The 242,978-nt window shown below is 46.5% G+C and overlaps 20 protein-coding genes and 2 non-coding genes across 44 annotated transcripts; 14 read left to right on the top strand and 8 right to left on the bottom strand.

The window, feature by feature from the left end:
• Window positions 1-1,099: 1,099 nt before the first annotated feature.
• On the bottom strand, window positions 1,100-7,405 carry LOC117427019 (V-set and immunoglobulin domain-containing protein 10-like). Its single transcript, XM_034045361.3, has 9 exons — window positions 6,984-7,405; window positions 5,620-5,931; window positions 4,447-4,752; window positions 3,672-3,962; window positions 3,147-3,434; window positions 2,324-2,437; window positions 2,216-2,228; window positions 1,657-1,793; window positions 1,100-1,394 (listed from the first exon to the last, which is right to left on the bottom strand). The coding sequence occupies exons 1-9, from the start codon at window positions 7,060-7,062 to the stop codon at window positions 1,330-1,332; spliced, it is 1,605 nt and encodes a 534-aa protein (XP_033901252.3). The 5' UTR covers window positions 7,063-7,405; the 3' UTR covers window positions 1,100-1,329.
• Window positions 7,406-8,086: 681 nt separating this feature from the next.
• On the top strand, window positions 8,087-10,909 carry LOC117427931 (phosphatidylethanolamine-binding protein 1-like). The gene is made up of 4 exons (XM_058994319.1): window positions 8,087-8,378; window positions 9,082-9,191; window positions 9,991-10,091; window positions 10,381-10,909. Exons 1-4 carry the CDS (start codon window positions 8,109-8,111, stop codon window positions 10,596-10,598), a joined length of 699 nt encoding a protein of 232 aa, XP_058850302.1. The 5' UTR covers window positions 8,087-8,108; the 3' UTR covers window positions 10,599-10,909.
• Window positions 10,910-11,694: 785 nt separating this feature from the next.
• On the bottom strand, window positions 11,695-47,543 carry LOC117428114 (serine/threonine-protein kinase TAO3). 6 transcript variants are annotated; one of them, XM_058994311.1, is made up of 22 exons: window positions 47,276-47,543; window positions 39,144-39,210; window positions 36,740-36,837; window positions 34,958-35,146; window positions 34,233-34,304; window positions 33,923-34,024; window positions 33,557-33,602; window positions 32,709-32,805; window positions 32,292-32,405; window positions 31,798-31,889; window positions 31,221-31,314; window positions 29,611-29,692; window positions 27,420-27,587; window positions 26,607-26,804; window positions 23,392-23,526; window positions 19,955-20,191; window positions 18,153-18,281; window positions 17,299-17,502; window positions 15,684-15,923; window positions 15,279-15,491; window positions 14,444-14,626; window positions 11,695-12,797 (listed from the first exon to the last, which is right to left on the bottom strand). In XM_058994311.1, the coding sequence occupies exons 4-22, from the start codon at window positions 35,087-35,089 to the stop codon at window positions 12,636-12,638; spliced, it is 2,700 nt and encodes an 899-aa protein (XP_058850294.1). In that variant the 5' UTR covers window positions 35,090-35,146; window positions 36,740-36,837; window positions 39,144-39,210; window positions 47,276-47,543; the 3' UTR covers window positions 11,695-12,635. The 6 variants fall into 6 exon arrangements, with proteins under 6 accessions (XP_058850294.1, XP_058850297.1, XP_058850296.1 ...); XM_058994314.1 differs by lacking the exon at window positions 47,276-47,543 and adding an exon at window positions 46,995-47,263; XM_058994313.1 differs by lacking the exon at window positions 47,276-47,543 and adding an exon at window positions 47,003-47,263.
• A 1,561-nt stretch (window positions 47,544-49,104) lies between these two features.
• LOC131699019 (sin3 histone deacetylase corepressor complex component SDS3) lies at window positions 49,105-58,107 on the top strand. Its single transcript, XM_058994309.1, has 12 exons — window positions 49,105-49,655; window positions 52,112-52,181; window positions 52,720-52,775; window positions 53,449-53,520; window positions 53,696-53,715; window positions 54,079-54,235; window positions 54,760-54,855; window positions 55,008-55,069; window positions 55,411-55,432; window positions 55,683-55,788; window positions 56,220-56,304; window positions 57,260-58,107. Exons 1-12 carry the CDS (start codon window positions 49,544-49,546, stop codon window positions 57,356-57,358), a joined length of 957 nt encoding a protein of 318 aa, XP_058850292.1. The 5' UTR covers window positions 49,105-49,543; the 3' UTR covers window positions 57,359-58,107.
• A 2,550-nt stretch (window positions 58,108-60,657) lies between these two features.
• Window positions 60,658-63,450, top strand: LOC117973287 (dynein light chain 1, cytoplasmic). The gene is made up of 3 exons (XM_034925081.2): window positions 60,658-60,807; window positions 62,379-62,515; window positions 63,045-63,450. Exons 2-3 carry the CDS (start codon window positions 62,384-62,386, stop codon window positions 63,180-63,182), a joined length of 270 nt encoding a protein of 89 aa, XP_034780972.1. The 5' UTR covers window positions 60,658-60,807; window positions 62,379-62,383; the 3' UTR covers window positions 63,183-63,450.
• Window positions 63,451-64,663: 1,213 nt separating this feature from the next.
• On the bottom strand, window positions 64,664-69,406 carry LOC117427907 (2-methoxy-6-polyprenyl-1,4-benzoquinol methylase, mitochondrial-like). 2 transcript variants are annotated; one of them, XM_034046291.3, is made up of 7 exons: window positions 69,157-69,402; window positions 68,557-68,706; window positions 67,824-68,048; window positions 67,505-67,611; window positions 66,001-66,089; window positions 65,476-65,587; window positions 64,664-65,134 (listed from the first exon to the last, which is right to left on the bottom strand). In XM_034046291.3, the coding sequence occupies exons 1-7, from the start codon at window positions 69,350-69,352 to the stop codon at window positions 65,033-65,035; spliced, it is 981 nt and encodes a 326-aa protein (XP_033902182.3). In that variant the 5' UTR covers window positions 69,353-69,402; the 3' UTR covers window positions 64,664-65,032. The 2 variants fall into 2 exon arrangements, with proteins under 2 accessions (XP_033902182.3, XP_058850291.1); XM_058994308.1 differs by lacking the exon at window positions 66,001-66,089 and having other exon boundaries at window positions 69,157-69,406.
• A 4,534-nt stretch (window positions 69,407-73,940) lies between these two features.
• Window positions 73,941-77,664, bottom strand: LOC117427981 (cytochrome c oxidase subunit 6A, mitochondrial-like). The gene is made up of 3 exons (XM_034901733.2): window positions 77,514-77,664; window positions 76,389-76,531; window positions 73,941-74,178 (listed from the first exon to the last, which is right to left on the bottom strand). Exons 1-3 carry the CDS (start codon window positions 77,611-77,613, stop codon window positions 74,089-74,091), a joined length of 333 nt encoding a protein of 110 aa, XP_034757624.1. The 5' UTR covers window positions 77,614-77,664; the 3' UTR covers window positions 73,941-74,088.
• A 3,261-nt stretch (window positions 77,665-80,925) lies between these two features.
• LOC117428580 (U6 spliceosomal RNA) lies at window positions 80,926-81,032 on the top strand. The gene has a single exon (XR_004548331.1). It is a non-coding gene; the product is annotated as a U6 spliceosomal RNA (small nuclear RNA).
• A 2,849-nt stretch (window positions 81,033-83,881) lies between these two features.
• LOC117428579 (U6 spliceosomal RNA) lies at window positions 83,882-83,988 on the top strand. Its single transcript, XR_004548330.1, has one exon. It is a non-coding gene; the product is annotated as a U6 spliceosomal RNA (small nuclear RNA).
• Window positions 83,989-97,256: 13,268 nt separating this feature from the next.
• Window positions 97,257-122,366, top strand: LOC117427775 (RNA-binding protein Musashi homolog 1). Of its 6 annotated transcripts, none has more exons than XR_004548234.3 (15): window positions 97,260-97,448; window positions 97,809-97,849; window positions 98,399-98,480; window positions 98,622-98,706; window positions 105,563-105,604; window positions 107,669-107,761; window positions 114,333-114,381; window positions 115,154-115,236; window positions 115,430-115,547; window positions 116,261-116,341; window positions 117,344-117,400; window positions 117,881-117,941; window positions 118,692-118,760; window positions 119,261-119,415; window positions 119,504-119,560. XR_004548234.3 is itself a non-coding variant. In XM_034046057.3 (15 exons), the coding sequence occupies exons 1-14, from the start codon at window positions 97,390-97,392 to the stop codon at window positions 119,543-119,545; spliced, it is 1,086 nt and encodes a 361-aa protein (XP_033901948.1). In that variant the 5' UTR covers window positions 97,260-97,389; the 3' UTR covers window positions 119,546-119,560; window positions 119,988-122,366. The 6 variants fall into 6 exon arrangements, 5 of the variants coding, with proteins under 5 accessions (XP_033901950.1, XP_033901952.3, XP_033901948.1 ...); XM_034046057.3 differs by lacking the exon at window positions 117,881-117,941 and adding an exon at window positions 119,988-122,366 and having other exon boundaries at window positions 118,692-118,790; XM_034046058.3 differs by lacking the exon at window positions 117,881-117,941 and adding an exon at window positions 119,988-122,366 and having other exon boundaries at window positions 97,265-97,448.
• Window positions 122,367-122,493: 127 nt separating this feature from the next.
• Window positions 122,494-132,128, top strand: LOC117427776 (uncharacterized). The gene is made up of 8 exons (XM_058995623.1): window positions 122,494-124,428; window positions 124,603-124,759; window positions 125,115-125,242; window positions 125,820-125,942; window positions 128,156-128,218; window positions 130,029-130,182; window positions 130,333-130,457; window positions 131,236-132,128. Exons 1-8 carry the CDS (start codon window positions 124,395-124,397, stop codon window positions 131,355-131,357), a joined length of 906 nt encoding a protein of 301 aa, XP_058851606.1. The 5' UTR covers window positions 122,494-124,394; the 3' UTR covers window positions 131,358-132,128.
• A 259-nt stretch (window positions 132,129-132,387) lies between these two features.
• On the top strand, window positions 132,388-134,803 carry LOC117427069 (phospholipase A2-like). Its single transcript, XM_058995650.1, has 4 exons — window positions 132,388-132,471; window positions 133,001-133,157; window positions 133,296-133,423; window positions 134,547-134,803. Exons 1-4 carry the CDS (start codon window positions 132,432-132,434, stop codon window positions 134,666-134,668), a joined length of 447 nt encoding a protein of 148 aa, XP_058851633.1. The 5' UTR covers window positions 132,388-132,431; the 3' UTR covers window positions 134,669-134,803.
• Window positions 134,804-135,263: 460 nt separating this feature from the next.
• Window positions 135,264-140,198, bottom strand: LOC131699018 (beta-crystallin A4-like). The gene is made up of 6 exons (XM_058994306.1): window positions 140,156-140,198; window positions 139,389-139,433; window positions 138,920-139,038; window positions 137,830-137,971; window positions 137,427-137,569; window positions 135,264-135,474 (listed from the first exon to the last, which is right to left on the bottom strand). The coding sequence occupies exons 2-6, from the start codon at window positions 139,425-139,427 to the stop codon at window positions 135,327-135,329; spliced, it is 591 nt and encodes a 196-aa protein (XP_058850289.1). The 5' UTR covers window positions 139,428-139,433; window positions 140,156-140,198; the 3' UTR covers window positions 135,264-135,326.
• Window positions 140,199-141,783: 1,585 nt separating this feature from the next.
• Window positions 141,784-144,854, top strand: LOC117427835 (beta-crystallin B1-like). Its single transcript, XM_034901602.2, has 6 exons — window positions 141,784-141,951; window positions 142,561-142,683; window positions 142,968-143,086; window positions 143,250-143,382; window positions 143,945-144,087; window positions 144,447-144,854. The coding sequence occupies exons 1-6, from the start codon at window positions 141,799-141,801 to the stop codon at window positions 144,622-144,624; spliced, it is 849 nt and encodes a 282-aa protein (XP_034757493.2). The 5' UTR covers window positions 141,784-141,798; the 3' UTR covers window positions 144,625-144,854.
• Window positions 144,855-146,518: 1,664 nt separating this feature from the next.
• Window positions 146,519-164,252, top strand: LOC117426848 (protein-tyrosine sulfotransferase 2-like). 8 transcript variants are annotated; one of them, XR_009307999.1, is made up of 8 exons: window positions 146,522-146,728; window positions 147,901-148,061; window positions 158,875-159,798; window positions 160,444-160,642; window positions 161,327-161,377; window positions 161,715-161,819; window positions 162,684-162,732; window positions 163,078-164,252. XR_009307999.1 is itself a non-coding variant. In XM_058994304.1 (7 exons), exons 3-6 carry the CDS (start codon window positions 158,957-158,959, stop codon window positions 162,714-162,716), a joined length of 1,125 nt encoding a protein of 374 aa, XP_058850287.1. In that variant the 5' UTR covers window positions 146,525-146,728; window positions 147,901-148,061; window positions 158,875-158,956; the 3' UTR covers window positions 162,717-162,732; window positions 163,078-164,252. The 8 variants fall into 8 exon arrangements, 1 of the variants encoding a protein (XP_058850287.1); XR_009307995.1 differs by adding an exon at window positions 152,477-152,610 and having other exon boundaries at window positions 146,519-146,728; window positions 161,327-162,732; XR_009307994.1 differs by having other exon boundaries at window positions 161,327-162,460.
• Window positions 164,253-164,851: 599 nt separating this feature from the next.
• On the top strand, window positions 164,852-176,783 carry LOC117428355 (clustered mitochondria protein homolog). 2 transcript variants are annotated; one of them, XM_058994301.1, is made up of 26 exons: window positions 164,852-165,173; window positions 166,576-166,718; window positions 166,843-167,014; window positions 167,411-167,554; window positions 167,797-167,939; window positions 168,151-168,305; window positions 168,560-168,685; window positions 168,822-168,945; window positions 169,082-169,174; window positions 169,328-170,025; window positions 170,177-170,280; window positions 170,736-170,837; window positions 170,930-171,030; window positions 171,338-171,490; window positions 171,721-171,783; window positions 171,968-172,221; window positions 172,325-172,409; window positions 172,702-172,855; window positions 173,062-173,201; window positions 173,379-173,459; window positions 173,982-174,107; window positions 174,213-174,334; window positions 174,649-174,742; window positions 175,151-175,282; window positions 175,568-175,641; window positions 175,869-176,783. In XM_058994301.1, the coding sequence occupies exons 1-26, from the start codon at window positions 165,107-165,109 to the stop codon at window positions 176,263-176,265; spliced, it is 4,047 nt and encodes a 1,348-aa protein (XP_058850284.1). In that variant the 5' UTR covers window positions 164,852-165,106; the 3' UTR covers window positions 176,266-176,783. The 2 variants fall into 2 exon arrangements, with proteins under 2 accessions (XP_058850284.1, XP_058850283.1); XM_058994300.1 differs by having other exon boundaries at window positions 164,853-165,173; window positions 170,733-170,837.
• On the bottom strand, window positions 176,629-182,616 carry LOC117973279 (SRR1-like protein). 3 transcript variants are annotated; one of them, XM_058994305.1, is made up of 8 exons: window positions 182,516-182,616; window positions 180,287-180,447; window positions 179,984-180,024; window positions 179,394-179,644; window positions 179,111-179,209; window positions 178,642-178,793; window positions 177,788-177,833; window positions 176,629-177,458 (listed from the first exon to the last, which is right to left on the bottom strand). In XM_058994305.1, exons 2-8 carry the CDS (start codon window positions 180,445-180,447, stop codon window positions 177,228-177,230), a joined length of 981 nt encoding a protein of 326 aa, XP_058850288.1. In that variant the 5' UTR covers window positions 182,516-182,616; the 3' UTR covers window positions 176,629-177,227. The 3 variants fall into 3 exon arrangements, with proteins under 3 accessions (XP_058850288.1, XP_034780919.2, XP_034780921.2); XM_034925028.2 differs by lacking the exon at window positions 182,516-182,616 and adding an exon at window positions 180,878-181,031; XM_034925030.2 differs by lacking the exon at window positions 182,516-182,616 and adding an exon at window positions 180,878-181,030 and having other exon boundaries at window positions 176,629-177,425.
• LOC117426135 (tuftelin-interacting protein 11-like) lies at window positions 182,617-189,759 on the top strand. The gene is made up of 13 exons (XM_058994302.1): window positions 182,617-182,816; window positions 183,043-183,214; window positions 183,461-183,617; window positions 183,937-184,064; window positions 184,217-184,372; window positions 184,827-185,018; window positions 185,496-185,822; window positions 186,533-186,639; window positions 187,040-187,208; window positions 187,375-187,618; window positions 187,867-188,009; window positions 188,307-188,472; window positions 188,787-189,759. The coding sequence occupies exons 1-13, from the start codon at window positions 182,617-182,619 to the stop codon at window positions 189,149-189,151; spliced, it is 2,526 nt and encodes an 841-aa protein (XP_058850285.1). The 3' UTR covers window positions 189,152-189,759.
• Window positions 189,760-190,339: 580 nt separating this feature from the next.
• LOC117427865 (BLOC-3 complex member HPS4-like) lies at window positions 190,340-197,823 on the top strand. The gene is made up of 13 exons (XM_058994299.1): window positions 190,340-190,715; window positions 192,046-192,408; window positions 193,119-193,209; window positions 193,340-193,483; window positions 193,885-193,992; window positions 194,122-194,238; window positions 194,408-194,502; window positions 194,652-194,724; window positions 195,238-195,374; window positions 195,511-196,153; window positions 196,495-196,624; window positions 196,864-196,975; window positions 197,263-197,823. The coding sequence occupies exons 2-13, from the start codon at window positions 192,377-192,379 to the stop codon at window positions 197,432-197,434; spliced, it is 1,854 nt and encodes a 617-aa protein (XP_058850282.1). The 5' UTR covers window positions 190,340-190,715; window positions 192,046-192,376; the 3' UTR covers window positions 197,435-197,823.
• A 143-nt stretch (window positions 197,824-197,966) lies between these two features.
• Window positions 197,967-202,312, top strand: LOC117426194 (uncharacterized). Its single transcript, XM_034043571.3, has 3 exons — window positions 197,967-199,954; window positions 200,220-200,382; window positions 200,796-202,312. The coding sequence occupies exons 1-3, from the start codon at window positions 199,459-199,461 to the stop codon at window positions 201,268-201,270; spliced, it is 1,134 nt and encodes a 377-aa protein (XP_033899462.3). The 5' UTR covers window positions 197,967-199,458; the 3' UTR covers window positions 201,271-202,312.
• Window positions 202,313-203,572: 1,260 nt separating this feature from the next.
• LOC117973393 (aspartate beta-hydroxylase domain-containing protein 2-like) lies at window positions 203,573-211,779 on the bottom strand. Of its 2 annotated transcripts, none has more exons than XM_058994298.1 (4): window positions 211,701-211,779; window positions 208,327-209,390; window positions 207,823-207,936; window positions 203,573-206,593 (listed from the first exon to the last, which is right to left on the bottom strand). In XM_058994298.1, the coding sequence occupies exons 2-4, from the start codon at window positions 209,150-209,152 to the stop codon at window positions 206,484-206,486; spliced, it is 1,050 nt and encodes a 349-aa protein (XP_058850281.1). In that variant the 5' UTR covers window positions 209,153-209,390; window positions 211,701-211,779; the 3' UTR covers window positions 203,573-206,483. The 2 variants fall into 2 exon arrangements, with proteins under 2 accessions (XP_058850281.1, XP_034781558.2); XM_034925667.2 differs by lacking the exon at window positions 211,701-211,779 and adding an exon at window positions 211,285-211,690.
• Window positions 211,780-212,558: 779 nt separating this feature from the next.
• Window positions 212,559-241,184, bottom strand: LOC117973278 (seizure 6-like protein). The gene is given in 18 exon segments (XM_058994297.1): window positions 212,559-213,819; window positions 213,967-214,069; window positions 214,170-214,281; window positions 214,751-214,783; window positions 214,955-215,149; window positions 216,276-216,467; window positions 216,889-217,083; window positions 217,612-217,808; window positions 218,292-218,430; window positions 218,635-218,829; window positions 218,928-219,015; window positions 219,017-219,095; window positions 219,325-219,493; window positions 219,976-220,161; window positions 220,718-220,913; window positions 222,459-222,592; window positions 222,694-223,293; window positions 240,862-241,184. Coding segments are annotated over 18 exon segments (2,934 nt in total). The 5' UTR covers window positions 240,953-241,184; the 3' UTR covers window positions 212,559-213,789.
• Between the last annotated feature and the right edge of the window lie 1,794 nt (window positions 241,185-242,978).

Raw genomic sequence — 242,978 nt, 5'->3', positions numbered from 1 at the left:
ATTTTGTATCCAGATTCGATCGTAAATGAATGCAGAAGGCTCTCATTTGACTGGGAAACCAAAATAGGGAAACGAAGCAAACAAAGAATCCACAGACTCCAAAATAGTTGCAGCCGAATAAATCATGCAACGTGAACGACGACGGAAGTAGATTACTTTTGTCGAAAGTTTTAATAAATAATGCAATAAAAACAAACAAGAATTTTTGTTAATTTAAAAAAACAATAAGCAAAATATCCTCATGCTTATAACATGCATAAAAAGGGGTTTTATAAATAGATGATTTGCTATTAAAACGCAAGAGCGCAAACCCATCTCCTAAACCAAAGCAGTCTCCACAGCTTTGAAAACGACAGCGTGCCTGGGAGACTCCATCCTCTCTATCCAGGGGTTTAACTAACATTCACTCGCTGATGTTAACACGCCTTCTCTTTGTGACTTTTTGGTGGCTTGCTTCCTCTTCTCAATAGGAGAGATATTTAAAATAATAATAATAATAATAATAATAATAATAATAATAATAATAATAATAATAAAACTATGAAAGAAAGCACATAAGCAAAGGCACATTTTCATAGCGCAATTTAAAAATGAGCAGGAAGGTTTTAAATAAATTCTCAGAAAATCACTGGGCTCCTCGTCACCGCTGTGTACGCAGCTGCATTGTTTTCTTTCTTAAAATGTGTCTTTAAGCCTGTATGCCCCGTTCACAAACGTTTAAGCTTGTTAAGAATGTGATTTCCAAGTCGGGGTTTACGAATGAAATAAAGAAAGTTCGATATTCTAGAACAGGTTCCCGTATCTTTTATAAATAACATTTAAAAATGAAGCATACTTAAAGCTGTGTGAACGCGCCCACAGTAGCAAGGTTGCGCCAAGGCACGCATTTTGAACAGGTGTGGGAAGCTGAGAGAGCCGCTTCTCCAAACGTGGTCTGATTAATTCATGTGCGTTTCTCCTTCTGCAAGTCGAATAACCCACAAAGACAGCACCTGGGCCCTCAGACAGAACACACGAGTGAAGTTCAATTCAATGCAGAAAATAAATTACAGTGCAATTATATAAGACAGTAATATACAATAAGATAAACAGTCCTGAACACCTTGAAAATGCAATTTTATTTAAAATATGATTATATAGATAATATTATACACACAGCGAAATACAAAAAGCATAATTATATCCAAATCTGTTACTGCATATTAATACAAAAATGTTTTTTTCATAAAAATAACAATAACAACCACCAATTAAAAACAAACAAAAGGCAATCTCCCTGATCAGCTGTACATTGATCTGCTTTTCAAACAGACAGCGGCTGGATCTCCTTCATGTGTCTGCGATATCTTTTTCTTGTGGCTCTTCATCGTGGACCTGTGGTTCCTCATGGTCGTCTGTAAAGCAAGTTAAAAGCATCCAGCATTACAACAAGACGTTATCCCAAGCACAGGACGGCACTGTGAACACACAACACAGCCTGGGTGCCCATATCTCTATAAATCACATGCACACACACACAGTGTAGCAAGCAGATCTTTACCCATTTAAGCCCACTCACAGGTAGCCACTCTGACCCATGGAGTGGACACCAGCTTGAATCTACAGTACCCTACGTGATGTTCTAGGTCTACAGCATGGTTATAACAGGGTACTTACCGCGAGTGGTGTGCTGGTCGTTCACCACTGGTGTGGCGTTCCCATTGGTTAGCGAAGTTAATCCTGAAACGTCATCCTCAAAAGGGGCATCGTCATCCGAGTCCACCAGCATCAGCACATCATTCCTCTCCTCGCTCCTGCACTCCGACACAACCACATACTCACTTAACACAGTCCACAAACAAACAACAGGATGCATGAACTGCATACACGTACTGTATAGAGAATTCTATTAGAATTTCAACCTTTTCTTCTACATGCGAGCATAACCAATGAGAACACAGGGCAGCAGTGTGGCGTAGTGGTTAGGGCTCTGGACTCTTGACCGGAGGGTCGTGGGTTCAATCCCAGGTGGGGGGGACACTGCTGCTGTACCCTTGAGCAAGGTACTTTACCTAGATTGCTCCAGTAAAAACCCAACTGTATAAATGGGTAATTGTATGTAAAAATAATGTGATATCTTGTAACAGTTGTAAGTCGCCCTGGATAAGGGCGTCTGCTAAGAAATAAATAATAATAATAATAATAATAATTAATATTAGGGGAATGGGATACTCACCAAACACGGTGTCCTAAAAAACACAAAGCACACAGAAAAAAGTTTAGGACTACCAGGAAAATCCAATTTGGCCTATCAGAGACAAAAAAAAAATCCCAAAGACCTTACCGAGGAATATTCTTTCCCGATTCAAATACACGACTGCACCAATTATACCCCCAGATCCAACAATTACAATGGCAAGGACTACCCCAATTAATCCACCAACATTGTACGCAGAAGCTGTTAAAGGTAAATACAAAATAAAAATAAAAGTTAATTACAGTTTGAATACTACAGAGATTATTCCCCTATTGTACGAATTTAAAACTAGAATTCATTTGACACCTTGAGGCTTCTGGTAACTCGGTTCCTAGTGTGAGTTGTTCCAGGGAAGTTCAATCACCCTCTTGCATTCATAAAGTGGATGCAGAGTTATTTGGGCACACAATAGAGGCGCTATCAAGTCAAGCAGCATTCGGAAGGCACACCTTGTAATTATTTATTGAATTGTAGAAACTAGTACTGGAATTTCAAACACATAGCTTTTATTACTGTGACCAAAAAAAAAAATGCTTTTAAAAATGCGTAAAATCAGGGAAGCAGGAAACAGAAAGAGCACAAAAAATCGGATTCACTGAATCAGGAAATGAGCAGATAAAAAAAAAGAGGTTTGGTCTTTAACCTTTTCATGCATGGTACATGTGGGAGACTCAAATCCACGATGACCTCATATGAGGCTAGACAGCGTGTCACCTTTGTTGCACGATGACCTCACGGGAGGATGCCATTTTTTATCACCAAATGTAAAAAAACCTGAAAACATTCAAGGAAAAATATATTTGTCCAAAACTACTTCAAATGCGGTTTTTTTCCCAACTATGTATAATAATGCATGCATGAAAGAGTTAATGAAAGCAAGGTTTTTTTTGGGTTTTTTTTTCAGTCTTACACTTTATCGAGAGATGGACTTCCAGCTCTCGCACCCCCACAGGGTTCTCTGATCTACAGAAGTAAAAGCCCTCGTCACTCTCCTTGGAGCAGTTGGTTATTACTAGGGTTGAGACAGCCTCGCCCTGAGAGATGATGTATTTGGAGCTGGGGACGATCTCCTCCTGTCTCACGCCCCTCAGCCACGTGATTTTAGGAGGAGGGCGGGCGTCTTTGTCCTGACAGGTTAAGGTAACATTCTGTTTGCTGATCCCAGTGATCATGGGCTCTCCTTCTGGATAAGGAGCCTCTGTAACAGTAAGCAACAGGCACAGACAAGTTAGCATGACCCGACACAAACACTGTTCTGAAAAGATACCTTTTAAATGAAGTCTGATTTCAGATGAACCCTTTCAGTCCTGCCAGGACCTCAAGGCCTCATCTTATTTTAGCGTTAACACATGCTGCACATTCAATAAAGAAGTTAATTCTTCAGCTGGACAAAAATCATTGAGGACTGAAAGGGTTAAACACCCCGAGCACTTACTTAACTTTACTGAGCAGGGGAGTTCCATTCTGGACAGGACGGCCGGGTGCTCCCCCACACACTTCAGCACTTGTCCGTCGTGCAGCTGGGTCCTGCTCATCGTCACGTCCAGGCTGGCGTTCGCTGCAGAGGCACTAAGCACAGGCTGCCAGTCTCCTGGGGTCTCCTCGTCATCATGTTTCCACTGCAGTGTGGGCTCAGGGTAGCCCCCGGTCCAGCTGCAGAGCAGCAGCAAATCAGAGGCGTTGTTCCCCGTTTGAGAAGAGCACCGGGGCGCACGGCTCGGACGATCTGAAAATGAAAGGCAATGTACAGCCGTGGCCAAAGGTCCAGTGAACCCTGCTGAATAACGTTACATTAACATATTGTTTTTTACATACCTCTTTGTAGTTTTCCATAGACTTGACGAAAAAATGACAAACTGAAAAGTGTGACATTTAGAAATCTAACATGAAATACTGTACTATTACGGCAATATCATGTTTTAGTGTCTTTGATTACATGATGTTAAATAAAAGGTATCAATTATGTGCATATAGTTTTTATTATGTCTCAATGCTGAGATTCTAGGTGATGCACAGTGTTAGGCCAAAGCTGTACAGTGTTTATATAACTTTAGAAAAACTAAATACATTTCGACAAGAACTCTTTTTCCAGACTGCCTTCAAGTCGCTGTGATATTGCAAATAAGGTATCAAGTCACTTCCTCAAATCGCCTCCGAGATACAAAAGGATTAAAAAAACAAGACAAAAAGACAACCTGAAAGCTACTCACAGTAAACCAGCATTGCAATGCTCGACGTCACAGTTTTTCCAGAAACAGGGTTTCTGGCTGAGCAGCTGTAGTTCCCTTGGTCAATTGGTATGATGTTTATCTTCTTGAAGCTAAGCGAGGTTCCGTTCCCTGATGTGACGTTAAGAGGCTTCGATGCAAGCCCTTCAAACACCCAGGAAAGCTCCTGTGCTGGATAGGATTGGCTGGAGCAGGTATAGGTGACCTCTGAACCCTGGATTGTGTAATATGTTCCATTGAGAAGAACAACTGCGGGCGTGATATTAATCGATACAGCATCTGGACCACCTGCAAAGAGAAATAAACACAGACCCAAACGTCACCACAGTGAGAACTGTGCACCACAGCTGCACTGATGACGTCACAGAATCTCGGATGCGCCTGCTTGAGTATAAATGCTTTTCCGATAGCCCTGATGGACTGAAAACTGAAGGTCCTGCCCATTTTGTGAAATAGTCATTCAATTTAAAGGCCACCACAAACAGTGCATTTACTGCTCAATATAAAGAGTATCTGTGTTCTTAAACACACACCTCCACTTTCCATTGCATCCCCTGGCGGCCCTGCGTAATCTATTGAAATGGTTCTTCAGTTAACAATACAGTGCCCGCTGTCCTGAAGTCAAATCTTTGACATCAGACAGTGCGGAATGACTGTTTTTCTGTGGATGTTACCTGGGCAGAATCAGGGCAGCACTTACACAGTAAACCTCACAAACAAAACCTTCCTGCTAAGCAGAGCACTGCCCGGGTTTGTACCAAGAGAGGCCTCAAGAATAAAATAAATAAATAAATAAATAAAAAGGGGGGTTCCATTTTTCATTTCTTATTTATTTTCTTCATACCTGCTGCAGGTCCTTAAAATAAACTGTTGTGGCACGTACTTGGGTAAGGTGACTAGCAGGTCTCCTGGGAAACTGTCTTCTACTGTATTGAAAAAAAAGAAGTCCTGCATTCATTTTGTAAGTGTTTACTGAGCTGCATCAGAGCCTAAATAAGCAGTTTAAAACCTCACATCAAGATCAGGACTCACAGAATGATAAAGTGAAAAACAGCTTTCAAAAGAAGAATCACACTGTTGGATGTGCTGAAGCTACCTTTACAGTATGAAGACAAACCAGAAAAGCTTTGTAACCCTGACCTTCAGTTTACTTACTGACTAGCACCAGTTTAATAGGATGCTGGTTCTGTTCCTGGATGTCTGACGGCATTACGTTACACAAATACACGCCCTCGTCTGAACCCGACACATTGCTGATCTGTAAGGCGCTGTTGTTCACAATGGCGAGGCGGCTGTCCGCGACAAACTTCTCCGTGGAGGTGGAATTGTGACGCAGAACAAGCTTGCCATCCTTTGACCATTCTGTTACACCAGGGCTTGCATTCACCGCGGCGTTGTTGCAAGACAAAACCACGCTTTCTCCCACTGTAGCCAGCCTGTCCACTGTCACCACCTCAGCAGCAGCATCTGTAGAAAGAGAACAAAGCTAGCTGCAGGTTCACTTGTACGGGACAATGAATCTTTCAGTGATGATTATGTGAAGTACGGACAACCATTTGACTCAAACATGCTTGGGCTGAGGGTCCACACCACCTGGAAGGCTGGGCGAGGCAGTGGGCCCCCCTCACCCCTCACAGACGGTTGTTACAGGGTAGGCTGCCTGGCTGCTTCAGGTTTTTCTGATAGGGTGTGTGTAGCAGGCAGTCCTTACTCCCAAACTGAAGTTACAAACCTCATTAAACCGACTATAGTTATTATTAACAACCTAAATCTTCACTTAGCAGGTAAAGCAATGTTAATCCAGGGGCCCAAATGTGGCCCTTCAGACCTCTGGAACTGGTTCTGTGGTCTCTGCATGTCCAGCACACGCACTAGGTTCGAGGCTTCCCTATGCTGCCTGTGTCAGTTCATCCACATTGGCAATGCATGGAGACTTTGTAAAAACCCTGTGTTATGCAGTAGTGAAGCATGCCCAAACAGGTGCATCTGCTTAGACTCAAAAACAGAGGAATGTGGATGCACGTTGGCTTTATCAACAGGTGGATCATCAGATTATAAAACATGTCGTCCACAAATGTTTAATTTGAGTTGTTATGTGATTTAGTCCGATGAATCCGTCACGGTCTATCAGTGATGAAGATATTGCAAAGGAGGGATATTGCTGGCTAGCGGGCATTGTCCTTTAGAAGGATAATAATAATAATAATAATAATAATAATAATAATAATAATAATAATAATAATAATGGACATCCATTTTGTTCTAGTATTGTTTACTTTTGAACAGCCTAGACATGAAGGCAACGTATTTTAAATGTAACTTCAGAATTTTGAAGGTAAAATGTGGTGCTCACTCGAACCACGACAAAGACCGAAGGGGTAAACTGTGCCAAAATCAGAAAAAATACTGAATGTGCAGCTAGGCTCGTTCAAATACTGAATACAGGTCACCCCGAAAACAACGACCCCCCCCAAACGCACTGTCACACAGTCAAAACAAAAACAAGAAACAAGTCTTACCTGTCGCACGTGAGGGCACCCCCTGACAAAGCACAACAACGGTTATTATTATTGCTGCTCCCCACATCTTTCTTTTCATATATAATTAAAAAAATGTAAAAAAATAATGGATAATGGAGTTGTCTTCTCTCAGATTCCTCCCTGCGCAACAAAGGCAGACTACACAGCAATACTCGCTCGGGTGCCACCTGTGAATAACCGGCAGAACGTGCTGTGCAATGCTGAATCACTCAAACCGAAACTCTGTCATCACAACTCAATCTGAGATTTATAAAGTGTACAAGTGCACGCCGACCGTGCTTCTGTGCGTTACATTATATTATTACTCCACCACATTTTCGATCATGTATTACCACACTTTGATTTGCCACCGATTCTTCCGGATCCTAACTGCTGCAGGAGCGCACCTAAACCCCACCTTGCTCTTAAAGGCACAGTGACACCTGGAAAGCACGTGCACTTCCCAATATTGCCATTAACACTGGAGGGGGGTCCTGGACTACTCTTGGCTTCACAAGTGTGTGTGTGTGTGCGTGTGACTGAAACCATATTTCAATATTTTCCACAATATGTGTATTTCCTACAAAATATATTGATAAATAGCACATTTCAAACATGGCTCTTAACCCAAAACCAGGTCTCCTGAACCAAACAACCAAACAAACGACAAACACCCGCTCAGCGCTTTGAAAACTGAGCTAGCCGTCCCTGATGACTCACTTTAAAAAAAATTAAATAAAATAAAGAATAAATAAATAAATAAACAAATAAGTACAAATTAAAAAAAAAAAAAAAACGTTTTTAGAATATTTTACATGATGGATCTCAAGATCAAAATAGATGAGGTAAAGTTGCAACAAGCTGTGATTAAAAAAAAAAAAAAAAAAGTTGATCTCAGTAGTCAAATCTGGCAAAGTTACATGTTCCATTTATAGCTCTGGTCCAGTCATTTCCATGCGCAGATATAAATTAAAGCGGGTCATGTCTATTCAGCGCCGGGGGGGCGGGACAATGTGCCTGGAGCGGGCAATTCACCAATAACAGCACAGGATACGGTGGGCTGACGACACGTAAGTGGGGGATTCTTCGATCCGTTAAAGACCCCCAGATACATGACAGCGAGTTATGGGGACTGCGTCGTGTTCTCCTGTGGGATTAGCGGCAGTGGGTTTGTGCAGGCGCGCTGTTGGCTACAGACAGCTTGCATTTTCCTATTTAAATATTATCTGTTTTGTTTTTTTACGCGCAGGTGCTGCAGAAATGCCAGTCGACGTTGGTAAGTGGAGCGGAGACCTGGCCCTGACCGAGGTCGAGGAGAAACCAGCCCACCCTCTGACGGTGAAATATGAGTCGGTGGAGATAGACGAGCTGGGGAAAGTGCTTACACCCACGCAGGTAACGCTGGTATTCGTTCATGTATGGATATAGTACATTTTATTATAGTACAGTCTAAGTAAGCGGGCAATGTAATTACCGCACCCACGCCATCATCACTATTATGTTTTTAATTGGTATGACGCCTTTATTTTGGCAGTCGGGACGTTGCGCATTTTTTGATTCTGACCACACTACAGCTCTGAAGCGTGATACAGTAGCAATCCCTCTTGCAAATGCATCGGTACTGTCGCTTACAGCAGGGGCTCCAATCCTGGTCCTGGGGGGCCGGTGTCCCTCCTGGTTTCAGTTTCAGCTGCACCCTAAATTAATTATTTGGACCCCCCCCAGGACCAGGATCGGAGACTCCTTGTTAATTGTGTTCTCTTTCAAATGCTTTGCGCGTTCTTTATCCACGCGACGCCTGCTCGCTGCAAACCATCACTCGTGTCTATCCTGGTAAGAACGACAGGTAACCATAGTTACTTCAGGTAACCATAGTTACTTCAGGTAACCATAGTTACTTCAGGTAACCATAGTTACTTCAGGTAACCTGTTTACCGCGTTGTGCTGAAGACTGTTCTGTAAAAACGCTAATCGTCTGGAACAGAGCAGTCTGGGACGGTGCCCGAAAACCAAGTCCCAGAATCAGAAAGGGACGTTATCTGAGCGAGGGAGACATGCCGTGCCCCTTCTTCACTTGCGTTTGCGCTCATTTTTTTAGGTGCAGAATCGACCCACCAGCATTGCTTGGGACGGGTGTGATGCTAACAAGCTGTACACTCTGGCGCTGACGGATCCCGATGCGCCGAGCAGGAAGAATCCAAAGTTTAGGTGAGGGGGCTGGGGACTAAATAACCAAATCTGGGAAGGAATGACGTGTACCCGTAGTGTGACCTGCTGCTCTGGCCACGTGCAATGTCATTGCAGTTTAATGAAAAACTAGGTCCCATCTCAATTGAGAATATTGTAGTTTTTACCGAAAAGAATGCTGAGAAAGGGACTAGCCGAAACGTTTGTCTACTTTATTATTATTATTTGTTTATTTAGCAGACGCCTTTAGCCAAGGCGACTTACAGAGACTAGGGTGTGTGAACTATGCCTCAGCTGCAGAGTCACTTACAACTACGTCTCACCCGAAAGACGGAGCACAAGGAGGTTAAGTGACTCGCTCAGGGTCACACAATGAGTCAGTGGATGAGCTGGGATTTGAACCGGGGACCTCCTGGTTACAAGCCCTTTTCTTTAACCACTGGACCACACAGCCTCCTACATGTCTAAGTTTCACCATATAATTCATGTTTTTAAAGTTATGGGTAAAAAAGTGATTTTGGTTTGTATTGAATGGTTCTCTTCCTTGGTTATAAAGGGGTGTATTTATAATGCATCATTAAAACCTCTTACTGCAGCAAGCAGCAGGAGCAATTCTGTATGGCAGCGATGGGGGCAAGCAAGCCTGTATTGATCTTTCTGGGGATGCAAAGTGGACAGGTGGCCATGCATGGAAAGAATCGCATTGCAGCTGCAGCACAACGGCTCTTCACAGGTTACAGGCTCTGAATGGGAGCAGACAGGCCAGCTTTAACCAGTACAAGAGAGCCGGAAGAAGTCACTGTTTTTATTTCCAATTTAGGGAGTGGCACCATTTCCTCGTTATTAACATGCAGGGCAGTGACATCAGCAGCGGGTGTGTCATGTCAGACTACGTGGGTTCTGGCCCTCCCAAAGGAACCGGTAAGATCACAACCCGGAAGTGCTTTCCAAGGCTCAAAATAACATTTTAGAAGCGACAACGACCCTACGCAGCTACATAGAAATGCATGGTTTCTCGCCTTTGCAAGCGTGCTGCATATTCAAGGCAGTATTTGTAAATGATACGTGTTCAGTCAGGTTGTGGTGACAGCAGTGTCGCACTAATGTAATAGTCGACAGATGCCCACGTCTGCAGAAACTTGGCATGCGACTGTGTTGAAAACGTGTGCCCGCAAAGGGGCTGGTTATCCCAGTTTGAAATCCCCTCCAGGTCTGCATCGTTACGTGTGGCTGGTGTATGAGCAGCCAGGGAAGCTCTCCTGTGACGAAGCTCTTCTGACTAACCGCTCTGGAGACGGCCGTGGGAAGTTCCAGATCGCCGCGTTCCGCAGGAAGTACAAGCTGGCCGCGCCGGTCGCTGGCTCGTGCTATCAGGCCGAGTGGGACGATTACGTGCCTAAACTCTACGAGCAACTGTCTGGAAAGTGAAAATAAGAAACACACAGAACTGCACAGGGGGGGAGGAGTTCTGATAACTGACAAAAAGCTAGCTGTGTTTGTTGCTTTGCTTAGACTCCCTCCTGTTTTTTTTATGTTTTATTTAAGTACAGCTGGCCTTAATAGGTTCAGTACTCAAAGTACAGTGAAAGCTGATCATTTTTGTTGGTTCCCTGTAATAAAGTGGGAGTTACTGATTTATTTATTTTTTTGTCAGCAATAACAATATGAAAGTTAAATTGTGAGAAGGATTGTAATAACTTTTGAAAGTGCTTTGTCCCCTAATAAAGCTGTAAGCTGTTGGTTCTTGCATTGCAGCCTCCATTCTTCCTGCAATAAAGAGCAGACTCTGGCAGCGCAGCACTGCAAATGGTAGAAAGATGTAGAGAAAAAAAAGAGAAACAAGCCAAGATCTTTCATTGCAAGTAGGAGACTGTGATTGCATTGTCGATGTTGACACTTGCAGTTCTGCACAGGCACGCTGATGAAAGCTTTCAGAGCCCACTCAAAGGCTGTGTCAGGAGGGGATAAAGGAGGCTGCCCTTTGCTGCCACCCTCTCCAGACTGCTCACATGGGCTTCCAGTGCACAACACTGCCTCTCTTATTGTAAATCCATTTGCATGTAAACAGGATCTATAGACCTTTACACACCACGAGCCGGGACACATGCTTTTAGTTTAACCCCTTCATACACGGGGACAGATTCCACAATGCAGCTCGCCTAGTCTTTATATGGGACAGATGCATGAGGACCTCATATGAGGATGCAATGTTACCCCCATATAAAGCAATGCAAAACATTTTCAAATGAAAAATATTTTTACTATGTGTCCAAACAAATATATAATATTATATATATATATATATATATATATATATATATATATATATATATATATATACACACACACACAATATTCCATGCATGAAAGGGTTAATTGACTTCCTTTGTGCTCTGTGGGTGTCTTCCTATAGGGTGATATGTAAGCTAGACAGAGAATCTTATTATATTACAGACTATGGAGCTGAAAGTACAGCATTTTAATGGCAAGCTGACCATTCAATTCAATTAAATTAAACAAAACACACGTGGCGAGCACTTTTATTTACAAATATAATTCAAAGCTCTGACAGATTCATGCTTTGCTTTGTTTTTTAATGTAACCTGAATTTCTTTTGAAAGTGCATGCAATAATAAAGCATTTGTACTGATTCGTTTTATTGTAAGAAAATACACAGCTTGAAAGTGTGGATAAAGCAACACTATGATCTAGGATGGACAATTCCAATAGAAGATCTCATTGACAGACTTAGAGCTCCAAATACTGAACAAAAAAAAAACAACAATATTTTTAAAAAAATCGGATTCGAGGACCAGTTAAAATACAATATGAAAATAAGTAAAAGCTCTCCATAAATCCTTCTATACACAAAATACACAAACAGTTCCGAGCCCTGTGTGCTACCGGGGCCTCTCGCCGCATGTGTGGGATTCACATATCCTGCTACAGCAGAGCGTTACTATGATACAGTTCAATGCGAGCCCCGAGGTACTTTAGCCAGTGTTTGTTAAATCACAATTTCCCAGAAGTAACGTCCGTAACCACGGATATGTACATCACAAGTTCATATTTAAACGTATCAAATTGCTCAATCTTAATAAAATGTTTCCCGATGAACAAATACCAAGAGAGAAGCAGCGCACAAGATAAGGCTGCAGGAGAATGTCTTTTTTTTTTTTTTTTTTGCACGGACCGACACAGAATTTCTAATGCATGATCATTAAGCACATCCACTTTTTTTTTCAGTTTCACCAAAAGTATCATTGCACATGAACATCAAAACTTTGCCATTTTGTTAAAAGATAACCGCTAGTTATCCAGCATTAACTTGTAACATTACAAGAGTGCCCTGATTATTAGGGACTGTACAGGCACCAGTCCAGAGGCAACGTCAGTAGGAGAGAGCCCATCTTTCAGTGAGAAGTGGCGAAGGTTTCTTTATTTATTTTTTATGGCAGATCTATTTCATCTGTAGTCCTCCTTAGGATAGTCCAAGGTGACCAAGCTTCCGAACCCGAGCCGGACACTTTCCACGTCGAAGGTTTCGATCTCCCTTTCCTGCCGTTCCAGCAGGTACTTGATCCTTTCGGTGCGTTCCTTCTGAAGTGAAGCCAGCTCCTCTTCAATCTGAAAGATACAGCACAACATGACTGAGATCAGCGAAGCACTCCGCCCACGCCACTCCCGAGCCCGGGTGCAAAAGCAGCAGGGCTGGGGGCAGGCAGGCAGCCGACCGCAAGAAGAAAACCCCACCAGATATGAAGGGAGGGAATCGTCAAGCAGACCACGCTCAAGTGGGAAAATGAGAAGACGAGGATCACTGAGATCAGTGACTGCGGAACTTCTGGAGCAGTCAAGTCTTTTTGAATCACATTTAAAATCTGTTTGGAGGTGGTCGATCTTTGAGCTGGACTGATTGATCAATGGCTTTGAGTTTTTATTGTAAAAGTGCCCTGAGATGCTGCACATGAAGAGCGCTATATAAAAACAAACTGTTATATTGTCTTATTAAATTCTGGGACTAGTTTAAAAAAATACACATTATATTATATTATATTTATATATATATATATATATATATATATATATATATATATATATATATACACACACACTGTATGTATGTATGTATGTATGTATGTATGTATGTATGTATGTATATATATATATGTAATATATATTATATATACATATATACACTGTGTGTATATAAATATATATATATAAAATTATATATATATATATATATATATATATATATATATATATATATATATATATATATATATATATATATATATAAATAAATCAAGAATTCTACCTCAGTAACTCTAGTAAATATAGCATATAATTACTAGGCTTTTACACATGCTTGTTAACATACCTATAAGTGTCACTAAACGCATAGCCACAGAGGCAGAGAGATATGTAAAAAATCTCCAGGAGACCAACAGTGCGGTATTCGGTCTGTATAACCTGCATGTAGTCTGTAATGTTACATCCGCACAGCAGATGGCGCCAGATCTTAAGAAACGCCAAGTAATAACTCCCTGACAGGTGTTAAAAGTTGGTAAAAAAAAAATAAACGGTTTGGTAAATAAACAGGAAATCAGGGGAATTGCTCCCAGTACCGAAACAGAACTGCTTCTACATTGAACTCAAATAAAGTCTTACAAGTCCTAAGTACTGAGAGTCTGTCCACCTGCAAAAGGAGATTCCTAGCTGGTTAGAATTAATTCCAATGGGTACTAGTCATGTGATCTCATAGCTTCTGCAGGTGGGGAGATGGGCAGTCTTATAGATATAAATACACAGAAGCTTAGCATGCAATGCTGCTGAACAGGTATTGCACCCAACAGCACAGGGACAGAAAGAGTACACCCACTGCTTGATTGTTAAATAAAGTGACAATAAAACTTCTAATCCTCTCAAACAGCCGACACATTTACAAACCCTGACCAGCACTTATCTAGGGCTACCTAATCTTCCCTTAGATAAAATAGTCCATGATTAATGCTAGTGTGGGTTTGTGAAACCAACTGTAACTCTGTCAACTGTTTCAGAGAGGATTACACGTTTATAATCATTTTTCAAAACAGTTTATATCTAATAGGACGTTTATGTCTGTCTGTCTGTCTGTCTGTCTGTCTGTCTGTCTGTCTGAATAGGTCCCACTGTGACCTGAATGAAATCACAGTTTCTTTATGAAGGACATGGCGATGCTGTAGTTTTGATTGGATCCAGGGCTGTGTGGGCCGCTTGCACACACATACCTTTTGTTCAAGGTGGGCTCTCCGCAGGGACACCTTCTGCTCCAGTTTCTGCAGCTCTCTCTCGTGCTGTGCTTCCGTTTGCATTTTGATCTTGCTCTGGTAGGCGTTCAGCAGCTCCATTTCCTGCTGAAGCTGGTGTTTCAATGCTTGGCACTCCGCTTCCTGGGCCTCGTCCAGTCGCAGCTGCAAAACCAACAGGATTAGCCCGGCTCCCATTCAAAACTGACAACAGCGTACGTGCCTATCAGTCATATAAATAACAGTTTAAGATATACTGCGAGTATTCATCAATCTCTTCTGCTGCTCAATATCCTTCCACAATCACATGGCAGTAAGTGAAGGGAAACTTGTGCAGTCTCCTGAACTATCGGAGCATAACCTGATCTGCATGTATGGCTTTCAGTAAGGCTTGTTTGGGCTAGTTAGGAATCTGGCCTGGAAGCTTAGAACTCCTGTACATGCTTCAATGAAATGCCAATTCCCATCAGATCCATCCTCACAGCAGAGACTGGACTGCATACTGAAGGATGTTATTTCCTGGGCTAGGCTCTAAACCTGGGGTAGCCAACCCTGGTTCTGGAGAGTCGCAGGGTCTTCTGATTTTTATGCCAATTACTTCACTGAACCAATTATTCTCTTATATTGGTCAACACTAACTTTTTTTCCCAGGTCTTTAGCCATTTATGATTTAAAAAAAGAGACCTAGAAAACCTGCAGGATTGTGGCTCTCCATGACCAGGGTTGGCCAGCCCTGCCCTAATGGCTAAAGGTGCATCTGGGAAAACATAACTAAATAAAACTGCCAGTATAGACTCTTCACAGCAGAAGGACTTACTGCTTGCGAGGCCATCATCTCATTGATGCTTTGTTCATACTGTTCTGCCAGAATGGCCAGTTTGCGCGTCTGCTCTTCCTTCAGTGCCTTCAGTATGGTCTTGTGTTCGCTCTTCGGGGAGACCTCCAGCTGATGGTTCCGTAGCGCTTTGTACTGCTTCGTCTGCACTTTACACGTGTCCTGGAACTGCTTTTTAATCTGCATCTCCAAGGCCTGTCGAAGGGATGGTTACAGCACACATCATGCGGCAGAAGGTACAAGCAATTTGGTGTGGGGTGCGAGGGGGTGGTGTGGGGGTGGGTTGTGAGGGGGTGGTGTGGGGGTGGGGTGCGAGGGGGTGGTGTGAGGTGTGAGGGGGTGGTGTGGGGTTTGGCTGGGCTGGGCTGAGTTGCTGGTCAGCAGTACCTTCAGGTTCTTGGGTTGCTGTCGCAGCTCCATGACGTGCTTCCTGTGCAGCTCCCTCTCTCTCCGGTTGTTGTACTCGATCTGGTTCTCCAGCTCGGTCTGGTGCTGCAGGCGGATCAGGTCCATCCTCAGCTTCTGCAGCGTCTTTAGCTGCCGGTTCTCCAGCTCCTGGGTGGACTCGTCGTGTCTGATCAGCATGGCGTGCTCCATCTCCTTCTGGGTCTTCTTCTTATTGAGTTCCTGGTTCATTGTAAAAGAGAGGAATATCACCATCAACAACCAACCACCAACTAATCAACAACCACCAACATCAACCAATCAACAAACATCAACCACCCATCAACCACCCATCAACCAATCAACAACCATCAATCACCAATCAACCAAACAACCATCAGCCACCAACCATCAACCACCAACCAGCCAGCCAATCAACAACCATCAACTGTCAACCACCAACATCATCATCATGAAGTTGTGGCACCTAGAAATTGTTTGGCCCTGTTTAGCAACAAGGGAAAGGACTTTAAACAAAATGTTTTAAAAGGAATTACATTAACACAATACAACCAGCAAAGAAGGGCTCAGAGCAGCATTGCACCTTCTCCTAGCTGCTACAAAGCTGTTTCTTGCTAGTTTTATACCAAATGTAACTGTTTCTTCCTCTCAGAAGCGTGTGCCTTGGCCGCTTCCACTTGTTTCTAAATAAAAGGTCCTTTATTTAGGTTTTAAAAAATTGTCTCTGAAACCATTTGAAACAGAAACCTGGAGTCTCTCTACTATATTTGTTCATCTTTCCACTTCGATGCAGTGTACAGGGATTGGACCAAAAAATAAAAACAAAACAATCTGAAACATCTACCGCTGTCAACAGGGCGTAGGGCCACAAAGGCGAGCCAGGACTACTCGGATTGAATTTAGTTGTTATCAGCAGTTCATGCTGGCTTGTTTCTGGAAGCGGTCACTCCATTCAGCCCTTTATCACAGTATTTAAGATGTACTGCTTTGCTCATGGTGACTGAAACAGACTTGCATCAGGGATCCCAGTTACACAGCATCAACCTGTCATGCGAGGGGCGTGCTCCCCTGTTAAACTCTCTACATGTAGTTTCCACAGGGGTTTATGTTTCTTCCTGCTCTTGCATAGATGTATTTTGTTCTCAGGTTTCTGGATTACTGCATACCTCCCTAGTTTCTAAGTTTCTAATCTTCTTTGCAGATAAAACCCATTTAGAGTAACACCACAAAACTGAACCCACGAGAGCAAAAAGTACCACCGCTCCACATCTGACACACGCTGGCACACAAATAGCTTCCTTCAACAAAACATCTATATTAGTATCTCGCTTGGTTTGTTGATACTGCAGGCAAAATACTGTACAAGAAAAATATAACGTGTCTAGTGGCTTAGATTAATGATGAAAAAATAAATAGCAATGAACAAAAAACCAGTATACTACATACTGTATATACTTGGTGAATAGTACAGCTCAAAAGTTTTGCATCACCTACAATTTTAGGGTAGAGACGCTGTTGAGTGTTTGATAGTTATGGCTTGAGACAGATGAATTGGTTAAAACCCCTTCCCATCTTCTCCAGCAAGTAACGTGAATACCTCTCGTATCTGCTCCTGCTCGAAGTCGTGCCTCTTGATCATGATCTTTCGTTTGAAGGAGCGGCAGTTCCTGTCGTAGTACACTCTCTGCTGACTCAGCAGCTGGGCCTCGTCCTCTGCCTGCGAGTGCTGCATGTTCTCCTTGTGTTTGGACAGGCGCCCCTGCTTCTCCTTCTTGGGTGTGCTGTGGTCTTCGTTCATCTCCTGCAACACAGGTTCCAGATGCCAGCCGTTACACTACAGGGCTCCACTCTGTGTGCCGCCTGGTGCACTCTTCATTGGGAGCCACCAGTGGGTCACACAGTGGTTTAATGCACTGGACTAGCCCTTCCACTGGAGACCTGGGTTCTACCTTCAATCTCTGTGTTATTGGCGGTCTCAAGCTCAAGGGACTGTATCTCATGAATTAGCACTGCACAACTCAAAAAGAAAGGCCAGGGATTGCATAGCAACCATCACTGCTCCCTCAGCACTGAAGAGGGAGGCCCCTCATTGGGCAATGTGTGAAAACTAACAGTGCCACTATACCATATTGGGAAGGTTTCAGTATCCAGCACTGTTTATAAACACCAATGTGACTGAACTGAATCTGTAAAACCCCAGGTTTTATTCTGACCCTGACTATAGGCCTCTCATCTACAGTAGGACTACTTTGGCTCTTACACATATTGTTCTGGGAGTATCATCTCCCATTATTCATTGCCATTTATTTAAGTAACAGACAGTTACAAAAGCCTGCAGGGGAACATGCTGGCTGAGTTGCAGCGGTGCTCAAAGTGCAAGTAAAGTCATGTTTTCCATACTCTGTAGCAGCAAGTCTATCTCTCGATGGGTAGTAAGAAAAGCGCACGAGCCTCTTTTATCTTTTCCTTGCACATCTTGTACTGCTTCTTCTGGTTATCTAAGAAGTTGGTGAGCTCCTTCTTCTGCTGGGCCATGATCTGCTGCTGGAACTTTCGCTCATCGGCCGAGGCTGTTTTTATCTAACAAACAAGCAAAAAAACAGAAAGCATTCACTACTGCTCGATTTCAGTTCCACAGCAGGGCACTGCAAATCAGATGAGATTCTTTAGCAATGCAACGGAGAATATCCCCGGTCGGTCACGATTTTTTTAATTTGAATTTTTATACATTTTTAAACAGTTTGTGTGAACTCTATGGAGTTCGAGAAGTTATCCTGCCAAAACATTGGGGGGAAAAAAAACAAACAAACCCCTGTCTGCATTATAAACAGTGCTTCTGGTTTCCGGTGCTTTCCTCTCCTTTAACAATTCAACTGATCCCTGTTAAGCCTTTTGTGTATCTCAATCACAACTGAGAAACGTGTTCATAGTAAAACTGATTTAATTTATAGGGGTTTTTTTCTGTGAAACAACTAAATGGGCTTTTAAATTGGCCAAGCCTTAATTTTTGATTAACAAGCAGTCACAGGTACAAAGTCTGTGAACACTTTGCAGAAATGTATAAATAAATATGAGAGAGAGATCTACATCTCTGAATGAATGTAACCAGTTTCACAAAATGAAGTAATGAATGTGTTTCCGTTTTCATCGACTTTGTTTTATTTTTATCATGAGAACAGCAGCCCCTATGTAAGCTCTTAACATGCAGAACACAATGCAATGAAAATGTGTCAAAAAAAAATCACTACCTTGTGGTGAGAAAACGACAACACGCCTTAAAAGCCAGCTAGCTTGACAATTCAATGCAATGTGTTGGGGCTGCTTTCACTGCATGCTTCAATGCAATGTGTTGGGGCTGCTTTCACTGCATGCTTCAATGCAATGTGTTGGGGCTGCTTTCACTGCATGCTTCAATGCAATGTGTTGGGGCTGCTTTCACTGCATGCTTCAATGCAATGTGTTGGGGCTGCTTTCACTGCATGCTTCAATGCAATGTGTTGGGGCTGCTTTCACTGCATGCTTCAATGCAATGTGTTGGGGCTGCTTTCACTGCATGCTTCAATGCAATGTGTTGGGGCTGCTTTCACTGCATGCTTCAATGCAATGTGTTGGGGCTGCTTTCACTGCATGCTTCAATGCAATGTGTTGGGGCTGCTTTCACTGCATGCTTCAATGCAATGTGTTGGGGCTGCTTTCACTGCATGCTTCAATGCAATGTGTTGGGGCTGCTTTCACTGCATGCTTCAATGCAATGTGCTGGGGCTGCTTTCACTGCATGCTTCAATGCAATGTGTTGGGGCTGCTTTCACTGCATGCTTCAATGCAATGTGTTGGGGCTGCTTTCACTGCATGCTTCAATGCAATGTGTTGGGGCTGCTTTCACTGCATGCTGTGCACAGGAAGGAGCTGCTGGGCTGCTCTTGATATGTCATCACACAGGAAATGATACAATCACACAACCAGTGCTTTGTCAAGAGGCTGGTGTTTCACATCCCTGTCTCCCCCCGTCCCAAATCCCTTCCCCAAGGGAGATTGCACAAGAGCTTTCAAGCAGTTACTAGCCTGACATGAAGAGGCGGATTTCAGACCTCTGGGAAAGGAAAAGTGTTATTTTTGCGAAATTAGGTTTGTCTTAAAAACCCTAATCTGAGCTAACGCTATTTCCCCTGTCACTTTGAAATCCATCATTTTATAGCAAATGGAAAGAAGCTGTTGACCACCCCATCGCGATGACAGTTTCCCAGCTGCCCCACCTCTTTCTCGGTGTACAGGGCGTGTTTCCTGGCCAGTTTCTCGAGTTCGATGGACGCGTTGTTGGCGTGAGTCTCCACCTCCTTCTGTAGCTTGAGGCGGTGCTCGTCCATCTCAGCCTTCAGCTTGTTCTCCAGAGCGATCAGCTGCTTCTGGTGCTGGCGTCGCATCCGCTTGTATCCTGACATCTGTTCCCGCAGCTCGTTCTCCTGCTCATGCTCATGGATCTGCCTCGTAACCTTTTAAAGGAGAGGGAGAGAGAGGGGGATGAGAGAGAGAGAAAGAGAGAGGGGGGGAGGATGAGAGAGAGAGAGAGACACACACACACACACACACACACACACACACAAGTCAGGGAACCAGGACTTTCCCAACAGAAAGAGAACAACCCTAAATACCACAGCCACAGCACAGCTCATACTTGCTGCTACACCAGCCTGTATTTCCATTTAAAAAACACACAAAATAAAACCACAGACCGCGATTCCTAGAAGCACATGCCTTGTGTGGTACAGATTAATAGTTACAAATTTCTTTTTGTTCCATGTTGTTTTTTCAGAACTAGTTTTAGGATAAATTTCCCTGGATTAACCTCGTCCTGTAGTTTTTCATAGCTTCCCTACGCTATTCTGAAGCCAAGCATCCTGATTACAAGGTAAAGTGGTTTCCCAAAGCCCTGTGCTGCACCCCGCTCTCCAGGATCCCCGTAACACCCCAAAGCCCTGTGCTGCATCCCGCTCTCCAGGATCCCCGTAACACCCCAAAGCCCTGTGCTGCATCCCGCTCTCCAGGATCCCCGTAACACCCCAAAGCCCTGTGCTGCACCCCACTCTCCAGGATCCCCGTAACACCCCAAAGCCCTGTGCTGCACCCCGCTCTCCAGGATCCCCGTAACACCCCAAAGCGTAGGCATTGCGATTGAAATCCCCACCCATCCATAAACACTGAACTTCTCTGGACTCAGTACTATTAGCAGGTGGGTCACATGAGCAGCGGCAGTCTATAAGAAGCTTTAATCAATACTTGCTCTGTAAAGCTCAATCCAAGTCATCCGTCGTGACCCCGATTGCTAAAACTTCACGAGAAACAGCATGTGATGTTTTCAAAAGGCCAAATACGCAAGGCAGGGAAAAGCATCTTGGTAAACCAAAAAAAAACAAAAAAAAACAACTCACTGCCGAGTACAAAATAAATAAAAAGGGAAAAAAAGGAACGCAGATCAAATCAGAACACAAAGCTTCGTTTGAGGATAGTAATAGGGAGAAGAGGGATTCATGTTTACAATGAGAGAATAATTTATATTTTGAAGCAGAAACCTAAATATGTTTTGGGGTTTTTTTTTTTCAGGGGCACAAGCTTTAAAAACATTATAGACCTTTTAAGGGCTATGAATACTATTCGGTTTATCATTTAATAAAACTAATAATAAAAATGAGATGGGTGCCCTATTGATTCACATGCTATTTGAAATGCAGGGTGCTGATTTTAACAACTTCTTGTTCCATCATCGCAGCGTCACAATCTTCTGGTTCATACATCAGGTACCACCCTCCTGCTACAAAACCAGCACGACTACCCACCACGCTTTGTGTTCCCTCAGCTTTAGACAAAAACATCTTTCCGAGGAACATGAACAAAGAAGGTACAACATGGGCGGCTGCAGTTGAAGCTTGTCCACTCCACCCTGTTAAACAGAGGACTTCAGCCTCCATCCAACACATGTACAAAGACTAACGTCATCACACCAATGATAATAACCCAAACAGAAAGCCCTTTCCTGACCCCCACCCCAGTGACAGCACCCAGCGAGACTCTGACCCTCCCATTCTCTTCCGGGAGAAGACCACAGCAGAACGCTTCACTGCGAGGTTCATGTCATTCGGTACTGTACACTAGGAGATCGCCTTCGTTTAATGTGTGACCTCCACGGCTGACAAGAACGGAATGCCACGTTAGTCATGGCTATTTTGACCCTAAGCCCAACAGGCACAAAGCCAGAGCTCCCAGCAAAGCACCTTCAACTCTGTACCAGCTAGTTTGGATACAGCCCAATCCTAATCACCAGACTTTGTTTTGATTAGGAGCTAGCCTGGTTCTTTTTGCAACAATGTAACAGCTGACTGCAAATCCAGCGTAACCCTTTGCTGCCCAGTGTCCAATATATATTTGACATTGAGAAAATAGGCATTAAATAGTTCAGGTAACATACTGTGGGCCGTAGAGGGTTAATGCTACATCGATCTGTACATAGAATGCAGATCATACAGTAATTTGGTATGAATAATATTTATTATTTGCCAGCATTCCTATTATTACCCATGCTATACTAATGATCCTACCAATACAATGGTATACTGACAACAATAATAACACTGTAAAACTAATAATACCTCAACTGGAATGTACAAAATGGGTCCTTCTGACTCCAGTAATATTAGAAAGCAGAACTCGAGCCAAGCCTGTGTGATCTGGGTAGAGCACAAGCTGAACTGGCATTGCTCCAGCCCCATAATGTCTAGAGCCCTTCACAGCACTTCCTGGTGGCAGAGGGACAGCAATCCTGTTCTCCCGACTTCTGATCCCGGCGCTTCCCACGCAGCGAAGGATGCTTGCTTATTCCTACTGCTTTTCGGATGTATAAGTTCGCACATGACGGAGCAGGGCTGAGACCCACCACCTGAAGTCATTTGCATGCATGCTGTAGTGGTGACATCACTGTTTTAATAAATCGCCCGAGTGTTTCAGATGCAGGGTTACTGCAGAACTGATCTCGTCTCTCAAGCTTATTAACCACACCACCGCTGCTGCCAATATTAGGAATGAAGATTCTCAGCTGGGTCTGCCTTCTATTACTCACTTCATATGAAAGCGATGTTGTAACTTAGAAAACAAACAGACAGGGCAGAAACCACCCTTATTAACCCCCGATCAGTTTCCTTAAAGCTGAAGAGAGCAGGTCTACATTTACAAAAAATAAAATGAATAAATAAATAAAAAAGCTTTGCTAAATGACACAAATATTGTCCTTGAAAACATTTAAATATAATCATTTCTGCCAAACACCGCCACAAACAATTAGAAACATTAAAATCAAGCACATATACATACATATACATATATATATATATATATATATATATATATATATATATATATATATATATATATATATATATATATATATACACACACACACACTGTATTCACAGATTTGTAAGTGAAACATATAAATAATACAAATAAAATAAAATAAAATAAAAACTGGAGCTCCAGATATTCCAATCCGGGTTTTTTATTAAAAAAAAGCAGCCTTTTTAGAACAAGGCTGCTTCATAATTGGAGCAAACAAGGTGCTTATTAAAACAGGACCTCGTTGCCATGACAACAGCAGGCATTAAAAACGCCGACCCCGTTCTTTCGGGGCTTAGGAAATGCTTACCAAAGATGCAGATTTGATTGTGGCAAAGCGCTCTCGGTTCTTGTAGTTGTGGGCCTGGCTCTGGACAGACAAGGTAGGCCGCAGCTCAGGCCTGGGATCCCTGTAGCTTGCTTCATCCCTTACGAATACATGATCCTGCAGAAATGCATGAAAACAAGGAGACAGTCCGGCTGTGCTCTTTCCTCTGTGGCTGCCTCTCGTTCACCCCTCTGTCTACACAGGCACTGTTTGAAATGCATAGTTTAGCCCTCTGCTATTCCCTGCAGCTCCACAGTAAAATGAATAAGGAACACATAGGTAGGCTATCTAACAGTCAGCTGATCGCTAGTGGGATGCTGCTTCAATCTCCGGCAGACTCTTCCACCGTGGAAGAAAAAAAAAAAAAAAATGGGAGGGGGTATTATACAACACACTTTCCAAGTGATTGAAAATCTAACATCTTTCTTAGCATGCCGCTGTCACAGGTACAAGGTCTCCCCAAGCGAGGCATGCATCTGCACTGAACAAAATCATGACGCCTAAGACAGAGGACCCGGGTCTGCTGCGGTTCTGTTTGCTGGCTTGTGCTAAATGAAGTGTCCTGGAGGTTTCGGGTTTCTGTGAACATTGCAAGGTGGTAATGAGATCATCCCTTTAAATCTCTCTAATGATTTAGCAGTCACACCAGCGCTGTGCTGCTTTCTGCACATAACGGCTTAGATTCTAGCGCTTTCTATGCCTCTCTCTCTCTCTCTCTCTCTCTCTCTCTCTCTCTCTCTCTCTCTTAAAGAGACAGTGACATGTTTAACCTATCAAGTGCAATACATCCTAAAAATCAATATTTTGTTCTTTTCTGTTTTGAGGACAGTCCAGTTAGACGTGCCCGTATTCAGAGCAGTGAAATTTCACGCCGGGTCCGAAGCTCAACACTTAGAGAACGGAGCTTCATCATCACTGCGGGTTGAAAAACACCAAGAAGTGTATCCTTTTATATTGAGGTGTCAGAGAAGCATCTGAAGGGCTGTATTTGCAGAATGAACCGTTAGATTTAGGGTTAACTTTTGCACTTAACAAAATTAGGGCACGTTATCATAACAAAATAGTTTGAGGCAACGAAAATAACAGGGAGACTGCAGTTAAAAATGACAGAGTAGCCTGTCCTCAAATGAGAACAACGGCACTTAATGCATTAAGGAATGTCCCCTTCCTGTAAGGCAATGCATCAAAGCCCTGTTGGTTCTTACATCTTCCATAACATCAACAATGTGCTCATTTCAATTAGTTTGGGGTTATGTTCTCTGTATATTTTCTGTTCCCATTTACTGATTACAGAGCTGCTGCAGCCACCAGGGATGGAAATAAGACTCCCACTGCATTGCAGTTGGATCCCATTCCTGGTTTTACTATGGAGTTGAATAAGACACACCTGAGCTTGTCAACTATACACTGTGGCTAATCAGGCTCATAGTAAAACCTGGAATGGGTGAAACTGCTATGCAGCAGGAGTCTTCTTTCCAACCTGGATCAATATGATTGCACTTGTTTCTGTTTTGAAAAGGATGGTATAAAAGAGGCTGGTCATTTCATACACAGTACAGAATTCGAACAAGTTTGGTTGGTGCTTGAAAGCCCCAAGAATACAAGTAGAATCACTCCAGTTTTTAGGCTGGCAGGTGTGTTCCAATTATAACTGCAGGGTTATTCTGAGATCTTGATGTAGTCTGGGTACGATTTCGTATCAGTTAACTGTTACTTTTGAATTGCATTATATAAGAAGCTAACATATTTAAAAGAGAAGAATATTGAACAGTTGCCAGAATTATCCTTCAATACAGAATTAATGTATGATTGTTTCCCAGCCCGTGAGACAGCGAATTTGGTTTTTTATGTGTGGGGAGCAACATACACCCCCCACCATGTCTGTAAACACATTATTAATGCCATCAGTCATTATATATACGCACAACGCACAACCAACCTCCACACTCAAGTATAAATGTAAATATGTTTCCATCCACATACACCAATATTCACACACTCCCTGAACTTGTGTAAAGAAAGTCTCTGCACAATTGGATAAGCAGTTTTTTAAATCTACTCCATGCAAAACTCTAGTAACAACAATACCCATGCATAACGTCACCCGACGCTTGCATGTTGTTTCCAAGATGTAATCTTAACAGCTCGGTCAGCCTTGAAAAGGAACGACGCAGTATTCTGGAAAACTACTTGGAACAAATGCCCATGCAAAGTTTAATCAAATGCATATATCCTTCATTTGCCTAAGCAATCAGGTGCTTATTCTGCTACCATAACATGTGCTAGATGCCCGAGCAAAATTTCAGCTCAATTAGACGAGCTCTTCAAGACAAAGCTAAACTTTGGGACTCAAAAAAAATAAGGCGTCAAAGTAAAAGCGTTTTAAATAAAAATGTTTTTTTAAAAGTGTTCTTTACACCTCAGCTGAGGTAAGGTAGGGTTAACAAAAACAATAGAGAAGTTCAGAAGGACGCAGGGTAGTCTAACACCACCGGAGAAACTGGCTTCTCCAGCTTTACAGCGAAGGACAGAGGCTGATGTTTCTGCAGTTTCAGTTTCAGTCTTGCGGTCTCCATGCTTGACGACCACTTGGAAATCAGCGGCACGGCTGAATAAACTATTTGAACAGGGCTGCTGTAGCACGAGTGAAGGGTGAGGTACAGAGATGACCTGCTCTGCTTTTACACAGCACTCACACTGTCTTCTACAGACCAGCCCTCCTTGTTAGGATGAAATACTCTCAAATCCACTAACTTCTGTACGCACAGAATGACAGCCGTCCCATTTCTGCAGGTCTGAGTAGCAGCACCCATGCAGTTAGGGTAAAGAATATGGAGTACAGGTTACCTGGAAAGAAGGACTGGAACTCATGACACAACAGTTAAAAAAAAGGGACAGCCTTGGGACAGCACTGAAATTCACATTCAAAACGAAGAGGCATTCAGCAGTTGTGTTAAGTATCTTTCACCCTTAACAGTCTGGGATGAGGGAGATCTGTTGCATAGCAGTTTCACCCATTCCAGGTTTTACTACAAGCTTCAGTGTAGGTAACAAGCTCAGGTGTGTCTTCTTATACTCATAGTAAAACAAATAATGGATCAAACTGCTATGTAAATAGGTTTTTTTTATCTCCATCAGTTTCTTAGCGCGCCCTCTCTCCGCGGGTTCAGTTTCCGTGCAGATCTCTCTGAACTGACCTTTCTGGGCACAGCGGAGGGCTCAGACTCCAAGGTGCTGTCGTAGTCGTGCATCATGGCCATGTCAGAGCTGCTCTCGTCCACGACCTCCTGCATGCTGTTCACACTGCTGCTCTGACTCCCCGTGCTCACGGACGTGCTGGGGATGGAGTGGTTGCTGCCCAGGCTGTTCATCTTGCAGCTCGCGTGTTCGCTGTCCTGCAACACCCCCACCCCCAACAGAAACACACTCAGCAAGGGAGTCGTAATCCTAGTCCAAGCATCACACAACACAGAGTCCTGAACTTGGACTGTAAAACTGCAAGTGAAAGTCCGGGCTAGTGCCTTCATCAGTGTTTATAAAAAAAAATAAAATAAAATGATTACAAATAACATGTGCAAATAGGGGGAGAAAGATGCACGTGCTTGTATGTAGGATACTTTTAATCAAGAGTGAAAGTACTGTATGTTATACATCCACACACTTTTATCAATGTTACTGTGACAATTTACTATGCTGTTGTATTGTAATGAAATTTTCACTTGCACTTACCTTCCATTATACTAGGGGTGCGTTCTACTAGGAAACAGGTGCATGGGCTACATATGAAACTGAAAGTTAACTGAAAATCTCACAGAAAGCAGCGAACACCCAAGCACAAGGTCATTCGATTGTACGGTGCGCTGCGTTCTGTAACACGAACAGCAGATCACCCTCGCAGGTTTTCTCCCTGCACTTGGGTAGGGGCTTCAGGAGCTGAGAGCTTGGACCACCTTGATGAACTGTGCAGGTGTCTGCTGCATGGTCTCGTGTTGGCGGTTCGTTATTCTCACCTCCTCTTCCTCCTGGGACTCGGTCAGCGGCCCGTTGTGCCTCTCCTGGTAAAGGATCTTTTTCATTTTCCGATACTGAAGGTTGTCGAGCTCTCGGACGGCATCTTTTGTCCGTTGTATGAGGTCGGTCAGGACCGTCTGGGACCGTTCCCGGATAACAAAGTCGTGCTGCCGGGATTGGGAGGAGAGGAAAAGGAAATCCATTAGTGAGACTTAATACCTTAAAAATGATGCGGGGAAAACAGGGCTCAATGAAACAGAAAGCAAGATTTCTTCAACCACAAATCCCTACAAGGTCTGCCTGGCATCATAAATACCGTTCCTAATACATTCTGCATCCTACAGAGAGTGAAAAATACACTCGCTTGCATGTGAGGGATACGTATCCTTGAAAGAGAGAGTACTAGGTCAACACGGAGGCATTTTCTTTTGGGTGTCACTATCTATTATTATATACCAATGGAGGTACATTTTGATATGTTCTTTCTTTCTCAATGTATTGCTGCAGGTTTTGTATTCATTCGCTGGCTTAAACATATACAGATGTACTGGAAGGTGAAGCTTTGTGAAATCATTTAGCATTTGTTCAACAATTAGAAAAGCAGCTGGTGTCTTTACAATGTAACGTGGTTATTTGCTAGATGTTAAACAGCTGGTTTAACTATGGAACCTCACCTTAGGAACAGTAGTCAAAGCTTAGTGCTAATCAAGGTCTTTGAAACTAGCCGATGCAGATTCTTTTAAAACATCAATGCAACAGCAAAGCATGTCTCTGAATATTAGAAGAAAAAAAAAAAACAGCCTGCATCTCTTACAATGACAGTCAATAAGGCTCTGGTAATAACTGGAGATTGTTTTACAACAAAAAGGCGACCGTTACTGGAAACAATGTACAATAATGTAAACAGATCAGTATGATTAGATATTAGTGTCAGTACGTACTGGGATTACGAGAGGACCTTGTTAAATCTCCTGGATCACGTCCACTAGCCTGTCGTTACCTTGTCAGTTATGGAACTACACTACAATAACCAACCTGTTCACAGGTCAGCACTAGAAAGCTGTGCTTTGAAGTGCGACAACCAAGAACATAAAACTATTAAAAGATGATGAGGGATTACCTGCATGCTCGGAAAACACAAAGATCAGCCACCGATTACAGGTGCACAATTTACACAAACACATCGGAGCAGTGAAACGCACGCCTGAAGAAAGGGACCGACAGATCGGAGCAGTGAAACGCACACCTGAAGAAAGGGACCGACAGATCGGAGCAGTGAAACGCACACCTGAAGAAAGAGACCGACAGATCGGAGCAGTGAAACGCACACCTGAAGAAAGGGACCGACAGATCGGAGCAGTGAAACGCACACCTGAAGAAAGGGACCGACAGATCGGAGCAGTGAAACGCACACCTGAAGAAAGGGACCGACAGATCGGAGCAGTGAAACGCACACCTGAAGAAAGGGACCGACAGATCGGAGCAGTGAAACGCACACCTGAAGAAAGAGACCGACAGATCGGAGCAGTGAAACGCACACCTGAAGAAAGTGACCGACAGATCGGAGCAGTGAAACGCACACCTGAAGAAAGAGACCGACAGATCGGAGCAGTGAAACGCACACCTGAAGAAAGTGACCGACAGATCGGAGCAGTGAAACGCACACCTGAAGAAAGGGACTTTGCCGTGCAAGAGACTGCGAGGTGTGTTTCTGCATAGCTTCATGGATAGCTTGGGATGTTATGATGAGCACATATAGTAAAACAAGGATTTCAGCCTTGGCAGCTCAGTTACACCACTTAGAAGATGATTATAGCAGCCACTTGATAAAGAAAAGGTGAGCTCTACTATTTATAAACATCAGCCATTCATCTCAGAAGCGGTTTACCTGCCCTGCAAGGTAAAAGTAAACTTGCCATGCGACACCACACCCGCACTGAAGGGAATCATTACCAGAATAATGGCTTGAAGGACGGTCCTTTACTTAAACAAGCTACTATGCAACTTACTCCAACTAATGTACCACAAAGCAATCAGAACTGGAATATAGTCAAATAATTACTAAAAGCTAAATAGTTTGTTTTCAATTCAGCTCTCTATCGCATTAGGCACTGAATAATAATAATAATAATAATAATAATAATAATAATAATAATAATAATAATAATAATAATAATTAGTAGTACTTACCTGTAACAGATCAGCCGAAGATGCTCGGTCCTGAGGAATTTTCATCAGGCAGTACTCAACAAAACTTCGGAAAGGATCGGACCTGTTGAAATGCATGTGGAAAGTCAGATTCAAGGAGGGGAAACGTGCAGTTTTCGCAGGACAAAACCACAGACAACTGTGCACTGTGACTTGCAAACTGCACGACACAGAGGGTGAACATTTCATCTGTTAACGCTGCACTCTGTTTGCACTAAAAGGGTATTCTATTATAATAGCCCTTTTAATGAGGATCACGTTCAAGTCTAGAGGATTCCACCCTTTTAATAAAACTGGCTTGGCTTGCTTTATTTGCTTGGTGCATTCATAAGACTTGCTTGTTTGAACAAGCATGCATGGAATAAACACACACACAGACACACACCACACCCATTTGAACCTTCAATTTGTTTTATACACACACACACATACTGTACATGCTTACGAATCATTCTACTTGATTCAATTTGAACATTCAAAAATATCCATTTCCATCATCTTAAAACCATACAAACACATTTTTTATTGTATTTAATATGGCCATTGGAGATAATTAATTCAAGCCATGCTATACGAATTGCAGCGTACACGTGTGTGTCCAAGTGTTATACTTGCATTCACTTTGCCCTTAGATCATTCTGAGAGGTGATGCAACTAAAAAGTTTGCACAGCGACCTAGGCAGATGACTTCATATTAGAACACAAATCATTTTCAGAAAACATTTAGAATGTATTTTTAATCTAAACTATAGGTACTTTTCCCAGCAACACAGTACATTTGAAGAAAAGGTTATTCCAGAGACCCTACATGTCTGCCTTTGATCCAACATGCCTTTAATCTAGACCTTCCACACTGCTTGTTAGCGGAGGTCCCACATTTGCAGCATCTGCTCTGCCCTTCTGCTTTCCACATGCACCGTGCCAAGAGGAAGATATCCCAGTCTGCACTGCAGCTGTGCAATACCAAGAGTCAGGCCAGCAAGTCACGAGATCAACTACACCCCACTATTCCATAGCGCACCCTCGCAGATCATACGCTGCGTTTCTGAAACTCGCTCATCTCGCATGCCTTTTGCGTAATAAGAGATCTCTCACATTCACACACTTAACATCCCCTCAATCAGCGGCCAAAAAATGAAAGGTCAATAGTCTTTTTTGTTTTGGTATCCCCTCCACACTCCCCCCCCGCCCCCTTGAACCCATGACCTTGTTTTCACACTGTAGTATTTACCAGCCATGGCACTGTGACTGGATGCGCTGAGAAATGGATACGGAACACAGCAGCCAGTTTCACTGCTCCTCAGCCATGCCATTATTCCACAGCCTCTCCGACCTCATTTCAACGTGAAGGTAAACAGTGCTGCATTCATCGAGTCAGACAGACCTATTTACCTAGACTAAGGAAACAAGGACACTCCCTGAACCAGTCCACGCTCTTAAACTGCAATCTATGCATTAGCAGCAGCATCCTGACCGCAGCCAGATGACTGTGGGTGATAGCTGCTTTACTTCGACCTCTGTGACTATGCTCTCCGAAAACGCAGCTCAGGGCAAAAACAACAAAAAAAAAGAAAGTAAACGAGTCAGCTTACCACTCATTTGACTGCAGTGCTGGGGAGTCGTTCTGGGCTATGTGATATAAGGCACTCATTGCGTTCATGTTGAAAAGTGGAGGCTTGCGCTCAGCTTGAGAAAGAGAAAGCAGATTTAATCCTGTGTGTCAAAAAGGGTTTCCTAACCTCTTGTGTCATTGCTAAATTAACCAGATATTAATGTCACCATAATGTGATCCAATTATTAAAATCCACCCACACCATTCATAATGTACTACAATATTAATTCGACGCTGAGTCAACAGAAATAGCACACAACATTCTCTCAATACTCCGTGCCAGAAAATCTGAGCAACTAAATAAATAAACAAACAAACAAACAAACAAACAAACAGTCCCATTCCAAGCTTCTGGAATGAAACAAAGACGCTCTCGTTCACTTCAGCGACACACACGGCACGGCGCGGTTATACTGGCGGTGATGTTAAACACTAAACCGTTTAGGCATTCTAAAACCTTGAAGCACAACTGGAGATGAATGGGTCCATCCTTCGAGTTCAAGACACCCGTCGATGGTAACAATAAGAAAGAACAGCCCTGGCAGTCTCCTACACACCCAGCTCAATGCAAGTGATTCCGAGAGACCACACGTCCACTTTCCCATCGTACTCCCCTTCATCCATAGCCAGGATTACTTCAGGGGCCATCCTGTCCAAAAAAGAAAAGCAAACCACCACAATAAACTGCATGGTAAGCGTGCACTTTCACCATGCTCTATCCATGGTTATACCATGCTTTACCAGACCTCTCTGGGGTTTACAGTGCTTACCGGTGTTTAACCAGGCTGTTTATTACACTTTGCTATGCTTTTACTATGGGGAAACGTTTTTAAGGGTAGGATTGGTTTTTGATTTAACGTACTGGGGTCTATTCAATTGAACTGTCACCGTTTATATATTTGAATTAGGAGCAATTCTGGCATTGTACTGACTTACAGCCCCACACACACTGTTAGAGATGCAGGTTCGCAAGCCTGCTGTTCTTTGAACGATGTGTTTTATTTCTGTACAGTGTTGTGCGGGTAACAGTTTAGTCTGGATTGGCACTCACCAGTACGGCGTTCCCACAAAGGAGTTGGCAGGAGAGGCTATAGAAGCAGAGCCGAAGTCTGCCAGTTTCACCTGGCCTGGCTCCGTCAGTAAAATGTTTCCAGCTTTGACATCTCTAAAGAACGAAAAACAAACAGAATTTTAGAAACAGCTGGGTTTTTCCAAAGTTCCACTGAAACGTTCAAAAATTCAAACAAGTCTAAGTACTAGGGGGTGTTCAGATGGTCAAAGCACCAATGCACCACACCTCACTGCAACCTGCACACTGCTGATGCTGTCGTCAGTACAAACTCTCTTTGTTACAGCATCGGCTGCACAAACGTGGGTGCGTGTGTGTGTGTGTGCGTATGTGAGGGCGTGTGTGTGTGTCCGCCGTCTATAAATAGCATGTGAATGAACAGTGAAGTCATCCGCTCACCTGTGAATCAGCTTATGGGAATGCAGGTAAGCCAGACCTTGCAAGGCACCATGGGTAATGGCAGCAATTTCTACTTCTTGAAGTGGCTTCTTGTGAACTATAAAAAAAAGAAGGAAGGAAATAGTGAATATTCTCGGAAACTGGGAAGGTTACACGAAACGTGTTGAGTGAATGCACAGAATAGTGACTGTCTTCAGTCTATTAGGACGTCTATTGGTCACTGGATTCCAAACGTGTTGAATGCTGGGAAATCAAACTTGGGATTCTGGGCAAAGGAAAGCTTAACATCATATTAACATCTCAGACTGAAAGACACAACATGTCCTGGCGACGCTGCTTTAATTTCCTATTCTTCCCATTATTAACACACAAACCTATAGAAAAACACACTTCTTGTACTGTCCAAAAACACTTTAGTTTACTACAGCATTTTTTTCTTTTTTTAATATGCATTGCTCCTGCCAATTTCCTATAGTTTTTACAGCAGTAATAAACGCTTATTAAAAGGACTTTTGTTCAATGAAATTGGATCAGTTCGCAGGTCTTTCACGAGGGAGTTTAACAAAATCAGACATGAATGTTCGTATTCCAAAAGGTTTACTATAGAACATCAAAAGCCACCCAAAGAAGGCGGCCCCCCTGATCTGGGGGGTGTGGTACGAAACATCATGTTAAAGAAGCAGGATCCATATTGTTCTCGAGAGCTTCAAAATCCTTTTGTAAATTTGCCCCAGGTTTGAAAGCAACTCAGGGTCTGCTTAGCCGCTGCAGTGAATGGCAGTGCTACGTGAGCATGGATTTGTTGCAATGGCTGAAGGGAGAGTGCAGGCAATGTTAAATAAACTCACCCTCTATTAAATCAGAAGCCGAACCGAGGCAGTATTCCATGACCAACTGAAACAATGCAAAAAACACACAGAGTTAGCTTCATGTCTATTTGAAGGTTTACTTTGTAGTACAGTTTTCTTTGTTCCAACCGTGTGCTTAATTATGAAATTAAACCACAGAGCAGCTCCTAACAATTAAGATTGTTTTTGTTTTAACATCATCTTAAAACGGCACTCGGAGGTGAAAATGAACCTGTAACCCTCTCTCAAACAGCTGAGAAAAACTTTCATGAACATGGGCACTTGATCACCTCGATGTATAACATTTAGAACCGCACTGCAGTGTGTGCGCCACAAGGGCGGCGCTGTGTGCACGTTCCCTCTTACCCAGGCAGTGTGCTCTTTCAGGTAGCAGCCCTTGTACTCTATGGTGTTCGGGTGCTTGAGCTGACACAAAAACTTCACTTCTTTGATGATGTCCTGCCATTTCTAGAAGTAAAAAAATAAATAAATAAATAAATTATAACTAGATTTGAATTCTCCTAGAGTTAGAAGCGGGGGGTAAAATGCCTTGTTTATTTGTAATCTTAAAAACACTACACAAAGAACAGAACTCCTGCTACAGAACGCCAGTGTAGGAACAGCAGATTGTGAAGAGACTTTGGTTGTGCTTTCTGGTGTTCAGGCAGACTCTCACCTCTGTCGTTTGTTTCCCACTGTAAGACATCTTCTTGATCGCCACCACCTCATTTGTGCGAGAATTTCTGGCCTGCAAAGATACACACAAATAAATATCTCCCGTTTATTATCCCCCTCATTAAAATCATACTAGGCGATAAGCCTTAATGATTATGGATTAATGATTAATTCTGCCGTACTGGTAATTACAACACCCGTGACTGATCAATGAAAACACATTGCACAAGAAGTCAACTTTGAACCTTGGACTCATCCATTTATAACAACAATTATTCTTCCAATTCAAGAATTAACTACAGACATTCTGCAGACCGGTTTGTCACTTTTTGACGGGTAACAGTCTTGAGAACAGATATTTGGATCCACGCTCCCTCTTTGTCCATGTAAACCCCCATTTCCAACCCACTACAGTGTAATCAGCGCGGCTATTACCCAAGCCAATTAGTCATAACAACAGGATCCTTCTTTATTATCACAATCAGTGACTGGAGCGGCCAGGCTCTGCTAACAGCAAGCACATGGATCACTGGGGATTTACACGCAGAACAATGTGCTCCGTATTGACTTTAAAAAGACTCGTTCCCACTCTAATCCAGCACAATGGGAGGCAGCCAACATGTTTGTTGTAATAAACTCAGGCACGACCCTGGCAAACTAAACTAAATGGACACAAACCAACCCTCCTGTAATAGAGCGCTGACCAGTACGAATACATTTACTCACAAAGTACACCGCCCCGAAACTTCCATGGCCAATTTCATGCAAGTCAGAAAAGAGCTCCACTGGATCCTCTTTGAAGAACAGGTCAGCTGCCTCCGGGTCCTTCGGAGCTCCTTTCCGCGACGACGACGGCATTATGACCTAAACACAGCCTGCGATGTCATCGACGAGAGTGGCGTTGACAATCAGTACCTGCACATGCAAAAAAAGAGACATGAAATAATAAATAAATAAATGTACATTGTTAGTTTGAACAGTCCTTGTAGATGAAACTCATTCTAACATTCACATGTCTCGGATTTCTTTTCTACTTCTATAGTACAATCAAGGGTTAAAGGTGCAGTGACACAAAGTCATTTTAGAAGTCCCTTATAAAACGCATGCCAGAGTCAATAGCTGTCAAATGTATACAATAAACCAAATAATAAGCCCAGTACTTCCTGCAATCCATGTGTTTTGTTCTGTGATAATCCTGCACTGTAATAGCCAGGCGTATTGTCATTCATTAACCACAAACAAGCATTGGGTGAAGCATGTGTCCTCATCACCTGCGCGTGGTTCAAGCACGTCCACACAGGCTCCTGAAGCTCCACAAGTGGCTCACAGCGTTTTACACCTGGTCTCTGAGCTGCCCACAGGCTAAAAGCAGTGCATGATGACTAAGAAATGCAGGCAGGAGTAGCTAGAAGGCAAGACTGCGAGCGACAGCAGGAACAATGATACACAACTTTTTAAAGCAACAGTCACCACCTTTTGTGTTTAGGCTTCCTTTCGTTACATTTCTCAATTCATCCCTGGTCTTAAAATGGCAAGCCAGTACAACACCACAGTATTTTCTAAAAGGAATATTCATTTTACATAAACCTCAAAATCCTGGGCGTGTGTACAGTATATACCCACTGAACCCCCAAGAGCAGAGACTGTCTGGAGAGGCCTGGACTGGCATGTTTTTAAAGCGTGCTCAGAGTCTATTTGAGAGTGGATCTGTGTGTGCTAACCATGCTCTTAAACTAAAGTGCATCAAATTTACCCAACTCCCAATCTGCATTTAGTTTTTAGCCACTGGAAAAGAATTAGGTGTAACTTCCCCAAGAACCGGGGTCATTTCAGTTCAAACAATACCATTAAGAACAAATCCCTCAATTCCTGTGAATGGATTGTGCCACACACTGTACCACGCTCCCCAGATAGCAGGACAGGTCCAGGAAACCACAGCAGACCCGTCCTGTCAGAACACATGGAAGCACGTCTCTACTGCTGAAATGAAGTGTGCCAGTACCAGCAGATATCACAGCACTCCGTTTGTTCACCAAACTGCGCTCGTCAAAACGGCGAGTGGAAGTTCACAGGTATGGTGTGCGATGCATGCCTAATACATTTTAGATGTAGAAGGAAATCTGAGCTCTTCGGGTTTGTATTTCTGTAGCATGTTATCAGTATAACAAAAACATTGTGAGGACAAAAGAAGTGCTAAACTAAGCCCTTGATTAAATCAATAATATGGCACCACCAGAGCAGTTACAGTCTCCCTCTTTATAATGCTACAGTTACAAGAACATGCTAGCTGTGTTCTGCCTTATAACAAGTATGGGGCAAATAGGAGTCACGAGTGTGCCTCTTTATATTCTGTAGTACAAAGGGTCTCCTTATAAAGGAGGAGCTCTGTATAATGTGTACTTTTGGGAGCACCGTGAACTGTGACTTAATTCAGGGTTACGTGGTAAACAGACAGCAATCATTACGCTTATCAAGGCACTAGCTGAACACAGAGTACACAAACTGTACCTTTAAAAATGTGCCGCAAAATTCACTTTTCAGGTCAAGCGTGTCGCCGTCTCATTTTAGCATTTCATTTCTGATCGTCTTCTGCGTGGTTAAAAGGCCTGTGGAAATAAGGAAAGACTTTTTATATATACTCCGACATAAGATTCCAATATTTCATACTGCAGGAACCAAACTGATACAAAAAAAAAAAATACAAATATTGAAAGTTGCACCTTGTGGACTGTGTTGTTATGGCATGTTTTACAGGGGTATAACCCTCACAAACCAAGAGCAGAAGACAAACATTTCAGCCTGCATTGCCAGCATAGCCAGCATAACATACATTTCAATGCAACAGCTTGTGTAACAGCCAGTCATCCCAACTATTTGAATAAGCGGATGATGATGATGATGATGATGATGGGGCAAATCAAAACGCACCCACAGATGACTAAATCCAGACAGCAATGCAGAATCTGCCAGCATGAACGCTACTGGAAATTCTTGGCAGGAACATAAAAGGGTGTGGCTGTGTTTATCACTTAACCTTCAAAAGAAAAACTCTGTTCCACGGATTTACGGTTTTGAGTGGTCCCTTTAAACGGGAAGCCTTTTAAAATTTCCATTAATCCGAACCACCGCTGTCCACACACACGCGCACGCACGCACGCACGCACCACTGTTATACTTCACAGAACACTCAATCATTCCTGTTCCTTCATATAAAACAAACTCCAGTCACCCCCACCCAAGAGAGCTCAGTGTTCTCCACCCTGATGCTTGTGCGGACCGAGATTTCACTTTCCTTCTTAGTTGGTATACAGATACAGCTTAGAAAAAGTACAGAAAAAGCTTAGAAGCAGCTACGGTATGCACTGTATGTAACGAACACAGAGGCAACATTTTTTGTTTTGTTGTATAATTATACAACTGCACTGGCGTCGCTGGAAAGATTTCAGAATTCAGAATTCAGAACCGTCCTGCTGTTTGGAACTCATTTCAACGTCAGTGTCTGCTGTTCACCCGCCTGCTGACAGAACAGAGCGCGCAGCCTTCCCCACCACGGCTGTTTCACTTTAAACAGAATAGCAGCACATCCAAAACAGCCACTCTGACAACTGCAGCTCGCAAACAAAAACGGAACACATCCTAGCTTGAATAAAAAACAGAATATCCACTTGGCACGTCCTCAAGAGCATTACAGCACGTAGCATTTTAACTACTGAACCTCAATCCCGGGTTTAAAGATCTATATCATGTTACCGCACTTCAGAGACCAATTCTGCTAATGCGGCAGCTGCTAATTATAGGAAGACATTCAAACATTTGCCAAACCTGGATTCGAAAGCGGTTTACATACAACGTGCACGGGGGCGCTGCTCATTTTAATGTAAATGAGACATTAATCACACGTTACTGTGCAGAGACAGCACGTTGTAATCAAACCCTGTGACGTACGTACACAGCAAAAACGTTTCAGAAGAGGCTGAAAATCAGACAGGCGACACACCAGTGATCCCTAAATGATACTCATTTCTATCTGAATTTTACAATGCACCAGTTTCTTATTATGGGTGGAGAGGTTACACTGGGTCAGAATCCACTCACAATGAGACACCAGGCTGTGAAGATTTAAATACCGGGTTCATTACTGCCAGCAGGGAAAAAAAGTGGGCATATTCTGGCACACACGCTGATTTTATTGAGCCACACTCTGGTAATCAGAATGAAGATGTGATTTGTACGGTAATGCATGATAATGTATTTAAATGGAGGCATTACTTGCATTAAAGTTTTCATACAGAGCAGTGACACTTGCCTGTAAATAACAGGTTATATTAAAAGGTGAATAAACGTGAATGAATGTTATAATTGTATTTTATAGTTCATTACCTTGGTACAAATAACAGTGTGTTAAATAAAACACCGGACCAAACAAGGTATTATAATTTAAAACAACCTCTTTCACTAGAATTTCTAACTCCTCCGCGTACAGTTTTAGTTTTTGTTGCCTCTGCCTGTCCCCCGCGGAGGGCTGCGTCTGTTGATCGCTCATGGCCCGGTCAATGGAAGCCACCTCAACCTTCAAAGTAAGCCACTGACCAAAAGATACGCCTGGACTGCTGGGGCTTTTGAGATCCCGGTGGTCAAGGGGAAGCCTTGGACATGATCGTGCTCACACATTACCGCTCACAGTATAGGCAGGGTGCACGCTATGGCATGCGTTCTCCATTTAGATTTATGGTGCACGTTACAGCTACATTGAGTGTCCTTTTGTAAATGAGGCTCTTTGTGTGTTAATATTGTAAAATGCATAGTAAAATAAAAAACAGACACAGCCAACGGTTGTAATGGGTTCACTGATCTTAATCTTCATCTCATAGTAATTTATACAACTGCTGTGGTGCTTAAAGTTTCCACGTACTTTAAAATGGAAATCTATGGAAATCCTCTGCAGGCTGGCCTTTGGAAACGGCACACACCACAGCACTCTGGAAACAGAAAAAGAAGTTAAGAGAATAGTCAATGCCTTTGAAACTCAGAACCAAGGCAGATTTACTAAATCCTGGAGGGTTTGAAGCGACCCAGAACATGCTATTAATACAAATCATCTTTTCTAAAATATGAGATAATTAGTTTAATGGTAATCAAGGCTGCAAAGCAGACGCACTGTCAGTGGCTCTAGGATTTTTGTTGTTTATAACACAGTACAATTGTTAAGCTCCTTAATTTACAGTAAGACCTGTAAGACCTCTCCTGCATTCCTCTTTTTTGACAGGCTGCTATTAAAATAGTTACTCACTTGGGGCCTCGGTTAACCCCAATAACAATGGGTCTGCCTCACAGAGAACAGAAAGAGATAAAACAAACCACTGCAAGCCATGCTGCGATTTCTTTTAAACTGCAATATGCTGCCCAAGCCAAGAGGTGCCACCAACAATCGACCCGGTAGAAACCAGCAAACTGAATCTGCACCCGAAACCCATATGGAACCTTGTGTATCCCGTACCCTATAGCTTACTTCCACCTCCCAATGAAACCTGCCACCAGAAAACACCTCGACTTGGAACTACAGCTGCTCTGTTCACCGTCACAATCACTGCTCACCAAATGTTTGAAACACAAAGCTGTGTAAGATCACGCGTCGCACACTGTGGTCGTGAATAGACTTGTGATCGCATCTCGTTTCCCCCAGGAAAACACCAATCAAACAACTCTGCAACGTTCTGAGCTTGTGGATGGAAACCTGTCCCACCAATCAAACAACTCTGCAACGTTCTGAGCTTGTGGATGGAAACCTGTCCCACCAATCAAACAACTCTGCAACGTTCTGAGCTTGTGGATGGAAACCTGTCCCACCAATCAAACAACTCTGCAACGTTCTGAGCTTGTGGATGGAAACCTGTCCCACCAATCAAACAACTCTGCAACGTTCTGAGCTTGTGGATGGAAACCTGTCCCACCAATCAAACAACTCTGCAACGTTCTGAGCTTGTGGATGGAAACCTGTCCCTGTTGCCAAGACAGGTATTCCAATAGAGTCGCGGATTACTTAAGATAGGAGCCTGTGGTACAGGTAATCTCTTGATCCTTGTGCAAGCTTCATTTTGCAACAGGAAACCACATCTAACCATGGTCCCCTGCAAAAGGTTATTGTCTGGTAATTGGTAGCACTTCGCTGAACCTGATAACTCCTCAAGATATAGAACGTGGAGGATTCTGTTTGCAGTTGCTTTGTGTCAAGCATGCAGTATTACAGGACAGGACAGAGTAGATAGGATAAATGTACTGTATGTTGAGATTATATTTACAGGAAATTGATTATATTGATCAGGACAAACCAGTTGTGGTCAAACTGATTCAGTAAGTCGAAACAGTGGTGATCTAAATACAGCCATTCAATAATTAACACAGAAATACACTAAGGGACTCCCAGGCACTGTTAGACATTTGATTTTCATATACTATCACAGGGATGGGTAGCAGTTTAATCCATTTGCAGAGCAGTTTGATCCATTCCTGGTTTTACTGTGAGTTTAATTAGACACCCCTGAGTGGCTAATCAAGCTCGTAGAAACCTGGAATGGGTGAAAGTGCTGTGCAATAGGAGACCTATTCCTTTATCTCCCTATTGTGAGCCTGGGAAATACAGAGAGAGAGAGAGAGAGAGAGAGAGAGAGAGAGAGAGAGAGAGAGAGAGAGAGAGAGAGAGAGAGAGAGAGAGAGAGAGAGAGAGAGAGAGAGAGAGAGAGAGAGAGAGAGAGAGAGAGAGAGAGAGAGAGAGAGAGAGAGAGAGAGAGAGAGAGAGAGAGAGAGAGAGAGAGAGAGAGAGAGAGAGAGAGAGAGATAAAACATAACTCTCTGATAAATAATGAACGCATCTAAAATAACACAACGAAGTAGCTACAGTCCACTTAATGCTTGAGCACAGCTTTCACGCCTTTGCCTCGAACCTCGAACGTTCCTGTGGGGAAGTGAAGAGATTAAAATCGCTACACTGAAGTGAGCAAGGTGCTGCAGTGGTATCTCTGTGGCCTCAGTTTAAACTGATGCGCTGTCAGATAGCAGACCTCACACAACAGTGATCATTGCAGAGTCGGGTCAAACGTCCTCCATAAAAGCGTGATCAATGGGGTAAGCGTGCTCATGGCATGAACCATCTGTCTGAGCATACTGAACGATGGCTTCCAAAGTGAAGTGGGCACACAGTTTATCATCAAGTCACAGTTTAAACGGGACTTGTGCAGCCAGCTCGTCTCAGCAGCTTATGTCTTTTTAAGTAATCAAGCGTTCCAGAAGAGCCTCTTGAGATTTGTCCGGGATATTTACAGAGCGTTTTCACGAATTCTGTATCTTCGGGATAAGATGCAGTGTGGTATTCGTCATGGCACTGCTGTTGGCTTCTTCAGTAACACGCCTGAAAAAACATTCTTTTAAATCTCTCCCCTTGACCCTTTCAGGTTTTTCATCCGACGTTTGAAACATGTGAACTGGCTCTGAAGAGCTGATCGACAGGGCTTTCCGATTTAAAAAGTGCTGCAGCTGGTATTGTGGGGTTTCATGACAATAGAGGGAGAACAGGAAAACCAGTCGGTGTCTGATCCAGGCATAAAAATAGCACTGGCTTTTGACGATTAGTTTTTTCTCTCTAGTTACTGTAGTGTAAACACTGTCTTCAAACACCCAATGTGCCTGTGTGTTTTAGGGTGGGTGCAGTAGGTATTCAGTAGAGTATAGTATCAGCTGTTTACTGCACACAGAGGTCAGCTTTAAGAAAATGAACCATTTGATAAACTTGTTAGCACACCAGTCTCCTTTACTGGGGTGATCTCATTTAAAAGCACAGAATCTGGTTTTCTTTTAAAATGTTCCCTGTGCTTTAGATCGTACTACGTAACCTAGCGGGCTATTCCATGAACTTATAACAAGTGCTTCCTGCCTTCTGTTCGAAACTTCATTTTACTCAGCTTCCAGTTATACCCCCTGGGGTCTGGGGTTAACTTGAGCTAATGATTTCAATAAGATAAACACAGAACACCTTCATGTGTCAGTGGAAGACTGGAAACATGATTCTCACAACTGTGCTGCACATTTGTTTTCTGAACTCTTGTAACAGAATTAAGTGTTCCTGCTTGTTTCAATGCCAGCAATGAGGGAAGCGATGTCTAGAAACATTACGACAGGTTTGAAGTGTCTTCGGGTGCTTTACTTACAAAGACAGCAACAAGAGTCGGATTGAAAATCGTGGCTTTAATAAAAAATAATAAGCAATATCGGTAATATTTATAAATGCACTTATTTTAGATCAACATTAAATTTATGTTTAAATGCCAGGTTTAGCTGCCACTTGGTGATTTTCTTTGGGGAGTGGGGAAAATGGGCAGGCAATACTTAGCCACGCAGAATGAATTCCTCTGTGCTGTACAGTAGCCGTTGCGTTTCCACTCCCTTAACCCTGAGCTGACCGCTCGCAGCAGGAAGCATGCTAAACTGACGCTACAGCTGATCCTGTACAGCTGTGTGCTGGCTGGCCTCTCAATAGGAATGTTTTGTATACAGTAAATAAGGGTTTCTAGGGGAGCATGAATTCATTGCTGTTGACTGGAAAATATCAGACATTAGAAAAACATACATCACGTGTAGCTTCTGAATGCTGCTGGTTATTTCAAGTTTATTAAGCCACAGTAAAACAGTGCACTGCCACCTCCGAGTGCACAGCACATTGAGGTTCTGAAATACACTGGTAATTCAAAGTGCTATGCAATAGGAGTCTTATTTCCATCCCTGAATATGTATGTTAAAGGGGTGTTGTGCAGTACAAAAAGGAGAGTAGACTGAATAAATGAAATACTGAAGAACGACTTCCCTCCTTCTCGTTGTCTCTGCCATGCAGACGATCCCTCGTTAATTATCCTGTACAGAACAACGCGTGCGTTTGGGAATTGCATTTTGTTCCACATTCTTTCTCTAATTGAGGCTTACAGTTGTCACTGCATTACAGCAAATAGCTTCCACTGGTTTTGTGAACCCAAGGAATTCTCTTCTTGTATGTACAGTAACAGAGCAGCATACCTGGCTGACACTGCCAACCGGCACACCTCGTGCCTGTGAATACATTACCATTTACAGCCACTACACGGGTGAGTAATTCACCTAATGGCTGGATCACATGGTGCAATTCAGATTTATGAGTTTACTCATCCCACACTGATGATGAACAACAGTTTCCATGCTTAAAAACAATTATACAATGGAAAATGTTATTATAGAGGTCTCATAATGTATGCAGCTGTCCTGAGAGAGACAGACACACACAGAGAGAGAGACAGACACAGACAGAGAGAGACAGACAGACAGACAGACAGACAGAGAGAGAGAGGGATCGCACGCACACACACAGCACAGCAAGGATGCAGCTCTGTTTGTCTCACAGCTGCTGTAAACAATGCACTTGCTGTTTTCAGCTCAATCCTGGATATTGATGTCCACAGTCCATACACAGAAGGTGCTCTTAAATGAACTGGTGCCAAACGCTGGGTGGATCTGGTCTTCAGGGAATATTTATTGCAAAACATTATTTATTACTCTTTTTTAAAATGTGTTGTAAAAACCATATCAGTAATAGATCAATAAACCGCCACGACAAATTGTACATAAGTTAGTAGTCGATTGAAAAACAATGAGCCTTTTGTATTTGTGGTAATCCAGGTCTGTTTTACTGTAACTTGCATGTCTTACTGAGGTGTGGAAAGGTGCAGTGCTCCTAGCTGGCAGGCTTTAGTAAACAGTGGAAACTGCATTCATTATAAATACTCCTCTTCAGGAACAGCTTTATTAAATTCATGGTACCGCAAAGCTACAGCATTACGAAAACAAACAAACAAAAAAAAAAGTCTACTCTAAAAATATGAGTTGTTACTAGCAGCTGCCCTATTTGGCAATAGTATACTCTGAAACAGGAAATGTCCTTTTAATAAGAATTTAACAAGCCTTACCACCGAATATAGAATTGATAAAGGATAACATTGGCTAAAAAAATATAAATCTGCATACAGAGCGCTCCACTTGAACTGCTGGAGTTACAGTTCAGTAACAGGTAAAGTATGGAGAACCAGAAGAGTGTATTAACAAACTGACAGCTACAACCAAACATCAAGTCTATAAACATATAGCCCATACTGTAAAACAGCGATGGAAATAAGACTCCTATTGCATAGCGCTTCCACCCATTCCAGGTTTTACTAGGAGCTTGGTTAGCCACAGCACACCTACAATCTGGTGAACTGTAACTCAATGAATGTGTCACAGGGTTTGCAGTGCACCTGTCTGTCTGTCTGAGGGATAAAGGAGTCTATCTAGTCACATAAAACAGGCAATAGGAAGTGTGTATTCATGGTCAGAGCGAAGACCACCCAGCTGCTGTTTATCGACCAGCCCCGTGTCTCCTGTCTGGAACTTCCACTCAAAAGGAAGCACACATGCTTCACAGCTCTGCGTGTACGAAAGGACAGGCCGACAGGCGCCCCCTTACATCCCCGCATTCTGATACCGTCCGGGGCTCCTGCTACTGGCCGTCCCAACCAAGCTTCATCCCAATCAGATAAGCACGTCGTCTAGTTACAGTGGTGTTTAGAAATGTCACTTTCTGGCTCACACACAGAAAAATAGCGACATGCTGCAAGTGAAAGTCTGGAAACAAAACTCCCATTGCATAGCAGTGTGATCCATTCCTGGTTTCACTAGAAGTTTACCAAGACCCACCTGAGCTTGTCACCCAGGCTGGGTGAAACTGCTATGCAACACAAGTCACATTTACCATCCCTGCGGCAGCTTTCAGTTTGCATTGTAATAAATTAACAAGTTTACTGTTTATCCTCTCTGGGTTTAACAGTGTCCTCCCGCTCGCCATAACCCAGAACACATCAGAAACCAGCAGAACGTGGAGACGCAAGGGTGGCACACTGTCCATGCACTCCACACCTGCACAGGGTTCTTCACTGTATGTATGATTATTAATCTCAATGTGCTTCAAAAACTGGAGCGTCCCACACAACATCATCAAATATACTGTTTACAAGTAAACTGCGTTACTGTCAAAATCCCTCCAGCTGCCCTGCCATCACACCCCAAATCAATACCAGCAAGACCACTTTGTTTTACTGTTATAACCCAGCACAGTACTCCTGTGTACGGCTAGATTAGTTCAAGTGACCATATGAGTAGCACAGTGAATTCATTCAGACGAGATAATGGATTTTTTTTTGCAGCAGTAATGGCTCTGTAAAAGTTAAATATTAATGTTCATGTCCTTATCCTAGATTACACTCAGTTTATAATAAATTAAGACAAGTCTTACTTTTAGTATCCTAGCATCCTGTTTGGTCCCCCTCCCCACGCCCCACGCACTGGTCCTTCAATAGCATAATAATTTACTGATATTGTAATAAATACATTGTTAATATTTTTAAAATAAAGTACATTACAATATACAAGTCTGACGTAAAACGAAAATTGTAATTTAAATAAATTTTAAAGGCCGACTAGTCTAAAATACTAATTAAAAGCTTGTTGCTTTCAACCAAATGAACGCAGTTTAGTTTCATATTTACTGCATTCCTTATAAAAAATATCTTTTTAACTTTTTAAATCGAATAAAAACCAAGCGTGTATTTTACCGGGCAGGCATGGTATTTGCTTATGTCAGTAACGTACAGCCTCTCACACACATATTGGAGAGTGAAATCTTCACGGTTCAGAGTCTCTTTCTCCACTTGTGTTAAGGAATGTCGTAACCAAGTATGAAGAAGATCTCTCCAGCCACACGTCTCCACCTACCGTCACCGGGGACATGCAACCCCCCCGAGGGAGCTCACTAAACCACAAGCTCTCAAAAGTTACATTACTATCACTCGTGTAGTCTTACTCGTATAACACCGCGCCCCATTAGCAGATCACTACTGTGTAAAGTGTTTAAGAACTTCATCCGAAGAAACGCAGCGTTAGAGAAGCGGTATACTGACTGTCGTATCTTAGCTTTACTAACCAGGAAAAGCCCCTTCTCTCCTGACACACCTTGCTTGAACACGGGCTGCGTGTGAAAACTTCACACACGGCACCACCTCGTGAATGGACTACACTTACCTTTAACAAGAAGATTAAACTACAGTCGGTCTATTAAATCGCATTTTAAATGTTCTGTATTTATTTTAGCTGTAAAACCCGCCCGTCTCAGTTACACCAGTATGTAATTCCCCACGCTTAATCTAAAAAATAACACGACAGAGTACGTATGTAAACTACGCAACAGTTATAAAACCTGCCGCATTAAATGCAAGTACTTCATAAACTTTTATTTACCCGTTACTTCAAGTCGGATGCGTCAAGAATTAATACCCTCCGATTTTAATTTGTTTTCAGACCCTTAGTAAATAACGTGAGCCGGTTCCGCACTAAGCACCTTGTCGCCTGTCTTCAGTATTATATTAAAAACTCAAAAGCTATACATATTTTTATGAGACTTCGATACAAAAAGGACAAACTCGAGCCTAGTGCTACGGTGTGTTATAACTTGCTAGACCAAAAAAAGCTACATTCGTGCTGAATTTAGCCTCGCAGTGTCGTTGTTCTTGTAACATTTATTTTTCCTATCCACCGTTCAGCCAGTTTAAATTCAAATTCAACACGTCGTGAAAATAGACGGCGTGCTAAACTTCTTAAACTTACATAAACACCTTCTTAATAATAATAATAATAATAAGGCGTTGTTAACATTTACCAACTGACCGGTCAGGTTAGGGTCACTTCTCTGAAAAGTCCAGGTTTTTATAAAATAAAATAAAACGCACAAAGTTCCCCTCCGTGGGTGTCAGTCGTTGTTTCTCTTTTAAAAGACAGCAGTTTGACTTCCTGAATCAATGAATCCGTCTTCCGCGGCCCAAAAAAAATAAAAAAAAACCCGTCGTGACAGCTAGCAAGCGAGGAAGCGGACAGTGCACCGTGCATTACACCAGCCAGGCGGATTTAAGAAGAGTTGAATTAAAACAACACGACCCAAACCTTGCTCCTCGGGATCCGGTGTGGTCGAGTCTCGGGTATTCCACGCAGAAACGCGGTGTGACCGTCTCCCCACGCACGCACTTCACGCACTGTCACTCCGTCCCGCCTGCGTTCTCGTTGCAACAACACGATCAATGCAGACTGCTCGTTTCTTCTCTATTCCTCTCGACTCTCTCTCAGAGGTGCGGTTCTATCTGCAGGGTGAGTCAATCGAGCACAGAGCCCATCAACGCGTGCCGAGGGTGCAATGCATGAAGACGGGACCGTCTGTCGATCATTTCTCTGGAGCGAGTCTTAAGTATTAATAATGTGAGGGCAAAGGGATGTGGTTGTGGAATCTGATCATATTTTATTTTTGAATGACACGGAAGATGCTATTTATAGAATTTTACAACACACTCGCCCCCCTGCACACAGTCCACAAATAAATACACGGAATAGTGGCTGAATTGTATTTGCTACCTGTATGCTTTCCAGCGCCCCTACTTGAGCAGCTAAACGTGCCACATAACCCATGCATGAATAATAAGTTTGTAAAAATAAAGTTAGCACGTTTATCCGATGTTAATAAACAGTGCGCTGGTTATTATTGAATCGCGTATTACTGCTTGTGAGTCCATAAGTATTTCAGTAATAGTTGAAATGTCAAGGTTCAAATTGCATCCCTGGGGATTCCCTACCGATACCTAATGTGTTTCGCAATGTTTAACAATGTCGACAGGAGCCCGGGGCATAGTTCATCTGTGTTTGCTTGGTCGCCCTTTCCCTGTCAAAATAACTTGTTTTCCCTTTGAATCTCAATCATTACACTAAAGGGCAGGCACAGATCCAATGGATCCAACAGCTTAGAATGAAATGCGCCAGTTAACGTTTCAATTCAACGCTACAGCTGTTGTCTACACTGAGCGTACTGTGAATCTAAGCTGGACAGTGCCCACACCCGCTCACGCTGATTGGCTAAATCTGGCGATACTATACTGCTGCCCCGCTGTATAATAAAGCAGGTTGGGTGAGTTCTGCAGCTTTAACAGGAAGTGAAAAAAAAAACCATATGGAATGTACACGAAATTGTATTATTATGGATCACTCACCTTCTAGAGCTCTGAGCTTACTGTAGTGCAGCAGCGTGCGTGTCATTATTTGTTTCATTTTTATTGTAGAAAGCTGTCACGTTGTTTGTATTTGTTTAGTATTTTTCTTCTGGCTAACCAGGTAGATAAATAAAGCCGAATAGCGACATTAGAATACTGTACAGGTGACCTGCAAACCAGAGAGTGTATTCCGAAAGGAAGACCGTGTGCAGCAGCGCCACCTGCTGTTAAATGGAAGGGACTGGGGGAACATTACAGGGCTGTTTTCAAACCAAGTCCCTGGACCTTCTTCTGATCAGACAGCGCGATGAATTAACACGTTCATGCATGGAATATATGTATAGATTTAAAGAACTGGATAAATAAGTTTTGGACACATAATAATTTTAAGTATTTTTCATTGACATATGTTTCTTTTTTTTCATTGCTTTATTCGAGTAAAAAATGGCATCCTCGTATGAGGTTATCATGCATTCGAGTATATTATTCTAACAACCTGCACCTGTCTCGAAACAAGGCGTTTAAACACAAGAACATCACTGAAAGAAACACACTTCGAACAGTTTCATGCCTGTTGCCCAAACACGTTTACCAAGTGCGCTTGGCGCACATGCTTTTGTAGTTCTTCCTTGTGCCGCCCAACACAAGAACTACATTTCCCAGAGGTCATCATTCCTGTTAGCCGCCGAGCAACCGGGAAAGCAACGAACCTACAGCAAACTTATAGGACAAGAGAATACAAATAACTCCTTCTCGTTTGAATTCATGTGTTGCGTAGTCTTCTTAAATAAATAAGACATTGCTGAAAAGCACGGAATAATTAAAAACGTGAGCTTTATCTTAGCTCGAGTTCCAATCGGGGAAGGCCCATTACTAGCGCCTGTGTGAATTTCGACTGAAACTTGATATTGCCGGCAATGTGCTACCAAAATTAGACATTTGTTGACTTTTTTTCCCGCCGTAAACAACCGATAAGTACCCAGCGTGCAATATAACAACTCGAACGACTGTCTGGTTTATAGTCAGGCAGATAGTTGGTGTCATCAGTGGTGAGCGGGGGGTCCTTCGTGTTGTGTGGAGGGGCTGTGATGTGAGTTCCAATTACAAAACCTGGTACGGATTGTTTACATTTCAGCTGGGGGTTTTTATTGTAAATAAATAAACATATCAATAAAACATGGCCTCGACCCTGTTGTCGCCGGTGGTGGATTATTACAACGACGAGGAAGAGCTGGACAGCGTGGATGAAGACGATGATCGGAGTTACAGAGGGAGAGACTCCGAAGAAGGTAACCACAACACCACGGACACAAATACGAAACGTGCGCTTTGTGTATTCTGTACATCGGTTACAGGTGGCTTTTCAAGGTAGATTTCCGTTTATTTTGGGGGCCGATGTGAGTACGGGAAGTTTAACTGAAATGTAGTCTTCCTAGGAACTAGGTACACATAGCGTTATAAACATAAACAACACCGGATAGCTATTGCAGTGCGCTATAAATACTACTAGAAAAAGCTGAAGCATTTCTAAAAGCTGTCGTTAGAAACAGCATACAGGAAACGCTAGTAAATAAACGGAATGTAATATTTGCCGCGTATTGTCTGTAGAAAAGTCGTTAAGAAGGTTGAGTTTGCGCTACATATCTTTAAATATCACCACGAGGTACGCGGGGTGATTCTGTGTTTACAGTCCGCTGCATTTGTTCTCTGTTTGTTTGGCAAAGGAAACTCACAAAGGAAATTTCAGCCCCGAGACGGAGGGGATTGACAGATGACAGCCCTAACTCGAAACAGCCAACCGTGCAAGCCGACAGCGTGCGTGTAATTGGTTTACGAGAACAGGAGCTTTTATCTTATTGGACCGAGCTGGCGTCAATTAAAATACTGTGCGCACTGTTCTGTAGGACGCAGCCCGAGAGAGCCGCACTAGCACTCCATTCACGACCTTTAAAATACATCTCCTTTGAATGGAGCCATGGCAACATAGAAATCGTGACAAACATCGAGGCCTGTTTATTTTACCTGCAAGGACGACAGAGCTTTGGACGACCATTTTTTTCTTTTCTGCGTGGGCCTGAATTTAGGTCCAGTATCTATGCGTCTAAAGCGAAACCGAATCAGTTTTCTGTTCGCTGCCTTTTAATATAACGGTATATTTTGTTCACCACGTCAGGATTTGACTCTGAGTTGCATGAATAAAGGTACTATATATATCGTTATAAATTGTTTTATGTTACTACATTTGTACTAACCTGTAACGAATCGAAAACGAGCATGTGTGTGTCATTAAGGGCATTACATGGTTTTAAACGTGTGTTTTGTTGTCAGTATTGCAGTAAAATGCGCTGGGCTTGAAAAAGTCGGTTGCTTTTCAGAATACGTTGTATACTTGTTGACGGCAGTTTTCGTCTGTAACCCCAGGCAGTCAAGGTACTGTAATATTCTGATATGTTTATTTAAACGTGGCATGTTGCATATTAGAGTAATGACTAAGAAAAGGGGAAGCAGAGGTCAACTATTGCATTAAAATTGGATCCTGTACCGTGTATGTGTTAATAACGCTGTGTTTAAGTAGTCATCAAGCTAGCGCTGTATGCAGCAGCCTGACACAGTCAATACAGTATATTTAAAGACAAAAAGTCCAAGAAAACTATTCTAAAGCAACCCATATTTCTGCAGTCTCATAAGTGACGTCACCTGCCGTGTAGAATGCCCGCTGTTCTGTAAGGGAAGAGAACAGCGTCATGGCTGGTGACGCTCACATGCTAATTAACAACGAAGGTAAATTGCATACGAGGTCTGCTTGTGCTGTAAAGCGGGCCAGGATGTTTGCTTTGTGTTCGTACCATCTCTTGTGTTTGTGGTTTTTAAGTGTTACATTGATTTATTTAAATGTGATGTATGAAGTGTGTGTGTTATTTAAATATGATGTATGAAGTGTGGGGGTGGGGGAGGGGAGTACTTCTGAAGTGATTGACAGGCTACAGCATGCATCATTTTATATTTACTGATATTCCGCTGGAGACATTAGACATCTGGCATTATTTTTGTACATTTGCATATAAAACCTTCCAGTAATGCCTCTATGACAATGTTAATTTGAAGGGCGCACATCAAGCATTATCATAGATGTTTGAATATCTTATTGAGACAAGCAAGGCAACAGCAGTGGAGGCTTCTGCTGTGGCATATAAAGCAGTGCAGAATACAAAGTCATGCAGTGCCTTGGAGGTTAAATAAAGTGTCTGTGCTCTGATGTGCGTGCGTCGGGTGTGCTTTTCATAGTACAAGCCAGTGTGTTCAGAGATGCAGTGGCAGGGGGGCACAGCGATTATCAGAATGAAAATGATCATTTGTTCTGAAAAGCAGGCGGCACAAGGTACCAACGGAGAATGCCGTTATTCAAATGCATTTTACATGCAGAAAGCACAGACTGAGATGGGGCTGCTTTTGTGAACACAAATCCTATTAGTGTGTGTCTGTTTGTTACTCCCCTTAAACTGGCATCTCCTCCTCAGAATCTCAATCTCAAGTAGACCTGACCTTATTGAAAACGTTCCCAGTGAACGTTATGGCTTGGGGTTATCTCTCTTTCTTGGAGTTTTATTCTCCTTTTGAAATGTTTTATAAAAACACAATGAGATATAATTAAAAGCTTGAACAGCGTTTGAATTGGACGTGTTTTGAATTGACTGAATAAGCGTTTCTGTTTTTCATCTGGTCCTTTCTTCTTGTTTTTCTCCAGACACGGAGGATGCCAGTGAAACCGACCTGGCCAAGCAGGATGAAGATGATTATGTTGAAATTAAAGAGCAGTGAGTGGGATGGCTCTTGAGCTTCAAGGTCTTGTGTTCCGGTTCAGATAACAGACTCGTCTGTGTATTTTTAGTTGCTCCCTAGGCAAGCACTTCTAAATGCCAGAGCAGGCTTCAAGACTGACTGTGCAAGTAGGCCAGACTGTGTCTGTGTGTGTTGCTGCCCTCTACTGAGCAGTAGTAAGGTAGACTGATCTAGATTTTTAATTCTTTATCCAGCCTGATTTCAGCTACAGGAAAATCTACTCCCAGATGCTATTCATTATAAATGTAGGATTCTGCATGTCAGAATTCCTATCTAAATAACGTTTAAGAGCCATTAAATAGGACCTTTTGTGTATCAAGGTTATAAAAACACTCCATAGGAATCCCTTCAGTTCAGGCGGTGCCCATGTTTTTGACATGTTTCAGTAATAAGGGTTGTGTCTGAACCTGCTTCATTTATCAGTGACAGTCTGATATGCCCCTTGTTCGATACGGGGGTGGGAATGGTATTATGATCACTGCCCATTGCTTCTGTTTCTGTTTTCTTCTTTAGGATGTACCAGGACAAGCTGGCGTCTCTGAAAAGGCAGCTGGCACAACTGCAAGAAGGTAGGCATGGGACTGTAAGGCTGTACTGGCAGGAGTGACAGTGATGTGGCAACTGAGAGGGTTATATGAAGCAGTGTGATGGAAAGCATCCTTTGAGAGGGTTATATGAAGCAGTGTGATGGAAAGCATCCTTTGAGAGGGTTATATGAAGCAGTGTGATGGAAAGCATCCTTTGAGAGGGTTATGTGAAGCAGTGTGATGGAAAGCATCCTTTGAGAGGGTTATATGAAGCAGTGTGATGGAAAGCATCCTTTGAGAGGGTTATATGAAGCAGTGTGATGGAAAGCATCCTTTGAGAGGGTTATATGAAGCAGTGTGATGGAAAGCATCCTTTGAGAGGGTTATATGAAGCAGTGTGATGGAAAGCATCCTTGAGGTATACTCCTGGTGTGATAAATCAGTGGACACTTTATATGTTGTAAAAATGACTTTGATCCAGCTTTCAAATCCTTTTACCTGCCACTGATCTCTGTCATTTCTGTTTAAAATAGTTAGTGCTTTGTTTTGTTGAGATGGTAAGCTGTAAGCCACACTGCTGAGTGCTTTGTTTTGTTGAGATGGTAAGCTGTAAGCCACACTGCTGAGTGCTTTGTTTTGTTGAGATGGTAAGCTGTAAGCACACGGTTGTCTTTCTCGTGCTCCTGTAATTCCTCACCTGTGGCTGTTTATCCAGGCACACTGCAGGAGTATCAGAAGCGAATGAAGAAACTGGACCAGCAGTACAAGGAGAGGCTGAGGAATGCAGGTACTGCCTTTCATTTTACAAGACTGCTGCTCACAAGGCTGCATCACAATATAACACTGAAGCCTTGAAACCAGTTAACTTTGACAGCAAGGCTTTTGGATATGCACATGATGTCTGTAAACCAGGCTTTGTGCGTTTTTTAAAAGAAAGTAATTTGTTCTTATTTGCTTTTCAGATCTTTTCTTGCAACTTGAGGTAAGATTCATTTCAGTAGACTCTTTCATTCGGAAATGGCATGCATTTAGGAAATGTGCATTTCCAGTATCGTCTTTAATCAAGGGGGCTTTTTAGTTCAGTTACAAACGCAGTTTGATTTGGCAGAGATACATTCAAATACTGTTCTTCCTGCTAGCAGTATACATTTTAAAAGTATAATGCGAGCGCTAGTCATTTTGGAAATGGAAGTTTTGCACAGAAACAGACCCAGCAGCAACAGAATGAGCATTGGTAAGCTTTAGGAAATGCTCTGCTAATTTATCTCTGTGCTTTCCAGTTGGGGGCGCTGTGGCTTAGCTTACTTGTGCGGCTCTGTGTTTGACGTGTCCCTCTTCGATGCAGACGGAGCAGGTAGAGAGGAACTACATCAAAGAAAAGAAAGCAGCGGTGAAAGAGTTTGAAGATAAGAAGATTGAACTGAAGGAGAACCTCATTGCAGAGCTGGAGGAGAAGAAGAAGATGATCGAGAATGAGAAGCTAACGATGGAGCTGACGGGAGGTATGGAGAAGCAGATCGGGGGGACAGAACAGTTTAGCAAAACATCAATCGCATTTTCACAGCCAACGCCAGCATGTTCTTTTTACTGTGGATAGTCTAATCTATTATAACCCAGCGTTTTCTTAAGTACTTTTTATGTTGGTGAACTGTCGGACCAAGACCAAGCTAATGAAACTAACGTCTGGTTTCACAGACTCAGATTAGCACTGGTCTTGACCAGCTTAATGTTACCTTAGGTAAGCAAGATCACAGCTAATCGGGGTCTGTGAAACCAGCCGTCTTCAGATTCGATGAAACCTTGCATGCTGGCCATGCAACCTCTCTATGGCTGTGATTGGTGAGCTTTGTCTTGGTGACGGCTGATCTGTTGAACACAAGAACTGCAAAGCAATTCGAACCACTGCAGGTTCTCCTGTTAGCTGTGCGTGTGGTGTGTCTAATGAAGCTCATGCTAAAGGCTGGAAATGGATCACTCAGCTCTGCAGTGGGAGTCCGTTATGTAGCTTACTTTTTCCTTTTTCTAGATTCCATGGAGGTAAAACCAATTATGACCCGGAAGCTGAGAAGGAGACCAAATGATCCAGTTCCCATTCCAGATAAAAGGCGGAAGCCTGCACCCGATATCCTTCTTGTGCATATTTATTCCCTATGTTCATCTCACTGCGGTGATCCCTGTTCATTTCCATTACCATGAGATGTGTGTGTGTGTGCTAATAACAGGCAGTAGATCCTACTTCCAGTAGAAGCAACACTTTCCCTTAACACTGAACACCTCAGCTGAACTACTTGCTAACAGATGAACAGATCATGGAAGACCTGCGGACGCTGAACAAAGTAAGACTGCTTGATCTTAAAATGCTGCGTCACTTTCAACACAAAACAGTATTTTCAGCAGAGTGGTCCCACGGGCATGCAGTATCTCTGCAGTGCCAAGAGCACACGTTTTATTGGCTTTGACAGTCATTTGAAGCGTTCTTGTTTCAAAACTTGAACTGTTTTTCATAAAGCCTCAGATCTCAACACTTGTATTATTATTATTAATTATTATTATTATTATTTATAATTTCTATAATTTGTCTTCCTTGTAATTTCTTTATTTTATTAAGGAACAGTAAATAACTGAGTTTATCATGTAATAAAAACCATTAACATGTGTTCTTTTTGCATTCTCACAGTTAAAGTCACCTAAAAGGCCAGGTATGTGTGCTTTAGCCTAATATATTATTAGTTCTATCTTTTTTTTTTTTTTTTTTTTGTAGTTTTGTAATGATGACCTGTACTGTACGTGACATGCAGGTCACTTTGTAATATTTAATTCTCCTTGTGTAGAAATCACAAACCTTACAGCCTAAGCATGAAGTATTGGGCACAGTGAGTTACTGAATCGTGTGTTATGATATTTAAAAAGCCCATACTGGAATGAATGACATTGCCTTTCCTTGGTCAGCGTCCCCCTCCTCGCCAGAGCATTTACCCACCACTCCGACAGAGTCCCCGGCACAGCGCTATGAAGCCCGGATCGAAGAAGGAAAGCTGTACTATGATAAAAGATGGTAAGTCTGGTGCGTTGAGCTTCCAGCGCTATTCGTGCTCGGACTCGAGGTGACTGTATAAAGACCTGTGTTCGAATTGTTCATGATGCCATCCATGTATCTCTTAACTGGATCGCTGTGCTTCACTGTTCATAAAGTTACAAGAACAAGACCAGCACTCGCTTCACATCTTTTAAAATAAAGATGACTATTTATTTCTTCATTTTAAATAGTGTTTTTTTTTTAAACCACAGACACGCGAGCACAGCCACGTTGCAGCTAGATGCCTTCCTGGGCTAATAAAGCCAGGACAGTACAGCTGTGAGCATGGTAGTCGCATCTAAAAACCTCAGCTATCGCTATGATTCTCTGCGCATCTCTGAATTTGCTGTAGGTGCTTGTCGGTAGATTCTGTAAGCCATTCATTTGTAAAGGTTTGTTTCATCGCACAGGTATCACAAGAGCCAAGCCATCTATCTGGAGTCCAAGGAGAACACAAAGATCAGCTGTGTGATCAGCTCAGTGGGGACAAATGAGGTTAGACTTCACATTATACCATCAGCTAGAAGTGAATTAGGAAGAGAGTCTGCATGACAGCATTCTCACACAGCAGCTGTTAAAGAGCAGGTCTTTGTATTAATTATAAATTACATTATGTATGTGTGTGTGTGTGTGATATATATATATATATATATATATATATATATATATATATATATATATATATATATATATATATATATATATATATATATATATATATATATACTGAGCATCAAAAGAAACATCACTATTCTAACACATTTATTTTCGAAAAAATAAGGTATATAAATGATGGACATTGATGGACATTGACGAAATGTTTTTGGTTTCTTTTAAATCACTCGATCATTCATCCTTGACCATGACACGCTTGAGTGACTATGACTGAAGCACATGCACTTAATCACCTAATTAGTGAGACAGTTGATTGGACACTGGATATGGAGTGATTTCAGCTGTTGAATTGCAAGCTTGAATAACAGCAATAAAGAAAATCACAGAAAAAAAAAAAAAAATGCCACGTCTGTCAAGAGAGCAGCGCCTTCGTGCAATCGGCATGTTGGAGGCTGGATTAGGGCAGCGTTCTGTGGCTCGCCGTCTTGGGTGCTCACAACCAGCGATTTCAAACCTGGCGAGACGGTATAACCAGACACACTCGGTCAATGAACTGGGAGACCAAGAGTCACAACACCTGCCCAAGATCGACAGATCATTTTGCAGCATCTTCGTGATGTCAATTGTTAATCAGCACAATAAAAAGTCACGGCACCTGCTCTAAAACAGAGTTTGTCATTGTTCGATCACATCTAGTGAATTTTATCCAAATAAGTGATAAGTTTCATCTGATGCTCAAATATAAGTGATACGTTTCTTTTGATGCACAGTGTGTGTGTGTGTGTATGTAGACCTAATATTAAGTGCTTATCCTATAAAACCTTGTTGCTTTCAGATTTGGGTGAGAAAGACGAGCGACAGCACTAAGATGCGGATTTATCTGGGGCAGCTACAGAGAGGAGTGTACGTGATCCGCCGGAGATCTGCGGCTTAGATTCCTTTCACCCGTCTCTTACTTTTTGGCTTTTCTTACTCTCGGACTATTTCTAGGACTACACGTGTGTCCCACCATGAGCCTGTTGCTCCCTCTCGCTGGCCGTTTCCGGGACTGACGGGCAGCTATCCGAGCCTGTGCAGAAGGGGAGTGGAAGCTTTGGAAGATAAAATACCCTCCAATGTTATTGTGCCCTGACCTCGTCCTCCGTTCAGGCAACATCAATAGAATGTGGATTTGCTTCTGTAATCGTGGATGTCAGGAGCAGACTGGCTGGCTGTGTGTGTGTGTGTTGTTTTTTTTGTCGATTCAGAATAATGCTTCTCAGTCTACTTTTTTAAATAAAGCGATCATTACGACCGTATCAACCGTAGAGATGCTTTCTGACAACTGTGTGCTTTTATCCACCTCGATACAGCTGTTCATTCTAACAAGCGGCATCTTGCAAGTGTCCCAAAAAGGGTCATGTCTGGACAGAAATAGCCATGTGATGTGTTTTAATTTTTTCTTGGCAGAGCGTCATCCTTTCTTTCACTGCTGTTGTAATTTCCTGAGCTTGCCTTGAGAGCAGTTCCAAGCTTCTTGCAAGCTTGAACTCTTCTGTCTTTTTTGAGGCAGCTTTTGTGAAAAAATGCCCCAGTGATAAATAAGCGATACTTTCGTCGTGGGTGGGAGATTTGTTACCATTTGTAATTTTGTCTATTTAATACTGTTTACCATCACTATAAAACATCATACTTTACACTTTCGAGTGGGATGCTGTGATTTTTCTTCTTAACACAGCCCAGTGCCTGCATTTCATAAGGTTTGAAATACACCCCGCTTCACAGTGGCATCGTTAGCAAGAAGATGTTACAAAATCAAAAGGTTACCTGTGCCTAAAGAATATGAGACGCTGTGGCATGGCTTTGTTTTACAACCTCCACGTGTCATGCATTACCCATGTGCCAGCACTCAGCTACAGCAAAGTACAGCATTATATTGCACTTGGAAGTTATTAATACCACACCCTTTGATACTGCTGGGGTAGATTGCATGAATACCTCTCAAACAGAATGAACTCTGCAGCTCAGTTAGAACACAAGTTATTAGTAAGGAATATTTTAAAACAATTGTTCTAGGTTACATTTTTGGCAAAACGCGATTTGATCTTGGAAACTCAGAAACATGTGCAAGAAATCATAATCATGGAATGAGACCGTTTCTGCAGAGCAGCGAAGAGTACGCTGACTTTCATCTAACTCTGAAGAGGCGTGGTTCAGGCTGTTGATTTATATGCAGTGACCTCATATGGAATCTTCCGACACGATGACATGACATCACTGAAGCATGACTGCACTATTACCAAGACACCTATTTCCATGAAGATTGCTGCATTGTAATGTACCAGTTGCTTCAGTATTGTTTTGTTTTAATTGCTGTCCAGGCCTACACCCTATTTTCCAGGGAGTATCAAACACTGATTGCTAGAGGGGGAGGGAGGTTTCCAGGTAAAATGATTAGATCTATATGCTACCAATGAATATAGAACAGCAAGGAAAACCCACCTCTTCAACTCCAGCGTGGTGCTTCAGGAATTCCACTGGGTTCTAGTACAAGTTTGTTGTATTTTATTTGTCTGCTGTGTTTTACTTTCAGAAGCTTTAGTTTCCAAAGCCTACCTGTATTATTATTATTATTATTTATTTCTTAGCAGACGCCCTTATCCAGGGCGACTTACAATCGCAAGCAAATACAAATACATTCAAGTGTTACAATATAAGTCATACAATAAGAACAAGAAATACAATAATTCTCAAGTGTGACAAACCACAATTCAATAATACAGCAGATAATAGTGAAAGTTACATCAGGATATGATTAAGTAGTGATAGTTACATCAGGATATGATTAAGTACAAAATACTACAGATTAAACACTTGGCAGATTACAATATTCTGAGGTACAGGATTAAATGCAGTAAAATAGGGGGCAGATAAGAGCAAAATAAAGCATATTTAAATGAAGGGTGATAGTGTCCCAGGATACAACAGAGGAGTTCTACAGGTGCTGTTTGAAGAGGTGAGTCTTAAGGAGGCGCCGGAATGTGGTCAGGGACTGGGCAGTCCTGACATCTGTAGGATGTACCTGTAGCAAAAAGTCAAACAGAAACACTTGGAAATTACACTGCAGTAGAGCGAGTGCAGGTCCCTCCCAAGCCTTTTAGTGTGGGGCGTGTATACACCCTGTCACACGCTGCTGATAACAGGATCCTAATGATCATTGGTCTGTGGGGTGGTGTTTTAGAAATGCACTGAAAGGTAATGGAAAACGCAGCCGTGTAAACTCGAGCTCCTGTGCTTTATTCTGCTCACATGCCTGCACGTTTGCCAGTAATCACTGCGTAGTGATGAGTCCAGTACTCGTGCTGCACCACCTGTGTGTAAAAGGTAGGTAAAGGTTGGACAGCCCCACACGTTCCATACTCCTTGGATAGACCTCTGGATTACTGTGTTTAGAGGCTTTCACAATGTACCGCAGACAAAGAGAAGGAGATGTGATCCCTTTTATTGGACTAAACCAAAATGAATCACAAGCTCAATACACTGTTCTAAAACATTCATCTTTCTTTCCTGCTTTCACCTGAAGAAGAGACCTTTGAGGTCTTGAAAGCTTGTGATTAATTATTGTTAGGTTAGTCCAATAAAAGGGATCACATCTCCTTCTCTTTGCCTATCATCTCTGGACTGATACGGCTACTGATGAAGGCGCCAGCATTATATTTTTTGAAGTTATGGATGCGGCTAGGACATCTTATCTTATTTCAAGTAACGAGTTACTTCCCAGTCAAAAATCTGAAATATGTGTACCATTATTTATATCGATTAAATATGGGGTAAATCAAAGTTAGTTACGTTCAGAATTAATTTGTAACAGTACTATTTCACAACCCTAGTAATGTATGTATTTATTTTGATAAAAAAAATAAATGATGATAAGTGGTGTAAACTTTGCACGGTATCAAAAAGTTTACTTAATCAGGTCCTGTGTCTCATTAAATTCTTTAACGTCTCGTTGTGAGAGCTGCACTCACGTTAAACAAACAGGCGTGTTCGTTTCTGTTTAGGCTGTCGATGCTGTAAACCATCCCGTTGTTATGGAGACACACGTCTTTTGGTATCTTATCACCATGGTGAAGACGCCGCGTTCAGCCCGCAAAGGCTGCTGGTCTGAAATAAAAGGCAGCTGTAAAATGCAAGGGAGCCCAACGCGAACATCAAATCACAGACACACTTCAAATTACTCTGACCTATGCGAGCCAGGGGGGCGGGACCTGGCGGCGCGAGAGTGCTCAACACGAAGGCGCAGCGCGAGACTCTGAAGCACTATAAGACCCGTGTTGTGAGTCGAGAGGAGCAAACAGCGGAAAGAGCGGAGAGACAGCGGCAGAGTATTACTAACTATAACAGGTAAATAAAAGGCATTAAATGAATCTCGCTAATCGATAACCTAAACAGAGTGACATTAGTGATATATCGGACGCTTCTATAGATAGTGTTAAATGAAAACCGGCCGTGTAGGGTGATGGCGTTGGTGGGATTCGGTCCAGACTCGGCGCAGCACGGAACCGCACGGAACCGCGCTGTCATGAATCCAGTGTCCGGTATGCAGCGCAGCGTGTGATGCTGAACCGACCTGCTCTGTGCTGTTTTAGGGAATGGTCGGTGGTCAGGTCTCAGGGGACGGGTACCTGAGTTTGCGTTTTTATTCTAGAATCGGTACAAACTCGAGCCACAGAAACGGCTTTGAGAAAAAAAAAAATATGTTTTTTTAAAAAAAAGAAGCACGCGTATTGAATAAATTAAGACAACATGATCATCTAATCTAGCTGCGGCAATCAAATAGTTAATATTCAAAAGAAAGAACCGGCAAATCTACGTGCTTTCAATCAAAGCTGGACAAGATAACGCTGCTCTGGGCACAGCTATTATTTACATATTACCGGTAATGCACGGTATTGCACTATTGACTCATTCCTGTTATCACAGACCATGTATAGTATTGAAATATTGCATTCATGTTAGCAGCGTCAATTGAATGTGTATTTTCTGGCACAAACGTCCGTGGCAGTTTTTATAAACATTTAGCTTCGGAGAGTGTTTATAGTAACTAGTATAATCCCCTTCAGGCATGCAGTTTGACGACAGGTTTCCAAACAGACTTGCGCTGGTTTCCATAGCGACAAGGTCCGTCGCTGCAGATGACCGAACAGTTGAGAGTATTCTTATTGAATGGCTGCTGATGCTCTGGAGGGTGGCGGTATGGCGGTTCAGTTGAGAGTATTCTTATTGAATGGCTGCTGATGCTCTGGAGGGTGGCGGTATGGCGGTTCAGTTGAGAGTATTCTTATTGAATGGCTGCTGATGCTCTGGAGGGTGGCGGTATGGCGGTTCAGTTGAGAGTATTCTTATTGAATGGCTGCTGATGCTCTGGAGGGTGGCGGTATGGCGGTTCAGTTGAGAGTATTCTTATTGAATGGCTGCTGATGCTGTGGAGGGTGGCGGTATGGCGGTTCAGTTGAGAGTATTCTTATTGAATGGCTGCTGATGCTCTGGAGGGTGGCGGTATGGCGGTTCAGTTGAGAGTATTCTTATTGAATGGCTGCTGATGCTCTGGAGGGTGGCGGTATGGCGGTTCAGTTGAGAGTATTCTTATTGAATGGCTGCTGATGCTCTGGAGGGTGGCGGTATGGCGGTTCAGTTGAGAGTATTCTTATTGAATGGCTGCTGATGCTCTGGAGGGTGGCGGTATGGCGGTTCAGTTGAGAGTATTCTTATTGAATGGCTGCTGATGCTCTGGAGGGTGGCGGTATGGCGGTTCAGTTGAGAGTATTCTTATTTAATGGCTGCTGATGCTCTGGAGGGTGGCGGTATGGCGGTTCAGTTTCTCATGCGGGTAGCACAGCGCGTATTCCTGCATACACAGGGTGGGTGTACCTCGACTGTCTCTTAACCCCCAGCCTCTCCCTGTCGCCCACCAGGGACCATGTCTGACAGAAAAGCCGTCATTAAAAACGCCGATATGTCGGAGGAGATGCAGCAGGACGCGGTGGAGTGCGCCACGCAGGCGCTGGAGAAATACAACATCGAGAAAGACATCGCTGCCTACATCAAGAAGGTGAGCGACGGGGACATATCAATGATCGTGATGTGGCGGTGTGGAATCCGCTCATCGTTCATGTTTATCACAGGCGGGAGGGGGGTTTCAGACAGCTTATATTTCAGTTGTGTTCTCTCATTCTGAAAGTTAAAGTTTTTAAACTACATGCATATTGTGCATGGCATGTCTTCAAGTTTTACTTTGTCTGTAGTGTGAAGTTTACACTAATTACTGGAATGGTATGCCATGGAATCTAGTATGGCAGCTGCTAACACTGTAACTACAGTGCCCAGGACTGTAAGTGAAGGATTGAGTAGAAAGGCAGTGCTGTGGGTGTGCTGTTGCCTTTGGGTAGGGTCCTGGCAGTAATGCAGAGCATGCAGCACATTCATAGACTCCCCAAATGCACACGTTTGTAGTGTGTGTGTTTTTAAAATCTGTATTCATGAATAAAAATACTTTGATATTCCTAATACTTTTTAGAGAAACTTGTTTCAGTGTTAAGCTGTTGCAGGATGGTCATTTCTTTTCTTTTTCTTTCTTGTAGGAGTTTGACAAAAAGTACAACCCCACTTGGCATTGCATTGTGGGCAGGAATTTTGGCAGCTACGTGACTCATGAGACGAAGCATTTCATTTACTTCTACCTGGGGCAGGTGGCCATCCTGCTTTTCAAATCCGGATAAAGAGACAATCTTCCAGTGAAACGAGCCACACCATTAACAGGATAAGAAACAGAACTCCAGTGACCCCTCCTAGAGGAGCTGCCCGTCGCCCTCGCAGGAATTCATTGTTTTATTAAAGGTCCAGGGACCCACACTTCTGTGCTGCTTCCACATTCTTTGTTTGTTACTGCTTTATATGTTCATTTATCACATGCCTATATTTATTTTCATCCAGTTTCCAAAATTAAACAAAAAAAAAAAACATTCAAATAAACAATTTTAATATGAATTTGTCTTTTTTTATCTTTTGCACTTTGTCAGCAGATCAAGCCTTTCTTACAATTGTTGTATTAAATAAACTGCATATTTATTATGAAGCAGTGTTACTTTAAGAGTATCTACGTTTTCAGGTTACTGCTCTATTTTGGTATTTGCATCACTGGTAGCAAATGTTCACCTGGATCAAACTGGGGCTGTACTATCATGTTACATGAACCACACTACCCTTGCTCTGTCTCTGAGTTACGATTGGATAAATGCCTATAACATTGACCATGTGGTCCATTCTCCCAGTGCTTCTTCCTCTTGGTGTGAACATTGCAACTTGCTTGTGATCCAAGGAACAAAGTATAAGAGAAGCTCTTGTGTTTGATAGGTGAAGGACTGAGTGATATTCCATCTTGCAACCTAACCTGCCCCATTCACTGCGTTCAGCAGATTCTCTTTATGCCATTGCCAAGGGCTCCCACTGAATAGAGGAAGGGAGTTGAGATAAAGAATCGGTTGACTGTGATAGGAAACGACTTACTGTCAGTTCTCTTTAGAAAAGGCTGACAGCTCACCTGGGGCTTGAAACTCAATCGTAGCGCCGGTACACTCTGTTACTGTCTGCAGAGCTGGTGGCTTCCACGTCACACTGCATGAAAGGACCTTTCTTTTCACTAGTCTGTAAAACAGCTTGTCTAAATAAAAGTAAAAATGCAAAAGGTTTTTTTTTTTTTTTTTTTTTTTTTTATATCTGGTGACTTAACTATGAAATTAAAACACTTTTTCTATTTTAACAGGTAAAAAGTAGCCAGGCTGCAACATTGTATTTATAGAAAATAAAATGATTTAATTAGGCTTCGTTTTAGCAAGAGGAGTGGTGAAAGCACTGAAAACATTGTGTTTTTCTAAGGATCATGATCAGTGGATACTGCTGTATTAGGTACACACCATTATTGAGGGATTATTCTGTTTTTGACAGTCCACTAGGACTGGTTTGGGAAAAACAATAAATATCAAAATTCCTGCTCATCCTTGATATTCAGTTAAAACTTCCCAAATCTGTTTTTTAATGTCTCTGCATAACAAAATGAATCTCCTTCCAAAACTAAAGCCCATTAGATAAGTGTTTTATTTTCTGCTGGGGCTGATTGACAAAGACCTTGACACAAAGGACTTAATGGTGTTTGGAAAGAACATCGACATTGTGTGTGTGGTCTTCTGCATCAGCACCAATATAAATATAAAAATCCACTTTTTATTCTCAAATTGCGCAAATTATCTCTTTCAAACATCAAGCAACAAAACCCGTTTTATTTATTTATGTTGAAAACTTGGTATCTGACAAGCGCTGTTAATACCAGGAAAAAAAAAAAGGTTTCCATTTTCTTGCTCTTTTGACTACCGTTTTCTCCCACTTCTTTTGCTCGGCTTTGTGTTTCAGTTTGTGTCGCAGTCTTGACTGGGCACTCTGCTACGTTTCAGACCAGTTCTGAACGCAAACCGAAAGCCACGCTCTTCAGGCCAGTCGGCATGTTGTCGTCTCCGTTAAGCCAGGACAGGGAGTATCCGAGGAGGCAGGCGTTCCCACAGCTGCTGCCGCGCACTCAGAGTTTGAATCCCGAGTGAATGGCCACCACTCCGCCGGTCAGGTTGTGGAACTGGACTTTGAAGAAGCCGGCGTCTTCAATCATGGCCTTGAACTCCTCCTAAAACAGCAAGGAGAGACGCCACAGGTTACCTTGTGTCTGGAAGATCCGTGTTCTTTACTGTAAACAGATTTACGACGCACTTGAATGTGGGCTAATGAATAAACATATCCAAAGCCCACTGCTCCTGTTTGTTTATTTAGAGTTTAATTTGAGTCCAGAAAAGACCTCAGAGATGAAAGGTGATAGAACAAGATAAGCATCTTAAGAGTGGGAAGCAGACTGCAATTGTTGAACATGGAGTAATTTACTAGAAAAAAAAAACACTGCCAGGCCAGCCCAAAGCGCCCCCAAATTACACTGCACTCCGGAATCAACCCAGCCCAATGAGGATGCCGTACCTGGTCTGGGAAGCGCCTGATGCTCTCCACCAGATACTGGTATGACTTCCAGTCCCCAGCAATCACCTCCCCCAGCACTGGAATGAGCTGGAAACTGTAGGCATCGTAGACCCTGGACACAGAACACAGCAAAGGTAACAAACGCACCACTGCACTGTACGTCTTGTGATCTCACAGTTTTGATTTCCGCAACTATTTGCCTACACGTACAGAGCAAGAAACACACCAGCACTGTCTATCCCTTCTCTACATGCAAGATTTATGACGTAGGGGCTCAAATTTAACCAGAACACATTTGTTTGCATATTCGTACATGTGCAAATAACAAGGCTTAAACATTCTTTCACTATAGAATTCTAATTCCACGGCAACACAGAACACATGAGCGATGGCTCCAGGCCCTGGTGAAATATACCATGCCTCGGTGGTGATACACACCCCACAGAAGTGTGCATATTACACAAACAGCCCTTTTCTGTATTATTTGTAAATGCATGCACAGCATCCCACTCCCACCTCTTTTACCTGGACAGAAGCGGGTTTGAAACACGGCTGAACTCCAGGCACAGGAACCTCCCTCCAGGCTTCAGAACCCGGTGTGCCTCCTGCAGAGCCTGTCTCGGGACACACAGGTGGAGCGGATTACTCTCACTGCTGCTGCGACTGTTTCATTATTGCCCCTTGCTTTTCCATTATTTCCTTCGTCACTGATTTTAAGACAGTATTCATTCTAGTGCTGCACATATTTAGGCTTTACACAGGTGAGGGTCCGCTGCTGCTGATCGGAGGCTGATTTACCAATTCAAGTGAAGCAAGCGAAGAAACGGCTGCTTGCTCTGTTCTCTCCAGAGCTCAAGAAAGAGAGCAATCATCACAGAGCCACGCCGCTGCTTCTTCACTGGCTTCGCTTGGAAGGGTGAATCAGCCCGATCCACACCCACGCCCCTCACCTGATTGTCTGCACCCGATTTCTGCAGACAGCTCAACCCCAGCAATCGGTTTGTGCAGCACTAGCTGATAATATATAGCATTATATAGGATCATATTAACTACAGCTGGGTTTCTGGATACATGTTTCAACTAATGAGATTACATCTCTCTGCTGTGCAAGCGTTCACTTGTTATCCTTTAAGGGATTTCACTGGTTCAGGACTCGTTCTCGTTTCATGTTGCTCGCTCTCTCCAGAGCTCTACACACGAGCGTTCTCGTTTCATGATGCCCGCTCTCTCCAGAGCTCTATGCACGAGCGTTCTCGTTTCATGATGCCAGCTCTCTCCAGAGCTCTACGCACGAGCGTTCTCGTTTCATGATGCCCGCTCTCTCCAGAGCTCTACACACGAGCGTTCTCGTTTCATGATGCCGGCTCTCTCCAGAGCTCTACGCACGAGCGTTCTCGTTTCATGATCCCCGCTCTCTCCACAGCTCTACGCACGAGCGTTCTCGTTTCATGATGCCCGCTCTCTCCAGAGCTCTATGCACAAGCGTTCTCGTTTCATGATGCCCGCTCTCTCCAGAGCTCTACACACGAGCGTTCTCGTTTCATGATGCCAGCTCTCTCCAGAGCTCACACAAGAGCGTTCTCGTTTCATGATGCCAGCTCTCTCCAGAGCTCTACACACGAGCGTTCTCGTTTCATGATGCCCGCTCTCTCCAGAGCTCTACACACGAGCGTTCTCGTTTCATGATGCCCGCTCTCTCCAGAGCTCTACACACGAGCGTTCTCGTTTCATGATGCCCGCTCTCTCCAGAGCTCTACACACGAGCGTTCTCGTTTCATGATGCCCGCTCTCTCCAGAGCTCTACACACGAGCGTTCTCGTTTCATGATGCCCGCTCTCTCCAGAGCTCTACACACGAGCGTTCTCGTTTCATGATGCCCGCTCTCTCCAGAGCTCTACACACGAGCGTTCTCGTTTCATGATGCCCGCTCTCTCCAGAGCTCTACACACGAGCGTTCTCGTTTCATGATGCCCGCTCTCTCCAGAGCTCTACACACGAGCGTTCTCGTTTCATTTTGAAGCTCACCCACCTGGTCGATGTGCGTGACGTTGCGGATCCCGAAAGCGATTGTGTAAAAATCAAACTTGTCATTGTCAAAAGGAAGCTCCTCCGCGTTCCCCACCACCCAGGACAGACCTGCAGACAGACAGACACACACACACAGTGAGCGAATCCATTTCACAGAACACAATTACAGCTGCAGTTTTCAGTGACTCCCACCCATGTTTCCACCTTGCCTGAACTAAGGAAAAAAAATACAGTATTGCTTTGGTGGGGAGGGGTGGGGGGGGGTGGGGGTGGGGAATGGGAAAGAGTCGAGCTCGCCTCTCCTTCTCAGGGCAGCATACCTGTGCCATAGCCCCGATCCGCTGCCCGCTGCCTCCCCACCTTCAGCATCTCCTTGTTGATGTCGCACACCACGGCCTGCACCCCTCCTTGAGTGTCCGACTGGCCGGGTTGGTACGCCTCTGTGATCTCCTGCCAGGACGCGCTCTGACGGGACAGGGTATCCCGGCGCGCCTCTCGATCCTGACGGGACCGGATGTAATCCAGGAATCGGAAAGAGATGTCACCTAAAAAAACCACACACAAACGCGTTGGCTACGCCACAAGCCCGCATTTCAGGAACACGGGGGAGGAGTCTGTAGGTTAAGCAAGCCTGTTGCTCGTTAAGATTTTCACATTTCTGTTTGATCTTTTCAAGCTCTCGGACACATCTAGTTCTGTCTTGAACTCCAAGCCGGTTAAACAGACCTTCCTGATAAGTGAGACCTGGAGTGTGTTAAATACTCATGTTTCAGATCTGCACCCAACAGAGGGAACAGCTGAGACAATTTCAATACTGTGCATAAGATTAAAATTATCCCCAACACAAACTCATCTTAATTAGAGTTAGGAAGAACGTAGTACAGCTTTACATTGGCCCGTCTTTCTGCATGCATGCCTCTAACTTTTAAGGACTAAGGAATCCTTGTTTTACATTACCTTTCCCCAAAGCCTGCGTGCCCCTGTGAAACCTGCCCACTGTATGTAATTCTATGATGCAGCACAGATATATCTCAATACTTCCCAGTGCCTCACCTGTGCCTCCCGCCACATCCAATAGCAAGGTCCCGGGCGTGGGGCTCATCAGGTGCATCAGGGCGTCCTTCCACAGCCGGTGGATCCCCAGGCTCATGGCGTCATTCATGACGTCATACTTCTGGGCCACGTTCTCGAACACCTTGTAGACTGAGCAGGAAACCACACAGACCGGCTGATCACTTCCACTACACAATTCAACAGCAGTCACACGGTTCTCATGTTTGTCCAACCCCCTCTACGTCAGCGTTAATAATATATTAAATGAACCCTTCAAGGTAGAAGGGACACACGTGTCCCAAAATAAAATGATGCGCACTTTCTTGTTTTTGCAATGAGGTGCACGAAACGGGGTTTAAAATGTACTGACAGGTTGGATAATAATAATAATAATAATAATAATAATAATAATAATAATAATAATAATAATAATACACAGAGGTACTGTTAATGCGGTATACGTGTGCACAAGACATATACGAACTACTGTACTTTACATTACAAATAGTTTACATTGTATATTAGCAGTAGGACTCGGCGAAGGAGATTAATTAGATAAAAATAAGATGCATTTAACCGTAATACACCGAAAGCACTCACCCTTTTCTGTTTTCTCGTCCTCTGACACAGTCTCGAACCCGAAATGAGTGCTCCTTTGCTCGCTGTAGAGTCTCGTTGAGACTGCGAAGCGGTTTGTTTTGCTCGGATTTGGGACCTGCCGCTGACATTGCCGGCAGACAGAGAATCTGTAATACAATCTACACAAGGTCCTTGCAACGCCTCCAGAGGACGCCATGTTTCTCTGACCGACTGAGCGCCCAGATCACATGTCGAGGGCGGGGAACGGTTTTGTCGGTCTGGCTTCAATACCACAGCAGTGCGCTAAGAATCTGTGACCTTCTCAAGTGTACCTGATTTTCAGTGACATGCTGCAAACTGCACGAATCACGCGTTTGAACTGTGTCTCACATACTCACGCTTAGGTAATGAAATCCCACGCATGCATTAGTTATCCTGGGGAAGACTGCATTAAAAGAAAGCAGACCATCCATAGCTGCTCTGCTAAAAGTATCATTAAAAGACAGCATTAAACAAACGTGCTACATATTTCTGACCTGACTCTTGTCAATCTCTGTAGTGAGGAAATTCGAGTGGCCACGGTGTCACATGACATGTCATAGGCAATAGAGTATGTGCCACGTGTTGCCCCGGCAGGGTTACCAGATTGGGGGGAAATCGACCATTTGTAGGGGGGAATTTAACATGTGGGGGGAAAATGGGGGCAACTAAGCATAGGGGATTTCATTTGCTAACAGGGGTATTGCACTAAAAAAAATGCATTATTGGGGCATTTTCTGTAAACCTTACAGGTCTCACAATAACCTGTGTGCAAGACGCTCCGACTGAGTCAGCGCTCTTCACGTGGGTAACCGCGCTCCACTGACACGCCTCACGACTTACAAATCATATCTCTTTATCCCGCCTTCTTGAAGTGATGGACGCGTCCACTGACCAATCATACACTCTCCCTCGCTCCGCAACGTCTGTTCCCGCCTGCCTCGCAGGAGCCGTTGAGGACACGCGCGCGACTCCATTTACAAATGAGATCCCTTTATCCCGCCTTCAGCCGGTGATGGACAGCAGCGCTGTGCAATCAGGAGCCCGGCTGCGAGGGCGAGCGCGCGCGCACGTGATGCCGATGCGGTAATGTGATCTGACGAGGGGCGGCAGAGAGATTAGTTATTTTTTTGTGATTAGGCGAGGGTGGCTTTACGATTTTAAGAAATACACCATCGCGACAGCGGTATACCAAAATAAAAACAAATAAATAAATAAAACGAGGGGCAGATCCGGAATTAAAAGGTACATGTATTTGTTGTTACGTCTTAGTTTTCCGTTATGGTGGCAGCACGAGCCGCACACGAACATTGTGACTAGTGTTAGGGTTACCTTTTTTGGTTTTATTTTCTCTACAAATAACGTTTAATTTACATTCAATTATTATTTTTCAACGTACGTAATTTATTCTCGTATGTGTATGTCGTTTAATACCGGTATATATAGTACTCTGTTAAGCCATGAGTAACTCAGGATACGATTTTGTCACGGAGGTCACGGAAATTGTGAATTTCAACAAAAGTCCGTAAAATCATGGAAATGAATGTAAAAACACATTTGGTTAGGCACTGCCGTTATTTCCTTTAAAATGCAGTATGCCGTGCACTGAAAATACAAATCTGCGAGTATCTGTAAATTGTTTGGTTGTGTATCCGCGCAGCATTTAGCAGTGTCGGTCAGAGAATGAGATTTGTATTTTGTAGCTGAGCGAGCATGTAAATGAACACAGATCGTATATTACTGTAAAAGTGGGCTTGCATCATTAAAAAATCTTAATTAATAATTCCATTTTATTTTTTGAAACTTTTTTTTTTCATACAATGTAGTGTACCCAAGTAATCTACTGAAAATAAATAAATAATTTTAGTTTTAACTGTAGCTAAAACGAGAGGTGTATCTGTTTTGTAGTCCTTTTTTCTAATCTTTGTGATGCCTCGTTTCTTGGACACGGTGCCTGCCTGTGTGATTTGACTTCAACTCTTTGTTTGTTTGTTTGTTTGTTTGTTTGTGTGTTTGTTTGTTTGTGTGTTTGTTTGTTTGTTTTAAAGGGGCATTATTATTATTGAACAATATTTATATACTGTTTCATTTTGAGCACGGTAATAAAAACAATGATTTGACATGCTGGTTTTGGTTACGTTGATATGAAAGGATCATTAACTAAGTTTTGTTCTCTAAAGTAACATTTAAACTTGCCAGCAGTCAAAGGCAATAGTCTTTATATTATTGGTTTGGGTGTACTATTTAAAAGCTCATGTGTATGGTGATGTAGCTAAACCTACATTATTTGGTGACCTTTCCGTGAATGTTGTTTTTTTTTTTTTTTTTTGAAATGTACAAAAAACCACCGTGCCAAAATCGTGAGTGTATCGCAATTACAATTGAGAAACGTGTTGATAGTCAGATTGGTTTTACTTACACGGTTTTGCTGTGAAACAACGAAATGTTTTTTTTATGTCTGGAACCAACTCCCCAGTAATGTTGTTGAAGCTGACACCCTGGGATCCTTCAAGAAGCTGCTTGATGAGATTCTGGGATCAATAAGCTACCAACAACCAAACGAGCAAGGTGGGCCTCCTCTCATTTATAAACTTTCTTATGTTCTTAATCGTCGAAATCAGCCTTACTATTTCATTTAAAAGCAGAACAAAGAAACATGTTCAAGCAGAACCTATAGAAACTGAATGCAGACAAGTGATTCATCTTTATTAATGTGAATACAATTATGCAGAGCGATTGTAATAAAGTGTATCCAGCATGCTATATATATATTCCATTAGCTGCTTCTACAAGTTTGAGATCAGATTCCATTGTAGCTGCTTCTACAAGTTTGAGATCAGATTCCATTGTAGCTGCTTCTACAAGTTTGAGATCAGATTCCATTGTAGCTGCGTCTACAAGTTTGAGATCAGATTCCATTGTAGCTGCGTCTACAAGTTTGAGATCAGATTCCATTGTAGCTGCTTCTACAAGTTTGAGATCAGATTCCATTGTAGCTGCTTCTACAAGTTTGAAATCAGATTCCATTGTAGCTGCTTCTACAAGTTTGAGATCAGATTCCATTGTAGCTGCGTCTACAAGTTTGAGATCAGATTCCATTGTAGCTGCTTCTACAAGTTTGAAATCAGATTCCATTGTAGCTGCGTCTACAAGTTTGAAATCAGATTCCATTGTAGCTGCGTCTACAAGTTTGAAATCAGATTCCATTGTAGCTGCTTCTACAAGTTTGAGATCAGATTCCATTGTAGCTGCTTCTACAAGTTTGAAATCAGATTCCATTGTAGCTGCGTCTACAAGTTTGAGATCAGATTCCATTGTAGTTGCGTCTACAAGTTTGAGATCAGATTCCATTGTAGCTGCTTCTACAAGTTTGAGATCAGATTCCATTGTAGCTGCTACTAGGTTTGGTATATGTAGGAACAATTACGTTTTTTTTTCTTTTCAACATTAAATATTTTCGTGAAAATACTGGAGGAAACGCGACACTTGTAGAGCTCCTGTGTTGACTTATTCACATTTGTGTTTTATAGGGTGGCTGTGGCCTGCTCAAGGGAAGGATTCATTTGCTTTCTGTGGTGCTTGTCGCCTCACCAGAAAGATCTTCCACTGCATTCAAAATCACAGAAGCATGTTTCAAAGAATGAAAACAAAACTGAGGAATGGAGTGCAGAGCTTTGGAAAGCCTTCTACCGGTCAAGCACTGCTTGGAGTGGAGCTGTCAGCCAACTCTACAAATGCTGCAGAAGATCACAAGCAGCATGTCTCACATCCCAAGGAGCAGGGCTGTCTGGAAGCTCTTCTGGGAAGCCTGGTTTTGCAGAGGGATCCCAGGTAGGATGGATGTAAGTATTCAATCATTTGATTTATTCACTGCTATTGTATATCCATGCAGCTAATCCAGTCAGAATCTGTAACTAGAGGGTAATGATGCAGCTTTATTTATGTTCTTAAAGAACACAAGTCATGCGCATGTTCATGAAAATGAGGGGACATTTCTTCACCAGTAGGGGAATTTTGAGAGGAGTGTCTGGGAACCCTGCAGTGCACGGTTACCTGGTTTTCAGTGACACATTGGTCCCTCTGTATTGTGACGCAGTTCACTTGATATTTGTCTTATTCCTCGTATTGTTTAAATATATATATATTATACACGATTAGCATGTCAGTTTTATCAGCTTATTAGAAACACTGTTTTTATTCAGAAACTGATTAAGAACACTACAGTATTCATTTGAACAAGTGACTCTTAACAGTGTGAATGTAGCACTGTTCATGACTGCGTGCCTCTGTTAGAACACACCTCCGTCACACAAGAGGTTATGCAAATATAAATACATGGCACGTCCAACCTGCCCAATATGAAAATGGAAAAGAACTTCTCATTAGGAGAAAAATGAAGCATTTTGTATTTAAATATTAGCAGTGGGAAACACAAGAATATTCCCCAAACGGTGGAAGGCTTTACCCCCGAATGGAGAAGCAGCGCCCTGTATCTGTATTACCTGTTTCCAAACTAATTCAGATGCACAGATGAGTCTATACCATGAAGTGTTGAGTCAGGACCAGCTCCATATTATCCTATCCAAGCACAGGAAATGCAATTGAAATGGGAGATAGGGAACACAACCGAGAGAGACTGAGAGAGAAGTCTGGAATTAAAAGAAGGGAATGGAGCCTCACCTTGCTGATGAACACACACACACACGTATCGTGGTCTGCACCGAATGTTCCATCACCAGGATAAATTACAAAACAAACTGACAGGGTTCTACAGTAGCATTTTATTTATTTATTATTGTGTCCCTCTCAAACAGTAACAGAGGTAAACATGTTAGGGCTGCAAGGTTAAATAGAGAGGAGGCGTGATGCGCTGCTCTCAAGTGCTGGTCCCAGTGGTTGTGGACCCGGTCCAGCTTAGTGCTCCCCACCCTCGTAGCCAGTGGGGAGAGCGTTCACATGAGAGTTATGGAACAAGCTGTGGTTCCCGTCGCCCCAGGGGAAGGGCTGCAGGGAGGGGAGAGAGAGAGAGAGAGAACGTTAGCTGACCATCACAAATACACCTGGTTCCAACTGTACAAAACCCTTCATCGTACATGAATCCCACAACACTAACAGCAGGTTTGTTAAGTTTCCAAGGACTTACTGAAGCAGCACCGATGGGCTGTTAGCACCACTTCTTCCCAGCAACGTTTGAATTGTATTACAATACGGTATTGATTTCTACATTCATTCAAATCTTCTCTTCACACATCAAGAGGGCCTACATTGTAACGCTAACATGACACTGCTTAATAAGTCTGACCAAATTCAGACATCTATTCACTGCACACCCATTAGTTTTGTATTGCCATTCACTTAAACAATTTGCCATTGACAGGCACATGCAGATAACATTAGATGGAATGGTATATTATTTAAAATACACAGGAGACCCTGATATTAATGCAGACTCTTTCAAATGTAAATATCACATTAAAATGAGCTATACTGTTTAATTCTCCTTATTTAACTATATTAAATATATAGCACAGGGTGCTGCATAAGATTTTCACCAACTCAAGGACACAGCAGCCAGTCTGACCCCTGCTGGAGCGGGTACCAGCGTGTGTAACTCAAGGACACAGCAGCCAGTCTGACCCCTGCTGGAGCGGGTACCAGCGTGTGTAACTCAAGGCCACACAGCCAGTCTGACCCCTGCTGGAGCGGGTGCCAGCGTGTGTAACTCAAGGACACAGCAGCCAGTCTGACCCCTGCTGGAGCGGGTACCAGCGTGTGTAACTCAAGGACACAGCAGCCAGTCTGACCCCTGCTGGAGCGGGTACCAGCGTGTGTAACTCAAGGCCACACAGCCAGTCTGACCCCTGCTGGAGCGGGTGCCAGCGTGTGTAACTCAAGGACACAGCAGCCAGTCTGACCCCTGCTGGAGCGGGTACCAGCGTGTGTAACTCAAGGACACAGCAGCCAGTCTGACCCCTGCTGGAGCGGGTACCAGCGTGTGTAACTCAAGGACACAGCAGCCAGTCTGACCCCTGCTGGAGCGGGTACCAGCGTGTGTAACTCAAGGACACAGCAGCCAGTCTGACCCCTGCTGGAGCGGGTACCAGCGTGTGTAACTCAAGGACACAGCAGCCAGTCTGACCCCTGCTGGAGCGGGTACCAGCGTGTGTAACTCAAGGACACAGCAGCCAGTCTGACCCCTGCTGGAGCGGGTACCAGCGTGTGTATCTCAAGGACACAGCAGCCAGTCTGACCCCTGCTGGAGCGGGTACCAGCGTGTGTAACTCAAGGACACAGCAGCCAGTCTGACCCCTGCTGGAGCGGGTACCAGCGTGTGTAACTCAAGGACACAGCAGCCAGTCTGACCCCTGCTGGAGCGGGTACCAGCGTGTGTATCTCAAGGACACAGCAGCCAGTCTGACCCCTGCTGGAGCGGGTACCAGCGTGTGTAACTCAAGGACACAGCAGCCAGTCTGACCCCTGCTGGAGCGGGTACCAGCGTGTGTAACTCAAGGACACAGCAGCCAGTCTGACCCCTGCTGGAGCGGGTACCAGCGTGTGTAACTCAAGGACACAGCAGCCAGTCTGACCCCTGCTGGAGCGGGTACCAGCGTGTGTATCTCAAGGACACAGCAGCCAGTCTGACCCCTGCTGGAGCGGGTACCAGCGTGTGTATCTCAAGGACACAGCAGCCAGTCTGACCCCTGCTGGAGCGGGTACCAGCGTGTGTAACTCAAGGACACAGCAGCCAGTCTGACCCCTGCTGGAGCGGGTACCAGCGTGTGTATCTCAAGGACACAGCAGCCAGTCTGACCCCTGCTGGAGCGGGTACCAGCGTGTGTATCTCAAGGACACAGCAGCCAGTCTGACCCCTGCTGGAGCGGGTACCAGCGTGTGTATCTCAAGGACACAGCAGCCAGTCTGACCCCTGCTGGAGCGGGTACCAGCGTGTGTATCTCAAGGACACAGCAGCCAGTCTGACCCCTGCTGGAGCGGGTACCAGCGTGTGTAACTCAAGGACACAGCAGCCAGTCTGACCCCTGCTGGAGCGGGTACCAGCGTGTGTAACTCAAGGACACAGCAGCCAGTCTGACCCCTGCTGGAGCGGGTGCCAGCGTGTGTATCTCAAGGACACAGCAGCCAGTCTGACCCCTGCTGGAGCGGGTACCAGCGTGTGTATCTCAAGGACACAGCAGTGATGTGAGCGGAGCGGTTACCTTGCTGCGAATCTGCAGGTGTGGGTAGGCGATAAACTCCGGCCGGTCGTGGGAGTGATGCTGCATCTTCAGGTAAGTGTTGAGCATGCAGACCCCCACCGCTGGCAGAGCCACCACGAAGGACAGGATCTTCCATGTGCGCGCTGCAAGCAACACAAGACATGTGAAATATATAATCCAAAAAAGAAACCAAAACGAGGAGGCCCTCAGAGTCACTTCTATAATACAATACCAACTAGGATGCAACACACCTAGTACCAAATGTATCACCCTTACTATATTAAAGAAACAAATTCTAAATGTATTTACAAAAATAGTCAAACTGCACACAGCTACTTCCCGTCGCGCAGCGCTTATTTTTTTTTTATTTTTTTTTTTTTTTAAGCACTCAAAACTTAACTCCGAAACCTACCCCTAGACCTAACTCACTATTAAACGATGTTACTATTATTTCAACACCCTCTAGTGGCTAATACATCCAACGTTCACCCCCTGCATCGAAAGATAATACTTGGCAATATTTTTACCTATATTTCAAAAAATTCATAACTACTGTATTTAACTCACTTTATTTTTTTAAACGAACTATTAATGCTTAACTACAAAAAGGCAGAATTTTTTCTTTGAGTGTGTGAGATAGATAGATAGATGGTGATACCGTAATGCACTGCAATGTCATTTTGTATGAATGCATTTAATTGCACGTTCGGTCAAGCCAATTTCTCAGCATCCCCAAGACACCCGATATATTTTGCAAGCACGACTAGTCTAAGCAAGACTGTCAAACAGATCTCGGTCAAGTTTTATAGGAGCACCATGTCCCGATAACTAAGCTAACGCCGGGTAAGCAATCAACAACATCGCTCTCGGGTCGCCCAAGTGAGGTGTCGTGTCAGGGTTTCTAAGGCGGTGTAGAGGACACTGAAAAACATACACGCTGAACACAGCGTACGACCCCCTCGCTAAACAGTGCGAATAAGGACAGCTGCGACAGTTAGTGCTCCCGTCCCGCCGCCCCTCGCAAGGTCACCGATCGCCAGCACTTGGTTAGGTTTTCACATTCTCTGCTCAGAGCAGCGCTTCCTCTTCGTTTGGTGAATCACGAGGGGACGCCCTTCTTCTTACCAGCCTGGTGTGGCTCGCCGTGCGCGGCGGCTGAGAGCTGCCGGGTCTGGGCGCTGAAAGTCCGCAGAAGAGGTTGTAAGAGTCGCCCTGCTGCCGCCATCTTGGAGTCTCTGGTGTGAATGATCAGGGACAGGAAACGGAAGAAGCTTGCTTTTTTTTTTTCCTTCCTGTACCGCTACAGTAAATCTTTTTGTTTGTATATAGTATTATTATTTATTTACTCGTATAATCATAACTATATTGTATATTTTATGTGATTATACATATTACATTCGTAATTTAAAAAAAAAATATCAGAATATAAAAACGGTTCTGGGTAAGTGTGACGTAATGTATCGCGGACGTAAATCAAGACAGTACTGAAATACTTCACTGTGATTGGTTGGTTTCTTATTTTATTATTATGTATTTCTTAGCAGACTTACAGGTATTGCAGGGCAGTACATGGTTACAATGTAAAACATATTAAATACATTATACTAGTTTTGAGTAATTGTAAATAATACTACTAAAATACAATATGAAATAAGATGCAACAATTTATATCTTCGACATTAGTGCAAGGACAGTGCATGAGCTGAGGGTCCAGTAACGTGGTGCTGAGGTCAGGTGATACAGTGCAGAGTAGGAGGGGTAAAAATCACAGTGTGGTTCCCTGATGGCTTTCAGAGTGCGGGGCTCAACGAATGCATCCATTATGCACACAGTGAAGAGACATGCTGTTAAACTGTAATGCTCAGAGTGGCCACTGGGAGGCAGGCTACCACCGTCTTTCCCACGAAGATGCTATAAAGCCATCTATGTTACTAACTATAGTGACTTTTTTTTTTTTTAACTGACCAAGCAAGGATTGCTTTTTTGACAGAAATCCTGCTGCGATTTCAACACCAGAGTTCTGACTGCTTCTTGCAGGCAGTAATAAAAAATATGACTGAAAAAATAATTTTTTTTTAAGTAATATTAAAGTGTAAACATGAATGTGCACACAAGGTACCAGATTTTGAAATCATTTCAATTGCTATTTTTAAACCTGCAATTGCTATAAAATACTATTACGTAGAAAATACAAATATAATACAAATAGAAATACTATATAACAACGTTTACATGACAAAGCAGAAAACTTTTTTAAACGTCACTTTTCTGTGTTTACATGATTAACGATAGAAAGTCTAATTAGAATTCAACTGTATACATGGATTGAAGTTTTCGGAAAACGCAGGATATTTTCGCATGCAAAGTACTGTAGTAGCCTAAGTACGATTTGAAGACCATACATTTCTGCGACAGAACGGAGACCAATCCAATAACTCAAGTGCTTTATCGAAGAGTCAGGTCTTAAATTCAAATATTACTATCCTGTACCTCTATTCAGATTCCCCACAATGTGCAGTCAGCCTTTCCAACAGCTCATCCTGTTCTGTATTACTAGTTTCTTGTGCAGACTTTATTTTAAATTCTCACGTCATTTTAAAGCTGTTAAGCATTCGCTGCTTCAGTATGGGCTATTAACAAATACATACGGACTTTAACAAACGCATTACTTTATCCTGACCTAGACAAACGGAAGCATGCAGACTGGCTGCAGATTATTATTATTATTTTCTCCGTTTATTAAAACCACGCGCAGAATGAAGGTCAGAGTTTGCACATGTGCAGTACGCTATTGGAATACGTTTTCTGAAAAGTGTCTTTACATTACATACATTTTGCTAGTTTTCGGAATCGGACATTTCTAGGTGTTGTTTTCCGAAAACTGACTTCAGGAATATTCCGATACATTTTCCGAAAACCGCGTTTACATGACATTTGATATCGGAATTAGTTTTCAGAAAACTTAATTTTCCTAACAATATCGTAATTCTCATGCGCATGTAAACGCACTTATTTACACGAACCCTTACGCCCTTGTGAACAAATACAAGTCAAATAAGAAACGGACACAATCGGATAGGTTGTAAGGATTATTTATGAACAATACTAAATATTTATTTTTGAAAAAAATAACAGAAATATACACAATAAAACAATCGTTTAAAAAAAAAACCACATACAACGAATAAAAAACATTTGTAAGCAGTCTAATGCACTCATACTAAACACACGATCTCTGCGAGATGGATGATAAATAGGGGTCTGCTTAAACTCGGGAAATGTATGTATTTCTACCTCGCGGCGATTACAAATGCAAATCACTGAATGCACACTGCGCTTACCTCGACTATGGAAAATGTGTGTGTGTGTATATATATATATATAAACGAATACCGAGCAGAAAAAAGGCGAAAGTCACTACAAAAGCAAAGCTGAACTCTGATCGCTGGAACATCTCTCCCACACAGCAAACACGCCTTCCGCAGCGCCCCGTCCAATGAGCGACCGAGAAGGTTCCCGCGTTCTAACAATCCCGTGCTTTGATTGGTACAATGTTGGAACAATGCTAAACAAGCACGCAATCTGATTGGTCGAGTGTTCTAACGTTAGTACAATGTTGGAACAAATTTTAAAACAAGCACGCAATCTGATTGGTCGAGTGCTCTAACGTTGGTACAATGTTGGAACAAATTTTAAAACAAGCACCACTGTTTGGATGTGTTTTTTTTTTTTTTTTTTAAACGCCTGGAGTAGGTTTCAGTATTAAAGCCATGCATTGGCGAGGTTTACATGTGAGTGTCTCACACTCTGATTGATGATGTTTACCTCCTAACTGATCTGCAAAATAAAAAGACACAATATTTCTCTTTATAATAACTGAACGGCAGCTTCCTGTAACTGCATTGTTTTGTGTTAGTTTAACCCTTCTAAAAAAGCAGAGCTGCGATTTACATTAGCTAATAGAGCTGAGATTTACATTAGCTAGTAGATATGAGTGAGGCAATGGCTGCCAGTGCAGCAGGGATTAGAACAGGACAATAATGTTCCAACAACAGTTAACCGTTTGAGTAAACCAGTACAGCACTGCTAGGGAAGGAGAAGGACCTAGGGGAGGGACGGGGGTCTGGTTTCAACTGACGAGCTGCTCCTCCACCTAGGGGCTTTAAACAGCAAGCTGAAAATGTCTCCAATTACGGCAGTCCCTCATGTGAAACCACGCCCCTCAGATGGGAACTAGACTCAGCCGCACTGCTATTGTACGTCACGACAAAGGGAAGTCCCAGCCTGCATAACTCCCAGCACCCTCTCGTGCAGAGAGCTACAAATGGATCTGCGAAAGGGTGTTTTTTGGGGGTGCGGGTGGGGGGGGGGGTGCAAAGTTGTGATGTAATTGGACTGTGTTTTGTTGAGTGTATATAGGGGTACACATTAAAACACACTATTATAGAACAGAGGAAGCATGGTAACTGCTCCACCACAGCTGCAGGACTTGGGAGTGTGTCGCGCTATATAGAGTTCCTGTCCTCAGAGTGTATTTGTGCTCGCTTCGGCAGCACATATACTAAAATTGGAACGATACAGAGAAGATTAGCATGGCCCCTGCGCAAGGATGACACGCAAATTCGTGAAGCGTTCCATATTTTTACTTTCGTTATTTAGGAAAAATAAAAAAAAACATACTTTTAAGTCGTCCCGATGTGCCAGGCAGTGTTGTGTGATACACTGGCATTACAGATTCTGTCCTGCCCCCCGTCGGTGAGATGAGAGGAGGTTAAAAGCTCTAAAACCATGAACGCAGACCAGCCCGGCTCTTTAGCATAGCTGTTAAGAGACTCGCTTGCAGTTACGGCTCACACCCAGCCTCCACCCTGGTACACCAGCAATGTTAATTCCTCAGCTGAAACTCTTCCACTTACACCAAAAAAGCAAAGAAAAGGAGCAGAGGATGGTTTGGATCCATGGAGCTCTGGGTTATGGGCCAGCGCGCTTCCACAGTGCCACTCTGCTGCACGGGGTTAGAGGCCAGTTTGTACACTACTTATGTGTCAGTCCAAATGAATGATTATCTCAGGAGGACACATGCCTTAATCAGGATATTTTACAAGGACAGTTTGTACAAATGGCCAGCACACAGTAAACAACTTTTAAACCATGGTAAACGATGGTAAATGCATAGTATAACCACTCTTAGCCAAGGACGGTTTACTTGGCGCCATGACCAGGTGCTGCGATGTTTGGCATTTGCATTGGAAGACAAGCTTAACATGACCAATAAGTTGCCACCTGTTCCATCAAAACATTACCCCCAAAGGACAACATTCCTCCGCCCAGGAGAGCAACCACCAAGAAAAGGTGTTAAAGCCAGTCCTTGCCCAGGACAACTGGAAGCTGCTAGAGACTGGAAAATGCTGGCAGATGTTGGTCAACGGCTTATTTTTCCACCTGAGATTGACACCACTAACCTTCGACCAGATATTGTCTTGTGGTCTGGATCAGCATGCCTTGTTCACCTGGTAGAGTTAACAGTGCCATGGGAGGATGCTGTAGATGAGGCGTATGAGAGGAAGAAACCGCGGTATGCTCAACTAGCCGCTGAAGCGGAACAGCGAGGATGGAGAGTCCGGGTTTACCCAGTGGAGGTGGGTTGTCGAGGATTTGTGGCACACTCTACAACCCGGTTTTTCAGAGACGTCGCATTTAGTGGCCAAGAGTTGCATCGCACATTGAAGAACTTATCTGAAGCAGCAGAGAGGAGCAGCAACTGGCTGTGGTTGAGACGGAATGATTCTGGCTGGGGATCTCAAGCACAATAGAAAGAAAGAAACGCTGATGTATGGGTAAGTAAGCTGGGCTGAATTGAGTGGGGGACGGAGGGGGGTGATGCTGGGACGCCAGAATCACCGTCGAGCCCTCTTGAGGTGTTGTGGGCTAGTTCAAATCAGCATGAAGTTTTAACATCTACTCCAGTGTAACGGAAATCATAATCTTGGGAAAGAATATCTATTCATAAAAAGTGTTACAAAGTCAATTAAAAGCAGTGTTCCCAGTCTGTTTCAGGACGCACCTCTCTACCTGTCCTTTTAAAACAATGACCCCGTCCCTCACTGCTGAACCCGAGGCTTCTCCATGGAGCTTCCCAGATGAGAGGAAGCACACAAGCAGCCACTTCCTCAGCATTCTCTCAAGGCTAGAAGGAGATTCCTGCGCTAAGGTAACAAGGTTAACAAAGGGCAGTTTCTTTCTCCCTCTCTCTGTCTGTGCTTTGCCTGTTTTTAAGAAGCTGATTGATTTGGAGCAGAGCAGAAAGGGGGCAGGATCCCTCATCACCTTTCATGTGGAAAGAAAGCTGCAGCTCTGGGTCAGAAGTCACCGGGGCAACGTTTTCTTCTGAATTGCCTGGAGAATTTCCAAGTTTCTCTTTTATTAGTGCAAAACGGTATGGAGTAACTACATTGACTGCCCTTTAATGGCCATGGAGGTAATTAAAAAACAAAAAAGTTACTTCTAGTGTACATCCCTGGGAAGATATAACAGGTGTGATTTACTACTGTAAAATCACAGTGTGGTTCCCAGATGGCTTTCAGAGTGTGGGGCTGAAGAAATGGGGATTGAATCCATTATGCACACACTGAAGAGACATGCTGTTAAACTGTAATTCTTAGAATGGCCACTGGGAGACAGGCTACCACTGTTTGGATGTTTTTTTGAAATGCTTGGAGTAGGTTTCAGTATTAAAGCCATGCATTGGCGAGGTTTACATGTGAGTGTCTCACACTCTGATTGATGATGTTTACCTCCTAACTGATCTGCAAAATAAAAAATAACACAATAATGTTCCAACAACAATTAAACTTTCGAATAACAATACAAGTTAAGTTCTAGCAATCTTCTTAAAGCTAATGCAGATATTTAGTTTGCTGTCCTCATGTTAAAGCGTTTTACTAAAAAGCAGTTTGCAGTTTTGCTGTTAGATCAGTTGCTAGTTTTTTTATACTTCAGTTTCATTTTACTTAGGTTTAAGTTTCTGTAAACCAGTACAGCACTGCAAGGGAAGGAGAAGGACTTAGGGGAGGGACGAGGGTCTGGTTTCAACTGACGAGCTGCTGCTCCACCTAGGGGCTTTAAACAGCAAGCTGAAAATGTCTCCAATTACGGCAGTCCCTCATGTGAAACCACGCCCCTCAGATGGGAACTAGACTCAGCCGCACTGCTATTGTACGTCACGACAAAGGGAAGTCCCAGCCTGCATAACTCCCAGCACCCTCTCGTGCAGAGAGCTACAAATGGATCTGCGAAAGGGTGTTTTTTGGGGGTGCGGGTGGGGGGGGTGCAAAGTTGTGATGTAATTGGACTGTGTTTTGTTGAGTGTATATAGGGGTACACATTAAAACACACTATTATAGAACAGAGGAAGCATGGTAACTGCTCCACCACAGCTGCAGGACTTGGGAGTGTGTTGCGCTATATAGAGCTCCTGTCCTCAGAGTGTATTTGTGCTCGCTTCGGCAGCACATATACTAAAATTGGAACGATACAGAGAAGATTAGCATGGCCCCTGCGCAAGGATGACACGCAAATTCGTGAAGCGTTCCATATTTTTACTTTCGTTATTTAGGAAAAATAAAAAAAAACATACTTTTAAGTCGTCCCGATGTGCCAGGCAGTGTTGTGTGATACACTGGCATTACAGATTCTGTCCTGCCCCCTGTCGGTGAGATGAGAGGAGGTTAAAAGCACAGGAAATTAAACTTCTAAATGACTTTTACAGTCACATTTTGAAATTTGATTGGCTCACAGTGGCCATGTTTTTTTTTAATGTAGCGACTTGCTTTGAATAAACTTGATAGACAACCTTGCCAAGGCTATGTATGCAAAGTTTCACTTAAATCGGCATAATGGTTTCAGATGTGTAAACATGGTTAGAATATTTTTTGACAAATCCAATATGGCTGCCAAAACATGTGACCAAACGACTTGAGATGAACAAATCTAAATATAGGCAATAAGGGTAGTGTGTGCTCCAAGTTTCACATCTCTACCGTAAACTGTTATGGAGAAGATTTTTTTTAATTGTCCATAATTCTCGAAAAATCCAATATGGCCACCAAACCATGTGACCTAATACCTTCATTTTCGCTCTGACACAACTTCCCAAAGGCCTTTACCATCATACCAAGTTTTGTGAGTTTTCGTGCAACAGTGTTGATTTTACAGACATACGGAAGTTTGGCTCAAAAAATCCAGCATGGCTGCCAAACCATGTGACCAATCAACTTAATTATTTTGTTGACATTAATTTCTCATAGGCCTCTACTACTGGATGAAGTTCATCACTCTACCACATTGTATCATAGAGAAACACTGAAATATATGCAAGTTGACCATTCAATATGGCTGCCAAACTACGCTACAGATTTTCTTCTCTTGAACAAATCTGAATATAGGCCATGAGGGGAGTATGTGCACCAAGTTTCGCAGGAAACGGTTTTGGAGAAGATTTTTTACAATTGGCCAAAATTCTTGAAAAAATCCAATATGGCTGCCAAACCATGTGACCTGTGACCTATCATTTTCGCTCTGACACAACCTCCCAAAGGCCTCTACCACCCTACCAAGTTTAATGAGTTTTCGTGCAACAGTTTTCATTTTATGCAACTTTTAAGTTTTCTTGGCGGAAAAAATAAGTTGCCAGCAACTTTACGGCTTCCAGTACCAGTACCAGTAACAGCACCAGTACCAAACACTTTAGCAAATAGTGCAGAATGCCAGTACCAGTACCAAACACTTTAGAAAGTAGTGCAGAATGCCATTTTTACATAGTAACCATGACCCTATCTGCACTCTATAATGTTATAAGCCAGTTTTACATTTGACCTTTAGGAGAGGTCAGAGGTCACAGGCAATGAACATTTTTTATAGATCATACATGGGTTACTATATGTGTTCCATAGTAACCATGGCCCTATCTGCACTCTACAAAGAGTTATAAGCCACTTTTACATTTGACCTTTAGGAGAGGTCAAAGGTCACGAGCAATGGAATTTTTTGATAGATCATACATGGGCTACTATAAGTGTTCCATAGTAACCATGGCCCCATCTGCACTCTACAAGGAGTTATTAGCCACTTTTACATTTGACCTTTAGGAGAGGTCAAAGGTCACGAGCAATGGAATTTTTTGATAGATCGTACATGGGTTACTATATGTGTTCCATAGTAACCATGGCCCTATCTGCACCCTACAAGGAGTTATTAGCCACTTTTACATTTGACCTTTAGAAGAGGTCAAAGGTCACGAGCAATGGAATTTTTTGATAGATCATACATGGGTTACTATATGTGTTCCATAGTAACCATGGCCCTATCTGCACCCTACAAGGAGTTATTAGCCACTTTTACATTTGACCTTTAGAAGAGGTCAAAGGTCACGAGCAATGGAATTTTTTGATAGATCATACATGGGTTACTATATGTGTTCCATAGTAACCATGGCCATGTCTGCACTCTACAAGGAGTTATTAGCCAGTTTTGTAAGTTAATGATGTCATCCTTTGTGGCTGCCATGTTTTTTTTTTATTGTAGCAACTTCCCTTGAACAACTAACAAAGACAACCACACTTAAGATCACGTGTGCCAATTTTTGGTTCAATCGGACTAGCGGTTTCAGAGACAAAGTTTTTGTAAGCTAGTTTTGTATGTTGATGATGTCATCCAATGTGGCGGCCATGTTTTTTATTGTAGCAACTTCCCTTGAACACCCTTTAAAGACAACAACACAACGATCATGTGTACCATTGTGTTTGGTTCAATCGGACTAGCGGTTTGGGAGAAGAAGGTCTTTGTAGTTTGTGATCATGACGTCTATACCATGTGATTATAACGTCATGCAGCATGGCCACCATACCACACAACCTATCAGCTTCTTATGAACGCCACTTAATCTTGGACTATCCCTCAACAAGTATACCAACTTTCAGCACTCTGCAATAAGTGTTTTTCCAAAGACCAAAACCACGTGACCTACGAAATGTTCAATTAACATCTACCAACTTCCCATAAGCATCGACCATCCGACCGAATTTCGTCAGTTTTAGAGCAATTTTTGGCGGAAATAATAAGAATAATCCCAGCAATAACAATAGGCTTCCCAGCTTTAGCTGGGAAGCCTAATAAAAATCCTAACAGAAACAATAGGCTTCCCAGCCATGAGCTCGGAAGCCTAATTAAAAGCAGTGTTCCCAGTCTGTTTCAGGATGCACCTCTCTACCTGTCCTTTTAAAACAATGACCCCGTCCCTCACTGCTGAACCCGAGGCTTCTCCGTGGAGCTTCCCAGATGAGAGGAAGCACACAAGCAGCCACTTCCTCAGCATTCTCTCAAGGCTAGAAGGAGATTCCTGCGCTAAGGTAGCAAGAGCTGAATATCATGGTAAAGCATAGGAAAGTGTGGTGTATGCCAAAGCCCTGAGAAAGAATGGTACAAGAATGATACAGTTTGCATTACAGTTTCAATGAGAATCTTACAAGTACAATTCAGCATGCTTGCTCCTGTGATTAGTGTCAGTTGTAAACGGGCTGCTGAAAGACAGGAAGCAGCACCCAGCCAGCCCTGCCCCAGCTCTCTGAATAGCGGTTGGATGGCTGCTCCACAAATCTACTTTAACCATGTTTCTGTGAGAGCGCTCCTCTGATTCGTCAGAGACAATGCCTGGGGTGACCCCCTCTGACAAAAGGAACCGCTCCCATTGGTGCTTCCAGAATAAAAGAGCTGGGAATTAGCACAGGTTTTATGTTGCAAATGAAGGCAGACAGTTTCTCCAGGTGGGAATGGCACTGCCTATTGTGTGACAGGCTGCCTTTGTCCCTGCTGTGCTTTGGCTCTGAAAGAATGAAAACTTCTCTCCTTCCTCCCCTCAGGAGAGCTGCGCACACAGGGACAGCCACTGTACAGCGAGCCAACTGAGGAGGCATGAAACCGACCCCATTCGCTGAGAAAAAAGTAACCAGTTCTCATAGGAAAAAGCTTGCCAGGCTCCTTCACAGCCGGGTGAGAAACCCCTACCCATGTGCCTGCTCAGCAGGGAAGACTGCAGGCAACTTTTACTGGCACTCGTAGGGGGCATTTCAAGCAATTTTAAAAAAGTACTGTAGCTTGATCAAAGATCGTCAACAATTTGTGGCTTGAATTATTCTCACGGCGGAAATTGCTTTGAAGTGTCATCTGCAACAAGTTGCTGCACAAGTTGCTTGATGCATTTAAATGGGATTATTTTTTCCTTTGATTTACACAACCTACTCAACACTTTCAATGTGTGAAAAAATGGGGGAGAGGTGAAAAAACAAATCAATTAAAAATAAAAACCTGAAAAGTCTTCATTAGATAAATATTCACCCCCTTTGCTATGACACTCCTAAATAAGCTCAGGTGCAACCAATTGTCTTCGAAATTCACACAATAAGTTAAAGGGAGTTCATCTGTGTGCAATAAAAGTGGTTCACATGATTTCAGATTAAATACACCTGTCTCTGTAAGGTCCCACAGTTGGGTAGTGCATTCAAAGCAAAGATACTACCATGAAGACCAAGGAGCTTTCAAAACAACTCCGGGGTAAAGTTGTGGAAAGGCACCGATCAGGGGAGGGGTATAAAAAGATTTCAAAGGCATTGAATATCCCTTGGAGCACAGTCAAGTCGATCATTAAGAAGTGGAAGGTATAGGGCACCACCCAGAATCTGTTTAGAGCAGGCTGTCCTCCCAAACTGAGCAGCCGGGTAAGAAGGGCATTGGTCAGAGAAGCCAGCAAGAGGCCAATGACAACTCTGAAAGACCTACATCATTCCATGGCTGAGATGGAAGAAACTGTCCATGTGTCAACAATAGCTCAGGTACTCCACAAATCTGGCCTGTATGGAAGAGTGGCAAGGAGGAAGCCATTTCTGAAAAAAGCCCATGTAAAATCCCGCTTGGAATTTGCAAAAAGGCATGTGGGAGACTCTGAAAAGATGTGGCAAAAGATTCAGTGGTCCGATGAAATAAAAATTTGGCCTAAATGCAAAGCGTTATGTCTGGCGCAAACCCAACACAGCACATCACCCAGGTAACACCATCCCTACTGTGAAGCATGGTGGTGGCAGCATCATGCTATGGGGATGCTTTTCATCGGCAGGGACTGGGAAGCTTGTCAGGGTAGAGGGCAAACTGGATGGAGGTAAATACAGGGTAATCCTTGAGGAAAACCTGCTTCAGTCTGCAAAAGACCTAAGACTGGGACGGAGATTCACCTTTCAGCAGGACAATGACCCCAAGCACACAGCCAAAGCGACTCTGGAGTGGCTTAAAAACAAGAAAGTGAATGTCCTAGAGTGGCCCAGTCAAAGCCTGGACATGAATCTGATTGAGAATCTGTGGCAAGACTGGAAGATTGCTGTCCACCAACAATCCCCATCCAACTTGACAGAGCTTGAACAATTTTACCAAGAAGAATGGACGATTATTGCACGATCCCGATGTGCAAACCTGGTAGAGACTTACCCCAAAAGACTCACAGCTGTAACTGCTGCCAAAGGTGGTTCTATTTTTCTAGTTTATTTTTTATTTTTCATTAACTGTTTTTCCACAATAAAAATTATCTTGCCTCTTCAAAGTGTTGAGTAGGTTGTATAAATCAAAGGAAAAAAATCCCATTTAAATGCATCAAGAATTCCGGTTGTAACACAACAAACTGAAAACGTCCAAGGGGGGTGAATACTTACTATAGGCACTGTAGTGGTTGTTTCTTTTTGTCAGTATTTGTGTTTTGCTGTCGTTTCATAAAACTCATCACACAAACACATACAGTGCTTTCTTTTTACACCACACACCCAAAAAACAACAGTTTGGTTAGAACTGTGGTCCAAATCAACACAGAGAATCACAGGGGGGTTCCAAATGGAGATTCCAGGACCGTACTATTAACATGTATTTCATTGTATCTAGGGTATTACACCTATACTGCTTGAGTGCAGTCTCGTGGAGCCGTGCAGGTTTTCGTCCCAGCCCTGTCTGTTTGAATCGTCCTCCGATCGACTCGCTAGCTTCCCATCACAGTAAATCTGCGCAGAAGAAGAGCACCCGTGCAAATGGAAATGGAGTGCATTTGAAGTTTTAAAAATGATAGTGCAATTAAAAACTATAGCCTAAAACCTGAAAGCTGAAGACGGTTTAGCCACAGTATATCCGGTTTCCTAAAAGATTCACTCGCACATCCTTGACTCCGCCCCCTCCCCCTCCAGGCTGAGCTGCGTGCAGGTGAGCGGTCTCCGTGGCGCCCAGGTATGTGGGCGGAGTCTCCAGTGCCAGGTGCCTGGTTACCTGCCTGGTTGTTTGAAACCGGATCCCCATTTCAGACATGGCACTCCAAGCAGATGTACCAGGGGCTCAACTTTCACAGGCATTTAATAATTTATTTGGAACAAAACGGTTTTGACAGCAAACTTGTTTGTGTATTAAGTTTGTCTTTTATGTTTCAGAAGTGCTGTCTGGGAATTGGGGTGGATGAATAAAATGAAGCTGTGTGTGTATGTGCCTGGTGTTAATTGTAGTGCAAGGTGAGGCTCAGTTACAAATATATGTCTGAGAGAGGCTTTGGAAAGAGACAGCGATCACAGTGTTTAAACCATGAATAAATTATAGCTGCCAATTCCGCTGCGATATTTAATATTATTTCTTATCAGGTTTGTCGCAGCTGAGGCCCAGTTGTAAACGAATACAGATCCCTGCTTGTCCTCTTTGTTCAGTGTATATAATTACAGATTACACAGCAGAGCCATTCTCCTGCTTTTAGACAATAATACCCTGGCGTGTCTGTGAAAGGTGCTCTGTGCAGGTAACTAAGAGGCAGGGCCTTTGGAAACCTGATGAGAATCGCCACTGAACTTCAAAAAGGTTCCCACAAGAAAAACTGCAGCTAAACTGAATGTGGTAGACTGTTCATGTGTGTCAGTGTGTGTTTAACTGGCAACGCAGTAAGTGTTTAAATAGAGTGATATGCAGTGTCCCTCATGACATATAAACGATAGGGAAACTGCAGTCTAACAACACTGCAGCCTATACCTGATTTTTCATATGGTTCTACGATAAACTACAGTTTTTAGGAAATGGAAAACTATTTAAAAAATATATAGATTGCCTTGGGATCTCAAATACATGACATTTGTTTATGTTTTCCTGTCCGAAATGACACCACTGCAGTAAACTGATCAGCGTGGAGCACTGTATTTAGATGTGAATAAGACTTCATTGGCAATCAGTGCTGCTGCTGTGTGGACATAGTTAGGGTTAAGCTGAGGGAACACAAAGCCACTTTTTCAGGAACAGTGGCTTGAAACCTGGGTTCAGGAGACCTAGTTTGAGGCAACTTTGCTGTTTCAAATGCCAAGTCCTCCCTGGTGTGCCGTGCAGTGATCTGAAAACAAGTTGCAAGCCACAGACACAGTCTTATCAGACACTGGTTTGGGGATCTGCTGCAGTTGTGAAGCTGGGCCTGTCCTGGCAGGCAGGGTGTGAGAGAGGGAAGCCAGCCAGTCCCACTAAAAATAGGCAGGTTTGTGTCAGGAGGAATTGTGTTGATAGCTCCGGAGTGGGAGGGGTCGGAAAAAAGATAAAAGGAGAAGACGGGGGGGGGGGGGGGGGGGTCTGTTTATTTGGCAGTGAAACACTCATCTTCACATACAAACGTCATGAGGGTGTGGGATGGGGGGGATGCTGATAAACAGAGTGATCTGAGTCACTTCTTTCACCAGCGCTGGATAACCAGGCCCTTACTTTTCTAACCAGGGAGATTCTTTTCTTCCTCTTTATGTTGATTTTAATAACCTGCAGCCCACACACAACAAGTTTCTGGAGGGCAGTGTCCCGTACCGTCTCAGTGGTGAAGAGTATTGTATCTTTATTGCAATGTGAATGTGATGTAACTCTAATTGCCTGCTTTCCTCTGGCAGGATGGTGCATCTCATCCAGTTTTCCTCAAGCAAATAATGTTAATTATTAAATAAATAAAGAAGTGAACAAACAGCTCCCTGCTGAGGCTGCCTGCGCTCTGGTGTCTGTTGAAAGGGTGGGAGTGAAGCCGGGACGCTGCCCAGAATAGCTGCCCTGCTTTTCTGTCTCATTTCCGCAGCCCCAGGCGCTCTCGCTCTCTCTCTCTCTCTCTCTCTCTCTTTCTCCCCTTGCTGAATGTCTCTGTCTTTTTTATTCCATAAGAACTGAGCTACTCAAACCCACTGCCTTCCACACTGTAGTCCAGCACTCTAACCACTGAGCTACTCAAACCCACTGCCTTCCGCACTGCAGTCCAGCACTAACACTGAGCTGTCGTTCCCTGTGTGGCTCTGTGCTGACTGAGCCCTCTGTTTTGTACACCTGCATTCCTGGCTCTCCGGAAGCCAACCCTGTTTACTGTAATTTGGGGATTAGACCCTGCAGGCAACAGGGAGAGAGCTAATCTGCCAGGCCCATCTGCTATGGTGAGGTAGAGCTAAACAGAGAATAAAGTTCCAAGAGCAGGGAGAGGACGAGTGAGGGACAGGGAGGGGGGTGAGAGGATGAGTGAGGGAGGGGAGCAGGTGGATGAGAAAGAGTGAGAAAAAGTGGGGCAGAGCAGGTAGGAGAGGGAGTGAGAAAAACAGTTCAGAAAGGGGAGAGGAGGGGGCAGAAAATGAGAAGAAAAGCAGAGAGAGAAGGTAGGAGAGGGAGTGAAAGCCTGTTCATTAACTGAGAAAGACTTAACTGCTGTTATCCAATCAGAAACGGGCTGGCTGCGCACTGCATTCATCAGAGACAGTTTTGTTTCAGATCTTCAGTCTGAGAGCATTTCAAATTGGGGAGAGGACAGGGAGAAACACTGAAGTGTCACTAAATGAAAAACTAATAATATAAACCAAAAACTGCAGCCAGGAGTCCAGCGCCCCGATCAATGGGCTGAGAAAATTCCTGCCTGCTTGGTCAGCAGAACTAATCGGGATTGTCTCCTGAAGTCCCCCCCGTCATCCATTCTCCTCGGAGTTCAGACAATGCAAATACACCCCTCCCCCGCCACACACACACCACCCACATTGCAACCAAGCAAAGCCGTCCATCCCAGCCAATCAGAATCGGCTTAGCTTTTGAGTTTGTTTCTTGTGACCCCTGAGTAAGCTTTGGGACAGAGGGGACGGCGAGTCCTATTCATGCCTCGTGACCTTTGCCCTGGACACAGCAGGACTGGAGCTGAGGGAGATGGACTATGAACTGTGAGGAATGCTTTCCCTGTGGAAGTTTTTTTTTGTTTGTACTGTTTCTTTAAAACTGTCAGCGCCAGCACTGGTTGTTTAGCAACCGACAACACCAGTACATTTCCCAGAAGTTCTACACTGTCCCGAAAACTGAGAGGGATTACTTCTTGTTTCTGGTTTAGTTTCTGAACTTCTGAGCCCCATGAACCTTTTCATATAAAACGAACTTCGATCAACTGAAATGTCTTTGAATCAGATAGTTTGTATCAGGTGGAAATGACATCACATTACAGTTAGTTGTACTGTTTAATTATCTTAACTATATATAAACATATCTCATATAAGGTGGTGTGTAAGATACAAGCTGATTTTCACCCAGTCGAGGTCAGTGTGGCCAGTAAGCCCACCCTGTAGGATTCTCTAGTGCTATAAGTCACAGGTGTGATAAAGCCTTCCAACAGTAGAACTGTGGTCTGATTCAGTCAAGGTCATTGGTGATTGCTAGTCATATTGATCTGGTTGCTGTGTATGGATTGGGTACCTTTGCAGTAATTGAATCCCCAGACTGCAAGCCTCCCTCACATTACCTAATCCATCAATAAACTCTATCGAGCACCTTGACAAGCACTTCAATTCAGAAAGCATTTCCTCCATAATCTCTTTCAGTTTCTGCTTTACCCCCTACAATCCCTACCTCGTCCGTCTTCATCTGGCCTCTCCTCTCCCTCTCCTGTTCCCAGACCCCTTATCTCTCTACTCCTCTGTATAACCCTCTTCTCCCCTTCACTAACCCCCATCTCTCTCCTTAACCCTTTCCTGTTCCCAGACCCCTTCTCCTCTCTGTATAATCCTCTGCTCCCCTTCTCTCACCCCTGTCTCTCCTTATCCCCTCCCTCCTGTTCCCAGACCCCTTCCCTCTCTCTACCCCTCCTCTCTGTATAACCCTCTGCCCTTCTCTCACCCCTGTCTCCTTACCCCCTCCCTCTCCCCCTTTTCTGTTCCCAGACCTCCCCCATTCTCTTTCCCCACTCTACCCTTCTCTCTGACCCCGTCCTCTCTCTCCTATTCAAGTTGATTGATCAGGCATGTGGAAACTCGGCACACCCAACGCTCCCATGCGAACTTCACGTTGCCAAGCGCAGCTCCCCCCCTTAGAGAGCCCTTCTGTCAGCTGCAGACTGAAGGGAGCTGAAAACACGCAGGGACGGCTTTCTGCTGCAGAGTCACTGGGACCAGGAGCCCCTCTGCATCAAACTAATAGAAATTCACATTGCTGTCACTCTACAGACATGTAGTCCCCTGTTAGCTCACTGCAATGGGATCTCACAGCTTTCCTCGTTCTGTACTGTGACCCCAGAGTCATCGGCAGTCTGCAGAACCTCCCAAATAAATAGATCCTTCCTCTCTGTGTGTTTATTCCCTCTATAGCTACAGACAGAAAACACAGGCACATATATGCACCCACTCCTGTCACCACCCCAAACACATGCTATTATCAGCCTTGTTATAATTACTGAGGATGTGTAGACTGGCTGAGTAGTCAGTTTTTTTTTCTTCCTCTTTTTCTTTCACTTTGCTTCATATTTGAAGATCGAAAGTGGGAAATGAATGATTCCGACCCCTAAAAGAAAGTCAAACACACTGTGGTTAATGGTTTCTTGCAGGTCTTCTGCTAGGGCCTGCAAAGGTGCATTGTTTGGAGCTGCGAGGCTGCGGTGGTTCTGGCGAGCCTCTGGAATACCACAGCAGTAGAGTTCATGAGAGACTGAGAGAGCATTCCATCCCAACATGTCTAATCTGCCAGTACGTCTGGTGCACTGAAGAGTGTCAGCATTATCACAGGCCTGCAACATTCTGGAGGCTGTGTGGCACAGAATACAAGCCTTCAAATGAAACTTGGTCTAGTCCATGATTTTATCCAGTCCTGCGTTAGGAATGAGATTGAGCAATAACTCAGAAACCGAGAATTACCTGGCATTATAAAATGTGGGATTACTGAAAGTCTAGTGCAATAATACATGTTTTGTTTTTTCTTTATAATGCAGTAATCTAGTCCTCAAACATAAAAACTATGAATGTTTTTTCAAAAGTATTCCAAGGTACTTTCTCCAGAATGTTGCAGTGTTTTTTTTATTTTTTTGGTCAGGTAAAGCAGTTTTGAGACGGGCTTGCGTAAGCGGCTGTGACGCGCTGGCCGGCTCTGCTCCGTGCTGTGGCTGCTGTTCCCTCGGGGTAGAGCCACAGCAGCACGGACAGCGGAACTGCTGAGTCCCAAGTATTAGCATGACAATCCGGCCATCTCCTTACTAAAGCCAGGCTCCAGTAATCCTTTTGCAATGCACCCCCCCTCCCGATTAACTACACGGGGAGGGTGGATTAAAATGACAGACACGCAGCGCAACAAGCGCTTCACAGCTAATCAGATACCGCACATGGAAGAACACTGCGGTTAATACAGTAAACATACAAATACAAAAATGAAAACACTTTACAGAGCTCTAATAATACGATATACAGTAAAGTAAATGTGTGTGTTCTGCGTGTTATATAAGTTATTAAAGTGTGAAATCGCTGATTGTTATTTTTATTTCAAATTGAGCTTCAATAGTTTTCGTTTCTATCTGGATTGTGTTGTTGGAAACCATGTTAAACTGACCCGGTTGATTCGGCAGATTTCAGAGGCAGAACAAATTCATTAGACAATCCTCTTACACCCAGACAAGCTTAGCAATGTATTGCAGTATACTGTATATCTGGACAGGTGGACAATACACGGGACCACGAGGACGCGGAAAACACAAGAAAAGCGAAGGCAGCGACCGGTGTGCCCACTTCAGATATCCCATCCCTACGCCTCCGAATCACATGAGGTCGATACAGAATCAATAAGGAACAATTAGTTACTATTTAACGCTTCAGATTCTGGAATGGTTTTGTAGATTGGTAAATATGGAGTGGTTTATTGTTGTGTTGTGTGTGTGTGTTTATTTACCGGTGTAATAAGAGGATCTCATTGCTTGGCTATCCATGTAATAGGTATTAGTACCGCTGAGTCGGCTGATTGTCTGCACCGTGGAAAGGGATGCCGCGTCACGTGTTCCCGAGTGCCGACTCTCACACGGTTAATAAGACGCATTGAGGGAAGAAAGGCGGTTCATGAGATAACTGGTCGCTCATTAAAACACTTGAGATCAGTCTATGTACATGCTTGCAACCCGTTATCATGAAACCTCTTTCATGAACAGGAACACACTTTGTTCATTTTAATCCTCCTGTTTGTTTTTTGTCCTTGCTAATTAAAAAGCACCTGCCACCCCCCTGAACAAAAGGAGCCGGATCCTGCCAGTAAAGCAGTGGTAAGATTGGTGTGTGTTCGACCTGGCGCTGAATCGAGCTCAGTCAGGAAAGGGTTACTTGGAGCTGAGGAAGCCGACTATAAAGAAAAGACAACGGGCTTGCCACGGCACATCAAAGCGCCATTAACCACGATTGAAGAACCAGCTTTCAGCGGCATTGTCCAAACTGAACACAATGGGCGACGTTTTCTTTGCTTTGGTGCGATTTTTTTTTTTTTGAGGTAATAAATATTGTGATTTACGAACCGTATTGCAAAATCATAAAGTGTACTTACCGCTACTTTTGAAAAGTTGCCATAGGCCTATTGCTAAATACACACAGTGATAAAGCATTTTGTATAGAAAACTGTCAGGAATAAGGCACAATAGCCAAGGAGGATGGGGAGTGACGGGGTAATGTAACACTGAAATAATGTTGTAAGAACAAAACAACCCTAATCCCCTTCAGAGAGAGAGAGAGAGAGAGAGAGGGGGAGAGAGAGAGAGAGAGAGAGAGAGGGAGAGATGGGTGAGAGACGTATGATCAAGATTGTGTTAACAGGTTACAACTAAAATAACTAAACTATATATACAGTATATATACACACACACACGCTGTATTGAATTCACTCTGGGACCCTAACACTGTATTCTCATGTGGCGGTGCTTTACTTTGGGGGTCTTTGTATGTTATTAATTTACACACATCAGGACATATAAAAGGACAAAATACAGGATCACAAAGTAACAAAAAGGGTTCGTTCACTGTGGCAAGGTGGTCGACTATCCCAGTAACAGCTATAGGTTTATTTCTATAATTCAGTGGGAGTATAGATAACACATGCCCGTTGATATCAATCAATTCCATCATAAATGTTTATTATTATTATTATTATTATTATTATTATTATTATTTGTTTGTCAACAAAAAGTTTGTTTGTCAACAAAAGTGACAATTCGTGCATGTATCTGCTTCCTGGTAGTGTTACAGTGACCCCGTTAATAAAGAACAGCGATATTTTATGTGTTGATAAATTCACAAGCGCACGATATTAACATGGAGTTGTGCGTGTGTGTGTGTTTGTGCGAGAGCTCCATTCATCTCGGAGGAAGTTTACACCGTCCGGAGGCGGTCAGACTGGCTGTGCTGCTGCTGCAGGGCCGGTCCCGCTAGCTCGCTCGGCTCGGCCTCTTTCCTCGTCTCAGGTGGAGGGGGAGAGGTGGAGTCTCAGGGCTTTTTGTGGTGCGGTGCTGGCCCCTCCCTCCCTGCCCTCGCTGCTCCCGGCTCCGGGTTAGTTAGGAGGAGGGGAACAGACACATGCCCATCTGGCCCGCCCCCCCTCTCAGTGCTCTCTCTTTCCCCAGTGAATCCACCGCTACATTCACTGGGCCCTTGGCAGGGAAATAGAGGTACGAATGGAGACAGAAGGGAGCCAGACTAGCCTGTCCTCTCCGGATTCCCCTCACGACCCCTGGTAAAAAATTAAATGAAATAGAAAAACCTACTTCTCTATGTATGTGGAATCCGCATTCAGCGGGATCTTTAATATTCTTCAGCAAGCGAACGTGTCCTTTTTAATGCGATGCGTGTTGTTTCGCACGGTGGAGCGAGATCTGATTTATTGCATTTCAGCTTTATTTGCATGATTAAGCTTCTGGGGTTTATTTTTTTCGTATTTTTTTTTTCTTACAAATGGATCTAACGGCCCAAGTTACTTTTTTTGTGGACCTCCCGTTGCCAACATGGCCGATTCAGTTGCATCTTTGTGAATTAAAAACATATTTTAATTGTATTTCTTTCTCTTTTTTTCTCCCTCCTCTCCTTTCTTGTTTAGCAAAATGTTTATCGGGGGTTTGAGTTGGCAGACCACGCAAGGTGAGCGACCCTGGCTTGTAACTTTGTGTCGTTGCTCTGTTGTGTTCTGCTGTGCACGAAATGGGAATGTATTCGTTACTCTGGAAAATCGGGGTTCTGTAGGGGAGAGAAATACTTTAGCGGTATATTTGGGGGGTTATAATTTTAGGAAACATGTTTTCAATTACAGGGATGATGATAGTAATAATAATAAATAAACATGTACTTTCAGACCAAAATAAAATCAGTTGTTTTTTTATGTAAAGTTATTTACGGGAACTTTTTAAATAATAGATAACTTGGCTGGTCTGACGTTATAAGTCTCTCGTGCAATAAAAAGAGCATTTTTTAGTTGAGGAAAACTTTCTCAAAACTGAGACAGACACACGCTAGAACAGTGATTTCTTTGTGTTGTTGTTGCTGCTGTAATTTCGTTTTTCCCCCGCGACGAAAGGGAAATGCTGGCTTTAGAAGCTTTATATAAGTAAAGTAAACACATGCGTGCAGAAATAGGATTAGCCTCGGCCCCGCGATTGAAACCGTGCTTTTCCACGCTTTCTTGTGTTGTAGAGGGACTCAAGGAATATTTCAGCAAATTCGGAGACGTGAAGGAGTGCATGGTCATGAGAGATCCAGTTACAAAGCGATCAAGGTAAGACATTGGAGAGACCAACTGTAATCTGACACACCGCATAGCATGTGTTTATCCATTTAAATATCAACCTTTCTTTATAATTAAAAGAAAAAAAAAATATATACATCTATTTATTTTATTTTTGTTATTATATTTCAGGGGGTTCGGATTCGTTACTTTCGTAGATCAAACTGGCGTAGATAAAGTTCTGGCACAACCAAGACACGAACTGGATTCTAAAACTGTAAGTTAATATACATATTGAATGGGTGTGTGTGAATTTCCGATCTTTATTATTGTTATTTATTTATTTATGAAGCAACTAAGGTGTTTAGAGATTTGCAGTGAGGGGGGGGGGGGGGGGGGGGGGGGGGGTCCTGAATTAAAAGTTACCTTGTTGTTGATCTCAAATGTACACATGTTGCAGCTCCGGAGGCCACTCTGCATACGGGGGGGGGCTGTTTGTGTTCGAGAAGTTCACAAAGTATCCAGCTGCTTCAATAATGCAAACTCTCTCTCTCTTTCTCTCAAAGCTTCCACCCCCTTTTTAATTGTGTGTTTTTATGAGTTTGTTCAGAGAGAAAATAAAAGCGTTCTCGCTTGGTGTCCATTGCCATGGCAACAAGAGGACCGGCGAAGGGGAACTTCTTAAAAAAGGCAGGATGTACAAAAGAAACTTATTTTTTTATTTTTAAAGGGGCCGAGCCTTTTACACTGGGCTCTTTTGAAAACAGCACAGGAGCCCCCTTTGAAAGACGGTACAAAACTGGGTTTGCAAACATCAACTCCATTGGCAGGCTCGAATATGTGCCACGAACTTAATATAATCAATAGACGCAATATCAATGCTGTGGACAGGGAGGCTGAGGCCCTCCTCCAAGCCATTGTGCAATGACAATGCATGCTTTCTGTATCTCTATGGAAATGACTTACAAAAGGCAGCCCTGGGGGATATAGGGAGGGAGTGCTGACAGGCACTTCTAATACATTCAGAGAAGGGCTTCAGATTTATTTGAGGTCCCACCACCTCTGTAAATGCAGCTTTACTTTTTAATTTTATTTTTTAAGTGTGCTTGTGAGAGAGAGAGAGAGTAAAGAATGTAGCACCAGCTGCACAAGTATAGGAAAGTATGTAGAAAGTTTGCTACTGCATCGAAAACCACTGATGTTTGTTCATTTATTCCTTTTAGAAGAAAAAAAATAATCAAACTGCTTCCCCCACCAAGTGCTCTGAAGTTGGGCTTGTTGTCATCTTACGTGTCAATAAATACAGAGGTTTTGGCAGCAGTAACTAAAACCAAACCAAGAAATATATACTGAAATAACAAGGGAACAGACGCTGCTTTAGGAATATTTCCTTCTGCTGCGATATCATTAAAGCTTGCATGTGTTCTGCTAGTTGGTTGCTAAATAATATTTCCTCTCACAAGCGTTTCAAAGTACTGTCTTCAAAGTCCAGGTATGGCTGCTGAGGGACACACACTTGTAAAGCACTAGTATTTCCTAAATGTAACCAGGACTACAGCAATAGAAGGGATCTTGCAAACTGGCTGTCAGCCTAGTTTTGATCTTGTTGGAGGATCTTTTAACTGGATGTCTTTACTGTGCTTTGCAAGGGTAAGACTCTCTGGGGGGGGGGTGGGGAAGCAGGTTCTTAATTCAGACGGAAATAGCACAGCGCTATTTCTATCTAGGCAAGTGCGATATTGGATTAAAACAACAACGATGGGAGGCCAGTGTAATATTGTCTCGCAAGTTTGTGGTATTGATTATTTCTTTCGTATTTATTTTTAACTGGGATTCTGTTTGGGCAGTTTGCTGTGGTGCCAGGGTTCTGTTTCCACAAGCGCAGGCTTTGAAACGTGCTTCTGATTTGTGTTCCCATGGAGGAGCAGATCCCAGTTTCCATGTGCAGTTTGTTCTGCAGTCTGCGTGATTACCCAGTAGGCTGATCGCACTGACAGGGAGCTCTGGGACCCGGTGCTCTGGTCCCCTGGGCGTGGTGTTTTATCCCCTAATCCTGTCTGGATCCCCTTGCCTCCAGGCTGGATGTCAGTCTGCCTTGGCCCACGTTCTGCACTTGCGTCACGGATTGTCCTGAGAGCCTGACAGGGGTCCGCCAAGTGGATGCTCTCATTGCTGGACCTTGGCTTGCGGGCTCTAGATTATAGAGGCTTTTAGACGCTTTAATGAGGTGGGTAGTTTGCATAATTGTCTCCAGGCCAGAAGATTACAGACTCAAACCCTTCTTATAGAAAAACCTGTTAGTATCCATGTGCTGTCAACAGCCAGTTAGGTGCATGTGTCTAGTGGTTAGAGCAGAGAGACTGGGAGGCAGTGTAGCTTAATGATTAGAGCTGAGGGACTGGGAGGCAGTGTGGCTTAGTGGTTAGAGCTGAGAGACTTGGAGGCAGTGTGGCCCAGTGGTTAGCGCTGAGGGACTGGGAGGCAGTGTAGCTTAATGATTAGAGCTGAGGGACTGGGAGGCAGTGTGGCTCAGTGGTTAGAGCTGAGAGACTGGGAGGCAGTGTGGCATAGTGATTAGAGCTGAGGGACTGGGATGCAGTGTAAATCCAATGTTTTGACCTCTGTGTTTAGTTGCTTGTCGGCTGTGTGCGGAAGTGATGAGGTCATGATGGGATAAGTGAAGAGGGAAATCCTCAAAGCTGATAAAGTGGTAGTTTGTCATTCGTGTGAATTTCCGTGGTTGTGTGCTGAGCAGAGTCTGAGCGGTGCTGCAGCCACAGGGGTGTGAACAGGAGCTCCTCGGGCTGTGAACTCTCTGGAGAGGAGCATCGGAAATCGAGTGTGAAGAATCAGTCCAAGAATAAAAACACCAAGAACCCCCATTTACTGGTTATAAAACCCGAGGTCACAAAACATTAACACGGTTATTCTAGTGTGTTACAAGTTATTTAAAGACTTGTTTGTATTAATAAAATAAGGTTTAATATTCCAAACTGCTCAAGACTATTTAAGAAACCAACATGAAAATGTCTTTGAAAGTAAAGGCGTTTCATAAAGGAATATGTTTTAGTCCTGATATATATTTGAATGATGTGATTAGTGGGAATCCTGTGTGACTCTTGACCCCAGTGTGACGCCTCTTTCTTTGGAGGATGGATTGTCGGGCTGGTTTCCCACGAGCCTCGTCCAGCTGGGCAGCACAGCTCTCCCCCGTTAACCAGAGACACAAAGAGCCAGTCCACAGGGGTCCCGTCCCGGGTCACTCCAGCCTGCGCCAGTGCAGGGGAGGGGAGGGGAGGGGAGGGGGCTAATAGGACTGGGTTAGGTAAGGGAAAGGGGCAATTGTGACCCCCTGTAAGGAGCTGTTCTACCCCTGCGGGGTCTGGCTATGTGAATATTGGAAGTGAACAGTACTCATTGATGCAGTGTGATAGTGAGCTGATCACTGTTGAAACCTGATTCATATCGGACTGTCCATCAAATGCTTATCATGCAACTGGCCTAATCTGAGCATGAAGGCTGCAGGTAAATCTGCTGAAGGTGTTTATAGAGGATTAAACCCAAGCCTGTGCTCTACAGCTACGGCTGCAGGTTTAGCGTCACCCTAGAATGAACACGTTTCCCTTCATAAAGTCGAATGAAACCTGCTGAATAATGTTACGTTAACATAACACAGCTCCCCAGTAATGTTGTTGAAGCTGACACCCTGGGATCCTTCAAGAAGTTGCTTGAAGAGATTCTGGGATCAATAAGCTACTAACAACCAAACAAGCAAGATAGGCCGAATGGCCTCCTCTCGTTAGTAAACTTTCTTATGTTCTTATATTGAATTACATGCCGCTTTGTAGTTTTCCACATACTTCACGAAAAACTGACGCATTCAGAAATGTGACGTTTGAAAATCTAACATGAAATACTGTACTGCTATTACGGCTTCCTTCCGGTAGACTCCTGTGATAGCGTTTTGTAGTTTCTTTGATTACACAGTGTTAAGTAAAAGATCTGAATTCTGTTCATGTAGTTTGTATGTTCTTTTGGGTCTCAGTCTTGAGATTGTAGGTGATGTTAATCTCAGAGCTGTACAGTTGGAATCTGCCCGTGTCTGCAGATGCTGACTGCAGGTTAAAGGACGTGGGGACCGTCAGCCTTTGATGCTCCACAGAACAGAAACACATTTCCTTTCAGTAAACATGGGTCTGCACACCATCGCCTGCCTGGAACAACTTATCACCTCCCCCCCGAGCAACAGAGGCTCTTCTGTGTTTAATGACTCAAGCCTGCTTTGCAATTGTTTTGTCTGTTTTAATTGGGTTTAAACCTGATTGGTCTTTTGTTCTGAGACTACTGTGTGGCTGTGGGGCTCCTTCAGTGCTGTGGAATGGCTTGTGTGTGTGTGGGGGGGGGGTTCTAAATGGGGGTCCGTGTCGTTGCTAGTGGAGACACTCTCTGTGGTGGATTGTCTGTACTGGGAAAGCTGGGGGGCTGACCAGTCCTTTAATGTTGATTTGCGTTTTAGGTCGTTATGTACATGTGTGTGTATAAAGATCTAGAATTTGAAAATTGTTCATTTAAGTTGTCCTGCTGTGTCCCAGCCTGCAGTTGTTCCAGGAATCCGATGTTTTAAAAACACATCTGAGATAGACATCTGCTTACAATTTGTCTACTTTGCTTATTTTTTTTTTCAGTGTTTGTTTGAAGTTCTGGATGAATAATAAGCACACTGAGACAATGGGACAAGCTCAGCAGAATGCAATCTGTATGTTTCTTGCGTCTGTCCCTGGTTCTTCCATGAGCTTGCTCTCCTCCGCTCAGGCACTGCCAGTAGAATGCAGTGGCTGTGATCTCCAGCGAGGTTCCGGAGCCGCTGCAGACGGATTCTTTTGAATGGTGCTCTTTCAGGGCAGAGCAGACAGGATTAACACTGCTGTTTTTAGAAAGGCTGTTTGTGTAACCGTCAGGAATGCATCAGGCCTGCTCTTCACTTCCGGGTCACCAATAGGCTCTGGGTGACTTCCGGGTCACAGCAATGTGTGGTTTGCAGGATTCATAGCCGAGATTCGGGACCTGCTGTATTTCTGGGACAGGGAAGTGCAGTCGGCCGAGTGTTAGTGCTGAGGATTTGGAGACCGTATTTTCAAAGCTTTTAATTAACTCCCTTTTTTTTTTTTTTTTTTGAGGTAAAATGCGTTTTCATTTTATAAAACCAGAACCAAACCACTATGTTATCGATCTGAAGTCTTCCTGAGCAGACTTCTTGTGATTCTGTTTTTAATTCCGTGACACCAACATGATTTGTTTCTTGTTTAAAAAGCTAAGTAACAAACGGAGGAAACGCTTTGACGGTGCGGCCCGTAATACCTGGATGTGTTATTTGATCTGAAATGGTGGCCATTTAAACCTGGCATGGCACAGATAGCTACACACAGGACACGCTGTGCCCAATGTGGGCTCTTTGTTTTCCTTCACGCACTATACAATTAAAACTTGAAACAAGTAACAAAAAAACTACACAATTAAAACAAAAAACCCTTGTAGAGCGTATTTTCTCAACAGCTCTCACACTAAGTATGTTCCCTTTCCGATCTGTGCCAGGCCAGACAAACCAGTCAATAGGGAGAGAGCAGCCAAACCCGGGCAGAGAGAGAGGACCCATTGTTTGTTTGAGAAAGTCTCCAGCTTGTATAATCGCTCGTGTTAATGAGGTCTCCGTGCGAATGAGCTGAATTCTCTCAGCCTGGTCTTGCATCAATGTGATTAGTGCAGAGGGCTCTTCATTCAATACGACAGAGGCAACTCCGAACTGGCTGTGTGAGAGCCAGCATGTTTAATACAGGAGAGGGAACTTGTGCTGACAGGTCTGCTAGTCAGCCAGTTGAAAAAGGAATACATAAATTAACTAAATAATAAGCAAGGATTGAACAGCAGCAGGAAGCAGTGCTGTGTTTGTTTTTCCACAAACTTCCTAACTGCTCTTTGGGAGTTTGGGTCTGGAGACATGCACATCACTAACGCTGCGGTGATAGCGCAGTGTATTTGAGGACGGGTGCAGGAGCCTGTACTTCAGCAACAGCCTGTCCTGCGCATCCCTCTGCTTGTTGCCTTGAGAGAATATAATCTCTGAAACGGGCTCCAGCGTGGCAGGCTTGCTCATGATCAATATCCTCCGCAGAACAGACAGACAGCGGGCGGCTCAGCCCAGCGTGTCACTGCTGAACCCGAGGGGTAGATGAAATCAATAGGAAAGTGTGGCAATGCTATGAAGTGCAGGCTGGGCTCGCGCTCCTGCGTGCGTCTGTGTCGGAGCACAGCTGCTTGTGACAGTTAGAGCGGGGGGGCGGGGGGGCGGGGGGGCGGGGGGGGGGGGGGGGGTCAGGCGCTCTGCAGCTAGAACTTCCTGTTGCCTCCTAATTATCACAGTCTCTTGGTTTGTAGTCACCAGTTACGTTGCCTGAGCTTGTATCCCAATCTGTGTAGCGGTATATAGAGTAGATCACGTTTGTGTCAATGCCGCAACGTGACAAGTATACAGCACCATCCAGTTACACAACCAAGTAAGTGCAGAAATCACAGCAGTATAACCAGTGGTAGCCCTCCTATTACACAGCAGTGTAACCAGCGAGGGGGGCTGGAGGTGTGGTAGCCCTCCTATTACACAGCAGTGTACCCAGTGAGGGTGGGGGCTGGAGGTGTGGTAGCCCTCCTATTACACAGCAGTGTAACCAGCGAGGGGGGGCTGGAGGTGTGGCAGCCCTCCTATTACACAGCAGTGTAACCAGCGAGCATTTCCACGCTGAAATCCGATAGAAGATGACATGGAATTCAAAGCGATTTACGATCCTGAACACGTTTTGAACGGTTGTGTAAAAGTACGCCTTGGCTCTGCTTTCCATCAAGGGGATCTGTTAGTGGCTCGCCTCTGCTTGTTGTAACCTTGCATTTAAACCGAGAGCAGGACATGACTGGATTACTCAAGGGACCTCAGTTCAGGGAAAGGAAGAGCCTGCTTTTAAAGTGTGAGTGCGGTGGGGGTGTGGGGGTGTGGGGTGTTGCCCCCCCTCTGATCCATGGTTGCGTTGGTTCTGGGTTGTGTGTGGAGAGCGCAGGGTTAATTGTCATCTTCTGTTTTCTCACAGATTGACCCAAAAGTCGCGTTCCCCCGTCGAGCACAGCCCAAGGTAAGTCGATCCTTTTCACTTCTTTCATTCTTTCAGAGAAAACAAACTCCTCGGGTTTCTCTGCCCCACCCTGGGCAGTAAACAATAGATCATACCGAGGGCTTGGGTTACGAGGCGGAGCTGCCCCTTTAAGAGAGTCCAGATGTGCCGTGAAGCTCTGCCCACTGCGCATGCTGAGGGTCACCTGATACAGGCCACCTGAAAGAGGCTTTTAAAGGTGTATAGTTCTTTTGTTGCTGAATAAACCTGCACTGCTGCTCGTCCTCAATATATATGTAGGAGGGCGGGAATTCTATTCGGAGCTGTTTTATTAAACAAAGCGAAATAAATGTTCGAGGTGGGTGCTGTAGGACAGCTTCCTGCTGTTTAGAATGGCTCCAAACTTGTTGAGGTCAGAGGTCAGAACACCTGCTTTTACACAAAAGAAAAGTTCTCATTTCAGAGCTAGCAACAGGATGTAAACCTTTGACCTTCCACAAGTGCCTCAAGAATGAAACCTGGAGCTGGATCTAACCAGCCTCCTCGTACTCAAAACCGTAATAAATTCAGTGACGCGCTGTCCTGGAAGACCTTGAAAAAGACTTCCAGGACACACGTTTGTCATTGAATTTAGTTTAGTGTTCTTTGAGGGAAGGAGAGGCAGGCAGCGGTCCTTCGGAATATGAGAGCTTTACAGCGAAGATGAAGATGTCAAAGGGATAGTGGGAGTTCATTTCAATGTAGCGTCTCCTGAGCTCTCGTAGCAAGAACTGTGTGCTTTTAAGGAACGTTTTTTTTTTTTTTTTTTTCGGTTTGTGTGCAAGTGAGCTGCCATGCTTCCAGTTTGAGGACCCGCGACACAGCAGGTAGTGGCTAATTGGTGTGGGGGAGGGAGGTGTGCGGTAGAAATTGGGTTGATTCAGTTAAGTAATTGGATGACAGAAGGTACTTTAGTGTCAGCGTGGGCTATTTTCCAGAGATTTGCACAGGGGGGGGGGGGGGGGGGGGGGTCAGTGGAGATTATCCCTGAGCTCAGGCCACATGGCTGCAGGGTAATTGGGACCATGTGTTCTGGCTCGGCGTGGTCGATGAAGGAGCGCGTGCAGTCCAGGGGTACCCCTTTCATTATGGGGTCCCATTCAACAACATTAACTGAATCCATGGATGGAATTCAAGTTACAAAATATTAATGGCATTAAAACTGTTTATTTAGCAGATGCCTTTATCCAAGGTGACTTACAGAGACTCGGGTGTGTGAACTATGCATCAGCTGCAGAGTCGCTTACAATTACGCCTCACCCAAAAGACGGAGCACAAGGAGGTTAAGTGACTTGCTCAGGGTCACACAGTGAGTCAGTGGCTGAGGTGGGATTTGAACCGGGGACCTCCTGGTTACAAGCCCTTTTCTTTAACCACTAGAACACACAGTCTTCTACTGTTACCGATTCTTAAGTGACATTTTTTCAATTCAGATTTTCCCTTCGATATAATTACAATATTGTTCGTCTCCCATCGGTTACTAAATATATAATTAAAATATTGCATATTCGTCTGATTTGTTTGGTTTTGCCAGAGTGCAACATTTGCAAGAGAAGGAGCGTGGCGGTGGAATCATGCAAATGCGGTCTAGTAAAAACCGCTCCGTGGATGGAGGAGCCCCATCTGTTTTTGGACAGTGACCCCCTCCCCTTGCCTTCCCATGCTCATGTGCATTGTCCTTGGTGGGGGATGTGGTGAAGGTCGTGACCCTGAGCTGAGGGATGATTGAAACTACTGGGGGGAGATTGATGGTCAGAAATGCCTCCCTCCCTCCCATACAGACTGCACAGGTCTCCATGGCATCTGTGCCAAACACTGGCTGTAGTCTGCTCCCTGCTCCCTGTCCAGGCAGGGGTGTGAGACAGGCTGCTCTCTGTGCTTCACTGTGCATGAAGGGAAGGCAGTGTGATCAGAGCTGAGGGGCTGGGAGGGGGAGGGGAGGCGAGGCAGTGTGGTCAGAGCTGAGGGGGAGGGGAGGCAGTGTGATCAGAGCTGAGGGACTGCACTCCTGTCCTCTCTTACCTGTGCTCTTTTTTGTCCCCACAGTTAGTGACCCGGACGAAGAAGATCTTTGTGGGTGGCCTGTCTGTCAACACCACCATCGAGGATGTCAAGCAGTACTTCGATCAGTTTGGCAAGGTGGGTCCCGTCCCATCCCCTCTCCTCATCACCACACCTCCTCTCGGCATGTTCCTGTCCCTGACTCCTCCCCTCTCCTCATCACCGCACCTCCTCTCAGCATGTTCCTGTCCCTGACTCCTCCCCTCTCCTCATCACCGCACCTCCTCTCAGCATGTTCCTGTCCCCGACTCCTCCCCTCTCCTCATCACCGCACCTCCTCTCAGCATGTTCCTGTCCCCGACTCCTCCCCTCTCCTCATCACCGCACCTCCTCTCAGCATGTTCCTGTCCCCGACTCCTCCCCTCTCCTCATCACCGCACCTCCTCTCAGCATGTTCCTGTCCCCGACTCCTCCCCTCTCCTCATCACCGCACCTCCTCTCAGCATGTTCCTGTCCCCGACTCCTCCCCTCTCCTCATCACCGCACCTCCTCTCAGCATGTTCCTGTCCCCGACTCCTCCCCTCTCCTCATCACCGCACCTCCTCTCAGCATGTTCCTGTCCCCGACTCCTCCCCTCTCCTCATCACCGCACCTCCTCTCAGCATGTTCCTGTCCCCGACTCCTCCCCTTGAGTGTCCCTTGAGTTTAAGAGAGTTGTTGAAAGCAGCTTAACCACATTTTTTTATTCTCTTCACCTGTCATTTTGAGAAACGTGATGCTTACATTACTCATCTTTGGCATGACTATTTGAAATGCTTTTGGACAGTAATTGACCTGTAATTGTTGTAGAAATTGCATCTAAATCTGATTTGATCGGACTGTGTAAGGATGCTGTGTGGTCCAGTGGTTAAAGAAAAGGGCTTTTAACCAGGAGACTCACACACTGACTCACGGTGAGACGTTGCTGGAAGTGACTCTGCATAGTTCACACAGCCTCGTCTCTGCAAGTCGCCTTGGATAAAGGCTTCTGCTGAATAAAAATAAGGCTTTTCTGCCTGCACTAAGTGTTTGCTGATCTTGGGACTGGTTTAAGTGCTTGGTAGCTGCTGCTGGGTTTGTCTCCCTGGCTCTGCGTAGAAATAAGAGAAAACAAAAAAACAAGCCTGCTGTTGCTGGTCTGTAGGGAAATCAATGGACCTCTTCTAGTTCCCAGACTGCGCTGGCCGGGTAATGGCCTCAGAAGCAAGTAGAGATTGAAGTGTTTTGTAAGTGGAGAGGCTTGTAATAGTTCAGCTCAGGAGTCAGTATGACATTGCCAATGTAATCACTGCCACACTGGGAGCAAGAACTGCTGAGCTCTGCTGAAGCTGTCTAATTGAAGTTGTCAGTTAACCAGGCCAGTTTCACTAAGTTTTTTTCTGTCTGCTCAGTATAGTTGGAAAGTGTTGCACCTTGCATTCTCGGAACGCTTTGAAAGATCACACTGCCCCCCTCTCAGCCCCTCTGTCTATAAGATCACACTGCCTCCCTCTCAGTCCCTCTGTCTATAAGATCACACTGCCTCCCTCCCTCTCAGCCCCTCTGTCTGTCTATAAGATTACACTGCCTCCCTCTCAGCCCCTCTGTAAGATCACACTGCCCCCCTCTCAGCCCCTCTGTCTATAAGGTCACACTGCCTCCCTCTCAGCCCCTCTGTCTGTAAGATCACACTGCCTCCCTCTCAGCCCCTCTGTCTGTCTATAAGATCACACTACCTCCCTCTCAGCCCCTCTGTAAGATCACACTGCTTCCCTCTCAGCCCCTCTGTCTGTCTAAGATCACACTACCTCCCTCTCAGCCCCTCTGTAAGATCACACTGCCTCCCTCTCAGCCCCTCTGTCTGTCTGTAAGATCACACTGCCTCCCTCTCAGCCCCTCTGTCTATCTGTAAGATCACACTGCCTCCCTCTCAGCCCCTCTGTCTATAAGATCACACTGCCTCCCTCTCAGCCCCTCTGTCTGTCTATAAGATCACACTGCCTCCCTCTTAACTATTAGGTCACAAATCCATCTACACTGCTGCCCTTTGTTTTTTTTTGACCTGTTCGTTTGTATAAGGGAGGCGAGACCCTGGTTTGAGATTGCTGGTCTGTAGATAACTAAAAAGAAATGTGGAGTTTTTTTTGTTATTTTTTGAAGATGGGGAGAGGATTATCAGAGCTTGAACTAATCTGATCCAACAGCTGTGATGGGGCCTCCCTCCTTCAAGCTGCGGTTGTCATGGCTACGTGGCCTTGCAGAGCTGTCCCAGGCAGGTTCCTTTGTTCGAGCCTAATTCAGCTCTGGCAGGCTATAGCCGTCCGAATGGAGAGGAGAGGGAGAGAGAGGGAGAATGCCACAGCGCTCGGCAGGGGAGCATTCAAACGGACAACAAAAAGAGTTAACGGTCAGCGCCGGAATGGCTGCCACTCAGACTTAGCGCTGGAGTGTTTGAAAACGTTCTGTTTCCATTGGCTGCCTGGCTGCTGCACAACAGCCTGCTAATCTCTGACTCTGTTGCTATGGCGTCCGGAACCCTCTGTAGGGCTTGTGACTAAGCACTGCTTGTTAGGGCAGGAATCCTCTCTGGTCTTATATATATATATATATATATATCTGTCTGTATGTGTGTGTGTGTGTGTGTGTGTGTATATATATATATAATCTGTATGTATCGCTTGCTTTATCGCAAAACTTTTTCGAAGTTATCTTAACACTGGCCTCCCAGTTTGAGGCTGCAGTGAACTCCACAGGGGAGTGTGATATATATATAAAACCTGGAATGGGTGAAACTGCTCTGCAATAGGAGTCTGGTTTTCATCCCTAGTTTGTAATGGTAGTACGTTATAGACAGTTTCTGGAGCAGAGTGACAGTTTCACATCACAAATCATTTATGACATCAATCATACCCTAGTTTGTGTGAGGCTTTGCCGCACTTGTCTGTGACGGTGCAGCTAAATTCATGTCTTGTTTGAAGTTTTTGAGCACTTTGGAAGGATGTGGCTTCATATCATAGGCCAGTGGTGCTGCAAGGCTTTGTAGAACTGATATGCAGTAATAGTACATGCTCAGAACTATTCTGGAATGTGAACAGATGAAAACTTCCGCTTTAATTGGAAACAGGTACAGGCTCATAGATGGGATCTGACAGCGCACCAGGTGCAGGATTTTCCTTCAGGTGTCGCTGATAGAGGAGGGGCAGGGAAGCTGGGACTGTGAGAGCTGGGCCCAGGGAGGCAGGGAGGGAGAGAGGCAGGCAGGCAGGCAGGGAGGGAGGAGTGAGAGAGAGGCAGGCAGGCAGGCAGGCAGGGAGGGAGGAGTGAGAGAGGCAGGCAGACAGGCAGGCAGGCAGGGAGGAGAGAGGCAGGCAGGCAGGCAGGGAGCTGTCTTTTGTCTGGTAGAGTGAATAGCTGTGAGGGCTGCGTCTCTAATCCCTGTTCTAACCGGTCATTCCCCTCCCCATATCAGAGCGCCTCACTGACTCTATTGTCCCTGGGTCAGGTTTCTCTGTGTGATAAAACTAAAGCGGTCAGGAAACTGGGCCACCACCAAGTGTCTTAGTGGTCAGTGCTTTGCGCTACAGCCCCTTCTCTGCGTGCTCATGCTGCCCCCCTCTAGATTCTGTGGCAGGGCCTCCCAAACCCCTGACCCCCCCCCCCCCCCCCAACAGGTAGAACTCTGCGCTTACCCCCCACCCCCACCCCCCCTTTCCAGATGTGTCTGGCCTGCTGTGCTGTGAGGGAGATAGCAGAGTGCAGGAGCGGGTGGGTGATCCTGTCTGTCTGCCAACTGATCCACACTGCTGCAGAGTGCAGGAGCGGGTGTGTGATCCTGCCTGTCTGCCAACTGATCCACACTGCTGCAGAGTGCAGGAGCGGGTGGGTGATCCTGCCTGTCTGCCAACTGATCCACACTGCTGCAGAGTGCAGGAGTGGGTGGGTGATCCTGCCTGTCTGCCAACTGATCCACACTGCTGCAGAGTGCAGGAGCGGGTGGGTGATCCTGCCTGTCTGCCAACTGATCCACACTGCTGCAGAGTGCAGGAGCGGGTGGGTGATCCTGCCTGTCTGCCAACTGATCCACACTGCTGCAGAGTGCAGGAGCGGGTGGGTGTTTCGCTAGCAGGAAAGGGCCCCTGTACTGTTAGTGTTTCACTGCCTTGAACCTTTGCAAAGCTGGTTGAGTAGCGCTTCAGCCATCTCTTCAGAGCACTTGGAAGGCCAGACTCTCCTTTAGCTGTTCTGGAAGTGCCCATCAGTGCCTGCGAGTGAGCCCTCTGCCATAGAGCTCCGGGTCTTCTAACTGCCGTATCCCTAGGAGGACCTTTCAGAGCCTTCAGGGAGTGCCCTGGGCAGTGACACTGGGGATGGGCTGGTTCACCTTCAGGTAGTGCCCTGGGCAGAGTGACACTGGGGATGGGCTGGTTCACCTTCAGGTAGTGCCCTGGGCAGAGTGACACTGGGGATGGGCTGGTTCACCTGCAGGGGGTGCCCTGGGCAGAGTGACATTGGGGATGGGCTGGTTTTACTGAGGTTTAACTGTTCCATACATATTAAACACTCACTAGTAGCTACATTTAGAAATGCCAAAAAACAACTTGATAATAAAGACGTTTAAAAAAAAAAAAAACGCTTCTTTACAGAACCTTTGTAATTGAGTTTCTTGTAGTATTTCTAAATTAAAATTCAGGTGATCTTGCTGGTATTAAATTTCTTTAGAAGTCTGGTTTACTTTTCTGCTTTGAATTTGTATATAAGGGCAGGATCTTTCCCAGAATTCCTCATGGAGACGCAACCTCCCATGTAGCGAGCGGAGGCAGGGTGCAGAGAGAGAGAGAGAGAGAGAGAGAGAGAGAGAGAGAGAGAGAGAGAGAGCGAGCGAGAGCGAGAGCGGGTTCGAGCCAATCCGAGAGAAGCCTTTTAACTCTTTAAGCGCCTCTCGTCTTGAAATAGTGTGGTTCACATAGGAGGGCTGGGATACCATTTCCTCCACCTACATCAAAGCACATTCTAAACTGTAAAGAAGTCATTTTTGCTCCAGTGTGTAGCAGTGCAGTGCAGTATTTAGCAGTGTGGTGCAACGTTGTGTGCTGCAGTTCAGGGCTCTGGTTTAGTTTCCTCTAATATTTTGCAGGGCTCTCTGGTGCTTGTGTTGCTGCATTCAGACTGGGAGTCTGTTTCGCACTGCCTTTGTGGCCAGTAGGATAAAGTTCTGTAAAATCAGAATTATAAATTTTGATATTATAGAGACTAAACGTTATGTAAGATCTGGACGACTTCAAACTTCAGTAAAAGTTGCAGGGGGGGCGGGTTCAAAGTATTAAAAAGCAGATCTTACTTGCCAAAAAAATTAAAAGGAGAACAAATTCAGAACTGTTGCCCAGCGAGCTGAGAGAGAGAGTGGACATGCTCTTTGCCAGGATAGAACAAAGAATTGGGGGCTCTTTTGTCCTGCTCCTGTTAGCTCAGAAGCCCCATGCTCTTCAATAGCGCTGGAGAGGAGGGGATAAAGTCTTATGAAAATTCTTTGCTGGGTCCTCATGGCAACGGCAAACTTAGCCGAAAGAAAGTGGAAGGGAATGAAACACAGGGCTTGTCAAAAGCTTATTTATCCCCCGGCTTGTCAAAAGCTTATTTATCCCCCCCCCTCCCCCCTCCACTTTTGAAAACTTCTGTTGAATTGCAATTTACTGGCAGCACTGTGAGTAACTCAGGGAGGGGGTGTTTTGTTTAACTGTGGTTCGGAGGGGGTGTACAGAGAGCCCCCCTCTTTCTCTCTGGCACTGTGGGGACCAAAAGGCTGCCACATTCCTGGTCTTGTGCTTCTGGAGCTCTGAAGTAGGGAAAGAACAGCTCCGATCCTACATGGTTATTCCATTCCAGGTTTGCTGGGTTACATTACATTGTGACACGACTGGGACTGAGACCTGGGCTGGAGTAGTCCTTGTCTAAAAGCTCTTAAAGTTTCAGTACCATTAAAGTTTTCCTTTGCCGTAGTACGCTGTCTTCTGTAGGGCAGAGGCTAGGAGACACTTCTTTAGACAGAGTGGGGTGAGATTACTTCGCAGTGCTGTTAACACTGAATCACAGGGATACTTTAAGACCTGAGTTTTGAAATCAGTCAGGCACTAGGGCTAGCACTGACCTCCTCTCGTTAATACATTTACTTCTGTTCTCATGTTTCATAAACTTGCTTTCCTTCTTTCTCTTTCCAGCACTCCTAGTGAAATAAGCATTTGCTTGCTTGTGAGTTTCTCAAGTAAATGATGCACCAGTTCTGTGCTCTATTATAGTGCAAGTCTCCCCCTTAACTGAAGCCCGGCGGTGGTGCTCTAGTTACTGTCCCAGCACACGCTCAGGTGACCCTACTTTTTATTAGGAGTGTACTGATTCATTGTGCATCGCTGAAGCGTGATGCTTTCTTTGCGTGATCGTATTGTAATACAGGTATGTATCGTTTGCATTGGGATACAAAAGCACCACAGCACAGATCATTGCAGTTCAGCAGACGGTTCTTGAACGCTGGTGTGAAAACATACACCAGTCATACCCTCCCCTTCATTTGAATGGAATCCTGTCTCGTGAAAGCCATCGCGCTCCGCATGTGGGGATACGTAGCGCTCTGTTAGTGTGTATCGTTCTGGCCCTGCCTGCCTGTAGTGCCTGAATCCTCTTCGCTTCCTCTCCTCAGGTGGATGATGCCATGCTGATGTTCGACAAGACCACCAACAGACACAGAGGTGGGTCTCCTGTCCCTGTCTGCGTCCTCGCTTTGTTGTGTTCGGTTTTTACAGACGGGACAAGGAATTTAAGCAAAGTAAACGGTTTGAGCCCCCGTCCGCTTTTAAAAACAAGGACGTTTCTAAACAGGCAGAGACTTGTGCACACAGTAACTCCAGTCCCGGGGATACCCAAGGGAGGGGGTTCGGTGTGAGTCTTGGTTTCCCCAGGCTGGCTGTCTGCAGTGCTGTATGTTTTTTTGGAAGGGACATGGATCAGGAATACTTGCTGAAGTGACCAGACGGAATGAGGCTGGACTAATTAGCCCTCCTGGTTAATCAGAGCTTAGAGAGTAAACCTGTTTGCTCAGCCCAGCTGACAGATCGATTGTGACTGGGAGCAGCTCAACGCTAAATCCTCCCTGGAGTGCGGAGTCAGGGGTTTCCATCCTGGAGTTCACAGGCCAGAGATCTCTGTGCGAACCGGGAGGAGGGAGCTGAATAACCAAGGGGGTACTGGGGGGCAGAGGGACTAGGGTGCAGAGTGGTCTAGTGGTTAGAGCTGTGGGACTAGGATGCAGAGTGGTCTAGAGGTTAGAGCTGTGGGACTAGGATGCAGAGTGGTCTAGAGGTTAGAGCTGTGGGACTAGGATGCAGAGTGGTCTAGAGGTTAGAGCTGTGGGACTAGGATGCAGAGTGGTCTAGTGGTTAGAGCTGTGGGACTAGGATGCAGAGTGGTCTAGTGGCAGTGTGGTACTTACTTTTCACATTTCTTTTCTGTTTTGGATTGTAGGTTTTGGGTTTGTGACGTTTGAAAACGAAGACGTTGTAGAGAAAGTGTGCGAGATTCACTTCCACGAAATCAACAACAAGATGGTGAGTTTAAGCCCCCCGGAGGAGCGAGGGATAGGGATGAGCCATCGAGGACCCAATCGCAGCAGGGCAGGGATAGGACATGTGGGGTGTCTTGTTAATGGGTGGGGTGCCTCATGGATGGGTTTTGGAGAGATCGGGGCGGGGGGGGGTCATGATTAGGGGCGTGTCTCATTGCTGAGTGTCTTTGTTGCAGGTGGAGTGCAAGAAGGCGCAGCCGAAGGAAGTGATGTCACCGACTGGCTCTGCCAGGGGGCGGTCCCGAGTGATGCCGTACGGGATGGACGCGTTCATGCTGGGAATCGGCATGCTGGGTAAGACAGCGGGAATAAGAGATTGCTATTCATGAGAGAAATACCCTTTAAGAGAAACCAGGAGGAGGCTGTGACACAGAGAGAGACCTGTGAATACTGCAGAGCCTCATTATTGAGTTAGTTTGGGTCTCTGGGAGTTTGCTTTAAGCAGCAGCCTCGCACCAAGGCAACGGATTGCTCTGGGAGCAGCAGCACAGAGTGGCTGTCCTCTGGGGCCCTTGTGTCTAATTCCCTGGATTAGGGTCACATGCTATCCTGGGCTGGAGGGATCAGTGCTGGGCTGGGATTGGCTAAGGAGCCCTCAGCCCTGGCTGCTCTAAACACAGCAGGTACAGAGCTACCCAGCAGGACACTTAGACACACTCCCCCTGCTGGCTGCACTGGGAGTAGAGTTACTAGACACTGCTCCAGTAAAAAATCTTCTGGAGCAAAGTCGAGCGACAGTGTCCCTGCCATCTCCTAGTTTCAGCTTCTCCAACGCCATCTGCTGGCTTGAATTTCTGTCTCCCCTTTGTTATAATGCTGCATTGCTGTGATGCCATCATCTGATCTTTTCATTACAGTAGCACTCGGTTGCACCGAAGCAGTTAATTATACATGAAAAAAAAAAACAATAACGTCTTATTGTGTTAAATAAAGTGTCATAACATTTGTAATACTGTGTGATGTTGCAGATTTTATAGTTGGTGTGTTGATGATCTGTGTCTTTGTAGGTTACCCAGGGTTCCAAGCTGCTACCTATGCCAGTCGCGGCTACACTGGCCTCACTCCCGGCTACACCTACCAGTTTCCCGGTGAGTAATCTCCACAGCTCCCACTCACCGCTCCTTAAAGCACATGAATGAATGAATGAATGAATGAATGAATGAATGAATGGAAGAGATTTGTAGATATTTGGGATACTTTCAAAGCTGCCAGCCTGCAAAGCAGGATTACCTACCTACTGTAGCGGTCATTTTTCACATTGTCGCTTGAGCAGCCAATGTAACAGGTTTGCCTGTAAATAGCTAGCAATCAGACTGATCCATCATTGGTATTTCACAATGAACCTACCCAGCAGTTACAGTCACTTCCAGTAGATGGGTGTGTCACTTCACACCACATCTGTGTGCATTGTGCTGAGTGCAGACGTGTTGTATGTAAGTAGTGTCTTCAGGCCAGCCCAGCTCCTCACACACACCTCCGCTCACACACACAGGCAGCGCTGCTTCTCGTTGGTTTGTTTAAGATGGAGTTTGTGCTGTGAAGGCTGTTTCCTGGTGTCCATTGGCTGCTTGTAAATTTCATGGATTTGATGGTAGTTGTAGGTCTTTGAAACCCACGCAGTCAAACCTGGCAGTGGAGAGAGAGCTGGGCACTCTCTTAAATGCAGGGCTTGTTGCGCTGCCATCGTGATCACACAGCAGTGTCGTGATGGGTAGCGCAGCGCTGCCTCCTGCTGTACCGGGACCTGCCTTGTAAAGGAATAAGGCTTACAGCTCGTCGCCTTGACAGGCGCCAGGCAGGCAGATCGGGGGTCTAGTCCTCCTTGCTGATGCTCTTGCTATTTAGAACTCTGTGTTTCAATTGATTGTCTTTTTAAACCCTAAACCCCAAACCCCAGTGCCGGAGCTACCTGCAGGTTTGCTTGTGTATTGAGAGATCCAGTAACCCTACTGCCCCCCTTCCCACTCCTTTCTCTCTCTCTCTCCTCTCTCTCTCTCTCTCTCCTCTCTCTCTCTCTCTCTCTCTCTCTCTCTCTCTCTCTCTCTCTCCCCTCCCTGCATTTTAAAGAATTCTCTACATTTCTATTCTAGAATTCCATTTAGAGAGGACCCCCCTCCTGACTTCACCCCACCCCTCTGAGATGACAGGTTAGTTCAATCTCCTGGAATTTACAAGCAGCATGCTTACCAGTCCTCCTCTTTGCCTTGGTGTTCAGGGGGAGAGGGTGGGAGAGAAGGGCTTTAAAATAGAATTGCAAGTCAGGAGTCACTCACCGTGCAAGTGCAGCTAGATATCGAATCTGCAAATCGCTCTGTTGGCCCGTGCTGCACCATTCAGACGTTCAGGTGTTTGCCTTCTGACTTGCTGACTGTAGAAAGTTATGAATATTGCTTGTGGGTTGTCAATATGTTTTGATATTGGGATGAATTTGCACAGAAGGTCACAGAAAAAATCCTCAAACTGCAATATCCTTTTAAACATAAAACTTTGCATATTAAAGTTCTGTGATGTGTACTGGTAGCAGAATTCCTCTCTGCTTTATAAACGCTGCATGCATTTCATGTGTTGAGCAGTGAACTCGCTCCTCTAACTCACAGTAATGAGTGGTTGTATTGTTTTTGGGTCAGATGGAAGCGATTCTGTTTATTCAGCACCAGCTCCAATGGACAGTACCACACTGAATCCTAGGTACAGGTTAACTCGTAGTGTCTGTGTATAATATTACTGCTAGCTACGAGTACAATCATAGTATCTGCTTTTCCCCTGTAGCTGTCGGCACTTAGTGAGAAAAGTGATTAGCGTGTTTACCAGTGAGGCTTGCGGCACCACACTGCCACCTAGCCACTGCAAGAGTGGCACACATGGTTTAAAGGGCTATGCAGAAAAGGCCAAATGATGTAACTGCTGTAAAAACCTTGTGATTGTTTTTGTCCAATGTAATTGCCTCTGCACTTCTGAACACACGTACAGTATATTGTGGCCGGATTCCCCTCGGAGATTAAATTTAAGAAGCAGCGCTGTGACAAGCCTGTGGCTCCTCTCGTGTCTGGCAAACCAACACAGCCACGGTAAACGTGCGCAGCAAGTGCTGTGAATGAAACTGTACGAGGTGTGCCTACTTACTGGGACAATCACAAAGCAATGACATTATAACGAACTAACTCAAGACAGAAATTGCATGCTTAGACGTTCTAAAACAGTATTTCCACTTCTAGTGAGCAGAACCTCGTGTACTAAACATGTAATCTTTAGATTAACCAAGCAAAGCCCTTGCTGCACTTGGGCTGCAGCGGCGCTGGCTGTGTCAGGGTCTGCTGGAGGAGCAGTGGGGGCAGTGAAGCTGCTCAGCTCTGCAGGAAGTGCATCGTGTTGTGTAGCAGGCTGCACGCCGGCAGCGAGCCGCTCTCTCATGCCTCTTCTCATTGGCTTGTTTCCCAGCAATCCCCCTGACGGCGTATGGACCAATGGCAGCGGCAGCTGCAGCGGCTGCAGTGGTGAGAGGTGCAGGTAGGGGGCGCTGTTTTGTTCTCTCTCCAGGTATGTAGAAGTTGTATTATTCCTCATAACGCGTGTCATGTAGGGCGAAATGTCAGTCAAATCTCTGTGATGTAAGGGTGCTGTGTTTTTTATTTTTGTATTTGTTTTATTTAGCATGATATCACAAAGGTGAATTGACTTTTTTTTTTTTACACAATGATCATTTGAGTGGTAACCCTTTTAGGGTAGTGATTTTAAGAGTAGCACACGCATTCACATTTCAAATGTATGTATTTAACCAGGATAGAACCCTTGATTTTTAATAAGGTATTGTGAAGAGGTTGAAAGAGCCCAGTGCAAGTACCTGGCTGGCACTGCAGAGTCCCAGCTTTCACTGTGTTAGCTCAGTAGAGCCAGCGCTGTTCCTGCACTGGGACTGCAGTGTGTTTGGCTCTCCATTCGGTCTGTAGCATTCCTGTTGTGTGTTGCTGGCAGTGTCTCACTCTTCCTCCCTCCTCTCCCTCTCGCAGGCTCCGCCCAGACTCGCACTGGGGGCTTCCTTGGCACCAGCAGCCCCGGCCCCATGGCTGAACTGTACGCCGCAGCCAATCAGGACTCTGGAGTGGGCAGTTACATCAGCGCTGCCAGTCCCGCCCCCAGCACTGGGTTTGGGCACAGCCTGGGGGTCAGTGCCATTTTGTATTCATTTTATTTAGGCAGCCCATCTATCTTTTAGATATTTAAATTAACCTTAATTTTTTTTTTCTTTGCAGGGTCAACTGATTGCCACAGCTTTCACAAATGGCTACCACTGAAGAGAGCGGGGCCAGGTGCGGACTGGTTTCCTATATTGAACCTGTTTGGCTTTGTAATGCCCAGTACATTCAGAAGAGTAGAGAACTCAGCACTGTGTACTTTGCTGAGCATACTGGCTCTCAGATCCCCAGTATTACATCCTGTTTTCTGCCAGTGTATAACCCCATTGAAAAGTCCATTGATTTCTTCATCAAAAAGTAAATAAATAAAGAAATCCCGCAATGCATGTGTGTGGTGGGCTGGAAGAAACAGTTGAATCCGGTTGTTATTGCCGTGTGGCGGGTTCTGTCCTGTCCTTTGCTGGTGAGGTGAGAGGAGGTTAAAAGCTGAGCCCGGCTGTCTTGCATTGTGGTGAAGACACTGGCTTGCGCTGCGTGGGGTCGCTGTTTCATGCCCAGCCTCCACCCACAAGTATTCATTGCTTTCTTTCTTTTTTTTCAGGCTTCCTGTCTGCCAGTAAGAAGACGGGGTTAAAGTTACTGTGGACCAATGAATTTCTTTTTTATTGTCGCGTTCCTACAAAGCTGCACACTGATTAGGCTGCAGTAGCTCTAACTGACCCCGACTTCTGACTCCGCCCACCGACTGAAGAGCATTCTCCTCCCGTTCCTGTACTAACATCACTTCCTCTCCACCTCTTGTATTTATTTTCGCAGCGGTAGTATTTTTAAGCTTTTGTTGTCAGTTTGTTCGTTGTTGCTTTTTGGAAGTAGGTAGTGCTTTCTTTAAAACAAACAAAAAAAAATGTTTTGTGATTTGTTAGAAACTTGCTAAGGATTGTTTTGTTTTATTTTTTTTTTCATTTTGTTTAAGATTTTTCAGTTTTTTTTTTGTTTTGGGTTAATAATTTAATTATTTTGTCCAGAAGTAACAAAAGCATTTTCACGATCACCAAACTCCAAGGAGAGAGGGGAGAGAGAGAGTAAAAAAGGGTTATTATTATTATAATTATAATTATTATTATTATTTTTTTTTTTTTAATAAGTTTATTGGATATTTCTTTCTTTTGTAAATTTCAGGATTTAAAAAAAAAATGCATCAAATATTGAAACATCACCGTTGAACAAAAAAAATGTATATTTTGGTAGTTTTGAAAACACTATGATAATCAAGAAAGTATTTTTCCAAAATTGGTGAAGTTTTTTTTTCTGTAAAATATTGTAAATAATTCAAGCTGAATTTGTATTGGCTGGCTGCAGAGTTGCTGTTGTATACGGTAGAGTTTGAAAATCGAGGGGCAGGTCTGAGCTGTAGGACAGGCCTGTGCAGTAGCAGTTCTAGACTAGATCATTTTAACAGATTGCCAGTACTTCCTGTTTGTTTGTTTGTTTGTTTTCTTGTTACGAAGTTACTGTATTTTCTATTTTATTTTTAAAAGACCTCTGACTAAAGTGAAGGACAAACTGAAGCAAGGTGTTGTGAGAACAGTTACCTGAGCAGTTGGTCTAGCTGCCAGCCGGAGGTACCCACAGGCTCTGTGTCAGGCTGGCCCAGCAAGGCCAGAAACCTTAATTCTACCTCGTTTCCATGAGCACAGATTAACGGCTAGTCTGAGCTGCTCCGGCTTCTCCCGCAGTGCTCCTGAGCCCATTCATAGTCTCCCTGGGTTGAGTGAAAACTCTGTTTTCATGCAGTAAGAGTTTGACGGATGTTGGCGGTGCTTTCCCAGCAGGCCTTGCGGCTAAGGTGACATTCATTTGTTTACGAAAGCGAAAGGATGGACGGTATTGCTTTTCTTCCTGCTCGGACTGGCAGCCAACGTGGGTTACCATGGAAACACGGTATCAGGGGCAACAGGGTTTTGAACCCGGGTTGATTGGTGCATGGAAACGAGGTATTGGATTCAGAGGAGAGATGCTGGTCGCTATAGAAACCACTGGGCGTCTCGGCTTGTCTGTGTTCTTTGATAAATTTCAGCTCTTGTAATATTTGTCAGGGAAGGCTGTGGCCTTTTAAAACTGTGTAAACTTGAGAGCCAAACCAATCCGAAACTATATTTAAGACTGACATTCAGAAATTTGAATCGGCTGTACAAGCACATACATGGATACATGCAAAAAACCACAAATAACCAGGTAGCACTATTGATTGGTACGTAATCAGTCATGAAGACAAATGTACAGCCCTGTTCAATTGTATGAACAGAACGGATATCTACTGAACGGTTTTGGGTACTGTCTTTCATAGCACTGCAAACTAGCATGGATTTTAAATGCTGTGATTGGTTGAGTTGAGCTCCCCCGGAGGCTTCTGGGGGATGTAGTTTGGGATGAAGGTCTTGAGGCTGGCTTCCTGTCTGTTGATAAACAAGAGCCTCCATCCCTGCACAGTTTAGGGGGTGGGGAGGTAACTGGTTAAGGGATAGAACTACCTCAGTCTGAAAGAACTGACGAGCATTGGGGAGTTGAAACCCTGGGAAAGACTACCAGGAGACACTGACACTGTAGTTCTTTAACAGAAGCAATACATTATTTTATCTGAAAGAAATAAGTGGCATTCAAGGAAAGCATTCTCAGATTTTATTTAAAAAAAAAAAAGTAAAAATGAAGCTGTTATTTTTGTTCCTAAAGGGTGGGGGTACATAACAAGACGCCCCCTGCTGTGTGCTCTGTGTAATTGCCAGGGACAGGGGTGCGTAGCTGGTGGGGTTTTATCACCTGTTTGTATTTTTTAAGCCAGTACGACATTTTACAATCTGACAAACTTCTTCAACAAAACTGTAACCCATTTTGTGTTTTTTTTTTTTTGTTTTGTTTTGTTTTTTGTTCTGAGATTTCATTTTAAAATTCCTAATAAATTATTTTAAAACATTCCATTGAATTTTTTTGGCTTGTTTTGCTTTATTTGTTTATTATTTTGTCGTCTTACTCCATTTTTAATGACGTTGACTCTGCTAGCTCCTAAATAGCCGTGGCTGCTAATAAACGTCTCTTTCAGAGACCTGAGCCAGGGTGCCAGTGTCACTGGGGACAAAACCGAACCAGGTAACTACACTGACTTCTATTATATGTAAACTTATGGAAACTATAATAAGATCCAAAATGGAAAATTACCTATATGGTAATGGTATCCTGGGAGACAGTCAGCATGGTTTTAGGAAAGGGAGATCGTGTCTAACTAACCTGCTTGATTTTTTGTGAGGATGCAACATCGAGAATGGATAATTGCAAAGCATATGACATGGTTTATTTTACAGAGAATTGTGAGGGTCTGGAACCAACTCCCCAGTAATGTTGTTGAAGCTGACACCCTGGGATCCTTCAAGAAGCTGCTTGATTCTGGGATCTCGTTTACTAACAACCAAACGAGCAAGATGTGCCGAATGGTCTCCTCTCGTTTGTAAACGTTCTTGTGTTCTTCTGATGCTGCGCTCTGATGGCTGTGTGTCTTCAGCTGCCTGCTGGTTTTTAAACGCTGGGAACAGCAGCACGTGTGCTCCCAGGGAATGAGCCGTCTGTTTATAGACCCTCAGTAACCACACAGATGGAAAATGGTTATAAAATCCCCAAAATAGCACAGGCCAGCATCCAGGAAAACACACACACGGCTCAACGACAGGGCCTTGCAGTGAGCCAGCGAACCCTGCAGCCTAGCGGGTGGAGTCCCTGTGATTAACTCCGAGGACGGCCCTTATCCAGGGCGACTCACAGCTGTTACAAAATATCACAGTACAGAGTAGCACAGTACAGAGAAGAGCAGTCAAGTGAAATCAGTAGAAAATAAGATCAAATTCAAATAAGAGCAAAATGAAGAATACAGTAAATAATTACATTTAAGAGCGAGTTCAACGAGAGCAGTTAAACTGATAGTAAAAATGTTTGCTTGTAAGAGTAAATTCCATTAAGAGCACGCAGTAAGTCTGATAAATGGATAAGAACGATTTCAAATAAGAGCAATTGCAAATAAAAAAAAAAACATTGACAGGGTTTGGTTTGTACAGATGCATGTCCAGTAATTATTCTTGCTGTGTTGAACACATGGAATGCATAACTCTTGGACTACTAATTTTCTCCACTGTGCTTAAGGGTGTGTGTGTGTGTCAGTGTGTGTGTGTGTGTGTGTGTGCGCGTGTCACTGTGTGCAGGGTGAAGTCAGTGATAGCAAGCACAGAAGTGCTGGACATTGCTGTCTTGAAGCTGTTGGTTATCACCTGCCTGTCAAGACCAGGGCCAGGTCAATATCATGGCCAGCCTTCACCTTGCAGTAAATATACATGCAGCCTTGATAGTGAAGTGTGGTGGGGAGTGCCTGCTAAGATGAGAAGCTCGGTAGAACGCAACGCATGCTTTTACTTGTATTACTTGTATTGTAACGCTTGAAATGTTTTTGCTTACGATTGTAAGTCGCCCTGGATAAGGGCGTCTGCTAAGAAATAAATAATAATAATAATAATAATGCTTTTACATTTCAGGAGCAGGCTTTGTGGAAGCTGCTTTGTTGAAATGGGCTAGTCATTGTTTTGTTGAGTTGCTGTTCCCCATGCACAATGCCTTCAGTGAGGCTCTATTTCAGCTTGCAGATCCCCCATTACTAGCTCTATGTCTTAATGTCCTTGAGGGGGAACAACGTTACAATTCAGCACAACAACCCCTAAAAGAAAAGGTCAGCTGGTGTGATGCTTGATAAATCTATCATGAAAGCAACACAGCAAATATTTGTGTTCCTGCAGATTAAACAAACAGGTGACGATAAGCTTGAATAATGAGTCAAGAATGTTGCATAAGATGGGGTGAGGCGAGCCTGCGCAGGGATGATTTCCATCCCCTGCTGCACATACAAGGGTGAGCCCCTTTAGGGTGATATAAGTAGCTGCACGGGGATGCTCTGGACTGCCGAACACACCTCAACATGACCAACAGCCTGCTACTGCTGCTCCTGGCCGGTAAGAAACCCTAGAGAACAGCGGCTGCAAGTTCATGTACCTTAGCACTGGAGCAGCAGCTAGCAGCCTTGGTGTGTGCGTGTGTGTGTGTGCATGTGTGTGTGCATGCGTGCGTGTCTGCGCTCTCAGGACAGACACAAAGCCTGCTTCCTTGCTCACTCTTGCTCTCCACAGTGTCTGTGGCTCAGGCTGCCTTGCTGCCCAGAGCCCTCTGGCAGTTCGGGAACGTGATCAAGTGTGCCGTGTCCACGAACAACCCCTTCAAGTACAACGACTATGGCTGCTGGTGTGGCTTCGGGGGCTCAGGGACACCAGTCGATCAGGTGGACAGGTAGGGAGAGGACGCTCTCTATATGGGGGGAGTCTGTATCGGGGGGATCAATCTGTATAGGGGGGGATCAGTCATAATCAGGGGAATAAATCTATACCGTATAGGGAGATTATTTCATGGAGTTGCAGCAGCCATAGCCACTCAAGCTATGAAGGGTTTTTTGTGGTTGTTAACATGTACAGAATCAGGTAACTTAGAATAAAGGGATCAGCCATATAAAGGTGGGATATCCACAACAAGGACTTGTTACAAAACATTGGGGTTACAGCTCCCCTACCTTGCAATATCATTGAAAGAGGTGGGGCTCCTCTCTCTCTCTCTCTCTCTCTCTCTCTCTCTCTCTCTCTCTCTCAAGCTGCTGTAAGGCTCATGATATGTGTTACCGCGAGAGCCGCAGTAACCCAGCGTGCCGCCCCTTGGTCGACAGCCCTTACATCAAGGTGTACGACTACACCTGCACCAACAAACAGGTGACCTGTGACAGTGAGTGTCCCTTCTCTCCTCCTCCTGCCCAGGGCTTCATACAGACCCTTCCTTCTCCTCTGCAGGCTGTGCTCATTACACACATCCGTGTGGAGTGGATCTCCAGGGAAAAGATTGTGCACCACTGGTCTAGAACTAGACAGGGTGTTTGATTTGATAACGTCAGTTGATTTTTAATTTTTTATTATTGTTATTTCACTGGAGCAGTTGACCTGTTTTGTGGTAATGCGATTATAACAATTGGAGGTCTTTCAGAACTGTAACCTAACCCCAGAGAGGCCCGTGATAGCTGTTTATTATATTATGTATTGCATGGATGGAAACAAGACTCCTGTTGAATAGCAGGTGTCACCTATTCCAGGTTTTACTACAAGCTTGATTAGCCACAGTGTACAGGTAACAAGCTCAGGTGTGTCTTATTAAACTCACAGTAAGCCCAGAACTGGATCACCATGATATGCAATGGGAGTCTTCTTTCCATCCGTGTTGGTCTTGGTGCAATAGTAGATTTTTAGAAGCTGCAGTAAATTGAATTGATCTGTGTTGAATACTGTTCACCCCCTCCCACCCCCTCCAGGTTCTAACAGTGCCTGTCAGATGTTTATCTGTGAGTGTGACCGTGTGGCAGCTCACTGTTTCTCCCAGGCTCCCTACAACGAGCAGTTCAAGGGCTTTGACAAAAAGAAGCACTGCGATGCCTGATCAACCACAGCAATGCACAACCCGACAGCAAGACCCCACCAACGCTCAAGAAGCCCGGGCGCTCCACCACCCCCCCAGGGCCCCCCATCCTCGGGACCCTCCCACCCCACTCTGCACACCTGCACACACTGTATGTTTGCTCTCTGAAAAAGACCACTTCTGTTGCCATGTGATTTATCTTGTCCCAAGAGACCGTAAACACTGTACTGTGAAACACTTATCAGAAAAATCTCACAGGATAAAACAGACTCCAGTTTTGCAACCAAAGACCCCAAAACAGTGTGTGTGCTTGTGCTGTAATGTTGTATCAATAGAAACAGAAACACTAAATAAAGAAATGCATCTAAAAAAAATGAATATGTTTAATATGTATTTATTTATTTATTCATGTATATATTTTTTTAATTTCGTTTCTAATTGTTTGTTGCGATCTTCCTAATATCAGTCATTTTTGTGGGCTGTGACAATATCACGAATGTGATTGCTAATCTATTAATGGTGTCATTTTGTGGACAGACACTTCCCCCTCCTCTCCCCACCTACCGCCCCGCTCTCTCCCCATACGTGTCAACCCCTAAGCGTTCACACCAGTGAGACCCCTGCTGATGAAAAACCTGAATCTAGACCACTAGATTTTGTTTTTGTGTTTAGTTTGGGGGGGGGGGGGGGGAAGCAAACGACACGAATACAGCACGAGTACATATATACAGTATATATATAAAACAGAAAAATACACAGCTGAAGCTAGTCATGAAAAGAAAATACTGTCTGCTTGTGCTCCTTTTTTGTAGACGAAATAAAATACATTAAACAAAGAGATAGTCTGGATACACCACATTATTATTATTATTATTATTATTATTATTATTATTATTATTATTATTATTATTATTATTATTATTGGTCAATATTATTAAAACAAAGAAGTGTCATTTTATAGAAATGCGAAACTAGAGTGTGGCGCTCCCCGTCACTTTGACCAAAATGAAGGTGAAATAGATAAACATACCATCCATTCCCAATTGTTCTGTTATTTCTTACCATATGGCGTCTTTCTTTGTGTTGTCTTTATAACCACTGACACTGGCATCATAAAAACACGATATTTTTCTTTAATAATGACATTCCCATTGATGTCCGTTTCTCTTTTATTTCTGTGGTAATTTGCGCGTGAAGGAGAGTGACAGTCTCACGTGTGTGCAGAAACACTGAAGGCTCGCGCAGACAAACGGTCAGTTTGAGACAGCAAGGCAATTCTATCTTCAGAGTAAGGGGGGGTTTGCGTAGCAGCTACAGGATTATTGAATGGTAATGTACACCTCTTCATGGTGACCCCCCCCCCCAAAAAAAAATAAAAAGTTTCACGGGTAAGCCTTGAGACTTGACATGGATGTCTCCCCCCTCACCGCACGCCACCCTCAAGGTCTGGCAGGTGCTTCGTCTCCCAGGACAAACTGTATTTACGGAAAATTTGCGGAGATAACATGGGACAACGGCCATGAAAACAACATCAATACAGTTTCGAATTCAGGACAGACCTGATTTTATTGAAGTAACACACTCTGCCCCTCTTCGTTTTTTTTTAAAAAATTTAGCAATCGCCAATTATTTTCTCACAATTTCGCACATCTAATTATTTTTAGGCTCATCTCACCTCTACACCCCCGCGCTGACTCCGGAGCTGCGAAGACGAGCGCACGCTGTCCTCGGAAGCGCGTGCCGTCAGCCGCCCGCTTCTACACTCTGCAGACTCACCGTGCAGCCGCCTCAGAGCTGCAGCGTCGGAGGACAACGCAGCTCTGGGCAGCTTACAGGCAAGCCCTCAGGTCCCCGGCAGATTACAGGGGTCGCTAGTGCGCTGTGAGCCGAGGACACCCTGGCCGACCTAAGCCCCCCCCCCGGGCCAATTGTGCGCCACCCCCTGGGAGCTCCCGTCTGCTGTTGGCAATAGAATAGCCTGGACTCGATGCGCCATCCGGGAGCACACTTCAGCATCCTTCACTCCTTATGTAATGTGTTCCCCAGCAGGACACACCAGGCAGGTTTATTATCATGACCTTCGATATTCAACTATAGTTAGCTTCTACAAATACTGGACGATAACTGGGATGAGAAAAAGAACATTTGCTTTTTATTTTTTTTTAAGTGTGATTTTCTGCGAGGTCAGTGTCTGATATAAAAAGGAGCTGTGTGTTCCTGCTGTATCACCAGCCTACGGGACCCACAGCTGCTGCAGCAAAATGAACCCAGCACTCGTAGCTTTGCTCTTCACAGGTACACAAACTGCTTTGAGTGATTCCTTGTAGTGTGGTTAATACCAGCGCAGGCTAACATGTTGGGAAATGCCATGGGATAGACACAGAGGAGAAAGAAAAACAAACACAGTAAACATATGATATCTTCTACTGCATTGTACATGTTTATAAGGATTGGTATATACTAGAGTTCCACTCGCTTTGAATGCTGCTAGGATTGGTATATACTAGAGTGTCACATTTTTATAAAACAGATATGTCTCTATTTTACATGTTCCATAATTGGAAAACAATCAGAATTCGAAGGCAAAACTATAAGAAACCAAGTAAAAAAGCAGACAAGCGTTTCGACCGGTGCCTTCTTCAGGGCACGCGTGGGTCTGCTTGACTGACTTGCTTCTAGTTTTGCCTTGCATTTCAAGTGAGCCCTCAGTAGCTGCCTGTGAGTCTTGTGCTTGTGCTGCTGTGGAAAGCAGCCTAGCCCAGTGGCAGGGCTCCTGGTTTGAAGGAGAGGCAGAGGTAGCTGAGGGTAAAGGCAGTGCTGTTGGAAGCTGTGCTATAGGAAGCTGTGCTGTTGGCAGCTGTGCTGTTGGCAGCTGTGCTGTTGGAAGCTGTGCTATAGGAAGCTGTGCTATAGGAAGCTGTGCTATTGGAAGCTGTGCTATAGGAAGCTGTGCTGTTGGCAGCTGTGCTGTTGGAAGCTGTGCTATAGGAAGCTGTGCTGTTGGCAGCTGTGCTGTTGGAAGCTGTGCTGTTGGAAGCTGTGCTATAGGAAGCTGTGCTATAGGAAGCTGTGCTGTTGGAAGCTGTGCTGTTGGAAGCTGTGCTATAGGAAGCTGTACTGTTGGAAGCTGTGCTGTTGGAAGCTGTGCTATAGGAAACTGTGCTGTTGGAAGCTGTGCTGTTGGAAGCTGTGCTGTTGGAAGCTGTGCTATAGGAAGCTGTACTGTTGGAAGCTGTGCTGTTGGAAGCTGTGCTATAGGAAACTGTGCTGTTGGAAGCTGTGCTGTTGGAAGCTGTGCTGTTGGAAGCTGTGCTATAGGAAGCTGTACTGTTGGAAGCTGTGCTGTTGGAAGCTGTGCTGTTGGAAGCTGTGCTATAGGAAGCTGTGCTGTTGGAAGCTGTGCTGTTGGAAGCTATGCTGTTGGAAGCTGTGCTATAGGAAGCTGTGCTGTTGGAAGCTGTGCTATAGGAAGCTGTGCTGTTGGCAGCTGTGCTGTTGGAAGCTGTGCTATAGGAAGCTGTGCTGTTGGCAGCTGTGCTGTTGGAAGCTATGCTGTTGGAAGCTGTGCTATAGGAAGCTGTGCTATAGGAAGCTGTGCTGTTGGAAGCTGTGCTGTTGGAAGCTGTGCTATAGGAAGCTGTGCTGTTGGAAGCTGTGCTGTTGGAAGCTGTGCTATAGGAAGCTGTGCTGTTGGAAGCTGTGCTGTTGGAAGCTGTGCTATAGGAAGCTGTGCTGTTGGAAGCTGTGCTATAGGAAGCTGTGCTGTTGGAAGCTGTGCTGTTGGAAGCTGTGCTATAGGAAGCTGTGCTGTTGGAAGCTGTGCTGTTGGAAGCTGTGCTATAGGAAGCTGTGCTGTTGGAAGCTGTGCTGTTGGAAGCTGTGCTATAGGAAGCTGTGCTGTTGGAAGCTGTGCTGTTGGAAGCTGTGCTATAGGAAGCTGTGCTGTTGGAAGCTGTGCTGTTGGAAGCTGTGCTATAGGAAGCTGTGCTGTTGGAAGCTGTGCTGTTGGAAGCTGTGCTGTTGGAAGCTGTGCTATAGGAAGCTGTGCTGTTGGAAGCTGTGCTCTGGTGCTAACGGAGCTGGCTGTGTTGTGTTCTGTCCCCAGTGAGCGTCGTCTCCGCTGACCTCAGAGCCCTGTGGCAGTTCAAGAACATGATCAAGTGCACCATCCCCGGGAGTGACCCGCTACACGACTACAACAACTACGGCTGCTACTGCGGGCTGGGGGGCTACGGGACCCCCGTGGACGAGCTGGACATGTAGGTGACTCTGATATCCAGAGAATAGTGCGTAGGGTGCTGTGCGATACAAGCTCATAGCCGCATTGTACAGGAGAATGCATTAGAGTGCGCCTTTGAGATTCTTGGTGTGGGTTTCACGCCCCTGTGCCTCTCTTCATACTCCCCCAGGTGCTGTAAGATCCATGATGATTGCTACTCTGCTGCAAAAAACCACCCAGACTGCTTCCCCATCTTTGACAACCCCTACACGGAGATCTACTCGTACACCTGCGAAGGAACCACGGTGACATGCAGTGAGTGCAACTCGTCATGCCTTAGCCTGCCTCTCTTTGAGTGGGTCTGTGCCTCTGCAAGGAGACTGTGCTGGGGGTGGGAGGCATCCTGCATGACAGCACAGGGCTGCAGACAGCTTGACAGGCACAGCTCCCTGTGGACAGCCTGCTAGACAGGCAGAGGGGTCGACACGCGTTTCTGTGTGTAACTGTGTTTCTTTGTGTAACTGTGTTTCTGTGTGTGTGTAGTTGTGTTTCTGTGTGTGTGTAGTTGTGCTCCTGTGTGTGTGTAACTGTGTTTCTGTGTGTGTAGTTGTGTTTCTGTGTGTGTAACTGTGTTTCTGTGTGTGTAGTTGTGTTTCTGTGTGTGTAACTGTGTTTCTGTGTGTGTAGTTGTGTTTCTGTGTGTGTAACTGTGTTTCTGTGTGTGTAGTTGTGTTTCTGTGTGTGTAACTGTGTTTCTGTGTGTGTAGTTGTGTTTCTGTGTGTGTAACTGTGTTTCTGTGTGTGTAACTGTGTTTCTGTGTGTGTAGTTGTGTTTCTGTGTGTGTGTAGTTGTGTTTCATGTGTGTAGTTGTGTTTCTGTGTGTGTAGTTGTGTTTCTGTGTGTGTGTGTGTGTAGTTGTGTAACTGTGTTTCTGTGTGTATAGTTGTGTTTCTGTGTGTGTAGTTGTGTTTCTGTGTGTAGTTGTGTTTCTGTGTGTGTGTAGTTGTGTGTCTGTGTGTGTAGTTGTGTTTCTGTGTGTGTGTGTGTGTAGTTGTGTTTCTGTGTGTAACTGTGTTTCTGTTCTCCCTGCAGCTAACAATGACCCCTGTGAGATGCACATCTGCGAGTGTGATCGGAAAGCTGCCATGTGCTTTTCCAGGTCTGAGTACAACCCTGAATACAAGGCCCTGGACACCTCGATATACTGCAAATGAATCAATACCCCCAGCGCAGCCCTCAGCCCCCTGGCTGTCAGGGTCTGTCTGTCTAACTTGATCACCAGCAATACCCCCAGCGCAGCCCTCAGCACCCTGGCTGTCAGGGTCTGTCTGTCTAACTTGATCACCAGCAATACCCCCAGCGCAGCCCTCAGCCCCCTGGCTGTCAGGGTCTGTCTGTCTAACTTGATCACCAGCAATACCCCCAGCGCAGCCCTCAGCCCCCTGGCTGTCAGGGTCTGTCTGTCTAACTTGATCACCAGCAATACCCCCAGTGCAGCCCTCAGCCCCCTGGCTGTCAGGGTCAGTCTGTCTAACTTGATCACCAGCAATACCCCCAGCGCAGCCCTCAGCCCCCTGGCTGTCAGGGTCTGTCTGTCTAACTTGATCACCAGCAATACCCCCAGCGCAGCCCTCAGCCCCCTGGCTGTCAGGGTCTGGCTGTCTAACTTGATCACCAGCAATACCCCCAGCGCAGCCCTCAGCCCCCTGGCTGTCAGGGTCTGTCTGTCTAACTTGATCACCAGCAATACCCCGAGCGCAGCCCTCAGCCCCCTGGCTGTCAGGGTCTGTCTGTCTAACTTGATCACCAGCAATACCCCCAGCGCAGCCCTCAGCCCCCTGGCTGTCAGGGTCTGTCTGTCTAACTTGATCACCAGCATCTCTTTCTTTTCTCCACTTTATTCAGCTCTGTTTTAAAACTAATTTGTATTTTGGTAAATTGTATCATACTTCATGACCATTAATAAAAGCATTGCTAATCTCAAATCCCGTGTCTTGCCAGTTTGTCCCTGAGCTACCTGAACTTGCTTTTAAACTTGTCTTATCACCTCTGTCTGCTGCTGTTAGTCCCAGGCTGATTGACTGCAGTCACCTATCTACTGGGAAAACCACAAGTGTGTGTCTTGTGATTGCGTGTTGCCGTTAGCTAACAGGTTTATCACATGGGAGAAACTCTGGGAGGTCCAAGGACATTGACTGGCTATAAATACAGGAGAGCCAGCCTGCAAACTGTCAGTCGTGGAGTCTGAACTCACCCGGGTATCCTGGAAGCTACTGCAAACAGACAGCATGCGATCCTTCTTTCTCCTGGTCACCCTGCTTTGTGTCGGTGAGGGATTCTTTCTGAGTTTTGAGTTTGCGTTTTGAATTGACTGTGTGGTAAAGAACAAGGTGTGGATGCTGGAGAGCTTGGACTGGCGTGTCCTAGCGCTCAGTGATACATGTAATACATGCTAGATCACAAGCATGAACCAGCAGCAATGGGACTGGCGTTTCCAGCTGTGTTTCTGACACCGCGCTGCTGTAGACGGTACCAGCACTAATAGAAAGACACTGGGGCTGATCCAGCCTTGCATATGTCTGTGACAGACAACGGAGGAGCAGCTGCTGAGCACCAAGTCAGAGCACCTTATCAGCAAATAATAGGAAAACCACAACATTTGATGATTTTGCAAATACTGTGAAAAGTAATAAAGATTGACGCTGCCAGCTCTTGCAATGGAGTAAAATGAAGTTTAGAACACCCCTAAACGTTCTCACTTGCTCGACTCGCTGTCTTTTCTAATTCAGTGATTGTATTGCTGTGTGTGTGTGTGGAGTGTGTCTGTTCTGTACTGTGAGCTCTCTGTACCCACCAGGCGCGGCGCAGGCACAGTTAATACCCAGCGCGGTCTGGCAATTCAGGAACATGATCATCTGTGTAATGCCCTCCAGCTGGCCCCTCCTCGATTACAACAACTACGGCTGCTACTGCGGGTTCGGGGGCTCTGGGACCCCCGTGGATGAGCTGGACAGGTGAGAGAGCAGCAGGGGTAGAGAAGAGGGGCGGGAAGCAGGGTTTCAAATGGAAATTGTCATGTATATATTAGTAGATATGTATTAAACGATTCCTCGTGCTTGTTTGCCTTCTAATGGACGGTATCGGTACTGCAGGTGCTGCCAGGTTCACGACAGCTGCTACAACGAGGCTCTGCAGCACAAGGACTGCTGGCCGATATTCGACAACCCGTACACCGAGATCTACTCCTACACCTGCCGCGAAGCCACTGTCACCTGCAGCCGTGAGTGCCGCCACCGGGGGAGCCCTGCCGTCTGTCACGATCAGACTCACCTTGTGTTTCACTATAAGTGCCAGGCTTTTCAGCGAGCTAGCTTAAGATTTAAATGGGTTCTTAATTAGGGTTAGGGGTTCGAGAACAAGCAACGGCGCTCAGAGAGCGTTTCACGTGAGCTCCAAAGAATGTAGTTGTGTCATACCTGTCAACATCGATAAGGGAGCTTTTGTAAACTAAAAGTAGTCTGAATTGAAGTGACTACCTACACAAGACAAAGGCACACAACTATTCCACTAGCTTCTAATTGCTTTTAAAAAAGAAAAGTATCAACCGGAAAAACAACACGACATGCTTCACAATGCCATGCTGTCTGGCCCCTGTGGTTTAGCAGCCAAAACAGTGAACAGGTCCAGCTGGCGTTGCTACCTTCATCACACAGCACACCTAGAGGCTGAGTGTGGTACTGCACATTGACCTCGTCATCAGAGGATGAGATGCGGCAGCTACTTTATAACAAGAACACACAAAAAACAACTCTAAATTATATAAAAATAAATATTTAAAAAGCCCAAATTCCTCACAGCGTGGTATTGCATTACACTGCACACGTGTGGCGGATCAATAATACCCCTGTCAGTAACATTTCATTGTTGACTATCTTCTATTTGAAATGAACACACTGTTCTGTATATAAACATGTGTTATCAATCTGAATTGCTAAAGCAATGTTGATGCTGAAATTGTAATAGAAGCTCTTCTCTTTCACGATGTGTGACGTGTACACGTCCCTGCAGGATACTTTGCCATGTGTGAGTCTGGGAACATGTCTGCTACACATTTGCTGGACTTGTCACAACATGCAAAGGTCTCTGCATGTGTAACTTTCTTCATCTCCGATTTTCCTTTGGCAACAAAAGATGTTACTGAGCTGGTTTTCGGAGCGTCGCTGGCTTGTTGGTGTTTTTGTGATCTCTCGTGCTGACCACACACATCATCAGTGTTATCTCCTTCTCTGTCTAAGACTGCTCATCTCTCTATCTCTCTCTCTCTGTCTAACACTGCTCATCTCTCTATCTCTCTCTCTCTGTCTAACACTGCTCAACTCTCTATCTCTCTCTCTCTCTCTCAGCCAAGAACAACCCCTGTGAAGCCTTCATCTGTGAGTGTGACAGGCAGGCAGCCATGTGCTTCTCCACAGCCGAGTACAATGAGGAGAACCATGGGATTCCCAGCAGGCTCTGCAAGGACTGAATACAGCCAGCCAGCAACCTTTAATAAAGCAAGGAATGATTCCCTGAGCAAGCCCTGCCTGATGTCTCTCATTGAACTGCTCTCTGTCTCTCTGTCTCTCTCTCTCTCATGAAATAAACAGAATGATATTCGTGAGTCAGGCTCGTCTCCTGTGTGTCTCTGGCTCTGCAGACGGGCTATTCATTCATTCGCTCACTCACTCACAACAGGAATCCAGATGACCCTTTGATACGAGGGGGCTTCAAATAAAAAAGGAAACAAAAAACGAATCCTACCAACTGAACAGAGCTGGTGATCTGCTGAGGTGTAGCGATGGCAGTCCCAGAGGGGCAGGGATGGGATGCAGTGCTGGTCTGCCATTGGCTGACCTGGGTGTCACAATCTTCATAAACACGCCCCCCCCCCCCCCACGCCCCCAACCCCCACCACGTTTACTTTAACAACTTCAATCTGATGAGAAGAATATCCATAACCCAACAGCTTGGCCCATCACTGGGGTTCCTTACAGCACTGGAGATCGCAATGCCTGTGAGCTTCTTACTGCGTGTGTTTGTGAGGCAGCGACAGACTCCGATAAGAACCAGCAGAGCCGGGGTTTCAGTTCATAGAAATAGCCTTTATTAGTCGTCTTTACTTATACAGTGGATCTGAAGGGAGGTCACTGCTGCACGCGACGGATGGACTGCACCTGGAAAGTCTGTGCGTGGGATCCCCACTCTCGCCAGTGCTTGTACTCTCCTGAGTGGTGGTCGCACTCCATGATGTACTGGAATCCACGGTAACCAGGATACTGGTAGCACACCCAGCTGTGGAGGGGACCAGCACAGCAGGATCGGGGTTAATGTGCAGATCATGCATGAAATATGTAAGTACGCAACTGTATCAGAAAAGGGTTAGGGTTAGGGTTAGATCGAGCACAAATATTTACACAGTAAGTATGTTAAGTTTACAGAGTGTTTAAAAGCCTCCAGCACGCTATACTATATAGAGTTGCTCTGGTCTCTGCAGAGCTCTGTACTCACTCCAGCACGCTACACTATATAGAGTTGCTCTGGTCTCTGCAGAGCTCTGTACTCACTCCAGCACGCTACACTATATAGAGTTGCTCTGATCTCTGCAGAGCTCTGTTCTCACTCCAGCACGCTACACTATATAGAGTTGCTCTGGTCTCTGCAGAGCTCTGTTCTCACTCCAGCACGCTACACTATATAGAGTTGCTCTGGTCTCTGCAGAGCTCTGTTCTCACTCCAGCACGCTACACTATATAGAGTTGCTCTGGTCTCTGCAGAGCTCTGTTCTCACTCCAGCACGCTACACTATATAGAGTTGCTCTGGTCTCTGCAGAGCTCTGTACTCACTCCAGCACGCTACACTATATAGAGTTGCTCTGGTCTCTGCAGAGCTCTGTTCTCACTCCAGCACGCTACACTATATAGAGCTGCTCTGATCTCTGCAGAGCTCTGTTCTCACTCCAGCACGCTACACTATATAGAGTTGCTCTGATCTCTGCAGAGCTCTGTTCTCACTCCAGCACGCTACACTATATAGAGTTGCTCTGGTCTCTGCAGAGCTCTGTTCTCACTCCAGCACGCTACACTATATAGAGTTGCTCTGGTCTCTGCAGAGCTCTGTTCTCACTCCAGCACGCTACACTATATAGAGTTGCTCTGGTCTCTGCAGAGCTCTGTTCTCACTCCAGCACGCTACACTATATAGAGTTGCTCTGGTCTCTGCAGAGCTCTGTTCTCACTCCAGCACGCTACACTATATAGAGTTGCTCTGGTCTCTGCAGAGCTCTGTACTCACTCCAGCACGCTACACTATATAGAGCTGCTCTGGTCCCTGCAGAGCTCTGTTCTCACTCCAGCACGCTACACTATATAGAGCTGCTCTGGTCTCTGCAGAGCTCTGTTCTCACTCCAGCACGCTACACTATATAGAGTTGCTCTGGTCTCTGCAGAGCTCTGTTCTCACTCCAGCACGCTACACTATATAGAGTTGCTCTGGTCTCTGCAGAGCTCTGTACTCACTCCAGCACGCTACACTATATAGAGCTGCTCTGGTCCCTGCAGAGCTCTGTTCTCACTCCAGCACGCTACACTATATAGAGTTGCTCTGGTCTCTGCAGAGCTCTGTACTCACTCCAGCACGCTACACTATATAGAGCTGCTCTGGTCCCTGCAGAGCTCTGTTCTCACTCCAGCACGCTACACTATATAGAGCTGCTCTGGTCTCTGCAGAGCTCTGTTCTCACTCCAGCACGCTACACTATATAGAGTTGCTCTGGTCTCTGCAGAGCTCTGTTCTCACTCCAGCACGCTACGCTATATAGAGTTGCTCTGGTCTCTGCAGAGCTCTGTTCTCACTCCAGCACGCTACACTATATAGAGTTGCTCTGGTCTCTGCAGAGCTCTGTACTCACTCCAGCACGCTACACTATATAGAGTTGCTCTGGTCTCTGCAGAGCTCTGTACTCACTCCAGCACGCTACACTATATAGAGTTGCTCTGGTCTCTGCAGAGCTCTGTTCTCACTCCAGCACGCTACACTATATAGAGTTGCTCTGGTCTCTGCAGAGCTCTGTTCTCACTCCAGCACGCTACGCTATATAGAGTTGCTCTGGTCTCTGCAGAGCTCTGTTCTCACTCCAGCACGCTACACTATATAGAGTTGCTCTGGTCTCTGCAGAGCTCTGTTCTCACTCCAGCACGCTACACTATATAGAGTTGCTCTGGTCTCTGCAGAGCTCTGTACTCACGCTCCGGTCTGCACGCGGAAGGATCCCACCTCGTTGTTGCACCAGCCCATGGCCTGCAGGGAGGGGTAGTCATCACTCAGCTCCCCCTTCCTGCCCAGGAAGCTCTCGCGCTCGTAGATACTCATCCTGCTCTCGCGGTGATTCTGAGGAGAGGAGGAGGAGAGGACACTGCTGAACACTGGGGGGCGCACAAGAGCAAACAGCCGAAACAATAATCATCACCCATCACTGCCAGTCATGCGATAGCGCCAGACTAGACTAGAAGAGAGGTTTTTTGTATCCGTCCTCTTGTGAGGTGACGAGGCACGACAGTTAAATACCGAATCATACTGTCTGGGACGGATTCAGCAATGCAGTGGCTCAGGGGACTCCAGGAGAGCTGGAAGCAGGGGGTCTGGCTTACCGCACAGGCGATGGGTCTGAAGGAGGTCATCCTCTCGGTGTGGTAGGCATTGCTGCCACTCCAGGCGTCCCAGCGTGGGTACTCCCCCCTCTCCAGGACAAACTGCTGGCCCTGGTAGGCTGAGTGCTCATAGCCCACCCAGCTGTGGGGAGAGAAGACAAGCGTCACACACACTGGTTTGCACAAGTACACTAAAGAGCTCCAATGAACCGAAGCTTGTTTGCTTTGTAATTAACTGAACATATTTCAAAATCAAAAGCATTTTGAGCTTTTATTTAGTTATGCATGGGGCTCATACATCCCAGCTCCAGGTCTCCTGCCCCCCCCAGCTCCAGGTCTCCTGCCCCCCCCCCCCCAACAGCTCCAGGTCTCCTGCCCCCCCCCCCCAACAGCTCCAGGTCTCCTGCCCCCCCTCCCCAGCTCCAGGTCTCCTGCCCCCCCCCCCCAACAGCTCCAGGTCTCCTGCCCCCCCCCCCCCCCAACAGCTCCAGGTCTCCTGCCCCCCCTCCCCAGCTCCAGGTCTCCTGCCCCCCCCCCCCAACAGCTCCAGGTCTCCTGCCCCCCCCCCCCCCCCCCAACAGCTCCAGGTCTCCTGCCCCCCCCCCCAGCTCCAGGTCTCCTGCCCCCCCCCCCCAACAGCTCCAGGTCTCCTGCCCCGCCTCCCCCCCAGCTCCAGGTCTCCTGCCCCCCCCCCCCCCAACAGCTCCAGGTCTCCTGCCCCCCCTCCCCAGCTCCAGGTCTCCTGCCCCCCTCCCCAGCTCCAGGTCTCCTGCCCCCCCCCCCCCCCCAACAGCTCCAGGTCTCCTGCCCCCCCTCCCCAGCTCCAGGTCTCCTGCCCCCCCCCCCCCCAACAGCTCCAGGTCTCCTGCCCCCCCCCCCCCCCCAACAGCTCCAGGTCTCCTGCCCCGCCTCCTCCCCAGCTCCAGGTCTCCTGCCCCCCCCCCCCCAACAGCTCCAGGTCTCCTGCCCCCCCTCCCCAGCTCCAGGTCTCCTGCCCCCCCTCCCCAGCTCCAGGTCTCCTGCCCCCCTCCCCAGATCCAGGTCTCCTGCCCCCCCAGGTACACCCTGAGCCCGCGGTCCCTCTACTCACGCCCCGCTCTCCACTCGGAAGGAGCGCACGGTCTCGAAGCCGAACTCCATCACGTTGTAGCACTCCGAGGTGAACTCATGTCTGCGGCCCTGGAAACACTCCTCATCCCAAACGATGATCTGCAGGAGAGTCAGACTCGCCATTCAGGTCCCATTGCCACATTGCTGGTACATACCAGTCTTCCAATCAGGGGCATTAGCATTGTGATCCCCTGTGGTTATACCAGACATTCACCACAGCTTGCCGTGTGTTTGCCTGTCTGTGGTTTACAATGCTTACCTGTGCTTTGCCATGTTTTTGCTTTATTACATTTTGCTATGCTTTTACTACGGGACACTTTGAGAAGTGGGTAGCCCCTCTGGCCTCTGGATTCTGTAACACACACGATCAGTTTAACAAATGAAAGCCAGATTCACTCATAAGACATCTTGTCCCTGGGAGGGGCTGTCACAGAGAGTCGAGGTCTTACCTTCCAGTGGCCAGAGAATTTGGTACAGTGCTGAGTCATTTTTTTCTGTAATAAAGAAATAAAATCCAATAAACTCTCATTCTTTTAAAGGGGTCTAGACACCAAAGATATGAGTTCTGCAGAGAGAGGAGAGACACCGTTCTTCTCGAGAGCCTCTCTGCATGGCTTCGGTTGGCCTGTCTGCTCGTACACACAGTTTAACGGACCGCTAACTCTGAGTATCAGAGCTCAGCCGTGTGGGACCAGAGAGGACCCTGTCTCACCTTCCTGCTGTAATCAGAGAGGGAGAGAGGGAGAGAGAGGCAGAGGGAGAGGGAGATAGGGAGAGGGAGACAGAGAGAGAGAGAGAGGTAGGGAGAGAGAGAGAGAGAGAGAAAGAGAGAGGCAGAGAGGGATAGGGAGATAGGGAGAGGGAGACAGAGAGGTAGGGAGAGGGAGAGAGAGAGAAAGAGAGAGAGAGATAGGAGAAGAGGGAAGGGAGAGAGGGAGAGAGAGATAGGGATAGAGAGATAGGGAGAGAGGGAGAAAGGGAGAGAGAGACAGAGGGAGAGAGGGAGAAATAGCGAGAGAGAGATATAGCAGGGAAAGAGAGTAAAGAGAGAAAGTTTAAGAGAGAGGGGCAGACAGGAGGAGAGGAGAGAGAGAAAGGAAAGTATGAAAACTCTGTGGGCGCGAGAGAGCGGATTGGGACTAATACTGTGACCGAGGCAGACAGACAGGACAGACAGACAGAGGGGCGACGGGAGGGGGCGGGGGGACTCACTCACCTCGCTGCGGTCCCGCGGGCACTTCCTGCTGTGAGAGAGAGTGCTGGCTGGCACGCTCCCTGCCCTTTTAAAGCCTCCTGTGGGACCCGTCCCAAGGGGAGGGGGGACGACACAAACCACGGGCTCAGCACTGGGGAGGGGCTTCGCGCTCCAACACAGACTTTAATCTGTAGAGACGGGACCCGATGCATAGAAGTGCAAGCACATCACATTGAGCTGTGAACGCTGGGCTCCGTCTCCATAGAGCGCGGTGCTGGGAGGCTCTGCTCAGACCCGCTCCCATCAGCACAAAGCCTGCCCAAATATCATCATTAAAAGAGATTCCACTCAGACCATTGATTCTGCGTTTGTTAAATCGCCTAGAGGTGTTCCCCATTCCCTAAACCCACCAAACTGGACTGGGTCCACTTGGACCTATTGCTTTAGTGTACAAATCCTTTCGCTTTAGTGGACCTATCACTTTAGTGGACCAGACCTATTGCTGGAGATGCAGTTCACCAGCTCACAGAAGAACGAATGGCCTCTTTCTTGGCTGCGCTGTAACCGCATTCCCTCTGCGATATGAGATCACTGTAACAGAATCCCAGCTCTAATTATGTGCAGGTCCAGGGCAGAGAGGGTTTATCCAGCTTAGCTCCCCTGCCAGTGATATGCTGGGGATTAGGGAGGCAGGGTAGCAATGCAGGAGACAACTAACACTTCACACAGCCCTGGAAACAGAGCAGCAACCCAGGATTGGAACTGGAAGCCAGGGGCTCTGAACTGGGATTGCAGGGGGGGTAACTGGAGGGACATGCTTGAGTGCATGATGTCACGCACACAGTCATACATGCACACACACACACACGCACATGCACACACACTCACACACACACTCACACACACACACACACACACACTCATACACACATACACACCCCCGGTATCCTGTTTCAGAGTCTGAAAGCTCTTTACAGAACATGCCTGCTGGCCCAACAGAGACCAGGTCTGCAAAGAGGGCTAGGCTTTCCTGTTAGAGCACAGCCACTCACAACCAGCAATCAAGCGATCCGCTCAGAATGCATTCCTTCCTGTCATTTCAGGATTGAACATCACATTTCATCTCCCTGTTCAATAGGACCTACCCGACCCCAAAAAGCATGTTACAGGTTTAAAAGGGAAAGAGAATCATATGCCACCTAGATAGAGAGAGAGAGAGAGAGAGAGAGAGCAGTGAATTAGCAACATCAATATTTGAATTGTCTTCAGCAGTTGGAATCAAAGGAAAGTAATTGAAAATATAAATGACATTGTAGAACATCTAGATATAGTTTTAAAGCACTTTACAAAACTGAACGTACACAAAATGAGCACCAGACATTATCAAATGAATGATTTATTAGTGCAATATAAATATATAAATCCCTGTGCAGTTCACAGCTGACTACTCTTCTAAACAGCGATGGCCTTGCCCTGTACATTTCATGGCTACTAATCTATACGTTCTCTATATGCTTAGTGCTCTCTGTCACAGGAAATCCCCCCTGTCAGGGCTTTCCATTGTGGGAGTGGTGCCGGGGCCCGAGGCAGACAATGCAAAGTGCTTACGGCCACGTTCAGGGCCCTGAAAATTTTCCAGCTGGCTGCCGGCTTTCGGAGATGTGATGACTGGAGGCTTTGCTGGCTGGACTCTGATGATCTGGGCAGTTCCATTGTGCTGGACGCTCAGGCCGCTGCTGTTGCCAGCGTATAAAAGGGGCCCTGGAGGCAAACAGACCACAAGCTCTAGCAAGACTCTCCAGCAAGAAGCAACTCAGGTAAGCAGTGCAGAGCAGGAAAACCTACACCACTCCATCAAAACGAATCAATGAATCAAGGGGATAAACAAACAAACAAGCAAACAGACAGACAGACAGTGGCCACTAGTGCCAATAAATAGCAGGGCTTGTGGGAACCTTCTCTGAAGAGTCCTGCAGAGAGTCAGGCTGGCCTAGCGGTTCAAACAGAGGACTAGGAGATAGGAGATCTGAATTCAGGTCACTGCCTTCCTGCTGAAGGAAAGGTTTTCCAAATGCTTGATTCTAATTTGTGGGCAGCTGTGGCACAGTGGAGTAAGGATACCTGGGCTCTGCACTGGGAATCATTTGGCTGAGGATTGGGGTTTAACCCTCATCAGGAAGGGTCTGGTTGGCTTCACAGCTGGATAGCCCAAGAGCATCTTGTTCCCAGACAAAGCCCGGCTGGAAGAGGGTCTGAATGGGAGACCAAGACTTCCACCTCCTGTATACTGCGGATCTTCTGGACACCACTCAACTTCTGGTGGTGTCCACTCTGATCTTTACTGACCTCCCTCTCTCTCTCTCTCTCTCTCTCTCTCTCTCTCTCTCTCTCTCTCTCTCTCTCTCTGTCTGTCCTCCCCCCCTCAGATTTTCTCTGCAAACCTCAAGATGTCTCAGACCCCCAAGTCAGCTGCCAGCCAGGGCACCCCTGCACCCAACCCTGCCAGCAAGGCCACCAAGACTGGGGAGCCCAGCATGGGGTCCTACAAGGTGAGCCCCCTCTCTCCCACACACACAGATACACAGACACACACTGACCTACAGAGCATTCACAGAAACACACTGACACACACTGACATACGCACGGCACAGTGCATCAGATTCACACATAGACATATAAAGCAACACTCCCTCTCTCTCTCTCTCACACACACACACACACACAGACAGCACAGTCTAGTAGGACACCAACACACAGCCCGTTTTACAGAGTCAGTCAGTCAATGTTAAATATACTCAGCCCTGCTCCTCTTCTCTCTCCCCATCTCCTCCAGATGATCGTCTACGAACAGGAGAACTTCCAGGGCCGTCACATGGAGTTCCAGAACGAGTGTGTGAACCTGTGTGACCGCGGCTTCGACAGAGTGCGCAGCGTGCGCATCGAGTGTGGGCCGTAAGTGCAATTTCATATTCCATCAAAACGCATCGGATTAAAAAGGGATGGTGTAGGGATGCTTTTATCTGTGTCTGTTCTCACTCCTCTTTTATCTCCTCCCCCTCTCCATCTCTCTCCCTCCGCCCTTCTCTCTCTCCTCCCTGTCTGTACCTCTCACCAGCTGGGTTGCCTTCGAGCAGAATAATTTCCGCGGGGAGATGTTTATCCTGGAGAAGGGAGAGTATCCTCGCTGGGACAGCTGGTCCAACAGCTACAGGAGCGACTACATCATGTCCTTCCGCCCACTCCGCATGGTAAGCACCTTCAGCGCAGCGGAGTGCACACAGGGAGAAGCTGTCCAGGGCACAAATAGCAAGACTCTTCTGATTCTTTCAAATCTCTCTGCCAGGGAGAGCACTTCACTGCAGTATTTAAATATGCACCCTACCCCCTGCACCCTACTCCCTGTACCCAGCTCCCTGCACCCTGCACCTTGTAACCTACTCCCTGCACCCTGCACCATGAAACATACTCCCTGCATCCTGCACCCTGCACCCTGAAACCTTCTCCCTGCACCCTGCACCTTGCAACCTACTCCCTGCACCCTGCATCCTGCACCCTGCACCCTGAAACCTACTCCCTGCACCTTGCAACCTACTCCCTGCACCCTGCACCCCGAAACCTACTCCCTGCACCCTGCACCCTGAAACCTACTCCCTGCACCCTGCACCCTGAAACCTACTCCCTGCACCCTGCACCCTGAAACCTATTCCCTGCACCTTGCACCCTGCAATTTTACTTTATATGCATATAAACTAAATCACTTAAGCTTCAGTGTACTAATGTAGCTCACAACCTCTATTCCTCCCCCTACAGGACAACCAGGAGCACAAGATCTGCCTGTTTGAGTCCACTGACTTCAAGGGAAACACGATGGAGATCCACGAGGACGACGTGCCCAGCCTGTGGGCCTATGGGTTCTGTGACCGAGTGGGCAGCGTGAAGGTGCCCGGAGGAACGTGAGTCTGGGGAACTGGGCTGGGCACACTGGGAGGGAGGCACGGGACTGTGCCACATTACTGGCCGTACTGGGAGGGAGGCATGAGTGGTACTGGGGAGTCTCAATGTACTGGGTAAATTCTAGAGGGTCCCTTGCTGAACCTGAGTATACTAGTCCGTGCATGTTCTGGGAGACACTGGGAGTCACAGCTAGTAGAGTACTGGAAAATACTGGGGAGGAGGAAATCCATCCTGTGTCTGCACTGCTACATATAATATAATAGGGAGCTTAATCTACCCAAGAGCACTGCAGATATAAAGAGAAGCAGAGCAGACCAGCACACTGACGCCTCTCTCTCCCTCTCTTTCCCTGCCACAGCTGGGTGGGCTACCAGTACCCCGGCTACAGAGGGTACCAGTACCTGTTTGAGTGTGGAGACTACAGGCACTGGAACGAGTGGTGCGCCTTCCAGCCCCAGATCCAGTCCATGCGCCGCGTCCGTGACATGCAGTGGCACCAGAAGGGCTGCTTCAACTTCACCATGGCCACCAAGTGAGCACTGCCCCCTGCTGGCACCTCAGACTCAACGGCTCTCAGAGATCAACAGAACTACCAACCGGCCAGCCAGCCAGCAGCCAGCCAGCAGCCATTGCAGCTTTCCTTTTATTTCAAACATAATTATAGCTTGTAATGAGAAAACGGCGGCGCTGTTATAACAGATCATTCTGTGAGCACTTGAGATTTTATTTATTTTGTGATGCAAATAAAATGCTTTTATTGAACGGATTTAACGTGCTGAACTGGGTTTACTTCTTCTTCTTCTTCTTCTTCTTCTTCTTCTTCTTCTTCTTCTTCTTCTTCTTCTTCTTATTAGAATCATTATTGTGTTGGTCTCATACCAGTTAGAAATGAGCAGGTTGATCGGTCTGCCTCTCTTAGGGTTACTGTATGCTCCGTACACACTAGGACAGTTTGGAGCAGTTCAGGCTTTTCAACTCACATCACAGTGCATTCTGGTATGTTTGACCTGTCTCCGGTACCTTTCACAGCAGGACTACACTTACCAGAATGCACTGGGGTGTAGTCCTCGTGTACAGGGAGTCTCTGTGGTTGCTGCCATTGCCCCCCCACTCCAGCCTTGTACAGAGGACTTGGTTAGACTGCAGAGTAGCACATCATCACCAGTAGTAATTTAGCACTATTTCCCCGTTCCTCGGATGTGCTTGGTTTTGCTTTGCCATCCTTAACTGCTTCACTATGCTTCACTACACGATGCTTTGCTTTCTGCATGGCACACAGACAGTACTACACGTTTATACTGAAAGGAGCAGCTCCCGTTGGCTGGAGTTCAATCTTGAAGCCTGGTCTTTATAGACAGTGCTGGGGATCTCGTTCCTTTGCATTCAAAGGAGTCAAACTCAAACACTGTTGTTGGTGTCTCTGGGATTGTGGGGCCTCACTGTGTAACATCTATAACAACCTACTGCTGCAGGTAGTAGCCGCAGTATAGATTATGAGCACAGCAGCGGTGGGGAATTTAAAGAAAAATATCCGCTTTATAGTACACTAAAATAAACACAAAAAGCATGTAATAAAACACATCGCTCTAGATTTAGGGCAGCAGTGTGGAGTAGTGGTTAGGGCTCTGGACTCTTGACTGGAGGGTTGTGGGTTCAATTCCTGGTGGGGACACTGCTGCTGTACCCTTGAGCAAGGTACTTTACCTAGATTGCTCCAGTAAAAACCCAACTGTATAAATGGGTAATTGTATGTAAAAATAATGTGATATATTGTAACAATTGTAAGTTGCTCTGGATAAGGGTGTCTGCGAAGAAATAAATAATATATAATAATAATATAATATATTAGTGACAAAGAACATCATTTCTGTAAGACATTGCAGCTTTAATACTGAATTAGTATCTAAAAAAAATAGTAACTAATGTTTATATTGTATTTGTAGAAATGAAAATTACTGTTGGACAATGACAAATTATAACACAAAGTAAGCTTTGCACAATAGGGTTAATATATATATATATATATATATATATATATATATATATATATATATATATATATATTAACATTTTTAAATAGTAGAAACATATCAAATATATACCTTTAACATTCATATCTAAATCCACAAGCCATACCCAGACCTTCAGGGATAATTATGACATGATTTGAACAGTACGATCAGAGATGTTACAACATTGTTTAAAAGGGTGCCACGTTTTAAGGAAGTACTGTAATTATATTTTCCTTTATCTGTCTGGTACAGCCTCTCCAGCTGTATTGCATACAGCATTAGATGTTTCCGTTCTGTGAAAGCTGCTCATTTCTCTGCTTTCCAGACTAGTTTTAGTTTATTAATAAGTAATAATGATCTAATTCTGTAAGGTATTATTGCAAGGTAATACACACACGACACCTCACCGAACCACTCTCGCCTTTGCGCCTGACGTCACCGCGCAGTAATGAAGCTCCAGGCACTGGCCCCGCCCCTTCGCGTAGTCAGCACAGCACAGCACAGCACAGCACAGCACAGGAGAGGGTGGTTTTAAATTGGAAGATTTTATACCGTTTCTAGACTAATAATTGCGTGTAAACAATCCTGAAACAGACGGACGTCGAGTGGAAAGATAGAATAAGCTAAGGTAAGCGCGGTGGTGTTTTATATAGAGTATTAACGACGTGTGTGTTCGGTTTCGTAAGTAATTACAGCGGTAAGTTTTCTGGAGGAGGTGTACATATATATATGTCCTTGTGATTTGGAGATAAACACCGTCTCTCTTTTTTAATGACATCATTTTGTTCAGTCGCATCATTTCTGAACAGTGTAGAGTCGTTCTTTTGAGAGATCCACGGTGTATGTACTAATGTTTAGTTTGTGTTTTGTTCCTGCTGGTTTTGGAAGTGTTGGAAGTGGAAGTGTTGCATTAACCCCCTTTTACTTACAAAAAAGAAACGTGAAGTTTGTATTTATTAATAGAATTGGGAATACCCAAAATAAAACGAAAGTCCCGTGATACTGACATAACTCAAGTTTGCTGTTTTAAGTAAAGCGACATATTGAATTATAAACTTGTCCGTCTCGCTGTTTCCTCTTTATGTGAATGCACTTGCGGGTTCAGCGTATTTACATTTTACTAGTGAAAAAGGAAGTTCTGTAAAAATGCATGTAAATGCCTTTCTTTGAAGAAGTAATGTTCTCGCGTTGCAGAAAAACGAGCGCTTCTTGCATTGCCATTGCTGTAATAATAATGCCCTGGTCTCGGTTTCTTGTCGGGTTGGGTTACAGTTCCCGAAGGGAAGAATGTCTGTCACCTTCCTTCTGCAAGTTTAGCTTTCTTAGAATGAAGGAGCCCCGCCGGGAAAGCCCGCCCCTCTTCAGTGTAGCCGGGAGAACAGCGTTATACTGCAGGGCTTTGTAATTTCGTTTTTAATGAACTGTGACATGTACTCGACTTTAAATGCAATACATCACATCACATGCTTGCTGTTTCGAAGTGGGTTTGAGTAGCTCAGTGGTTAGAGGATGCACTGGGCTGCAGTGTGGAAGGCAGTGGGTTTGAGTAGCTCAGTGGTTAGAGGATGCGCTGGGAAGCAGTGTGGAAGGCAGTGGGTTTGAGTAGCTCAGTGGTTAGAGCGCTGGGCTGCAGTGGCTTTGAGTAGCTCAGTGGTTAGAGTTCTGGGCTGAAAATACACCTCCTAAGCTCCACCCAAGATCCAGCTGAAAGTGCTTGTTTCGGTTTGTCCTGCCTCGCTCTTGCATGACTCGCTCCTGTGTTTCTTTGCCAGCTTATTTATTTTTATTTGAAACCTCCAGCCTCTTCCGCCCCGTGGAAGTTGTGGCCATGCTGACGGAGAGACCCAGGAAAGCCGTGTGGTAGAGACTGGACTGTGAGGCAGCGAGCTGGGGGACTGTCCGGAGCACAGTGCACCACCGAGTGGAGGAATCGCACTGGAAGAGGAGCAGCGAGAGTAACGGTGAGGAAGCCCCTTGCTGTGCTCGCTAACATAGCGTTCCTTCGCTCTTCTGCTATGATCATCTACAAATTCCATCCATTCAGGGGTAGGCATGTCGACACTAACTGTGCTGTGCTGTACTTCACAAAGTCACAGTTTTTATTAAATATGATTTCACACATAGAGAACACGCAGTGCCGGTTCACACATAGAGAACACGCAGTGCCGGTTCACACATAGAGAACACGCAGTGCCGGTTCACACATAGAGAACACGCAGTGCCGGTTCACACATAGAGAACACGCAGTGCCGGTTCACACATAGAGAACACGCAGTGCCGGTTCACACATAGAGAACACGCAGTGCCGGTTCACACATAGAGAACACGCAGTGCCGGTTCACACATAGAGAACACGCAGTGCCGGTTCACACATAGAGAACACGCAGTGCCGGTTCACACTTAAAGAACACGCAGTGCCGGTTCACACTTAGAGAACACGCAGTGCCGGTTCACACATAGAGAACACGCAGTGCCAGTTCACACATAGAGAACACGCAGTGCCGGTTCACACTTAGAGAACACGCAGTGCCGGTTCACACTTAGAGAACACGCAGTGCCAGTTCACACATAGAGAACACGCAGTGCCGGTTCACACTTAGAGAACACGCAGTGCCGGTTCACACTTAGAGAACACGCAGTGCCGGTTCACACTTAGAGAACACGCAGTGCCGGTTCACACTTAGAGAACACGCAGTGCCGGTTCACACTTAGAGAACACGCAGTGCCGGTTCACACATAGAGAACACGCAGTGCCGGTTCACACATAGAGAACACGCAGTGCCGGTTCACACTTAAAGAACACGCAGTGCCGGTTCACACTTAGAGAACACGCAGTGCCGGTTCACACTTAGAGAACACGCAGTGCCGGTTCACACATAGAGAACACGCAGTGCCGGTTCACACTTAGAGAACACGCAGTGCCGGTTCACACTTAGAGAACACGCAGTGCCGGTTCACACTTAGAGAACACGTAGTTGTCGGTTCACACTTAGAGAACATGTGGTGTCGCTTTTCACACCTAGAGAACACAAAATGAGCCATAACGAAACTCAAAAACACCAGAAGAAAGTGGGGATGTAGCTCACTTTCTGTTGCATGAGTCGATAATTCACAGATACGTTTAATTTCTGATTTGGCAGATGTACTTTACTATGGATTGCTTCACTGCTCTAAATTGAAAATAACGAAATAGCATGGAGGTGTATTTATGGTGTACTGCAGCTGTAAGAAATAGGTGACAGAGTGGTATACCACTTAACAGTAACCGGGCCATGCTGGCCTGATCGCTACGTGTGTTCAGTCTGTTTGTTTTCTCATTAGCAGTTTATTAGAGACGCTGCTTGAATGGGAAGTGGCTGCTTCCTGTTCAATTCAGAGCCACTCTTTTGCAGAATCCTGCGAGTTCTTGTGCTCCCGTGCTGCTGTCAGTGTGACTGTCCTGTCCTGTAAGACGGAGCTCTTCAGGCAGAATGCCTCCTGGATCATTCTTCTCGTGTGCCTTGCCATGTGGCTCTTTGATTCTGCTACGGCACAGCGAGAGACAGTGTGGTTGTGCGTGTGCGATGCTAATGCTCAGCTTCCTCTGGCTTTGCAGTACAAAAAAATGCACGTATTTTTTTCTTTTTGTAAGACGCTTCTGCAAGCTCCCCTTTTTGAAAGCTACAGTGTTTGTCTGAAGGTTGCACGGTTGAATTGCAGTTTCTTTGCTGCAGTGCTTTCACAGTGCTTGCTCGTGATTTCATCCTCGTAGTTAATCTGAAGCCTGTACTGGAGTCTCTTCAGTCTGCCGCTGTTGGCAGATGGGTTGCTTTTATTTCAGGTTCCTCGTGTGCCAGCAGCGAGCTGAGCTCTCTCAGCTGTTGGGGGAACAATTGGAAAAGAGATATTGATGTTCTGCCAGCGTAATGCAGTTGCTTGAAAACTGAGCCTCCTGGGTTTGTGTAATTTAGTGGTTGCGGTAACTGAGGGAATTAGGCCCTGCCGGCTGGGTTTATTGTGCTGGCCGTGGCAAAGCACTCCTGCGGGACCCCCCCCCCCCCCCCCCCCGCCTGAGCTGCTCTCTCACGGGGGGCTGCTTGGGAACGGCCCATGGAAAAAGATCTGAGCACCGCTGCACACACGCTCCCCTGAAGGCTTCCCAAAAGAATCTCTTCACCTTGAAGGTCTTGCAGGCTACTCCTTCTGTAGCGCTGTCAACGTTTCAGTCTTTCGCAGAGCGATTCTGCAGACCTACGGCCCTTTATGATAGTTTGTTTTTATTGTTTGACTAGCATGCAAGGCATAAACCGAATTCTGATCACTAAGTGCTTTCACATGTTCACCTGTTAGTCCTGCAGAATCGAGTGATAGAGTCAGGGTTGATGGGTATTGGGGTGCAGGGATCCTGTGCTGTTTCCAGGTCCTGACGCAGCCATGTGAGTTTTTGCTGACCAGAGCCTGATTCCTGACAGCCTCACACAAGATTTCAATAAGAAGTGTGGGCAGTCCTGCCTTAAAAGCCCTTAAAACTGCAGGCTGTGTAAAACTGAAGCCTAATGTGCATTTAGCCTGGTGACACATACATATATATATATATATATATATATTTTTCTCACTCTCCGGTTTGCAGCAGATGGAAAGGGAAGGATGCTTCAGGGTTGAGACGGAGCTCAGCTGCTAGACGACAGGGAATATTTTTTTCATGTTGAGCGTTATGTAACCGGAGTCGTTCTTTATCACTAAACCGAGCAGGCGTGACGGAGGATGAAAAGGGACAGACAGCCCCCCCCCCCCCCCCCTCGCTGCAGTAGGGAAAGAGATGTTGTTTTAAATAGGGTTTGTTTATTGACGAGGGAGGGATTAATACCCCTCCCCTTCCAGGTCTTGATGAGCTATTACAATTAGTCCCTCATTTTTCATAACCACTAAATTCACATATGTGTTTTCCATATACATATGCAGGGTTAGAAATAAGACTCTCATTGCATAGCAGTTTGATCCATTCCTGGTTTTACTATGAGTTTAATAAAACACACCTATACACTGTAGCTAATCAAGCTCATAGTAAAACCTGGAATAGGTGAAACTGCTTTGCAACAGATTATCATTACCCATGGAAGCCTGTGTGCATATGTAGATGCATACTTGCATACAGTCAATGAAACTCTGTCACTTCAAAAAGCTTCAGTTTTAAGTGGTTGGTGGTTGGGTTTGTGTGTGCGTGTGTGCGTGCGTGTGTGTGCGTGCGTGCGTGTGCACGTTCGCGTGTGCACGTTCGCGTGTGCGCGCGTGTTTGTTTGTGTGCGTGCGTGTGCGTGTGTGTGTTGGATGATGGCTCCTAGCTAGCTGTTGAAACTCATTAAGGCATTGAGCAGTAATGTATTCCTGTGTTTGTGTGCGTGATGAAGGGGTGCTCCAGTGAAAGTGCTTGTAAATGAGTTCCTGTATGCGGGGCAGAAGCAGCTGATGGTTTTCACAGGAGCCTATTGTGCTTGAAGCAGAGGGGGGCTGCAGGGCTGTGTAATCCTATCGGCTCAGCGGGACCTGACCCCCCTGTGCCCTTTACAAGGAGCAGGAGCGCGACTCAGTCTGGGAGGAGACGAGACGAGCCAGTCCTGCAGGCCAGCTCTGTGTGTGTTTGAGCAAGAGAACCAACACTGAAACCAACGCTGCAACATTCAAATCCCAATGCAATATCAAATCCCAATGCAATATTCAAATCCCAATGCAATATTCAAATCCCAATGCAATACCAATGCAATATTCAAATACCAATGCAATATTCAAATACTGGATTTCAGTCCAGGCAGGACCTCGAGGTCCTGCCTTGTCTTAGCGCTGTGTGTAAACATATGAAAATAAGAACTAAGAAGGGTTGGCGGGGGGTGTGGGGGACCCTCATCTTGCTCCCCTCTGGTCTTGAATAATGCCCCCCACCCCTCTCAGTGTTAATGAGGCCTGCCTGCTCTCTTTTCCTGGATTGATTATGGTCAGTCTAAGTGGGGCAGTTGGGGTGGATTATATGCCTTGTGCAAATTGCTTTGTGTCTTGCACGGCCAACTCTGCCATTAAGCTTTCTGTTTGCGCCTTGAAGGGAGCTGCAGTCTGCCCTCATTATCAGCGGGGTCCCTTTCTGAAGCTGTCTCTGAGGAGCGAGGCCAAGCTGCTGGCTGTGTCATTACTGCACTTCTGTAATGTCCCATCACCGTTACATCCAGATACAGCGCCCAATGTGAAAGCACATTAGCTTTGCTACGGTCATTTGTAGCCTTTTAAGTTATTAGTCATTGCTTTTTAGATGCATAATTTTCTTTCTCTAATTCCACTGTGTGGGTGGTGCCATCAGGCCTGTGATGGTTTAGAAAGGGTTTTTGTAATTCTGGATTTCTCCTTCTAGGTCACAGGAAAGGCACTTGAGATAAGAAATATCTTCCCCTTGAACGGGCTGCACAAACCCGGCACGGCTCAGCTGATCTCTTTCAAATCTGTGCCTCCAAGCTCCAGCGTTCCCTCCTCTATTCTCTGTCTCTGGTACGACTTTCCAATCTCCAAAGATTCCAGAGGAATTATTATTATTATTATTATTATTATTATTATTATTATTATTATTATTATTATTATTATTATTAAGAGACATGTAATCAGTTCATTCACACTGTTCGACTCTCTCAATGTCTTCACACACATGCTAGCAGTGCTCAGAATGTCTGATGTATTTGTAAGCTCTGAGAGGATTGCTGTGCTCTGAGAGGAGAGAGAGGCTTCATTGTTGGTCAGGATGAACCCTTGTTACGATGGCAGGAGTGGAGAGCGCTGCTCTGAATGGGAAGGGGTCTGTGCTTGGCCAGCTCTTTGAAGCTGCTGTTTGTCATGTAACTGGGTTCTCAAGCTTCTAGATTACAATTGCAAGGGACTTTGGTAAGATTTTTTTTTTTTTAATGGTCTCTTAGCAACAGAATCAGACTTGTGTTTGAGTTCTGAAACGGTTCCTTGTTTCTAATGTTTCTAACACACAGCGATTGTTCTTCACCGTGTGATCAGTTGTAAACCTGGCTTACTGGACTACACGCTCTGTATTAAGTGTCAGTTGTTTCCAGACGTGTGGTGGAAATTTCCCAGTGCTGTGCTTGGTCTCAGAGGCGAGGTAACCTCTTTTCTTGCTCAGCAGGAATCCTAGTGTGACTGTGACAGCAATCAAAGAAACTCCCCCTGTTGTGACTTGTCTTTGTATCTTTAACTGAATCTAAGCCTGCCTGAGTGTCGCGTCCCCAGTCTGCTGGAGGATGGCTGGCTGCTGCTGTGTGAGTTTGAAATGCACTGAAGTCTGGGGCTCTGGTTCCTATGCCCTGGCTGTAAGAGGTGACTGAAGACAGCAGAGTGATTAACACACAACTGCAAGTAAAGATCGCTCTACTGAAAACGGCGTGTGCAAAACAGAGTCGATGTGGTTAAGAAGAGGATTTTCTTGGCCCTGCCTGCCCTTGTGTTGCAGTGATCCAGGAAAGCGTGTGGCTGCAGGAACACTGAGCTGTATGGCTGGCTGCAGTTCCACTGGATCACATGGTGTGCTTGATACACTTGTTGTCTCTGGAGACGACACACTAATTTGCTCGCTGTCATTTAAGAGTGACAAAGAGCCCCAGGAGGATAGGAGCTGCCCCCCCCCCAGAGGGACCCGATTCTCCTCTCTCATTGACGCTCACTGACTGCTTTCATCTGTTATTGATCTGTCCTGGGACCAACAATCCTGTGAGCTGTACTTCATCAGTTGTTTGATTGAGTCAATGATTGACTGATTTTCTTGAATTCTTTGCTGTGACCTTCACTTGATCTAATATTTTGACATCGATTATTCAGGGGGCTGTTAATTGTGCGCTGAACTGTACATTACTGCGAGGATAAAAATAAGACTCCTGTTGCAAAGCAGATCCACCCATTCCAGGTGTTCATATAAGCTCAGGTGGGTCTTATTAAACTCCTAGTAAAACCAGGAATGGATCAAACTGCTATGCAATAAGAGTCTTCTTTCCATCTCTGTACTGGATGCAGTACAACAGCTTTACTGTTTGTCTTTCATTGCCAAATGTTAATGCTGTCTACTTTCTGCAAAAAGAGGCCATGAATAGAGAGCATAGTGTGTGGGGTGTGGAAGTGGGGTGTGGAAGTGGGGGTGTGGGTGTGTAGGTGTGTGTAGGCTGGGTCACCTGCTGTACAGCCCCAGTGGAATCGCATGCTGCTTTTTCAAACAGATTCACGTCTGGCAGGAATCCTCCTCGACGCTGTTCTGTGGTTCTGGTGCTGGGGAATTCTCTGTCTCTGTCTGATGTGCCGTATCTAACGTGAAATCCAAAAGGGAGACATTTCAATACCAGCTTAATTGCTTAAGAGAGCTGGACTGCACTGTCACACTGAGATCATGTGATCAGCTCTCACAAACCACCCGCCTGTAGGCTTGGACAGGATGCCTGTATTCAGCAGCAATCGAGTCCTTTAACCACAAAACACTTCCCACGTGACAGCGTCTAACAGTACTCGATCAGTCACACGGGAAAGCATCCCACACAAGAGCGGTTCAGCTGAGCAGTCAGTGTGGAACTGAGCCCAGAGCTCTCTGAAGGTCAGCTACTAAACCCTCCGCTTCAGCACCCAGGCATCAAGTACCAAACTCCTGCTGACCAGCCCTCCAGCGCATGGGCCGGGGGCGAGGCTCCTGGGGTAGCAGGGCTCCACGGGGCTCTCTTGCTCTCTTCACAGTTTCACTGCCAGTCACAAGACTTCTCTTTGTGTTCTCTGGACAGTTTACTTCATTTGGATGGAGACGTATTTAAAGTTATTGACAACTAGCTACCTTTTTTTTAATGAGACATTTCAAGCATGATTTAAAAAAAAAACAACTTTTGTTTAAGAAAAACAGAAATCCCTCCCCACCCCCACCCCGCCCCCGTCCTCTCTGGCTTAGTGTTTCAGTCTGGGTCAGTCCTCCGTGATACTGAGCGATTCAAGCTGCGCAATGAGAAACTACCAGAAGGGAAGAATCAATAAGGAGCAGCTCCCGGAGCAACAGCGAGCCCCTGGTCTGAGATGAAACTCAGTCTGGAGTGTAGGGTGGCTCCAGTCAAACAAACAGAGAGACTGACCCTGCAGTGCTGGGTTAATGAAGCCTTCGGGGGGGTCAGTGAAAGGGCCCTGCTCCCCTTGCTTGCAGGAAGGGTGGGTCCTTGTGGTCGGAAATCCTCCTGCAGAAGAGATTTGGGATTTGCAGACTCTCATTATCATTCTTATTATTTTGTATTATATTTTGGTGAACAGCAGGCTATTGTTTTGGGTGTAATTACACAGTTTCATATCCCCTTCAGTCACTGTGTGTAGGATTGCATCACATTACGTTTCCTATTTGTGAATCTATTTTATAATCATGTTTTTTTCAAAGTTTTGACAGGGCAACTTCTCGAACTCCATAGAGTTCACACAAACTGTTTAAAAATTAAATTGCATTTCAAAAATCGCTGCCAAAGGGATCTGCTTACTGAAGGGGATCTACTCAAGCAGCCTGACTTGCTACTATCTAATAAGAAATGATTTGACAAGGAAAGATGCCAGGGTACACTTGTTTTATTTTCTGTGATCTAAAGGATACGCTCCTGGCTGCGGCTCTTTCCTATTGGGAAGCGTCCCTGAATTCCCAGCAAGCCGGAGTCTGGGATACTCAGAGCGCGGTCAGGTGCAGAGGCAGGGATCCAGGGATAATCCTGAAAGCCAGAGGCCAGGTTGTAAAATCAGTTCTGAAGCCAGTCAAGTTCCGATGGAATTGGAAGGGAGTGACATTGCTGATGTGATTTAGTGCTGGTGAGAACACACAGGCGCCTGTTCTCCACATCAGTTTAGACATCCTCCAGGATTACCAGGCAGGCAGATTCACAAGGGCTTCATTTTCCATCGCAGTCTGAAGGGGAGTTTCTGTCCAGGATGTAGGCACAGTTTAATTTCCTTCCTTGTGTTTTAGTTTTACGAGAAGCATTTTATTTACTTAGTAATATTCTTTTTTTTTTGTGTGTGTGATTACAGTTTGACTCCAGGGAGGTGGAGACTTTTAAAGGTCAGCGTTTATGATATTACTCGGAAAATCGCTTATCACAGATTTTGTTTTTTTAGCCTGCGTTTGCTTTCCTGATGCACTCCCTGTCACGTTCAGGAACCTGGCAGCCAGTTCAGTTTGCTTCCTGTTAATTATTATTATTATTATTATTATTATTATTATTATTATTTATTTATTAGCAGACGCCCTTATCCAGGGCGACTTACAATTGTTACAAGATATCACATTATTTTTACATACAATTACCCATTTATACAGCTGGGTTTTTACTGGAGCAATCTAGGTCAAGTACCTTGCTCAAGGGTACAACAGCAGTGTCCCCACCTGGGATTGAACCCACGACCCTCCAGTCAAGAGTCCAGAGCCCTAACCACTACTCCACACTGCTGCCCTTAATGACTGAACACACCGCATAGAGCTGCTCCATTTCTTTAAAGTGTCTTCAGCAAAAAAAAAAAATTATTCTGATGAAGGCGATGCTCTTCCTGGGGACTCGCTCTGCATCCAGGCCCTGTGCTGTATGAAGGGTTGCAGTCTCAGGGCTGCGTCTCTCTTGTAATTACACACCTGGACGCACATGGCTTAAAGCAGGCAGATTGAAACCAGTCGTGTGCACTGAACTGAGACCCAGAGCCGACTCTTCTGTTGCAGGTAGTAATTGCTGGGGCTCCACTTCACAGCACAGCCCAAGTCTTCCGGACAGGAATTTAGGGATGCCTGAATAGTCCTCGAGTGTGCTGAGCCAGAAGATCAGGTGTAGGAACAAAAAAAATAACCCCAAACAACAAAGAAGGTGAAAACATTAACACTGCAAACGCCTTGCACACTCCGTTTTCATTTTGTGTTACACAAACGCAGAGCAAGGATCAGTGATGTCGGAACAGCCCAGTATACTAAACAGAATGAAAGGCAAACCAGATGCAGGACAGAAAGAGAAAGCAAAGAGAACGATAGAAAGGGAAAGAGAGAGGAGGCAGTCTACACAGAAGAAAGCCAAAGGAGTCGTCATTCCAGGGCTTTGTATTCGCTGATGGCAGCGCAGTTTTATCGAAAGTATCTTCTGTAAGGAAAGGAGCATGTGGAAGTTTGCTGCATTATTTCAGCGTGATTTCAAAGTGATTAACGAATGGGGTCCTTTTTGTACAGCCCGTTCTGGGAAGGCGCAGGGAGAGAAATCGCGAGTGTTTATAACGTGCTCTTGTCATTTCTGTAATGACACACAATCTTGTTGAAACACGCTTACTCCAGATGTCGCCAGGGAGTGCCACTCCAGATCTCTGATCCTGGACGAGGGCGTGACTCTCTTGGCCAGGACACTGTTCCAGAGAAGCAAGTGCAGTGACAGTATGTTTGGCAGCATGGCGCTCAGCGGATACTGTGCTGGTAAGCGGCTGGATCGATGTTGGAGGAGACTTCAATCCCCATGCTGCTCACGGAGCTGAAACGCTGTGTGTTGGGCTCTTGTGGTCTACTCGCTCTCTGGAGTGTGGAAGTAATTGAAGGCCAGCTCTCGGATTACTGTGCTGAGCCTTATCTGGATCAGGATAGAGAACAGCAAGTAGAGCTCTCAACTGGAGTGCTAGTGCTGCAGCCCACCCAGAAGCAGGGGTAGCATTAAAATTACTGAACGGCAACGAAAAAACAAAGGAGTGTTTTGCGTCTTGTTGGAATTTATTGCTGTCCCTGGTGATCCTGTTGCATTGCTTGCGTATAAGGTGCAATCTATTGAAAACAAATATTTGTAAATTAAGCAGCTTTGTGACACGGCCATGCGTTACAAATGAGGTACTTTAAATATAGAACAAATAGCAATGCCGTGTGGAAGCAAGGGGTCTTGATAAGAGCAAATAAGGGAGCACTTGATCTGCGTGTTGCACGGAGCAGAGCAGGAGGAGGAGTGACTCACTCTGCCGCTGTTCAGCTGGAGCAGAGACCAGGTCCATCTGTCTCAGTTAAGGGATGGGAAGTCTTTCAGTTGCTGTTGGAGACGAGCTGGCAAGACGAAGGTTGTTGTAAAAATGATATTTAATGGCTTGGGGTTTACTACCTGCTTCTGTTTGGTTCTGGTGGTTTACAGTAACTTGTTTTGCTGAATGATAGAAAAGCAATCTTTTAAAGTCTATAAATAAATAGTTTAAATATACCAATGCAAGTCCAGCTGCCAGTTGATTAACCAAGACCTGATTCTCTGAAACTCTGGACTAGCCAAAACTCATTTAGTGTAAAAATGAAAGCATTTCATATGCTACTCCATGAGGAGTCTACTGTCCGCTTACTGAAAGCCTGGTTTTTCTATTATTATTGTTATTATTATTATTATTATTATTATTATTATTTATTTATTTATTTATTTATTTATTTATTTCTTAGCAGAAGCCCTTATCCAGGGCGACTTCCAAAGTATCACATTATTTTTACATACAATTACCTATTTATACAGTTGGGTTTTTACTGGAGCAATCTGGGTAAAGTACCTTGCTCAAGATCTGAATAGCAGTGAATACAGTGTTTCATTCTCCTTGTGCAATCGTTTCATTTGTACAGGTCTGCACAAAAATAAAACTAATTACATGCGGTGCTTCATCTCTGCATGCGCCCTCCTCTCTTAACTCGCATGGCAATAGCAATTGATTAAACAAGGATAAGTGAAGTAACATGATCTCTCTCTCTCTCTCTCTCTCTCTCTCTCTCCCCTCTAGATCTGCGATGGTTAGAAGCTCATCGCTGATGGTGGGACAGTAGTGTTCAAACTCGAGTGGAGAGCCTCGTGTTTTTTGGGGTATGCGCATCTCCACCAGGCGGGTTGCCGTGGCGGCAGGCTGCGTGGCCAGCATGCTGCTGATGGCGCACGTATGCCAGCAGGTGCTGGAGTGCCAGCGGGAGGAGGCGTACAGGAAGGGCTCGGGGGCGGTGATGCAGCCGGAGCAGGATGGCCTGTCGATGGTGGACTGGCAGCGCGTGGAGTACCACTACAACAAGGACATGCCGCTGATCTTCGTGGGCGGGGTCCCTCGTAGCGGCACCACCCTCATGCGGGCCATGCTGGACGCGCACCCCGAGATCCGCTGCGGGGAGGAGACCCGCATCATCCCGCGTCTGCTGGCCATGCGCCAGGCCTGGTCCAAGTCCGAGCGGGAGAAGATGAGGCTGGACGAGGCGGGAGTGACGGACCAGGTGCTGGACTCCGCAGTGCGGGCTTTCATCCTGGAGGTGATCGCCCGGCACGGAGAGCCGGCCCAGTACCTCTGCAACAAGGACCCCTTCACCCTCAAGTCCTCCCTCTACCTCTCCCACCTGTTCCCCAACTCCAGGTTCCTGCTGCTGCTCCGCGACGGCCGGGCCTCGGTGCACTCCATGATCAGCCGCAAGGTGACCATCGCCGGCTTCGACCTGAGCAGCTATCGCGACTGCCTGGTCAAGTGGAACAAGGCAGTGGAGGCCATGTACTCGCAGTGCCTGCAGGTGGGGCCGTCCCGGTGCAAGCCGGTGCACTACGAGCAGCTGGTGCTGCACCCGCGCAGGTCCATGCAGGAGATCATGCGCTTCCTGGATATCCGCTGGGACGAGGCCGTGCTGCACCACGAGGACGCCATCGGCAAGCCTGGCGGAGTCTCCCTCTCCAAGTAAGGGGCCCGCACGCGCGCAGCCCATTCCACGCTCCGGGTGTTACAGTTTGGAGCTCCTGCATTGGCACAAAGCCTGAGAACGTGCCGTGACACATACATTTTTAAAGTTGTATAGCCAAAAGCTATGTGATTTCCAGAGCCCCTAATGTCGCTGTAACATGCGTACCATGGAATGGGCCTCGTTCATTAAGGACACGCGGCTCTCGCTGTGTTGTTGCTTCTGTTTTCTGTGTAACTTTGGTATTCTGAGCGCTCCTAGAAACCTGTCTGTCGCTCCTGAGTTCTCCTCTATGCTAACCATTCTACAGCTGACTATTGCTTGTATACCACAGAGGCCCCAGGAATGCTGATTATTCTCAGCCACGTGTTTATATCCCTAATCCCAGTGTTCATTCATGCATGCAGATTCTTCTGTTTCAGGTTTAATTACACTGAGGTCTGGTATGTCTAATTGAGGTCAGTGTAAAGTCTCCCCGGTCCCCGTGCCGATCAGATTGTGAGCTGAGTGAATTAGTTAAGATTGTGTTCTAGTTTCTAAGTGGATCTCTGTTGAGTGTTGTGACAGTTCTGTGCTGGCGCTGCCTCGCTCATTGTGTGTGTGTGTGTGTGTGTGTGTGTGTGCTGTTTGCTGTGCCTCTGCAGGACCGAGCGCTCCACGGACCAGGTGATCAAGCCCGTGAATCTGGAGGCGTTGTCCAAGTGGGTGGGGCACATTCCTGTGGACGTGTTGATGGACATGGCCGAGATCGCGCCCATGCTGACCCGGCTCGGGTACGACCCCAACGCCAACCCGCCCAACTACGGCAGCCCGGACCCCCTCGTGGTCAATAACACTCAGCGGGTAGGCGTGGTCTCTAAAGGGTCTTCAGCAGGGCTGTAGTCAAGCTGGAACTCGCATCATAGGCAGGCAAAGTCACATGACTCGCACCTCCCACACAACTGTCTCGTGCAGTCAGTCAGTCCTCTTGATGCAATGGAAAGAGCATTAAGAACGTCTTCTGTTACCAACTGCTTCTTTAAGAAGGCTAGAAATGCTGACAAAGCCGACAGCAGCAACAGCGCAACGAAGCCACAGACTCCTAAATAAAGTAAAGCATTGTGACGAGATGGACAAAGACACTTTGTGATAAATGCATAGCCTATTAGAAGTGTTACTAGAAGCTCAGTATACAAATGAAATGGGAATTGGTATAATAATTCTTGTTTAGGAAAATCGATATTTTAATGGCGTTCTGCTCCCTTCAGATTTCGGACTGCACCACTTCTTGGCAGGGCTAGTCTGGGTGCAGTTCCACTCAGCTCCACTAGAGGGGGGGGGGCTCACAACACCAGCTGCCTAGTCTCTCAAGGCATCTATTGAGTAGCAGGGGGAGTATGGAAAAATAATCCTTTCGATTCTTGACAAGTAGCCAGATTACCCGTGACCAGAGAAGTGGGTTAAAGTGGCACTGTGCCAATAGGATGTTTTGATCGGCACATCGTGAAGGGAGCTGCCTAGACGTGACTTTTTTTTTCTGTTTTTCAGGTAATGAAGGGAGATTTTAAAACGCCGGCCAATTTAAAAGGACAGCATCAGGTGAGCGAGACCTGTAGCACTGTGAACACATTTCTGTGTGGGTCTGTGTTTGCACACACTGATAGAAAACAGCCAGCGCTGTGTTGCAATAGCAGATCCCTGCTGCTTCCTTTTCACTGCCAGACGCAAGAATCGGACAGCCTTTCAAAACCGCAAATGAATTAGTCATCGATTTTCATTGGTGGCTCTGGGTTGCTGGTGTGGTTGGTGTTTTTGTTTTTGCTAATTTGTTTTGGCTCGTCTCTGGCTTGTTAAGTAATTGTTTTGTTTATTGATTGAAAGCTGAACTGAGGCCTGACCTATTGGATTTCATGTAATTATTCTTGTCTGTTTCCAGATGCAGATACCGTGTCTGTATTTGTGCTTGCGTGAATCCAGGCACAGCCTCTGCAGCACACTGCAACGAGAGAAGGCTTTAGCAAGATAACAAGCCCTGTGAATTGTGAGAGCCGCGTCTCTCTGTGTCCCGAGGGGAATGCTCTGCGTGTTGTTCACACTGTCTCAGTAAAGAGCTGTGGGGGGTGGGGGGGTGTTCCTCTCTTAACAGATTTAATATTCCTGCACGTGCTCTCAGCTTCCTGAAGGGGGCGCTCTTCTGATTGTCCAGGTCAGATAGGATGAAGATGGAATCTGATAATCTTTCCTTCTGTGGTTTGAAATATGGTATTGTGGAATAGCTTAGAACCTCCTGCCAATGCTTCTCCCTCAGTCCACATTAAGAAACACACACCGGTCTTATTTATACTGTGCTGCTGATTTGAGTTTGAACCACACCTGTTTTTAGTGTGTTGTCCGAGCCGGTAAACACTCTCTGTGAGACCCAAGTGGATCCACTTTATTGTTTGTTTCTCGTTCCTCATTAGTATAAATCTGCACCTTTGTAATTAAATTGCTAGAACAGCGTTTGACTTTAGGAGATCTGTGAAGCGGGTGGATGAGGTGGGTGTCAGTGAAACCGTGCGCTCGCTTCAGAACGTCTCTCTCAGATCTGGAGCTGCATGGAGGTGCTTGCCCTGGTTTCCTGTGCTGGGCGCTGCTTGATTTGTGAGCGGATAGACAGCTCACCACAGGGTTTCTGCAAAGGTGACAAAACCAAACTGACATCTGAATGTACCTGGGGGTTGTTTTGGTTTGTTTTTTCATTGAATGCAGCCACGCCATTTTTCATTTCTTGTTTTTGTTTTTATATGTATTGTTTTATTTTGCATAAATGCTCATAAACATAGATGTTCAGTTGAATGGAACTGTTTGAAATGTGCATCACTGCCCCCTTTAACTAACTCTGAGTCTGATGCGCATTTTGCAGGCGTTGCAGAACACATCAGAGACTCAGCGGTGAAGCGGGGAGGAAGCAGGTTTGTACATATCCTTTATATCTCTTTAGAGTTTGCAAGCCTATACGAAACCCAAATCACACATGTGCAGTTTCTTTAGGATCTTTTACATTAGTTTAATTCAGGGCATTGCAGTTTCTTTAGTATCAATCATGCATGCCACAATATATTTGCATTTGCACTGTCATACAGTATTTTAACTTGCAGTTATTGTGTTGTATATTTTACTATTGAATCACATTACAGATCAGTAAGACTGATCCATGTAAGAGAGCTAAAAATCAGCAACCCCCCTCCGCGCAGGCCCCTATAAGAAGCAGCGCAGCAGTGTGCAGGGTGAGCGACTCACACTTGTTTCTTTTCCAGAACACAGAGTCCCGAATCGCAGTGTCCGATTCCAGCCGACGTGCAGCCCCGGCCCGGCCCGGCCCGGCCCACAGCACTTCCACGCAGCTGTTTGGAATATGTGTTATTTTTAATTTCTTTTACTTTTTTTTTTTTTAATTCAATCATCATGGGAGAGAACCATCTATCACAAAGTGGACCAGAGCAGTGAACCAGCGCCTTGTGGACAGATTTCAAACACCCGTCCTGCCTCTTGCGGAGAGAAGTGTGTGTGTGTGTGCGTGCGCGTGGTGCGTGCGTAGAGGCTGTGCGTGCGTGCGTGCGTGCGTGTGTGAGTAGAGGCTGTGTGCACTCAGAGAGGCAGGAGCCCTGCCTGTGTGCTCTACACTGCACTGCCTTGCGTTTGTGAAGGACTGATCTGATTGTGTGGAGACCTCACCTGCCTGTGAGGGTTTTAAAGATTTTTATTGTGTACAGTGTTCCTTGTGGGGTTCCCTCCCCTCTCTTCAATTTAAACCGGGGAGCTCTGAAAGGGGGAGCATTGTTAAACGGGTGTTTAGGGAAATCTCAAAAGACTGTATTGTATAAATTTGTATTAAAAAAAAAAAAGCGAGAAACCTCCGAACCTGAAGGGCTAAGCCAGTCTTTTCTCTTCAGCTGGGCGTCCAGCAGTAAGTAAGAGTAGGTCACCCCTTTGAGAGCTGTGGAACGTTCTCGTGTCACATGACTGAAGCAGTGCTGCAGGCGTCCTGTCTCATGAACGCCACTTTCCCTGGAATGTGTCTGTACTGCTGACATGCAGACAGACTCTAATCACAAAACACTGACACTCATCACCCTGACTTGTGTCTCTCCGGGTCATCGCATTACCAGTCGCTTCAGAGATTGAGACTGCTTGTGTCAAACCCGGGAGGGGCAGTTTTATCTACCTGGAGAGCAGCAAAGCTGAGGCTGGCCCCCCGCTGAGCTGCTTGGAGACAATCACCACCTCGACCACCGATAACCCTGCCTGCAGTTTTGTATTTTCTTTTTACATTCCGACTTCGATTATAAATCCTGTATGGGAAATCAATCTAGCACTGTTAAGGATTTTTCTAAATTCCAGTATGTCTTATTTTGTGTATAGATGCCACACATACAACACGAATGAGACCTTGTTTGAGGTTATGGATCAAATAAAATCTTGTTTTGCACTAGCCGCATGTCTGGTGTGTGTTGGTTTCTGTTTTAGGGGGTACAGCACTCTGTCTGCACCTTGTGTGAGGCACAGTGTAGCTGACGAGACGAGCAGATTGGACTGCCGGATCAAGAAGACCTTGATTTTGATGTCGTACAGCAATCTTACATTTCTTGGAAATTATGTCACGTTAAAATTTTCTGTACCATTTAATTATTCTTAATACCTAGATATAATATATCTCTCTCTCTATATATATTGTATAGGGTGCTGTGTGAGATACAAGCTGATTTTCACCTTCTCAAGCACAGTTTGGCCACTTGTAGTAAAGCCACTGATGTGAAGTGGATATCCTCTGATATCGTACAGCACCTATACGACGTTCTACATATAAACCTGTCGAGAAACAGCCCTTGAACTGACATTGAACTGATCATTTATAACAAAAAGGTTGAAACTGTGCACTGGAGAGGAGCCTGCTAGATCTGCCCCATGATGCTCCCGAGGGCTGCAAAGTGTTCCTGCACTGGGGAGAGCTGTACAGACCTGCTGAGGACCTGGGGGCACACGCTGATCCTACATTAAATGACATTGCATTCTGACAGCTGCAGCGCGTCCAAAGACATCAAGCTGTCCATATAAGGGAGAGGAGGCCACGCCCACTGCTCCCTGTTGCATATAGGTAAGGAGAGCTCGGAGCTAGCAGGGTCCCCATGAACACTGGGAGAACGAGAGAGACTTGAGTGAAGTGGGAAGGGAGAAAGGCTGCTGCCAGCCACACAGCTAGAGAGAGTGAGAGAGGACAGTACAGCTTCAGAGAGACTTTCCAGCGCAGTCAGGGTTCTGTACAGCGGGACGTGGTTTTGAGAAGGAATGATGAGTGACAGCGAGGAGGGTCCCTCCGGTGCGAAGCCACCTTCCCAGGCAGAGGTAGGAACAGGTAAGAGCTGCTGGTTAAACCATCATTCAGGTCTCATGAGGAAAACCAATACTGCACGTGAACTGAAGAAACGCAATACATGTAAGCAAGGGTCATTTGATATACAACATATAATATATACTGCAACATATTAACAAATACCTTCTAGGAGTTTACTATGGTAAAAGCATAGAAAAGTGTAATACTACACAGTAATATTGTGGTAAAGCCCAGAGAGGTATGATTGATTGAGCATGTTCAAAAAGAAACAATGATAAATGCATAGTATAAGCATGTGAAAAGTGCAAAGCCATGAAAATGCAGAATGCTGCTGAGATCCACACACAATGTTTAGAATGCTGAGATCCACACACAATGTTTAGAATGCTGCTGAGATCCACACACAATGTTTAGAATGCTGCTGAGATCCACACACAATGTTTTACAATGCTGCTGAGATCCACACACAATGTTTTACAATGCTGCTGAGATCCACACACAATGTTTAGAATGCTGCTGAGATCCACACACAATGTTTAGAATGCTGCTGAGATCCACACACAATGTTTAGAATGCTGCTGAGATCCACACACAGTGTTTACAATGCTGCTGAGATCCACACACAATGTTTTACAATGCTGCTGAGATCCACACACAATGTTTTACAATGCTGCTGAGATCCACACACAATGTTTAGAATGCTGCTGAGATCCACACACAATGTTTTACAATGCTGCTGAGATCCACACACAATGTTTAGAATGCTGCTGAGATCCACACACAATGTTTTACAATGCTGCTGAGATCCGCAGAGACTGTTCAGACAGAGCAGATTCCAAACACGACTCTCAAGTGTGGCTCCAGCATGGCAGCCTGGCCTCCAGCCCAGCGCAGGGGGAGGGTGGCTGTGATTTAAAGGAGGACGCTGCCGGCGATGGAGAGGCTAGCCTGTCTCTTGCTGTTCCAACATGATTCACTCTGTCGGAGTGGCCTCGGGGCTCAGGGCTCGTGCTGTAGTCAATGTGACACGTTGCACATTCACTGAAGGAGGGTAACCATGCAGAGCTGTTCAATATGAGATAACCGGTGAGGGGTATTAGTGTGGAGAGGGGCTGTTCTGTGAGGCGTGCTTTTGCTCATTCTGATAAGTCTGAAGTTGCTGGTCGTTATTTGCTCTTATTAAAACAGACCTGAAGTTGTAAACTGCATGTGATGCTTGATGCTTGAAGGCAAATGTTTTTCAAGGCGTTGCGTGGAGTTGAAACGGGTCCCCAGAATAAACTCTTGGAAGTGTTCACCTGTGAAGCCAGCCTGTGCGAGTCACTCAGGAGTATATGCTTCTACACTATTCATCACAAGCTGACGGGAGCTAGAGACAGTGTTTTTAATATCTTATAACTTCATTTTTCTTCTTGATGTACAGATGACCGGGCGTGCACCAATGGGAAAGAGGAGAGCCCGGAGGTTGCCGTGGGAGATGGCGAGGGGGCGGAGCTTGTCGAGGTGCAGGACGCAGCGTTTCCTGTCAAGATCCAAGTGCCGGGGGTGGAGCTGTTTGAGCTGCAGGTGGGTGGTGGTTTTCAGTCTGCTTTTCAATACAGGACCGTATTGCCTCTGGTCTCTATACCTGTCAAGCAGCAGCCAGTCTCTGATCTCCCCATGTGACTAGCTGTGTGACTCACCCGTGCAGGTGCGGGGCAGGGAGCTGGCTCAGTCACTGCTGCACGCTCTGGGGGAGCGTGAGGAGACGTGCCAGAGGACCTGCTATTCTCTGCAGCTCCAGGGGGTGGCGCTGGACCCGCTGAGCGAGCTGGGGGCAGTGGAGGGGCTCGCACCCGGGGCTGTGCTCAGACTCATAGAAGGTAAGTGTCTGTGTAGCCCCCTCTATAGCTGCCCTTCCTGGCCCATTCTGTTAGGTTCTCCAAAGCTTCCAACCCTTTCTTTTTATGCATTTCAATTGCATTATTTTATCAGGGTTGGCTCTTTTCAGTAAGATCTGCTGGCAATGATGCAGCGTGTTTCACTGCATGTTCTAGCACTCAGATACTCCAATCCACACAGTGCATGTTACTCTTGACATCTACTGATGATTGAAGGGATTATGTTTGTCTGCTGGCACAGATCCTCTGGGGTAACACTGTGACCTCACCCGACCCTGCCTGTTTCATTATCTCGGGTTGTGCTCTTGACATTCTCACAGCTTCTGCACCACTCCTGTCCAGCCCTGACCTGATTCTGACCCGCTTCCCCTCTCTCAGAGCCCTACTCTCTCCAGGACGCCCGGGTGCATGTCGCCCGCCTTCAGGAGCTGCTGCGGAGCCTGGACCCTCATGACGCCCTCCGTGGGAGGGCAGGGAGGTCCCTCAGCTTCCTGGCAAGCGTCGCCTCAGGGGGCTGCCAAGGTAGAGGGGTGGGAGGGTGGGCAGGTAGCTGGGGGGTGTGGGGGGATTTTGAGGGGAGGTAAGTGGGTGTGGTTATGCAAGAAAGATAAACTGTGGGCTTAAAGAGACTGCTATAGAACCGTCACTTTTAATTATTATAAGCAGTGTTTATGATCTCTAGCAATTCTGCTGAGGTTGAAGGGTGGAGCTCGGACTCCACTCTTACAAGCCTCTCTCAGTGCAGCTCTCCCTCCACTTCTCAGAAGAGGCTGTCCCTGGAAGCAGCGGGGTGAAGCCCCGGCGTCCGGGCTGTGATCCTGCTGACTGCCCCCCTCCGGGACACATCCTCCCCGGGTCCAAGGACCGGCCCCTCCTCCCTCTGCAGCCAGGCAGTGCGGACAGCAAGGTACCCTGGTAGGGACGGAGTGCGGTCTAGGTGTTAAGAGGCTGGCATTGTGGTTAGAGCTGAGGGACTGAGAGTAATGTGGTCTTGTGGTAAGAGCTGAGGACTGATTATCATGTGGAATCGGAATTTGAGAAGTGTTGCTGTTTGAGAGGTTTACCTGTATAAAGGTTCTTAAATTAACTACCCCCCAAACCCCCTCTCTTTTGCCCAGGCCGCCCCCTGCCTTCTGGCCCTGGCACTCAGCCGGTGGAGCCCGCCTCCAGGAAACAGGAAGTTACATGGAGACCTGCTGTATCTGAGCGTGCGCACGGTGGAGGGGCGGAGCGCTGACATCACTTCCTGCCCGCGCGGCTTCTACATTAACCAGTCAGTACCCCTGTAGTTCACACACTGGGAGTCATTCAGTACCAGGCAGATTAGCTGTAAAAAACAGGACCTTGAGGAGGACTGCAGTATCCAAACTGGGAAACAGTCCAGAGCCAGCATATGGGAGGGAAGCCCAGTAGCCATCCAGAGAACTTATCCGGGTACCAGTAAGAAAAGCGAGAGGCTGTGGCACCAGGAGTGGGGTGGGCAGGTGTCTCAGGTATCTCCTCTGCTCTCCTCTCTCCTGTAACCAGGTCCACCCCCGAGGAGTTTCACCCCCAAGCCGCCTCCCCCAGTCTGCTGAGCCACTCCCTCTCTGACCTGCTGGCCCAGCTCAGCCCGGCCTTCAAGAGGGGCTTCACTGCGCTGCTCCGAAAGAGGTAACCCCCCTCCCCTTGCACCTTCCCAACACCCCAGCCCCGCAAACCCTCAGGGCTGCTAGGATTGCACAGCTCTGCCTCGCCAACACTCGCTGTGCCAGCCCTGCCATAATCACTGTGTTTGTATCTCCCACAGGTTACAGCTTCACCCGCTAGAGAGAATCGGCACGCCCTATCAGACCTACAGCTGGATAGCCCCCAGTATCGTGCACAGCACAGACTGGGACTCCTGCTGCTGGGAGGAGCAGGCTCCGGGGCAGGTGGGGAGAGACGGGGGCTATTTTTGTTTTTAAAAAAACCATTTTGACATTTAATAAGCACCTGTTTTCTGACCAGACGGAGCTGAGCTTATAAGTTTTTTCAAGGTGTGCTGGTGTGTCCTCTCTCCCCCCACAGACCCGGGATTGGAACGAGGAGCTGCAGGCGTCCCGAGAGCTTCCCCAGACCAGCCTGGCTCAGAGGCTGCTCAGAGACCGGGCGTTATTCAAGGTAGAGACCGCGCTGTACACACAGGGTTCTGTCAAAGCAATGCTACACTAGGATGGAGCTGAGCTGCAGCTGCAGGGTTCTGTGTAGTAATCTAGTGTCATCAGGGTTTGCATGCTTCATCTGGACCGCGCCTCTCTTTCTCTTCCCTCAAAGGTAAACAGTGACTTTGTGTCGATAGCCGTGCGAGGGGCTGTGGCGGTGATCGACGGCGGCGCTGCGCCCCTAAACCCCAGCGAGGACCCCCGTCTGCACGTCTTCCTGTGGGGGGGCGTGTTCCTGAGCCTGGCCGGCGAGGGGGGGTCTCTGGGAGGGGAGCGGGCGGCCCGGGCGGTCCCCAGGCTGGACCTGGCAGGGGTGCAGGCCTACAGCGGAGCGCAGGGGCTGCACACGCTCTCCACGGCGCTGCTGGATTACCGGGGGTACCAGCTGAGCGCACAGGCCCTCGTCCCCGGCCTCCTGGAGCGAGAGGGAGACAATCGTGTCTGCTACGGCGGCTCGGACTCCGGACGCGACCCCGCTGCCACCAGGAGGTTCCTGGAGCTGCTGGGCGTGGCCGCCAAGCCACTACGAATCCAGAGACACAGTGTCCTGCAGCCCAGCGGCTCCGAGACCACCCTGTACACCTCCGCGGACTGCAAGGGCCTCGTGGGCAATGACGGACGCTATTACATCCTGGACCTATTCAAGACCTTCCCCCCGGACCTCAATTTCCTCCCCCAGGGAGAGGGAGAGGGAGAGGGAGAGGGAGAGGGCTGGCCCCCAGGGTACACCTCTCTGGGATTCCCCCGGGAGTTCCCACACAAACTCTGCCGTCTCAGGCCTGAGCTGGTGGAGAGTTTCATCCAACACAAGTGAGTGTGTTTAAGAGTCCGGCTTTTAGGTTTTCTGTCCCAGTTTCTGCTGCTGTCATGACATGTCGTTGCCTACCTCCTTCAGCTCTAAGCACTGCGCCACACCTGCCTCTCAGCTCTGATCATAGCAGATCTCTTCCCGTTCTCGTAGGTACACTCAGTTTATGAACCTGGTGATGGAGAGAATGCAGGAGAGCCAGGAGAAGAAACATGACGATTCAGGAGAGGGAGTGAAAGGGGTCTCCCCAAAGGATGGTAAGAGAGTACCTGGGTTGAGACCCCTGTCTGCAGGAGAGGGAGCTAGAGGAAGGGACCAAGGGACCAGGAGAGAGGGGTGGAGAGATAGAGGGGTGGAGAGATAGAAGGTGGAGAGGTAGAGGGGTGGAGAGAGAGAGGGATGGAGTGATAGAGGGGTGGAGAGATGGAGGGTGGAGAGGTAGAAGGTGGAGAGGTAGAGGATAGACAGATAGAGGATGGAGAGATAGAGGATGGAGAGATGGGGTGGAGAGATGGAGGGTGGAGTCAAGCAATACTGAGGCTCCACTAGAAGTGGGGAAGGGTTTGGTTTATGGGAACATACAATACAAAGATAGTTCTTGCCCCAGTAACAGATGATTTTTGGGGGTTTCTGTGAAGATGACCCTGTATGTTGCGGGGGGCTGCGCTGGCTGACCACGGGTCTCCTGGTTGTGTGTGTGCTTGTCCAGCAGACCCCAGGGGAGTGGACGCAGTCCGGGCCGCCTGCAGGGACGTGGGGTCGGTGAGCAACATCGTCTTCGAGATCCGCTTCAACCCGGACGCGAGCGAGCCAGGTAGGGACCTGCAAAGCACATGGGATTGTAGGCTGTCTGGTATAATGGATGAGAAGTTGCCCGGTTTCATCACGGTGCGTGTCTGCCGGCAGGGGTGCGTATCCCGGACTCGGAGGGCGAGGCGCTGCGGCTACAAAGACGGCTGCTTAGGGAGGCCGCTGTGTTCCTGGTGACCGTGCAGATCCCAGCCTTCGTGAGGAACTACTTTACCATAAATCACTCCGCCGTCTCTGTCTGTACCAGTGACACTCTGTACACTTCATCCATCTCTCTCTCTCTGTCAATGTAGCCATAAATCTGTCTGCTTTGAATGTTGCAGGCAACACTGTCAAGCGATTTCCCCCTGCTTTCACTAATCAAGCTTGTTCTGATTGCGTTGCTTCAACTAAATTGTGCACACATGGAAAACGCCTCCTACAAGTTTCCTGAACTTTTTCCTGAAAGCTGTCTCCCGTTACATTGTCGACTACAGATAGTTTTAATTTGTCGTCCCGCCTCAGGTCTCAGACTGCCTGCACCAGCTCACAGTTCCAGTAGATGGCGCCACTCTGACCGAGGCGCTGCACCAGCGAGGGATCAACCTGCGCTACATGGGCCGGATCGCGGAGCTCATCAGCCAATCAGAGAACAAGCAGCGTCTCCAGCATGTCTATGTAAGAACAGGAAAACAGAAATCTACTCTACCAGCTATCCAGCTGATTACAGAGAAAAGGTCATAAGGCTATTAATTATTACTTTTGTTAAAAGTAAGACTGGTGGTCTTAATATCCTGCTATAGATGGAGATTCTGCTTTAATGCAGTTCTGTATATATATGGTATTGAATGTGGCTGGGTGAGGGAGGTCTTCAGCAGGGGGTGACTGTCTCTCTTCCTCCCCGGCAGAGACTCCTGATCAGTGAGACTGTGACCCGCTCAGCCAGGCGCATCCTCAACACCTACCTGCAGGTGAGAGAACCCAGGGAGACACATCACTACACCCGCTCGGTCTCTCTGTCTGTGTGTTTGTATGTGTCTGCGTGTGTATGTACTGTGTCTGTAAGTATCTGTCTAGGTGTATATCTATTTGTCTGTATGTATCTATCTGTCTGTCAGTGTAATATGTGTGTCTCACTCTGGTCCTCACCTCCAGGGAGTGGAGCTGTCCAGTCTCTCCGCTGCGGTGAGTCACTTCCTGAACTGCCTGCTGTGTTCATGCCTGTGTCCTGCGGCGCCCGCTAGCGTGGTGGAGCCAGGCTGGCGCAGACGGAGATCTCGACGCAGGGGGCGCGCGGCAGGGGGGGGCAACGTGGACAGCAGTACCTGGACCTCACTGACCCCAGTCGAGCTCTGGCTGCAGATCGGACTGGACGTCAGGGAGACCTTCGACCTCACCGCCATCATCGGGTCAGTCTGCAGCAGACTCTGTGCAGCAGTGCAGAAGGTTATGTCTGTATGCTTCCTACTCTAAGAGTTTTCCGTTGTTCATCTCTGTGTGTTTGTGTCGCAGTGACAATGTTGACCACCTGGTGGAGCTGTATGACCTGCAGAAAGTGACCCTACTGAGGGAGCTGTGTGTAAAATCTGGGATCCAGGTGGGTACTGTTATTGATAAATACAAAATCCCGATATATCACTGTGTAGAGGTCAGGCTATTCTTGATTCGATCACTGATTACCATGCAGTGATAGCCAAGGAGCACCTGCTTTCAAAAGTGCCCCACCTAGTGCCTCCCTCTGGGCATTGCATGAGTGGTATAAGGACTGGGAGAACGGACAGGGACTGCACTGTATATTGTGTAGCTTATCCTGGGCAGTCACCATAAACCCCCTAAATCCTTCACTGCACACTGTAACTTTTCTGCGTCTCCCTCTCCCCCCCGCCTAGCTGCTGCTCCGAGAGTACAGCCTGGACAGTCGTCAAAAGCCCCCTTTCGCCCCGGAAGACGTCCTCAATATCTTCCCCGTTGTCAAGCGCCTCGCCACGGCAACCAGCGATGGCACGCGAGTGTTCCACAGCGCCCAGGCCAGCCTGCAGCGCGGTGAGTAAGAAAGAATCCCCCAGTGCAAGACCATCAAGGGTAAACTGCTGATAACTTCAACTGGGACTTCCTGACAGGCAAAGCAAGTGGGACCTCTGAACAGTAAGGAATCTCCCCAGAACTAACCCTAGGCAGATACACCAGTGCCACCTGCTGGATATTGAGAGATGACCGCTGGGTGAGCGTGTGTGTTTGTTTGTGTGCAGGCTGTATGAAGGAGGGGTACCAGCAGCTGCAGAAGGCTCTGAGTCTCTTCACAGAAGTGTGTGGCCCGCTGCACCGTGACACCTGCGCCTGCCTGCACTCCCTCGCCAAGATGGCCTTCCTCAGCGGGCAGCGCACAGAGGTACGGCATGTTCATGTTTCACAAACACGCTTTATACAAGAAGCTGCCTTTAGAAACCAACACTGTACAATATGGTCAAAACAACTGCATAACCAAACCAGGATTGTGGGTGGAATACCAGCAATTCTGTGTAGCTAATATTCTGTGAATCCAATAGATGCTTGTGTGTTATTACAGGCTGTGGGAGCCCAGCGCAGGGCTGTCATCGTGAGCGAGAGGGTGATGGGGTACGACCACCCCAACACCATCAACGAATACGTGAGCCAGTGGGACAGGAGGGGGGGGGGGGGGTAAAGCATGTGGGATTGCCTCCGAGTGTGGTGTGTGATTCTGTATCTCAGAGTGTGGAGTGTGGTTCTGTGTCTCAGAGTGTGGAGTGTGGTTCTGTATCTCAGAGTGTGGAGTGTGATTCTGTGTCTCAGAGTGTGGAGTGTGGTTCTGTATCTCAGAGTGTGGAGTGTGGTTCTGAATCTCAGAGTGTGGAGTCTGGTTCTGTATCTCAGAGTGTGGAGTGTGGTTCTGTGTCTCAGTGTGTGTGTATCTCAGAGTGTGGAGTGTGATCCTGTGTCTCAGTGTGTGTATCTCAGAGTGTGGAGTGTGATCCTGTGTCTCAGTGTGGAGTGTGGTTGTGTCTCAGTGTGTGTATCTCAGAGTGTGGAGTGTGATCCTGTGTCTCAGTGTGTGTATCTCAGAGTGTGGAGTGTGATCCTGTGTCTCAGTGTGTATCTCCGAGACGGTGGTGTGTTTAATCTAGCTGTGCTCTTTCCTCTTTCCTGGCAGGTCCACCTGGCTCTGTATCAGTTCTCAGAGGGCGGTGTGACGGCGGCGCTCCGGCTGCTGTATCGTGCGCGGTACCTCCTGCTCCTGGAGCACGGCGAGGATCACCCCTACACCGCCACCCTGGACGTGAGTGAGACCCCCGGGGGTGTAGCCATCTCATAGAAAACGCGTCACTGTTTCACCACTCAGAGGGGCTCCCAGGTATCTCACGCTACCCGCTTCCCTCCGCAGAGCAATCTCGGGCTGATCCTGCAGGTGGCGCTGCAGTGGGAGCCGGCTCTCCGGTTCCTGCACAGCGCTCTGGACGTCAACGTGAAGTTCCGTGGTGCCGTGAGCCTGCACTCCGCGCTCAGGTAACCCAGCGCGACACCCTCCTGCTTGGGAAGCCTTGCTCATCTGCCCTAGTCCTTGTCCAGCCCCATGTTAATTTAGAGTACCCAATTATTTGATTCCTGCATTTCTCCCCAATTTAGAACGTCCAGTTATTTTTTCCCCCTCACCGCAGCAATTCCCCACACAGCTCAGGAGAACTGAAGGTTCAGTGGGTGTCCTCCGATCTCGAGAGTGGATGTCAGCAAGCGCTCACTAAGCAGAATATCAATCAATTGGTAACGCAATGCTTTCTCATGTACCCACTGTAACCAGTGTAACTCCCTTCTCCCCGTAGTCACCACCTGCTGGCTCAGGCTTACTACACCAAGGGGGATTTCCGCAGCGCCGTGGCCCACGAGAGAGAGGCACACTCCGGCTACAGAGCACAGGTGAGGGGAGGACTGGCGCAAGGGAGAGTGAGAAGGAGGGAAGCAGGTGGGGGAGGGGGACAGCAAGACAGGAGCGAGGCACAGGGGTGGCCTCCTTCACACCGCTTTGTATTGTATTGCAGCAGTGTGGAGTAGTGGTTAGGGCTCTGGACTCTTGACCGGAGGGTTGTGGGTTCAATCCCCAGTGGGGGACACTGCTGTTGTACCCTTGAGCAAGGTACTTTACCTAGATTGCTCCAGTAAAAACCCAAATGTATAAATGGGTAATTGTATGTAAAAATAATGTGTGATATCTGTATAATGTGAAATAATGTATAATGTGATATCTTGTAACAATTGTAAGTCGCCCTGGATAAGGGCGTCTGCTAAGAAATAAATAACAATAATAATAATTGTATTGCATTGCAGTTGGGTGACAGTCACAAGCAGACGAAGGCGAGCTCTCGGTTCCTGAGCCTCGTCACGCAGCAGGCTGTGGATTTGCAGAGATCCCTGAACGAGATCTGCAGGAGCGGCTCCGGGGCTGTGGCACCCCTGCAGGTCAGAAAGTGTGAAAACTCCCATCACCTGCAGAGGCAAATAACCTGGAACGCTGCTCAAAGCTGAGCACTTTAGAGGCGAACAGCGAACAACAACAGGCTGGGCATTTACTACACACTTGTGGGACATGAACCAATCAACGGGGAAAGGAGGACACAAATCCTTGAGTATCAGAAAGGCAGAACGGCAGATTTGCATGCTTGCATGTTGCTGGGTTAGACTGGCACAGTGGTAACGCTAGCGCTGCACAGCCTGCAGTGACCGTCCCCGTTGTGTCTGTTTCAGATCTCACTGCCCAGTTTGGAGGACACACTGGAACAACTGAGCTTGATCAATGGGATTCTCTGTGTCTCTGCCAGGTAAGTAATTAGGGATGTGAAAATATCCTGCATACTGAGGCTTCATCTTGTTCCCCTGAAAAACGTTGTTTTATGCGCTAATGGGTTAACTTTGAATATACTACCATCCGGTGGTTTAATCTGGTAATTGTGGTTTCTTTGTTTTTCGATAGCGCACACAGTGTCATGTTGAAATACCTCAGGTATCGTTTCATGTAGAGATCGTGGTTTTCTCATTTCTCCCACAGCATTAATAGCGAGGAACCCACCAATAACAGTGATGCCACAGCAAAGCTGGAAGAGCTGGCATCCAATCAGAATAAAGAGGTCGAATTGCTGGCCAATGAGACTTCAGATACAAAAACAGATGTTCCAGCTTTAGTGCACCAAGTGGAGCTCAACACCAATGAGGAAACAGCAACTGAAGCGCTAACCAATGGGAATGCAGATGCAGAGAGAGCCCCGCCCCTTCCAATCCAAGAAGAATTCTCATCCGATGAGGAAACAGTCATTGAAGATGTGACCAGTGAAGACAGAGGAGCAGAGAAAGACATGCCAACCTCAAACCAGGAAGAAATACTATCTGATGAGAAGACAAGCCCGTCACTTGTGACCAATGGGAATAATCCAGAAACAGACACATAGCTAGAGGATCTGTGGGCCAGTCCAATCAAGATTACTATAGACGGGCTTGAAAGCGTTACTAATGAACTTGCTCATGTCACGTTACCATACCATGTTTAATTAACTAGTATCGGGAGTTCCTAGTTCATTAAACAGTAATTACAATTCTGTCTAAAGCTGAAATGAGGCTGTACCCTCTCTTTTTAAAATGGGACACACTTCTCTCCGAAACTCTTCCTCTGATCCCTTCAACACTGAGCCGTGTACCCCCAGTCCAAACAGCAGCTCTGCCAGCTCAGGCAGAGACTCTTAGACACACTCTCCATGCACTCGCTAACTGACTGACTGCAACAGGCTGCACAAAACTGGTAGCTTCACATGCGGTGGATTTATCAGAAAGGGTATTTTTATTCACAGATTGCTGATGCTGATATTTTTTCTTTATGATACAGTATTTGGCTTTGCGGTGGCTTGTTTCAATAAATAAAGAACGCTTAAAATGATGTGTTTGTGGAAGACCTTTTTTTTTTTTTTTGCACACACAATAACACACTCAACTCAGGTCTATATATCCCCTTCAGTCACTGTGTGCACAATTCTATCAGGTTAAGTTTCCAATCTATATCTATTTTATAATGCATCATGTTTTTTTCAAAGTTTTGGCAGGGCACCTTCTCGAACTCCATAGAGCTCACACAAAATTTCTACAAATGTAATTAAATACGGAGAGTGTACTGCAGTTACTCCAGCACCTGCTCGTGACTGCTACCTAGTGGCGATTTAGCAGAGTAACAGCACTCCTGGAGAGAAGCTGGCAACACCAGATGATCCACACATCTGTACTGCTTGAAGTTTTGCGAACCTTTTTTAAAAAAAACAAAAGCGTTCTTGGTCTCAAGTCTTAGAACGGCTCTGCCCTGCAGTCTCGCACAGGAGCTCACTGCAGATCTCCACATATCTTCAGAGAGCAGTGCCCTGAGCTGCTACCTGCGCTGACCCCCTTCCCCGGCGCGGATGATCTCCAGGTCCTCCTGGTAGTCTGGCTCTGCCGGGGAGTCCCAGAGCTCCGGCGGCAGGGCACGCAGCCTCTCCGCGGGGAAGCAGTGAACAGAGGTGTCGTTGAAGACCTCCAGGTAGCGAGGGCTGTCGGGGAACGGGACCTCCCGCACGACTCCCAGCATCTGAGCACGGCTGTTAAAGACCTGCTGGTTCTCCTGCAAACCAGCTCAGTGATGAAATAACTGACACTCAGTTTGCTACGTGCGTTTCTTCACCGTTTCCAATCGAAACAAACTATCTTAGCGGTAAAAGAAACGACACGAACGCACTCACAGACAGTACCAGAAGAACGCGTTCTGCATGTAAAAGCTACCAGTCCTGTTTGGGCTTGGGTTAACCCTTGCAGGACACATTGCTTATATGTGAAATGCTCCTTCCAGCATTACAGATCTCTCATGCAGCTTACCAGGGAATAAGGGCTGTTTTTAAACACTGGCATGCTGCACAATTAGAAGCTATGTGCCCACAGTGTAGAAAAGGATACGTCAGAGATGTACTTGTAGTCTCTTTGCAGATCTCTCGTCAACAACCTTGGGGAAATAGATTTTAAAAAGAGGTTAGAAATCCCATACCTGTAGAGACTAGGATCAGGGTCTATCTGGGCACAGGGATTTCTCAGTGGGGTCACTATAGTGATAATACACAGGGGTTCAAGACAGGGGTCACTATGGACCTGTGAAGTGATACTACTCTGCACACACAGTGGCTCCTCAGTGTGTCGCTGTGTTTGGACAGTGCAGGTTTGGGGTGTAAGTGATAATGCTCTGCACACACAGGGGCTCCTCAGTGTGTCGCTGTGTTTGGACAGTGCAGGTTTGGGGTGTAAGTGATAATGCTCTGCACACACAGGGGTTCCTCAGTGTGTCGCTGTGTTTGGACAGTGCAGGTTTGGGGTGTAAGTGATAATGCTCTGCACACACAGGGGTTCCTCAGTGTGTCGCTGTGTTTGGACAGTGCAGGTTTGGGGTGTAAGTGATAATGCTCTGCACACACAGGGGTTCCTCAGTGTGTCGCTGTGTTTGGACAGTGCAGGTTTGGGGTGTAAGTGATAATGCTCTGCACACACAGGGGTTCCTCAGTGTGTCGCTGTGTTTGGACAGTGCAGGTTTGGGGTGTAAGTGATAATGCTCTGCACACACAGGGGTTCCTCAGTGTGTCGCTGTGTTTGGACAGTGCAGGTTTGGGGTGTAAGTGATAATGCTCTGCACACACAGGGGCTCCTCAGTGTGTCGCTGTGTTTGGGCAGTGCAGGTTTGGGGTGTAAGTGATAATGCTCTGCACACACAGGGGCTCCTCAGTGTGTCGCTGTGTTTGGACAGTGCAGGTTTGGGCTGTCACCTCTCTTCGATGCCGTGGAAGCTGTTCCCGATGACAGTGAGCTGGGACAGGCTCCTGGCGCTCCAGTTCTTCCACAGCAGGTTGTTGTAGAGAGCCTTCCCGCAGTGGATGAGGTAGAAGAGCGTGGGTCTGTGAGCCGGCCGCTTCCCTTCCTGATAACAACAACACCACAAGCTGTACTGATCAGACTCTCTCAACACATGGTACCTCAGAATTCCACTGTCTTACACATAAAACACCTGTGCAATAAGAACCTTACCCAGTGATGAGTAGTAATTGTACAATTTACTGTCATGATCAAACTGAGATCAAAACCACATTTGTGAATGATTGAATTCTGAATAGTACATCCTCCTCAGTTAGTGCTCGTGGCCTCTGTTCCTGAGCACAGCGATGTGTTTAAAACAACACTGGAATTCTCTCTGTTACTAGGAGACAATCCCGCTCTTATTACTGGATGGAATCTCACCTCATTTTCGGTCAGCACTGTCATTCCGAAATCCTCAAGGATGCCGACCTCTGCGTTAGAGAACATGGGATCGTATATGTAGCACCGACTTGCAGGAATCTGATGGGAGAAGAAGCACAAACACTGCTTGAGCAGGCAAGCACGGTGCCCAGTCTACTTGAACTGTATTCATGCACCGAGTTAAACAAACACACTTTCAGGGTCACTAAGAGACTATCCGATATTATTACAAAACGATTCTGTACCCCTACATACCCCGCCCCGCCCCGCCCCGCCTCCATACCTGCAGGCTCTCCAACAGCAGGAGCAGCAGGGCGAGCTGGTACCGAGAGGAGGCACAGCTGGAGAAGCGTCCCAGTCCGTAACACACACAGTCCAGGGCAACTCCAGCACAGTCTGCTGCAGGACTGGGAGGGTCTGGTGAGGGACAGTCTGGCTCAGTGGAGGTGACCACAGCTCCTCCTGGGGCTCCCATATCCTCTGCCTCCTCTGCTCCAGTAACAAGACTCTCCATTAGACAACCCCGAGTGAGCTCTGAAACAACACCGGAGGCATTTCAGAAACATAAAGATCATGCAAAATGAATACGTGGTCCCGTCCCATTCAATAGATCACATCAGCCATCGAATAGAAGAAGACAAACACATTACCACTCTGTGACGCTCAGGTCTGCTGAAGGGAGATCAGCCACACAGACTGGTTCTTCAATCAGCAGCTCAGTGGAGTAAGATGTGTTGTTATGTGATGTTATATTGTGTTACGTGTGGTTGTGCAGTTAGTACCAGTAGTATCTTACTTGAGTGCCCCCTGCTGTCAAGAAGAGAACGGTGTAATGTACAGCACTGCCATGCACACATGGGGAAGAACACTTACTTTTACACGCATCCCAAAACTCTGCAGTCCGCAGTTCATCCCTGTAAAAACAGAAATACAACTCACTACCGTGCTGTGGCTGCTGGCTGAAACTGCACACAGGTTTCACTGGGACACCCGCTCTCATCAGACGCAGCATCAGTCTTTACTTTATATAGCGCCTTTCATTGAAATACACACAAGTATACAGGCCACAGGTATTGTTAACGCTGCAGTACTTCAGTAACACTGTAAGGGATCACTCTTTTTCCAAGTGCTTCACGGAATAATAAACACAGTGTTGCAGGAGTATTCAAGCCTCACACAGCTCCCTGGATCCTCTCTTTGATTCCCTGGCTGTCCGGAGCCTCGTCCTGCAGCCCGCCGCACTGTCTACTGGGCCCCGGACCCTGTGGCTGCCTCCGTGCTTTACCAGCTCCTCTCCTCTTCCGGACAGTCTGCCACTCTCCCGCGTTCCCCGCCATCTTCAACACAGCGAGGAGGAGGAGGAGGACAGGGTTACTGAGGTACAGATACACGCGAGTTCAAGCAAAGGCACATCTGGACTAAACTAACTGGTGTTGCTTCCAGTCAATCGGGGTCCCGCTCACAACACTGAACACTACAGGTGTGCTAGGAGAGTTTTATCACTCAGTACACGCACCGTGCCTTTTAGAAGCATGGCAGCTCTGAAAATGTCAGCTAGTTGTACCGTGACTGTGTGAAGTGTATTCTATGTATCTTATGTGTCTAACTAAGCTGTGCCCTCAGGTCTCCCTGGCTGTGTATTATATTGAACATCACAGATGGGGTTGGATTCCATGAATATACAGAACATTTTAAAAGACCACAGAACCAACACGGTCAAATGAAAACACTACTTTTTACTAGAGTACGTTTTTAAATAGAGAATACCGTGACGTGCACCCGGGTCAGTCAGCGGCGAATCTAAGCGAAGTACTGCATGGCTCCAGCGACGCCACGCTTCAGTGTGTTTCCAGTCACTGATCCCCGATCTCACATCCTCATCCTCACCGCCGTCGCTAAGCTCCTACAGCAACATGTGTTTTTGGTGCTACAGTCTGTCACCACCGGGCAACAACCGTAACCCACCAACATCACATCCTCTCTCGAAATTAATCAAGAGTTTTCTGTTAATGAATACTCTAATTAAAAAAACACTTCACCCCCAGCGACTAGACATTTTCTAACTGAAAAGATCTGGGTTTCCTGCTTCCACCACGAAAAAAAACTTTATTTACACGGTTGGGGTGGAACATTTTATTTGGGTACATTGTTTCCGGAGGGCGGCGCGGACAGTAGCGGTACTAGTTCCTGGAAGCAGTTAGAGTTTTGTTGTTTACGTTGATTTAAAATGAACTTTAAAATAATTTGATTCGTATTTCTGTCACGTTTCTTTCCTTGATCTTGGGGAGACGTGCTTTTGTTTCTGTTGAAAGGCGCGGAAGGATAACCGGACAGGTATGTGAAATGTGCCCTTTTTCTAGTCTTGGTTGGGTTGATAATAATGTATCGCTGGGTTAGTTGTCTGCAGTCAGATACGTTAATTACAGCACATTTCATTTTTTTAAATTCCGCTGTGTAACCACCATGTTAATCTCCCAGTATTTTGAAACTCGAGTGCGTTATATTATTTAAACTAATCGGTTCGTGAGTGATACAGGGTCCGTAAATACAATCAACATCATAACCCTGTCATCACCAGTTATAACATTAGGGTTACCATATGGCTCCAGATTAACCGGACGCTTTGAGACAGACCGGAATTTCAAAATCCCCCCTAAATTGAAAGTAATCCACTTATAAATGAGCTCCACCTTTGCTGAGATTAATCCTGCTGTGGTGGAATTACTTGGACGCAGCAAACAATTCACACTGATCAGCTGCTTCTGATCAGATCTTAATGAACGAATAGCTAATTTATCGATAGAGCAACGAGATGATGAAGCGATTGTATTTGCAGAATAATACGGGCGATTGAATTTTAACAAACAGAAAAAAATAGCGACTGGCTGCAATTCATTCTTGGTATAATACAATTATTTGACGCGCATGCGTGTATTTAATCACCATTATTAATTGTAGCTAAGGATGGTTCATTTACACCTTCATTTATTTCAATTTAGGGGCAAGTTTGAAATCCCGTTCTGTCTCATAGCGTCCGGTTAATCTGGAGCCACATGGTAACCCTATATAACATGTAATTACTGTGGCTGTTTATTTCATTCTACCAGAGATGGAAATAAGACTCCGATTGCATAGCAATTTCACCCATTCCAGGTTTTAATGCAAGCTTGATTAACCACAGTGTATAGGTAACAAGCTCAGGTGTGTCTTATTAAACTCTTAGTAAAACCAGGAATGGATTGAACTTCTATGCAACAGGAGTCTTTTTGCTATCTATTTTCCTTTAAATATTAAGACTGTATAAATCTATGTGTGTATAGCATTTTATTGGCTATGAAAAAGACGGTGAAGAACTGTTGAATATGAAATAAATGATCTTACTGTGAACTGTGTAAACTGGCTCACCCCGCTTTTTGTCCTGCTTGGTTCTGACCACGCCGGTGTAAAATTCGAAACGTTTGACTGTCTGCTGACGTTGTGACTCCGTCCCTGCGGCGTGCTGCAGGATGTCGATGTCGCACCTGTACGGGCGCGATGAGGAGGAGGACGGGGTGGAGCTGGAGCGCTTCGAGGTCACGGACTGGGACCTCCAGAACGAGTTCAACCCAGAGCGCCGGCGCCACCGCCAGACCAAGGAGGAGGCCACCTACGGGATGTGGGCAGAGCATGACTCTGACGACGAGAGGCCCAGCTTCGGGGGCAAGAGGTACCCAGCCGTGGGGCGGGGGAGAGGGGCTGAGGGCAGGGGCTGTGGGGGGAGCCCTCCTTAGTTTTTCTATGGTGTTATAAACAGTGTGTCTTCACTAGGTATTATATTTGTTTGAAATGGGGAAAGGGGTAAGGGGACGGGGGCTGGGAGAGGCGGGTTCGTATGACACTGGAGCTGCACTCACTCGATGCTGATGTTGTGTAACTGTATGAACGGCATGCAGGTCAAAGGACTACACCGCTCCTGTGAACTTCATCAGCGCCGGGCTGCGCAAGTCTGCAGCAGAGGAGCGGGAGCAGAGGCAAAGCCAGCCGGACTCGGACGATTCCGATGACGTGGACAAGGGGAAGAGGGAGGAGAGACCGAGGGAGTCGGGGCCCAGGAAACTGCAGACGGTACTGGGGAGGGGCTGGGGGAAGTTCTCTTTAGTTTGTAAGATAGTGAAGATTGTATTCACTAGCTTACTGTTATATTTGTTTCTGAAGGTGCAGTGGCATGACACTCTGTTTGTAACCCTAAGTTTAAACAAAAGATTCCATTTGATGTTGAGGAAATCGCTGTCAGTTTGGTGGTGTTTGCACCATTTCTAAGAAACAGACACTGACCCTGCCTCTGTCCGTCTGCCTGTCTGTGTATCACAGGGCGCGAGCTTCAAGGGATCTCAGAAGGGGTTTGTGGGCGGGCCTCGTTTGGGCCAGGATTTCGCGAACTGGGAGCGACACACCCGTGGGATCGGGCAGAAGCTGCTGGAGAAGATGGGCTACGTCCCTGGGAGGGGGCTGGGCAAGAATGCACAAGGTAACCATGCAACCAAACAGCATTTTATCAGCTCTCCTTTCACTGGGGCTGTACTGAGAACGACAGCATAGAAATAAGAAAGAACATTTCAACTGGAAGCCTTTTTCAGTGTCCAGTCAGAACGTGTGTCGCCCTGTTTAACAGTTATGGGTGCGAATGAGAATAAAACACCAGTGCATACAGAGCCATCACTGGAGCGGAGGCAGAGCATAGCTTTTCCATTTCCCCACCCTGATGCACGTCGGCTGTGACCCATGGAATGAAGTTGCTTCAGCGATGGGTTCCCCTGCCATTTCGTGACCCCTCTCTGCCCCTGCAGGCATCATTAACCCCATCGAAGCGAAGGTTCGCAAGGGGAAGGGCGCGGTGGGGGCGTACGGAGCCGAGAGGACCAAGCAGTCCCTGCAGGACTTCCCCGTGGTGGACTCCGAGGAGGAGGAGGAGAAGGTAAGGGAGCAGCTAGATCTGCACAGTGTGTGCACGGCGCTGTCTGGATATGTAGAATCGTATCCCCAGCTTGCTAACTCAGTTCTTATACGATATCTGATTTGTTGATGTGTGTTTGTCTGGTTTTCTTTGCTGCCCTCCCCCTTCTTCAGGATTTCCAGCAGGAGATGAGTCAGTGGCGGAGGGAGCCAGGCCAGGGCAGGAAGAAGCCTAAATACTCGTACAGGACGGTGGACGAGCTGAAAGCCAAGGGCTACGCGATGGGCAAGAGCATGGCAGCGCCACCGACAGAGCTGGCACAGGTCAAGGTGCGAGGGGACTGGGGACCATATCCGACCAATACTACAGGAACTGCTTCAAAGAGCTACCTACTGACGAAAGAAAAGGGTGTAGAATATGAAAAAGAGCTTGGCTGTTATTCAGACGTCCGCACTGCAGGGGCACCATCTGAAATCAGGACCTGCTTTTGTTTATAAGGCAGATTATAGCCTGCTTGCCTGAACTGAATATATAGGAACGTTTTGAGAAAACAGCACCTTCTGTGTACATCACTGTAAAATGAGTGTAAATATGTGAAGGTTAATTACTGTGCACACAATGGCATTTCATATTGTAGGGTTCCCATTCCAGGTGAGGGATTAGTCAGGAAGGGACTGTCTGCATCAGGTTGGGTGTATCAGCCTGCCTGTCGTTTGCTCACAGCTACACACTGACTCGCTTGTTAAGTGCACCGTTATGGAGTGGTGTTGCTCTGCCCTGCAGGTGATCGACATGACTGGACGCGAGCACAAGGTCTATTCCAGCTACAGCCAGATGAGCAACAAGCACAGCGTGCCCGAAGAGCCGCCCCTGCCCCCGGCCGGCAAGGAGCAGAAGAGTCCCGGCTTCACACTGCCAGAGCTGGAGCACAACCTGCAGCTGCTGATAGACCTGACTGAGCAGGAGATCTTGCAGGTCAGCGGGCAGGCTAGCTACAGCCTGCCCTTCTGCTGGGCTTTGTGTAAAGCAGATAGAGGGGGGTTCCTTTATCCTGTAATGCCAAAGTTTGTTTCTTTTTATTTAACTGTAGAAAGTTGTAGATCTGTCATGCAAACACGTACTATATTGCACTGGAAAGTTTTGAAGATGCTGTTGAGGGAGGGAAAGTATTGTGTCATACATTTGCAGTGTTTTCAACATGTTTTTTTTTCATGATAGAAGTTTGAACAACTCCAAGCTTGAACACACAGAGTAGATTAATTACACACCCCATGCTGAGGTCTTTGCAGGGGTCACAGGCGACTGGACTGGCTCAAGCCTCTGTCGAATGACTCTCCACTTGAAACCGAATGCGCACACGCTGTTGTAATCCTGTGTGAATGCTGGTTAAGTAGCTCCCCGTTAGCCTGCATGGCCCCTGTGCTCAGCCCTGCTCTTGTGTCCTTGTTGCAGGGAGCACGGAGGCTGCAGCACGAGCGTGACGTGGTGGTGTCCCTGTCCCACGAGAGCGAGACGCTGGCGGAGACGCTGTCCCAGGAGGAGGGGGCGCTGGAGAGGCTGGGCCGGGTGCTGGAGCTGGTGGAGCAGTGCGAGCGCAGGCTGAGCCCGGGGCCCGGCAGCACTGAGGAGCCCCTGTCTCTGGAGGACTGCGCGCAGCTCTTCGAGAGGCTGCAGGGGGACTTCTACGAGGAGTACAAGGCGTTCGGACTGGCTGACCTGGCTGTGGCCATGGTGCACCCCCTGCTCAAGGAGCACTTCCGGGACTGGGAGCCGCTCAAGGTCAGACTGCATGCATCACGTCCACTGCTTATGGAAGTATTCCCATGTGCCTACCAGGGTCGGGGTCAATTCCTGTTTTTCAATCCCAAGTCAAACGGATTCACAATTCCAGTTCCCATTGCCTTTTAATCAATACCAACACATCTGTGATCAAAATGGCAATGAGCAGTATTATTATTATTATTATTATTATTATTATTATTATTTATTTATTAGCAGACGCCCTTATCCAGGGCGACTTACAATTGTTACAAGGTATCACTTTATACATTATTTCACATTATACAGATATCACATTATTTTTACATACAATTACCCATTTATACAGTTGGGTTTTTACTGGAGCAATCTAGGTAAAGTACCTTGCTCAAGGGTACAACAGCAGTGTCCCCCACTGGGGATTGAACCCACAACCCTCCGGTCAAGAGTCCAGAGCCCTAACCACTACTCCACACTGGCAGTATTCTGCTGAAATGAGCTTCTCACAGTGGCAATAAATTACTTGCATTGAAATCACTGTTAGTCAATTACGCTGGCTTCAAATTAAAGCAGTTGAACAGTCACAGCAAGTATTTGGCTCTAAAATATAAATTCCAGTTCCTTCAAAGGTTTAGAGTCTAAATGTCCTCTATGTATAGGAGGTGTGTATCCACCGTCCACAAGCCATTATAGGCCTGTATATGAACTCTCCCTTTGGGATTAACTTGCAGGACGGGATCTATGGGATTGAGGTCATCGGCAAATGGAGGGCGCTGCTGGAGAGCGGGCAGATGGCTCATAGCCAGCCAGACATGAACGCAATGGACCCCTACCACAGGTGAGCAGGGCCTGGAGGGACTGGACCACAGGTGAGCAGGGCTTGTGGGACTGGACCACAGGTGAGCAGGGCTTGTGGGACTGGACCACAGGTGAGCTGGGCTTGGGGGACTGGACCACAGGTGAGCAGGGCCTGGAGGGACTGGACCACAGGTGAGCAGGGCTTGGGGGACTGGACCACAGGTGAGCAGGGCTTGTGGGACTGGACCACAGGTGAGCTAGGCTTGGGGGACTGGACCACAGGTGAGCAGGGCTTGGGGGACTGGACCACAGGTGAGCAGGGCCTGGAGGGACTGGACCACAGTTGAGCTGGGCTTGGAGGGACTGTGCCACAGGTGAGCAGGTCTTGGGGGACTGGACCACAGGTGAGCAGGTGTCTTTAAGGTCCCTCTGTTTCCCAGGATGCTGTGGGAGGTTTGGCTTCCCTTCGTGCGCGCCTCTGTGACTCGCTGGCAGCCCCGGAACTGCGGGCCTATGGTGGACTTTCTGGAGAGCTGGGCGCCCATCCTGCCCATCTGGATCCTGGAAAATATCCTGGAGCAGCTCATCTTCCCCAAGCTGCAGAGAGAGGTGAGGCTGACTGACAGAAACACTGGCAGACGCACACACACTGAGACAGATGCATGCATCCACTGTGACAGACCGACACACACTCACACACTGAGACCCGCACAGATGCAAACACCGACACAGATCCACACACAGCTACCCCTACTACAGCCTCTCTCTCTCTCAGGTGGAGAGCTGGAACCCCCTGACCGACACAGTGCCCATTCACTCCTGGATCCACCCCTGGCTGCCTCTGATGCAGGCACAACTGGAGCCGCTGTACCCACCAATCCGCAGCAAGCTAGCCAGCGCCCTGCAGAAGTGGCACCCCAGCGACAGCTCTGCCAAGCTCATCCTGCAGCCCTGGAGAGACGTCTTCACGCCCGGGTCATGGGAGGCATTCATGGTGAAGAACATCGTCCCCAAGCTGGGTAAGAGGGGAGTGGGACCTGCAAACTGGGAAAGGGAAGGAGAGGAAGGGGTTGATTAACTGGGAAACCAGTTTACATATTGGGACAGAGAAAGGGGCGGAGAGACTGTTACTGGTTAGAGGGAAAGCAGTCTCCAAAACTGGAAAGAGAGACAGCTGGATATGCTGAAGGAGATGGAGAATCTGTATGAACTATTGTGTTGAGTTGTAACCCTGTGCGTGTGCGTGTGTGTGCTGTGTCTCCCGCAGGGCTGTGCCTCAGTGAGTTTGTGGTGAACCCTCACCAGCAGCACATGGACCCTTTCCAGTGGGTACTGGACTGGGAGGGCATGCTGTCTCCCTCCAGCCTGGTCGGCATGCTCGACAAACACTTCTTCCCAAAGTGGCTTCAGGTCAGTCGCAGCCCCGCTTTCAGGGCTCATGCACTCGGATCTGTCACTTTAATTACAGCCCTTCTTATCTTCTTAGGGGTTAGGAGTTTATTCTTGTGTGTCCTATTACACTTTTGAGTCTGTCTCTGTAAAATATTTAAGCCCCTGGGCCAGTATTAGCTCATGAGCTACTTTGGAGGAGAACCCGTTATTTAAATAAGTAATGCTGAGTTTGCAGACAGGACATTGTATCCGAGTAGCTGCTGGGGGGACAGGCTCCTGAATGCAAGCCTGAATGTGCTGTCTGTGTCCCGGCAGGTGCTGTGCTCCTGGCTCAGTAACAACCCCAACTACGAGGAGATCACCAAGTGGTACCTGGGCTGGAAGTCGATGCTATCGGACGCCGTGCTGGCTCACCCCTCCATCAAGGAGAAGTTCAACGAGGCTCTGGACATCATGAACCGCTCCGTCTCCTCTGGCATCGGTCAGTCTTGCTCAGGGGAGGGCAGTGCAGTGCTGTCGAGGGACAGGGAGTGGAGTGGACGGGAGGGGCGGATTGCATTATAACTGTCCAAGACTGACCTACTGGTAGAACAATTCAAATACAGATATCGGATACCCAGCAATGACTCGCTGATTATGTATTTGTTAGTTTTGTTTGTTTATTTAAATTTACTTTTGCCATGATAATAACTCACAGAGCCTTATTTTAATGATGTAAACGCTGGGTGGTGGTGGGGTGACCCCCTCCCCTCTCTTGTCTGTGTGGATCTCACGCAGGTCTTTGTGTCTCCACAGGCGGGTACCTGCAGCCGGGCGCTCGGGAGAACGTCGCGTACCTCACACACACGGAGCGGCGCAAGGACTTCCAGTACGAGGCGATGCAGGAGCGCAGGGAGGCAGAGAGCGTGGCTCAGCGTGGCATCGGGGCGGCGGTCGCAGCCGCCTCCACCATCCCCACCAACTTCAAAGACCTGATCCAGGCCAAGGCCGAGGAGCACAACATCGTCTTCATGCCCGTGGTGGGCAAGCGGCACGAGGGCAAGCAGCTGTACACCTTCGGGAGGATCGTCATCTACATCGACCGTGGCGTGGTGTTCGTGCAGGGAGAGAAGACCTGGGTGCCCACCTCCCTGCAGAGCCTCATCGACATGGCCAAGTAGGGGCGGAGGAGGGGAGGTGGCTGGAGCTGTGGCTTCAGTGCAGCTGTTCCCAACTGTGAGCATCCTAGAATTCAGGGGATCTCCAGCTCCTGGTCTTTGTTCCAACCCTGTTCTGAACTGTTTCATTGAACCAATTGACCCTGGTGTAGTTTATTATCTCATAGTACCTGTTAAACCTGGAGTGGAATGACGATCCAGGACCGTGATTGGACACCCCTGTCCAAGAACATCACTTTCAGGAGTTCTCATGAGTTACGTCCTGTCTGTTTAATGATATAGAGAACCAATCACTTTATTTTGTTGATCAGAGAACTTTTACGGTGCAATTTCATGTTAACAGATTTATACTTTGGAGGGATTTTCCAACCTGTTCTTGCACTTGGATTTAAAATGTGTTTTGTGATATGGAGGCAAACTTGCTCAGTGACCCTACTTTGAATACACGACAATAAAGAATCATCATTCATATTGTTGCTGAGTACTTTGGTAACAGGGTTGCGTTAATACATACATGCAGTTTTCAATGCATGGAACAGATTCATATTTGTGTCTACTGTTGTCATTTTTGAATATTAAATTCACCTGAGGACAGGTAAAAACACCCCAAACTAATATTACTGTGTTTTATTTTTTACTTCATATATCCCCCTCAGGCACTGAGTGCACAATAGTACCATGCTTCCTGTTTGTGTATCTCTTTGATAATGCATAGCATGTTTTTTTTGGTAGGGTAACTTCTCAAACCCCCATGCATTGGATTGTAATGATAACAGGATGCGTCATTTAGAAGAGATGATACAATCTAGATTCTAATGCTCATCAGTTTTCTTCAGTGAGAGCCACTGATCTACCGTATAAGCTGTAATCTGAGTGCAGAGGCGGTTTCATTGTGATAGTTATTAAACACAGACAGTGAGCCCAATACATACTATAGGAGCAGCAGTAACGATCACACAGCTGTGCTCCTCCAGGCAAAGGAAGGTAACGAGTTACTCACAGCAATAGATACAGAATTTGGATTAACTGTGAAAATCCTTCGCAGACATTGAAGTAAAATAAACTGAATGTAGCTGCTACTCCAACAGTTTTTTTTTACTAATACATCATATTTTCTTGTATTTCTACATCATAAAAAAGGCACATTATTATCCCATCCCAACCTAAAACGCGATCTGGTAAGTTCCCGGCGCTGTTTGTCCCAGGCGCCGCTCCGTACAGCCGGCCGCGCCTCACATGACTGCGGGCTTGTGATCGGCATTATTTGCGCCCTGGTTCGCTTAACCGTGTGGGTGTGGTAAGAATGAGCTGGGCGAAGAAAGTGTAACTGTAAGTGGGAGAGCGAGGTTAAAAAGGGGAAGACGGTGGAATCGATACAAACCAAGAAGGAACTGCGTCCTGAGTCAAACTCGCTTCCAGACACTGAACAAACACGGGTGCGGTATTACAGTGTGGCGCTGGGGACAAATTTAAAACAAGCGGCGAGATCAACGCTGTGCATAAAAACAACCATTGAAGCTCGCCGTTGAAGTCATCTGAAGCACGCAACGATGCATTAAAAGTAATTGTAAGTGCGCATATTATTATTATTATTATGATTTTTTTTTTTGTACTTAAGTTACGATTTTGTTTGCTGCTGTATTTGTTACGGTGGGTGTGCATATAGTTCTGCTGGCAAGACGTTTTTTCGGCACTAGTTTCATTTTGTAGCCTGGGTGCAAGTTTAGAGCTGTCAGTGTTTTAGGTAAGACACCAGGCTTTATGCAACATGCTCAGCCACATCCGTAAGTCTTTCACAACCAGCCGCAGTGTAAAGTCTTGTGTTATGTGGTCTAGGCGGAGCTGCTCCGTGTGCCGGTTTCACATCATGGGAGCTTGCTATTGGGAGCATGTTTAAACCTTGAAGAGTATTGTTGTGCATTCAGATCTAATGGAGTTCGATCTCTTCACTTCTCCACCACGCCCTGTTTCTGGGGCTGAGGAGGTCGAGTTATACAAACCGTCTTCCGCTGGAACCACCCGATAACCGCAGATCAGACTCGCCGTGCATGTGAATGGCAGCTGTGCTCTGGTCCTTGTGGTATGATTAACGGGCTGAGTGCATGGACTGGTGCCCGTGCCACATGATCGTCAGCAGTGAGGGCCGTGCTGCAGGGGAATGGGGCTCTCTGCTGAGAGCCTGGCTGCTCGCTGTTCAGCGCCTCGATGAGTTCCTGTGGGTTTCCTCAGGGAATCACTGTTAACGAGGTGCAATTAAATGTACCTTATTAGACCTTGTTTTGCACGTTCTATCTGAAAATTAACCCACATGATCTAAAACCGTATTTTAAATTTAAAGTAGTTTGTTTATTTATGCCATTTTATTTAAAGCCGTAGATCTTTTGGTATGAACCGCTAAGGTTATATCTGATTTGCAAGAGGGTCCAGTGGTACTGCAAGAAAGGAAATATCTATATATCCTACTGGCATCCACCCACCCAGTCACTTTCCCTTGGCAGCAGTACAGAACAGCCCTGGCTGTTCGGTGTACAGTTGAAACACAGCACCCAAACCACTGCAGGATAAGGTGGACTGTTTGTAGAAGGTGAGCCTAACTCTGTCCTCCTCCAATGAGGAATTTAGCCCCCCCCCCCCAAGCTCGTACAGGTCTGACTGTGGTGCTGATGGGGGGGGGAGAGTCACAGCCCCGTGCACATGACTGCACTGTTTGTCCAGAAACTCACTGCATCTGTGAAGTGCTTCATTGGATGAAAGAGAGTGTGTTTTAATACACTGCACAGTACAGTATGTGTGTATGAGAGCAGGTATATATACATGTCATTTACTTGTGTATTTTTTAGCTTCCTTATTATATCATCAGTTCAATAAAAGCACTAACATGTCTGTTTGTTTCTCAGACTGGCGGTTGCAAGGTGGGGTGGAGAGGAAGAGGTGGAAACGAGGACCGTGTCACAGGAAGAGGAGATGAGAACGGGAGAGAGTGAGGATGTACACAGAGTGACAGAGCTGCGGGAGAGAGGATGAACATTTAAAATTGGGGGGCGAAAAACAAAAAGCAGAATTCAGTGTGGCTCAGCCGTCCGAGACGAGGACTGGGAGGCAGAAGATCTGTGTTTGAATCCCAGCTCGACCAGCGTGACTGCCCTGTCATGTAACTCACTCACAGCCAGCCCTGTACAGCACAAGAGAGGGCAAGCTTTTATAACAGTAACAATTGTTCTGCAGTAAATGGCCAGGCTGAGCGGCGTGCAGCCTCCATGGTGAGCTGCTGTTTCTGTCTGTTGGCGTCGAGGTTATCCAGACTCTGTCTTGTAACTGTGAACTGTGATCGCTAATCTGAATTGCTGTTTCTCCAGTGCAGTCTGTCTACACGTCCTCATGCCCCCTCTTTTACCAGTTACTCAGTCTTTTTAGTCTTTGGTCTGTTTTTTACCCTGTTAGATCTCTGTATAACAGGGTGTCCTGGAAAGTCAAATCTAGCTCACATGTAAAAAGTGCTAATCAGTTGATACTGTACAGTTACAACATTAGCAGCAGGCTGTAGTTTTGCAACAGTTATTGAGAAAGAATTCAGTTCTTACACAATGGTTTAGTCTTTCTGTCGCTCCACGACAGCAGAACAATTGAGTTAAAATGAAGAAGTCATTAGCTGGATATCCACCTGCTGTCCTTTGAGTTTTCCACTGTGTGTGTGTTTGTATATATATGTATATATATATATATATAGAGAGAGAGATAGTTAGATAGATAGATATAATACATATACACCATCTCATTTTTTACTTTCTTTGAAGTGTTTCTGAATCCTCCTAACTAATTCATTTTGTTTCGGGGTTTGTTAGTTCGGCCGACCTGTTTTAAATTAAAGGACCTGATTAGAAGACCTGATACACGTGAGGTGCTGTTGGCCTGCCCTGCAAGTCGTAACTTTTTAAAATATAACGAATCTAAACTGTATATATCTGTTTAGGTGCAGCTTCTTCTTCCTGTATGATGGCTCAAAGGTGAAGGGTGAGGGGGATCTGACCAGAGCAGGAATCTGTTACTTCTACCCATCTCAGGTATGCAGTTCGAGACTGGGAGGGAGGCAGTGTGGGTTTGAGCCCAGGGACTGGGACACAGTACTGTGGGAGCTGGGAGATGCTTGACTCCTTGCCCCTCTTGACTCCTCTTCCTGCCTCTCTGTCGCAGACGGTTCTCGACCAGCAGGAGGTGCTGTGTGGTCAGATCGCTGGGGTGGTGCGCTGCATCTCTGAGCTCTCTCGCTCCCCGCCCTGCCTCATCCGACTCCGCAAGACCAAATTCGCTATCCGGCTCGACGGGGACTTCCTCTGGGTAGGTACAGGACCCGAGTGCGAGGGCAAGCTGGCTGGTGCTCTGACCTTTCATTCAAAGCTACAGTAACTCTCTGCCATTTCAACAATAAACACGTTGTATAAATTATTTGTAATGATAAATCTCAGCAGCGTTCTTCTATTGTAGGTGCATAACCTACTCGGTCTCTCTGTATGGACTCAAACGGATGCTGTCATTTTCATGTACTTCACATGCAGCACCGTGTAATTGGATAGCGGGACTTCAGAGAGTAAAGTGTCACTTTTAAGCACTGCAATAAACAGATGCGATGCCAGAATAGAACATGGGTGCTGTGTGGAAACCTTTCCCATGTAGGTTTAGCCCTGCTCAGAGCTGGGTTCTAGAATGCTTTTGTGATTCTTGATGGATTAACCCCTCAGGCGCTGGGCTGTGTGATGGAAGTCCCTGACGTCAGCTGCTCTCGATTCCTGGATCAGCTCATCGGGCTCTTCAGGTTCTATCAGGGCTCGGTGCGACAGACATACCAGGTAAAGAAGGGGGGAGGCACTAGGAGAAACAAACGGACACTGCTGCCGTCGCACAAGCAGTTTCTGCTTTTTAAGAGCAGCAGTTTAAGCTGGGACTGCGTGGATTGTGACGGGATGGTTTCCCTGCAGATTGGATCCCGGGAGGAGGTGTCCAGAGATTGGGAGCTGTATCTGGAGCATCTCCAGAAGGGCAGCACAGAGCTCCACCAGGTCTTCAGATCCCTGCACACCATTGACCGCACCAAGGTACAAGGGAAGGGGTGGAGGGGGAACAGCGCACTTGTCCTTTGAATGCATAGCCCAGCCTAAGCAGGGAGAGCCCCTCTGTTTCCCAGAGTAGATAAAGCTCCACAGCAGCAGGCACCTTGCCTCTGCCTGCGTGCTGAGCCCCGCTCCTCTGTCCTCTGTCTTCCAGGTCGACCCTCTGCTGCTCCTCAAGGCTGCCCTCATCCTGCAGGCCTGCCAGCGCTGCCCCCTAGTGTTGGCCGGGTGTATCCTGTACGAGGGCTGGTGAGTACAGACACAGCCCACGCTGCCCATCGGGATTACTCTGCCTGCGATAGATACCCTAAAACAAAAGCATGCTGTCATCAGTCCAGCGCTGCTCAGCCAGCCTTGTGCAGCGTTTGAGTTTCTAAATGCCCCTTTTCTTCCTGTAGTGTGGTCAGCACACAACTCCCCCCTGAGCTCACAGCCAGAGTGCTGGTCCGGAAGACTGATGCCAGCAGTGAGGTAACAAGCACTATTATTATTATTATTATTATTATTATTATTATTATTATTAGCACAGGGATGGAAATAAGACTCCCATTGCATAGCAGTTTGATCCATTCCTGGTTTTACTATGGGTTTAATAAGACTCACCTGGGATTGTTACCTATACACTAGGGTTAATGAAGCACATATTAAACCTGGAATGGATGAAATTGCTATGCAATTGGAGTCTTATTTCCATCCCTGTAGCATTTAGGATTCCTGGGCATATATAATGTAGTTAGAGTAGTTACCGACTAAGAGTGGGACCCACATGTAGTTGCACAGGTATTACAGTGTAATAGCCAGGCTACCCCTGCCCTGTGGCATTGTTGGTGTTTATCCTCACAATGCTAGTCTGTGGTTTCCATGTCTCTGGGCTGACCTCTTGTGAACCTTGCCCGTGTTGGTGTGCAGTTACGTTGCTGATGTTGGAGAGACAGGACCTCCTTGGAGGTGTGCTGATTACTGTCTGGGTATCGTTGCTTCCAGGACGCGGCGGCTGTGCGGAATGAAGACCCGGGCACAGCGGACCCCCGCCTCCCCCCCAACGTGGAGACTGTCCCAGCGTTCCTGACCCCAGGAGAGGTGGCTGAGCTGAGGCAGCATCCCGTCGACTGGATGAGCAGGTACAGGAGAGGAGTGTCACAGGGACTTTTTTTTGCTTTAACATTTTGAAAAATTCCTGTACCCCTGTTTTTGTTAAGGGAAGCCTGTAGTGGGACATTTCAACCCCACACATCGTTGCCTGTCTCTGTGTTCCAGGCTCCCTCGTTCGCCCCAGCGTGGCTCCCGGGAGAGGAAGTCCCGCCTGTCCCGAACGCTCTCCGACAGTCCGGATCCAGAGAACTGGAGTTCCAGCGCAGCCCCCTCCGAGGGGGCACGGAGCTCCACTCCCCTCTCCAGCTCTCCCCACACCCCCCTAGTGCAGACACAAGACTCTAGGGAGGGGGTCCCTAACACTTCCAACAGGCTGCTCCCCCAGGCTGACAGGGAGAGGGAGAGAGACCCAACAAACTGGGACCTGAATACAGGCGCGGGTAACAGCTCTGTCCCAGAGGAGAGGGAGTCTGCGCCCCACTCAGGACCCAGCATTGAGAACTGCACCGTCCGGTCTGAATCCCCACTGCAGAGTAACGGGCACGCTGAGTTCACACCAGGAGCCAACCAGGGCACTCCTCCACCTTCCCAGGATGCACCAGCACCAGGGCAGCATGACGCAAGTGCCCCAACAGAGGAGGGGGAGAGCAGTGCGAGCTGGGACTGGGTCACGGCTCTGGAGGAGGGCAGCCCCCCTGGGGACCCCCTGGTGGAGGTGAAGCTGTACCTGCACAGGGTGAAGGGGCTGGTCCTCTCCCTACTGGTGGAGCGCTCCTTCCCGGGAGACCGGGAGGCAGTGGAGGACGTGGTGAGGAAGAGAGTCGGACGTAACCATTAAACACTCGGCACTGATGAATTTAGAAATACTCAAAAGAAATGTATGGAGTCTAGAGAACAAAAATATTCGCGCATCTGACGTCACAAAGCCAACAGAGAGTCATCAGTTCCCTGTGTCTGCAATCTCCTGTTGAGCCTTTATTATAGACATAAAATCCATGTGTAAATAATAAATAAATACGACTCCTCTTGCATAGTAGTTTTGTGCTAGGAACTGTAACAAGCTCTTGTAAGTTGAATTAATGGCATCTTTTTTTGTAATGATTCTGGTGAGCCGTGTTGCCAATGCCACCCCCTGCTGTCTCTCTGCAGTATCACAGCAGCCTGGCCTCTCTGAACGGTCTGGAGGTGCACCTGAGGGAGATGCTGTCTGAAGAGCCTCCTGCCTCAAGGGGAGCCTACAACTTCACACACTACGACTGCATCCAGAACACCCTCACCAGTAAGAGCACCCTCACCCGTCTCGCTATCTCTCTGCCTCTCTGAACTATCCTGATAGTCTCTACCTGTTCCTCAGTATTGATTTTTAGGACTTGTGCTTTTAGTTTTTTAGTTTTGTTTTGATATAGCCGCGTGGAGATGCTGTAGTTTGCAACATGCAGGTGACTCTGCCGTGCTGGTCTGGCCTCGCTGTGGCTCTCGTGGGCTAAGCTGTTATTTTGTGTTTCTCGTTGTTTGAAGCCAACGTGTCCTCGAGCAGCGGGGGTCCTCAGGAACGCAGCTTCGTCCGCGCCGCCTCCCTCCTGCACTCGGACTTCACACGCTGCCCGTCCCTGCACGAGGGCATCGTCCGGTAAGACTGCACCGCGCCGCACTCTGTGTGTGTGTGTGTGTGTGTGTGAGTCTGTCTGTCTGATTCAGCAGTGTTCATGTGTCTGTGGGAGTCTGGTTAATGAAAGCAGTCCTGTGCGTATGTGTCTGCTTCTAGAGGCTAGTCTGTGTTTGTCTATGCTGTGTTTGGCTGTATGGTTCAGACACACACACACTCTTTCTGGACCGGACACAGTTAGCTGTTTAGTTTCGTGCGCGTGTGCGTGCATGCGTGTGTGTGTTTATCCCGTGTTTTTATGTCCCGTGCAGGAATGCCTCCACGGCGGTGTACGGGACCCGCAACACGTCCCAGGAGACCTTCTTCCAGCAGCTGGCGTCTCCATCGATGAACTCGGGCGTCCCCAACCCCCAGGACAGCGCCTTCGCTCTGCCGGGGAAAGCCAAGCAGAAGATGCTCAAGCACGGGGTCAACCTGCTGTGAGCGCGGGAGCGAATCACACTGCTGAAACATGGCAGCAACCTGGACCTGAGCCTCCTGTGAGCCAGGGAGCACAGTAACAAACACAGAACCTGCTGAGAGAGGAGACACAAGCTGTCCTGAATAGCTGCTGTGAGACGGGAGGAGCCTGCTCCCAGTGAAGACAGTGCCAGAACCAGTATCACTGCCCACCGCATCCCAGCAGAGTGGAAACCCCTCCTCGGCATTCTTATAAACTAACCAGCACTGACCACAGCAACGCTGTTCCTGCCTTTCTTATTTTTTATAAAGTGAATCACAGGTGTAATTAATTATCTATCCATCTATCCATCCATCCATCCATCCATCCATCCATCCATCTGGACAATAAATGTTTGATTTGAAACACTGCATTACAAGGCTCAGGCTTCATGTCCCTGCAGTAGATCACAGATCACATGTCTGTATTCTTTATTATTGAAAAAGAATGTTGCTTTTTTTTAACATGGTTCGTTTTCAATAATAAAGAGTGTAAATGTGATCTGCTTTTTATGCTGCAACGTCTGAATGGCTTCTGCGCTTTTAGTCCATGTTTTCTGTGGTGTCTTCATTTGATCGGGCGTGCTTCAGGTCTGAATCTCAGTGTAGCACTGCAGGGTGGAATTGAAGACCCATTGCGTAGCAGTTTGAGACATTCCAGCTTTCAGTGTGAGCTCAGTTAAACACGCCCGAGTTTAATTACACACGACACTCACCTTGTTTCCAGGTAGCTTGCAGTTGACTCTGTGGAAGTGCTGTGCAATGGGAGTCCTAATCAGACCAGCTGTGCAGAATCCCACCCAGTCTGCAGTGTGATGGATTTGTGTCCACCAGCATTTCATCTGTCTGATAGAATTATTTTCTGTAAGTTGACATTTCCATGAGCTGTGGGTGGTATAGAAACTTGATGAATCAGAACTAACCTTTCCCAGCTTTTACCCCTGAGGGGCTGTCCTGTGGATAAGGAGCTGTCCTGGGTGGGTTTGCTCGGAGCGGTGTGTGCGTGTGTCAGCGTGCCCAGGAGAGACGTAGCAGACAGACACGACCGGTTTGGCATATTAAGCAGAATAGGTATTGCTTAATTTTACAGTTAAGTATTTGGCCGCTTGCCGCTTCTAGTTTATTTATGGTGACGTAATAACATCCGGGAAAGGTCGGGCTATTTGAGCAGAAGCCCCTCGTGGCTAAGTGCTAACTGCACCAAGGGCAACATTAACACTTCAATTACAGCGGCAGTGCGTTTGTATCTAGTAAGAAACCGATAACGAAATAAAGTAAATACAATTGAATGTAAGAAGATTTCGCGACGCAACATCAGCGCTGCTGTCTAGAGAAGTGTGCGATCAGTCCCGTCTCTCTATACAAATATCAGCAATTCAGCGAGGCGTGCATGGCTGATTTAAGAACTATTTTATGACCTTGTAGAGGCGTTCTAGTAGCTGAATGCAAACGGTATATATGTAAGCCTGTCCTGCACTTAGAATTACTGCTTTGGAAATGCGCATATGCTACATTGCTATGTGTTGCCGCGAGCAGGACGCGATGTCTTGTTTTTAATTGTTATTTTATGTTAAAACGTGTTTTTTTCTGCTTCCAGATTGAAGTCGCTTATTTACTTGTTGGTCGTGACTGCTCAGAATACAGCAGTTAAAACCCAACGGCGCTATTGCACTAGTTTCGGGTTACAGGTTCATTAGCAGAGGTGTTGAAGCGCGGTTCTCACCTTCCAGGCTATTTGCTTTCAGTAAATTAAACATTTTGTGCGCGCTGAGTCTCTGCGGGTAATGCGCAGTAATGGCTCATTATGCGCGCATGAATGACTGCTTTTGTTAGCATAATGACGTAGGTGTTGCGGGCATTGTACCGCTAACATGACATTGTTTGGGGGGTATTAGCATTCAAATAGAGGGCTCTTCAGAGTGTCCGAACAATACAGTCAAGCCTAGCTTCGGGGACCACCGGTAGCATATATACAGACTCTAGCGTATGCATTTCTCACACGGGAGATCATGATTCAAGCGTTGTGCTACTGCCTGGTTCTGCTCTCTCTCCGGTTCGCCGGGGGTCTTCCCTTTCATGCGGACAGAGGCCGCCAGATTAGCGCACTTTCTCACACGAGGGAGAAAGCGGCACTGGACGGGGCACGGAGATTTTTGGATCGAGGAGGGATTGGGGCAGGACACGGAGGTAGAGGAAGGCTTATGGACCGGCCGGGGAAAGGCGGAATATTCCGGGTGCCAACTGACGACAGCATCAAGAGGCACCAGCAGCCCCCGTGTGTCCAAATGACCGAGCCCTGGACTGTGGGGCGACCCAGCGCCGCCTCTCTCCCGGGAGACAGGCTCGTTTACCGTCTCAAAGTCCACGCCTCGTCAGCTGCGGGTCAACGCCAGCCCATCTTTCCACAGCATCACCTGTTCCAGTACCTGGGCAAGGTTTATCAATGCTGCAAGACCGGCTTCGTCTGCAGGAAGATTAAAGGGATTCAAGGGAGGCTAACCAGAGGTGAGATTGCATTTTCATGACCAACTTTTATAGTCTTACCGCACCTGTTATTACCCTTGTTATATTGGGCCACGCTGTGAGTCGTGTGTGCCCTTTTAGTATGATATTCAAACTTTTTGTTTTTCTGGGAGCATTACAAAATATATGTTTTTCAGAGCTGTTTTTTTCAGATGTGCGAGTTCTGGTTGGAGTTAGCAGTGAGGAACACGAATAGCTGATTTACTATGTCGTGTTTACTGTCCTCTTGTCGTGTCTCCGCTCGCAGATGCGGCTCGTAGAGAGGTGGAGTTCCTCGTGAACCCAGACGTGGGCGCTCTCGAGATCCAGAGAGCCGAGCTCCACGTGCAGATCTCGAACCCGGACCGGGTGCGAGTGGAACCCGTGCTGACTCTCCAACACGCGGAGAACCAGGATGCGGTGAGCTCGAGGTTAGGAACGGGGTTAATTCAACACTATTGGGTTCTGCTAAAAATGCGTTGCTGCACATTAGGCATGGAAAGTGGTGGTGTAGGATAACTGATACATGACTATTGCAAATGGTATTTACTATGTGTGTATTATTGTATAAACAAACAGCTGGATTTACTAATGAAACACAGTTTAAAGGTCTAAATAATCTCTCCGGGATAACAAGACTCCTATTGCAAGGCAGTTTCACCCATTCCAGGTTTTACAGCGAGTTTGATTAGCTGCAGTGTACAGGTGTGTCTTATTAAACTCAGAACAACCAGGAATGGATGAAACTGCTATGCAATAGGATCCTCGTTTTCATCGCTCATCTCCAGACTCTCAGAAGTGCGTTGTAAGCCTGTTTCTACCTGCTGCCCCCTTTGTGTTTCAGGTACGTGGGTGTGATGAGAGAGGGGGTGTCGGACTTCACCCTGGACCTCGCCTTCCTGTTTCAGACCCTGAAAGATCTGCTGGGGCGAGGGAGCGGCCCCCAAACCCCAGAGCCGCACAGAGTGGGGGTCCCAGCAGGAGCAGCCCAGCCGGGGAGAGCAGGGGTGCTGTCGGTGATGCAGCTCTGGGGAGAGGGGGTCTCTCTGGAGGGAGCGCAGGCTTATCCACTGCGGCGGTCCGGCAGCCCTGGAGTGAGTCTGCGCAAAATGAGGGGCAGGGGCCCCTTCCCAGCACAGGGCAGCGTGCCAGAGGACCCCACCCCAGCACAGGACAGCGCGCCAGAGGACCCCACCCCAGCACAGCCATTGACTGAACTCAACCTGACCCTCAACTGCGTCCTGGAGGAGGCGCTTGTGTCCTGCGCTGAGCATGGAGTCACCATCCTCCCAGCGCCCTTCATCACCATCGCCTACTGAGGGGGCGCTGTCTGGGTAGCATTGCTGTTATTGTTACTGTCAGCATAGCGGGCAGTGCTGTGTGGATTCAGTGAGAGGAGAGGATGTTAAAAGCTCTGTAATCACAATGCAGACGAGGCCGGCTCTTTTGCATTGTGGTTAAGATGCTCGAGTGGGGTCGTCGGGTCGCTCCCAGCATCCACCCTGTTGCAGTAGCCTGATTACTGCAAGACTGGGAGCCCAATTCCATTCTTAAGCTTGGGGAGGACGGGACGGAACACACCAGCCAGTGAAATAATGATTATTGCAAAAGAATAATATTATTTTCTTTCATAGAGATTGACTATTCAGTCTCTGTGCTGCGTTCCCGTGGGCATTGCTTCACATGCGTTGTGGCTTTTTATTTCTTATGCTAGCTGAAATGTTAATGGGATTGGACCCAAGAGCAACGTGCGCGGGGGATCTGCCGGAGATGGAGCATTGCTAAACTGATTGTGATTCATCGGGCTGCAGAGAAGCTGTTACGTGGAGTAATTCTGTGTCATGAGAGATAGAAATGTCTCTGAGTCATAAGCACTTCAGAAAAGAGATGAGTGTTAGCTATCACTATTTGATAAATGTGTTTCTGGAAAATAAATAATTCTAAACATACCTGAAAGATTATAAATTGTGTTAAGAATGGTTACTTTTGTATTTTTTTATTAACAAAAAGAAAACTGGCGCAGGCCTGCACTCCTTTCCCCCTCAGTATTTACATTTTCAATTGTCGAAATGGACTACACTCCCACCTCTTTGTGAGAATGGAGTTTATCAAAGAGCTGTAAGACAGAGGGACATGCAGGTAAGAAAGCATCAAGCCGTGTCCCCAGGGCCCTGCAGAGAGGACGAGGAGCTGGCAGGGGAGGCCAGCACTGTGGTTCACTCCTCAGATCTGCTCTGGACACAAAGCCAAGCAGACAGGGAGGGGAGGCGGACTCAGATCAAGAACGGAGCTGCAGTCATATTAACTGTGGAAAGTCGTTCATCCAGATAACATACAGTGCTGTTTCTGTTCCACGTCACGGTCATTTTTAAATAGTTGTCCCTGCATTGTAACTTTTAAATAATAGTGTAAAAAGATCAAACATTATTCTCAGTATTAACTTCATGTTGGGTCCTTAAAATTAATGCTAGTCTACAAATCTCCACACAATTCAAAGCAAACCATGAGTTTCTGTGTTTTTTGTAGCTTTTCTGGTCTCAATAGCACAATGTGTTAAAATTCTAGTGGATTCTAGTGTAGTTACAATGGATTCTAGTGCAGTTACAATGGATTCTAGTGTAGTCACAATGGATTCTAGTGCAGTTACAATGGATTCTAGTGTAGTTACAATGGATTCTAGTGTAGTTACAATGGATTCTAGTGCAGTTACAATGGATTCTAGTGCAGTTATAATGGATTCTAGTGTAGTTACAATGGAGTCTAGTGCTGTTATAATGTAGTTGTAGAGCAGCCCAGCCAGCTACACTGATCAGAGATTTATCTGAATGTACCGGTATATAAGTTTCACTGCTGTTTACTTAGTGTTGGCATGTCTTAAATTCTCAGTGCTAAACTGACACGTTTGCATGCTGTCTGAATGCGCATTATTTAAAATGATGTCCAGTCTGTGACGGCCCGGAGAACACAGTCGAGCTCCACAGACAATGTGAAGTCAGGTGCTGTACCGGAGAGTCCTCTCTTTCCAGGAGTGTTGGTTCAAGCAGACAATCGCGGGGAAACAGGTTTCTTGTCTTGGTTTTGTGCTTTATTTAGTCTTCAGAAAATAAAAATAATAATGAATTCACAAAAGCATTCCAAAAGGAAACCACAGGTTTGTTTTTACAGTTCACACGCAGTGAGAACATGCTTGAAATCTAAAAGTAGGACTGTGGTGAGCGGCACTTCATATCAACTAGGCAAGGCTCTTATTAAGACAGGCAAGCGTGGAACTGTAAGAGCTTCACTGGAATGTCACTTTAGTTCTAATGGAATTACTTTAGTTCTAATGGAATTACAGGGCAACTCCTGCCTTCTGTGCAGCATTACCAGCATGCACAGCAAAGGGGGTGCAGGGTGAGGGACGCAGCACAGCATTGTACTAAGCAAAGGGAGAACATCACCTAAGGACAGTGAGGAGCCCCGATGCTATTTAAAAACTCAAGCTGCTGCTTTCAATAAACTTTCAACATGTACCTTTTAAAAAGGAAACCTAGAAAAACAGTCAGCATTCTTCACATACTCTGCCAGCCAAAGCTTCATTATGACAGCCAGATAATGTGGTAACGAATAAGGACATGGCACTGCAATTTACAACAAACACTTTATTACTGAGGAACAACACAGAAGCAGACACACATATAGGAGACACACAGAGTAAGAACCAGCACAGGCTGGGGCACCAGCCTTTCAAACTGGCAAATGTGGGGTGGGGGGTCAGATCTTTAAAGAAAACAAATTTACACCAACTCAAAAATAGTTTGGTCAGTGTTGCAAAACTTTTCTCAAAGTGCGGTTGGAGTTGTGTTCTCGCACGTGAGGCTCAGTTAACCAAGAGCGTGGGTCACACCATTGAATACAACTCCTAATTAAATGTGGTTTCAGAACTGTGCGGCAGGATATCGTTTAACCCTTGTCTGTTAATGAATTGTAGATTGTTAGAGTCCCAGTTTACCAGTGTCTTCCCATGAAACACTGACTCCAGTGGCATACCAGTTTTGTATGGGAAGCTGTGAAGTGAACTGGGAGCTATAAAGACGAGTGTGGGCTGCAGGATTGAAAAGGCCTCAGGAAGCACGGCTAACAGATCTGAGAGCTCTCAGCAATGTGCAGTAGCGTGTGGGTGTGCATGCGAGTGGGTGAATGTTCATCCGCTACACGCACAGTGGTGTGGGGGATCCAGCTGCAGACACAGAACACACACACAGACACATTACAACAGGATCACCGCCTCGACACCACAACCACAGGGATTACAACACAGTGAAACGGATCCGCTCCCCGCGAGGCTCACCGGAGAGTTCAATAATGCTTTTGGTCCACGTGCCCTATTCAAAATGCCGTAGGGCTGGTGCAAGCTCCTTCTGTCCGAGCTCAACATCGGACTGAAACACAGTGGTTTTTGTGGTCACTCCACCCCCCTCCCCATCCCCTATCCACTGTCCCAAACAAACACAAGTCCGCCGCACTCGGTATGTCAAACTAATCCAGTTTCACAGTCAGCGGAGAGAAGGCTACAACACGTCTATTTTTTTTTTCCTTGACGTTTTTAGATGCCACATCGTATTATAAACGAATTAAGAGGCATGTACATTTAAAAAATGATAATAAAATAAAAAAAGCCTTGCTTACTTGAAATGCATCATCAGCAGAACCACTCTCCTTCCTTCAGTTTAAAACTTAAGAAAGCAAGTCCACCCTCCCCTAAGAACAAGGAAAAGAGGTTCACTCTGTGGAGTGCTGCTTTGCTCACCATTCTCACTCTTCTCGGCTATTCATTAAACCAGCTATTCTGCTGAAACATTGATTACATTGATTTTCTTAGCAATGCAATTCCAAAAAAACCCCAGCCTGCTTCTGCAGACGGAGCTTACTGAAGCCATCCGAGTGTGCATGCATTCCCAATTTGCAGGGGCCCCAAAATCCACATGCTGCCTGCTGACGTCACGGGAAGCCCACAGTCCTGAGTGAAGGATTCATGAATTACAGGCTGGTGCAGCAAGCAAGGATCCCCACCGTGCACACTGCAAACCAGGGCAGCCTGCGCTGCTGCAGGGGTCAAACTGCACCGTGATTCTCACAGAGTCCCCAGAGCCCTACGCAAAGTCCCGAGCACATCTCACAGAGAATTTAAGCTTTTGCGCGTGTTATTTTCAGTGTGTGTGTGCAGCACTAAATCACCAAACAATACAAATCATCACAAATAAAAAACACTGTATAAAAATCTCGGTATGACCATTCTGAACTACAGCAGCAAGAGCAACACAGGGGACTCTAGTAAGACGCTGTCTATCACAGCCCTGTCATTTACTGCTCATGATATCCAGGTAGGATCAGGTGCCTCCTCAGTGTTAAAATCAGTGCATCACTGAATACAAAGTCACAACAGAAAGCTATTTTTCAATACACTAAGCTGGCTCACAAAGTCAAGTTATTGTGCTCTGGAATTTCAACCTATTGAAAAAGGATGCTGGGTAAAGATAAGCCCTGTTAAAAATCACATCGGCCCTCTCTGCCAAACCCCAAAAGCTCTGCTCGTTAACACGTGTTTGCAGGAGTGTCTTCTCAGCGCTTGGATCAGCTAGTGACCGACAGAGACTATTCACACATGACAAGCCCGGGGCGTGCAGCCCCATTGAAAAACCTTCCGCACAAGCCAAGGCTGAAGAGCTCAGCCTCATGGGGGGTTTCTTGTAATGCTGGCAGCAGAACAAACGCCAGCACTTAGACTTAAAGTCAATGCCCTTTCTAGACGTCTCATTTGTTTACCAAGCTATAAAAGGTTCAAGGTGTTGTTTCTAACCTCCCACTGCTGCAAGTCGCAGCGACGAGGCTTCAAACTGGGATCGAGCTGGACGTCGAACTGCTGCTGTTTCTGTACGCACTTGTGCATTCCACCGCTGCAGCATCAGCAAAACAGAGGCTGACTCAAACAGCTCTCCGTGTCTGCCTGCGTCACAGAGCAGTATCTGCTGAGCCGAGGCACCAGATACAATATCTGTTCTCTGTGCCTGCTGTGACACAGCGTTATCACAGCGGACAGTATCCCAGGAGCCATGGCATGTAAAGAAAGCTGTCTCACCTCCCTCCTTATGAATAAAATAAAAAAACAGCAGAGAGATAGAGAGATGGTCAGATAGATAGGCAGGCAGAAAGTAACACTACGTGGTGTGAATGGGTTTTGGGTGTGAGGATAGGGGGCTGATGGAAGGCAGCAGGGACGTTTCAATGCATCAATGCATCTCTCTCTGGGATGAGAGCAAGGATTGTTTGTGTACACAGCTTCTCAACATCTCTACCGGATCTCAATGAAATCTCAACAGAAGACTTCCAGGAGACGAAGCCTGGAGCAGGAGGAGAGGAGAGACACGGAAACGTTTCTATCAAGACTATACAGTTTAAACAGAGCCTGGAGTCTGAATGAAGACTGAAGCCTCTCTCTGGCTCGCTCTCTTCTCTTCCATTTCATGTTCTCTCATTCTCTCTGTTCTGGGAGTCACCGCCCCGGGGTGAAGATGTAGTCGAGGGCCTGTCTCTCTGCCGCTGCCACGTTGGGATGCCACAGGTCCACCATGAAGACCACGCGTGGGCCGTCCGCCACACTGCCTGCACAAAACACAACCGTCACGTCAGCGCCACCTCATCCAGACCTGGGGTCTATGTTACATAACCAGAAATAAATCACAGGTACAAATACATGAAACATACTAGAGAACTTCCTTTTTTCAAACAAACGGGGTCACCAAAAGAGGTTGAAAATACAAGAATAATGATCAAATGACAAAGAAACACATAATTGAACTGCAATTACTTTGAATTACAATTACGCAGGTGTGCCAAGGTTCAACAACAATTGAACAACAGTCAATTACAAAAGACACAATTACAATGGTAACTGAGTCCAGCTCTGACTTCAGCCCGGCCCCACGCTTGCTGTTGTGTTGCTCCTGATAATACTGAACTACCCTGTTCCACTCACTTCAGTTCTCCTGAGCACTGCACTGGCTGTGTCATTCAGCACGTCTGCTCCCTGCGAGGGCATCTTCTGGGACCCGCAGAGGGATGAGAAAGCATGTTTTCAAAAGGGGCTAGGTTTGATTTAAGAAATGAAAAGCCCCAAGCAGGCTCAGGCTCTCTCAGCATTTAACAGGAGAATCTTGCTCAGTGGGGCTGGCTGTGTTTGCTGCTCAGTCCCATGGCTGCACTCCTGCAGAGAAGGCTGGCTGTGTTTGCTGCTCAGTCCCATGGCTGCACTCCTGCAGAGGAGGCTGGCTGTGTTTGCTGCTCAGTCCCATGGCTGCACTCCTGCAGAGGAGGCTGGCTGTGTTTGCTGCTCAGTCCCATGGCTGCACTCCTGCAGAGGAGGCTGGCTGTTACAAGGCTGTATTGAACTCAGCCTGCATTGCAGAGGACTGGCACGAGATATGCAGAGCAAGGAGACTGCCCACGTGAGGCTGGTATCCCGTCTGGATTCTTGTGGTGCATCAGGTCACAGGAACCCCTCCGTGGACCTACATCCTTATCATCCTAACCAGGGTTTGGGATCAATTCCTGGTTTAAAATCAATTCCCTTTGCTTCTTAAAGAATCTGAATTGATATTCTAGAGTCATAATTATTGTGATTGTTCAAACTGCTTTTTAATTGACTTCAATGTAAGCGATGCTCATTTTAATAGAATGCTGCCGATTGCAATTTTAAATCAGTGCTGGAATTGATTAAAAGGAGATTGGAAGTGAAAATCAGGAATCGATCCTGAGCCCGACCCTCCTCATGCAGGCGTGATGTTTAAATCCAGCTCCTCCATGCCTGGAGCTCCCCACAGCGATGGACTCACCTTCGTGGAAGGCAGTGTGCAGGAAGGAGTCATCGAACAGGAGGCAGCTCCCCTCAGCCCAGCACTGGGGCTCCCCGCCCACCACCAGCTCACAGCTACTGGGGATCTTCAGCCCTGAGGGAGAGGGGGAGGCGCTGGTTTATCCACATGTTTTAGAAAACAAACAGGCCCTATATCATCTGTCCACTTGTGACTATACAGAAAAAGGACTTCTTTGCAGCTTTGAAACAGCCTTTAATTAAAAAAACACACACAGACACAGAGGCACGTCTATATCTGCATTATCTACTGACCGAGTTAGAACAGATACACATTGAGATCCCAGATTGAATAACACTGCAATTACAATTACTCAAAATGTGTTTTATGCAATGGATTTTACAGTGAATTTTCAATAATTAACTAATACGAAAAACAAAACACACACAGTGGCTGAACACATGTCTACTGAGCCAACGTGCGTTTAAGAATGCGTATCTAATTCCCCCCCGCACCCCTCCGTACCCAGGTGGCAGCGTATCCGCACGTTGGTGGGGCCGTAGTGCTCTGTGATGAGCGTGCCGGGGCTCAGCACGGAGAAGCAGGCGTTCCCGAACACGTTGTTCCCGATGAAGGTGCGCAGCGAGCCCAGGATGCGGTAGGCGCGGGGGCAGCGGCGGCAGTTCTGCGGCACGCTCACGCCCTGGTTCACCAGGTAGAAGGTGTGCCACTCCCCGTGGGGGGTGCTGTTCGCCTTCCAGCCCTGCGAGGGGGACAGGCTGCAGTTGGAGAACGCCTGGTGCACCGCCTCGAACTCGGCCAGCAGCACCGACCAGCTCCGCTCCAGCAGCTCCACGTCGTGCTTCTGCGCCTCCCGGGAGAAGTAGGGGGAGGTGGGCAGGTCCGGCAGGAAGAACACCTCCGGTTTCTGGATGGAGGGGCGGCTGGCTAGGTATCGCCCCTGCTCCCGCACCCCCTTGTGCACGCGGCCCATGCCGGCCCAGGTGTAGCGCTTGGCGTACTCCTGCAGGTTGTGGTACAGCCGCTGGTTCAGCCCCTCGCTGTGGGCCGTGCAGCGGAAGCACTCGGGGGAGTGGCAGTAGCTGTAGCCGTTCTGGGGCCCCTCCCCGTCGCCCCGCTCCGCGAGGAGGGAAGCGCTGGAGGGGACCAGCACTCCGGCCCTGTAGCTCCGGGGGGACGAGGCGGCCTGCTCGCGCCCCACGCGGTAGCAGTACCAGATGAACAGCAGCAGCAGGCAGCTCACAGTGGCCAGGGCGCTGGCGTCGCAGTCCCGCACAGCATGCATGCCGCCAGCCACCAGGTCACGCAGTCCGTCCAGAGACCAGTCCATAGCAAGAGGGGAGGTTAGAGTCTGGGGGGGCTCAGGAGATGCTGCGAGGGCTGGGTGTCAGTAAACATCGAGGGCTCATTGAAGAGAGGGGCAGGAAGCAGTGGAAACGGGGAGGGAGATGGTAAACCACCATAGCGATACCAGCAACCCAGGCAGGCTGGGAGGGGAGGGGGGGTCTATCTGCCTGCTGCCACGGTGACGATCTCAGAGGTCACTGCTGAGGCTGCAAACGCAGGACCTGAAAAAAAAAAAAAACCAGCAGCTAAACTGAGTGACAAAGAGCTTCAGCAAAACCCAACCCCCCCTCAGGGATAGAAATAAGACTCCCACTGCATAGCAGTTTGATCCAATGCTGGTTTTACTGTGAGTTTAATAAGACACACCTGAGCTGGTTGCCTATACACTGGGGCTAATCAAGCTTGTATTTAAACCTGAGTGAAACTGCTCTGCCTAGACATCCTCTGCTGTCTCTCTGTGTTTAAAGCCTCGCTGACTCACACTTGCCAACGTTTCACAAAAGAATTGAGGGAAACAAAACAATGATCCCTCCAGCAGGTTGAAGAGACAAGCGAGTCACTGATGGAGGGCTCTGAACAGCATTACTTTTAATGCAAATAACTCTCCAGCATTCCAGTCATTTGAACTAGGAATACAAATTTCATTCAACCACTTCTGAACACCAGCTGAATAACAATAAACACCTACAGCAGAACTGGCTGACAGCTCGATCAAAAAAAATAAGGGATAACCTCACCCCCTAGATACTGCTACAAATTTAACACAGGCGTGACATTCCATGCTGACCAAATGCCCATAGCATGTATAATCTGTGCTGCCACACACAGCCTCGCTTTATTTTATCACTAAAAAGTCACCAGGAAACTCTTGCAGAGATAACAGTTGAAAAGAAGACCTGTCTAAAAAAAACAGTCAGGCTTGTGGCTACAGTGGAGTGAGTGTGTGTGAGTGCGTGCGTTTAACCTTCTCAAATCAATACCATTAAGGTTATCTATCAGTCTCTCTCTTTGCAGGAGGAAGCACTAACAGATGAGAGGCTCCTGCCAACACCACAGCAATGCACACTTTGTAAGTGGCTGGGATTTCTCAGTCTCAGGTGACACGGCATTGCACTGGAGGAAGGTATGTGCTCTCCATCACTGCAGTGATGACACAGCCCTCTCCTCTCCTCTCCCTGCAAATGAAATGGTTAACTGTGGGAGACAAAATGCAGGCAGAACTGCCAGGACACGACGACCCAGCGTCAAGACAGGTGCTGCTGTCGCGGATTCCGATCAGTGATGAGCTGATCACTAAAACGAAAAACACACACCAGCACAGCACGCACTGTAAAATCAAACCGCACACAGCACGTCACATTTTGGGCATGTTTTTTTTTTTAATTTTTTTATTCAACCTCTTAAGTCGCCGGCCTCTGCCCCGCGGTCTGGTGCTACGATGAATGCTCTTCCACACTGACATGTTTCACAAGCAGAGGTACCTGTCCGTCAGTCGAGCACGGGTAAATCGGGGGGGGGGGGGGGGGGGGTGATAATGATTATGTAAGTTGGCACTTTTAAGTTTCTGGGCAGACAGATACATTTCGATCTGGTAATAATACACACGCACAGAGACAGCGTTGCCAGGAAAGGCTAGTGACCCCGCAGGGCACGGTCTAAAATGTGATATTAGATTCATGTTATTATTTTAAATGCAGCACACAGCTGTTCTGTCGTTTGTCTCTCTGTATCGAGCATGCGAGCGGGCACAAATACCGAACCCTGTGGGTTTGTTTATTGCTACGGATTATCATTTGAACTACAGTACCACCACGCTTGACGAGAAATAATCCAGACTCATCTGAAAATAATAAAAAATATTACACAAAACACACATTTTAAGAAACAAAACAACAAGCATACACGTGCGGTTAAAATCCTCAAAATGTTTACTTCATAAATAACAACGCACGCCCCCACCCAAATAAATAAATAATTAAATAAATAAAAACAAATTGATATTGATAATAACAGCCAGGTGGAACTAGAATGCTAGGGTGGCTGACATTGAAACACGCTGTCTGCAGGATATTGTTATTATTTTATTCAAAAGGCGAATACATGTTATTTACTTACCAGATTGATTGTTTCCTTCTAGTATTAAAATACAGACACGCAGTTGTCTGAATCTCAAATCTCTCGCCCAAGCAAGTTCTGTACCTACACTAGACCCCTGGTGCAACAGATCCGACAAACACCGCCACCAAACCGGAGACGCTTCATTTTTTATCCTGTAGTAATAATAATATGCATGACGATGCAGCGCAGCCTCCGCCCCTCTCTCCCTACACACAGCTCGCCGTGCCACACTGCAGCGCGCCCCGTCACTACCTCTCTAATCACCGGCGCTGAAGAACCATGCGGCTGTCTCTGACACCGCTTCATTACACCCCAGCTTTTCCGACAAACTACAAGCACTTGCATAGCATGCAAACAGTATTTATTTAGAGAAATAAACCGCAACCACCCTCATGCCCCCACGCCCAACCTACCTGCAGCATGCTCAGCATAGCTGTACACGCGACGTCACCGCCTGACTATGAATGCGACTACCTGATGCGCGCAAGGTATCCCTGGGAATTGGAGTCTGTGGCTTACTAAAAAAATAAAAAATAATAATCATGCAGTTTTCAAGCGCGACAGATTTTTTTAAAAATAAACAAGTCATCTATTTATTTCTCATGGAATTTTAATTCTGAAGAATAATATGTTTGTCGACGACGGGCGGGGTAGGCAGAAAGAAGCGGTTATAATTTTTGTTTTGTTTTAAAGACTACAAATCCCGACGTTCCCTGCAATGACTGTGGGAAAGCAGCCACGCTGTGACGTGTCTTGTTAAAGCGACACCTAGCGGTGCTCAGAGCACTTTACAAAGGGCTTGCGCAGGTCTGACGTCACTGCCTGTGCTGGGAACCCTAGCGGTGAATGAGCGACCCAACAGCATGTTCAATCTGATTGATTTGTGATCTGCTTTCTGCAACAGCTGATCCATCAGAGCACTGAATTCCATCATCAAAACATCAGCTGGCTCTCTAGTCTGTTTACATGTCCTGCAGTATTGCAAGCAGACTGATTTGATACCAATTGCTATCTTAATAAGATTCCATTTATTAATTCCAGTATTCCAAAGTTACACACATAGCTTTTAAAGATTTATCATTTCTGTAACCTGGGTGGAAAACATCTTACTCTACAGCTGTGCCGAGTCACAGTGTTCTCCAGTGTGCTCCTAATATTTGTTTAACCTTCACTGACTCACAATCCCGTGCCCTTTGCCGTGTTTCACATAATAAGACACACGCACACGCACACGCACACACAGAGACACACACACAACTTTTTTTTTTTTTTTTTACCATTTATTTAGGGAAATCTGTAACGTTCATTTTATGAAAATTTACATTACAAGGCATAAGCAACACATACATCAAAATAATATTTCTTTGTTTTAATATAATACTGTGTTATCAGAACTACAACATACTGTTACTAAAAGCTGCTGTACAAACCTGTCAAAATGAACAAAGTGCTGAGGAATGTTTCAACAGTATCCCAGCTCACTGTATCAGCACCCTAATCAGTGAGGGGCACACAGGCAGGCTGGAGACAGCATTGAGATCTCTGTGAGATTATCGCAATGCTGGCTCCTAGACCCAGCATTGTGGAAGTCGTACAAATCCTTCCACCGAAATCAATAAACAACATTATAATCAATGATCAACTGAATTATTGTTCCGTTTTTTAATTTACATTAAAATAGTTTTTGCTACTTTCAGAAAACATAAAGAAACGTTGCCCTTTGATTTGAAATTCCAGTGAATGTTTTAATATATTCTACCAGCTACCCCATTCATCTCGTTTCTAAAAGCCCGTCCCTAGCGTTTATCAAGGTCCCCTGTTAATAAGCAGTGGCTTGAAGAATAACATCCAGGTTTCTGACGCAGTAGTGCAGGGACCCCCATGTTGAATTTTGCTGCCTGTGTAAAACATGCAACCCTCTATAGCCTTTATTCTGCTGTGCCTGAAACCCCTCAATGGACAGACCCTTCTATCAGAGAGATGTTCATTTTTAGATGTTAGATGCTCGCTCACTCAATGGACATGGTGCTGGTCCTTCGCTGCTATATTGAATGCCGTCTGCTGTAAATGGGTTTCCAGTCAGTTCCAGTGTTTTTTAAAACTCTTTTTTGTGTCTTTCTGTAAGTATAAAAGGAGATCAGTCCTCGCCTCTGTCTGCTCTCTCTGCCCCTCCTCTCTCCCGGGTCTCTATCACCTTCTCTTGATGTCACAAACTCTAACCAGAGACCTGTCTGCCTGCCTGAAACAAGGTGAAAGGATTGAAATAATAAGTTCTATTAATAGACGGGCTGTTCACAAGATATAGCCTTCGATGGCTCTTCCACTCAGGTGTGGGTACAGAGGAGGAGCAGGTCAAGGTGGCCTCCTCACAGAGGGATCAGTCCAGGGGATCACACAGAATCCAGAGTCAGTCCTTGTTTAGATTTGTTATGTACAATATCTTCGGGGGGGTGGGGGGCAGGGAGAGGGGGGTGTGGGGGCGGAGGGGGGGGGGGGGGTCTCTCATATCGAAACCTCGTACTCTCTCGTATCCTGGAACACAAACAAAGACACCTTCATTTCAGACGTGTGCACAAAAAAAAACAAGGAGATTGTTACAAAGCAGCAGTTACTGGCATTGTCATATCCTTTCTGAATGAGAGGACTACAATACCCAGAACGCCCTGCTCGGAATCTTACCCCTGTCTCATAGATGGGGTTGTCGAACTCCGTCTCCACGGTGATCTGGCTGTAGGGATGGGTGTACATCAGGGGCAGTCGCAGGTTGGAGTGGTATCGACACCTGGGGTCAGACAGACAGACAGGCATGGTTATGTACTGCACTTCATATTTATACCAGTACAGTCCAACTACAGTGGCGCTCCAGTGGAGCAGGCGTGCACCGTGTGATGTAGACGTAGGCTCCTCCTAGCAGCACAGAGAGGATGAGGACGGGGATGAAGATCGCCAGTGCCATGTTCCCTCCATCCAGGGAGGACTCCGCTGCGGCTTCAGCTACAGAGAGAGAGAGGGGGGAGCAGAGAGGGAGGGGAGAGGGGGGTGCGAGATTAGGGAGAGAGCTCTCATTCCAAATTTGTTTCATTTGATAAATCTCTATTGTACTGAATATCTTTTAGGTTATTGGCTTATTGGCTTAATTCTTTATTCTGGAAACACAAATATTCCAAAAGCCGTGCTTTGGAAATAAAAACGCCCTGTTTTCTGACCAATGGTCTAGCAGTAATCATACCACATGTGACTTCAGCGCAGGAAGTGGATGCATACCAGGAAGCAAAAGCACATTTTCTCTGTGTGCTGCAGAGTTTTTCACGCTTCTAAAGCCCAGCATACAAAAGATGTTTCCATACACTGGGCTTCAGAAGTAAGAAAATGTATTGAACAGTCTTTAGCGCTCCTTTAATAAGCAGCTGAAGACAGTGAAGAACATCGACACGCACTCCCTGACACTATGGCAAGCACTCACCTTCCAGCGTGTGCTCAAAGCTCTCCTGGTTCTCTGAAAAACAAAAAGGCCAGTCAGAGGCCAGCGAGAGTAGTGGAGAGACAAAGAGAGGGATGGAGAAAGAGACGAGTGGAGAGTGAGGGATGGGAGAGAGCGAGAGAGAAATACTCCGGAAGTATAAGAGCCCCGCCCCACCCCCTGACCCCTGACCCCTGACCCCCTCACCTCTGCAGAGTGGCAGTGGGCCGCTCCAATAGGACGGGTGCCCCAGCACACACTTGATGGTGATTTCTCCAATCAGCTCAAAGCCTTCGTAGCACATGAAGGTGAGAGACTCCCCCGGCAGGTAGAGGTGCTTGTACAGGATCTGGTACCCATTCTCAGGGAGGCCCGGGTTATCACAGGACACTGACTCCTCCGCTGTGAGGGAGAGGAGAGGGGAGAGAGAGGGGAGAGAGGGGGGAAAGGGGAGAGAGAGAGAGGGGAGAGGGGAGAGAGAGGGGAGAGGGGGAGAGAGAGGGGGGAGTGGGGAGAGAGAGGGGAGAGGGGAGAGAGAGGGGGAGAGGGGAGAGAGAGAGAGGAGAGAGAGAGGGGAGAGAGGAGAGAGAGAGAGGAGAGAGAGAGGGGAGAGAGGAGAGAGAGAGAGGGGAGAGAGAGGGGAGGGAGAGGGAGGGAGAGGGGAGAGAGAGAGGGGAGAGAGGAGAGAGAGGGAGAGAGGGGGACAGGGATAGAGGGGAGAGAGAGAGATGGGGAGAGGTGAGTGAGAGGGAGAGAGGGGGACAGGGAGAGGGGGTAGATGGGAGAGAGGGGGAGAGGGGAGAGGGGCAGGATAGACAGAGGAAGAGAGGGAAGGTGTCAGATAGACAGAGAGAGAGAGAAGTCGAGATGGTGAATTACCACATAAAAATGACAGTTAATGTAATGCAAACCCTGGATCAGTTGTGTTGCTGCAGATTCCTGAGCCGTGTTCCTGTGTGGGTTTGATTCCTTCCCGCTCCCTCGCTAAGAGCAGCACACACATCCCTGTATCCCACACAGTTACCATGGAAACTGCAGCTCCAGGGCTCAGGGCTTTGTGTGTCGCTAACAATAGCACTCTGAGTGTGTCTTTGTGTGCAGTCTGCCAGTTACCTTGAAAACACACCAACACATTCCAATGGAGTTCAGACAGGGAACAGTACTGCTGCCTTCAGACAGGGGGCAGCATTCTGTACTCTGGGTTTCAACAATGCTCTTCAGCAATGATCTTTAGCAGACTGCGAAGCTTCAGCTTGTGGACTGTTTTATACTGTTGTCTTTGTTTTGTAATTAACATGCAGGCAATTGTTTCCCTTTGGCTGAGGGCTGAGAGGGTTTGAAATCAAATGGTTTTTATCCCTTGTTTAAATCCATTCCAATTAGGAGCATACCTTCCTCTGCCGTTGCTTAACTAATGAGAAAGTTACTTTAAAAACTCCAACTCCATCATTCTCATCATCATTACTGTTGGGAGGCAGTCCAGCAGCAGCTCTAGTAGTAGAGCATGTTTATTATTATGAAGACTCACAGGAGCAGCGAGGAAGCTGTGAGGTCCACACTGGGGTGCCCGTCTCTCGCCCGTAGCAGGTGAGCATAGCGCCGCCCTCCAGGATGTATCCGGGAGTGCAGGTGTACTGGATGGTGGTGCCGACGAGCAGCTTGGGGTCCGAGAGGGTGCGGCTGGAGTGCTCCACCTGCCCCGGGTCACTGCAGTACATGACTGGAGGGGCAAACATCACATCCTATTGTAACAGCTGCAGGGGGGCTTCAACACAGCTCACAGACAATGTTTACACAATGAAGTGTCCTAGTGTTACTGGAATTCCCTTTGCTGCTAGGAATAAGCGTTTTCATTTTCACTGCATTTCGATCACAATGTGCGACACAGACCCGTCTCTCTCCTATTGCATAGCAGCTTTACCCATTCCAGGTTTTACTACCAGCTTGATTAGCCACAGTGTATAGGTAGCAAGCTCACGTGTGTTCTATTAAACTCATAGTAAAATCAGGAAAGGATCAAAGTGCTATGCAATGGGATTCTTATTTCCCTGGTTCTCCCTTTCCTCTCTCCAGCCCTGATCCCCTCCATTGCCTCACACACCCTGCCCCTCTCCCTCTCCTCCTCTCCCCCCCTGACTCACTCTTCTCACAGAAGGGTGGCTGGCTGCTCCACACCAGGTCCCACTGGCAGGTGAGGGTCTCGCTGCCCACGATGTCGTAGCCGGGGTCGCACTGGTAGGTGATGCGGGCGCCGCGGACCAGCTCCGTGTGCGACGTGGTCTTCCAGCCGTTCTGGATCTCAGGCAGGTCGGAGCACGAGTCGTTCCGGGACACCTCTGCAACGAGAGCAGGGACGCTTGCATTGCATCTGTACCTGAGCATTCACACACTGACACACTGACACAGACACACACTGACACAGACACACACTGACACACAGACACTCACTGACACACAGTGACACACACTGACACAGACACACACTGACACACAGACACACACTGACACAGACACACACTGACACAGACACACACTGACACACAGACACACACTGATACAGACACACACTGACACACAGACACACACTGACACAGACACACACTGACACAGACACACACTGACACACAGACACACACTGACACAGACACACACTGACACAGACACACACTGACACACAGACACACACTGATACAGACACACACTGACACAGACACACACTGACACACAGTGACACACACTGACACAGACAAACACTGACACAGACACACACTGACACACAGACACACACTGACACACACTGACACACACAGACAAACACTGACACAGACACACACTGACACACAGACACAGAGGCAGGCCCTCACCCATGTAGTTGATGATGAAGCCCTCTCCCTTTCCGAACACCATGCCGGCGGGGTCCGAGTGGAACTGCACGGTGAGGTCGGGGGTGGAGGAGTACAGTTTGAAGGGGCTCGTGCCCCCGATGTACTGCCCCAGGATGCGCGTGGTCACCTCGTCCCCATCGTAGATCGTCATGATGTCACTGTTACTGAGGTTGAGGCTGCGAGGAGAGGAGCAGGGAGCACAGCTAGATACAGGGTGCTATACAGTGCGCTATACAGGGGGTTATACAGGGTGTTATACAGGGTGTTATACAGGACACTATACAGGGTATTATACAGGGTGTTATACAGGGTGTTATACAGGGTTCTATACAGGGTCCTATACAGGGTGTTATACAGGGTGTTATACAGGGTGTTATACAGGGCACTATACAGGGTGTTATACAGGGTGTTATACAGGGTGTTATAAAGGGCACTATACAGGGTGTTATACAGGGTGTTATACAGGGTGTTATAAAGGGCACTATACAGGGTGTTATACAGGGTGTTATACAGGGTGTTATACAGGGTGTTATACAGGGTCCCATACAGGGTGTTATACAGGGTTCTATACAATGTGTTATACAGGGTGTTATACAGGGTTCTATACAGGGTGTTATACAGGGTGTTATACAGGGTGTTATACAGGGTGTTATACTCACAGGTGGATGTCGAGCAGGATGCGGCGCTCCTCCCCCACGTGAATCCTCCAGCTGCAGTCCTCTCCCTCCCCGTAGGTGTCGGGCCAGTTTGGGGACAGGATGAGACCGCTGGGGGCAGAGAGCTCCCCTCCACACAGAGCTGGGAGAGTGAGAGATAGAGAGAGAGTGAGAGAGAGACAGAGAGAGAGAGAGAGAGAGAGAGAGAGAGAGAGAGAGAGAGAGAGACAGAGAGAGAGAGAGAGAGAGAGAGAGAGAGAGAGAGAGAGAGAGACAGAGAGAGAGAGAGAGAGAGAGAGAGAGAGAGAGAGAGAGAGAGATAGCTGCACTGGGGGTGGAGGCGTACCTTTACATACAGGCTCGGTGTCGTTCCAGTAGGGGTCCCTCAGATTGACACACTCGATGACGGGGGGCCCCTGCTCCAGGGAGTGCCCCGCCTCACAGGTGAACTCCACGATGGTGCCCACGTTGTACGAGGGGTCAGAGGTGGTGAAGTTCCCATTCTGGAGGTAGGGCTCATAGCAGTGCCCCCGCTCGAACGCTGCCGGGGAGAGGGGGGGGTGTTTAGAACAGGTTTGGACTGCAGCAGTATTCCAGAGAGCATGCCTTTTTCTATACAGGATTTCAGGAGGGCAGCACCTTCGTAGCGGATGTTGAAGCCCGTGGCGGTGTGTTCGGTGTCCGAGGTGAACTGCACGAGCACGGACTGCCCCTCGCTGATCACCCCCCTCGAACGGGACCAGTCCTCCGTGCGCCGAGTCAAACAGAACCGTAGAGTTCTCCCCTGTCCCACTCAAAACCAGCACCCTGGACAAGAAGACACCTCAATGTTACCAGCAGCACCCCAAACACCAGACACCACGTCTCAGTGTTACCAGCAGCACCCCCAAACACCAGACACCACGTCTCAGTGTTAACCAGCAGCACCCCCAAACACCAGACACCACGTCTCAGTGTTAACCAGCAGCACCCCCAAACACCAGACACCACGTATCAGTGTTACCAGACACAGACACCCTCTCCTGTCACCCCTCACCTGTCCCCCTTGCCAGCGAGTGCCAGCCTCTCAAAGTGCAGGTGCAGTTTCTGAACTCCGGGTGCCTCCAGACTCCAGCTGCAGTTCAGGTTGTTGCTGTAGTTCCCGGGGTGATTCGGGGACAGGACCCTGCCGATGGAGGCATTGCGCACAGTGCCCCCGCACAGAGCTGAGAGAGAGGACAGGGGAGAGGGGAGAGGGGACAGAGAAGCACATTGTAAGCCAAATGTTCCCTTCTGGATGACCGCTGCAATGATCTAATGTGATACACAAGCTAGTCACAGTGTTCCTTCTTTCAATATCTATATTCTTCAGCTAAAAGCCCAGGATGTGTTAGTATTGGGCTGTGACTTACTGCAATAAACATGTGATAGATATAAACCCATGCACAACGTCCCCTAACGAGCACGATGAGCGTTATCAGGTTGGAGGAAACACAACATGTGATTAAAAACAGCGACTTCACAGTCTTCACTGCACACTACTGACAATATCAATCCTGTACATTTAGTGAATGCAATGGGAGTTTTAAAAAAAAAAAAAAGTGAAAAGACACAGGACTGCAAGTCCCATCATGCAGTGTGCTGTGAGTTGAGTTTAAAAAGAAAAGCCTGATGGCATGCAGGACTACAAATACCATGTTGCACTCACCCTTGCAGCTGGGCACCTTGCTGCTCCAGTGTGGCCGGGAGTCGTTAAGGCAGGAGAGCGTGCCCTCGCCCTGCAGCTGGTAGCCCAGGTGACAGTGGAAGTGTGCCGTGCCCCCGGGGTGCAGATCCATCACAGCAACCTCGCCGTAGTGAGGCCGTCGGGGCAGTGCGCAGCTCAGCAAGAAGACTGGGAGACAGAGAGAGGGATTAGCAACACTAATAAACCCTGTGCTGTATGCTGGCAGTGCTGTGCTGTGCTGCTGTGCTGTGCTGCTGTGCTGTGCTGTGCTGTGCTGTGCTGCTGTGCTGTTGTGCTGTCCTGTGCTGCTGTGCTGTGCTGTGCTGCTGTGCTGTGCTGTGCTGTGCTGTGCTGTGCTGTGCTGCTGTGCTGTGCTGTGCTGTGCTGCTGTGCTGTTGTGCTGTCCTGTGCTGCTGTGCTGTGCTGTGCTGTGCTGTGCTGTGCTGTGCTGCTGTGCTGCTGTGCTGTGCTGTGCTGTGCTGTGCTGTGCTGCTGTGCTGTTGTGCTGTCCTGTGCTGCTGTGCTGTGCTGCTGTGCTGTGCTGTGCTGTGCTGTGCTGTGCTGCTGTGCTGTGCTGTGCTGTGCTGTGCTGCTGTGCTGTGCTGTGCTGTGCTGTGCTGTGCTGTGCTGTGCTGCTGTGCTGTTGTGCTGTCCTGTGCTGCGCTGTGCTGCGTTGTGCTGTGTTGTGCTGCTGTGCTGCTGCGCTGTGCTGAGCTGTACCTACTCTGGTAGTGCAGTTGAAAGGTGCCCATTCCTCCCTCCAGAAAGGTGCGGAAGAACACAGAGATGGTATTGGTGGGACTGCGGATCACCTGACCCTCAACCAGTAGTGTCTCATTGGCCAGTTCAAGCAGAGCTCCACCCTCATCCACTCCCCTGATAGACAGCTGCTCCCCTTCAGAGAGGTTCACACTCTTCACCTGCAGGGGGAGACAAGCACACACTGACAGCGTTACTGCACTGCCTCACACACTTACACTGTCGAACAGTGCAGTGCAAACAGGCAGCACCAGGGGGCAACATTATCACACTACCAAGCCAGCTCAGCAATATAAGGACTGTTATTTAGGACAATTTTTAAATGTTAAACCAAGAATTTCCGCTAGGGACTGCTTAACAAATTAAAATCCTTTTAGTAATTTTAGACAGAATTCTTAGGGTTAATAATAATATGACTGCTTCCAGTATTACTACTACACTAATACTAACACTAAGATTACTACTTATACAAATACTACTACAGTTAAACTATTAATAATAATAATAATAATAATAATAATAATAATAATAATAATAATAATAATAATAATACTGTAAACCGAAGCAGGGAGAGGAGAAGTGTGAAATCCTCATTCTCTTTGCTGTGTTTACATTTATACTTGATCAGATAATTACCACTCCAATTAGAAAGACAGATGCAGGATAAACACGAGACCCAATTAAGAGCTGATTAAAAGGGTTGCTAGGATACAAATTGACAGAAAGTGTGAAATCAGCTTTTAGCATCTTTACAGACGCAGTGTTCTGTCACACTCAGTCAACTGCTTCAGAATAGTGTGGTGTAGTGTAGTACAGCATAGCCTAGTGGAGTATAAAGCACTGGAGTATAGTGTAGTATAGGGGGAGGGACTGTGCGATATTGAATATAGTGAATACAGAGGAGGAGGAGCACTGATATTGAATATAGTGAATACAGAGGAGGAGGGGCACTGATATTGAATATAGTGAATACAGAGGAGGAGGGGCACTGATATTGAATATAGTGAATACAGAGGAGGAGGAGCACTGATATTGAATATAGTGAATACAGAGGAGGAGGAGCACTGATATTGAATATAGTGAATACAGAGGAGGAGGGGCACTGATATTGAATATAGTGAATACAGCGTCTATGAGGATATAGATCTCTAAAGGGCTCACATCAGCTGGTCTAACAGGCTGCGCTTGGAACCAGACTTGTTCACCATGGCAACACACGCTTTCTGACTGCTCACAGATATCTTTAAAGGAATTCTATCAGGGTGACGAGACCACAGGAGATCTTGTTTGGGCTCCGTGCTTCACAAGATTGATTAAAATAGAAAAACAGACCTTCCTCTGAACTAACTCGCTGCATTTCCCAAAACCCTCTAAATCTTTAATTCCAAGTGAGATGTAAGAACAGGGACTGGACATCTCCCCCCCCCCCCCCCCCCCCCCCACTCCTCTCTCTCTCTCTCTCTCTCTCTCTCTCTCTCTCTCTCTCTCTCTCTCTCCCTCTCTCTCTCTCCCTCTCTCCCCTGTCTCTCCCCCCCCTCTCTCTCACTGCAGTCAGACTCTTCACAGTGCTGTGGAATTGCATTGTAATGTGCTGGCAGGTGAAACAGAGTGGTCACTTCACCACAGCCTTGCAGAAGCGTCCTGCAGCTGTTCCAAAGCGTCCCATTGCCGTGGTTAATGTGAGGGTGCCGTGCTGTTGTTCGTACCTGCAGCTCGAGCCCGTATCCAGTGTACACCTCCACGTTGTAGGTGCACTCCAGGTATGCATACAGCGGCAGGGGGGGGTAGTCAGTGGAGTCGATGTAGCCTTCGGGATCGGAGAAGTTCACACTGCAGGCCACTGCCAGACACACACACAGACAAGGAGGGAGAGACACGGCTGTTACAAGACAATGGTCTTGTGCATGGAGATGACAGACAGACAGACAGACAGACAGTTACCTGGCGTGTTCTCTGTTGAGATGACAGTGGTGATGATGATGGTGGAGGTGTTGCTCTCCTCCTCCTCCTCCACTCCCTTCGTCACGGCTGTGCTGTTCAGTGGCAGACCCCAGGAGGGTGCTGCACTGCTTGGCTGGGGCGGATTGGTGTGCAGGGTGGGGGGGTCAGGGGGGGAGGTGTAGGGGCTGATCTGAAGTGAGGGGGAGGAGAGGGTAGGACTGGGAGGGTTCCCACTGGTGGGCTTGGCCTCCGTCGTCATGGCGATGGTGTCCCCCAGGAGGCGGGGCCTGTGCGTGGCGGGGGGGTTGGTGGGCGGAGGCAGGGAGGCGGGGGGAGGGTGTGAGGGGAGGGGCTCCAGGGAGGGGCGGGGCAGGGGTACTGTGGTGGTCTGGAGCCGGAGCCTCTTGCGGGCCGCGTTGATCTGTTTCTGGGAGAGGGGTTTCCGCCAGCTCGCTCCCCCTGGGAGGAGCACCGACTCCAGCAGCTCCTGCCTGCGGGACAGGGCCCCCCCGCCACTGGCCAGCGCGCTGCGGAGTGTCTCTGCAGCCCCCCCGGCTGGAGGCCCCCTCGAAGGCACAGGGCCCCCTTCCAACTCTCCAGCTGGAAAGACAAGAGAGAGAGTCTTCATCTATAGCATGCAGGGGTAGCTCAAGAGAGAGAGTCTTCATCTATAGCATGCAGGGGTAGCTCAAGAGAGAGAGTCTTCATCTATAGCATGCAGGGGTATCTCAAGAGAGAGAGTCTTCATCTATAGCATGCAGGGGTATCTCAAGAGAGAGAGTCTTCATCTATAGCATGCAGGGGTAGCTCAAGAGAGAGAGAGTCTTCATCTATAGCATGCAGGGGTATCTCAAGAGAGAGAGTCTTCATCTATAGCATGCAGGGGTAGCTCAAGAGAGAGAGAGTCTTCATCTGTAGCATGCAGGGGTAGCTCAAGAGAGAGAGTCTTCATCTATAGCATGCAGGGGTAGCTCAAGAGAGAGAGTCTTCATCTATAGCATGCAGGGGTAGCTCAAGTAAAGCCTTTTTTACTAGAATGTTATTGAAAATGTTATCATTTAAATTGAATATATATAATATATATATAAAGAGAAGCTTGGCTCTGCGTCCGCTAACATGTCCTGTCTATAGGAATGCAATGCTGTTCTGCTTCAGTGAGCTGGGTGCTTGAGTCTAATAAATGACTGCTGTCAGCTGCAGCCTGACATAGAATTCTGAATTAGAATGTAGAATCTTCGAGGCCTCACATTTATACAGTGCAGTAGAGTACTGGAAACATCAGTCCAGCACAGAGAACTCAGGGAATCTGCAAGCCAGTTCATTAAATTGATGCTGTTTCAATTTGCACATCCCGGCACTGATTTATGACCGCACGCAATGTACAACCTCTTAGAAGGTTCAAGGGTTGACAGAGAGACAGAGGGGCAGCGAGACAGGGAGAAAGGAGAGTGCTGGCACCAAAAAAAGAGTCATTAAACTGAAACACGGTCGTGTGGGATTGCATAATGTAGTGATCTTTCTTTAGAGCCACAGCAATCGATTAAGAATGGAATAAACATGCACACACAAGCACATGCACAAATCATTTGTCTTCTGAGCCTGCGTGCTTAATTCAATTTAAACACAATCTCTGTGTGCTGATTCAGACCTCCTGCTAACACAGCAGGGTGGTGAGTTCATTCCAGCAGCATTGAGCGATCGGTCTCAGCTCAGCACTCTGCACCAACTAGACAGAAGCCCAGTCTGAGCTGACCTGCAGTGGCTCCCTGTTTCTCAGAGAACTGGGAGGGAGATTCGGAGATTCTGAACCACGCTGCCTCTCTCCCAGTCCCTCAGCTCACCCCTAAACCTAACTGTACCAGTCTCCCAGTCCTGAGACACACCACGCTGCCTCTCTCCCAGTCCCTCAGCTCACCCCTAAACCTAACTGTACCAGTCTCCCAGTCCTGAGACACAGCACGCTGCCTCTCTCCCAGTCCCTCAGCTCACCCCTAAACCTAACTGCACCAGTCTCCCAGTCCTGAGACACACCACGCTGCCTCTCTCCCAGTCCCTCAGCTTACCCCTAAACCTAACTGTACCAGTCTCCCAGTCCTGAGGCACAGCACGCTGCCTCTCTCCCAGTCCCTCAGCTCACCCCTAAACCTAACTGTACCAGTCTCCCAGTCCTGAGACACACCACGCTGCCTCTCTCCCAGTCCCTCAGCTTACCCCTAAACCTAACTGTACCAGTCTCCCAGTCCTGAGGCACAGCACGCTGCCTCTCTCCCAGTCCCTCAGCTCACCCCTAAGCCTAACTGTATCAGTCTCCCAGTCCTGCGCTCTAAAAACAGGCGTTGCAATATTGCTGTCATCATGTAAAGAATCACTCCCAGTCCCTGAGCTCCCCCACTGCCCTAGTTAATGCAGCAGTGCCTATTCCAGAGAGCCTCTGATTAGCGCGCTGCCCTCAGTCCCACGCATTCGGCATGATATAATGAGCAGGATCCTGAAGTGAGGGGGATATTAAATGACAGTTTTTAATGAGAAATGGAGATCCGAGCTTTACAAGCCCCACAGACAGGATTAGGTATTAACAGGGTTATGCTTTTATTTTTCCTGCTCAGTAATACACCCAGCAGAATGCACAGGCTAAACACACAGCTTCAGATCACATTTCCACCTCATTACTGAGCTCCCCACTCTGTGCAAGCCCAGTTTGCATAAATACACAAGAAGAGGTAAAGGCATTTGGACTCAACAAGACTGCTTTGCATTTGTTTGCTGTTCCTTTTCAGCATTATCAAGCCATGGACATTCTGTCTTCCAAGCTGTCTTTAATCTTCACCGGTGAATGCAGATTTCTGTAATGTATTTGCACTTTCATGGTGCTCCTAATCAACACATTTCAGCCTGTAGGAAGACTAACTGTCGACTCTGGAGAGCCAGGCTGAGTCGCGCTATTAAAATGCAGCTTTAGAGAAAACATTGTATTTGTTTCTCAACATCATTTTTATAAAAACTTGCATACTTTTGGCAACTGATCTTCAGCAGCAATGCAACAATTCTGCTGTAAGCAATAGTAGCACAAGACTAGCTGCACTGCTAGGAGCCATTGGTAGATCTTTCTTATTTTAACATGGCAGGTGTGTCCAAATAATAAAAGTACTGTGCTACATCCTTATCATCGTCAGGTCCTGCTGGGGTCTGCTAATTGTTCTGCTGGGATCTCCACTGGGAGACGCACTGGGAATGCAATGACTCCCCAGCCTGCTGCTCAACAAAACCTCCAAATATTTTCACACAATCATTTCGCTGCAGGAGCAGGTGAAGACCCTTTCATAGTTAACTGGAACCGAAATGCAATAGAATGGCCAGGTGAAGCATTGCAAAATATACGAGTATTGTGAAGCGCAGTGAATGCACAGCGTGGGAGAAGCACCGGCCGTGCAGAATTACAAAGGGGAAAGAGAGAGGGAGAGAGCCTGTTCTGCAGCAGCTGTTTCTGGGAGGCGAGGGGACGCTGTGCGGCTCTGATCAGCAGCACATGGAAATCCCTTCACCACAGCGCAGAGCAGCTCAAGAATCAAAGAGCCTGCTAATGAGGGCTCCCCATCCTGATCCTAATCCAAACACTGCCAGACACTCGTCTCCCCACCACCAGCTCTGCATTCTGCCCCGCTTCATTAAAGAACATAGAATCACAGCTCTGGGAGTTCACAGCGCTGGAGAGCTGAGAGTGGAGTGCTTACACTAATGCTCGTCGTTAAGGTGCAGGGGAGTGACAGCGCTGGAGAGCTGAGAGTGTTTAGTCTAGTGCTCATTGTTAAGGTGCAGAATGACAGTACTGTTTCAGTGCTTATTAAGTAGGGAGGGTATTATAAAGCAGCACAGTGCATCCTGATATCCCTTCTGTTGGGATCTCTAAGCCATATGCTGCTGGTTGAGCCAATCCTATTAAACAACATTACCATACCCTGCTGTTTTCACACTCTTCACTGTAACGCTAGCAATGCTGCTGCAGCTGAGACAGCCTGCACCCCTCTCTCTCTCATTAGCTTCACTCTCCACTGGGGTCATTGTATTTTGTAGTTCATTTTTCTTGCTTCCCTCTCAGCCTCTCAGGGGTGTGAGAGTGGTATGTGAACCACCTGGAGCTGCATCTCACAGCAGCTCACAGCACCTACACTAGCACTGCCAGGTCTCTCCAGTCTCCCTGCTGAAGCTACAGTAGCCAGCTTTAGCAGCTCTGCTGCCCCGATCCCCCTCCTCCCTCCTCATATCTCTGGCTGCTGATCAGTGGAACGGGTTGCCTGGTGTAATTAAAGCTTCAAGCAGCTCCTGGCTGTTGCAAGCCAAGCTGCATGGCATCCTGACAGAAATATGAAATGTAATCTCGATGAGCTCATGATCTGAATGTCTAAGAAATGGATGCACTGTTCTCATATTTGTCAGGATTATGGAGTGCGGAAGAAGCCACACAATCCTAGAGTCAGGGAGCCAGGAGTCTGGAGTTAGGGAGTCAGGAGTCAGGGAGTCAGGGAGTCAGGAGTCAGGAGTCAGGAGTCAGGAATCAGGGAGTCAGGGAGTCAGGGAGTCAGGAGTCAGGGAGCCAGGAGTCAGGTCAGGAGTCAGGGAGTCAGGAGTCAGGAGTCAGGGAGTCAGGAGTCAGGGAGTCAGGGAGTCAGGAATCAGGAGTCAGGGAGTCAGGGAGTCAGGAGTCAGGGAGTCAGGAGTCAGGGAGTCAGGGAGTCAGGAGTCAGGAGTCAGGGAGTCAGGGAGTCAGGGAGTCAGGAGTCAGGAGTCTGGGAGTCAGGGAGTCAGGAGTCAGGAGTCTGGGAGTCAGGGAGTCAGGGAGTCAGGAGTCGGGGTCAGGGAGTCAGGGAGTCAGGAGTCATGGAGTCAGGGAGTCAGGGAGTCAGGGAGTCAGGAGTCAGGGAGTCAGGGAGTCAGGGAGTCAGGAGTCAGGGAGTCAGGGAGTCAGGGAGTCAGGGAGTCAGGAGTCAGGAGTCTGGGAGTCAGGGAGTCAGGAGTCAGGGAGTCAGGGAGTCAGGAGTCAGGGTCAGGGAGTCAGGGAGTCAGGAGTCATGGAGTCAGGGAGTCAGGGAGTCAGGAGTCAGGGAGTCAGGAGTCATGGAGTCAGGGAGTCAGGAGTCATGGAGTCAGGGAGTCAGAGAGTCAGGGAGTCAGGAGTCAGGGAGTCAGGGAGTCAGGGAGTCAGGAGTAAGGGAGTCAGGGAGTCAGGGAGTCAGGGAGTCAGGAGTCAGGAGTCTGGGAGTCAGGGAGTCAGGGAGTCAGGAGTCAGGGAGTCAGGAGTCGGGGTCAGGGAGTCAGGGAGTCAGGAGTCATGGAGTCGGGGAGTCAGGGAGTCAGGAGTCAGGGAGTCAGGGAGTCAGGGAGTCAGGGAGTCAGGAGTCAGGGAGTCAGGGAGTCAGGAGTCAGGAGTCAGGGAGTCAGGGAGTCAGGGAGTCAGGAGTCAGGAGTCTGGGAGTCAGGGAGTCAGGAGTCAGGAGTCTGGGAGTCAGGGAGTCAGGAGTCAGGAGTCTGGGAGTCAGGGAGTCAGGGAGTCAGGAGTCGGGGAGTCAGGAGTCAGGAGTCTGGGAGTCAGGGAGTCAGGGAGTCAGGAGTCAGGGTCAGGGAGTCAGGGAGTCAGGAGTCATGGAGTCAGGGAGTCAGGGAGTCAGGGAGTCAGGGAGTCAGGGAGTCAGGGAGTTATTATCTTTGTGGGGACATTTTCTAAAATTTTGTCCATACATTGATAGTAATACCTGCCCACACACACACACACACACACACACAGACACACACACACTCTTTCTCAAGCCTGTAGCATTTTCTATTAGCCCCGGGCAGAAAGGAGATTGTACAAACATGAAGCAATCAAAGACTTCACAGATCCTTGTATGAATTTCCGTCACACCTTACAATGCTCACAATGGGCGACTGATCAGACATTGCAGCTGGACACAGTGATGTGCATTCAGAGCCCAAACCACTACAACATGAGCCAGCCTGCTGTAATAAGCAGTGTTTGCAAAGAGAAGCCTGGCTGGGGTTCATGCATACAGGAGCTCAGCTCACTCTGTAGAGAGTCTGCAGGGTCCCTCAATCACACCAGAGGAGCACAGAGCCCACAGCACCTCGCCGGGCAGGCTGCCCATTCTTTTTAATGCACGGAGAGGCTCAAGGAGTCATCACTTTCCAAGTGAATATATTTTTTAAATTGCTGACTGTGGCTCAGTGGCTGTGCTGTCAGAGTTTTCTGTTTGCTGTGTGTAAGGAATATACAGTAAAACATTGAATCCCTGGAATAATCCAATCCACCAGGAGCGAGAACTGTGGATTAAAGCAGCACTCCAAGCCCCTTAAAACCCTTCTAATGGAACTAACAGAACTAACGGAAGTAATGGAACCAAAATAAAAAGAACTAGAACTGGAACTAACAGAACTAAGGGAAGTAATGGAACCAAAATAAAAAGAACTAGAACTGGAACTAAAATGATGGTTTCAGCAGGGTGTGATGTCATAGAGTTTAAATGTTGATTCTGTGCATGCACTGATGTTGTTGTTATAGAAATCGGAACACCACTTATTAAAATGTAGGCTACTGGAATGTTTCTCTGAATTAGCTCTTGGATTGCCATAGCCCACGCTGCCTCCCTCCCAGTCCTGCAGCTCTAAACACCAGGACACCCTGCCTCCCTCCCAGCGTCTCAGCTCAAAACACTAGGACACCCTGCCTCCCTCCCAGCCTCTCAGCTTTAAACACTAGGACACCCTGCCTCCCTCCCAGCCTCTCAACTCTAGCCAGTAAACCAAACAGCTCCGTTCTAGATGCAGAGCTATGAAATAAAAGCTTGAATCAAATAAAAAGTACTTTGTCGTTTGCTTGTCCTCCGTATAATGAGGCCATTACCAGGCAGCAACACGCAGCTTATCATCAGAGAAAGGCTGTCTCGTTCTCCTTCAGGTCGGAGGCAGAGCTGCCTGCTGGCGCTTGGCAGTCCTCCAGCGTTGGCTTGTTCCTCTTACTGAAGGACACAGAGAGACAACGCTGCTCACTCCAGAACATCACCGCCCGCTGTGTGGGTGTAAATAACAGTCAGGAAAACAATTCCCGAGTGCGGGAGCGTGTTCCGGGTCAGCGCCTGCCTCCCGTGTCCTGATGGAGAGGGGGGGCTCACTGACACCTCGCTGTAATGAAGTTAGCCCGGACAGCGGCGACCTGCAGAGAGCCTGCAGATTGTTTCATTAAAATCCTGATTGGATTCTAGAATGAAGCTCTGCTCTGTGTCGCTCACTGGATCGCTGAGGACTGCCAAGCTCCAGCACTATAAGGACATGCACAGAGGACACGGGATGACAAACCAGCAGGGGCAGGCTGACTAACCGATGCATCCCCATCATCCTAAATCAATGCCTGTTATTATTATTCTTATTCTTATTATTCTTCTTCTTATTATTATTATTATTATTATTATTATTATTATTATTATTCTTATTATTATTATTATTATTATTATTATTAATATTATTATTAATAAATGATCTTTTTGCAACATTGCTTTAACTGCAGCTCTCTATGTAATTCTGAGACAGGAGTACCTCTGCAATGCCTGTCAGATGTGTGTAGAGAGATTACTGGATTCATTCATTCACTTATTCTGGAACACACACAGTTTCCGTTGCCACGGGTGATCTCTACGGTAACCCAGGTTCTGTTTGTCTCAAGAGTCAACAGCCATCAGACTCTGCCTATCTGACCCCATTGCTGAGATGTAGCGGTCTGACGCTGCCTGCAGGGGAAGACAATCTCCGAGCCATGCACCCTGAGAATGCTTCGTCACACGAGGCACATAAAACCAGATCGTGCCCACAAACCAGCCAAGAGGCGGGAGATCGGAAGTAGAGGTCGGGGCAGTGTCCCCCCACCCCTCATCAATGACCCCCCCCCCCCCCTGCATGCTTGAAACCTGCCTCCTGAGCCGCTGTGTAAATCACACTCATATCTACACAGCTCCGCGAGGACTCTGCTCCATGTAATTACTCCAGACAGACCCTGCTGGTTTGCAATACAGTTAAGAGTACCTGGCTGTGTTCTACTTAGCAGGTAATGGGTCAGCAAATTACAGCAAACAGAATGACTTTGAGCTGAATCACTTATTTGAATATGCTGCTGCTGCTGCTGCTGCTGCTTGTATAGAAGGCATGCTGTGAGCGCAGTGTGGCTGGCGGGTGGTTCAGTCCTGTGATTGGTTCTGGAGCTCACCACTTTACCCACAGCTTACCTGTAATAACCCCTATACCCTCTAGCTCTAATCTCCAGGCCACTGCCTCCCAGTCCCTCAGCTCTAACCACTAGACCACACTGCTTCACAATCTCTCAGCTCTAACCACTAGACCACACTGCCTCCCAGTCCCTCAGCTCTAACCACTAGACCACACTGCCTCCTAGTCTCTCAGCTCTAACCACTAGACCACACTGCCTCCCAGTCCCTCAGCTCTAACCACTAGACCACACTGCTTCACAATCTCTCAGTTCTAACTCACTAGAATACACTGTCTTAGAGTTAACATTATAGTGTGACAATTTAATGCTTTGCATAACTGTAGATTAATGTATTAGCAAAAGGCTTAATCTATTACAATCCATTTGTATGTGTGATTGATCAGTCTTTCATTTGATAACACAACAGTTTGACTGTTTAAGGAGACACAGCGCTGGCCCTGTGAAAAGAGATTTGATTGTGAGTTCCAGATGTGAATTTGAGTATCATCTCATCTCCTGACCCTGCCCTCCCTGCGCAGGTCTCCGGTGCATCACCAGGTGTAATCCTCTCAATGAGGTGCCAGCCTTGGGGTTGTTGTCTCCAAGGTATAATACTTTGCAGCTCTGCCACACAATTACACAGCAGCAGCCTGACTGCCAGCACTGCAGACTCACGAGCTTCCCTGGAGCATGCCCTCAAGTTACTGCAAAACACAAAACCACCGCAGAACAACAGCAAAAACCAATCCATATAGACTCTGCACAGGAGAGGCACAGGGGCTTTGTGAGAAAAAAATGTCACAGAACGCTACAAGACACCTGAATGTAACCAGCTGCTTCCCTGATTTCTCAAACTCGAAAACATTCTTCTGTTTTAGTTTTTTTTTGGTTTTTACCAAGATGAAGCTGCATTAAATTAACGGGAAGGCGCACAATGTTTTTATTTCTTCTGAAAAGGAGCCAGTCTGCAGGCCGTGAGATTCAGGCTGGGATACAGGAGCCCTGGGGAAAAGCATTAGCAAGCACACTGGAAATCAATTACTTTCATTTGAACAGTCTGCCACAGTCTATTACTGAGCTAAAAACAGCCACTCCGCTCCTCTGTAGCTCCTCCCTGAGCCTCTCGAAATAAAGGGACTGGCACTCGCTGCTCCATCGAGCTGGCTGCCCTGAACACCATGCTTCTACCATGCTTACAAAGAGTAAGCATGGTAGAAATCATAGTGTGCATAACTGCAAATGCACCGTGGCAGACTGTATTCAGGGTTAAGATGAGGTCCAGGGAGTTAGGTATAGTCGTGGCTTGTGATGCACCTTTGTGATGATCAGTGGAAGCATTGTATTGGTTCTCAGTATTCTGGTATGTTACTCATGTAACTCTCAGTGCATTCCTTTACTGGGTTGTGTCCTGTACTCATTTACTGTGTCATCTTTCAGAGGCAGCTTTAAGTGGAACAAGGAGCTGACGTTTTGGGATCAATCCATCGCCTCGGGTGTGTAATGTGTTCTGCAATAAAAAGTGTTCACAGCACATTCATTTTCCAGGCTGGCTGCTCTAAAAATGAACACGTTGCGTTAAGATAAATCCAGACTCTCAATGAGGAGCTCTGCTGGATGTATTTTAATGTGACTGAGTCAGAAAAACAGTGATGGGAGCTGACAGAAAGCAAAAAACATTACCGTTCTCTCAAGCAACTGGAACCCAAAGCCTCCACAATGCAGTCCAGTGCTCTAACCACCGGGCTACTTAAGCTTTTTTTTTCCTCGTTAATGCATTCTTCAGTGCTTGGAGTAACTAATAAAGCTGTATTTTAATTAAGAGACACACACACACAATATAAGTGATAGCGCCTGTGATAGCTGCAGCTGGAGTGAATTAGCGTCCCTGGACAGGGTGTGCAGTGTGGATTGGAGACAGAGGCTTGTGTCATTAATACCGTGGAGCTGCATCTCCTCAGAGACTCTGTTCTCGTGATAGGACAGCGTGCCGGTGACACGGCTGGTGCTTGCTTATTCTAAGCTTGAATTGTGACCTGGGGAGCAGCCTCAATGCACAGCGGCACTGATGCACAGCACACAGTGTGCACGCAGTATAGATTACTTCCAGGTCTCTGCAGAGTCTCTTTCTTGTCTACAGGGACCAGCACATTAATCCCAGGTGTGACACAAGTAATCGCTTTATTTTCCAGGCGCTTGTCATTGAACAGACACCGTCCATCCAGAGTCATTCATCTTTGTGATTTTTAATTGAACACCTATTTCCCCCCCGAAGATCACATTACAGTTTTAGTAACGCTTTAGCGAGTGGGACTCTGCACATTAGCACTTAAAAGAAATACAGAAACACTTTTTTTTTTCAGGCTCATTTGTCAAATGCGACAGGAACATCGTCTCGTTTTTTTTTAAAGCAACAGCTGCAGACTAGCTTAGCGTGTGTAAAGCATGTTCTAAATGTGATGAAAAAAAAACACACTGAAATGTGAAATTAGGGGTCACCAATGGGACGGTACTGGTGCGGCTGCTTTTTCAAGGTGCCTCTCAAATTCTCTTGAAGAAACCACAATCACATCTGCGCATTTCAAGCTGTTGAGAGCAGGTATCTGCTTCCTTCAGGTCCCAGAGACCGAGGCCTCGTTTACTTGAGTGTCCTGGCAAGATGACCAGAAACAGACAGCAGTCATTTCACATCATTGAAAACAAGAGTATCACTCTAAAAGACAGCATCATACGCTCAATGTGAGCTCAGACTCGTGGTATCCATCTTCACAAGATGACACTGTGGATGCCGTCCCATTGGGGGCCCCAGGCTGGCACAGGGGGGCCAATCACGATACACTCCAGAGAGCGGTACAGCCAAGCTTCCATTGTAATTCCCTGGAAACGCTTGACAGACTCCCCCCAAAAAACGAGCTCCTCTCATCTCCGCAGGGACGGAAATGAAGGTCGGATAAATCAGGAAGCTCTCCTTCAGACGTTTTCGAGAAACACAGAGGCATTAACGGCTTGTTTTTACTGCTTGGTGTACAACAATTAAACAATCCTAAATAAAAGAAGGAAAGCGAGTGTCTTGTAGTGTTGAATGTACAAGAGCAAACAATTCTGTTCTCCTCTTTCATGTCTTTGTAATTTCTTTCAGTGGGCAGAATTAAATTCTGCTTGAAGTGGTGTTGATTTCATTTTTCTAATGACTCGATAGGAAATAGAAAATAAACATGCTGGCTTAATTATTATTGTTTGTTTATTTAGCAGACGCCTTTATCCAAGGCGACTTACAGAGACTAGGGTGTGTGAACTATGCATCAGCTGCAGAGTCACTTACAACTACGTCTCACCCGAAAGACGGAGCACAAGGAGGTTAAGTGACTTGCTCAGGGTCACACAATGAGTCAGTGGCTGAGGTGGGATTTGAACCGGGGACCTCCTGGTTACATGTCCTTTTCTTTAACCACTGGACCACACAGCCTCACTAATTATAATGCAGTAAGATCTGAATACCATACCTGACTCGTGTGGTGAACCTTTCAGTTTGAAAACCCACATGTTATCAGAGAGTAGCTAACTGCACTGATTGTAATAAAATCAGGATTTACAGCAACCCCTTTTCTGCTGCATCCCTCCCTCTTGTGAGTCCCGCAGTCCGGAGCTCAGTGTTAGACATGGCCCCTATCAGACCCATCACATTGTCTACACGGCTAATGGATTGCCACGGTCTAATGGGCACCGGGTTCTGAAACACACTCTGTCCAAAGGCAAGCGCTTTTCATTAGACCGAACCATAACTCTCTCACTGCATTAGAGTTACATCACACGCAGCACAGCACCGCGTCCTTCGAGCAGAAAGCATTCACAGCACGGGCTCCAGAGTCACAGAAAACCCTGGACAACGGCGCAGTGCAGTGCAGTGCAGGGGTGTGATAAATGAAGGTCAGGTGCTATACCTGGTTCAGTCAGGGCTGGTATTGCTGTATTTTGTCTTCATGGTCGGGTGATTGAGCAGTGCTTCTGTTAGCTAGACCCTTCCTGTTTTGGGAGGCTTTTTGTTGCACGCTGTCACAATGCCGCTGCAGTTTGCCCTGCTTCTTGTCATCACCTAGTTGAGCTGTGTTAATGTGAAGCAGATGCCAGATGATAGTGCACAGCCAGTTTCCTCCTTAATCTGCTCTGACCCCAGGAGTTACCCGAGCAGTCATTCTTCTCATCTGAAGGGAATTTCTAAGCAGATGATATTCTGCCCACATTCAGCAGGCTGCAATGCAAGAATGCCAAGGCACAACAATTGGTATTAAATACCAAACAAACCTGCTTTGGTTGTAATCAGAGAATGTGTGTTTTTTAATGCGATGTGGAATCTCTCTCATGTGTGAATTAACTGGGGCTTCTGAAGTTATTTTTAACACACTGACTCTTCCCTCATATTCAATGCAATGATGCTGGTTCTCTCCTGCGTGAATTAACTCATCATTATAACAACGCCTTTCCACTGGAGATTTAATAAACCAGCTCTAGGTGCAGGACAAAGCAGGTCAACAATTCAGACCAGGTTAATTTAAACCCAGAATCAATCAATTAATCAAAATTCTCACACCCTGAGCTTTTCCTTCAAGTAAATAAATGACATATCTTGAGGTGTAATAAATGTGTGTGTGTGTGTGTGCGTGCGTGCGTGCGTGCGTGTGTGTGTGTGTGTATAACTGTACCAAGAGAATCTCGCTGAGATAAAACCAAAAAATGTGGAATTATGTAACCCTGGTGATGCTTGGCTCCTTATAGAACTAATTATATAGAACCTTCTGTTGTATATACTGGAGATGGCACAGAAATGCGTCTTTCGGCACACAGCTATCAGCTTTAACACTCACCTGCCAGGTGCGTTATAATTAGTCATGTAGTACTAATAGGCGCATATTAGATAAGAAGGGAGCAACAGAAAGGAGAGAAGAATGATACCAACTCGTTCTGTATCATTATCCGGGGATAATTACTGATCGTGCTGCATGGTAACGACAGCGCACGCTGTTACCCTTAGGAAATGTTATCACCACACAACACCGCATCGCAAGCGGCGCCGCGTTCATTCCGCAGGGCGGCTCTGTCGGAGTGTAAGCTGGGAACCTCATTAGGAGCTATTTCTTAATGGTGCAGCTAAACACGCCGTTCAAAACAAACACTATGCAGCCTACTATCAATAAACAGCTAGAATGTGAAGCCGAATATCCTAACAATGAAATCGTACATCTTGTACATTTTAAACGCGTCTTAGCGTGTTTATCTGAATTGTTTGAGAATATACAGCACTTCAGAAACACAAATAAAAACCAAAACAGACCGAATAAAGTTGTGTCACCAAAACGAAAGAACATTACAGTGTATAAAACAAAATACAAAACACGTGTTCAAAACCATTTGCTTAAGATTTGATTCTTAAACATTTTGGTTTACAGTGCGACGTGGATTTAAGTAAGAAATGCAACGTTTTAGATACACAGTACTGAAAATACTGCTGGCGTCATAATATTATTAATAATAATGCAAAGAAAAACGTTGATATTAGAGCCTCCGGATGGACTGTCCTTTGGGATTAGGGCAGGTGGGATCAGAACTCCGCTCGTCTCCCAATTCGTTGTGAACACGCGTCCATCTTCATTAAATCCAGTTTCGCTTAAATGCCCCCGCGATGCATAATCGCTGAAGCGGAAACACAGAGCGCGGTGCTGGGCGGAGCTCATTGAACTAGACCAGTTTTCTGGAATAGTAAAAACAGCTGCTATCTCACTATTTTTGAAAATAGAATTCTAATAGTTAAGCAGAAACGACCTGGCATTTCCTAGTTACATGTTTGTTTGTTTTTAATAAAATAAAATAGTTAATATTATTTTTGTAATTTGATATTTTTTTTATTTATTTCTTAGCAGACGCCCTTATCCAGGGCGACTTACAATTGTTACACGATTTCACATTATACAGATATCACATTATTTTTACATACAATTACCCATTTATACAGTTGGGTTTTTACTGGAGTAATCTAGGTAAAGTACCTTGCTCAAGGGTACAACAGCAGTGTCCCCCACTGGGGATTGAACCCACAACCCTCTGGTCAAGAGTCCAGAGCCCTAACCACTACTCCACACTGCTGCTTATTTACAGCTAAACATTGTATCGCATTAAACTGTAAAAGCGTGTAGAGCCCTAACCACTACTCCACACTACTGCTTATTTACAGCTAAACATTGTATCGCATTAAACTGTAAAAGCGTGTAGAGATGTAACACATTATTACACTGTGTATTTGGGTGAATGATTCGTTACACAATAACCATTTATCTTACCGAACAACCATTAGACCTGGCACGCCTTAGCTGCTGTTTGCGCTCTGGGGTTAGCTGCTTAAGTGACGGCTTTACACGCCAGGTCAAAGAAACCTGGTCTTACACAAGTTGCTTTTCTGATTATCCACTGTTGTGCATTGAGCTATGTTTAAATATATATTAAAAGAGACGGTTCCTGAGCCGCGGGTTGTCAAGTGTTCACTGCAGCGCGTCACTTGGCGCCGACAGACACGACTGTGGCCGAGCGAGGCAGGGAACTGTCCAGGCCGGAGGTGCTGAAACGAGATCTCCACTATAAACGGAACCCTTTCGGTGCCCAGTGTAATAGTTAAAAACACTGCCGTCAGTAAACACGACAGCGCGCTCTGGAGCCTTCTAAAACATGTTAGACCTGTGTCACTGCCAGCAAGCCAACATGAAAATCCAGGGACCAAGAATACACCAACTGTATATCAAACGATAAGAAACCCTGCTTTTCATTTTTACTTTGAGTCCCACAGACACTTATCAAGCTCCTCAGTGAAAGGGGCTTATTATACAGAGCTGTGTTTGTCGAAAGGCTATTATGGCACTCATGTCTCTCCAGAGACATTGTTTATTTCATTGCGACCCTTAAAGGATGACAGGCATATAAAACACAGCACCCCAGCCTTGCCTCGTAAAACAAACCCATTTACTGCGATCAGGATGAATCGCGATGCTTCCTTAGCGAACGTGACTGTATCTTTTGACGGTATCGTTTGCAATCTCGTGTTTCATCCTTGTGATACAGATAGAAAAATCAATGGCCTTGCTTTAGACACCAACAATCGGCACGCCTGGTTTTATCTGCACGTTTGTTTCCACCATGTTTAGGGTTTTGTTCAACCCGCGATATAGCTAAAGCTAAACAAGGATTTCAACTGGCGTAGAAAACACTGAACGCATCTATAGTAAGAATACTACAGTGCCACTGATGCCGCTGTTAATAATAATAATGACACGACACGCCTGGGACACCTCTGTGTCCTTTTCTAACACCCTCCTAGGAATACATCTCATGAAAACACGCCAGCTCGTCTCAGGGGGCTCCTTGCTTCTGTAATAAAATTATTTTTTAAATACAAAGTCTCCAGGCACAGCATTGGAATGCTCAAACTTCCCTCCGTCCTTGATAAAATGGAGCCAACATATAAAGAGAAAGAAAGGTCTCTGAGCCACGCAAACACCAAATGCATTCCCCCTGCATGTCATTTCAGCTATGGAACAGAAAAAAAGCACATGACAGACCGCATTGCATCTGTCCATGGAACTGGAAAACCAGGCCCCTGCTCTCATATCTTTTTTTTCTTATTTTATTTTAACTCCAAATGCACAACAAGTGAGCCCCTCAAAGGTGTCAGATTATTAACAAATGAACCGTTTCAATGTCATAACTCCCCCGTGACAGATCTGTGCAGCATCTACACAGTTTAACCTGCTGGTTGACATGGTCTGTAGCCTCCGCCGTAGGGCAAGTTTTTGTGAATAACCAGAGGATACACGCGCGCCCTGTGTTATTATTAACGCAATTCTGTTTGTGAGCTCCGAGGAGCGCTGCCTGTCATTCCGATGGCATTGTGACTCTCCCGAGCCGGTACATCTTCAAGGTCGCGTTTTAGAATCACACACACAAGACGACAAAGAAAGCAAACAGCTAAAGCATGTTAACATGGATGCAACGCGTATTTAATCGGGGCGAAGCACTTAAAAACGCTGCGACTGTATCTTTAAATCTTATGTTGCCGTGACCTATTTCAGTGTTTTTGTTTTGTTTGTTTGGGGGGGTGGGTCGATCTGCATTGCAAATGGATTTGCTGACACTAAACACACACATCATTAAAACAAATACATGCTATCTCTATACGTAATTACAAGCAGCCCTCAGCTGCGATCACTATTGATCCCCCACATGCCCCAATTAACCGAATAGCTAAAGAAAGCAGCCTCGCCAAGGGAGCGTATAGCATGAATCATTTGATTAAAGAAACACGCTGTGCTACAGCTCGGCGTTTCAGACGCTAACGCTCATTTGGTGTATACATACCAAATATCCCTCCGGAACTGTAAAGCAGGTGAAAATGTGTTTTAAAAGATAAAAGACTGACACGCATGCACATAGACAGCAGTAGAGCCTTTGTGACATGGTCAGGAGCGCTGAAGGAGAGTATACAGCCCCCCAAGTCCGAGATATAACCCCCCGGTTGTTGATAGGAGTGCAAGGTTGCGTGTTGCAGTGTGTGTCTGACAGGACAGCATTGCAAACGGGATCTCAATAGCGTGGTTCCCCGGGCGACAATCTGCACCTTTTATTTTTTAGCAATGAATAAGATTTTAACAGGTCCCTTAATGATCTCTTATCACCATAGATACAGCATGCAGCCTATATCATTAGACATTCATTAGACTGGTAATTGACAGTAGTGTCATAACACATGGGTAGCGTTAAATGTAATTCAACACTGTGTACCGTTGCTGGTGTTACATTTTTTTGACGAGAATTGAACTCTCTGTGACAGGTAAAGATACTGAGAGCTATCCTGTGCTTTTCTGTATTTTTTTTTTAATTGAAGCGATATGGAACCACACACCTGTGCGTGCTTTTCGGTGGCACATTGCCCAATGAAAATGAGGGATGCGACGGCCACGCTGAGAGATGAACTGCACACAATAGCTGGAAAAACCAGAAGCGCAGTCCGCCTGGTTAATACACACACACACACACACACACACACACACACACACACACACACACACACACACACACACACTGCAAGCAAAAAGCAAGTACATTCAAATAAATACATGCAAAAACGAAAGCACCGGACTCGATCTGTAAATGACTTTCTGCATGTGATTTGATAACAGACCCCAGCTAGCCAGCCTGAAAGAAGACCGTTCCCAGCAGTTAATTTTATTGACTCAAGTTCACAATATATGTGTGAGCGCAGAGACGGTCTCCGATCCCCCTCAAGCTTAAAAGCCAAGCGGTAACCCATAGCCCCGGATTATGATTCAGCATGGAAAGCGAGACCATCACAAAGCCAATTAGTAGGTATGTAATTACAAAGAAAACCAACAAGCATCGCTGTCCCACACGCGGTCAGGACACAGTCCGGAGTGTGTGGGTTTCTTGAAAGGCGTAGTGCTGCGGCAGTTGAATAATGCATGAAACACGAGCTTCACCAGGAGACGGTACACGTTGGTATTAGTCCTCTAAGCAACTTCAAACACAAGTCCTTTGCATTGGTCTCAGCCAGCCATGGGCTTTGTTCAGTACCGCTTACAGATACAGGCAGCGCAGTACAACATGTCCCACTCTACATTATTGGAATTTCAAGGACTCCCAGTAGAAAAAGGAAACTTTGAGAACCGATGGTAAGGGATTTACCATTGATTCCTCTTGGGAATGCAGACTCGACAGTAATGTTTTCCTGCACAGAAATGTATAGGGGACACATACAGGACCGTCCAGCAGTCCAGCACCTTAGTTACATTGTTAGACAGCAGCCAGCCCGCACTGTTGACGCGAGTAAACAGCGTCTCAACGCTACAGGACAGAACGCTTCTTACCTCCCAGTTGAGCCAGCCCGACTCCCCAGACCAGAAACGAGAGAGACAGGACCCTCCTCACACCGAATCTGTCAGAACCAGCCGACAGCATGGTCCAGTCCGCTCACTTCCCCCAGAACCGTGAACCACAAACCGGGAAAGTTTTCTGAGATAAAATCCCTTCTGCGGTTATTCCTCGGTGCTCATAAGAGTAGAGATAGCCACTCTTTGAGTTGTATTTCTCTGTAGTGTGTGCTGTCTCCGTGCCTGTAGTCTGAGGTCTCTGCAGTGTACGCTTTCTCAGTCTCTCTGTCTCTCGCTCGCTCGCTCGCTCTCACAATCTCTCTCTCTCTCTCTCTCTCTCTCTCTCTCTCTCTCTCTCTCTCTCTCTCTCTCTCTCTCTCTCTCTCTCTCTCTCTCTCTCTCTCGTCACAGCTATTGGAACTGCTCCGGGTAGACCCGAGTTTTCTCTTTCTGGGGTTAGGTCTGTTAAATGTTTTGACTATTGTATCAATCCGTATCTATGGGATGCCAGTGTTCAGCATCTGCATACAACACGTTTGTATGCAGATGCTGAAGTGTATATAGATCATCCACATACCATTCGGAAAGAACAGGCGGGGCTGCTGTCTCTCATCAAGCGATGGTCAGGTATACTCTCGGACACCCCCAACCTGCACATGTTGGAGGAACGTATACGGGTAGAACATGCATCTCGGGCGAGTAATGTTCTAATTATTATACTGGCAAGTTAAACACAGAAACAAAGCAAACCTGGCTGTCAATAATAATAATCATTATTATTATCATTATTAACATTGTTTAAAACACACTGTTCTGCCCGGGTTTTGTAGCGGGGTCTCTCAGGGATTGCTCAGCGAGGCTCAGCAAAGTGCAGACTCGCTGTAATTCGAGCGAGGACACCGCGCACCAGCCCCCAATCTGCAACAACACTGCCGGGAAGAAGCGATGCTTGAAAGCAACGCGTTTCCCAGGATTGCTGGCAGGCTCGTGCTGCACACACGCAGGATGCAGAGAGTGTGACCCGGTTTGTAGTTGTTGTTTCCACCAATGCACACATATACACTAGACTAGAGATGTAACAATCTGATATGAACAGAGTATTTCTTTATATTTATTTCTAAATCCCCACTGCTGCAGAGGTTGTGTGTTTGCTTGACCAGCTAGGTGAAATGTTTTTGTATCAAGCTTTTTAAAATCCGATTTGATTCTGTTGTTTGTACCCTTGCTGCAGTCTGTCCTTGACTTTGGGGAGGCTGGCAGGTGCAGCTCGGATTCTCTGTCCCAGGCAGAGCGCTGCGCCTCGAATGTTTTCTCTGACCATCTGCAGCTCCACGGGCACACAGACCTCCTCTCCTCACGACGGCTCGAGGTGATTACAAACGTGGACTCCATGTAAATCAAGGGCTGTCCAGCACAATCAAACACACAGTACAATACTGTCTTTACACGCACGCACACACACACACACACACACGCACGCACACACTGAAACACACACGCAAACATACACGCACGCACACACACGCACTGTAACACACACGCAAACATACACGCACGCACACACACATTCTACCAATTTGACAGCGGCGTCATTGTCGCAATGGCTGGAAGATCCTCTCATAACCCATTCCAGTTACAAGATTGATGGATGACTCCCATAAGTTTGGAAACACTTTTGTAATATGTTACATCGCGGAATTATACACGATGTGATAGAACCACATGAAATCCTCATGAATAAATTAAGAATGAAGATTAAACTATGATTTATCAAATCTTCAACATTTAATGAATACCAAGTAGCTCTCTCATTGGCAAACTACGAGAAATATCTTGGAAATGACTTATTTACAGTAATCACTAGTGTCCCCATCGGCTGATGGAACCGTTACAATGGACTGCATACATCTTCTGTGTGTGCGTCTCATAACCCCCCACATTTACATTGCGGTTGTTTATATGGAACCACTGGAGATTAAAGGGAAAGCAAAAAACCCGTTCAGGTCTAACGGCGTTGCTGCCTTGAATAGGAATCCTCTCATTCCTGGAGATGCGCCGGGAATGGAGACGTGACCTGACTGCACCATTCCAAAGGGTAATCCCTGAGCGCTTCA

Source organism: Acipenser ruthenus, chromosome 21 (assembly GCF_902713425.1).
Source record: "Acipenser ruthenus chromosome 21, fAciRut3.2 maternal haplotype, whole genome shotgun sequence".
NCBI lineage: Eukaryota > Metazoa > Chordata > Actinopteri > Acipenseriformes > Acipenseridae > Acipenser > Acipenser ruthenus.
This window is presented reverse-complemented; position numbering and strand designations above follow the sequence as displayed.

Coding starts and splice junctions, on each gene's coding strand:
- LOC117427019 (XM_034045361.3), bottom strand. CDS start 7,062: ATGAAAAGAAAGATGTGGGGAGCAGCAATAATAATAACCGTTGTTGTG. Junction 3,963..4,446: donor CATTGCAATGCTGGTTTACT/GTGAGTAGCTTT, acceptor TTTCATTTTCAG/ATCGTCCGAGCCGTGCGCCC. Junction 2,438..3,146: donor AGTCCATCTCTCGATAAAGT/GTAAGACTGAAA, acceptor TACCTTTAACAG/CTTCTGCGTACAATGTTGGT.
- LOC117427931 (XM_058994319.1), top strand. CDS start 8,109: ATGGGGACTGCGTCGTGTTCTCCTGTGGGATTAGCGGCAGTGGGTTTG. Junction 9,192..9,990: donor AGGAAGAATCCAAAGTTTAG/GTGAGGGGGCTG, acceptor TTTCCAATTTAG/GGAGTGGCACCATTTCCTCG. Junction 10,092..10,380: donor TGGCCCTCCCAAAGGAACCG/GTAAGATCACAA, acceptor AATCCCCTCCAG/GTCTGCATCGTTACGTGTGG.
- LOC117428114 (XM_058994311.1), bottom strand. CDS start 35,089: ATGCCGTCGTCGTCGCGGAAAGGAGCTCCGAAGGACCCGGAGGCAGCT. Junction 29,693..31,220: donor GCACTGCAGTCAAATGAGTG/GTAAGCTGACTC, acceptor GCATTTCAACAG/GTCCGATCCTTTCCGAAGTT. Junction 20,192..23,391: donor CAATCAAATCTGCATCTTTG/GTAAGCATTTCC, acceptor CTCCTTTAAAAG/GTTACGAGGCAGATCCATGA.
- LOC131699019 (XM_058994309.1), top strand. CDS start 49,544: ATGGCCTCGACCCTGTTGTCGCCGGTGGTGGATTATTACAACGACGAG. Junction 49,656..52,111: donor AGGGAGAGACTCCGAAGAAG/GTAACCACAACA, acceptor GTTTTTCTCCAG/ACACGGAGGATGCCAGTGAA. Junction 52,182..52,719: donor TATGTTGAAATTAAAGAGCA/GTGAGTGGGATG, acceptor TTTCTTCTTTAG/GATGTACCAGGACAAGCTGG.
- LOC117973287 (XM_034925081.2), top strand. CDS start 62,384: ATGTCTGACAGAAAAGCCGTCATTAAAAACGCCGATATGTCGGAGGAG. Junction 62,516..63,044: donor TCGCTGCCTACATCAAGAAG/GTGAGCGACGGG, acceptor TCTTTCTTGTAG/GAGTTTGACAAAAAGTACAA.
- LOC117427907 (XM_034046291.3), bottom strand. CDS start 69,352: ATGGCGTCCTCTGGAGGCGTTGCAAGGACCTTGTGTAGATTGTATTAC. Junction 68,707..69,156: donor GGACGAGAAAACAGAAAAGG/GTGAGTGCTTTC, acceptor TTTCCTGCTCAG/TCTACAAGGTGTTCGAGAAC. Junction 65,588..66,000: donor TCAAACCCGCTTCTGTCCAG/GTAAAAGAGGTG, acceptor TTCTGTGTCCAG/GGTCTACGATGCCTACAGTT.
- LOC117427981 (XM_034901733.2), bottom strand. CDS start 77,613: ATGGCGGCAGCAGGGCGACTCTTACAACCTCTTCTGCGGACTTTCAGC. Junction 76,532..77,513: donor CGGCGAGCCACACCAGGCTG/GTAAGAAGAAGG, acceptor TGTTGCTTGCAG/CGCGCACATGGAAGATCCTG. Junction 74,179..76,388: donor ACCTGCAGATTCGCAGCAAG/GTAACCGCTCCG, acceptor CCCTCCCTGCAG/CCCTTCCCCTGGGGCGACGG.
- LOC117427775 (XM_034046057.3), top strand. CDS start 97,390: ATGGAGACAGAAGGGAGCCAGACTAGCCTGTCCTCTCCGGATTCCCCT. Junction 116,342..117,343: donor CTACACCTACCAGTTTCCCG/GTGAGTAATCTC, acceptor TTTCTATTCTAG/AATTCCATTTAGAGAGGACC. Junction 117,401..118,691: donor CCACCCCTCTGAGATGACAG/GTTAGTTCAATC, acceptor CTTGTTTCCCAG/CAATCCCCCTGACGGCGTAT.
- LOC117427776 (XM_058995623.1), top strand. CDS start 124,395: ATGACCAACAGCCTGCTACTGCTGCTCCTGGCCG. Junction 125,243..125,819: donor CAAACAGGTGACCTGTGACA/GTGAGTGTCCCT, acceptor CACCCCCTCCAG/GTTCTAACAGTGCCTGTCAG. Junction 128,219..130,028: donor CGTAGCTTTGCTCTTCACAG/GTACACAAACTG, acceptor TTCTGTCCCCAG/TGAGCGTCGTCTCCGCTGAC.
- LOC117427069 (XM_058995650.1), top strand. CDS start 132,432: ATGCGATCCTTCTTTCTCCTGGTCACCCTGCTTTGTGTCG. Junction 133,158..133,295: donor CCCGTGGATGAGCTGGACAG/GTGAGAGAGCAG, acceptor TCGGTACTGCAG/GTGCTGCCAGGTTCACGACA. Junction 133,424..134,546: donor AGCCACTGTCACCTGCAGCC/GTGAGTGCCGCC, acceptor TCTCTCTCTCAG/CCAAGAACAACCCCTGTGAA.
- LOC131699018 (XM_058994306.1), bottom strand. CDS start 139,427: ATGACTCAGCACTGTACCAAATTCTCTGGCCACTGGAAG. Junction 137,570..137,829: donor TCAGACCCATCGCCTGTGCG/GTAAGCCAGACC, acceptor TCCTCTCCTCAG/AATCACCGCGAGAGCAGGAT. Junction 135,475..137,426: donor TTCCGCGTGCAGACCGGAGC/GTGAGTACAGAG, acceptor TCCCCTCCACAG/CTGGGTGTGCTACCAGTATC.
- LOC117427835 (XM_034901602.2), top strand. CDS start 141,799: ATGACTGGAGGCTTTGCTGGCTGGACTCTGATGATCTGGGCAGTTCCA. Junction 141,952..142,560: donor TCCAGCAAGAAGCAACTCAG/GTAAGCAGTGCA, acceptor TCCCCCCCTCAG/ATTTTCTCTGCAAACCTCAA. Junction 142,684..142,967: donor CCAGCATGGGGTCCTACAAG/GTGAGCCCCCTC, acceptor CATCTCCTCCAG/ATGATCGTCTACGAACAGGA.
- LOC117426848 (XM_058994304.1), top strand. CDS start 158,957: ATGCGCATCTCCACCAGGCGGGTTGCCGTGGCGGCAGGCTGCGTGGCC. Junction 159,799..160,443: donor GGCGGAGTCTCCCTCTCCAA/GTAAGGGGCCCG, acceptor GTGCCTCTGCAG/GACCGAGCGCTCCACGGACC. Junction 161,378..162,683: donor ATTTAAAAGGACAGCATCAG/GTGAGCGAGACC, acceptor CGCATTTTGCAG/GCGTTGCAGAACACATCAGA.
- LOC117428355 (XM_058994300.1), top strand. CDS start 165,107: ATGATGAGTGACAGCGAGGAGGGTCCCTCCGGTGCGAAGCCACCTTCC. Junction 167,940..168,150: donor CAGGCAGTGCGGACAGCAAG/GTACCCTGGTAG, acceptor TCTTTTGCCCAG/GCCGCCCCCTGCCTTCTGGC. Junction 168,686..168,821: donor ACTGCGCTGCTCCGAAAGAG/GTAACCCCCCTC, acceptor TATCTCCCACAG/GTTACAGCTTCACCCGCTAG.
- LOC117973279 (XM_058994305.1), bottom strand. CDS start 180,447: ATGGCGGGGAACGCGGGAGAGTGGCAGACTGTCCGGAAGAGGAGAGGA. Junction 179,645..179,983: donor GTTTTGGGATGCGTGTAAAA/GTAAGTGTTCTT, acceptor GTGTTGTTTCAG/AGCTCACTCGGGGTTGTCTA. Junction 177,459..177,787: donor ACTACAAGTACATCTCTGAC/GTATCCTTTTCT, acceptor GCTGGTTTGCAG/GAGAACCAGCAGGTCTTTAA.
- LOC117426135 (XM_058994302.1), top strand. CDS start 182,617: ATGTCGATGTCGCACCTGTACGGGCGCGATGAGGAGGAGGACGGGGTG. Junction 182,817..183,042: donor CCCAGCTTCGGGGGCAAGAG/GTACCCAGCCGT, acceptor AACGGCATGCAG/GTCAAAGGACTACACCGCTC. Junction 188,473..188,786: donor CTCCGTCTCCTCTGGCATCG/GTCAGTCTTGCT, acceptor GTGTCTCCACAG/GCGGGTACCTGCAGCCGGGC.
- LOC117427865 (XM_058994299.1), top strand. CDS start 192,377: ATGGCCAGGCTGAGCGGCGTGCAGCCTCCATG. Junction 192,409..193,118: donor AGCGGCGTGCAGCCTCCATG/GTGAGCTGCTGT, acceptor ATATCTGTTTAG/GTGCAGCTTCTTCTTCCTGT. Junction 193,993..194,121: donor CGGTGCGACAGACATACCAG/GTAAAGAAGGGG, acceptor GTTTCCCTGCAG/ATTGGATCCCGGGAGGAGGT.
- LOC117426194 (XM_034043571.3), top strand. CDS start 199,459: ATGATTCAAGCGTTGTGCTACTGCCTGGTTCTGCTCTCTCTCCGGTTC. Junction 199,955..200,219: donor TCAAGGGAGGCTAACCAGAG/GTGAGATTGCAT, acceptor CTCCGCTCGCAG/ATGCGGCTCGTAGAGAGGTG. Junction 200,383..200,795: donor CAGGATGCGGTGAGCTCGAG/GTTAGGAACGGG, acceptor TTTGTGTTTCAG/GTACGTGGGTGTGATGAGAG.
- LOC117973393 (XM_058994298.1), bottom strand. CDS start 209,152: ATGGACTGGTCTCTGGACGGACTGCGTGACCTGGTGGCTGGCGGCATG. Junction 207,937..208,326: donor GCGGATACGCTGCCACCTGG/GTACGGAGGGGT, acceptor CCTCTCCCTCAG/GGCTGAAGATCCCCAGTAGC. Junction 206,594..207,822: donor GCACACTGCCTTCCACGAAG/GTGAGTCCATCG, acceptor TGTTTTGTGCAG/GCAGTGTGGCGGACGGCCCA.